The sequence below is a fragment of the Schistocerca americana genome, chromosome 8 (assembly GCF_021461395.2).
Source record: "Schistocerca americana isolate TAMUIC-IGC-003095 chromosome 8, iqSchAmer2.1, whole genome shotgun sequence".
Taxonomy (NCBI): domain Eukaryota; kingdom Metazoa; phylum Arthropoda; class Insecta; order Orthoptera; family Acrididae; genus Schistocerca; species Schistocerca americana.
The window spans coordinates 522,374,664-522,663,021 of record NC_060126.1 but is presented as its reverse complement, the minus strand read 5'-3'; the positions used below and the strand labels follow the sequence as shown (position 1 = coordinate 522,663,021).

At 44.8% G+C, this 288,358-nt stretch overlaps 1 protein-coding gene and 1 non-coding gene across 2 annotated transcripts; one reads left to right on the top strand and one right to left on the bottom strand.

Annotated features, from left to right (window-relative positions):
- The first annotated feature begins 166,403 nt into the window (after positions 1-166,403).
- On the top strand, positions 166,404-282,520 carry LOC124544788 (glucose dehydrogenase [FAD, quinone]-like). The gene is made up of 8 exons (XM_047123469.1): positions 166,404-166,467; positions 243,895-244,238; positions 250,333-250,541; positions 262,578-262,780; positions 268,874-269,175; positions 271,821-272,054; positions 275,679-276,025; positions 281,633-282,520. Exons 2-8 carry the CDS (start codon positions 243,897-243,899, stop codon positions 281,940-281,942), a joined length of 1,947 nt encoding a protein of 648 aa, XP_046979425.1. The 5' UTR covers positions 166,404-166,467; positions 243,895-243,896; the 3' UTR covers positions 281,943-282,520.
- Trnas-cga lies at positions 212,162-212,236 on the bottom strand. The gene has a single exon. It is a non-coding gene; the product is annotated as a tRNA-Ser (tRNA).
- Positions 282,521-288,358: the final 5,838 nt, after the last annotated feature.

The following is a 288,358-nucleotide window of genomic DNA, read 5'->3' as shown; positions in this document are numbered from 1 at the left end:
GGTAACTTATTGTAGTCCATACATATAATGAAAATGGTGTGTGTGTGTGTGTGTGTGTGTGTGTGTGTGTTTTCCACATCTCCTCATAAACCATTGGACTGATTTGAAACAAACTTGGTAAGTTTTGTGTTAGCAGAAGAGCCAACACCGTGTTATGAGTGGAGGCCGAAATGCAGGATTTTTAGCTCACGCAGGCTGGCGTGAAGAGGGAAGAACTATACTGACGTGAGGTCTGGAACATGACAAGGAATGAGAATTCAGAAAGCGGACAATTAGTTTGATAACTTTAATCCATTAATGATGGCCGGCCGGGGTGGCCGCGCGGTTCTAGGCGCTACAGTCTGGAACCGAGCGACCGCTGCGGTCGCAGGTTCGAATCCTGCCTCGGACATGGATGTGTGTGATCTTCTTAGGTTAGTTAGGTTTCATTAGTTCTAAGTTGTAGGGGACTCATGACCACAGATGTTAAATCCCATAGTGCTCAGAGCCATTTGAGCTATTTGAAGCCATTAATGATGAACGTCGCTCTGGACGGTACATGATTCACAGTATTATCTGTTCAGAATACATTCTTGAAGTAATTATAGTAACTGGGAATGGCGCCTTCCTAGGTCGTAGCAAATGACGAACCATCGCTAGCAAAGTCGGCTGTCCAACTGGGGCGAGTGCTAGGGAGTCTCTCTAGACTAGACCGGCCGTGTGGCGTCGCTCGGTCTGCAATCACTGATAGTGGCGACACGCGGGTCCGACGTATACTAACGGACCGCGGCCGATTTAAAGGCTAGCACCTAGCAAGTGTGGTGTCTGGCGGTGACACCACAGTAAGCATATCCCGTACCGTCGAGTAACAATCGCTGTCGGTGTAAGAACCACGTAACTATCATAATTGAGGACATATGATGACAAACAATGAAATGCGTGAAAACTGCCGCATCATGTGTGACGTTTAAAGTTATCATTTCTGTACGACTAGCTCTGTGCGCAATGTTCTCAGGCAGCATCCACGTATGCGGCTGAATGCAGCTACCTAGTTATACCACGGTAGCACACACAGTTCAAGAGGTGTGACGTCAAACACTGAGATGGTGTAAGCCGCAGCATGCATGAAGTTCTACTACATCACTTCTGTAACACTAAACACTGCTACATTCGAGTCAACTACAGGAAGTCCCTGACAGCTGGGAGCGCTTCTGACAGCTTTCAACCGCGAAGCGTAAACGCCTGTAGGCCAAAGCAATAGCCGTTTGTAGAGCTACGAACAGTCGTTGCTATAGATGATGCCATCAACCAGGCCCTGCACATAGTTAACACCACAAAACAGAGATACGCCATGGCAATAATGATTGACATTGCCGGAGCATTTGATAATCTTTGGTGGGCAGTACTGTTTCAGAGGCTAAGACATCTGGAGGTACCGCAATCACTGTACAACAGTTTTCTAGACTACTGTAAAGGCCGAGTAGTCTAATGCCAGATGGATAGCCGGAAAGTAATTAAAAGAATTACCAAAGGCTGTCCTCAAGAGTCGACCTGCGGCCCCATCTTTTAGAACATAACAATCTAACCCCTCCTACAGCTTCTGGATGGGGATGACAGGTCAGACGGAATTGTCTCCTACGCAGATGACCTATTAGTTGTAGTCACTGCAAACAACAGAGCAGTTAGAAGAGAAAGCCAGTGGATTACTGCAAACAATTACTCAGTGGTGTCACAACAACAAACTCAGGATAGCCGAAAACAAAACAAACTACACTTTACTGAAAGGATCACTCCAAAGGAATCCTTCGGTTAAAATTGGGGACACTAACATCAAACGAGCAAGCATTACGCGCTATCTTGGGGTACACACAGATGAAAAATTGAATTTCCACGAACACATAAGGCTAGCAACAGACAAAGCAGAAAAAATACTCCACAAACTGGTGAGGCTAAATTCAAAACAGTACAGACTGCCTCTACCCCGTACATACCGCTGTGCGCTCTTCGAATCAGTACTCAGGTTCGAAGCTAGCACGTGGGCACATAGACTGAACGTGGTCACCAACAAAGCATCCGTCAGACGAGGGCAGAGAAGTGTCCTACTTAGGCTTCTGGAGCCTTTGCTACCACCTCAGCGGATGCACTGTGTGTGGTGCTCGGAATATGCCCCATAGATATCACGATCAAATACAGAGCTGCGAGGTACTGGTTAAAGGTGGGGAGACTAGATAAGGTACACACAATAACCGGTGTGCCCATAGAGACGATACGTCACTTTAAAAGTTGGCGTTTGGATACATGGCAAGGTGAATGGGATGTAAGTGATAAGGGACGTAGACTGCACGACTTCCTACCTGACATAAGGGAGCGGTTGAGAATGAGACATATCGATCCCAGCCGCGGTATGGTACATTTCTTAACCGGGAACGGACCTTATCCCACGCACTTAAACCGCGTGAGTCTGAGGCAGACACCTACAAGCACATGCGGGGAAGAAGGTTCCCCAGAACACACTGTCTTTTTCTGCGGGCAATACGCGAACAATAGACATACATTACACTTAGATTACACAGATACAGACACAGATATACACACAACAATAAGAGACGAAGAACAATGGGCACAATTAAACGCACTGACAAACAGTATTTCAAAAACAACACATGAAGAGTATATGCGGACACGACATCACAGACATGCCTATGTGCAGCGTAACAGAAATCTCCAGAGGATGGACAGCGATACCCACAGTGACAGCGAAAATAGTGACAATGAGGAGGAACAGGAGGAGGAAGCCGAGATGTGACAGTAAATAAGCAAATTGCTGGCAATCTAGCCAAGAAAACACCAAATGCTGTACATGGATGGACACCTAAAGTAGTTAATACATAGGATTAGTAACAAATAGGATAAGCAACATTATTTCTCTACTGATAACCATTTGTGTGTGACTGGCGGTCAACGGCTCGATGAAATCATTCAGAGGTATTCACCGTCAGTCACACTCGGTGATGGTACTAACAAATCTCTCATCTATCCTATCTTTCTTTTATATTCTTCTTAAAAAACAACAAAATTTTATTTATATTTCAACCTCAAATTATTGTTATTTTGAAAAGTATCATTCTTTGTAAATGTTGTAGATAAAACAAAAGGAAAGAAAACTGTAAAAAGATGAGAAACGAAAATTGTAATATGTACGACCTGTTTTAAACATCAGGTAACAGGTCTATAATTTGGCAATAAATAAAATAAAATATAGATACGTTCACAAAATCGAACTGTAGACACGCAAAGGAGCTCTACTTATACATTTCTGTACTTTGCATATTTCTTTGTACGTCTACCTCATAATTTCAAATGTGTTGCCACGAATAGATGGAAAGGAATTTTTTTTGTATATTACACTACAAATGCGGCTCATTTTCTATTTCCCTTTCTAACGGAAAAATGGCAAAATGAATACCCCGAAATGTCGGGATTCTCAGATAGTCAATAAATAAAATACAGTCCCATCTTCACTCTGCATATCGGTCAATAATGTAAATATTTTTCTTCTACCATACTGCACTGGACATAACATTGCCTTTTTTCAAGAAAGAATGTTGCTCCGTTGAGGTATGCGCTTTAGTGTGGCAATAGTAATATGGAGTCGGTTAGGAGAAGTTGAACTGAGAAACGTGCTCACTTCTAAGAAGTCGAGCCACTGACAAGAAGCCATCAGGCGGAAAGAGGTGGTTGCACGAAATACGACAGTTCACAGTAAGAACTGAAATATTTCGTAAAATATTAGTAAGAATGGGAACCATAGGACTTCAAAAAGTTAATTATATGTCAATATGCCTGTCCAAGTAGCTCTTATTGAATGTTGCACTACAACTGAAACAAACAAAAATACGTGACATAGTTTCTGAACATAGTCACCAAGGCCTGTAAATGTTGACTTTCTCGGCGATAGAAATCCGCTCCTTGGTTACGGAGCCATTCGACAAGGGTTATGTGAACGTCTTCATCGTTGGAAAATTTCTTTCCGCACAGGTGTTCATCCATCTAAGTTGGAAATCACACGGTGCAAGGTCTGGACTTCGCGGCGAGTATCAGCAACGCCTCCGCGGCCTCGGTCAAACTACTGGCATTACATCACTGCGCATCGCATTTGGTCCGCACAGAGCCAGAATTTCACGGTAAATCGGTGTGAAACTCGCACGTCTTGCCCACAAGAATCGAGGCGCCCCCCGCAAACTGTGGAGCACGTTTCGAGTTGCTGCGTCACTTCACTCGCCACTCTGCGGTACACCTGTTAACAGTACCACAGCAGGGCTCAACCTGTACGAAACCCGAATCATATACGAATTTCTGTCACTGCACCACTCTCGTTGCGCAAAGGTCTTAGCGTGGGACGCCATGTGAGACTCGCGTCCTGAAGACCCCAAGTCTTAAAGAAACAAGCAGAATCCTGTAATGCGCTGCTGCAGCCATTTACTGGGGGCTGCTGTACTCCAGGGAGATTTCGACAGCATAATGAGAAGAGATTCCTATGTCTGTAGAGTTCTCCCTTACCCTGTACAGTCACACATTTTAAAATCTATTTTCTGTTTTAGACTGAAAATATACCGAAGCGCCACACAAACTACTATAGGCAAGCGCATTCAAATAGAGATACGTAAACAGGCAGAATACGGCGCTGCGGTCGGCAGCCCCATATAAGACAACATGTGGCTCTGAGCACTATGGGACTCAACTGCTGTGGTCATAAGTCCCCTAGAACTTAGAACTACTTAAACCTAACTAACCTAAGGACAGCACACAACACCCAGCCATCACGAGGCAGAGAAAATCCCTGACCCCGCCGGGAATCGAACCCGGGAACTCGGGCGTGGGAAGCGAGAACGCTACCGCACGACCACGAGATGCGGGCAAGACAACATGTGTCTGGCGCATTTGTTGTATCTGTTCCTGCTGCTACAACGGCAGGTTATCACGAGTTAAGTGAGCGTGAACGTGGTGTTATAGTCGGCGCACGAGCGGTGGGACACACCAGCGATGAAGTGGGAATTTTCCCGTAGGACATTTCACGAATGTACCGTGAACATCACGAATCCGGTAAAACATCAAATCTCCGACATCACTGCGGTTCGAAAAATATCCTGCAAGAACGGGACCAACGACGACTGAAGAGAATCGTTCAACTTGACGCAAGTGCAACCCTTCCACAAATCACTGCAGACTTCAAGGCTGGGCCATCAACAAGTGTCAGAGTGCGAACCATTGAACGAAGCATGACCGATATCGGCTTTCGGAGCTGATGGCCCACTCGTGTACCCTTGATAACTGCCTGACACGAAGCTTTATGCCTCACCAGGACCCGTCAACACCGACATTGGATTGTTGATGACTGGTAGCAGGCAGTCTGCTAGGAGGAGTCTCGTTTCAGATGCTACCGAGCGGATGGACGGGTACGGGTACGGAGACAACCTCATGAATCCATGGACCCTCCATGTCAGAAGGGGCTGTTCAAGCTGGCGGAGGCACTGTAATGGTGTGGGGCGTGTGTAGTTGGAGTGGCATCCTGTCCGATCACCTGCATTCCTTCATGTCCATTGTGCATTCCGACGAACTCGGCCAATTCCAGGAGGACAATGCGGCACTAAATACGTCCAGAATTGTTGCAGAGTGGCACTTCCGCTGGCCACCAACCTCCCTAGACATGAACATTATAGAGCATATCTGGGAGGCCTTGCGAGTGCTGTTCAGAAGAGACCTCCACCCTCTCGTACTTTTACGGATTTATGGACAGCCCTGCAGGATTCATGGTGTGAATTCCCTCCACCACTACTTCAGACATTAGTCGAGTCCATGCCACGTCTGCGTGCTGACGGAGGCCCTACACGATAGTAGGCAGATGTACCAGTTGCTTTACCTCTTCATTGTAAATAGAACGTACGAGCATTATAAGAAACGTTTTCTTACACGGAATATTCATATTACCCTCTTGATTACGTTTTCTAAGAATGCAAACTAGGATGTAATTCTTACGCTCACCGCCAGTGTTCGTTGTTGTAACTGAACGAAGGTAATGATGATGTGAGAATCACTTCATTGCTTGTGTTGACATTTGACTAACTACGAGGCGCACTGAATAAGTAATGGAACACATTTTTTTTTTCTGGAAACATGTTGGCTTTATTCATTATTCCAATACATCAGATTGTTCCCTACTCTTTTGGCTAGAAACCCCGTTTTTCAGCATAATCCCCGTTCAGTGTGACAGCCTTACGCCACCTTACTGGGAGGATTTGCACGGCCGCACGGTGGCAGTCTACTGGTCGCCGTGGAAGCCAACGTCTTGCTGCATCAGTGACAGCCCCGTCATGCACGTGCTGCTGCTCGCACAGTGCATCCTTCAGTCGTCCAATGAGGATGAGGTCGGAACGTGCGAGAAGGGCTGTAGGGGGAAAGGAGAAGAATATTCCAGCCAAGTTCTGTGAGCTTCTCTCGGGTGCGCACACTTGCGTGAGGGCCAGTGTTGTCATAGAGAAGGAAAAGTTGGTATCTCTCATTTCCTGACGGTAGGACAACACACTTCTGAGTTGATCGTTGCACGATGAGGGAGGGCATGGAACAGAACAACTCCTTCAGAGTCCCAGAAGACGGTCGCCATGACTTTACCAGCCGACAGTGCGGCTTTGAACTACTTCTTCGGAGGTGAGGTGGTGTGGCGCCACTCCATGGACTACCGTTTGTTTCCGGTTAGAAGTGATGAACCCTTGTTTCATCGCCTGTGACGACGTTAGGAAAAAATTGTCGCGATCATCCTCGGAACGTGCAAGCAATTTCGCACAGATGTTCCTCTGGTGCTCTTGATGGTCGTATGTTAGTTGGTGAGGAACTCAGTGGGGACAGACATTTGAGTACCCCAACTCGTGGAACTGTGTGTCAGAACTACCAACAGTCACGTGCGGTTGTGTAGCGAGTTCCTTGATTGTGATCCGTCGATCACCACGAATGAGAGTGTCCGCACGTTCCAACATTGCAGAGGTCACAGCTGCGTAGGACATCGACGTTGTTGGTGAAGGCAGATGCCTCACCCATCGATTCACCGTTGATTTGTTCACTCCCAGGCCTCTGTAGACATTCTACAATCGTCTACGAATATTTCCGATGGTCTGGTTTTCCGTCAAAAGACACTGAATGACAGCTCTCCGCTTGGAACGCAACTCCATTACAGACGTCATTTTGTAGGCTACGCATAGCTTCGTCACCTATCAGAAATCCATAAAACTATAGAGGGTAAAGCGAGAATATTTCACCATGTCCCACAACAAATTCCGCATTTTTTTCAACCGAAATTGGCCGAAAAAAAGTGTTTGCATTATTTATTGAACGTCCCTCGTACAGTGCTGTACTAACATCAATGACGTAGCATCCACTGTTCAGTGGTCACCATATATTCGGTTTCTGGCACGGTGCAATGAAGTGCACTCAAATGCGGAACTGGCAGGTATGACCATTTTCTGTACTGGTTAGCAAATGGTAGTGGTCATGGTTCTGAACGTTTGCATCGAGACAGATTTCCAGAACGACGGTGTTCCGACAGTAGTGATTGATCGTCGTTTCAGGGATCATGGGGCGTTGAAGCCTACAGCTACTGCCGAGTGAAGTCGGCCTAGAAGCAGCTCAACTGGAGGCGGAACTACTTCGTGTAGTTGACGACAACGTCAGCCTCAGCGTAAGGCAGTTAGCTGTAACAAGTAATTTTGACCACGGAACTGTCTGGAGAGGGCTACACAAGAACCTGTTGTATTCGTACCATGTACAGCGTGTGCAGACGCTATCGGCAATAATTCTCCACGGATACACCAGCGCATCAGGGAACCAATGCGACGGCGGCTTGATGCATGTATCTTTGCTGACGCAGGGCATTATGAATACTTCATTTAGGAAAGTGTTTCATACATTACTGATACTTTCTTTTCCTGTATGTTACCGACGAGTGTGTTGAACAGTGAGCTCCAACACGGAAATGAAGCGTTTCCAGACCCATGTCCGCCCAACATATTTTTTCCAGTCCTTGTGAAGAGTGCTTCTTGAAAGTTTGGTCATGTCTTCTTGTTACACCCTGTAGATGTAGGCACATATTTTAGCACGATAATGCAGAATACCACACTCCAGCTCACCTGGAATGGGAGTGCGCGTACGTTCCAACATTGCGGGAGTGACAGCTATATGAGGCCGGCGGCCAAGCGGGAAATAGGATCAGGTTTGCGTAACCTTATTGCGATGATGACAGAGACGCCTCTCCCGACGACTCACCGTGCTTTTGTTCACAGCCAGATCGCCGCAGTCATTCTACAGGCGCCTTGAGGAACATACGGATCCTTGACTGGCGTGAAGGGTATCCCGATTTGTTACCCTTAAAACGTGTCTGGGATGCGGGGCGAAAGGAAGACTTCTGCTGTCATGACGGCCTCCTGCCCGATATGTTACTGGAGCGACACACCATGTGTTTCATGCACGGAAAAGCATTCCTCGAAATTACATTCTGATGCTGTATGTCTCGACGCCATCCTCAAATACAAGAGCACATTCGTGCCTCTGGATACCGCACCTCGTACTGATGCTGAACTAAGTTTTGAATCTAATAAAAGTTTAACCATGTAACACCCGTCATGCGACGAACATCTCCCGACAGTTCGATAAATATCGGACTGTTCCTTCAAGGTGCGACGTCTTCCACGTCCGTCAGCGTGCAGTACACGCAGTCGCAGTCCTACTCCATTGTGTTCGCAGCTCTAAGTATCCCTCACCGGACCTTGCTCGTCCCTGAACGAGCCTTTTGAGTGTGCAACTCACGGTTACAAATTGTTCATGCAGTCTGCGAATAATAAAAGGACGAAAGTTTATCATCCTGACGGTGCACGTCTCGTTCTGAGCTGCGTCGGTCATGCTAATGGCCCTACGTTGCGCCTGACCGGAAAAATGACGCATCGATACTAACCGACCAATTTCCGTCATCTTGTTTCCAGTTCTGCAGTACCCTCTACTATCAATGTCCTCTACTATGCATATGTTACAACAACTGATTACGACGTAACTGGTTTAAAAATGGTAGTTTTGTGTAATACTAGACTGGTAGGAACTTTCTACACTTCGTCTTAACTGTTATATATTTCCTATCTGTTGCATTTTTGGTCCAGACTCACTTATTTGTGGACACCTGTGTCCAATACTCACCAAGCCGGCCGTTGTGGCCGAGCGGTTCTAGGCGCTTCAGTCCGGAACCGCGCTGCTGCTACGGTCGCAGGTTCGAATCCTGCCTCCAGCATGGATGTGTGTGGTGTCCTTAGGTTAGTTAGGTTTAAGTAGTTCTGAGTTCTAGGGGACTGATGACCTCAGATGTTAAGTCCCATAGTGCTCAGAGTCATGTGAACCATTTTTCCAATACTCAACACATCGCGCTTTGTGAGACAACTTTTGCTTACATAATTGTTGACCAATTCCTGGACTATATCAGGCGTGTATTAACAGGTGTTAAAACTACTGCAATACAAAACTGAATGGAAAGTTCAATAGTGCACAGTAGCTGTTTCTATTGAAGTCGATTAGAGACTAACACAACCGGTTTCGTAACTTTTGCGTTGAATCTTCTGGTGTATATCTCTACAGAAAATTTTATAAACCGATACTTTGATATGGGCGAAATGAATTTATCTGAGATGTCTTAATATTCTTAGTGAACAGACATAAACAAGGAAGAAAATATTATGCTTGTGTTAGATAATAAATAAGACTTGTAATTTCATGCTGAAAGATGGTCACTTACAATGCTATGTCATAAGGTGTAGGCAATTTTTACAGAAGGAACGTCGAACAGATGTGCAGAACTATAGACCTATATCTCTAACGTCTATCAGTTGTAGAATTTTGGATCACGTATTATGTTCGAGTATAATGACTTTTCTGGAGACTATAAATCTACTCTGTAGGAATCAGCATGGGTTTCGAGAAAGGCGGTCGTGTGAAACCCAGCTCGCTCATTTCGTCCACGAGACTCAGAGGGCCATAGACACGGGTTCACAGGTAGATGCCGTGTTTCTTGACTTCCGCAAGGCGTTCGATACAGTTCCCCACAGTCGTTTAATGAACAAAGTTAGAGCATATGGACTATCAGACCAATTGTGTGATTGGAGTGAAGAGTTCCTAGATAACAGAACACAGCATGTCATTCTCAATGGAGAGAAGTCTTCCGAAGTAAGAGTGATTTCAGGTGTGCCGCAGGGGATTGTCGTAGGACCGTTGCTATTCACGATGACCTTGTGGATGACATCGGAAGTTCACTGAGGCTTTTTGCGGATGATGCTGTGGTATATCGAGAGGTTGTGAAAATGGAAAATTGTACTGAAATGCAGGAGCATCTGCAACGAATTGACGCATGGTGCAGGGAATGGCAATTGAATCACAATGTAGACAAGTGTAATGTGGTGCGAATACATAGAAAGATAGATCCCTTATCATTTAGCTACAAATTAGCAGGTCAGAAACTGGAAGCAATTAATTCCATAAATTATCTGGGAGTACGCATTAGGAGTGATGTAAAATGGAATGATCATATAAAGTTGATCGTTTGTAAAGCAGATACCAGACTGAGATTCATTGGAAGAATCCTAAGGAAATGCAATCCGAAAACAAAGGAAGTAGGTTACAGTACGCTTCTTCGCCCACTGCTTGAATACTGCTCGGTAGTGTGGGATCCGTGCCAGATAGGGTTGATAGAAGAGATAGAGAAGATCCAACGGAGAGCAGCGCGCTTCGTTACAGGATCATTTAGTAATCGCGAAAGCGTTACGGAGATGATAGATAAACTCCAGTGGAAGACTCTGCAGGAGAGACGCTCAGTAGCTCGGTACGGGCTTTTGTTGAAGTTTCGAGAACATACCTTCACCGAAGAGTCAAGCAGTATATTGCTCCCTCCTACGTGTATCTCGCGAAGAGACCATGAGGATAAAATCAGAGAGATTAGAGCCCACACAGAAGCATATCGACAATCCTCCTTTCCGCGAACAATACGAGACTGGAATAGAAGGGAGAACCGATGGAGATACTCAAGGTACCCTCCGCCACACACCGTCAGGTGGCTTGCGGAGTATGGATGTAGATGTAGATGTAGAATGACGCGAAGTAGCAGCTGGCGTGGCCAGGCAAAGCTCTCTGTGTTTAGTTGGTATAACCAACATCAATAATGAATGTGAGGCCTATAAAGCGAAGTTACGGAATTAGGAATCAGAAACTGATCCTCGATTAAGGAACAGTGAAGCAGTAACTAAAATGAAAAAGAGATGGCGACCGTCCCCGTTTATCGTGGAACACCTGCCAAAAAACGGGATTGACCTGCGTCATAGTCAAGAACTGTCATCACCTTACCGATTAATATATGCTCCTGTGGGCTTATGTAAAGCAACGGATGGAAAACATTGGGTCCTAAAGGGATTGAAGAATAACAATGTTAGTGAAAGTCAATAAACTTAATGTATGCACTGATTTTTTAAAACATGTTTTGGGAGCCATCAGTGAACGAAAGGAGGAAGACTTTGCTGAAGGCCAAAGTTACCGGAAGGCAGTACGCTTGTGTGTGTTTGTCACCAACATAACAGCAATCGCAGCGGCTGAGAATACAAGCTGCGAGGGGCCCACAGCGTGTGCAGTGGCTGCAGTCCGGGCACCAGGACGGTTAAGTCAGCTGAACCAACCCGGCCAACACGGGAGATGCGAGAAGCGCGCTGCTGGTGCTCGCCACGCGAACTGTTAGACTCGGCTATCCGTAAGAAAAGAACGTGAACGATACAAAATAATAATGGTACTGAGGTGAAAGAAGATTTCTGTAACATTAAAACAGCCCGCCCCGCTAGCAGTGCGGCTTTCCGGACTGGGACGGAGCGGCTGCTCCCCGGCACGAATCCGCCCGACGGACTTGTGTGAAGGTCCGATGAGCCAGCTAGTCTGTGGATGGTTTTTAGGCGGTTTTCCATCTCCCTCGGCGAATGCGGGCTGGTTCCCCTTATTCCGCCTCAGCTACACTATCTCGGCGATTGCTGCGCAAACAAGTTCTCCACGTACGTGTACACCACCATTACTCTACCACGGGGTTACACTCATCTGGCGTGAGACGTTCCCGGGGGGGGGGGGGGGGGGCAACCGCACAATAACCCTGAGAGAGTGGTTCGGTGTGGGGCGGCGGAGGGTTGAAGTGGACTGTGGTAGTCGTGTTTGACGTGTCAGACGTGTTTGTGGTCGCCCGGTTCCATGGACTCTCATTGAAGAATGGGGACGTGTAGCGCAGGGTGACCTCCACTCTTATAAGGAGCATACCGCGTGCGTGCCAGCCAGTGATTAACGCTCACGGAGGGTTCGAACGTTACTGAAGCTCTCAAAGCACCCAGGACGAGAGCGTGAGTGACAGTATACATTTTGTTGCCGATATCTGTCAGCCACCTCGGGTCTTTTTATGTAAACCATCGAGGATGTAATGATGGTTTGTTGTGTACTTAGTTATCGAAAGATAAAAGTGTAATTTACAGTCAGTACTCAGTGCTCAATTATTGCACAATGGATTATGGAAGACGCTAAAAGTCATGTTACTTTTTTTTTTTTTTTGAGCAGTGTATTTGTTCTAACATTTACACGTATATTTGGAAGAAAGCGTTCATTAATTATTCTGCATTCAGAAGTCTTCTCTGATAATTATTAGGTGTGGTTGCAAGACGGGGAGGCAAAATTCTGGTATTACAACGACTCCTACACTTTGCTTCAAGCAGGCGTAATAAGGGCAACCATTACGACCCCACTGTCATGTCACTTTAAACGGAGATGTGCAGAAATGTTTTTGGCACCGTATCTTCAGCTGCGCTGCTCATATTAAGGCAATCTCTTTTATTTTTTTTTATAAAAAAATCATCAGTCTGCTGAGTTGGTTGATGCGGCCCGCTACCTCTTCACATCAGAGAAGCACTTGCACCCTATGTCCTCAGTTACTTGATCGATGTATCCAACATCTGTCTTACCCGCAGTTTTTACCCTGTACCGTCCCTTCTAGTACCATGCAGGTTATAGCGTGATGTCTTAACACAGGTCCTATTATCCTGTCCCTTCTTATTGTCAGCGTCTTTCACATATTCCTTCGCTGGCGCAGAACCTCCTCATCCCCTATCTTGTCAGTCCACATGCTTTTCAGCATTCTTCGATTCTCTTCTGGTTTTCTTACTATCCATAAATCACTACCATACAACGCTGTGCATCAAATGCACATTCTCAGAATTTCTTCCCCACAATTAAAGCCAATGTATGATACCAGAAGACTTCTCGTGGCCAGGAATGCCCTTTTTGCCTGCGCTAGTCTGCTTTTTACATCCCCCTTACTTCGTTCGTCATGGGCGATTTTGCTTCCACGGTAGCAGGATTCCTTAACTTCGTGATGCCCATTTTGATGTTAAGTTTCTCAATATTCTTATTTTTCTGCAGCTCACTGCCTTCGTCTTTTGCCAGTTTAATCTCAATCCGAATTCTGTTCTCATTAGACTGTTCATTCCATCAAACAGATCGACAAATCGTATGAGTGTATTTTGATTTTTCTCCAGTCTTGCTTCCATTATCAACTGCCTCTCTGGTTCCTTTACCTTTCCTAAGGCCAAACTAATCGTCATCTAACAGATCCTCAACTTCCTTTTGCATTCTTCTTTATATCATTCTTGTCCACAGCTTGGCTACATCAACTGTCAAGTTGATTATGCTGTAGCCTCGCATATACCTGCCCTTGCTGTCTTCCGAGTTGTGTGGATGATGTTTTTCCGAACGTCGGGTGGTACTTCATCCGCCTCCTAAATTCTACACAACAACTTGAATAATCGTTTGGTTGGCACATCCCCCGAATGATTTTGCAAATTCCAACTGAATGTTGTCTATCCCTTTTGCGTTATATGATCTCTTATCTTCCAGAGTTCTTTTAAATTTTGACTCTAATACTGGATCACCAGAGTTTTCCATACTATCTCCAATTTCTTCTTCTAAAACATCATGAGACAAGTCTTCCCCCACACAGAGGCCCTCAATGTACGTTTTCCACCTAGCTGTTCTCTTCTCTTCATTTAACAGTGGAATTCCCATACTACTCTTAATATTACCACCCTTGCTTTTAATTTCACGGAAGATTGTTTTGACCTTTCCAAGTGCCGAGTCAGTCCTTTCGACGATCACTTCTTTTGCTATTTCTTACATTTTTCCTGTCGGTCGAAGAGCGGACTCCAGATGGCCACGTGGCACCATCGAGAGCGAGAGGGGCGACCATCGTGTCCGGGGTGTGGCTGTGCCGCATCGTACCGCATCTGCAGCAGCAACTGCAGCAACAGTCGGCACGACACTGACGCGTGAACTGTTCAAATCGGCTACTTTTCAGGACAGCTCCGAGACACACGCCGTGTGGCGTGCTTTCCACTGGCCACAAATGCCCGCCGTTTGCAACTTTAGTGGTGTCAAGCGAGAGCTAATGTGAAGGTCGGGCGGAGGTCGGTTGCGTTTTATGATGAAAGCTGGTTGTGTCTCGGTGCCTGCGGTGGCCTTTTACTGTCCAGGAGGAGACGAACTGAGGACCTGGAACCAAGCTGCCTGCCTGCTAGAGACAGTGGATCTACACTCGGACTTAGACGGTCTGGGGCACTATTTCATATGGCAGCAGGAACACACTCGTGGTTATCCGACGCACCCTGAGTGCAAATCTGTACGTCAGTCTAATGATTCGCGGTCTCTAAGCGTCTCCAGCAAAAAGGACATGCGAGTGAACAGCCGTCAAAATTCCCAGCTTCCGGATTTTCCCCACATCCGGTCCTCTGCTAACGCACGTGGCTCACCTGGAGTAGCCGCTATCGGCCCCGGGACCGCACAGCTTCGTAAACAAATCCAACTCACCTTGAAGTAATTGCAAGCGGCTGGTCTGTTCGCCTGCATACGCGTAACGTTACAAGTTTACGGTTTTTTAACTTCCGCCGGCCGGTGTGGCCGTGCGGTTCTAGGCGCTTCAGTCTGCAACCGCGTGACCGCTACGGTCGCAGCTTCGAATCCTGCCTCGGGCATGGATGTGTGTGATGTCCTTAGGTTAGTTAGGTTTAACTAGTTCTAAGTTCTAGGGGACTGATGACCACAGATGTTAAGTCCCATAGTGCTCAGAGCCATTTTAACTTCCAGTTTTCAGTCGAATATCATCGGGGAGTTTCTCTCATGTGGTAGTTTTTTCAGCTATTTAGCACCTCTGAAATGATACACGTAGTCATTCTACCTTTCGTTAATTATCTCGCTGTAACTCAATCGTTGTTCATCCAGAAAAAAAGAAAAATAGCCCGCCCCTTCGTGTGGACACACACACACACACACACACACACACACACACACAGTATGCATCACCTCATTTCTGATTACGTCATTTCACACTAGGTGGCGGACACGTCACTATCAAGATAAATAACACACTGGTCTGACCACAGCTTGCGAAACCCGTAACCTTTTGTTACCACAGACAATGTGCTAGCGGGCGTCATCTCTCCATTTGCAGCAGCATAAATGACAGAACCGATGTTTCTTGTGCTCAGTCCACTGCACTGTTTGTTCGTGTAAATGTGGAGACAAATAATTTGATGCTGCATCCTTATTATTTAAGAACACTAGCAAAATAAGTAAAATAAACACGTATGAATGACAAAGCAATCAGTGCTCACCATGAGTAAGAGTTTTTACCACTCAGTTACACGTAATGATGTCGGAAGGGCAGTCACAATCGAACAATGGTTCACGGCCTCACATTAGGACTTTAATTAGCGTTATCATGATGTATCTGCAACGTCCGACCCCCAGTAAGAGACAGTTTTCCACATTTTCTAATCAAATTACAATCTACATATGCTGAGACATGGTCACGAGTTGAACAGTGACTCGAAAATGTAGAATAAATTTCTTTTATTTCACCTCTATGGTCGCAAACTTGTAGGTTATCAGACTACCGGTTTCGGTCAGCAATAACCAACTTCAGATTTGCAGCAAAACATGGGAAAGAACACAAATACAACTGGGACTTTGTCTACAGCTTAAAACAATAAAATAGACCACGGTACAAAGTATTGCCGACATACATGTGCATTCATACGCTCTAAATATGATGGGGCATACTGTTTTATAAAAAACATGTTCTAATATACTGGAGCCGCAGTGGCATCATCGAATGCTAAACACAAAATCAGCGCAACATCCTCACACATATATAAATAATAGTGTATACAAGAGTCATCTTGTCATCTGCCCTACTGTTAAAAACAAGCTGCTGTACAGTAGCTAACAAAATGTTTGTGTTGCATGCTCGTCAGATGTCGCTACTGTAGGCGTACACACATATTTCAATGATAATAGTGCAATGTAAAATAAAAAGGATACCATCAGTGAAGTTCTTTTTTTTTTCCTTTATTGAATTTCGATTCCCCCCTAAGGGGGCGGGCTGGCAGCAACTTATTACGCTGCTCTGCAGCCTAAAGGCTTTTTAAAACGTAAGAAGAAGATAAGAAACAATAAAAGCAGGCGATAAAATAGTGACTTAAATTGTAAAACCGCGGAAAATTGTGGAAAGTTAAAACGTAAAACAAAGGTTTGGCAACGCTAATAAAATACACAGGAAGCAGACAGGTAAAATAGTAGACAAACAATTAAAAAACATGGCGACAGTCTGGTTTCTGTTCGCAAGAGATATAAAAATCACACCCAGCGACAGTATGATTTCCGTTCGCAACACTTCGGAAAAGACACACAACACTGAACACTCACTGTAAACACTGCACTAAAATGTCGGCACAAAGAGGACACACCATTGCCAAGGGATGATTGGGAGGGGGGGGGGGGAGACCTGGACAGATGAGGGGGAAAACAAGGAAGGAGGAGAGGAAAAACTAAAGGGGGGGGGGGGAACCGAAGGAGGTAGAGGACTCATAGGGGGGGGGGGGGGCAGGGCAGAGTGAAGTCTGTAGTGGTCTAATAAGGTGTAAAAGTCATTACAGTGACAATAAGCAATGAAATAAAACACGAAAAAAAATTAAGATTGTTGAAAAGGAAAAAGCAAAGATACAGTAACTGAGATATGCTCAAGTTGCGATATTGAAGACAATGACATAAATAATAAATAGCTTTCCGAGTACACAGGCTAATATGAAAATTAAAAAAAAAAAACAAATAGCTAAAGAAGCTCAATCAATGAAAACAGACTGCAGCACGTAATCAGCGCCCTCTGTTGGTGCTAACGCCAGAGCGCCGTACAGGTACGCCGTCCCAAGAAAAAAAATGATAAAATTCCGTACTAGTGCATGAGCTACATTACCTAGTTACTGAAGCGTATTATATAAACAGAGAAGGGACAAGAAAACACTACAGTTTTACGCACAACGTAAGAAAACGAAGTACATAGGTAAAGCATCCTACAATAGGTGAGGCTAAATAAAACAGAGGCGTTCTAAACCGGAACACTGTCAAATCCTTCCTTCAGAAGACCATCACTGACGCTGTGTGTGGAGGCTCATGTCCCTACCAAACTCATCCACCCACACCGCCCTACGCTTCCTCCACAGGCCGCCCTTCTTCTGCGTGAATCCCGCAGGCTCTACCGATCCTTCCTCTGCACTCGTGACCGGGATACTCTCACCCGCCACCGGCAATTAAGGCGACATATCCGGAACAAACGCCCGGTCTGGCGCCAGACATGCACACGCCTCAACTGCACCCTCCCTGTCAACTCCTCCAAGTACTGGTCGGCCTTCCACCGCCTTACTGGTAGCCATCCCACCCTGCATTACCCCATCCTCCATGACGATCGACCCTTTCCTGACAACCTCAGTAAGGCTAACCATTTTGCTTCCCACCTATCTGAAGTCTTCTACATTCCTGACGATCCCCGTTTTGACTACTCCCTCTTCCCCACTGTCCTTGACTGCACTGACACCTCTGTCCCCCTGCTCGCCCCCAGCTTCCAGTACTTGGATCGGTTACCCCCTGAAGACATCAACACTCCCATCACCACACGAGACATAACACTCGTCCTCCGCTCCAAACGCAACACCGCCCCTGGTCATGATGGCGTCACCTACCGTCACCTCGAGGAATCCCCTCCATCCTTCCTGTCTGTCCTTGCTACCCTGTACAATGTCCTGCTCTCCACTGGATTTTACCCCGACCTGTGGAAGACTTCCCGTGTCCTGCTGTTCCTTAAACCTAACAAATCCCCCTCTGATACCTCTTCCTATCGTCCAATCTGCCTCACCTCCGAGTTCAGTAAGTCTTCGAGGCCATCCTCTCTCGCCGTATTCACCGCCACCTAAACCAGCACCGCCTCCTTCCTCTTACCCAATGTGGCTTCTGGCCTTCCTTCTCCGCTGACAACCAGCTCCTTAACCTTACCAATCTTCTTTCCCTCCAACTTAACTCCTCTCGCTCTGCTATCTTTGTTTCCGTTGATCTCCAGAACGCCTATGACCGTGTCTGGCATCCCGGGCTCCACTTCCAACTCCACACCTATGCTCTCCCCATCAACTTCGTCCATCTCGTTGCTTCCTTCCTCTCCCATTGTCCCTCCTATGTGACTATCCACAGTTCAAACTCCCGTACTTTCTATCCCTCTGCCGGCGTGCCCCAAGGTTCTGTCCTTCCCCCTCTCCTCCTGTTCACTGCCGATATACCCAAACCTCCCCCTCCTGTTCATCTTCTCCAGTTCGCTGATGACACCGCCTTCCTACCCCTTTATCCTACCCTTCAACGGTCCCAATGTACCCTCCAAACCCACCTTGACCAATTCACCACTTGGTGCAACCAGTGGTTCCTCCGTGTCAATCCCTCTGAGACCCAGATGATCATCATAGGCCGCACCACCCGCTTCTTCCGCCTCCATGATTTCTACCTCACCATTTATGGCCATCCTATCCACCTCACTCCTACCCTCAAATACCTTCGCCTCACACTTGACCGCCACCTCACCTGGACTTCCCATCTCCTTACCATCCAAAACAAAGCTCACAACCGCCTCCACCTCCTAAAACTCCTGTCCGGTCAGACGTAGGGTCTGCATCTTTCCACCAACCTTCACACCTAGAAATCCTTGATCCGTCGCATCCTCTGTTATGCCAGCATCGCTTGGATTTCCGCCCCTCCCCGGTTCTATAAAGCCCTCCAAATCCTTGAACGCCATGTGCTCCGCCTCGCCTTCCGCATCTGCCTTCCGTCCCCCATGCGCATCCTCTATGACCTCGTCCTCTTCCCCCACCTTCTCCTTTTCCTCGAACACATCCGCACACTGTGTGTTGTCCACCACCTTGATCCCCCTCAACCCCTGGTGTCTCCCTTCCTCTCCACCCCCAACCAGTTGCTGTGCCTTTACCGTTGTGTCCCACCCTCTCTCCATCTCGACACCCTCCATCTCCTTTCCCAACACAACTTCCACTGTCTATCCCTCCTGGATGATGAGCTTCGCCCTGACATCTACCCTTCCTACCAACTCTAACCCCCTCTTCCTGCCTCCTCCTCAGGGCTCCCTCTCCTGCCCCTCCCTCCTCCTGAGCGGCTTCCCCCTCCCTCTCCCCCTCCTTCTCTTGTGCCTCCTTTCAGTGTCTCTGCACTCCCTCCTGCCCTGTCTTCTCTCTTCGCCTGCAGCCCCACGTGTCTCCTGCCTCTTCATGAACCCACTGACGCCCCTCCTCTCTTCATCCCGCCGCCTCCCCCCTGCTGCCCCATGCTCTCCCCTTCTTTTCCATCCTCTCTGCCCTTTCCCTTGGCAGGTCCCCCCTGGCAGTTTTATTCTTCGTCGTGTGTGCTCCACGTGGGTTTTAAGTGTGTTGTTCCAGAGTGTTTTTATTACTGAGGCCGACTTTTAACGTGTGCATGTCCATTCAGTGTCTTCTCCGAGTTTTGAAAACTCGCCAACTGTGTTTTTTAACTTCCTGGTGACTTTTAACTGTCCTCCATGAACGTCTCCGTGTTAGTCTATTTTTTTACCTCCATTTTCTCCCATTATTCTGTTTTAAGTTGAACTTTCTCGCCTTATGTATGTAACATTTTATTCTTATTTTAAGTTATGTCACTCGGCTGAAGAGCGGCGGGTTGTGCCGCTGACAGCCGTCCCCTGCCCATATGGGGCACGGGAATGAAATCACAATAAAGAAAAACAAAAAAAACCGGAACACAGCCAAATAAAACAAAGGAAGCATTAGGACAAAATCGCTCTGCCAGTCAAGCACTTTCGTTGGTTCCTGCTTTTTCACATTTCCAAAAAATCAAGATCCTGCAACAAGTTAAAATCATAGCCCTTTTCCACCTTGTGGAGAATACGCAAACTGTTCTCATATTCTCTGTAGGATAACACGTTTGTGATAGATGATGTCGCATAGCAGTTTGGTTACGTGGCTGTGAATGTTCCTTAAACATTACGTTAAAAAAAAAGCGGCTAGTTTGACGGATGTAACATTTGTCACAGTTGCTACAGTTTTAAGCTGTAGACAATCTGCTAGTTGTATCTGTATTTTTCCCATATTTTGCTGCAGATCTGAAGATAGTCATTGCTGACCGAATCCGGTAGTCCGAGTGCCTACAAGTTGGTCACCATAGACGTGAAATAAAAGAACTTTATTTTAAATTACAATCTTTTGACAATTAATACACACTGCCACCTCTTTTCCAATCGTTTCAAGGCGATTAAGATTGCATATGTGGGATTTATAACCATAGGGAGGCGAATTTTACTGAACGAAATTACAAGCAACTTACGTACGAAATTCCTTCACAGGAAATTATCTTCAACTGATCTTTAAATGAATAATAAGGAAGATGACGGATCGAATTAAGTTTCGGGTATCCAACTGAATGTAGACGCGTGATCAGAACGTAAAGTTGCACTCAGGCTTTCCGTACTATCAACTTCTGGTACCTGTAACAGAAAACGCGACCGCATCGTTTCTTTCCTCTTACAAAGGTATCGATCCGCTGTGAGAACAACAAATATCGGCACGCTGACTCTGTCAGGTGTACTCTTTGGATGCCACGATTGCACACTTAGCACAACCACGTTCAGTACATTCCACCACAGTTCCTGCACTTAGATAACACTGCCTTGCCCCTGTTCATGCAGTGGGCTCGACATTTTACTCACAAGATACAAAAACGGAAATGAATTAAACGCGGAATTCTAAATATCGAAACATGCAGTAAGAAAGTTGGCCATTTTACGTTCCTTCCAGAGATTTGCGACACAGTCGTGTTTCAACTTCATTCTTTACCTCTAAGCTAGATAAGAATTGTAGACTTCAATGGTGGTGATAATGAAAAGGAAAATCAAGAAAAAACAAGAATGCTTTAAATATGATTAAGGCAGAAATTTATTTTGCATTGCTTTCTGTTTAGTTTGTATGTTCAAGATCTGAGAGACACGGAAAACGTTTAATAGAAATGTGTCTGAAAGTAAGGAAGACAAGGGGCACGACTGAAGGTAGTAACATTACCTCGCTTAAAATTCGTGTTGTTTAATGGGTTACTTTATTGTATTTTGCAATTACATGTCGCTTTTGGCACCCATAAAATCTAAGTTTAAGATAACCGGGAAAAAGGACAAAACAGAAATAGCTTAAATAACAACGAAGGTATGGGAATTAGCATCTGTAATGGTGTACGAGCAAGAACACAGGCCTATTATGAAAAGGAAACGTGGGGATCCTGTCACGTGACTTCCTGACCACGAGTACAGTTCTCTTGCACGACGCCGCTAACGTTATGAACTTCACGAATAATGGCGACGCGATCACTTCACGGTATTTTGTGTACTAAATTATCTCAGAGAACCTGTTTCAGGGAGTTCGATCACAGGATATTTTAATTTAGGACACAAGTAATATTAGTGTATACTTGGCAATTTTGATGTTTTTCGTCGTTCCTTAGTTTCTTCTGTATTCTTGGAGACGTGGTACATCTAATGCAGCTAAAGGAAAGGCTGTTTGCATTGTGCCGTTCGCGTCTCACTCCTTTTTATTTGTCAAGCATGTTCAGTGGCCTGTAATATATGTTTGTTTTCGTATGTAATAGTTGCGCCACATAATACTTACAAATTTGTTACTACATTACAGTTCTTGGTTATACTCTTGTTGTTAGACGAGAAAACACTTTTTGTAACGTAAATTTCGTAAAGTTAAATTACCATTTATTGCAACTTAGGCGATTAGTGATCTTATTAGTGTCTATGCGCCGTTCTGGAGAGGTAATTAGTTCGTCTCCATATTCAGGATGCCGGATATGCAGCAAAAACCAAAACGCAGTGAACAGTGGGAATGTGGTGGTAAGTGGAAACGTGTTCGTAAGACGGCGTAAAATCCGACATTCTGGGTTCGCAGACTAACTAAGTACAACTCCAGGACGGCACGTATGCATCAATAAGATCACAAATCGTAATAGGAAAAAAATAGTGACAAACTCACGAAACTTGTGCTACGAAAAGTTCTCTCTGACCTATCAACGAGAGTATAGCAGAAAACTGAAACGCAGTAACAAATATTTAAGTACAGTATAACGCATTTATTACTCACGAGCACAAACGTGTATTACAGGCCACTGAACATGCTTCACAAAAAGGAATGAAACGCGTCTGGCACGTTAAAAATAGCGTTTAGTTTAGGGCCAACTTGTAAATAAAACTATATCTTCATCAAACAAACACAATGAATGTGGTTATATTTAACTGACTCCATTCGTAATTGCTGCTGTCATTTGAACTGTACAACTGAAATGCTGAACATGACCCATCACTGCAGTATTACGAGAGAATGTTTCGTATATTAGCTGGTTGTATTTGTAGTTTTAAGCACTTTCCATGTCGTTTTACATATTGAAATTTTCATTCTGCAGCGGAGCGTGCGCTGATATGAAACTTCATGGCAGATTAAAACTGTGTGCCGGACCGAGACTCGAACTCGGGACCTTTGCCTTTCGCGGGCAAGTGCTCTACCAACTGGGCTACCCAAGCACGACTCAGGGCCCGTCCTCACAGCTTTTAATTCCGCCAGTACCTCGTCTTAAATTATTAAAAGCTGTGAGGACGGGTCCTGAGTCGTGCTTGGGTAGCTCAGTTGGTAGAGCACTTGCCCGCGAAAGGCAAAGGTCCCAAGTTCGAGTCTCGGTCCGGCACACAGTTTTGATCTGCCACGAAGTTTCGTTTTTACATGTACATGATCAGAAAAACGTAGAAAGGTACTTTCAGTCATACTGCTTGCATCTGTGCATGTGTAAACCAGAGAATCGCTTTATCAGTTGACACCTTGCTTCAGCATAGGATTTACTACATATTGACACCGAATATCAGGTTGAAAGTTCTAAGTTACATGGGTGAATTTTTACTGTTATTGATTGTCAATATACACATAATATTTCCTGTTTTTATACTACTTTTGTCTGTGAAAACCGCATCTGATGATGGCTGTAGCCGAAATATATTACATGATAGGATGTGATAGCTAATTATTAATAAAGTTGGGTTGTATTTCATCGGCTTGCATGACGCGTTTATTGCATCTCTTTGGTTTTACGAGGTGCATTCAAGTTCTAAGGCCTCCGTTTTTTTTTTTCTCCAGACTGGAAAGAGATAGAAACATGCACATTGTTTTAAAATGAGGCCTCATTCATTGTCAATATGTCCCAGAGATGGCAGCACCGTACGGCAGATGGAATTTTACCGCCAGCGCAGAGAATGAGAACTGTTTTAAATACTTAAAATGGCGACGTTTTCCTTACTTGAACAGCGTGCAACCATTCGTTTTCTGAATTTGCGTGGTGTGAAACCAATTGAAATTCATCGACAGTTGAAGGAGTTATGGATGTGTCGAAAGTGAGTTCGTGGGTGCGACAGTTTAATGAAGGCAGAACATTGTGTGACGACAAACCGAAACAACCTCGGGCTCGCACAAGCCGGTCTGACGACATGTGGAGAGAATTGTTTTGGGGGATCGCCGATTAACTGTTGAACAGACTGCCTCCAGAGTTGGCATTTCTGTGGGTTCTGTGCACACAATCCTGCATGACGACCTGAAAATGCGAAAAGTGTCACCCAGGTGGGTGCCACGAATGCTGACGGACGACCACATGGCTGCCCGTGTGGCATGTTGCCGAGCAATGTTGACGCGCAAAGACAGCATGAATGGGACTTTCTTTTCGTCGGTTGTGACAATGGATGAGACGTGGATGCCATTTTTCAATCCAGAAACAAAGCGCCAGTCAGCTCAATGGAAGCACACAGTTTCACCGCCACCAAAAAAATTTCGGGTAACTGCCAGTGCTGAAAAAATGATGGTGTCCATGTTCTGGGACAGCGAGGGCGTAATCCTTACCCATTGCGTTCCAAAGGGCACTACGGTAACAGGTGCATCCTACAAAAATGTTTTGAAGAACAAATTCCTTCCCGCACTGCAACAAAAACGTCCGGGAAGGGCTGCGCATGTGCTGTTTCACCAAGACAACGCACCCGCACATCGAGCTAACGTTATGCAACAGTTTCTTCGTGATAATAACTTTGAAGTGATTCCTCATGCTCCCTACTCACCTGACCTGGCTAATAGTGACTTTTGGCTTTTTCCAACAATGAAAGACACTCCCCATGGCCGCACATTCACCAGCCGTGCTGCTATTGCCTCAGCGATTTTCCAGTGGTCAAAACAGACTCCTAAAGAAGCCTTCGCCGCTGCCATGGAATCATGGCGTCAGCGTTGTGAAAAATGTGTACGTCTGCAGGGCGAATACGTCGAGAAGTAACGCCAGTTTCATCGATTTCGGGTGAGTAGTTAATTAGAAAAAAATCGGAGGCCTTAGAACTTGAATGCACCTCGTAGTAGACGAATGTCTTACCGCCACTCGTAAACAAATGCCTCCTGTTTTATGTGAACTCTGTGCTTCATTTCACACCGAGTAACTGGCGTTGCTCGGGTACGTATTTATTCGAAACTTCAAGATGACCACCACCTCCCCCCTCCCCGCCGCTCCGTCCTTCTGCCTCTCCCTGTCCACCTCCTCCAGTCCCTATTCTCTGTCCGTCTGCTCACTGTTCACCTCGTCCTCCCCCACCCATCCCCCCCTCTCACACTCTCCACCTGCTCCTGCGCCTCTAACGGTCCACCTCGTCCCCCCCTTTCCCCCCTCTCCATCTGCTACTGCCCCTCTCACAGTCCACCTCGTCCTCTGTCCTTTCTCTGTCACCACCTCTTCCTCCTCTACAGATCGTCTATTCCCCTTCCTCTGACCATTTCCTCACACTGTCTGTCCATCTGCTCCTCCCCAGTCTATCCATCTCCTCCCCTCTCCTTTCTGGACCTTTCCCCCTCCCTCTCACTCTGTCATCTCCTCCCTCCCCCTCTCTGTCTGTCCATCTCCTCCTTACCCCTCTCTCTCCACATTTTCACCGCCACCCCAGTAGGGGTTTGCTGTTTCTGACACCCACAATATTTCTTTCCAGATAGTAGGTAATACATGTATCAAATTTGGTTGAAATCGATCCAATGGTTTATGAGAAGATGTGGAACATATATACGTACATTAATATATACATACATACATACATGTTTTGTAATATGTACGGATTTGGCATATCTTGTGTCATCGTGGGCTTCAAGTTAGACACGCCATATTCTCCTATGAAGGAATAAGCTCATGATGTTGATATATTCCTGTGGCCACACAGAACCTCCTCTTCCACTATTTCTATTTCTTTCTTCTCCATATTCCTTCTTCTCACTGACACATCAAAATCTGTCTTTAATACTTAAACCGGAATAAAATCGTAGATTTCCTTTTTTATGTGTGGCCATTTATGCACCGTGCACGCTCCTGTCCATCGTACCTTTGAGGGCAGTGATGTATCGCCGATGAAGCGTTCACCGCGGAACTATGATTATTTCTGTACCAAAACATGATCGACGCCACACCTGCAATCCGTGGCAGTTTCACCGCGTGGGCTGTTTTTCATCTTGCAAGGCCTCTTGCGCTAAGCAAACGATCTGTTTGTCAGAATGCAAGGCTTACGGCTTCCCGCATAACGTGCTTCGCTATTAAACTGTTAAATAAATTTATGAGACGACGCTTTTTGCTAGTACCGTGAAGCAAAAAATAATTACATCTACATCGATACTCTATAAATCACACTTAATTGCCTGGAAGATGGTTCAATGAACCACCTTCACAATAATGATCTTTTATTCCACTCTCGAACAGTGTGCGGATAAAACCAACACCTATATCTTTCCGTGCGAGCTCTGATTTCCCTTATTTTGATGATCGTTTCTCCCTACGTAGGTAGGCGTCAAAATATTTTCGCATTCGGAGGAGGAAATTGGGGATTGAAATTTCGTGAGAAGATTCCGTCGCAACGAAAATCGCCTTCGTTTTAATGATGTACATTCCACATTCTGTGTCGTGTCCGTGTCATTCTCGCCCCTATTTCGCGATAATACAAAACCAGCTGCTCCTCGTTGAACTTTCTCCAAGTACTTCGCTAATCCTATCTGGTAAGGATCCCAGACCGGGCAGCGGTACTCCAAAAGAGGACGGTAGTGTAGGCCGTCTCGTTAGTAGATCTCTTACATTTTCTAAGTGTTCTGCCAATAAAATGCCTTCCCTACAACGCTATGTGTTGTTTCCTATTTAAACTGTTCGCAGTTGTAATTCTAGGTATTCAATTGAATTTACGGCCTTTAGTTTTGACTTATTTATCTTGTAACCCAAGTTCAACGGATTCCTTTTAGCACTCTTGTGGATGACCTCACACTTTTCATTATTTAGGGTCAATTGCCAATTTTCGCACCGTTCAGATAGCTTTTCTAAATCATTTTGAAATTTATTTTGATGTTCTGGTGAGTTTACTAGAAGATAAAAGACAGCATCATCTGCAAACAACCGAAGACGGCTGCTCAGATTGTCTCATAAATCTGTTATATAGATACGAAACGGCAGAGGGCCTTTAACATTACTTTGGGGAACGCCAGAAATCACTTCTGTTTCACTTGATGACTTTCCATCTGTTACTACGAACCTCTCTGACAGGATATCACAAATCAAGTCACGTAACTGAGAAGATATTCCACAAGCACGCAATTTCACTACAAGCCGCTTGTGTGGTACAGTGTCAAAAGCCTTTTAGAGAAGTCTGAAAAACGGAATCAGCTTGAAACCCCTTGTCAATAGGACTCAACACTTTGTGTGTGTGTGTAAAGAGCTAGTTGTGTTTCACAAGAACGATGTTTTCTAAATCCGTGTTGGCTGTGTGTCAATAGTCCGTTCTCTTCGAGGTAATTCATAATGTTCGAACACAATATGTGTTCTAAAATCCTGCTGCATATCGACGTTAATGATATGGGCCTGTAATTTACTGGATTACTCCTACTACCTTTGTTGAATATTGGTCTGATATCTGCAACTTCCCAGTCTTTGGGAAACGATATTTCGTCGAGCGAGCGGCTGTACATGACTCAGGGATGGAGCTATTGCATCGGTGTGTTATGAAAGGAACCTAATTGGTCTACAGTCTGGACAGAAGACTTGCTTTTACTAATCAACCGACTCGGGAGGTGTGGGGCAAGTTATAAAAGTGCTAACACAGAAACGCACTTAGCATGTGCTTGTACAGATGCAATTAGTCTGGTTAATGTGTTGCGTTCCGACATGAACAGACTACGCCCCTCCAGTGTAATTACCACGTGGATGAATACCAAAATATGAACTCGAATAAAGCCACGGGTTTACGTTTTATTTACGTTGTGTGCGAAAGGTTAACTGCTCACATACCAGCAATGCGAGGCAAAGACCTGTTAGTGACCACTCAACCGTATCACAGTGATACGTGAGGAATGACAAACTATCCTCCCTCTAGCATTAACAGTGATTTCGTGATGACCGTTCCACCATACACGGCGGAGGACTGATGTCATCGCGTGGGGTATGCTGTCATCACCTGAAATGATGTCCGTGAATGATGACACCTTCAAAATAAATGAGACTTTTTCTACTACAGCGATGTCTCCATATATCACGCCGGTATATTACCGTTATCAAATGGATATAGAACGCTAATAGCTGACAAATTTGTTTGCTTGACTTGACGTGGCTCAGCATCTAGAACAGGCTTTGTTGGAAACTGCGTTATATTCCTAGAAACGAAAGTGACACTTGCATAAGTAAAAGTTTGTCTGTTACCTGAAGAAAGACAACCAATTATGGTGAGTTCTTCAAATAAATACTTTATATTCAGGCACTGTTTCAGTCGCAATGTTAAATTAAGACCAGTTAGCGTCCTACTGATTAACTGTGCGAGAAATTACTACAGCGTACTACAATGGACAGTGATGTTAACACTGATAAACTTGAACGAATTGGACACGAATACACACAAGCGCACGTAAAATGTGCTTCAAGTCACCACCGAATTCAGAAATATATTAACTTATCATGGACTCCTACTAGAACAACAACAAGTAAAAAAATGAAATGTATCTGCTAATATGGTTCATAGAAGATTCGAACTGATTTTGTTTGTTGCAATACATAGACTAAACCCTCAGGTAGTGCTTCTTTGAAACGGTGAAATGACGCTCTGGAGTTCAGCTTTACTCGTGGATCAGCAAATTTCTTCCAACAGTTTACAGTCATTCTACATTGACCAGTCATACCGACCCCACCACCCGTCACACGCCTGAGTAACTTCCTTTCGCAGCGCGGAGCGTTGCTGGACGCGTGCAGGAACAGACTCAGTCAAGTTCTGGAAGGTACCGACAACAATGTGCAGCCATGAGCCCATTCCTGTGCTGCGGCCAGCTGCGATACGTTTCTCGGTTGAGGATCGACGTCTCGAACAGCCCGAGGGTAGTGGATTAAATCCGAAGAGTTTAGTGGCCAGGGGAGTACGGTAAGCTCATCTCGGTGCTCCTGGAATCACAAACGTACACAGCTAGCTGTTTTACACGTTGCGTTGTCCTGCTGGTAGATGCCATCGCGCGGAGGAAAACCAAAATGCATGTAGAAGTGAACACAGTGCCCGTAAGACTACGAGCTTGTGTCCGAAAGAACAGACGCGGCATGTATAACTAATGAAGGCTACGCCGGACAATTAAACCTTTACTGCAGACGCACACCAAGTTCCAACTCTTACGGGGTTCAGCGAGATGCCGCAAGTTATGAGACTAACGAGCAGCGGCACTACGTCAGTACTGCCTGCCTGCCTGTCTGTCTGTCTGGTGTAATTTGAGAATTTTTGGAGTGACGGAAGGCGTGCTGGTGCAGTCCGCGAGGTTGGGGTGACCACTGTGACCGTATGGCGTAGCCGTCAGCTTATCTGCCTAGCGAACAGGAGAAACCGGTCCGGCACAAATTTTCAACTTACTCCATTGATGTAAATCAGTGCCCACTTGCAGAAAATTCCTACAATTCCTTTGGTCTTTATTCATAGTAGCTGCTGGATAAAAACGATATGTATGCTTTCTGACATGTGCAATAGAACCCCGACACCACTTGTACTATCACACACTTCCCGCATATTCCATCAGCTCAATGGTCGACCGTGGAAACTATTTGTGCATAGTATATTCATTTATAGAAGGTGGAGCCATTATGGAACCTAAGCAACCGATTTTCAAAAAAACCTGCTTGTGTATTAGAAATTGCGCGCCTGTTAACTTCACTTTTACCGTGCTCTATCCGTGATACTAACAAGTCGGTGGATATCACTCACACCGGCCAAACTGGACCTGACACTTATATTTATATTCCGCAATTCAACGGTGTCTGGCGGAGGGCACTTCTGCTCCCGCTACCATTACCCCTGTCACCTGCTCCGTTCGTGCAACGGGCGGGGAAGCGCGACTGTCGGCAATTTTCCGTACGACCTCTCAGTTTCTCTTATTTTGTCGTGATCATTTCTCAAGATGTCATTGGCAAGGAGCAATAACTTGTTGACTCCCTTACAGTGTCAACGGCTGAAATATGGTAAGGAAATCCGTGACGCTCTCACACATTCTGAACAAAATAGTGGCGAAACACACTGGTCTTCTTTGGATCTTCTCCCTCTCCTGTATAATGCAATATCTGTGTAGTAGTAGACGGACGAGCAGCAAGCATGAATCGGTCGAATGCTGGCCTCGTTTCTTACCTTATGCTTTGATGCACGGAATGACCTTAGAATTCTTCCAGTGAAACTTACTCAGACATCTGGCTTTTCTACGACTATGTGGTTCTTCATTTTAAACAGCTCTGTACGTACATTCCTACGCATTAATGGGGTTGTTATGGATTCTACCTGCCATTCGTGAAATGAGTCTCTCTCTTCAAGCATTACACGTTACATTTATTTGAGTCTGAAGTTCACCTGCACCCAGTGGTGGCACTGTGCGTCTACTGTAACTCCATTTAGCTACAGTTTTCTGATCTCGTCACTTCCTTACATACAAAAGCATACCCTGTGAATAAACATACGAATAATGTAGGTTAATTCTTACAAAGAAGAAAACAGCAACCAGCCACTATTAACACTGCTATTCATTTAGGTAAATAGCGCCGTTACCGGTTTCGAACTGGAAAGTTCATCATCAGACGGCCGTTTACATCATTTTCAAGATACACTTTACATTATCGTCCGTTTACGATTTTTATTATTCCACTGTGGCGAAGTATTTTTGGTGTGTTGTTCCCCTACGGTAGAAAAACAGTGTTAGAAGCACCCTATGTGAAAATAACTAACATCCAAACGATGAAATACAGCGTGGTGAGGTTAAGTGGTTATGGTACTTACGTCGAAAATTCCGCTTCGCAACAAAATCGCGCGGAGATTTCGACGTAAGTATTCGGTAGATGTACTGTACATGTACAGACAAATACATGATTACAATTACAGAAAAATTAGATTATTTATTCCGGAAAGCAGCTTTTCAAATTGAGGAAGACAATAACATGGTGGTCCACCTCTGACGTCTACGCAAGCAGTTATTCGGGTTGCCGTTGATGGATGGAATTCTTCGATGTCCTTCTGAGGGATATTGTGCAAAATTCGTCGAATTGGCGCGTTAGTCGTCAACATCATAAGCTGCTTGGAGGGCTCTGCCCACAACGATCCAAAGGTTTTCACTTGGGGACAGATCCGGCAGTCTTGTTGGCCGATATAGAGTTTGGCAAGCACGAAGACACGCAATACGCGAGGACATTATCTTCTCTAATGTACGCCAAGAATGGCTTTGGTTGCCATCTTTGGCACCCTTATAGTAAAGCGATAAATCGAATGATATCTACGCCCTTCATGGCAAGCCATCATGGGCTTACATTTCAACAAGATAACGCCCGCTTGCACACTTTGAGAATTTATATTACTTGTCTTCCTGCTTGCCAAACTCCGTCTTAGCCTTCAAGGTCGCCAAGTGAGAACGTTAGGAGCATTATGGGTAGAGCCGTCCAACCAGCAACAACGTAGGCCGCCAATTGGACAGAATTTGGCACGATATCCATTAGGAGGACATGCTACAACTGTGCCAATCAATGCGAAGTTGAATAACTGCCCACGTAAGGGCCAGAGGTGGACCAATGCATTTCTCACTTGCTTCATTCGTGAAGCTCTTTCTCTTGAATAAATCATCCAATTTTTCTGAAATTGTAAGCATTTGTCTGTCTGTACATGTATATCACACCTACCGATTTCCATCCCTTTCGAAAATTTCTTCGTGGGGAGTCATTTTTCTTTTTGTCTTAGAGTTGGAATACTGTAAATTTGGTAATTCTTAAAATGGAAAAACAAGATGAAAAATATTGACTTTGTACGACCGATTTTCGAGTATCACTTTGAGAAGATTGGTCTTGCTTCTACTATGATTTATTCTCTGACATAGACCTTGCTATAGCGGTACTGGACGAGGGTTACGAATACAAACCAGCAAGACACGATCTCCTTTTGAGGCCAACGGATGCATTAATGCGCGTTTATTCCGAGAACCCGTATTTGCCACGGACCAGAGAAAAACCTGATGTGCGGTACTGAGCTTTCAACCCGATCGTACAACTCACTGCTTGAAACTAGTTCTCCCAAGATGTAACGTTCTCGTTGTGTAACAAACCGGACTGACGGCGGAAACTTCCGAAGCGTGGAGCAAACAGAGTTGACGTCAAAGAGCGACAACAGGGATGGCGTCCGGCCTGCAGCGGCATCGACCAGTTACACGAAGTTTGTGTGGGCAGCGAGGAAGTGAGCGACAGCAAGAAAGAGACAGGGAGGTAAAGAAGAGGTGAAAAGCAGCAGCAACCCCACAACCACCTCCACCACCACCACCACCACCACCATACGCCACCTGCCTTGCTCTGAGCGGCAGGAGCTGGTGTGTGATATAAAGGGCGGGCCTGGGATCACAGCTGGTAGGACTTGGTTCATACTGGGTAAGGAATTTGAACCAGCGGTGAGTGGGTCAGCATCTCTATGAAGTGTGAAAATAGCGAATAGGCGGATGTACTTTCACGCACGGCTGAGCTGGTGGGCACGTGTGGACTGTTTGGGACATGCAGTTCATAGTAATATAGACTGTGAGCGTGAATGAAGTAACAGGTCTTACAAGGCAAGAAGTCGAGAATTAGATTGAAACATCTACAAAAGAGAAAATGCATACGAGAAGAGAGCAGTTGAAGGTGTATACTACCTGACCATATATATTCTGACGCGAATTAATGGACGTCAGTTGTGTCCACTCTCCGTCTTTATGACAGCTTGAACTCTGCTGGGGCCACTTTTAATGAGGTGTCCGATTCTATGCGGAGGAATGGCATAAATGACGCTCTCCCTAAAACTTGTTAGCCATACAAATATTTTACCCGAGTATTTGAGGGTCAAAAACACTGTTGTTTAATTAAATGTTGGCTGCTGCTATCTGTCAGTATCATGGCAAATACGAACTTGGCTAAAAAATATTTTTGCGAACACAGCTACTCACTACACCATTTGCCACAGAACTACGTAGACCAGCGGCATTAGCGTCATCACCTGTCAGAAGCCTGAGTAGCCACAGTCTTCTGCAGCGCTGACCGCTGCGAAAGGTGCACGAGGAGAATCGATGAGGTTCTGGAGGGTAGCGGTGAGAGGTGGAGGTGTGGTAGTGTGTCGACTCCTGTGCCGTCGTCAGTTCCACTAGGTTTCTCGTCCGAGGGTTCACGGCGGGAAGAGCCCGAACGTCCCCGCAGACTGCCGGTTAAGTCCGGGGAGTCTGCTGCCCAGGGGAGTGGAGTAAACACATCGTGATGCTCTTCGCATCAGGAACGTACGGTGTAACCTGTGCGACAAATATCCCTGGTGTGTTTCGAATCACATCACAGGCAGCTACAATTCTGTCAACTAATTCCATCTCCGTATCCACTCAGGTGTCGTACACGAGTGGCTTTAGATACCCCTACAGGAAATAATCGAGGGGATTCAGGTGAGGTGTCCACGCTGGCCACGGAGCAGGACCTCCCCTTCCAATCCAGCGACCAGGAAACACACCATTGAGATGGTTGCGGACGTTCACACTGGAGTGAGGCGGTGCACCGCCATGTTGTCTCCGCGTCCTCTCACGAACAGCCGAGGGTACGTCATCCAACGACGCAGAAAGCACTCTTTGCACGAGCCTCAATAGCAGGTGGCCGTTCACACTTCCAGGAAGATACGGCCTAATGAGACTGCGCCTTACAATGCCGGCCCAGATATCCACCGCAAAACGTACTTGGTGCTGTGACTCTAGTTCAACGTGACGGTTTTCCCCATCCCACACGTGGGTATTCCTGTTGTTCGAAATATCATCCCTATCAAACAAGGCTTCATCAGTAAATAGCACTATTTGGAAGGAATCTGGTAAATCAATCCAATGTTGGAGTAACCACTAACACAGTGCGACCCTTGGTGCAAAGTAAGTCACAAGCATTGAATGGACTGGTAGTATTTTGTCCATCTTCAGGAACTGTAGTCGTTTATAGTGAAATAATAAGCAACTAGTTGCACGTAAATTCGGGGGCCACACGCTAGTATGTGCAGCTCCCATTTCGCGTGTAATACGACGAGTACTTGTAACGGTGTCCGCTGCAACACGTTCCAGAACCTCCTCTTTAAAATAGGGTGTGCGAGTGGTCCACATGTTGCGAGGTCGCCCGTTCCTTCTTTTCAGTGAACCAGCCTCCCGCATTCGTCGATCGACAGAAATAAACACTCGTCGTGCCGGGTGATGATCGTTCCCTGTACAGCCTTTCTGCAGCGCGAGCACTGCAGCGTACCTCCCCAGCCACAAGGTGCTTGTCAGAGAGTTCTGCCGAATAGCACTGACTAATGAAGAAGCTTGAACGTGGTAGGGAAACTAGAAAATCTGAAAAGGGAAATGCAAAGGCTCGATCTAGATATAGTAGGGGTCACTGAAGTGAAGTGGAAGGAAGACAAGGATTTCTGGTCAATCGGGTTATATCAACAGCAGCAGAAAATGGTATAACAGGTGTAGGATTCGCTATGAATAGGAAGGTAGGGCAGAGGGTGAGTTACTGTGAACAGTTCAGTGACCGGGTTGTTCTAATCAGAATCGACAGCAGACCAACGCCGACAACGATAGTTCAGGTATACATGCCGACGTCGCAAGCTGAAGATGAACAGATAGAGAAAGTGTATGGGGATATTGAAAGGGTAATGCAGTATGTAAAGGGGGACGAAAATCTAATAGTCATGGGCGACTGGAATGCAGTTGTGGGGGAAGGAGTAGAAGAAAAGGTTACAGGAGAATATAGGCTTGGGACAAGGAATGAAAGAGGAGAAAGACTAATTGAGTTCTGTAACAAGTTTCAGCTAGTAATAGCGAATACCCTGTTCAAGAATCACAAGAGGAGGAGGTATACTTGCAAAAGGCCGGGAGATACGGGAAGATTTAAATTAGATTACATCATGGTCAGACGGAGATTCCGAAATCAGATACTGGATTGTAAGGCGTACCCAGGAGCAGATATAGACTCAGATCACAATATAGTAGTGATGAAGAGTAGGATGAAGTTCAAGACATTAGTCAGGAAGAATCAATACGCAAAGAAGTGGGATATGGAAGTACTAAGGAATGACGAGATACGTTTGAAGTTCTCTAACGCTGAAGATGCAGCAATAAGGAATAGCGCAGTAGGCAGTATACACTCCTGGAAATGGAAAAAAGAACACATTGACACCGGTGTGTCAGACCCACCATACTTGCTCCGGACACTGCGAGAGGGCTGTACAAACAATGATCACACGCACGGCACAGCGGACACACCAGGAACCGCGGTGTTGGCCGTCGAATGGCGCTAGCTGCGCAGCATTTGTGCACCGCCGCCGTCAGTGTCAGCCAGTTTGCCGTGGCATACGGAGCTCCATCGCAGTCTTTAAAACTGGTAGCATGCCGTGACAGCGTGGACGTGAACCGTATGTGCAGTTGACGGACTTTGAGCGAGGGCGTATAGTGGCCATGCGGGAGGCCGGGTGGACGTACCGCCGAATTGCTCAACACGTGGGGCGTGAGGTCTCCACAGTACATCGATGTTGTCGCCAGTGGTCGGCGGAAGGTGCACGTGCCCGTCGACCTGGGACCGGACCGCAGCGACGCACGGATGCACGCCAAGACCGTAGGATCCTACGCAGTGCCGTAGGGGACCGCACCGCCACTTCCCAGCAAATTAGGGACACTGTTGCTCCTGGGGTATCGGCGAGGACCATTCGCAACCGTCTCCATGAACCTGGGCTACGGTCCCGCACACCGTTAGGCCGTCTTCCGCTCACGCCCCAACATCGTGCAGCCCGCCTCCAGTGGTGTCGCGACAGGCGTGAATGGAGGGACGAATGGAGACGTGTCGTCTTCAGCGATGAGAGTCGCTTCTGCCTTGGTGCCAATGATGGTCGTATGCGTGTTTGGCGCCGTGCAGGTGAGCGCCACAATCAGGACTGCATACGACCGAGGCACACAGGGCCAACACCCGGCATCATGGTGTGGGGAGCGATCTCCTACACTGGCCGTACACCACTGGTGATCGTCGAGGGGACACTGAATAGTGCACGGTACATCCAAACCGTCATCGAACCCATCGCTCTACCATTCCTAGACCGGCAAGAGAACTTGCTGTTCCAACAGGACAATGCACGTCCGCATGTATCCCGTGCCACCCAACGTGCTCTAGAAGGTGTAAGTCAACTACCCTGGCCAGCAAGATCTCCGGATCTGTCCCCCATTGAGCATGTTTGGGACTGGATGTAGCGTCGTCTCACGCGGTCTGCACGTCCAGCACGAACGCTGGTCCAACTGAGGCGCCAGGTGGAAATGGCATGGCAAGCTGTTCCACAGGACTACATCCAGCATCTCTACGATCGTCTCCATGGGAGAATAGCAGCCTGCATTGCTGCGAAAGGTGGATATACACTGTACTAGTGCCGACATTGTGCATACTCTGTTGCCTGTGTATATGTGCCTCTGATTCTGTCAGTGTGATCATGTGATGTATCTGACCCCAGGAATGTGTCATTAAAGTTTCCCCTTCCTGGGACAATGAATTCACGGTGTTCTTATTTCAATTTCCAGGAGTGTAGTTGAAGAGGAATGGACGTCTCTAAAAAGGGCCATCACAGAAGTTGGGAAGGAAAACATAGGTACAAAGAAGGTAGCTGCGAAGAAACCATGGGTAAGAGAAGAAATACTTCAGTTGATTGATGAAAGGAGGAAGTACAAACATGTTCCGGGAAAATCAGGAATACAGAAATACAAGTCGCTGAGGAATGAAATAAATAGGAAGTGCAGGGAAGCTAAGACGAAATGGCTGCAGGAAAAATGTGAAGACATCGAAAAAGATATGATTGTCGGAGGGACAGACTCAGCATACAGGAAAGTCAAAACAACCTTTGGTGACATTAAACCAACGGTGGTAACATTAAGAGTGCAACGGTAATTCCACTGTTAAATGCAGAGGAGAGAGCAGATAGGTGGAAAGAATACATTGAAAGCCTCTATGAGGGTGAAGATTTGTCTGATGTGATAGAAGAAGAAACAGGAGTCGATTTAGAAGAGATAGGGGATCCAGTACTAGAATCGGAATTTAAAAGAGCTTTGGAGGACTTACGGTCAAATAAGGCAGAAGGGATAGATAACATTCCATCAGAATTTCTAAAATCATTGGGGGAAGTGGCAACAAAACGACTATTCACCTTGGTGTGTAGAATATATGAGTCTGGCGATATACCGTCTGACTTTCGGAAAAGCATCATCCACACAATTCTGAAGACGGCAAGAGCTGACAAGTGCGAGAATTATCGCACAATCAGCTTAACAGCTCATGCATCGAAGCTGCTTACAAGAATAATATACAGAAGACTGGAAAAGAAAATTGAGAATGCGCTAGGTGACGATCAGTTTGGCTTTAGGAAAAGTAAAGGGACGAGAGAGGCAATTCTGACGTTACGGCTAATAATGGAAGCAAGGCTAAAGAGAAATCAAGGCACTTTCATAGGATTTGTTGACCTGGAAAAAGCGTTCGACAATATAAAATCGAGCAAGCTGTTCGAGATTATGAAAAAAGCAGGGGTAAGCTATAGGGAGAGACGGGTCATATACAATATGTACAACAACCAAGAGGGAATAATAAGAGTGGACGATCAAGAACGAAGTGCTCGTATTAAGAAGGGTGTAAGACAAGGCTGTAGCGTTTCGCCCCTACTCTTCAATCTGTACATCGAGGAAGCAATGATGGAAATAAGAGAAAGGTTCAGGAGTGTAATTAAAATACAAGGTGAAAGGATATCAATGAAACGATTCGCTGATGACATTGCTATCCTGAGTGAAAGTGAAGAAGAATTAAATGATCTGCTGAACGGAATGAACAGTCTAATGAGTACACAGTATGGTTTGAGAGTAAATCGGAGAAAGACGAAGGTAATGAGAAGTAGTAGAAATGAGAACAGCGAGAAACTTAACATCAGGATTGATGGTCACGAAGTCAATGAAGTTAAGGAATTCTGCTATCTAGGCAGTAAAATAACCAATGACGGACGGAGCAAGGAGGACATCAAAAGCAGACTCGCAATGGCAAAAAAGGCATTTCTGGCCAAGAGAAGTCTACTAGTATCAAATACCGGCCTTAATTTGAGGAAGAAATTTCTGAGGATGTACGTCTGGAGTACAGCATTGTATGGTAGTGAAACATGGACTGTGGGAAAACCGGAACCGAAGAGAATCGAAGCACTTGAGATGTGGTGCTATAGACGAATGTTGAAAATTAGGTGGACTGATAAGGTAAGGAATGAGGATGTTCTACGCAGAATCGGAGAGGAAAGGAATATGTGGAAAACGGTGATAAGGAGAAGGGACAGGATGATAGGACATCTGCTAAGACATGAGGGAATGCCTTCCATGGTACTAGAGGGAGCTATAGAGGGCAAAAACTGTAGAGGAAGACAGAGACTGGAATACGTGAAGCAAATAATTGAGGACGTAGGTTGCAAGTGCTACTCTGAGATGAAGAGGTTAGCACAGGAAAGGAATTCGTGGCGGGCCGCATCAAACCAGTCAGTAGACTGATGACGAAAAAAAAAAAAAAAAAGAATAAGTCTGTCGTTGATTCATAGCACTTTCTGTCACGGGCAAGTGAATATGACACAACAGAGCAAGAGCAACGTTAGGAACAAGGAAAGTAAACAAAACCTGCATTACACTTCCTAGCAATCAGAGTAGTCGTCCTTGTTTCCTTGCAGAAAATATAGACTGGACATGTAAATAAACAGCACAGTACGTGTAAACTTGTACGCATGTTAATCGTAAATAAGCTGCAACACAGTAACTCTAGACAAATAGGTACACAAATTTACTTCCATACCTCCTTAAGCCGGCTTCTCCGACCCCAGGTTCCCTAACTCAAACTGTTAAGTGGAGCATTCCCTATGTCCTGTTATATTTTTGCACGCTCTGACGGAAACACCAACCGTAATGAAACAGCAATTCTCCAGACGCCTGCCTACACTAAAAACCTAATGACACTAAGAAGATTGACCCCCACGAACGGCGGAAACTGTCGTTGAGATTTGAACGCGGAGCGTGCTCTTTACCTTTCTGCTATATGAAAAATGTATCTTAAAGCCATTCCAACCGCTACAGATGACGTGGAGACATTTAATCGGAACGCGAGACATATTTAATCGGAACGCGGAACAGCTATGTAATCTCATATGCACACCATTTTCTTTTCTAAAGTATGTAATGCAAAGCATATGCTGGCGAGCTATCAGCCGCCTGAAGGTAGTGGAATGATTGGTTTGTCTTGGCCAGTGAGTTAGGGGTACGGAAGCTGTGTTTTATCAGGATCCGATGGTGTGAGAAGAAGACGGTACGCTTCAGTACTAGCGCGTGGATGAGCGTTCTAGCTCCACAGGGGCTGACGTTCGCAATGAAACAGAATATGGCTGCTTTAAAACACACTCATCAAAAAAGTTTTTCACCACCCCGGTTCCCAGAACTCCTGAAGTGAGACGTTGACTGTGGATATTGTGCCACAGAAACAGTTCAGAGATGTCACTAAACCGGCCCAAAGATGTAAACAACCGTGCATGAGCAGCGCCTATTCAACGGAGGGGGTCCGACAGCCGATCAGTTCCAGTCATTCTACCAGGAAGGAGGTACACGGCTCGTGTTGTCTGTAGACGGTCAGTACCGCGGTTGCATCACGTCCGCACTGTCACTTTGTGCCAGGAAGAGCTCTCATGTAGGCAGGTGCCCAGGTGTCTCGGGGTGAACCAAAGTCATGTTGTTCGGACATGGAGGAGATACAGAGAGCCAGGAGCTGTCGATGACGTGCCTCGCTCAGGCCGCCCACGGCCTACTACTGCAGTGGATGACCGCTACATACGGATTATGGCTCCGAGGAACCCTGACAGCAACAGGACGTCGTGTTACGACTCAAACCGTGCCCAACAGGCTGCGTGATGCGCAACTTCACACCCGATGTCCATGGCGAGGTCCATCCTTGCAACCACGACACCATGCAGCGCGGTACACATGGGCCCAACAACATGCGGAATGGACCGCCCAAGATTGGCATCGCGTTCTCTTCACCAATGAGTGTTGCAAATGCCTTCAACCACACAATCGTCGGAGACGCGTTTGGAGGCAACCCGGTCAGGCTGAACGCCTTAGACACAGCATCGAGCGAGTGCAGGAAGGTGGAGGGAGATTCCCTGCTGTTTTGGGGTGGCATTATGTGGGGCCGACAAACGCCGCTGGTGCTCATGAAAGGCGCCCTAGCGGCTACGCGATACGTGAATGCCATCCTCCGATCGATAGTGCAACCACACCGCAGCATATTGGCGAGACATTCGTCTTCATGGGCGACAATTCGCACCCCCATCGTGCACATATTGTGAATGACTTCCTTCAGGATAACGAAATCGCTCGACTAGAGTGGCTAGCATGTTCTCCAGACATGAACCCTATCGACCATGCCTGGGATAATTGGAAAGGGCTGTTTCTGGAAGATGCGACCCACCAACCACTATGAGGGATCTATGCCGAATCGCCGTTGAGGAGTGGGACAATCTGAACCAACAGTGCCGTGATGAAGTTGTGGATGGTTGCCACGACGAATACAGGAATGTATCAATGCAAGAGGACGTGCTGCTGGGTATTACAGGTACCGGTGTGTACAGCAATCTGGACCACCACCTGTGAAGTTCTCGCTGTATGGTTGTACAACAGGCAATGTGTGGTTTTCATGAGCAATAAAAAGGGCGGAAATGATGTTTATGTTGATCTATATTCCAATTTTCTGTACAGGTTCCGGAACTCTCGGAACCGAGATGATACGAAACTTTTTTTGATGCGTGTAGATTGTTTTCAATAGTAATTCCTTGTTTCATTGCAGCGCAAATCCAATCAGATCAGCATACCTACGGCACTGATGTGTATTTATTAATTTACAATTATGTTACGAACTACGGAAGTTAGGCGATCACAGTACACAAATGCTCTTAGAAAAATAGTTTGAACATTATTAACTATTGAACGGTTTATACGACCGTGACACACAGCGTGTGGGGTGACAGCCTAGCCACCACGGACGAACTTTACATATTGCAGTGTTACGTGCCAGTTGTGCCCCGCCGTGCTACCCGCGTATGCCACACCAGAAAAGTTGTCTGTTGGAGGTATTGAGGCAGCCCAGCAATCAGGAAAGACCACCCAATCCTGAGATTACGGGAGCAGCCGACAGAATGCATGTCTTTCGCAACTCACTCGTTAACTTAAGGAAAAACTTTTTGCGTGACCGAGTAGCGAATTACAAAATGTGCCAGAAAAGGAAGTAAATAAATTCGTGACTGTTCGCCACATGCCTAGCATGGGAAAGATCATAATTGTCTTGGTGTGTGCGGAGAGCCATAAATGTGTTGTAATACGTCTCTGAACAACATTCCGAGAATTTTCGTTCTCTACCTGTACATGTGGAGATTTCCGCTCTCGGTACATGTGAGCAGCCCACATAGAGATGTCTGTGAGAAAAAGATGGTGTGCCCAGATGAATACCTGCCACTTTTAATGTTTATCCTTGACTAACCAAATAATATCACAATCCAGTATACTGCCACCATAAGCTGCGAAATATTTTCATGTGCATGCATTACATTATTACGGAGTTTAGTGATGATTTTATCCTACAGGAACCTTTCTGCTGTCCTAGATTTGTGTACATAGTTATTTCATTTGTGAAAACAGTTAAAAAGAATCTCTAGGCTAAACTTAATGAATTAATTTGACAGTTCACTTTGATGGATGACTTTCTAGTCACATTACCCATCCAACAGTAACAGTAGTAGCCATGTTGGCCATCCCACGAGAATAGTTCTTTTAATAAAAGGTGGCATAAGTGTTAATTCATGGTATAGGATATCCCCATTCAAAAGTTCATCCAGATCTGTCTAGCTGCTTCAGCGCGAAGAAGTAACGTACACTCTCACACAAACTACTGCATTTATAATCTATATGGGATTTTAAATATTTTAATTGTGCTAATCTGTTGGATCGTCGCCGCAGTCTCCACACAACACAACAAATGCTTGTCTTCGGCCAGCGTTCTTACTCTTTCCGCTGTATGTGCTTGTACTGACAACATGTAAGTAAAAACAATATGCATTTTCTGGCTTAATAATTACTTTATGTACTATTTTAGCCATATTAATTATTTAAATTTGACTACCGTCCTATCTCCTTTTCATGCAAATAACCTTAATATTGTTTTTAACGTTTTTCAGCAAGCAGCTAAGAGAAGTTGGAGGTGAATTGTTGGAAGGTGCACAGCCGATTACTGTTCGTATTCTTTCGTTAAAAGCTTCCCCCAGAGATACCTCTTACTGATCATTTTCTTTACCTTACGTAAAATATTTTCGTAATAACTGTAGAGATTCAACGGTCTCTCGCCACTGAACAATGGCGTTAACCATCCTATTCAATGGCTTGATACAGGCCAACTTATAAGAAATTAGATGATTTACCAATGCAGATGTAAAGTCAGTCTAACTACAGATAAACCAATGTGCTGCATCGCACGGTACCCTTTGAAAGGAAATTGTTCTCCAGCACCTACGTGACCTGTTTTCTTGTCGCGACAGTTGTTGTTATTGTTGTTGTTGCTGCTGTGGTCTTCAGTCCAGAGACTGGTTTCATGCAGCTCTCCATGCTACTCTATTCTGTGCAAGCTTATTCATCTCCCAGTACCTACTGCAACCTACATCATCCTGAATCTGCTTACTGTATTCATCTCTTGGTCTCCCTCTATGATTTTTACCCTTCACGCTTCCATCCAATACTAAATTGGTGAGCCCTTGATGCCTCAGAACATGTCCTACCAAACGACCCCTTCTCCCCAATCCTATTCAACACCTCCTCATTAGTTATGTGATCTACCCATCTGATCTTCAGCATTCTTCTGTAGCACCACATTTCAAAAACTTCTATTTTCGTCTTGTCTGAACTGTTTGTCATCCATGTTTCACTTCCATACATCGCTACACTCCATGGAAATACTTTGAGAAATGACTTCCTACACTTAAATTCCGTTCAACTGCTCTTCCAAGTATCTGATAGCATTACAATGTCAACAGCAAACTCATGGTTTTTATTTCTTCTCCCTGGATTTTAATTCCTACTTCAAATTTTTTTTTTGTTTCCTTTACTGCTTGCTCAATATACAGATTAAATAACATGGGGGATAGGCTACAACCCTGTCTCACCCCCTTCCCAACCACTGCTTCCCTTTCATGCCCCTGGGATCTGGTTATTGTACGAATTGTAAATAGTCTTTCGCTCCCTATATTTTACCTCGGCCACCTTCAGAATTTGAAACAGAATATTCCAGCCAACACTGTCAAGAGCTTTCTCTAAGTCTATAAATGCTAGAAACGTAGGTTTGCCTTTCTTTAGTCTATCTTCTGAGGTATGTCGTAGGGTCAACATTGTCTGGCGCACTCCTACATTTCTCCAGAATCCAAACTGATCTTCCCTGAGGTCGCCTTCTTCTAGTTTTTCCATTCGTCTATAAAGAATTCGTCTTAATATTTTGCTATCGTGACTTATTAAACTGATAGTTCGGTAATTTTCACACCTGTCAGCACTTTCTTTCTTTGGAATTGGAATTATCTTATTCTTAGTGACATCTGGGAGTATTTCGTCTGTCGCATACATCTTGCTGGCCAGATCGAAGAGTTTTGTCATGGCTGACTCTCCCAAGGCCATCAATAGTTCTAACGGAATGTTGCCGACTCCCAGGGCCGCGTTTCCACTTAGGTCTTTCAGCACTCCGTAAAATTCTTCACACAATATCGGATCTCCCCATCTCATCTTCATCTACATCCTCTTTCATTTTCATAATACTGCCCTCAAGTACGCCGTCCTTTTATAGACTAAATATACTCCTTCCACCTTCTCGCTTTCCCTTCTTTGATTAGGACTGGTTTTCCGTCTAAGCTCTTGATATTCATACAGGCGGTTCTCTTTTCTTCATAGGTCTCTTTAATTTTCCTCTAGGCAGTATCTATCTTACCCCTAGTGACATGTGCCTCTACATCCTTACATTTGTCCTTTAGCCATCCCTGCTTAGCCAGTTTGCACTTCCTGTCGGTCTCACAAAAATGGTTCAAATGGCTATGAGCACAATGGGACTTAACATATTAGGTCATCAGTCCGATAGAGCTAAGAACTACTTAAACCTAACTAACCTAAGGACATCACACACATCCATGCCCAAATCAGGATTCGAACCTGCGACGGTAGCGGTCGCGTGGTTCCAGACTGAAGCGCCTAGAACCGCTCGGCCACATCGGCCGGAAGTTGGTCTCATTTTTAAGACGTTTGTACTGTTTTTCTTCTGCTTCATTTACTGAATTTTTATATCTTCCCCTTTCATCACTTAAATTCAGTATCTCTTGTGTTACCCAAGTATTTCTACCAGCCCTTGTCTTTTTACCAACTTGATTCTCCGCTGCCTTCACTATTTCATTTCTCAGAGCTACCCATTCTTCTTCCACTGTATTCCCTTGCCATCTTCCTTTCAGTCGTTCCCTAATGCTCCCTCTGAATCAACAACCTCTGTGTTTTTTCTGTTTATCCTGGTCCCATCCCCTTAAATCGCCACATTTTTGCAGTTTGTTAAGTTTTAATTTACATTTCATAAATTGTGGCCAGAGTCCAGATCTGCCCCTGGATATATGTTAAAACTTCAAACCTGGTTCCTAAATCTCTGTCTGACCATATAATCAATCCGAAACTTCCGGTGTCTCCAGGTCTCTTCCATGTGTACAGTCTTCTTTCACGATTCTTAAACCAAGCGTTATTTATGATTAAGTAACGCTCTCTGTAAAATTCTACTAGGCAGCTTCCTCTTTCATTCATTATCCCCACACATTCATCCTACGACTTTTCCTTCTCTTCCTTTTCCTGCTACCGAATTCCAGTTCCCCATCATTATTACATTTTCGTCTCCTTTAACTGTGTGAACAATTTCTTTTATGTCATCTTACATGTCTTCAATATGTTCATCACGTGTGGGGCTAGTTGGCACATAAGCTTGTACCACTGTGGAGGGTGTGGGCTTAATGTCTATCTTGGCTACAATAATGCGTTCACAATGCTGTTCGTACTAGCTTATTTGCGTTCCTACTTTTTATTCATTATTAAACCTACTTATGCATTAAACCTTTTTCATTTTGTATTTGTAACCCTGGATTCACCTGACCAGAAGTCTTGTTCCTCCTGCCACCGAACTTCACTAATTTCCACTATATCTAACTTTAACCTATCCATTTCCCTTTTTAAATGTGCTAAACTACTTGCCCGATTAAGGGACCCGACATTCCACGCTCCGATCCGAAGAATTTCAGTTTTGTTTCTCCTGATAACGATGTCCTCCTTGAGTAGTCCCCGCCCGACAATTAAATTACGTAATACTTCATTTTGATGTCGGCCTTTGGGAAACTCTTACTTAAATGTCTCACTATGAGACAGAACACAACGCTGAAAGTCTCCACAAATTAACTCGCCCAAAGTCAGCTTGTTGAAAGAAACACAAAATCATCAAACCTCAGGTTTTCACGGTAACAAATGTAATTTATTGCCCTGAATTACACCTCACCCAGTCCGCCGCGTTCACTACGTACCACCTCCCGTTATCTAGTAGCACCACGCTTTGGCTGAATCCATCTTTCTCCCGAACAACTGCGCGGTCACTAAGCCGCAATACTCGCCTTGAAAACTGGAAAAGGACTAAACAGAACTGTATATCTGCACATGGCGACGCACATCCAATTCTTGTAGTCTTTCCATGATTAGGAAGTGATTTTATTTTGTAGCTCACTGAGAGTTACTAACTCCATCTTCAAGAAGTTAAATACTTTAGAACCTCAACTTCGCCCCAAAGGGCTCATTTGATTACGCGAACTCCAACGAACTAAACGAAACAATCCTCTCGGAGGAGCATCCGAAACTGAGCATTACAGCACAGGTTCAAAATACCGCTTCAGTTGCAAGTTCTTTTTATGTGCATCATCAGGTGTTGTACAGAAAATAAACAAGAGACCGGAACTGAACATAGTTTTTACACGCAGTAGTACATATTAAAAAGCAATACAGAAGTACTATGTAACATTTTAGAAGCCAGCGATCGCGCTAGCTGCGGTAAAACCTAAGTCAGTGGCAAAGTGACACCAGGCACTACTACGGACGACTGCCTGGATCAAGAAATGCGCAGCGAACACCAGGATCGCTACTCCGTGCCAGCGATCGCAGAGCACGGAGTAGCGTAGTCTGAGGGGGCAAACCAGTCGCAAAAGTACTGCCATCGGATATGTTGACCGGAAGAACAATTGGTATACTAGTTTTGAAAATTTGGACTTTAAGGTTTTGGTACCTTTCTTTTTGTACAGTAGCGAGAAGCTTTTTAATAGGAGTGGCACATGTGTATGTTCTTTTAACTCAGTACTGTGGCGCGTTGTTCCACGTCGCCATATATGTCCCCACTACATTAAAAAGTTGCCTGCCACCCGTGGAAAGGGTAAAATTTTCATTGTGTTTTACGGTTTATACATTAATTTTATGCGTCGACTTCCAGTGAGTCTTACTACAGTTCTGTACTGCCCTGTTTAATATGTTCCTTCACCACTCACAATGTACCTTTAACGCTTTTCATGTTTTTCTTTTTCATTTTGAACGTAATTCACTAATTAAAATTGTGAATGCTCGGGCTAGTTGGCCCAGAGTTGTTCTTTCCGTCAACAGACGGCAGTATTTTTGCGATTACGGTGTAACATTTTTATTCTCACTTCGGGTATGGTACTCCGTGCTCTGCGATCGCTGGTGGTACACCGCCTCCTTTACTCGTCCACCGCGGCACTCAGGGTCACAGCGTGGAGTGTAAGTTCCCGGTGTTCACTGCACATCTCTTTACCCAGGCAGTCATCCGTAGTAGCGTCTGCTGTCACTTTGCCAGTGACTTAGTTTTTACCGCAGCTAGCCCGACCGCTGCTTTCTAAAATGTTACATAGTACTTCTATTTTGCTTTTTAATATGTACTACTGCGTGTAAAAACTATCGTCAGCCTCCAGTCTCTTGTTTATTTTCACTACAGCACCTGATAATGGGCATATAATAGCCCGAAACCGGTCGTGTTTTAAATAGAAAGAACCTTACAAAAATGGTTCAAATGGCTCTGAGCACTATGGGACTCAACTGCTGAGGTCATTAGTCCCCTAGAACATAGAACTAGTTAAACCTAACTAACCTAAGGACATCACAAACATCCATGCCCGAGGCAGGATTCGAACCTGCGACCGTAGCGGTCTTGCGGTTCCAGACTGCAGCGCCTTTAACCGCACGGCCACTTCGGCCGGCAAAAGAACCTTACAACTGAAGGTGAATTTTCAACCTCTGCGAACTCAACGAAATTATTTTTCATATCTAGTCCTTTCAGCCAACCAGCTTTAGGAATAGAACTTAAGTATTTTCATTGAAAGTTTCCTCTTCAGCAAAGAGCTTCTCCTTGCCAGAGCTTTTCAAAGTTCGGTTCCAATAGGTGACAGAAAACACCTGACCATCTTGAGATAGTCATTCGCTGCTGAAATACGCATAGTAGGCCCCATTCACAATCCTTTTAGGAAGATCGCGGAAAGGCCGATCAAGCGTCTCGCAGCTGGACAAAAAGCCCCTACCCCTGGACACTGGAGACCAGCTCTGACGACCAGAATTAACCACAGGATAAACAAACGGGCGCGAACATGAACGATGTGTCACCCCAGTTCTCACAAATAAACTGTTCCTATATTGTAAAAAAAAAAAAAATGGCTCTAAGCACTGTGGGACTTAACATCTGAGGTCATCAGTCCCCTAGAATTAGAACTACTTAAACGTAACTAACCTAAGGACATCACATACATCCATGCCCAAGGCAGTATTCGAACCTGCGACTGTAGCAGCAGCGCAATTCCGGACTGAAGCGCCTAGAACCGCTCGGCCACAACAGCCAGCATTCCTGTATTGTAAAAAAAAAAAAAAAAAAAAAAAAAAAAAAAAGCCGACGTTCTTAACTGCTTTTCTATTATTTTTTCTGTCACAGTTTAGAATGGCTCATACTGAAATCAACAGATCGTAAACGGCACCCAGCGTGTGTACATTCTCGTTTTATGGCACCAAACTCAGGTTTTATTGGGACGATGCAATCCCCTTCTCGGAACAACACTTGCACAGTTTAACGATCACAGTTACTGAAAAACTATTTTATAGACTTGACTGATTAACGCCCCTTCTCATGTGGCCAGAGGACCCACGGGAAATTTAGAAAAATCTAGTACAAAGAACGCTATCATGCTTCATAATTGTAATAAAACGGAGGAACGTACTGGACTGACCTGATTACCAGAGCGTTACAATTGAAGCGCTGAGAACCATACGGGCCTGAAGCACACTGTCATCGGTTTTGAGATTTTAGCCCGAATGGATACTCCTGACATATGTTAATCTTATAGTGAACCAGTTTTAGATACATAGTGTTTGGAAATTTCCGTTACAGACTTCTAGGACTTGTAGAGGATAGTGTGCACACTGTATTTCGAATAGCAACCCATGTACGGAAAACTGCCGTTTCACTTCAGATGTCTAACGCATCCACGTCTGCTGAGGGAAAGTGAAAAGTCTCTACACAAGATGACGTCTACTACGTCATACTGTCAGCTGACGCCACTTAAAGTATGCATTGCTGTCAGACTTAACCAATGCCAGTGCATCTTCTATACAGTAAACACGGTTTGCCACACATTTTCATAATACACAGACACGTTCCCTGTGTATGGCAAAGCTCGAGGTGACGGAAGAGCTACGGGTTGGCTGTGTGACGAACGTTTTCTGCAACGTAGCACGCCATCGCAGAAACGTTTTGCCCAAGTTGCGCAGATACTTTCACCCCCAGAAGGCGAAACTGTGATGCTCCACGGCCATGCGCACGCCAAAATTTGAAGAAGATGGACTGCAAAACGTTGAAGTAAACCCGTCAACGAGTACTCGAACAATTGCGCGTGCAATGGTGTCAATCAGAGTATCGCCTGGGGCGTTCTGCGTGAGCAACAGTTACATCCGTACCACATTAAAAGGGCACACGCTACGGGTCCAGCCGATTTTCCACAAGGCTTTGCCTACAGCACGTGGTTGCTGCGCCGCTGCATCGACGCACCCCTGTTTCCACGCCGAGTCCTGTTCACAGGTGAATCTAGGTTCACTAGGGACGGCGTTCTGAATTCGCGAAAGAGTCGTGTCTGGGCAGACAAAAGCGCTGCATCTTGCGGGATTTTAGCACCGGTGTGGTACTAATGCGCGGTCAGGTTTTCTGGACGGTCATGTGACTGGGTGGTACCTCCTTGCTCTCACGCTAACTGGTCCTGCATATTTGATCTTCCTACAAAACGTACTGCACCTGTTCTTGGAAGCTGTGGAACTGAACGTCCGCCAGGAAATACTGTTCCGTCATAATGGTGCACCACTTCAAAATCTCACGTGTGTTTCGGAGACATCTCAACGGACGATATGGGGAAAGATGGGCAGGCCGAGGTGGTCCAAGCGCGTGGCCGCCGCCGTCGCCCGGTTTAACTAGTACCGACTGCTTCGTGTGGGGCCGCATGCAAAGTTTAATTTACGGAACCCCTGCAGATGTAGAGTAAGATGCGCTAGCACGGGTTCTAACCGCTTCACTAGAAACTGAAGAGACACAAGATGGGATGGAGAGTGTGTACCAGAACATACTTAGTAGGTACAATGTCTGTAACAACGTTAGTGGTCGCCACACCGAGCCACTGTTGTAATGCATTAGTACTGTTCTGTACGTACAGTATGCTGCCTTCTACTTTGTTCTGGAATAACGTAAACACGTAGCGTTTAATATTAATATTAACATCTGTGCTTAAGTAAGAAATGGATGTTTCATTATGTTGCCCTTCGAACTGTTACTCTTAATTGTACCACGTCACAGATAATTCAGTTCCTCAGTCAGAATAGGATGGATTAAACACGTGATATGAAACCACCGTTTCCGGACGTGGGTTCCTATTCAAAATATTATGTACTCACTTCCCTCTACAAGTCTTAGAAGTATGTAATGTGAATTTCCTAACATCCTGTATTCCGTAGGCCCACACTGCATACACGCTGAAGCATCACAGAAAAATTCTGTATTCAAATACAGAGGTATGTAAACAGGCAGAATACGGCGCTGCGCTCGCCAACGCCTATGTAAGACAACAAGTATCTGGCGCAGTTGTTCGATCGGTTACTGCTGCGACACTGGTGTTACAGTCGGCGCACGAGCGACGTGACACAGCGTCTCCGAGTTAGTGATGAAGTGTATTTCACGAGTGTACCGTGGATATCAGGAATCCGATAAAACATCAAATGTCCGACATAGCTGTGGCTGCAAAAAGGTCCTGGAAGAACGGGGCCAACGACGACTGAGTAGAATCGTTCAGCCTGACAGAAGTGCAAGCCTTCCTCAAATTGCTGCAGATTTCAACGCTGGGCCACCAACAACTGCGATCGTGCGAACCGTTCAACGAAACATCATCGATATGGGCTTTCGGAGCCGAAGGCCGACTTGTGTACCCCTGATGACTGCACGACACAAAGCTTTACGCCTCGCCTGGGCCCGTCAACACCGACATTGGACTGTTGATGGCTGTAAACATGTTGCCCGATCGGACGAGTCTCGCTTCAAAATGTATCGAGCAAATGGACGTGTACGGGTATGGAGACAACCTCATGAATCCATGGAACCTGCAGGACGCTGATGAAGCTGGTGGAGACTCTAATTGTGTGGGGCGTGTGCAGTTGGAGTGATATAGGATCGTTGATACGTCTATAAACGAGTCTGACAGGTGACAAGTACGTAAGCATCCTGCCTGATCACCTGCATCCATTCATGTCCATTGTGCATTCCGACGGACTTGGCAATTCCATCAGGACAATGCGACACCCGACACTTCCAGAATTGCTAAAGAGTGGCTCCAGGTACACTCTTATCTGGAATGCCTTGCAACGTGCTGTTCAGGAAGGTCTCAACCCTCTCGTACTCTTACGGATTTATGGTTTCAGTTCCCTCCAGCACTACTTCAGACATTAGTCGAGTCCATACCATTTCGTGTTGCGGCACTTCTGCGTGCTCGCTGGGGCCCTACACGAATATTAGGCAGATGTACCAGTTTCTTTGGCTCTTCAGTGTATGAACATTCACGAAAAGCTGTCTCACCGATTTCTCGGATATTCTTTTCCAGTAGTATCTGTTCATTATGTACTTATTTAGTTTCACATTAATCACAAATTTTACACTGTAAAAAGACACTATTGCCACTATGCTATACACGGAAATTTTGTGAATTAAAATGAGTAATCAATATAACTTTAAATATTAATTAATATTTCATGCAATAAAGTGGGTACATTAGTTTTTCATAGGAAGTACAGGATGTTGAGACCTAGTTAAAAAAAACAATTCAGTCCTATGACACTGGTAGTTTGTCTATAAATTTTATTTTCATAAACATATCTTTTTCTCAAAATTCTGTTTCTACGCTTTGGGCCCTTACGGTTCTCAGTGCCTCAAGTAAAGGAGGAAACTTAAGAAAATGGTAAGATGTGAAAAATAAGTCAGCCAGAAAAAAATCTCCGATATTTCACATTTTTGTACAGCACCTCTAAACGTAATACACGAACTGAAAATATTTTCCTCGTTATGGGACGTTATAACAATGATTCGTCTTAACACTGAAAACTGCGACGGTCTTCTTACATGCACAAAACTGAATATTGGCTTGTCTTCAATAGCACCTTCTACCAGACAGCGGCAGTCATTAGGTGGGTAGAATTCTATCACGGTAGTTGATGAAAAACTTTTATCTCGTTCACTAGCTGTGGAACATAACTAAGCAAATAAACAACTAGCTATCATGCAACGTTCTTCCGCAACGGTGGACAGACTGTGCATTCCGACCGAGAATGACCAAGCTCAAGAGACTATCACAGATTTTTTCAATATGCAACTCGGCGAGAAAGAGAGGTCTCACCAGCGAATGGAGAGTTTTTCTCTGTTGTTGCTTTGATCCCGCGTAATTAGTAGAGGGCAGTAGGTCAAAGTGTGGCAATTACGCGACACCATAGCAATGACTGAGGAAACCTGTTCCGTTTGTTGGTGTGATCTCTTTTACCCGCCGAGTTGCATACTGAAAAAAACGTGACAACCTCTTAAGCTTGGTCATTCGAAACTCCGACAATGGAAATACCGTTTCTACACTTATTTATAGCTTTCTAGAACCTTGGTCTCAGGCCTGATGAATCACAAATTATGTCAGAAAAGTTACAGAAGTTTTGATATTGCTCCATATTTTTCATTGGGCTTAATTGCTTGACCGTACGGTCGTATGTTCAGTTTCCAGGCGAGAACAGCAGTCCTGTTGCACCGTCCAGCTGTCACGGGGGGAACAGTTCGACAGTCTGCACCAACAGAAGGGAAGCAGTCGGAGGGCAAAACTACAACACACGGCCAGCGAGCGGCACACCCGGGGTGTGGCGGGAAGAGAACAGCGGGGCTTACACCGCACCACAGCCAACATCGACGGGTCATGTGACGCCGAGTCACCAGGACGTAGCAGCGCGTAACAGGGGCCTAAAAACAAAATGTTTTCCACGTGGCCATAAACACACACAGCCGGATTGGAGTTCAGACATCTAACACAAATTTGAATGATAGATACTCTGTTCTGAAATTATTTGTCGGGAGTGTAGATCTACATGGAAGTGAACTGTAGGAGATGAGCAGTACAGATCAGAAGAGGATAGCAACTTTAGAAATGTAGTTTCACGATCGCGCCGCTGAAGCTGGCTCATCGAACGCCGAGTAAACGTGTAGTGGGGCAGCAGACTGGGCGCACGCCAGATAAGGAGGACCGGATTCTACAGGATATGTAAGTAGGCTGTTTAGGTTCTTTTATTGGCAACGCCACCTCTGTATAAAAATCACTGGCTGTGCTGTGTGCAGTCTGTGTCTAGTTTGCATTGTTGTCTGCCATTGTAGTGTTGGGCAGCTGGCTGTGAACAGCGCATAGCGTTGGGCAGTTGGAGGTGAGCCGCCAGCAGTGGTGGATGTGGGGAGAGAGATGGCGGAGTTTTGTAATTTGTCATGAACTGCTACATATATTATGACTATTAAGGTAAATACATTGTTTGTTCTCTATTAATATCTTTCATTTGCTGACTATGCCTAACAGTAGTTAGTGCCTCCCGTAGTTTGAATCTTTTATTTAGCTGGCAGTAGTGGCGCTCGCTCTATTGCAGTAGTTCGAGTAACCAAGATTTTTGTGAGGTAAGTGATTTGGGAAACGTATAGGTTATATTAGACAGGGCCATTCTTTTGTAGGGATTATTGAAAGTCAGATTGCATTGCGCTAAAAAATATTGTGTGTCACTTTAAGTACAGTCTTGTATAATTGTTCAAAGGGGACGTTTCATATGGCGACCCTGCCAGGATACCTCACTGGAATCTTCTGATTTTTTTCTTGTAGTTTGTGTAATTAGTGTAGATTTTGTTTATTGCTAGCACGTAATTGTAGAGAGAATCTCCTTTGTAGTTGCAGTCTTTCATTGTTGTACAGTATAACAGTTGTGGCATGCATGTAGATTGGCACCAAATATTTCGCAGCTGTGCTTGCAATTAACTAGATATTATTTTCAGTGCTATGTTAATGTGTTCTCTTATTTTTGCTCTTCAAATTGTGCTTTTCTGTGTTATCGTGTGAAATATTGTGACAATAATGGCGTGTGAAAAACATAACACTAGGCTCCAAAGTAAACTGAGAAATAATAGTGACGACGAGTGTAGCTTACCAGCACCGCTGTGTAATGAATTAACAGACATCCAAAGTAGTAATTTGGTAACTGTGCATAGGGAAATGGAGCGGGCGTCAAATAATGGTGTAGACAGTGAAACAGGTAGTGAACAGGGAAGCATTATCGATCGATCGGTCGGCAACAGCTCGCCTCAGGAATCGGGAATGACAGAACACAATATTGCAAATACTGTAGACTCAGGTTTTGGGTTGTCACCGTTTTCTCAAATGAGTCAAGAAACATTTTCTGCTTGTCAAAATGTGAATGTTGCCGGTGCAACTTCACTGCCGAAAAGCACTGAGGAACATGTTTCAGACACCAGTGCATTGTTATTACGGTTAATGCAACAAATGGGACAAAAGCTTCAAAAGTTAGACACGATGGAACAAAATCTTAAAAAATTAGACGCAATGGAACAAAATCTTCACACCACGCTTGAACAAACACGTGAAGATTTGACTACTGAATTACATAAAATCGAATCGAAATGTCAAAAAGTCTGTAACGACGTAAAAACACAAATTTGTGAGCATTTTCAACCTATTTTTTCGCGGCATGAAAATGCATTACAGAATCACGAAGCAGCCATAAAAGAACTGCAAATTATTGTTCATGAAAATCATGAGACCTTGCAAGCTAAAATTGACTCAGTTGCATCTACCGATTCGGTTACGCAACTTGCAAAAACTCAGGAAAACTTAAAGGACACAGTAGAAAGACACATGGAGGAAATTAGTACATTATCAGAGAAAGTAGTTGAACTTTCGGATCAGGTCACTAACTTATCTACAAAGGTAGATGATGATCTGAATGACACAAGACCTGTACCCTTCACTGACACAGAATAGTATGAACAAATTAGAAAATTCAAACAAAATCAGAATCAAATTAATACGCAACACCAAAGAGAAATCCGGGAAGTACAAGATCAGCTGACACAGGTAATACAAGAATTACGTATTTCAGAGGACACTCACGCCCCTATACAGGAAGAGGTACATAGAAATACAGAACAGCCACAAAATAATAACACAGCGCATTTCGGAAATTATGAAAGAAATTGGCAAGGTGCACCGAATTTTGAAATGGAACCGCCAAAACGACGTAACAGTGACCGATATGCGACTCGCCGACATGATGACTTTGACTATAAGCTGTTCATTACTACACGTAAATTCAAAACATTTAAGAATTCTGGCAACGACATTCATCCACAAGCGTGGCTCCATTAATTCTCTCATTGTTTTCCTCCCAACTGGTCATTAGAGCACAGATTAGAATTTATGTGTGGCTACTTAGAGAATGAACCAGCTGTAAGAATGCGATCGGTCATTCACGATTGCCACAGTGAAGGAGAGTTTTACCATGCCTTCCTCTCAGCATATTGGTCTCAAGCCACACAAGACCGAGTAAGACATGGCATCATAATGATGAAACATTTCGAACAATCTGAATTTTCCAGTCTTATGAAATATTTTGAAGACATGTTGCACAAGAATCAGTACCTGTCAAACCCATACAGCCCCTCACAACTCATCCGCATTTGCTTAATCAAATTACCTGAACATTTACGGCATATTATTTTAGCAGGACGTTGCAAAGAAGACATTGAGGCTTTTCAGGGACTGTTACAAGATCTGGAAATTGACACTGACAATCGGGGAACGCGGAAACAGGAGCACAACAATTACAGGTCACATCTGTCACAATTCCGCGAAGAAAGAAATAATAACTGGACACGACAAGGCTATTCTCACAACACATATCGTGACCAAAACAGACACCACCCGTATGACAACCGTTGGCAGAGTAGTAATAATTACAGGGAAAGATCACCTCTCCGCGGTAGTGACTATCACAGAGACAATCAGAGAGACAGACAATTTGGGAACCAAAATAATTATTATCAAGGGAGACAGAATAACTTTAGACGCAACGGTCCATCGCGCAGTTACGATTCAGGGAGACATTCTCCACCACTTAACCGACAAGAAAGAAACTACAGGGACTACCGACATGACGACAGACGATGTGATTGTAACGACAGACCTGAATTGCATCAGAACCGGCGGGATTTAAACAGAGCAGGGCACTTTCGACAACGTGAATTTGTAGAAGCTAGGTCTCCTAATCCCAATAACGACGCGCGCCAACAAAGGGACAGACAAAGACTCGCACCGCAGGCAGCCGCTTGCGCCGGCTGGCTCAGAGAAAAATGACATAGACGCTAACCTTGAGAAAAATTCCAGTATTCTTTACCCACATATACCGCATGATAATTGCGTTGAAGTTGAAACTCTGCGTACTAGGAAGAGTAAAGGTTTACACCACATTTCACATGTAAAACCGCTTATTGAGAGATAATCTGCTTTTTAACTTTGTCTTTGCCATATAACTTTTCACTTTACATTACTAGTATGCTTTGTCAGACTTAGAATCTGTTAACATACAACAATGTTTGAAGTTAAATATCCAGTCAAGAACCAAGAGAACTTATTTAAACAGAAATTACGAATGCATTGTTATTGTGAACAGACGACACAGTGTTATTGTGTGTGTACATTCTTGCTTGTTAGTTGCACGTTTACGTAACGACTATAAGGCGCCGGCCGAAGTGGCCGTGCGGTTAAAGGCGCTGCAGTCTGGAACCGCAAGACCGCTACGGTCGCAGGTTCGAATCCTGCCTCGGGCATGGATGTTTGTGATGTCCTTAGGTTAGTTAGGTTTAACTAGTTCTAAGTTCTAGGGGACTAATGACCTCAGCAGTTGAGTCCCATAGTGCTCAGAGCCATTTGAACCATTTTTTTGACTATAAGGCTCACATACTTAGAACATGTACCAGTACTGCTAATAGATTTTAATTCAACATTTTGGTTTACTTGCAAATACATTATGGATTCAAGGTGCTTTCTGAGAGATACCAGGTGACACAGTGGTTAGTTTATTTGACAGCTACACGATTTTCTCACGACGCTACTAATGAGTGACAATTTACAATGTTGCTTTTGCGGTGTATCTGTTTTATATCTGCACAGTTTTTCTGTTTTATTCTGGAAAGTAAAACATGTTTTAGTAGTAACTTTTGTGGCATAGCTACAATGAAACTGCCTTTTCCGTAGCACAACAATACGTTACAGCACAGTAATTTCTTCATCACGGCAATAAGCGTAATAACTAAGATATCTATACGCAAAGCATTTCACTTTTGTTTATCATGAGGTAAGTACATTGACTTCTGCATAACTTAGCTTTCGGAGGTCGATAACTACGACACTTTCACAGAGATTATCTTACAGCAAGACGCACATTTAGCGCTACAGGACATGTATTTGAGTGATTAATCCTGCACTTAAATCATTTATTTTCAAAGATATTTGAAGTACAATGATACAAAGGATTTCTGTGACACATTTCATTCCATTGCTGTGATCTGTAACACCTGAGGGTATTATTAATTAATCCTCAGGGGGGTACACACTTACTTTGTGTACCATGTGTTTGGCAAGCACAAGGAGCCCTAGCTAATATGGTATTTGCTTATCGGTACCATATTTCTCTAACACAGAATTACACAGCTATCTGATCATTCAACTGAGAGATAAACAATTTTTTTTTACTACATCAGTGACAGATGTTTACGTAATTACACAGTTGGATAACTTCACAATTACGAAATTGTATTTTGTCTGTACTTTGAGAAATGCTCATATTTTTCGGAACCATTGTGATACTACGAGAGCTTTGAATGATGTATTTGGTATGAGATCATGATTTTTAAAGTACGTATGAGGTAGATGACATTATTGAAATGAGCAGAGAATATTTTTTAGGGTTTGAAATTATTGCAGAAAGGTACGACGTTTTTGAGATTTAACTGAGGTGTTATGATGTTATTATTACGACGACGATGTGTATTATGTTGTTGAGGAATGTTTATTATGCTACGTATTTCTCATGATGAAATATTGAAGAAGTGTCGATGAATATGTATATGTATAATGAAGTAAGGAATAATGAGTAGTGTTTAGGGACTCTGATTTGTGGAAAAGGTTGTTGGAAACCAAGAATCGTACTTTAAGAGTTATGAAATGTGTGTAAATGCGTGAATGTATCACAATGCCGGTGAAAATTTTTTGGACACTGTTATATTGATAAGATTTTGTTTCTACAAATTTGTAACCCAAATTCTTGACCTGTGAAATATTTTTTATATGAGACTGTCACTGTAGCAGAAACTGGTGTTCTAAATATTTCGGTAAGAAAGTGACCACCTGCACGTAATGTGTCATTAGTGGCCAGGTGTGCCAGCCGCCTTGAGAAAAAGCCATTAGGTGGTAGAAAAAAAAAAAAAAGGGGGAGGCCATTATCCTCGCTATCGACATTCCTTTGTAGAAAACATCGTAAATACGACACCCTCAAACTTGAAAACATGATTACACTGTAGAGTTCTTAATTTATGATATTTACTGAAATGAAATGATGAGAAACATTTTATGTCTATTGTCTTGCTAGTTGGAAGATTGTTTACTGCATTATGAAATGCCATATGGCTAGTGAATGACGTTTGACGCCTTGCTTTGCCTATTTTGTTTAATATTTAGTTCCTAGCAGCACTGCAGCATTGGTTATTATAAAATTTAATATATGTACTAATATCACTATTTTCTGTCTACAGACCCAGTAAAGAATACGTTTATGATATACTTTCTTAGAAAACAGAGCACAAATAGACATTTCCTTTCACAGGAATTGCATAAATAATTTTTTTATTGACTTGGTAACTTTCTTGCAGAGTAAATTTTTGTGATGCATCACTCTAGTGTTAAGATGTGACATAGGTATTAGGCATGGCCATTTTTAGTGTAATATTTTTCTGCTTGAGCTATGTCATGTTTAGGTATTTCATTATCTGCTGCTGTTTGCCAGGCATAGTGCTACTGAATTTTAATTTGTGTTACTCTGCTAAGCCAGTTTACTACTGATTTATTTTTCTTGTTTGCTGCTCATTGCCTTATATTAGTTGTAATTTATGCTGCTTGCTTTGCCTTTTGGATTTTTTATCATTGCTGTTTGTGTTAATTGTTTTGTGCTGCTGCATTGCCTCATTCCTTAGTTTAGTATCTGAGCTCAGTAGATTTAAGTTAGCTTAAGAGGGGGTAGACTACATAAGAAACTGACTATGGACAATAGGGAAAAAATGCATTGAGGAGTTATATGAAAAATATTTGGGCCAAAATGAGTATTGTACAATGAGCCATAATTATTTTGAAAGAAATATGGTTAGAATACAGAAAAGAGGTATAGATAGGACTTTTGGGAATAATGATGAACCAAGGGAGATCTCCATGCAAAATACTGCAGTAAAACAAACCCTGTCCTTTCCTTTTGTATTATTTTGCTATGTTTGTGTACTCTTGTATATTTGGGTTTTTCCTGTCTTTATGTGTTTAGCTAATACGATTTCTGTTGTAGAATTTTTCTAGTACTAAGGTACATTCACTATGATGAGGAATACTGTTATCCTCAGATATAATTTGCATTACTAATATGTTATTCACTTTGTAAAGATGTTTAGACATTATTTATTCTGTTTTGTTTTAATGCTCATGTGTGAAGTTGATGTTTCGAAAGTTACTCTGATCTTTTATGTATGTACTTATGTCATAATTCCTGTAACACTGATGTATATGTTATTTCGATTCTTTTGTAAAGCCCATATTACTACAAATGTTATTTGTATTGTTATGTTCTTTAATGATGTATTTTGTATCTTTGTAATTATATTCTTATGTTATAAAATTGTAATTGACACCAGTTCATCAAATTAAGTAACTTGTAAGTTACATTTTACTGCACACGTTTCTGTTGGTCGTAGTATATGGACAATATGTGAGAAGTAGGGACTGTTAGTGTTTGCATGTGTGTTAATAATTCTGCAAGGGACTGGATAACAGCATTGCTGGTTCTAAGGACATTTAAAAAAAAAAAAAATTTGTGAGTGCACAAGTGGTGGTTCATGGGCTTGCTATATTATCCGCAAGACTCTTCAATGGTGATTGTGCACCTGCACAGTCACAACAGATGGCTGCTGGCCGTCTCTACACTACAGTGGGTCTGCACCTCAGATGGCCCACCAATACCGTAATCTCTACCAGGACTGCAGTGGGTCTACTCTGTGATGAACTACCTACCAATATTCTTCAAAACTTAGACTGACTCTGGTGGGTTTGCTCTGTTGTGGCCCATTACCTGTCTGCATGTCAAGAGTCAGCACTGTCTTTCCGTTGGAAGGACAACACTACTTCTTCAAGACTGCATGGAAATCCACTACTTCTGTGTGCATTGTCTTTTACTGCTCAGACTTTGAGAAAAGAAACGGCAGTTTCACTGTGATGAATGATCAGGACTGTCTTTATGGACTGTGAGAAAATTTTAGCTTTTGACCAACATTGTATCAATAAGTGTGTGCATTTGATATCTTTGTTATTGTAATTATGAAAAATTTTATCAAATCATTATTGGGCACTTCCCAAAACAATTTGTAAAAATTTTTTGTGGGGAGCATGGGGGCTATGTAAGTAGGCTGTTTAGGTTTTTTTATTGGTAACGCCACCTCTGTATAAAAATCACTGGCTGTGCTGTGTGCAGTCTGTGTCTAGTTTGCATTGTTGTCTGCCATTGTAGTGTTAGGCAGCTGGATGTGAACAGCGCATAGCGTTGGGCAGTTGGAGGTGAGCCGCCAGCAGTGGTGGATGTGGGGAGAGAGATGGCGGAGTTTTGTAATTTGTCATGAACTGCTACATATATTATGACTATTAAGGTAAATACAATGTTTGTTCTCTATTAATATCTTTCATTTGCTAACTATCCCTATCAGTAGTTAGTGCCTTCCGTAGTTTGAATCTTTTATTTAGCTGGCAGTAGTGGCGCTCGCTCTATTGCAGTAGTTCGAGTAACCAAGATTTTTGTGAGGTAAGTGATTTGGGAAACGTATAGGTTATATTAGACAGGGCCATTCTTTTGTAGGGATTATTGAAAGTCGGATTGCGTTGCGCTAAAAAATATTGTGTGTCACTTTAAGCACAGTCTTGTATAATTGTTCAAAGGGGACGTTTCAGATATTCAGACGAACTTTAGTACAAGCTCCATCCAGATCTGGTGTACGTACAGTCCGCTGTTTCCCTGCATGGTCATCTGTCTGAAAGGACCCACAACCACACAAACGCCAAAGAAGCTCTCGAAATGTTGTGTAAAGCGGTTGGTGTCTGTGAGGGAACTTGGTTTGGTACAGCGGTGCTGCCTCTCGACCGTTTCCACCTGGCTGGCCGTACACGAAAACCATCTCGGGTTGTTCCCGACATGAAGAGCGGACCATTCTGTTGCATCAATCGTGCATCCTGCAACACACAGTGTCCGCAGCTCGTGGTCGTGCGGGTTCGATTCCCGGCGGGGTAAGGGATTTTCCCTGCCTCGTGATGACTGGGTGTTGTGTGGTGTCCTTAGGTTAGTTAGGTTTAAGTAGTTCTAAGTTCTAGGGGACTGATGACCTCAGATGTTAAGCCCCATAGTGCTCAGAGCCATTTGAACCATTTTTTTTGCGTGAGATGAGGTCGGCAAGGTCGTGGCGCTTGAGCGGCGGGAATGTAACAGCAGCGCAGGGGAATGTCGAGGAAAGGGGGGAGTTTGAACACACAAGAAACGCACGGCACGTGGTCAGAGGAACTGTCATTCGTCAGCGCCGTCTATCGCGGCAACGATGCATTTCGGAACCATGATCATAGGACCTTTTTTCCTCCATTGCCAGTCAGGACACCGTCCCTGCAATTTTTCGCTTATATTGACGTTCACCCAGTGTAAGGGGCGTACCAGAAATCCACTTGACAATGGCCATGGAGTGCTTCCAGAAAGCTCGTTTAATTTTAATCACTTGCCGCGGTTGGGAAACAGAGAACTTTTTATTCAATGTTACCCCCCCGTAGTCTCTGCATTCGTACATTAGACTGCTGAAGGTTCCAGTGCAGACGTACTGAATCAAGATGGGGAGAAAAAGAGCTCGATTGCAGAAGTTAACTAAAAATGGGGTAGCCGTCAGTGAATAGTTATTTTGGTAACGGGTGGAAAGTATGCGTGGGCGGAGCGGGGGAGGGGGGGGGGGGTAAATATTGTGGGTGGAAACCACGGTTTGAATACAGTATGCAGAGTGAAATGAGTTTAGGCTGCAGTGGCTGTACAGAAATGAAGAGACCTACACAAGATAGATTAGTGTAGAGCGCTGCATCAACCAAGTCTGCGGCCTGAAGACTACACCATCAACACACAGCGGAGTAACTGGATTCTTACAGCTTGCACATTTTGTACATCGAACGCTACCATAAGTTGCGTGAAAGCCACGTTTCGTCTTTCAGTTCACTTCAGACCTGAAGCAGTGTCGGTATTCAGAAGAGAGAGGGGATAGCCACAGAGCGCCCCTGATCTGCTGCCAGCCGGTAATTGGCCAGTCTGGTCGCGTCCTACACCTTGGAACCCTTGACACAGTACTGGCCAGGCCTCAGCGTTTGACATTGATCATCAATTAGCAGTTGGAGGCTAAGCCTCTTTGATAATGCTGCTCATCTGGAAACATGTAAATGTACGCCTCGCTGACAAACACGAGCCACTGTCCACACACAACATACCGTAATCCGGCCACTGCCAGCAATGAACAGTAGAGATGCAAAAATCAGCATGACATGTACACAGCTTTTAACGTTATTGTGCTGTTTGAACTAAAAGTCATCCAAAATGACCATAACTTCTTTATTAACTGAAGCAGCTAGTTTCAGCTGCAAGTGTAATCGGAGTGACCCTTCTTGCGCAAAAGCTGCTATGTGAAAGGATATATTAAATGACTCGTAAAGCTGTATAAATTTGTATTATAAATGCTATTAGGAATATGTAACTGAATGACCCTTTATACGCATGGTCAGAGAACGCAAACATATTATTTATCAGGAATTCCGTTAAAATCAAAAAATGTTATTTGGAAAGTTGTTTTTCAAAAATTCTTTTTGTTCTTCTATTTCAGCTAGCCTACTCTCTCCTGCCTTGGTCACTGCTTGTGAAGCATAAGTGATTCTGCTCCTGCATTAACTGGAAATTTTGTGTGTTTTTTTCTTTTTAAAGGGTGTTGATCACCATTTTCACAGATGAGGAACCAGAGCTTCCACCGACTTTTATTACTTGTAACGCTTTCCGGAACAACGGCTTGGCGACGAACCATTACCACCCATTTCCCACATCTCATGCAGAACGCTACTAACGGTAGCAGACTTTTTCGGAGCGTGAAACTATTATTTCACTGCGAAGTTCGATGTCCAAGCGCGAAAAAATTGGTGCACCTGTTATAACTGAAATTCACGCAGTGGTGAATAAGAAATTGTAAGCCTTTTATCCTGGCAGCGGAGAATGGGTCTGCTTATCTTCATTCTGAAAACATTTCCTTCACCAATAACCGGCGTCCTGCCATCCAGATTTAGGTTTTCCGTGATTTCCCTAAATCACCCCGGGCAAACGCCGGGATGGTTCCTTTAAAATCGCACGGCCGATTTCCTTCCCCATCCCTGACAATTCGAGCTTATCCTCCGTCTCTAATGACTTTAAACCCAACGTTTCTTCCTTCCTTCCTTTCTTCCTTCCTTCCTTCACCAACGTAACTCTTTCTCGGCCAGGGACGGAGAGATATATATTAGACTCAGAATCCATTCTGAATGATGGATTTGCGTCCTCATTCGGCCCAATTCTTAAACTTCCTTTGAAAATGTCACATAAACTTAGTCTCTTCCACTTGATTTGTACGAACCAAATTATTGTTACTCAAGACTGTCTTTCGCAGACCCATCAGATAGAAATAATTGAGCCGCAGGTACAGTACAAGGATGTGGTGTGGTCGACAAGTCCAGTTTTCCCAGCGGCCTTCAACTTAGTCAGGCTTGGAACCCTGCACTCAGCCTGCAGAGAAAGATGCGGTCCCAGAGATCGAGGACCGCCCCCGACGGCGGCAGCAGGGAGACTGCAGACCCCAGTTCAGACCCAGGCGCCGCTTCCCCCACCACCTCCAGTAGCCGCCGCGCCGGCCGCACCGAAGACACCAGGAGAGGAACGGTGGAGGGGGTAACGGCTAGTATGTATAGGGCGCCGTGAGGAACAGCACAGCATTCGTCAGGAACCACCTGAAGATGGCAGCATGTCCGTCTGCCGAAGTACTGTGGATAAAATTACGACGCTACCCGGTCGGATACCTGAGAACTGTTCAAATTGGAAATACGCCGGGAAAACTTCAGATCGCATACAAAGGAGTGCTGCTATGAAATAAAATGGCATCCCAGACCATGAGACCTGGTTGTAGGGCCGCACGGTAGGCGACAATCAGGCTGGTGTTCCACGGCTGTTTGAGGCGTCCCCAGGTGCGTCTTCGCTGTTCACGGGGGCTCAACACGCAGGGGGAACCGTCACTGAAGACATTCTGTTCCAGCCAATGAGATTCCAGGCCGAAGACGTGTCTGGAGACGAACTGGACTGTCGCCACGCGTACGGCCCCAGAAGCAAGAGCGATGGTCTGGGGTTGCATATCTTTTCATAGCAGGACCCCTTTGGTTGTCGTCCGCGGTACCCTTACAGCACAGCGGTACGTCGATGATATTCTGCCCCCGTCTTGTTGCTCTTCATGACAAGCCGTTCATTTCAGCGAGGCACGCTCAGACACAGCGAAAGTTTCTACGTCTCGTCTTCTCGCTTGGTAAACTCTACCTTGGCAGCAGAGTCGCCAGATCTCTCACCGTTGGAGAGCATTATGGGTAGAGCCCTCCAAACAGCTCGGGATTTTCACGCTCTAACGCACCAACTGGACAGAAGTTGGCACGATATACGTCAGTAAGACATCCAACAACTGCGTCAATCAATGTCAAACAGAATAATGCTCGCATGAGGACCAAAGGTGGATGAACGATTTATTGATCTGCTCAGTTTGTGAAACTCTTCCTCTCGAATAAGTCACGCAATTTTGCTGAAAATGTAACACTTTTTCGTCTGTACATGTACGGCACATCATCAGATCTACCGATTTAGGACCCATTCGGATAATGCCTTCGTAGTGGGTCTTTTTTAAAACACGAACAGTAAGGGTCCCAAGAACCTCTCATGGTGCGCGCCTCAAGTTACTCTTACATCCGTCGATAACTATCTATCTATGTTTTGCTTTGTTTGCGGCACAGTCCCTGTCGTGTCGGAGAAGAGAAAAATCCTTCCCCGGCAAGATGCCACGTTCTGCCGCTTCCAGCGTCGACAGCAGTGAAAGAGCCGCAGGTGCGGGCGTCTACCTGCGGTTATCTCGGCGTGCTCCCCACGTGGGCCACCGGAACGGCAGAGGCGCCCACACGTGCTGTCACGTGGCGGCCGGCACGTACCTGCAACACGCAGAGAGAGAGAGAGTCAACCTCCATTCGCCGTTCCGCTTGTAGCTGCGACAAATGTCTAGGCTATCACAAGAAGCAGGCGTCGTAAAGGCTGTTTCATTACATCACTGTTTCGCATGGCTGAGCAGGTTGTGTGGCAGACCCACGAGACCGCACCCTTCTTGGCAAACGCCATGTCCCTCTCAATGGAGGAACGTCGCCAGAAAGGCGAGATGCAGGAATAGATATCACAAGCACGACAACACCGCCGCGATTCAACAAACATACAGAGGCCCGGCTCGCGTCGAAGAGAAACTGTTCTTGTACGACACGGATGTCTACAGGGATGCTCTACCTTTAGAAAAGTGTCTGAAAACATGGAGATATTCGTAACTGATCAGTATTAGGTGGAGACAGTGGTAGCTAAACATCAACATGACCCAATGGCAGTGTCTCCAGGCCTAGAGCGACAGTCACACCCAACATTAGAATATAGGAATTACTGCCCTATCCCACGTCAGAATTGCGGCCTGTAGATGTCGTCACTGGGTAATGACTCTGAGTATCGTCCCATCCAGTCGTGTCGCTGATGACCGGTGTTTTTACACTACTGTCAGAAACATGTGATTTAATACGTGTAAATAGGCGAAAAGACTAGATAGTTTTTAACTGCACCTTCGTTGAATCGTAACTGGAATGGTTCATAACCATAAAATATATACAGATATGGTTACAATGGAAATGCGAAAGAAGATACTATAAAGACATCCTTTAGAAGAATCTTAAGAAAGTACAATTCATCTAGGGATGATGTTGCTTGCAAAACATTTCAACCGACTCCCCAGTGTTTTTGATCGTTCCAAGATCCTTGCGAACTAAGGAAAGGGGAAAACTCAGAAGAGTTGCGATGTTTGTCATGGGATTATGTAACCGATGTCAAATCGATATGGCACCGAAAAAAGAAATCTGTTGGGAGTGGCCTCCAGAAAATAAGTAGCTCAATGGCCAGGACAATGAAGTCAGCGCATTCTCTGTAAATGTAATATGTATTAGGGTGAGAGCAATTAAACTGCTACATTAATGCCCTCCATCATTCAATGTTCGATAACTTACAAGAAATTTACATTATAAATCGGAAAGTCCGTGGTTCCATCCCGAAATGTTGCAACAATTTGCTTTTGCAGTTAATACTACTTTTGACCGACAGTATCCTTTGAGTGCAAGAACATTCAACCCACAGTGCAGTTCAAATACTATGAGCACGTCACAGTGTACAACCACCGGGAAGCTTAAATGAATGCATGAAAGAACACGACTCTATTCATGTAATATTGTGTTCTTACGAACTCGTTTCCGAGTTACCAAGACGCTACTTGCATGAGTGTAACGCGAATGTGTTGTTACAGTTGATGTAAATTAACTCAAGTTTCTCAAAGGAATAGTAATAAAATAATGTCAGCTATATTTCAAATACATACGGCTAGTTATTCTGTTAAGATACTGTAATAGACTTCGGATCACTCATTTGGGGTAGTATGGATTAGGCGACTTCCGTCAATGAGCTCGACAGGTGTGAGCAGCCCATAGCGGCTTGCCTTCTGTATTTTCTATTTTAAAATTCTGTGACTAAGGCTTTATCGCTTGCTATTTATTTTATACGTGATATGTAAGTCCTATGCCTTTCTTTTTATACTGCTAGTCAGTACTTACACTTATAAAAAGAATGTTTTCCTAAAACTTTGTACTTACGTTATAGGCCAGTTTAAATGTTTTATTTCTGATGAAGGCACTCTTAGAAGTGGCCGAGAACTAGGTCAAAGAGACTTCATTTTGCAACCGAAGGCTGTTTATTGCTTTAATTTTAAGAGAAACAGTCTGAGGCGTCAAAGGGGTGACAATATGGCGTGTGACGAGGGCCTCCCGTCGGGTAGACCGCTCGCCTGGTGCAAGTCTTTCGATTTGACGCCACTTCGGCGACTTGCGTGTCGATGTGGATGAAATGATGATGATTAGGACAACACAACACCCAGTCCCTCAGCGGAGAAAATCTCCGACCCAGCCGGGAATCGAACCCGGGACCTTAGGATTGACATTCTGTCGCGCTGACCACTCAGCTACCGGGGTCGGACGTATTCGTGTTATCCTCCGTCAAGCCTCTTTATCCAGCGCATCTTCCTTGCCGATGCTGCGATGTTCCGTCACTCCATTTATGTGGACTGTCCAAGAACGTCGTGGTCTTCCGCGCTTACGTCTGCCGAGTGGTTTCCATTCATAAACCTTCTTTGGCCACCAATGACCTGGCATTCTCATCATGTGTCCGTACCATTTTAATGATTTTCTTTCAATTGTATGGATCACTGTATCATTTGCCTTCATTCTAGCTCTTACTTCATAATAAGTTTTTCTTTCGGTTCTTGATATTCTGGCACTCCTACGCAAATAATGCATTTCCACAGCTATTAGCCTTCTTTTGAGATCCGCATTTGAGATCCATAGTTCTGATGCATAGCATAGCACTGATTCAACCATTATCTTACCTACTCTTTTCTTATTGCTGTTGGAAACATTATCCCACCAAAAAGAATTCATACACCCTAACACTTTTCTGCTTCGCTGTCTTATTTTACTTCTGTATGTCCCAATCCATTTTTATCAATCTGTGCCCCGAGAATTAAAGAGACAAACAAGCTTGTGTCCACGAAGTTCTACTACTCCACTCGAGAAAACTTGGCAATATTGACCTGCCATCTCACCAAAGTTGTTTTCACGAACACACATTCTTCTCTTCACTAGTGGGCTGTTACCGACTGACAGTCTATTTCTTCATTAGCTCGGAATGCTCTTGATACAGTTTATACGCGGATACCAAAGACTGACTGTAGTTTGCGTAGCCAACGAAGCGCGAGATGAAATCTTTACGTGCTACTTCTCAAATATAACGGTTGAGGAAGCAGCCCTCAAAATAAATCGAGCCCACTGAACTAAGCATCTCGAATTTTATCTTTGTTAACAATCGATGGAAATAATATTTGTTATCAAACGACGGAAATAGCCGACACAGGTTCTACTAGACTAATTACGAGGGTGTTCAATAAATTCAATACATTTTTTTCTGAAAGCCAGATGCTTTTATTCACGATTCCAATACACCACATTAGTGCCCATTTTTTGGCTACAAAACTCCATTTTTCCACCTATCCTTCAATGCGACGGCCTTACGCCACCTTACTGGGATACACTGTATGCCCAAATGGTATCACTCGGCGACATTGGAGCCAACGTCTTGCTACACCGATGATGATGATGTTTGGTTTGTAGGGCACTCAACGGCGCGGTTAGCAGCGCCCGTACAATTTCCCAACCGTTGCTCAGCCCAATTTCGCCACTTTCCTGGATAATGATGAAATGATGAGGACAACACAAACACCCAGTCATCTCGTGCTACACCGACAAGCTCCCCATCACCCACGTATTGCTTCCCGCGGAGTGCAGTCTTCATTGAGCGAAGCAGATGAAGTCGGAAGCTGCAAGACCCGCGTTGTAGGGTGGATGAGGGAGAACAGTTCTGTGAAATTTTCTGAGATTCTCTCGGGTGCATAGATTTGGGCGAAGCCTCGCACTGTCATGGAGAAAGACAAGTTCGTTTGCGTTTTTGCGGCGACAAAAACGCAGAACTGATTTCTTCAATTTCCTGAGGGTAGCACAGTACGTTTCAGAGTTGATCGTTGCACCACGAAGGAGGACATCGGACAATATAACGCAAAGATGAGAGCTGGCGCCAGTGCCATAGAGACGCGCCAGTGCCATAGAGACGCGCCAGTTGCGCGAGTTCCAACAGCGCAGCGCGCGGCGCTGAGGATGAAGACATCGACTTCGCCTCTGCCAATTGCCGGCCGAGTACAATCCGCGAATGACCAGACGACAACGGACAGAAGCCTACTCGTAAGACAGAAGAGCAGCTCGGGGCCACTTGGTTATAGATCATCGTGCAGAGCTGGCTTAGGCAGGGAACTTTTAGAAGTGAACACACAATTGTTGTAAAATTGCATTTGCTATATCATGTGAAGTTTACCTGCGATTATTTCCTCTTAACCATTGGGGGCCTTTTTGTGTTTTATTACAAGTCGTGTTTCTCACTTCATTATTCAACAAGTCACAAAGATAAGTAAACCTTTCAACTAATTTTTGTAACTCTGTTCCTGATTTGTTGGAGTGTAGTAGTACTTTCGTACTCCTATCCTGTTACCTGACCCTGGGGAATAGCTGTGTAATAGTGGCAGGGAGAAATTGTCTTAGCGATGTGCTGCACTAGAAATCATTTCACCAACTCACAAACTCGACCTATCATAACAACAGTGTAACTCGGCGTCCACAGCAGTAGCGACGATGCCAGCGGTAGCTTTACAAAACTGGCGACGAGTGTTTACAAACCGAAGCGTTTGATTGCGACCCGTCGATCACCTGGAATGTAAAAAGTGTCCGTCCGTTGCAGTACTGCAGGAGTCACGGCTGGCTGCAGGCGCGCGGCAGGTAGAGGGGTTTCCGCGACCTTGTTGCGATGACCACGAGGAAAAAATGGGGAATTTGTTGTGACACATCGTGGAATATTTCCGCTTCGGCGCCTACAGTTTCATAAAGTTCAGATACGTGGCAGCGCTATACGTAGCTTACAAAATGGCGTCTGTAACGAAGGTGCGTTCCAGGCACAGAGCTGCGCTTGAGTTTGTATTGGCGGAGATTCATAGGAGCTTGCACAATATCTACGGACACCTCGCAGTGAACAAAGGCACGGTGAGCCGTTGGTCGACACGCCTGTTACCATCACAACAAGATCACGCAAATTTGTCTGATCCCTTGCTTGCCGGCCTGCCGCACACAACTGTGATTCCTGCAGTATTGCAACGAAGGGACACTTACATTCGAGGTGATCGACCAATCATAATCGGACAGCCTGTTACATATGGCACCTGTCATTCATCATTCACAGACGACTCCGACAAGAAAATCACTCGACTACTACAGTACAAACACATATGGAAATAATCAGATTCAGTAACAAAAAATGGCTCTGAGCACTAAGGGACTTAACATCTGAGGTCATCAGTCCCCTAGAACTTAGAATTAATTAAACCTAACTAACCTAAGGACATCAGACACATCCATGCCCGAGGCAGGATTCGAACCTGCGACCGTAGCGGTCGCGCTGTTACAGACTGAAGCGCCTAGAACCGCTCGGCCACACCGGCCGGCGATTCAGTAACAAGAACATTTCCTAATATTACATGAAGATTTCCAAATTCGAGGGGCAATCACAGAAGTGAAGCACATACTAAACGACCGTACCAACATTCAAAACCAAACGCTATTTAGGCTAGCAACACATTTGCTCGTGCTTGATCAAAGCAAAGTTCCCAGATTACAGAAGCTGCATGTGGATGTATAGCGACGTAGTAACTAGAAAACATGGCGTTTGAGTGTGCCGAAGTGAGCTAATAACTGAACGCCAATATGTAGAACGGAGTGTGGAAATAATGAAGGAACCAAAAACCATGAGGAATAACAGTAATTTCAAACAAGGCAACTGTAACGATCAGGTAAATAAGTCTGCGGTGCTTTGTGTTACGCAAGTTGCGTTTCAAACAGGATTGGTCATATTCTACGAAAAAACGGTTTGAAGTGTGTTTTCGACTTTCAATTAAGCTGGACCTACCCAGATATGACGAGACGTTGTAGCACGTAATTTACGCAGTAACATTGCCGAACAGGATCTTTTTGGTGGTGCAGGTGCTATGGTGTGGGCAGACAGAATGCTGCGTGGATGTACTGGCCTGCAAATCTTTAAACACAGGACTCTCACCAGTCAACGATGTTCTTTCATTGTACTGCTTCCCCTAGTTTGTCTTTTCGCGGGCACATTCGGCCCCGACTTCATTTTTATATAATACCTTTTTGCCCCATGTTTGTCTTTATTGATCTTCCACTTTCATTATTTCCGCTTGTTGTAACTTCTCTCTCTCATATTTTATCTTTTCCTTAATGTTCTCAGGATGGGAACCACCTAATTCCAACGCGCATTGTCGATTTCCTAACCCTCTACATTATCAGTAAGCGTACTTTACTCTTATTTCATTGTCCTCCTTTCTACTGCTAGGGGCAACGACCTAAATGCTTTTCGACTTCCTTTCGTAATGTTCTACTTCGTACGTCGAGAAACTCTCTAACTTCTTTTCACCTGCTTTTCAAGTTGCTCATGAATCAACACTGAGAGCGATTTAGAACACACAATTTGCATTTTTAGTTGCGCGAGATATTAGTCGTTTCCTAGATACGCGTTGATGTGAGTCCATAAACTAAATCGAAATAACGCCTCAGAGTTATCTGTAACATTGTGACAGCCGAAGTAACTCTGTCATCACATAAGATGTTTCAGCAGTGTTCGGTGCCAACGAGAGCTACCAAAGTGCACGAGATGCGCTTCTACTCTTAACGCTCTAATGATCGTCTGGGATCTCTCAGATATAAAGCTACGTATTCTCGTAATAGGAGGCCCACGCGTTAACGGACCAAGCTCCCCCTTCTTCTATTCTTCTACGTAGTTGCTAGACCAGCGACAGCTGTGCGGTGGCCTTGCCCGCTTCAGGTTGATCGGTGTGAGACCATTTTGTATCTCAGAGATGCCACGCGACCATATTATCACGTACGTCCACTGCGTCTGCTTTCCGATTTTGATGCTTGATGTACGTCGTTCGCATAGTGATGTCTCTCACTTGTAGCTATTTACTCGCCGACAAAATACCGTTGGCAAAAACGTACGCATATCCCACATATACTGTAGAACGAGACTATACACGATGAGTTACTAACCACTGCCATCTAGAATAACTCAAAGTATGATAGTAGCACAAAACTTTGTGGGATAAATGTTGCTTGGGACAACGGAGGCCATAATATGACGTTGGTTTCTTAGCTGCTAGGTGGCGTCGTATCAGAGATACGAAGGTCATCATTGTTTTTCTACATGGAATGATATAGTATGGCATTTTCTAATAGAGGCTATCGAGACGAATCCAATGATATGTAACAGTAAGGTCTTTGAAGGTCAACGAAGGTCACAAAGGTGGCATGAAAGTCAATTTACAGAAGGTGTTCGAGGTGATGACCATTGGTATCAGTGCAGTGCAGCGATCTTCTTATCATGGATTGAGTGTTATTCCTTATGACTGCGGCACTTATCCAAGCGCATGCTCTGACGATTCTCTCTCGTATATCGTGCAAGTAGTAAATGTTCGCCGAATACGGCATATCCATCTAACGAGCCATTGACATGTAAACACTATTCGACGGTTTCCCTATACAACAGTAATTGGAACGGTAAGACTTGCATCGTAGAATCAAGCGAATGTCAGTGATGTATTCCTTCGAAAAACAAGTCGAAATGCTTCTGATTTATGGAGAATTCCAACAAAATTCAGCGACAGCTAGAGACTTATACGCTGAAAGATATCCTCAACGTACTCACCCTACACATCGTAAATTTACATGTGTGTGCGATAAATTGAGAACAACTGGATCTTTAACGCATCGGAAACATATCCGGCAAACGAAAGTTACTAACGACCAAACGGAAGTCGGTACCCTTGCACTGTGGTTCGAGATCCTTGTGTTAGTTTCCGTCAAATCGAAAGGGAATCCGTCATGATCTAGAGTAGTGTTGTTCGTGTTCTGCATCGCCATAAATATCATCCTTGCCCTCTCAGTCTCCACCAGGAAGTATCTGCTACGGATTGTATGCGTCGCACTGAGTTCTGCCGATGGGCCCAACTTCAGATTCAGAGGAAAGGCACGTTTATTAATTCGACTTTATTTACTGACGAAACTACATTCACGATCCACGGAAATGTTAATTTGCATAACTTGCATTATTGGGCAACTGATAATCCATGCTGGCTGCGGCAAGTTGCACACCAAAAACAGTGGTCGGTGAATGTACGGTATGGGATTCTGGAGGACAGAATAATAGAGCCCTATTTCATCGAAGGAAATCTTAATGGTAGGATGTACACTACATTCCTGCAAGAAACATTAGGTCTGTTACTGGAAGAAATACCTTTCGGGACAAGGAGCAGAATGTGGTATCAACACGATGAGTGTCCGGCACATTTTTCGCTGATGGCTTGAAATGAATTGCAGAGACAATTCCCAAATCGTTGAACTAGACGCGGAGGAGATGTGTCGTGGCCTGCTCGTTCGCCAGACTTGACGCCTCTGGATTTTGTCTTATGGGGATTCGTAAAAGACATTGTTTATAAAGACTTTCGAACTACACCTGAAGATATGCGAGAGAGAATTGTCAGCGCATGTGCCGATGTGATAAGGAAAACCACTCAATCCATGATGATATGAAGATTGCAGCACTGCATTGATACCAATACTCATCGCTTCGAACACCTCCTGTAAATGGACGTTTATGCCGCCTTTGTGACCTTCGTTGACCTTCAAAATACTTACAGTTACACATCATTGGATTCATATCGATAGCCGCGATCAGAAAATAAGTACCACCCATCCCATTTTAAAATAAAAACAAAGTTGACCTTCATATCTCTGAAGCGACCCCACCTAACAACAAAAAAAAAAAAAAACCAACGTCATATTATGGCCCCCGTTGTCTCATAAAACTTTTGTCCTACAAACTTTTAAGCTCCTATCATACTTTCGGAGTTATTCTTGGTGGCAATAGTTAGTGACTCACCCAGTATATGTTACACCTGACATGGGTATTGTCTTCACCACTATTATGAATGTGTGTGGAAAATAAAATACTATCATGTTCTTGTTAGGTTCAATACGGACACAAGAAAGAAATATGATTCCAGTGATCCTGCTGACATCAAAAAAATGCACGAGCTCCTGTTTGCTATTTGGTGGCGGTGACGTAAGTCCTAATGACACATCTAGTGTGTCGGGTTCCGCACCAGGTCCTTCAGGCCTGGTGCCACGCCCACCGCATACAGTTTACGATTAACCGGAGTAGAACTGTGTCACGGATGCGGAGGAAACAATCGAAGAACGTCAGGACAGTTCAGAAACGGAGCAAAGCGACAGGGATGTTTTATAGGATGGCGAAGGGGCCGATGATTCTATGTTTGCCATAAAAAGAAGGGCAAGAAAGTAACCCATTTCCTGGAAAAAACCTCCCTATCCTTCGTCGAAAAGGGGCAAACACACCTAATTAGGAAAATCCCAGGCCCGATCGCTAGAGCTCGGGGCATACACACAATGTTAGACACGTGGGCTTGTTTATTTGATGGAAGTGTGTTGGACAACATTGTACATTCGACAAATCAATACATAAATTCCGTAAAAGATAATTATTCACGGGAAAGAGACGTCAGACCCATTGATCAATACGAGTTGAAAGCATTTATAGGGCTTCTATATATTAGTGGACTCTCTAAAAATGGAAAACTAAACCTCGAGGATTTATGGGCTAACGACGGATTCGGGATTGAGATTTCCCGATTCACCATGATTGTCGTGCGGTTCTTACTTCGGGTTCCGAGATCTGACAACAGGGAAACAAGATAAGAGGGAAAACCTCTAGATCGCCTCACCACTCCTCGGGAAATTTTTGAAAAGTTTTTACTGAACTGCCAACAGCATTATTGTGTAGGACACGATGTTACAATAGATGAAAAGCTAGAGACCTTCAGAGGCAAGTGGTAATTTCATCCAGTATATACCGACAAACTCCACAAAACACGAGATAAAGATATTAGCTGCAGTAGATTCAGGTGTGTACTATACACTGAACATGGAAATTTATGCAAGAAGGCAACCCGACGGTCTTTTGCAGGTTAGCAACAAACCCGTAGACGTGGTTGAATGTCCGGTTACTCCTCCAGTTAACTCAGGCCGAAATATCACTGCTGACAACTGGTTTAGCCACACCACTCTCCTTCACGACTTGGGAGCGAAATACAGATTGTCCTACATTGTAACACTAAAAAAGAACAACCTGCAAATCCCCAATAAACTGAAAGAGATAAAAAGAAGGGAACCGTTTTCTAGTATGTTTGCATTCCGCAAAGACGGCGGTATGATATCGTATGTGCCCCAAAGTAAAAATACCAAGAAAAAGTCATAGTTATTTCCAGCATGCATATGGCTGGAGCGATTGACGAAGAAACCGGGGATAAAAAGAAACCGGATATGATTACCTTTTAGAACCAAATAAAATAGGTGTGGACGTGGTAGATAAAATATGTTCTGAGTACACTGTTCAAAGAGGCAGAAGAGGGTGGCCAATGGTTATTTTTTTCGTCTCGTTGGATGTTGCTTGCATAAACAGCCACATCATATGTCTAGGAAACGGAATCGAAGTGCCAGACCGAATCTTCCTCCACCATCTGGGAAAATAACTACTAAGAATCCAGATGCTAAAGCATTCGCTGCCGCCCCGCTTGGCTCGAACCATTTCATTCCGCCTTGGGGAACTTCTTTCGCAATCAAACACCTGCCGCTCCCAGTAGCACAACAACCGAGGGCGCCAAAACGCCAAAGCGCTGCCCAATATGTTGGGCGAACAAGACTATACGGCTCACCCAGTATAAATGCAAAGTGTGTGGTCAATAATTATGTCTCCAACGCTGTGCAACGTTTTGTCCCAATGGCTCTGACGTTAACGAAGATATCGAAGACGATGGGTGATGATACATCTTCCGTTATTATTTTGCTTCCTCACAAAGGGACCTTATTTTGTACTGATTTCGTACCTGTTTCATTATTAGATTCTAGAAACAAATACTGTGTTCCGAGGAAAGTTTCTAAATGTTGATAAATAAACGTTATAGTGCTCACTCTCACACAATAAATGCTCAGTTGCTGTTATTTTAATACACACACGTGTTTTGTTCTGCGTTTTGTTCACTTATTCACTCCAACATCTGTGGTTAACTGAAGCTACTGGTGCGACGTTGATCCTGTGTCTCGCAGGTACAACGCGACTGCCAATGTTCTCCTAGTGACGCGACCAATGGAGTGTCAAGTGAACTGTAAGCTGAAATGAATAGGGACTGGTGCTGGGTAAATGGCGGGAACCCATTCAGCGAAAGTAAACTATATCTGGCGTTGCTCAAAGAATTATAGTTTGTAAGGTGTCAGGCAAATCCAACACCCTCCATGAAAACCCTGACATGATAAGCAAATCCAGTAGTACGTCACATAGCTCCGAATAAATCGTGACATTAAATTAACCAAAGTAATACGAGTACCGAGTGAGTAAATGGGATACCACAGACTAACACAAGAATGCCTAAATGCATGTCATACCTTCCCACCGTGAGACAGACGCAGTTCCGAGGGGAGAAACGAGAACAGAAGCCGAGAACAGAACCGTGTTAAGCTAGAAGGCCCTACGATAAGGGACGGACACCCACGTCGCCAGCTAACCACCAGGACCACCCCCCCATGTTAAAAGCTAGAGCCCTCCAGAAGAACAGTATAGATCTTACGATAACACTAAAAGGGCCACACCAGCTGCAAGTTTTAGCGTGAGACCTTTTCGTGTCTCTGTTACGTTTCAAACTTTAAAAACATTGCCCCACCACCAAAAGTATAACGTTTCTCATTGGATAGACAGAATTTTTGTAGGCAGAGCTTAAGGGTAACATTGAGACCCTGATTGGTCAGATGAAAACACAGCCAAATAATTTTTTTTTTTTTAAACCAACTTCGGTAAATTGTAGTAAGGAGAAGTTTGGAGAGAGTCGCTTCCGAGGCGCCGAGCTGTATGGAGGTGCGTCGTCCGCCGCCCTCTGACGCTGCATAACCAACGACAAGGTAATGAACGCACGCGATGCCGAATTTTTGAGCGCATAAGGCTTCACTCAGAACTGCAGAAGTCTCATCTGTTTCACCCCCTTTTTTGCGTAATACTAGTGTCGATCGTCAATTAAAGCTCATGGTATTAACATTTGCTACGTAAGTTAAAATCTGAAACGCGATGATTTTTCTGTCATATAATTATTGAGAAGCCACATCAGCCACTGTAATTTACGACAAGTTAGATAAGTAATTAAAGATGATTGAGGGTCACTGTAGACAATTTTGATAGTTTTCGCTTTTGTGAAACTTAATTTGAACCTAGATTATAGATGTGATATGGCATAGGTCATCCTTCGATCCATTGCAGAACTTGGAAACCCACTCAGGGAATATTCGTTGACATTTTTGTTGAACGCAGTTGGTTTTTATCATCCTGTATTAAAATATTTCCTTTTATCAATAGTACAATTTATAAACAATGTTTTGTGAGTAGAATAAAATTTCCAATGGTAAACTGCTTTTTCGACGTTATTTTACCAGCTAACTAAAAATAGGAAAGCCTTGAACCCCTTCCACTAAATTTAGTTAGTATTAAGATTCTTTTACAGGGAGTGCAGTGGAGCTGACTCTGTAATCATTAAGTATTTGGTTATATCATCGCTAGTCTCACTGAACACTGAACTCTTCTGAACTCTACATGTCATGTGTGGTCTGGCGTCTCCTTACCAGCAACAGGTCCCAGGTTCAAACTAGTCAATTCCCTAAAAAACACGCTCAGAGCGTCGTTGCGCGAAAGTGGTAGGGAGACACGAGTTAGAACAAACAGACACCACGCAGAATGTTAGAAGTTAATAATACTTTATATTGTAACTGTAGTTGAGAAAATGTAGAGAAGGTGAACCAAGATTGCGTTTTGTTGGGAGAACGCTCGTAAAGTGTAACAAATCTTCTGAAGAATCTGCTTATCCTACGTTAATTTATCCTCCCCTGGAGTTTTTCAACGTAATAGAGCAGCCTTATCAGATACGGTTGACACAAGACATCGAAAGAATTCGAACAACATCGGGTCATTTTGGAATATCACAAAATAGGGGAGAAAGTGTGACGGATACGGTAGCCGGATAGAAATTGCAATCCTTTAAACAAAGGCATTTCAATCGTGAGGAAATCTTTTCGCGAATGTCAATCAAAACGTTGTCCTCCGAGTGCCTAAATATTTTATTGCATTGGGGGGAACGACCTTCACGACAAAATCATCAGATCTCGCGGTAAAATATATAGGAGTTCGTTCCCCCTCGAGGTCTGTACAAATATAGACCGCAAATGCAGTCTTGCACCCTCCACGAAAGCCTTTAAGTATGAGCTGCAGAATGATAATGTACTTGCAGATGCTAGATCGTGTCTAACACCAGTCCCCTGCCGCTTGCGAGCGATTAGCTACAAGTTGCGACACTAAACGAACAAGTAGTAATTTGATGCTTTGGGCTGAACTGTGCCAGCTTCTCGGCTGGCAGTATCAGCAGCGCACAGCCCTTCAAAGGCAGGTATTCGAATTCGAAACCCGTCCGGCACGCACTTTTAGTTTGTCTCTGATGTTCGCATTTAAAAATAGCGCCTGAAAGAGGGTGAAACGGCCACAACGAAAAGAGGAACCGGAATTAAATTTTACGGATTAAGAGAGTATTCGATTATTTCATTAATTACAAACAAAATTCAATCAAACTTACAAAGAATTTGGCAGTATGAGCCCATTTAACTGAATTTACACTGCACCCCTTGTAGCCTGGATGCGTGCAGTGACTCGGTTGGGAAGGGTGTATCCAGACGTTGTACCCTCTCCCGAGGTAAGTTGGGCCACAACTGTTGGAACTGCTCCTGACAGCCTGGGACGAAGTTGACGTTCCAATTGGTCCCTTACAGGGTCTACTGGGGACAGGTCTGGAGTTCTTGCTTGCGCAGTACTTCAGCATCACGCAGGTAGTTCATAGAGATACGTGCCATTTGTGGAGGGGCATTATCCTGTTGAAAATTAGTACCACCGTACTCTCGTATGTGAGATAACACCAAGAGAGAGGATGTCTTGACGTATCGTTAGGCCGTCGGAGTTCATTAAACCACTGAAGTCATAACCGATGGCTCCTCACAGCATGAATGCAGGGGTATCACCGCTGTGCCTCTGCAGATTATTGGAACAACGAGACCTCTCTCGTGTTCGCCGCCATACTCGCCGAGGATAGTCATTCGGGACAGTGCAGAGTGATTTTGAACGCACTCTACGCATGGGACGGTAACTCCCTATGCGGCTGCTGCGAGATATCACAGAATGTTATAGGGAGTGCATTACTTGTTGGAAGATGGCAGGCGCAGCCGTTGCTGTGAGCTTTGGTGGAGAATACTGCGATACTCCAGTTCGGTGGCCAGATGAAGTCGACCAGAACCTCCACGACGAGCAGGTCTGCCCTCGCGTGTCCCCATGCAGTCCAACATCGGGCAACAGTCCCATTTGGATGCACCACAGATGTGGACACTGCACAGTTCAACCAGCCGGTCAAACGGAGGCCCTTAATGAGGCTGTCTTCCAAATGGTTCCAATGTGCTGATAACGCTGTCTCACAAGAGTATGCGATATTTCTGGTCATTCACAGTGATCCCTCAAAATCTGATGCTGTTCAAGCCCATTATGTGCCCTACCAGGCCAGGCTAGACAACTAAACACGACAACCAGTGATGCACTCTGGTGGCCACTGTGTCTGTCACAGACGACTGCAGCTCTAATCATTTACATACCGTGTGTACGCGCGGCATACGATAAATGCAGCCGTAAGTGCACGTCTGTGTGACGTCATGAATGTTTTTTTTCTGTTGGTCGACGCAAACGGGAAGCTGCGGATAGCGAGAAGGAAAGCTATAAGTGTTCATCAAAATTTCCTTCGTGAGCTACTGTGGGAGGACATAAGGAACACGGAAAATCTTTTGAGAAATGGTGAACAAACATTTCAGTTTGCCTTCATGAAACTGACTTGTCACATCTGCGTACACGATACTCATTTAAAGAACGCCATTTATTAATCTCAGTCGTCATAATCGATGTTTCTGGAAGGCCTGCAGCTGCGTCATCCACGATTTGAATAATGGAAGATTGGATTACTTACGTATTTTGTCTTCCTTAATATGACGCGTTTCGAGAATTAATCCTCATTATCGAAAGCAAATATTTACACAAGTATCTTATGTGGTGTTTGTATGTGTCTTGTTCTGCCTCTGTTGCCCTGCAGTTATGTTTTACTGCACGGACAGATTTATTCTGTCCGATTTTCCGAACCATCACATAAAACACCTGTGTAAATATCTGTACTTGATCGTGAGAATAAACTCTCGCAAAACATCGTGCGGCCGGCCGCTGTAACCGAGCGGTTCTGGGCGCTTCTGTCTGGAACCGTGCGACCGCTACGGTCGCAGGTTCGAATCCTGCCTCGAGCATGGATGTGCGTGATGTCCTTAGGTTAGTTAGGTTTAAGTAGTTCTAAGTTCTAGGGGACTGATGACGTCAGATGTTAAGTCCCATAGTGTTTAGAGCCATTTGAACCAATAGCGCAGCGAAATTTGACGTTAATGAGCTACGGCAACAGACACGGACGCTACTGCCTTTGCTGACAGCACGACATCTCGTGCAGCGGCTCTCCTAGGTTCGTGACCATGTCGGTTGGACCCTAGACGACTGGAAAACGGTGGCCTGGTCAGCTGAGTCCCGATTGAAGTTGGTAAGAGCTGATGGTAGGAGTAGTGTGTGGCGCAGGCTCTACGAAGCCATGGACCCAAGTTGTCAACAAGACATTGTGCAAGCTGTTGATAGTAACATTACGGTGTGGACTGTGTTTACATGGAATGGACTGGGTGCTCTAATCGCACTGAACCGATCATTGACTGGAAATTTTTCGGCTACTTTGAGAGCATTTACAGCCATTCATGCACGTCATGTTCGCAAAGAAAGATGGACTTTTATGGATGACATTACGCTATGTCACTGGACCATAATTGTTAGCGATCGGGTTGGAGAATGGTCTGGACAACTCGAGCGAATAATTTAGCCACCCAAACCGGCCGACACGAATCCCATCGAATGTTCACGGAACGTACTCGAGAGGTCAGTTCGTGCGCAACATCCTGCACCAACAACACTTTCGCAGTTATGGACGACCGTAAAGGCAGCATTACTCGGCATTGCTGCAGGGGACTTCCAGCGACTTGTTGAGTCCATGACACGTCGAGATGTTGCACTATGCCGGGCAAAAGGGGGTCCGACACGGCACCAGCAGGTGTCCCATGACTTCTGTTTGCCCAGTGTATGGCACATTCATCTCATCGTACAAGCAACACTTGCTTCTCAATCAGAGTCAAGTAATGTCTGCGCCGTGCGTGGCTCGCGCTCGTGCCATTTCTTATTTTACATCCTGTCTGTTTTTTCTTTTTTTTTTTTTTGCGTGCTGTCACCTCGTTATGTTAGTTTCAATTTCCGTTGTCACTGAGTTGCTGCTTTGTCTGCCCGTGACCGGCAGCAACAGCGCCTATCGATATAGCCCTCACGTCCTATCTTTACTGCAGTGCTATTACTTCCCGGTTGTAGTCTCTCATGGAGTCAGTTGTAACGTGCGAGGAGTGCAGTTGGGAGCTGCCAGTCGGGGACCTGCAACGCGGCACTAGTCCAGTCAGTCGGCTGGAGCAGCAGTGCGGCCCGGATGTCCGTGGCTCGCCCGACCACTGCCGCCACACATTGCTCGAGCCGGGGACGGTCTCCGTGGATGGTCGGTCGGTCGTCCTACCGGACGAAGTGAACTGGCTCGCCGATCGCTCATGGGTTGGCTGTGTGTGTGTGTGTGTGAATCGACTCCCGATTTGTCTTCGTGATTGCACAGCTACTGCTTAGTGTCGTTCAAGTCTTCGTGCAAGTGTTTGGCAAACTGTGTGTGTACTGAGTGTCATCTCCACTGGCAACTTGTTTTAAATGTTGGCGGCGTACTGGTAGTGAGTCGGTCGGTCGGTCGGTCGGTGTGGATCAGCCAGGAAATCTCTGCGCCGCGCAGTGGGCCGGGCCCGCTGGCGGTCTCTACGCAGTGTCGGAGTGTGTGTGTGCGCGGGGGGGGGGCTGTTCTTCCGATTGCTACCGGGTTCGTGGCTCACCGATCCAGGACATCAGTGTTGAGTGGTGATTTAAGGGTATACGGAATGAGTTTTTCGATGAAGAAATCGATTTTTGGGTAAATGCATTTTCGAAAAATTTAGACTCTCCCGTTTAATACCATGCATAAAATATTTGGATGACATGAATAGAATTATTTTAAATAATTCTTAAAATAATTTCGATACACGATGTGTATCGTATACAAAGTGTATACAAAGTGTCAGGAAGTCATTTCTGAAACCATTTGTATGGAGTGTAGCCATGTATGGAAGTGAAACATGGACGATAAACAGTTTGGACAAGAAGAGAATAGAAGCTTTCGAAATGTGGTGCTACAGAAGAATGCTGAAGATTAGATAGGTAGATCACATAACTAATGAGGAAGTATTGAATAGGATTGGGGAGAAGAGAAGTTTGTGGCACAACTTGACCAGAAGACGGGATCGGTTGGTAGGACATGTTCTGAGGCATCAAGGGATCACCAATTTAGTATTGGAGGGCAGCGTGGAGGGTAAAAATCGTAGAGGGAGACCAAGAGATCAATACACTAAGCAGATTCAGAAGGATGTAGATTGCAGTAGGTACTGGGAGATGAAGAAGCTTGCACAGGATAGAGTAGCATGGAGAGCTGCATCAAACCAGTCTCAGGACTGAAGACCACAACAACAACAACACGATGTTCCGCACCTTGTATATGAGACACCTTGCCAGAGATATAATTGAGCACAAGATAGTTAGCTTTTCTGTTGGCTACACTGCTAGACAGTTGACAATAGATTCTGCACCATTTGTATTGTTTTCTTTTCGAGTACATCCATGTCATTGTTGTGAAAGTCGGGGTCGACAGAAGCGTCCGATCCCACGCGTCGGCTTTGACCCGTGACGTAAGGGTGTTGTCGTGTGTGACGTCATGATGGCGCGGAGTTTGCTTTGAGTGTGGCTGTCTCCCGTTCTGTTTTATCTTATTTTATTTACTTTTCTGATCTGTTCGTTCTATCTCGTGAGATTTTTTTTATTTAAAAACACTTATTACTTATTTTAATTATCTGTTTCCTCCAATTTCTGTTTTAGTTTATTATATTTATCTTTCTGATCTGTTCGTTCTATCCCGTGAGATTTTTTTTTAAAAAAGGACAAAAAACACTAATCAGCTACTGAAGCATCTTTATCTTCTAAGGGTTGCAGGGGTTACGACCCCTGGGGAGGTGGGTGGGTATTCATGCATGGCTGTCTTCACGTTGTAGCTACGCAAGGCGTCTAAATTTGTTTATATTTATTTTGCCCCCCACCCAAAACACCCCATTTCCAGCGCTTGTCCCGTTAGTGTCATTAGGCTTCTTGTGGAAAGTGTGTGTGTGTTTTTTTTTTTTCGCCATATTTGTGACGTCATGGGTCAAAGCAGACGGGCGGGATCGGACGCTTCCGTATTTCCGAAAGTCGTATGTGGAGAAGTCATTGAGTTTTCTTTCCTTCAACATGCCAAGACCTAGTCTGAAGAGGTATTTAGAAAGCGTGTACATTGGCGCAAGACAGTAAAGTGTACTAAAAATTCGTCTGATTCATCTTCATCAGCATCTGATGTCCCAGTAGCGACTAACCTCAACACTGAGTGATGCTGCTGCCACTACACCGGAAAGTGCTTCAAGAGGAAAACTAGCTGGAATTGAAGAAGAATACAAGAAACTAAATGCTGGGACTATTATTTTATTGCAGACGTTTTGGAGAACAATGTGTGCTGCAAACAATGTGGAAAATGTGGTGTTTCATTGAAAACAAACTTACATGTAGGACTTGCTTGTGAATTAGAGTTGATGTGCAGTTATTGCAAACACAGTGTTACTTTCTTCAATTCCTCACATGTTACTGCAGATACAGGTAAACTATACGATACAAACATTAGACTGGTTTATGGATTACGGTGTACAGGAAAGGGCAGGGCTGCAGGTGCCATGTTGTGTGGTCTGATGAAGCTCCCTCCTCCACCTTCAAAATTTGACAAACACATAATTGCAATAGGCTCTGCTGTAGAAGATGTGGCACAGGAAAACATGAAAGATGCTGTCGAGGAGGCAGTTGTTGAAAATAATAGTGGCAGAGACTTGTCCATAGCTTTTGATGGAAGCTGGCAGAACAGAGGCCACACATCTCTGAATGGTGTAGTAACAGCTACAAGTGTGGACACTGGTAAGGTAGTTGATGTGGCAATACTTTCCAAGCATTGCAGATGCAAGGAGAAAATGAAAAATAAACATGAAGAGGAATGCATGGCAAATTACTATGGGTCAAGTGGTGGTATGGAAGTTGCTGGTGTAAGAAGTATTTATCAGCGCTCAGTAAAATGGTACAACGTTAGATACATAAATTATCTTGGAGATGGTGACTCAAAGGCTTTCAAAGAAATTGAGGAACTGAGACCCTATGGTAACGATGTGAAAATTTCCGAACTGGAGTGTGTTGGCCATGTTCAGAAAAGGATGGGATCAAGACTTCGACGGCTCAAGGCTAGCATGAAAGGCAAGAAATTGAGCGATGGAAAAACTTTAGATGGGAAAAACAGACTGACAGATGCTACAATAGATCATATTCAGAAGTGCTATGGTCTAGCAATAAGACAGAATACAGCAGATTCAGAATTAATGAGCAGTCTGGGCTGTGTTTTTTCATACAGCTTCAAACAATGAGAATCCCCAACATGGGCTATGTCCAAAAGGAGACGATAGTTGGTGCAAGTACAACAGAGGCAAGGTAACTAAGAAACAATACAATCACCCTCATCACCTGCCACCTGCCATAATGGATGAAATAAAACCAATATTCCGAGACCTCGCAGACATTAGGCTACTAAAGAAATGTCTTCATGGCCGGACTCAAAATCCAAATGAGTGTGTGAACCATGTGATATGGAATAGACTACCTAAAACTGTGTTTGTGGGTATAAACACTTTTCACTTTGGCGTTTATGATGCTGTTTCATCATTCAATCAGGACAATATAACAAAGTGCAAAGTTCTGCAGAAGTTGGGGCTCTGTGTAGGACTATGAACTGCCGCAGCTATGCTTTGTTTGGACAAGGAACGGCTCAGGTCTTCAGATAATGCCATAAAAGTATATTCAAAGATGGCAAGACAGCACAGCAGAGCCATCAAGAGGAAGCTGTTGGACGATTCTGATGATACAAGCTATGGAGCAGGCTTGTACTGAAGTAAAAACTTTGAAGCTAATTTCCCGTAACTTTAGTTTTTTTGTGTATAAGGTACATTTTCTCAGGGCCTATTTGTAGTAGAAAGATGAAATTTTCTGTAGTTGTTCCTTAAGACCTTCTAATATATCTGAATTAAAAGATATGTGGAATTATTTTGTATTAATGGATGTAAATTTTAAAATACTTGTTAAAATGTATAACTTTTTTTAACATTTACAAAAAATAAAATATCTGAAAAACTATACATTAATTTTTCAAAATTAATAATTCAGCATAAAAGCAGAACATATCTCTGCGTTCTGTGAAAAAATCAAGAGTATCGTCCAAATAACAGATGAGAAAATGTTCCTAACTTTTAGCTCAATTTAACATTGTAAGCATAGGGTGTTCCGTATACCCTTAATTACCGAAGCCAGCGTGTTCAAATTGTGCTGCTGGTTTTCATGGTTGGCTGTTGGGGGTATTCCCGTGAGCAGCAGCGAGTGTTCAGGCAGTGTCCTTTCCTCACCGTGTTGTCGCTCTCCAACACGTGTGTATAGTTTTGACAGCTTATGTATGCTTGGTTGTGGGCGGCTACGCCTTTTACGTTTTGCCTTTAGAGTTCCTTGTGCACTGGTCGGGTGGAAAGCAAGTCGTCTTGTCGGTGGGTCCGTTGACTGTCTCTTGGTTGGGTTGCCAGCGGATCGGATATAGTTGGGCCCATTACCTGTCTCCCCTAAGCGAACGTTAATATTTCAAATGCAGACCAACCCCCGTAAACTTCTGAGCACCGCTGGCTGTACTGCCTTTTCTTATTGGTGTTTGACTGTGTATTTTAATGGCTCATAGACCATGGTTTGAATTTGTATGCTTTTAGTTGGGTTTTAAATAACGGGCCTTCAGCCGCTTTAAAATTGAAAGTTCCTTACTTGTCAAGTCTTGCATTGTTTGGGCTTTCAGCCTCGTTTTAAATATTTTTTGACTAAAGTTTTGGGCCATCAGCCGCTTTAAAACTTAAATTCCTTACTTGTTAAATCTTAGATTGTTTTGGAAATCTTAGATTGTTTTGGCCTTCAGCGAGTGTAAAATATTGTTTAAAGATAAAGGTTTTGTCCGCAGCACGTGGTCGTGCGGTAGCGTTCTCGCTTCCCGCGCCCGGGTTCCCGGGTTCGCTTCCCGGCGGGGTCAGGGATTTTCTCTGCCTCGTGATGACTGGGTGTTGTGTGATGTCCTTAGGTTAGTTCGGTTTAAGTAGTTCTAAGTTCTAGGGGACTGATGACCGTAGATGTTAAGCCCCTTAGTGCTCAGAGCCATTTGAACCACTTGATAAAGGTTTGGGCCTTCTGCCTACTAAAAATTATTTTATTTGTTTTAAGTAATCGGCCTTCAGCTGTTTTTAAATTAAAGTTCTTGTCTTTCAAGTATCACACTGTGTGAGGCCTTCAGCCTAATTGAAGAGAAAGCCTTCTCCCTTGTGTTATTTTTTTAAATTGATTTTACCTGCAGTCTTAAATCATGGGCCTTCAGCCGTCTTTAAATTAAACTAACTTGCTTTTCAAGTCTTAGATTTGTTGGGCCTTCAGCCAAGTTATAGGACTTGCTTACGTGAAGCCTTCTGCCTTCTGAATATTCTGTTTTTAGTCTGAATTTTAAGTTAATGGCTTTCAGCCGTTTTTAAATTTAAGTGGTTGTGCCCTTAAAGCATAAGATAGTGTGGCCTATTCAGCCGATAACTAAGTTCAAAAATTTTTGCTGTATTGTTTGGACAACTAAATAAAGTTATACGTGTTTGAGTGTAACTGACAGCCCCTCTTGGCCACTTTCCATAATTCCCACAACCTGTTCTGTGCTGCGGACCTAAGCAGGGCGTCTGAATGTCAGTACGTATAATCAGTGTGCGCTAATCTACGTGTGATACAAAAATCGGCAATTTTCGTTGACTGTCGCCAGTGTCGAAAATTGCGTAAAAATCGTAGCCGTAAAAGACGCGTGGAAACTGGTGAAAACGATGTTACTCTATTCGTACTAATACGTAGTTTTGATGACACATGTTCTCTATCCGGTTTAGAACATTAATTTTCCACCATTGTCCGAACACTGTCAAGTTTTCACTTGTTGCTTATTCCCACGACCCAAAATTATTCATAGAATACGTAGTTTGTATGCAAATTTACATGACGGCGCTGCCGCTGGAGGAGCTGAGTTTAATGAGCAAACTGTCTGCACGTTACGAAACTCAGTTAATGCAACACTCTACTGCTTCCCCAAAGACGTAAAAAAAAAAAAAAATACCGTGGGCGCTAACACAAAAGCAATTGCAGACAAAATTCTGTAAATAAGTCCGCGATCATGCTATAGCATTTCATTTGTGAAAGTCAGTCTTGATCACATAAACTGTACAATTCATAATTACGGGTTTCGGCCACTGCTATCTTCAGATCATAAAAATATTCTGATATAAGTATTAGCGTCAATCTATGTATCTAGGTACATGTTAAGTGCTCCAATGAATAGTAGATATTTAGACTGACATTGATATTTACATGAAAATATTTTTATGACCTGAAGTGGGAGGTAGGCGAAACCCGTAATTGTGAACAGTACCATTTATGTCATCAAGGTGGACTTTTACAAATAAAGTAACACAAAAAGAAATAACTGAAGCTCTGTACGAATCATTTGGTATAACTGGGAAAACATTGGTCCCAAATTCATATTTGATTTCTCATGGTTTCTATGAGTAGCCTCAGGCAGTGCGACTGTGGTTTCCTCAAACGGTCAATTCGCCGTTAGTCTCCCTCCATCCCCTCCCCAGCTAAAAGCAATAATTCAACAGATTTCGTGGTCTGTCTACAATCGCCTCAACGTCTGCAGAACGTTAACTCCTTAAAAATGGACGTTCCTTGAAATCGTAACAGGATCTACCTTTGGAATATTTTTCGTCAATCTCTTTTCCCACCTCTTTTTTCATATTAACGAAGCACTTTCGAAGCTGCACTGGTAGTTTTTTGAGTCACCAATCTTCTGACTGGTTTGATGCGGCCCACCACGAATTCCTCTCGTGTGGTAACTTCTTCATCTCAGAGTAGCACACTTGCAACCCACGTCCTCAATTATTTGTTGGCTGTATTCCAATCTCAGTCTTCCTCCACAGTTTTTACTCTCTACGGCTCCCCTTAGTACCACGGAAGTTATTCCGTGACGCCTTACCAGACATCCTACAATCCCATCCCTTGTTCTTGTCAGTGTTTTCCATATATTCCTTTCCTCCCGATTCTCCTAAGAACCTCTTTATTCCTTACCTTATCAGTCGAACCAATTTCCAACATTCTTCTGTACCAACATAGCTGAAATGTATTTCTGTTTCGATTTCCTCACAGTCCATGTTTCACTATCATACAATGCGGTGCTCCAAACGTACATTCTCAGAAACTTCTTCCCCAATTTAAGGCTTATGTTTGACACTAGTAGACTTCCCTTGGCCAGGAATGCCCTTTCTGGCAGTGCTTGTCTACATTTTGTGTCCTCCTTGCTCCGCCCGTCATGGGCTAATTTGCTGCCTAGCTAACAAATTCCTTAACTTCATCTACTTCATGATCACCAAGTGTGACGTTAAGTTTCTCGCAACATTTCTGCAACTTCTCATTAATTTCGTCTTTATTCGATTTGCTCTCAATCCACATTCTGTACTCACTAGACTGTTCATTCTATGATACACATCCCACAGTTCTTCACTTTCACTGAGGATAGCAATGTCATCAACGAATCTTATCATTTATAGCCTTTCACCTTGAATTTTAATTACATTCTTGAACTTGAACCCTTCTTTTATTAACCTCATTGCTTCTTCAATGTATGGATTGAACGGTAGGGGCGAAACACTACATCCCTGTTTTACATCCTTTTTAATCCGAGCACTTCGTTCTCGGTCTTCCACTCCTATTATTTCCTCTTGGTTCTTGTACGTACTGTATATTACCTGTCTCTCCCTATAGCTTACCCCTATTCTTCTCAGAATTTCGAACGTATCGCACCATCTGACACTGTCTAACGCTTTTCCACGTCGACACATCCTATGAACGTGTCTTGATTTTTCTTTAGTCTTGCTTCCATTTCAATCAGAACGGCATCTCCGGTACCTTTACTTTTCATAAAACTAAACTCATCGTCATCTAATGCACCCTCAATTTTCTTTTGCATTCTTCGGTATATTACTCTTGTCAGCAACTTAAATGCGCTAGCTGTTAAGCTGATTGTGCTATAATTCTTGCAACTGTCGACCCTTGCAATCTTCGGAATTGTATGGATGTTGTTTTCCTGATAGTCAGATGATATATCGCGGAACTCGTATATTTTGCACACCAACTGGAATAGTCATTTTGTTGTCACTTCCCCCAATGATTGTAGAAATTCTGGTAGAATGTTATCCATTCCTACTGTCTTATTCGATCTTAGCTCTTCCAAACTCTTCAAAATTCTGATTCTAAACCATCAATCTCTTCTGTATCGACTCCTGTTTCTTTTTCTACCGCGTCATTAGACAGGTCTTCCATCTCATAGAGACCTTCAGTCTACTCTACCCACCTATCTGCTCTCTCTCCTCTGGATTGAACACTGTAATTCGCATTACACTCTTAATGTTACCACCATTGCCTTGAATTTCACCAATAGTTGTTCCGACTTTTCTATAAGATGAGTCAGTCCTTCCGAAAGTCATTTCTTTTTCGATCTCTTCACATTTTTTATGCAGCTATTTCGCCTTAGCTACCCTACACTTTCCATTTCTTTCATTCCTAAGTAACCTGTATTTCTGCATTCCTGAATTTCCATGAGTATTTTTGTACTTCCCTTCCTTCTTTCATCGGTCATCAGCTGAAGTATTTCTCCTGTTACCAATGATTTCTTCGCAGTTTCATTTTTTGTACGTATGTTTTTCGTTGCAACTTCTGTGATTGCCCATTTTAGATAAGTCCATTCCTCTTCAAGTGAACTGCCTGCTGAGGTACTTCTTATCGCACTATCTACTGCCTCAAACAACTTCAAACGTTATCCCTTGATTTCTTAGTGGTTCAGTATCCCACTTCTTTGGGTGTTGATTCTTTCTGACTAATCTCTTGAACTTCAGCGTAATCTTCATCACTACTAAATTGTGGTCTAAGTCTATATCCGGTTCTGCGTACGAATTACAATCCAGTATCGGTTTCAGAGACTTTTCCCGTACCTCCCAGCTGTTTCCAAGTATACCGCCTCCCCTTATGATTCTTGAACAGAGTATTCGCTATTACTAGCTGAAATTAACTGCAGAGCTCAATTAGACTTTCTTCTCTCTCTTGCCTACTACCAAGCCTATATTTTCCCGTAACCTCTTCTTCTGCTTCAGCCCCATTCCAGTCCCTCATGACGATTACATTTTCACCTGCCTTTACGTACTGAATTATCCGTTCAGTCTCCTGATATACTTTGTCCGTCTTCGGCTTTCGAGGTCGACATTTATTCTTGAACTATCGTTGTTAGTATTGATTTGTTGTCGATTCTGATAATAACAACCCTATCAGTGAACAGTTCACAAGAACTCTTTCCCTAGCCTACCTTTCTGTTCATAACGGATCCTACATCCGTTATACCATTTTCTGCTTACCTCTATAGTCATCTGAATAGAAATCCTCGTCTTATTTCCAATAAATTTCACTGACACCAACTGTATTTAGACTGAACCGTAGCATTTTCCTTTCCAGGTTTTCTAGCTTCCCTAGCCAGTTCGGAATTCTGACGTTCGCACAGTATTTTATCCTGTCGTTAGTTATTTAATCTTTCTCTCACGGTCACCTCCACCTTGGCGGACTCCTCTCGTAGATCTGAATGGTGGACAAGTCCGGAATTTTTTGCCAATAGAGAGAGAGATCATCATGACACTTTTTCAGTTACACGCCACACATCCTGTAGAAACGTATTGTGTGTCTTTAATGGAGTGGTTTCTATTGCCTTCTGCATCCTCATGCCGTTCATCATTGCCGATTCTTCCGCCTTTAGAGGCAGTTTTCCACCCGCAGGGCAAGAGACTGCCCTGAAGCTCCCTCCGCTGCCCCGCCCTCTGAAGAGGCCGCCGGCTGAGTGAGGGTGATCTCTTATGCCGGAAGTCTCCGGCCGCCATTGCTGATGATTTTTATTCAAAATTACCGATCACAGACGCTATCCCTAGACCACGCGTGCCACTCGTGGTAAGTACCGCGTTAAAGTGTAAGTCTTCCTGGGCAAGTCAGTCCGAAGGCAAGGGAATACTAGTTCACATGGGGCCACGCCTAATAAAGCACCACAGCGTTCAAACCAATCTTCGCGTTGTTGACTGTTTTACCTTAACGAACGAAGATAGCCGTCACTGTGGCCACAGCAGCACAAAAGTCATCACGAAATGTTCACCAGGCACGTGGACTTGCACGTGACAGACGAAAGCAACAGAATGACGCCATTGGCTGTCGGGTCACGTGGTACACTTCCGCTTACTACCGCGCATCCCCGCGCCACCAGCCTCCGCGTACGCACACCACTACAACGCTGGGTGACGTCATCGACAAGTCGTCTCACGAGTCTTTTCCCCCACGTGGACAGTCGGCCGTTAGTAAAAGTGGTACAGACCGCCAGCGAGCATTCCGCGCCCGTTTCCAGCCGAGGCAGTCGCGTTGTGAAATATGAAAGCGTTATTGCCTTCGCAGCTACGTGTGTCTTTTTTCCATCTTCGAAACCGGTTTATAATGGCGAGGTGGGGTCGTTCACCTAATTCTTGACTGCACAGCTCGGAAGGTAGTGTCTTGTCTCTCACATCAAACAAAATCGAAGATAATTACCCTTCTTGTCCAGTGAAAAGGTGAAGGTTTAGTAGGATCGTTTCACTCACTTCAACTGAATCTGAGCTAAAATGAGGCGAAAGATATTACTCTTGACAAGTACTCCAGTAACGCAAAAGTAACGCCGAGAAGCCATACGGAGCCATTAGTCATTCAGCTGATATCTGAAACTCTTCGGAGATGCCGCTACAACTTCTTCTTTCTGGATAGTTACAACATCCAGTCGTCTAGCGAGAGTTGTGCCTGGCATGCTCTCCCACTAAGAGCATTGTCCACTAGAGTCAAGGTTCCGGGTTCGACTCCTGGTCCAACACACAGTTTCGATCCTCGATGAAATTTATAAACAGCGCACACTCCGCTGCGGAGTCAAAAGTTGTGGATATCAATTGGTTAATAAACATTTATTTGAGGCGTCTAAAATCAAAACCTGCCACTCAAAAAATTTACAAAAATGAGTCAAATTGTGAGTTTAAAGTAGATCACTTTCAACTGAAATAACACCAGGCATCAAACTCAGCTTTGTCTTCGTGTTACGGAGTTACAGAGCACTGAATTCTTCGTCGTGCAACTGAATCGGCCAGAACTTGCAGGCAGGAAATTAATAACCGGCCATGCCAAGCAAAGAGCAACAATCTTAATGTCGCAGCATTTTTCTCTCGAATCTTATGTTGTTACATTATGCAACAATGTGACCATATCAGTAGGCAAAGTAATTCCTTATAATGCATATTCTTTGAAGTCATAATATTTGAGATCTAAGTTGACAGCACCAATTTTTTGCACTTGTTTACGTATTCGCGGGCTTCTTACCGTAATTGGTACAAAAGCAATACTATATCCTGCCTGCACTTTGTCATTATTGTCCGCAGCTCGTGGTCGTGCGGTAGCGTTCTCGTTTCCCACGCCCGGGTTCCCGGGTTCGATTCCCGGCAGGGTCAGGGATTTTCTCTGCCTCGTGATGACTGGGTGTTGTGTGCTGTCCTTAGGTTACTTAGGTTTAAGTAGTTCTAAGTTCTAGGGGACTGATGACCATAGATGTTAAGTCCCATAGTGCTCAGAGCCATTTGAACCATTTTTGATTTGTCATTATTGTGCTGCTGCAGAAATACTTTGGGCCAAAGTGAAAAGACCTTTCAGTCATTTTAGTTTTCTAAAACAACAATATTAGCTAGTGAAACAGCTTGCATTGGTGATACGAGTTCTAGGCGCTACAGTCTGGAACCACGCGACCGCTACGGTCGCAGGTTCGAATCCTGCCTCGGGCATGGATGTGTGTGTTGTCCTTAGGTTAGTTAGGTTTAAGTAGTTATAAGTTCTAGGGGACTTATGACCTCAGCAGTTGAGTCCCATAGTGCTCAGAGCCATTTTTTGATACGAGTTCCAAAATAAATACCAACGTCTGCGTCAATGATTCACACGAAGGGCTTGCTATTGCAGTTCAAATAAGAGCAAACTGATCACTTGAAATAACAGTATTACTCAGTATGTGTGAACAGTTTCTATAATAAGAACGATTCCGTTACCACACTTTACTATTTGCAGATCATTTTATTTCTACTGCGTTCAAGATCCAACTGAATGACAAACTTTTAGGGAGAGGAATCCTACTTCGTGTTCTCCTCAGCTTTCTGATGTTGTCCGAGCAGTCTGAGATGCTGCAGTATTGGACTGTGCGGCTGGTCCCGGCGGAGGTTCGAGTCCTCCCTCGGGCATGGGTGTGTGTGTTTGTCCTTAGGATAATTTAGGTTAAGTAGTGTGACAGCTTAGGGACTGATGACCTTAGCAGTTAAGTCCCATAAGATTGCACACATACATACACTTCTGACGTTCTTGCTACGTTGTTATACACTTGATGTTGAAATGCTTTTTTTATTGCTGTAAAAAAGTAAGGAGAATGTTACTTTGTCTTCCATTTCATTCATCTTTCACAAGATTTTGGAATTTAAATACACTCCAGGAAGACAACGCGACGGCAGTAGCCTCTACGTGAAGAAGAGAACGTAAGCGCCGCGCCCGCGGACGAGAATAGCTTCAAGACTGGTCATTTCGCTTGTACTATGTAGCATTGTCTATACCGAAGAAACTTACTTACTTTTACATGTCGCCCTTTGCTTGCGACACATCTACGTATTTCTCAAAGTTCAATATTATTATTATTTACATTTCGTAATAAAACCTGTTAATAAGATTTGCTTGAACTCTTGTCTAGCGAGTCGAGAAAGCAGGTTTCCTAGACACCCCACATTCGACGACTAGGCAGGACTCAACAAAAATCATTTAAAATTGCAACAAAAGCGTCCAATTCAAAACTAAAATTAACACATAAATGGGTTCATTATAAATCGGATTTCACAAAAGAAAAGAACCTACAAATTAAACCATTAAGAATGTAATTACCAAAGAGAAACGTTCGTGATTATCATTGTTTTGTCTCTAGAGCTTTTTGATTCACACTGAAAAAAACGTCTTCAGTGACTTGGCCAGTTTTAATACTACACGCCTTATTTATCGATTATTTAATGTGACACGATTAGGGCCATTAGGTTCTCTCTTATATCTAAACAGTCATTCTACATGTATCACACAGTGCATTCATTACGACAAGCATGTTATATCTAATTATATTAGTATATTAATTACTTACTAGTCATTATATTAATTATTGGGTTGGTGCGTAAGTTTGTCGCGGTTTTTGGTAAGTATAACAAAAACAACAGACACATATAACAGAGACTTAATTCATCAACAATATATTCTCCTTAACTATTTACAACATTTTGCCGACGCTGGGGTAACTTTTCGATTCCGCGAGAAATCACGCAGTTTTGAGGCGAAGAAATCGTCGAGCCATGTTCGGTGAGTATTTTCATCCGGAAAGGAAGTTCCTTGGAAGTTGTTCGATAGAGAGCTGAAACGCGAAAATATGAGGACACTCGATCAGGCGAATAAGGTGGGTGCGCAATGACATCCCAATCCAATTCCGGTACAGTGTTTTCTGTTCCCAGCAGAATGCGGGTGGGCGTTGTTGTGGAGTGGGATGACTTCACGCAGTCTTCCTGGTCGTTGCTCTTGTACTGCGTCTGCAAGACTTCACAGTAACTGCCCGTGCAAGCAATTCGTAGTACACCACACCGTAGCTGTTCCACTAAATGCAAAACCTTATCCCTTCTGGATGCTTGCAGATCTTTGTATCGGGACTTGTTGCTTTGTCTGGGCTCAACGATTCCTTTCTTTTCCTCATGTCAGCGTAAAGAGACCCTTTCACCATTAACGACGCAGAATAGAAGTGGTCGGTGTTGTTCACGGGCAGCTGATAACGAGCAATCAGAGACTCACTTATGGGCATCCGCTAATTTTCGTGATATTGGCTTAGAGCGTGTGGTACCCATACACCATATTTTTGAACCTTCCCCATTGATGCGAACGTCGCACGATGGTGGAATGATTACAGGTCATCACATTTGGAAGTTCTCGACTACGATATCATGGATTATCGTGGATTAATGCGTTTAACTATCTCCCTCACAACCTAAAGGTCTTCCTGAAAACGTGGAGAGTCAATACTGTTGAAACGATCCTCCATAGACGAGAAACCCATTTTTTGTCATGCTCTGTCCAGTAGCATTATTCGCATACACGGCCCACATGTTTCTGGCTACCTTGCTGTTGTCACCATCCACTGAACTCAAACAGAAGAATACGTAGAAAATCTTCCGATTTCTCCACTTGGCGCTGCATTTTCTAGCGTCCACAGCTCCACTCACTATCTCCAAATGACTCAAATCGCAACAATGAACTAAAAATAAAAATGACAGTCGATAAATTAACCCATAGCAACCGGAATAGCAACACGCAAAACAAAAAAAAGAAAGGTACGAACTTATGCATCATCATATAATTATGTCCTCCTGCGTAGCTCCATGGTCACTGTGCATGACTGCTGTGCGGAAGACCTGAGTTCGACTGCCGGTAATTCCAGGGACTTTTCCTCGGTGGGGGGACTGGACTGGAGCGGGCTGCTCTCACCGCATCCGATGACGTCATTGGCAGAGGATGACACGGCTGTCGGTCGGTCCCGATTCACCCATTAAGGCCAAAGCGCGGAGCTTTGCTTTTCTTGCTTTGCTTTAAATCAAATTACATTAGATGTAACGTTTTATAACTACTGCGACACAAATAGTGAAGTTAAAATTCGTTCATGACAAGTTCAACAGCAGAGACATATTCCAGGTAGGTAGAGTCAGACTATGAACGCTGGCAGCAAAGAACACGAGGTAAGGGATCGGGTGAGAAACAACGTGATGTGACGGATCGAGAAATGAGAAGAGAAAAGAAGCCTACGTAGGGTAAGATGGGAACATTTCCTTTATCGTTTGACAGAGGTATACAGGTCACATACCATACTTTTTGGGCAAAAGCTATGAGGCAGACAGAAGTAAAACAACAGGACATTCAACTGGACGCAGAGTGAAGGGTAACTTGTCCCAGAGGCGGACAATAGCAAGAGATAAGGATATTCCGTTACAATTCATTATGGCAGATGTAGCAACAGTAGCTGATTGACAAATCAGTGAAAGTATCTGTCGCAATTATGCAATTGTTTCCTTAATTCCAATTACTCGTTTCATGCGCTTAGCGCATTATCAGACGCTAACAATAAGGAAATAACTACTGGTCAGACCCGTGAACCTAGCGAATAGCGAATCAAATACTGCTAAAAGGTGAGTAAACAAATTCAGAGACTTAGCTGGTTGATGGCTGAAAGCGTGGAGTGTGGGGCCCCGTTGGAAAACACGTTTTCATGAACTACAAGTTAACGCAGGGGAACTGTAAAAGAAGCGAAGAAAATAAAAGCAAAAACATTTAGGTATAATGAGATGGGTGGTGACGGTGGATAAAGGGTGAAAGTAACAATAAGGTGGTTTGATGGTAATTAAAATTCACTACAGCAGAAGGATGAGCCGGTACAGCGGCAGCTGCACGTTTACAACCACTAAGATGAATGAGGTGGAACTGCGGTGCCCTCGTCGATCGTAAACACAGTAGTGCTGCACCGAGCCTACGGAGTTCAGGACCAGTACAGTGGCCGCACTGGAGCAGCGGGAATGTAAGTACCGCTCACGGGAATGGCGCGGAGGGTGGTGGGGGTGGGGGAGGGGGAGGACGAAGAGGAGGAAAAAAGCGAGGACCTTAAATATGCGAGGAACATTACGCTTAGGCGACAGAAGTCATGGGACGGCGATATGTACATACAAAGAGGGAGGTAGTGCTGTGTACACAAAGTACAAAAGGGCAGTGCATTGGCGGAGCTGCCATTTCTACTCTGGCGAGTCACGTGAAACTGTCTCCGACGTGATTGCGGCCGCACGATGGGAACTGACAGGCTATGAACGCGCTGTGGTAGTCGGAGCTGGACGCGTGGGACATTCCGTATCGGAAATCGTTAAGGAATTCAATATTCTGCATTTCACAGTGTGCCAAGAATAGCACATTTCAGGCATAACCTCTCACCACGGACAACGCAGCGGCCTACGGTCTTGACTAAACGACCGAGGGCATCGGCGTTTGCGTAATATTGTTAGTGCTTGACATAAGCGCAGAAATCAATGTGGGACGTGCGACGAGCGTATCTGTCAGAACAGTGCAGCGAATTTTGGCGTTGTCGCGCTCTGGCAGCATACGAGTAAAGCAAGTGGTAGTCCTAACAACACGACATCGCCTGCAGCGATTCTCTTCGGCTCGTGACCGTATGGATTTGACCCTATGCGAATGGAAAACCGTGACCTGGTGAAATGAGTCCAGAATTCAGTTGGTAAGACCTGATGGTAGGGTTTGAATGTGGCGCAGACCCACGAATCCTTGGACCCAAGTTGTCAACAAGGCTCCATGCAAGCTGGCGGTGTTTATGTGGAGCGGCCTGGGTCCTCTGGTCCACGTGAACCGGACATTGAATGGAAATGGTTATGTTCGGTTATTTGGAGACCATTTGAGGAACGTTCTGTTCGTGTAGAGCGAATGATTTGGCCACTCAAATCGCCCAGTACGAATAACATCGAACATTTATGGGGCATAATCGAGAGTTCTGGTCGTACACAAAATTCTGCACCGGCAACACTTTAGCAGTTAGGGACGGCTGTAGAGGCAGAATGGCTCAATATTTCTGCAGGGGACCTAAAAAGGTCCGACGCCGTACTGGGAGATATCCCATGTCTTTTATCATCTCAGTGAATGTATTAATAAGAAGGAACAGAAGAAGCGGGTGGGGGTAAAAGAGGACATGGTATGACGTGAAGTTCGTGAAAGATAGAGGGCAGTTTCATAACAAAGGAAAGTGCTACTGGAGGAAAATTTTAACCTGGTAAGAATGGAAAGAAACGTGCGAAAAGTCTTGAAAGAAAAGGGGAGGGGGGGGGCGAAGGATTTAGTTTCTATAAGGAAATGGGATAAGAGGGAGGGAAGGGGCTGGGCAGTAGTGGGGGAGGGGGAAGGAAGATACGAGACTTTTAGGAAGGGCGGCAAGTCTGTGAGACAGGTCTCTCAGAAAAGCGAAGGGAGCATATATGGACTCACAAGTATTGGTCTTGGAGATCGAGGGAGGTGCTGCTTTTAGGGTTTCTTTTTATTGTATAGTCAATATAGCAACTGAAGGTAGATTTAAGATAAGGACCAACATCGTTACTGTCATAACGAACAATTGTTGAAGGACCCGTAATCTCGCTCCAGGATCTAGAAGAGCGTTCGCTCACAGTGGTCCTCATCACATATTGGTCAAACTGGACGAGCCCTTAAGACTAAAGTACACCTCTTAAACAGGAGCAGCGCCGTCGAAAACAAATGAGCCCTTTCCCGATCATCTCAAAAGAACCAAGTATTGCAAATCCTCTACTATGACTCCAAGAGAAAAAGGTATCACTTTTGGAAGAATTAGAGATTTCCAAGTTCGTGAGACGGTCTGGAGAACAGCACACAACGAGAAGTTGACTAAAAAAAAAAAAAAATCAAGCTTTCTACGATACTACATTATCTACCTTGTTTCCCAAATGAAATCTCCCTGCTCCTGCTCTTCCAACTACCACCCACGCCTACCCCTCCGTCTTATTCTATTTCCTTGCTAAACCATGTTCCTTCATCCTTTTCTTTCAACGATTACGCCACCTTTCTTTCCATTCATACCAAGTCAAAAATTTCCTATAACAGCACAACAAGTATCCCTGTGCTTTGTTATAACATTACCGTCTGTCTTACACGAAGTTCAAGTCGCACCATGGCCTGTTTTACCTCCCCCCCCCTTTTCCTATTATTTCTTATTAATACACACACTGAGGTGACGAGACTCATGAGATACCTTCTAAGGTCGTGTGGGAACTCATTTCGCCCGGCGTACTGCAGTATCTAGACGTGGTATGGACTCAACAAGTGGTCTGCTGCCTCCTGCAGAAATATTGAGCCATGCTGCCTTTATAGCTCTCCATAATTGCGAAAGTGTTGCCGGTGCAGTATTTTGTGCACCAACTTTTCTCTCGATTATGTCCGATAAATGTTCTATGGGATTCATGTCGGGCGGTCTGATTGGCCAAATAATTCGCTCCAGTAGACCAAAACGTTCTTCAGACCAATCGTGAACAACTGTGGACAGTGACAAGGTGCACTATTATCCACAAAATTATGTCGTCGTTTTGTAACATGAATCCATGAACAGCTGCAAATGGTCTCAAAGGAGTCGAACGTAACAGTTTCCAGTCAGTGATCGGTTCAGTGCCATTAGAGGACCCAGTCCACGCAAACACAGTCCACATGATCACGTACTCACCACCACCTTCGACAATGTCTTGTTGACAACTTGAGTTCATCGCTTCGTAGGGTCTGCGCCACACACTATTCCTATCATGAGCTCTTACCAACCGAAATGTGGACTCATCTCGTCAGGCGACGGTTTTCCAGTCGTCCAGGGTCCAACCGACGTGGTCATGAGCCCAGGAGAGGGGCTGCAGGCGGCGTCGTGCCGTCACCAGAGGCACTCGCGTCGGTCGCCTGCCGCCACAGCCCAGTAACGCCAGATTTCGCGGTTATTTCACGCGGCGTTGCTTGCCTCTTAGCACTGACAACTGCACGCAAACGCCGCTGTTCTCGGCCGCTAAGTGAAAGCCGCCAGTCTGTGGTGAGATGTTATGCCTGAAATCTGGTGTTCCCTTCACGCTCTTGACTCCGCGGATATCGGAATATTTGATTCCCTTACGTCTTCCGAAATGGAATGTGCCATGCGTCTAGTTCCAATTACCACTCCGCGTACAAAGTCTGGTAATTCCCGTAGTGTAACCACAAACACGTCGGAAACGTTTTCCCACGAAGCAACTGAGCACAAATGACAGATCCGCCAATGTACTTCCCTTTTATTCCTTGTGTAAGGAATACTACCGCCGTCTCTGATGTGCATATCGCTATTCCGTGACTCTGTCCCGTCAGTGTAGCGTTTTAACCTCCTCCCTGTTTTCTACTCCCCCCCTTTCCACGACATTCCCCTGCGCTGCTGTTACATTCCCGCCGCTCAAGCGCCACGAGCTTGTCGACCTCAACTCACGCAAAACAATGGTTCAAATGGCTCTGAGCACTACGGGGCTTAACTTCGTAGGTCATCAGTCCCCTAGAACTTAGAACTACTTAAACCTAACTAACCTAAGGACATCACACAACACCCAGCCATCACGAGGTAGAGAAAATCCCTGACCCCGCCGGGAATCGAACCCGGGAACCCGGGCGCGGGAAGCGAGAACGCTACCGCACGACCACGAGCTGCGGACAGACCTTCCTTTGTAATGTTTCACTGTACATAACATTTCTGTTTTGACAACTGGTCAGTATAACGAAGGTTACTTGACTGCACTACGATTGTCTTGATACATTCAAAATTCGATTGGTGTCTTAAGTTGTTTATATACAAACATTACTGGCAGGCGCCTGCAGTTGTTTATGATGTATCCATATGTAACATTACTCAGAGATCATATCGTTACAACTAAATACATAGATGCTGTATTGGTAATGGACTCAGACAGTATCCCGCTATTTTCCAAATTACTGATGTGTCATACGCTAACTGCTTTATTGAATCATGAATCATTTTTAAAAAGAGCAAAACATTATTGTATTTAAATTCGAACTATTCGTTCATCAGGCTATCCGGCTCTTTCATCTTCCCTTTATATATTTTCCCTTCTTCAAGTAAGCCTAACTTCATTGCCTTGACTGCCATGTGCAACTCACTACCGGTAGTACTGAATGCTCTGCGCCTCGCAAGTGATGGCCGAAAGCAGCCTCGTTGTCTGACCTGATGTGTGTTCCTTACATCTAGTTATAAAATTCCGACCTGTTTGGCCTGTACAAAAATGATGACGTGTTCCGCAGTGTAATCTGTACTGATCAAATGCAAAATGCTTTTTTTTTCATTTTTAACCATTTTCTGTCTTAGTTTAAACCGTAATTTCCAAAATACGGCCGTAATAATTCAATGCAATAAACTTTTCTTCTTCTTTACGCGGGATTTTTACGCTTTGGTGTTTTTTGAGAGTTTGTGCAACTACACTTCTTTTAGAACCATTGATTAGTGCTACTTGTTTGAGGATGAATACATCCCGTTGTATTTGCGTCTCATGTAATAGAAGGTAACATAGGCAAGTTACCATAGCAAAGAAATATGTCTTTTTATGTTGTGTTGGATGGATGTAGTCATCCCTTATTACCACACGAGCGCTTTTTTACGATAATTGGAATGTTTCAGCTGATGTTCTGCACTTGCTACTGTTAAATCTAAGAAGTTAATTCTCCTTTCAGATACTTTGTCTAAGGTGTATCAAATACTGTGATACTGTTGGATGAAAGTCATGCCTATATAAACTATCTACTATTCCAACGAGCTTAACACTCTGGATGTAAGGTCAGCTTGTACATATATACGCGTCGACATCCCCACCGCGGTGTCAGCTCCAAGAAATGTGTGTGCCGCGCTGGTCGTCGACGACAAATTGTGTCATCTATTATGATTCGAGACACACTGACGATATATCCTGGACACGGTGGGGGGTCAAAAGCCCAGTGCCTGGGTGACTTCGTATCTGGAGTGCCTCTCGTCCAGAGTCTGGTGGCGACAGCCGGCGCTGCCTGCGGCCGACTCAGTTAGCCGGCACGGTAGCTCAGCGTGTTCGGTCGGAGGGATAGGTGCCCACTGTAATAAAAAATAAAAACTTAGTTAATCGATCAACAACGAACCTCAATGGACGTCTTACGACGTCCGCCCCGAGAAGATGCAACGAACAAAAGCAAACAAAATGAGAGTTAAAAAAAAGAAAAAGAAAACTCAGTCGCGGCTCGCCGATAGTAACGCTCTCAGTCCGGAACAACGGCTCTCCCAAAATGTGTTACTCTTCAAAAATGTCTTCTCACTCTCAAAAAATTAGAAATTCGAACTAGAATAACAATTTTTTAAAGTCTGAAGCAGGCTCAGTTTTCGGTAACAACTACGGTGAAAAACTGTAGTATACACAATTGTTGTTGTTGTTGGTGGTGGTGGTGGTGGTAGTAGTAGTAGTAAGAAAAATAATTGCAACAAATAAGTAACTACAAAAAAGTGAGAAACTCGCTGAAAAAATAGAGGTTTCATTGTACATTTTCATCTCATAACAGTATAGCAACGTAAAACAAAAATCTTAAAAAGTCCAGACTACTTGCAGATGATAAACTGTGAAACAATACCATCTGAACACGACACAGCTACACGAACAACCACGTTTTCTGTTAAGGTAGGTGCGTTGTGCGATTAGTCCTGTGAAGCTGATCACAATAATCCCAAACCTGCGTGCATATTTATCCTGCATTACTTGTGTCATACAGAAAACTAAGACAAAAGCGTTGATGGTGTGACAGCACCGAAACAAGCTCGAGATATATGATATTGTATTGTTTGTGTTGTTCAGAGTTACGATGCAATGTTTCTTCGGACATGTACAGGCACTGTGATATCGTGTTTATCCGGTAACCCCGGGTAAGCGACTTTCAGTTACAGTGTCTCCCCTGTGCGCGAATATACATAGTGGACGTACGAGTGCAGGATGCAGGCGCACGGTTGGCGGCACTGGATACTTTTGTCCACATGGTATAGGAAATGGTGAACAAAAGAAACTGTTTTGCTTACTGTTCTCAAGACGTAGTTATTACATAAGGGATCACAAGTGAATTGGCGGTTACAGCTGGTAAAAGAAAAATTTCTCTGTCTGACGTCGGTTCAGACTGGATGGTTCCTCATTTGGAAACAGGCTGCAGCAAACACGCAAGCTGCCATTGGACAAGGACAGATTGGCCGTGGCTAGTAAGTACGAATGCAAGGCCATGGCGAACCGCTCCACTGACATTTGTGGAGACTGGTTTGTTATATCACGCACTGAGCTCTTGCTGCGAACGCGACGTAATATCTCCTCCTTACTCCTGGTATTAATGGCAAAAGTTAGGGTAGCATTTAATTCTTGCAACTGGAAATTTCAACTATGACTGGTTCACATGTGAATTTTTCATCAATGCGATGTTGAAATTTAGTTCCGAGATACGACAATTGATTTTAAACGTCAACGCTACTTAATGAGAAAGTAGAACACATTCCCACGCAGAGACAGTGGGCACGCCTTGGTCAAACTGAAGAGAGCCGAGCTTCAAGACAAAACGCCCGTGCACGTCAATGGTCTTGGAGAGCTGAAACTGCAGCAACTGCAGTTTGCTCCGTTGTAGCCGTGCGTTAACGAACAGGTCACAGCTGCAGACGGACAAGAACGCAACAGTTATTTCCATAGCAGACAGTTGTCTGGTAGTATCAAAGTAAATCACAAAGTGTGAACAACCTTATATGAGCCAGGAACCAGAGGGGAGTAGATGCCGGCCGAGTGGTGGTGGGAATACGAGCCCCACAAGCCGTTTGCACAGCACGAGGCTGCGCTCGGCGGTCCAGCTAGCGACCGGGGTAGCAGGCAACCTTTCCCACTCCGCCATACAAGAACGCGCCACCTGTTGCAACATCACGCTGCCGCCGTATACCGAAGCTTAACCCGAATAAGAAAACCAGTTCCTTGCGTCGCTGCGAGTTAAGATCCCTCAGCATTTAGTAGCGAGCGCCTCTGTTTATACCCGATGCTTATGGAGTTCTACTCTGCACGTCTCTGTACCAAATACTTACTTTTAATAAGAACTGATATTCCTTAAAAGATGCGCTCCTTATCAAAACTGTCCAGACACCCCAACGTAATTCGGAATTGACTATTAGCTGTTGCGAAAGGCGGACCGCCAGGACAAAAGCAGGCGGAGATTAGTGTGGTGTCAGCAGAGCAGCGGTAGCAGTGGAATTCGTCTTGCTGGAGGGCTCAGTGACTTCGAATGTGGACTAGTCGTTACAGGTCAGCTGAGTAACAAATCCATGGAGGACATTTCAACCCTTCTAAGGCTGCCCACGTCGATTGCTAGTGATACGACTGGGAAGTGCAAACACGAAGAAACAACAACAGCCAAACCAAGACCACAAAGACCTCATGTCCTAACGGAGAGGCACCGTCGAGCGTTGCGGAGGCGCCTGACAATCCAGTGCTACGCAACGGAACCTACGTGACACTGGAAGTAAATCCCGCAACCGTTGATACAGTCGGGACACTGCTGCAAGGTGTTTCCCGGCTCTTGCCGCACATTTCTAGAGGCTGTAGAGGGGACACAGTAGACCAAATTTTACACGGGAACCTGTGTTAGGAAACGTCATCCAGCGACGCTACGGAGCGTCAAAGTTATGGTCAATAAATGCATGTATACACAGGGTGTTTCCGTGATGTTCCGAATTTTCTAGGATGATGGACAAAGATAAATGTATCAATCTGAAGTAAGAGTCCGTGGTTCGGAAACGTTCTGATACCTCTGACAAGGGAATACTCTACTGGCCATAAAAATTGCTACACCACGAAGATGACGTGCTACAGACGCGAAATTTAACAGACAGGAAGAAGATGCTGTGATATGCAAATGATTAGCTTTTCAGAGCATTCGCACAAGGTCGGCGTCGGTGCGACATGTACAACGTGCTGACATGAGGAGAGTTTCCAACCGATTTCTCATACACAAACAGCAGTCGACCGGCGTTGCTTGGTGAAACGTTGTTGTGATGCCTCGTGTAAGGAGGAGAAATGCGTACCATCACGTTTCCAACTTTCATAAAGGTCGGATTGTAGGCTATCGCGATTGAGGTTTATCGTAACGCGACATTACTGCTCGCGTTGGTCGAGATCCAATGACTGTTAGGAGAATATGGAATCGGTGTGTTCAGGAGGGTAATACGGAACGCCGTGCTGGATCCCAACGGCCTCGTATCAGTAGCAGTCGAGATGACAGGCATCTTACCCGCATGGCTGTAACGGATCGTGCAGCCACGTCTCGATCCCTGAATCACCAGATGGGGACGTTTGCAAGACAACAACCATCTGCACGAACAGTTCGACGACGTTTGCAGCAGCATGCCCTATCACCTAGGAGACCATGCTTGCGGTTACCCTTGACGCCTACGATGGTGTTCCCAACGACAAACCTAGGTGCAGAAATGGCAAAACGTCATTTTTTCGGATGAATCCAGGTTCTGTTTACAGCTTCATGAGGGTCGCATCCGTGTTTGGCGACATCGCGGTGAACGCACAATGGAAGCGTGTATTCGTCATCGCCATACTGGCGTATCACCCGGCGTGGTGGTATGGGGTGCCATTGGTTACACGTCTCGGTCACCTCGTGTTCGCACTGACGGCACTTTGAACAGTGGACGTTACATTTTAGACGTGTTACGACCCGTGGCTCTACCCTTCATTCGATCCCTGCGAAACCCTACATTTCAGAAGGATAATGCACGACCGCATGTTGCAGGTCCTGTACGGGCCTTTCTGGATACAGAAAATGCTCGACTGCTGCCCTGGTCATCACATTCTCCAGATCTCTCACCAACTGAAAACGTCTGGTCAATGGTGGCCGAGCAACTGGCTCGTCACAATACGCCAGTTACTACTCTTGATAAGCTGCATGGGCAGCTGTACTTGTACACTCCATCCAAGCTCTGTTTGACTCAATGCCCAGGCGTATCAAGGGCGTTATTACGGCCAGAGGAGGTTGTTCTGGGTACTGATTTCTCAGGATCTATGCATCAACATTGCGTGAAAATGTAATCAGATGTCAGTTCTAGTATAATACATTTGTCCAACGAATACCGGTTTATCATCTTTATTTCTTCTTGGTGTAGCAATTTTAATGGCCAGTAGTGTAGATGTACTGGTACTGTTCTTCCTCAGAATGTTGGGTATACAAGTTTCAGAGGCGGTTGTATGGACTAAGACGTGCTCTAGGGAACATACCTAAGAAGCTGTGGCCACTTGTTCATCTTCGCTAGTGTGAAACACATCTAATGTACTGAACAAGGTATCATAGCACGGAAGGCACGCGTCTTACAGCCGATGTTTACCATACTTTTATTTTTTTTTTTTTTTGGTCCATGGCACCACCTCTGAAAATTGCATTCCCTGCAGTCTTGCCGGCCGGTGTGGCCGTGCGGTTAAAGGCGCTTCAGTCTGGAACCGCGTGACCGCTACGGTCGCAGGTTCGAATCCTGCCTCGGGCAAGGTTGTGTGTGTGTCCTTATGTTAGTTATGTTTAAGTAGTTCTAAGTTCTAGGCGACTGATGATCTCAGAAGCTAAGTCCCATAGTGCTCAGAGCCATTTGAACCATTTGAACCCTGCAGTCTTATCAACAACAGTACCGGTACTTATATTCCACGGTCAGAGATGTCAGAATGGTTTTCGCTTATAACTTTCTATTCGTGAGTTCGCGATACAGAAACCCTTACTGAAATTGATACATTTATTCTTTTGCATCATCCTCGAAAGTTGGTAACATCATCACGGGCTCACCCTGTACGTACCCTGTTGTGTGTCATCGTGTTGTGTGTTATGTGTGAAACGAAGCGTCGAGAAGGCAAATGTGGCTCATACGAAGGAAGTAGGTGCAATCGCGCTGGTTTTTATAAATGAGCTTTTCCGTTTCCTCCTTAGAAAGTTTTGTTATCCAAGGGCAAGTCACACATCGAACTGATTCAATTACCCCCGCCCCCCCCTCCCCCCGCTCTCTCTCTCTCTCTCTCTCTCTCTCTCTCTCTCTCTCTCTCTCTCTAAGAGTTTCGGAACGGTGCCTGAACTGCTACAGCTTAGGCACATCTCAAAATGGTACGTGCAGTGTTAGGATATACCATACGTCACGTTGTTCATTGTTTAAGACGTACAAAACAGATTAAATGAAAGTCTCGCTGGTTTGTTTTGTTTAAGAGTTAACGCAACCCTGTCGGTAATGTCGTCCCAGACGTAAGAACGAAAGAGAAATCCTCTCGGCTGTTGGAGCCGTCCCACTTAACTTGTTTGCACGAGAATTTTGTCAGCCTACTCGAAGCGGGGGCTGCCCGTATTGCCGCGGTGTTTGCAACGCGCACGGACCGCGTAACGTTTGCAAACAGTGTAAAAGTGCACGGATGGGAACGGGACCACGACGTAGGACGCCTGCCTTCAAGACTCGCTCGAGAGGTCCGGCGGGCGCAGTCGCACCACTTGTGCCCTCAGCCTGCGCTCCTCCCTACGGTGTCGAGAGCCTCCGCTCACAGATTACGGCGTGGCGTAACGAGTCGCAGGCTGTTTCAGTAAGCAGCCGCTTTCAAAGAAAACGCTCCACGCGGGATTGGCGCTGTCGCTTTCAGAGCGTCGCGACAATGCACTGCCGTCGACAGACAATTGGCACCTCACGTCTTAGTCCGGTCAAATAGTAGATATACCTTGCAAAAGGTGGGGTAGAAGAGTTTATTTTTTCAACTCGTTCATATGGTTGGAAAGATTAGAAAACAGAGTTTTGCCAACAAAATTTCGCTTGGGAAAACTTTCTGCAGTCAAAAAACTTCGAAAATTTCGGACTTTTTTCAGTTTTTTCAAAATATCTCAGTTTCATTTGCTCCTATCGCTTTAACGTCTATTTTCTTTTTTAAAGAGCACAAAATTCTCTACAAATTTGATTCCTGCCATTTTTTTCTACTCCCAACATCTAAGGCGCTACAGCGCCTCAAAAAATACCAAGTTTTCAAATTTTGAGCATAGTGGCAAGATACCTTATTCTTGAACACTATTTTTTCAGTTTCTGTTTGTGTAGTATAAATACATCATGTTATAAGTTGGAATTTACCACCTCACTTTCAGGTATTCAATTTCTCTGTATGCAACATGAGGATTGCTGGGCACCCAACTATTGTGATTCTTACATCACTACCTGAAGTTCACTATGGGCCACCTCAGCCCTGGTATTTGTAAAACTATAAATATAAAAATACATCATTAAGAGACATAAACACACACACACGCACACGCACACGCACACAAAATAAATTGTCTCAGGAAACAACTATTATTAACTGCAATAGGCAACCTAATTAGGTAGGTAATTATTCTTGTGTATAAAAGCCACACAGTTGACATTAAAAATAAGTAGCTTTATTACAATTAGAATGCACTGTCAGTTACTAAAAAATGTTGACAGTTCTGGGTGTGAAATACTTGTAATATTGCACTTAAGCGCACTTGAGACAGATATGAGCATCACTTCCAACGTTTTGATGGGCCAGGTTCCTCAGTGTCACCAGAAACACCTTGAGTTACGGATTCAGGGTCTGTACAGAGTTGATCCCAGATTGACCTCTTCTTTAAACAGCGAGTCAGCCTCAGCAAGTTCGTTGATTTCGTCAGCGGTTTCCTCAAAATCCTCCATAACATCATCTTCACTGTCTTCATATAAAAATTTTGGCACGTTTTCACACTTGACCCCAGAACATTTCTTCCAAATTGAAGAACATTTCAAACCCACTTTTCTGCAGGAGCAAGCTGCGCCACAGTTCAGCCTGCATGAGCATGAAACAATGTGAAGAAGTGCTTCAGGTGCTGGATCTTGGCTCATTATAACGGGTATTAGACCGTTGTCACTGTGACTCCAGCCCCATTTCTCAGGAGGTTCCCAGTTTCCCATCCAACTTTGGACTTGTTGGTAAGTCCGAAACGAATGATATTGTGCAGAATCTTGTGTAGGTGGCAACCGTGCAAGATTCAGTTTGCTTTTTGTGGCAGACTTGGCGAATAGCTGGTACCGCAAATGGTCTAGTGTGTGGGAACTGCTGATACCTCCACTATACAATGCGATAGTAACCTGTTCTCCTGCAGTTATTATTTCTTCACGGGTAGCATGTGGTTTATTGAACGTGCAAAGCGCTGAGGTTAGGTGTTCATTTTTCGCAACAATATTGCAGCACTTAATTTTTCCTTGACCAAAAGAAGCAGATGTTGTATCACATCCGCTAAAGGCGTGAGTGAACAGAATATATTCACTGTCAAACTTGTAAGATGCAGCGGAAAACCACTTGTCTTCTGCATTTCCTCTTCCTGGCTTTAACAAAAATAAGTTTTCAATGCCTTGCCCCAAACCGGTCATGAGCACAAGCAGGTCAACATCTTCTCCTACAATGACAACACTTCCAAAATCTTTGGTTCTTGAAATGGCAGATGTTACAATTTTAACGTCAGCATCTTCTTGTGCCTGGTGCACTTCAATGCTACACTCCAGAAATTCCATTTTAAGAAGTGTGATCAAACGCATCTTGTTTCGTTCGTTGTACAAGAACTTGTCCTGAGGGACTTGGTTCACCATCTCTGATTCAACCACAACGTCAACCGAAGAATGTTGTTTGGACCTACGAATCCTCTCAGCACTCTTTGTGCTACATTTGTCTCCCTCGCATGGATTCCCATCAAATACAATAGGAAATTGAGATCCAAAATGACGTTGCAGGTAAGAAACATAGCTTTGGGCTATTGACTTGAAGCAAACATTTCGAGTCCAAGTCACTTTGTGGATAAGGAAACCTCCATCAATGACAAAAAATTTACTCGGTCCACCTGACTTCACATCTTCCACTGGAACGAAGGCATTGTAGAATGAAGATTTAGTTCCTTTTCGCATGCCTTTTTCTGAGAATAGGGAGATTGGGTAAGGAGCAAGTTCATACTTCAGAAAGGCTTTTGATTCTTCTTCACTTTGTTTCATTAAACAAGTCCTTTGGAGAGTTAAAGAGTCAACAGGAGTAATTTTAGTGCTCCCAGCTTTTACAGAATTGAACGCAGAAAGGAGAGTCACAACTTTATCTTTTCTACGGAACTTTACATCGTGGAAATTGTCACCAACTATTCTTTGCTCGAAATTTGAAAAATTGGTATTTTTTGACGCGCTGTAGCGCCTGAGATACTGGGAGTAGAAAAAAATGGTAAGAATCGAATTTGTAGATTTTTTGTGCTCTTTCAAAAAGAAAATAGACGTCAAAGCGATAGGAGCAAATGAAACTGAGATATTTTGAGAAAAACTGAAAAAAGTCCGAAATTTTCGAAGTTTTTTGACTGCTGAAAGTTTTCCCAAGAGAAATTTTGTTGACAAAACTCGGTTTTCTAACCTTTCCAGCCATATGAACGAGTTAAAAAAATAAACTCTACTACCCCACCTTTTGCAATGTACAGGCTTTTTTTCTGACAGTTTCACTGGACTATCTTCCCCTGGCGAACATCTGTCCGGCTAGCAGAACTGAGCACCAGACACGATCGTGGCCACTGAATTCCTTGTTACGTGAATACTTGGCTGCCGAGCTAGCCAGTCTTCCACCAAACATTTTGTTTTATTGCGTAGAAAGATTTCGTGTCTGAGTCATCACACCGGATGTCACGGAACGGTATAGAACGTAAAAACACTATACAACGCAAATATTCACACTAAGGCAAATATTAGATAAGAACTGGGAGCACAGTAATGATACCTTTTGCCTGTTTATAGATTTCAACAAAGCATATGGAAACATAGTAAGAGAGGAAATGTAGAGGGCAATGGCAGAGTATGGGATACCTGACAAGCTGATAAAGCTAACTAAAATGTGTGTGACGGAATCAAAGCGTAGAGTGAAAGTACAGGGGCAGTTCTCAGAAGCATTTGAAGTAAAAACAAGAGGGAGACAGGGAGATGATATATCGCCAACCCTGTACAATTTGGCCCTTAACAACACCCTGAGGTGAGCAACATGTGAAAGTGCAGGAGTCACCATAGGAAAAAAGGTAAATGTCCTGGCTTTTGCGGATGATATTGTGCTGACAGGAAAGAACATGGAAGACCTAGAGAACATGGGGACTGTGCTAATGGAAGAAGCTATGTAAGTACGTCTAAGAACAAATGAAAGTAAAACAAAGTTCATACTAGTAGGAAGAAGAGGTCATTTAGGACCAAACCATCTAAAAATCGGAAACCTAACAACACAAAAGACAGACACATTCACTTCGTTGTCAACATCAACCACCATAACCTTACAGAATAAGAGATAATAACAAGAATTCAAGCTGGGGGAAGATGTCTAGGTACTATGCAAAACATTATAAGATCGAAGTTACTATCTAGGCAGGCAAAAATAAAAATTTATCAGACCCAAGCAAATAGTGTGTTATGCAAGTGAGACATGGACCCTGACAAAGTAAACAGAGAAAAAACTCATAACTTTTGAAAATAAAGTACTGACAAAAATAGATGGACCAGTGAAATAAAATGAACAGTGGAGAATAAGGAAAAAACAGAGAACTCAGACAATTATACACATGGCTGACGTCGTAGCGAGTGTGAAAATTAAGAGACTAAGTTGGTACGGACATGTGACGAGGAGAGGGGAGAACACGGTAGTGAAGGCTGTAATGGATGGAGAAGCTGAAGGAAGGAGACCACTGAGACGGCCGAGCATGTGATGGAACGATAATACCATGGGAGACATGCAGATACTGAAGATGCAGGTGACATGAAATGTAGGAGGCTGGACTGAGTGAGGCTACGCACCGGCTGCGGTTTGTGTGACCAGTATAAGTAAGTACGTACAACGCATTTAAAATGGCGGCATTTGCACAAGCGAGCAACGGTACCGAGTGTTAACGTCAAGGATTCTCGGTAAAGAAGTTTTGACGTTGACCATGGTGGCGTCGTCTGCTTGTCACGTTTATTCCACATCGCTGCCCTCGTTTTTTACGTTTTGTTGCTGTTTTAATGCACAATGTAGGAAGATTTTGTTACAGGAGGTTAGCGAGTAGGCAGGATCACAAGGCAAACTCATCGAACGCCGCGCCAGATGGTCGTATAGCGTGAGAACGGCCGGGGGATCAGGACGCGTATCGTACTGGAACAGAGAGTGGGCGTGAAGATTCACCTATAACGCTGGGCGCCAAAAAGCAAATCTGTTATTATTCACTGTTTAAATACTAATATACAGCTGCAACCGTGATGATGTGTCTTGCACTGAGAATTTGTTAACAATAATTTCCATATCACTTATTTCATCAGGAAATGCTAATTACACATTTTTCTTACCGTCAGTGACTACTGACGAAAATGATGGACCAATCGCAGGTGCGCCCTGAGAGGGCAGGCGCCAAACTGCGAAGAAAACTCACTCTCAGTCTACGAACGGTTTCCGAAGAGGCAACGCATGAATCTGCATATAAAATCTGACCTCGTGTAAAGACGGAACAGTTTGTTGGAAAATTGCCCCGGATGACGTACTTGTGCGGTGTTGTGTTAATCCAAGGCCGTCCACAGTCGGTTCTAGAGGCGGCGACACGGCAACTAGTCTGTGAAGCGCAACACCGCAAAAAGACGGAATTAAATGTTGGAGTTGCCCCAGAAAATACATTTATGCGGTCTCGAGTTGATTCTAAGATCGTGACTTTCGCGGTGCTCGGGGACTAATGATTAATGACAGGGAAGATTGTTATGAATATATACGATAGATTGATTGGGTCTAGAAATCGCTGTACTGATTTTGTGATTGGCGAAATAAAACAAAATTAGTTGACATCCTAACATTTTACGACTCTCTTTATGCTTAGCACTTGAACCTATCCACTTGTCACATTATTATGCACTGTCACATACCGTGCAATGCACAGGCGTTAAGAGCTCGTAACCGATGGAGAAGAAACCAACTGAGGCAATGTCTACGAGACGCGAGGTAAGCAGTTCGCTACAATTCACTTACGACAATTAGACGTCGGACGCACTACACTTTCATCTGTAAATCACACGTTGCGTTCCCGGGCACATACTGTGGCAGACGATATTTCGAACACTAATTCCCCTCTCTGTTGTGACACTTTTACATGCTGACACGGGAAATCAACGAATTCTTGCCACATTCACTTACGTTACAGTTGTTTGTCTTTTCTTAAGCTCTATATTATTGTCTGCTTTGTTTTAGTCACGCGATGCAAAGGTTGTATGGGGCCTTTAGTACTTCATTTTATTAATTTTATTACACAAAAGAGTCTAAATGACAGCAAAAAATTAATTACATTTTATAATACCGTGACCAAAAAAGCCTTAAACTGTGCTTAAACGTGAATATAAATAGTCTAAGCAACTCTCACTGAAATACCTTTTTTACACAGTGAAAAATCAGTTCTATTAAAGTAGGAAAACAGTTTTTACGTTTTTTCCACATAGCAGAGGAACAGACACAGGAGTAAAAAGGCGGTATGAGTTGCCTTCAGAATTTGGTTTGACGTCTTACTAAGAATGTACTTAATCTATGAAACAAAATTTGATATTTTAAACTTTTTGGATGCATTCACGCGTAAATTTAGCTTTGGACATCAATAAACTCAACTATCAGAGATGGTTTCTTAATTTTGATAGTGTGTGAGCCGGCCGGTGTGGCCGAGCGGTTCTAGGCGCTTCAGGGAGAACCGCGAGTCCACTACGGTCGCAGGTTCGCATCCTGCCTCGGGCATGGATGTGTGTGATGTCCTTAGGTTAGTCAGGTTTAAGTAGTTCTAAGTTCTAGGGCACTGATGACCTCCGATGTTAAGTCTCATAGTTCTCAGAGCCATTTGAGCCATTTGATAGTGTGTGACGTCTTTGACCGTTTACTGGGCTTAAGCGAAGAGTTATTGTCGTTCCATCTAGTGTGAACACACGTCTATTTGACGGTGACGTTCCGTTAATTTCACTTCTAGAGTGAATCGATCTTAATACGAAATATACAGATGCACAGCTAATATTATCTACGAAAAAGATTTCCATAAGGTGCCTAGAAAAATTTTTTACTCGATTCCACCCCCTCTACTGAACGTCAGCTCTATACACCTATAGCTGTAAAACTTCCGTAACTTCATACCACTAGGCCCTTAAATGTCTTTAAAGTGTCAGTCTTCTCAATGGTCTCCAGAAAAACCGGTTATTCTTCAGTGCAAATACATTTCCCAAATAAAAGACGCTGATACAATTCTGAATCAGGATTTCGTAGTTAACTTTAGGGAGATGATTTCGTCCCGTCACTGTGTATTCACTTGGCTTGCCTTAATCGTAACTTCGAGAGCAACAAATACTTGTTCTGCTATCTTCTGGCCTGTGTTTTCGATATAGATGGCGTTAGCCGTGATGACGGTTGAAACCTTTGTGGGATGACTGAGGAGAACGAATAGAATAATTTGAGATAACGGTAACAACAGGGTCAGAAAGTATAAAATAAAAGACAAAAATTTCATACTCGTCGTTGGTCTGCTGATAATGACAAAAATCGAAGTGTTAATTTTGTCTACACTAGTTGAAGAAAATGCTGCATCCTGAACAGTGTTCGAAGTTTCGTCTACTAGCTTCTTTATAAGCAACACACCATAGGACAAAGCTCTGTCGTACTCGTTGCAACAGCCCATGCTGCGAATTTGAGCAAAAATGTTACAGTTGTTTATGTTGAGGGTCAGTCACCAATTCTAAATATTTGTAGTTTCTCGTATTCCACTAGTAATATTATCCAATGTTGCGTCTGGCTTCATCACTTTCGACTCACAATCAGCCTTATCCGAAATTGATACATTTGGACTTTCCATTGCTCCTGAAAATTTGTGACATCATTATGGAACACCTTGTCTATTCTAATTGGAGCAGACTACTTTGTTTCTATTTTCATCTGGCTTCACCCAGGATTCCACAACAAATATCAAGCAGGCATTAACTAAGATGAATACAGTAACTTTTACAAAAAACGCTAACAGTTACCCAAGGTGGAATCAAGAGCTTCTATGTTTCTATCGTATGTACACACATGGAATGCATTTTCTTTCGCTTTGCACAGTCTGGCATGTGACCCTATTCACAGTAATCTGTAAGATGGAAGGGGAAACTGCACTCAGACAAAACCAGGGTCCTATTGGAAAGGGACTAAGAACTGAGTCTGTACTAGGTGCCATCCTCTGTTTCTCTTATTTCATTCCATACCCATCCACACGAATAACATGGTAACTTGATTCTACTGGTGACATTCAACGCAGTTACACACAGATGCTCAGAACCTATCAGCGGAAGGAAACAGCAAAACCCCTACGTCAACAACTTGTGGTGGACGATAATGTAGAATTCCTGCATTTTTTTCCAACATTCATTTAGAGATAATGGGATTACGTCATCCTACTGTGTCTAATTTAGCTTGTCTATTTGTGTAAGGAAATCTGTACAATTTGGTAAATTCGACGTACAGGCCTGACAGTCTATTTTATGAAAGATCGTGAGTTTTTAACGTCGCTACTGTTCCACCTGACCAATGGGCGAGCACTAACCAGAAGGATCAGCGTGACTACGGGCAACATTAAAAACTAGGTATACTATTCATAGTGAGCAACGTTTCCGCCTTTGACGTGTTGTCTAACACACGCTTTGGTGGACAGTTACAGGCGCAGTACCTTCCTGCAGCTGTTTCCCATCAAGGGCTGCCCTCCTGCCCAGAGCTACGAGCGCACCAGCGAGAGGGCCTGAGGAGGGGGGAGGGAGGAGGCAGGGCGCAGCGAAGGCTGCGGCCCAGCTGGACAGTCGCTTTGTCAGACGCCAAACCGTCTGGTGACTAACTTGCGTTAAATTAGATTTATGTTCTGCAGTAGGAGTACTATGGCGTCTACGCACGTCATATATATATATATAAAAAGTGTAGCCACTCGTTCATTGCAAAATGGAAATTGACAAACTTTTAGTGTTATTTAAACACCAAACAAAGGGCTTAATATACCATCGCACTATTATCAGCTTGAAAGACATTTACTGTAACATTATTACCAACACTAGCCACGAAGAAGATACACACATCAAAAAAATTTTTGCGTCTCTTCAGTTCCGAGAGATCCAGAGTATGTACAGAAAATCGGAATAGAGATCAACATAAACATCATTTCCGCCCTGTTTACTGCTCATGAAAACCACACGTTGCATGTTGTACCACCATACTGCTAGGCCTTAAGAGGTGGTGCTCCAAACTGCTGTATACACCGGTACCTGTAATACCCAGTAGCATGTCCTCTTGCTCGATGCATGTCCGTAATCGTCGTGGCATACTATACACAAGTTGAGCGGTCTGAGCGAGGCATTTCATCAGCAGTTCCTGTCTCTCATTATCTCCTCCACGTCCGAACAACATCGCTTTGTTTCACTCCGAGACGCCTCGACACTTCCATTGTTGAGAGCCCTTCCTGGCACAAAGTAACAACGCGGACGCGATCGAACCGCGGTATTGACCGTTTACGCATGGCTGAGCTACGGACAACACGAGCCGTGTACCTCCTTCCTGGTGGAATGACTGGAACTGATCGGCTGTCGGACCCCCTCCGTCTAATAGGCGGTGCTCATGCATGGTCGTTTACATCTTTGGGCAGGGTTAGTGACAACTCTGAATAGAAAAAAATGGTTCAAATGGCTCTGAGCACTATGGGACTTAACTTATGAGGTCATCAGTCCCCTAGAACTTGGAACTAATTAAACCTAAGTAACATAAGGACATCACATACATCCATGCCCGAGGCAGGATTCGAACCTGCGACCGTAGCGGTCACGCGGTTCCAGACTGACGCGCCTAGAACCGCACGGCCACACCGGCCGGCTCTGGAAAAATCAAAACCAAATTCATGACATGAAACGTTTCCCGTAATCCAAGGCAGTCATCTGTGGACCAGACATAATAGAATACATGTCAGTCTGTGTATTATTTCATCACAAGTTCTCGAAGAAATTGGGTTTTGAACCATTTGTCAGGCCTTTTTCGCTTTTCGCTGCTAGTGTACATCGACATCTACATCTACTGTACGGTGCGTGGCGGAGGGTGCCCTGTACCACCACTTGTCTTCCCCCCTCCTGTTCCGTACGCAAACAGAGCGAGGGAAAAACGACTATCTATACGCCGCCATATGAGCCCTGATTTCTCCTATCTTATATTCGTGGTCGTTACGCGCAATGTATGTTGGCGTCAGTAGAATCGTCGGACAGTCAGTTTCAAATGCCGCTTCCCTAAATTTTCCCAATGTTGTTTCTCGAAAAGAACGTCCATTTGACTTCCCCAAGCACCTCCGTAGCACCTGCGTGTTGTTCGAGCCTACCGGCAACAAATCCAGCAGCCCGCCCCTTAACTGCTTCGACCTGGTTCGGATCCCAAACACTCGAACAGAACTCAAGAACCTGTCGCACCAGCGTCCTATATGCGGTCTCCTCCACATGTGAACCACACTTCCCTGTAATTCTCCCAGTAAACCGCAATCGACGATTCACGTTCCCCACCACAGTTGTCACGTGGTCGTTCCATTTGATATCGCTGTGCGACGTCACGCCCAGATATTCAAACGATTTGAGTGTGACAAGTGGGACACTAGTAATACTGTATTCCTTACTCATCCGCATTAACTCACATTTTTTCATATCTAGAGCTAGCCGCCATCCATCACACCAAATAAAAATTTTGTCTAAATCATCTTATTTCTTGCCACAGTCACTCAAATTCGACACCTTACCGTACTCCACGACATCGTGAGCAAACAACGGCAGACTGCTGCCCACCCTGACCGCCCACTGCGTTCGACTTGAGGTGATGGACGTACAGCCTGGCATCCATCTCAGCGACCTGTTTGTCAAATCCAGGAATGTACGAGACTTTTACAAAGTGTTACTCCAAGGTCAATATCCTCGAAAGCAGAGACAAACCGCTGATGTTGTATCGGCGTTTGTTTCAACAATGTATGTGAATATGTTCCGTTCCCTTATGAAATTGACGAAGTGTCGTCGACGTTTTGGTTTAATCAGTTATAATCTGCGTGCCTCAATGTGTTTGACTGTTTCACGAACCATAGTTTCAGAATTGTTGTGTATTATAAAAATTGAAATGTATAGAAGTTTACAACATAAACTTGAATGCCTGTATGTAATACTTTCTGTAGTTCTGTTCACAGTATTAGCACTATACGAGTATAATATATTTAATTAATCGAGTAATAAAAATAATTGCTTTGGCAGTAATACAAAAACTTGAAAACAGGCACACGTGATAAATGCCTGCTTATAGAAGTATGCTGCAATATTCGTCTCTTAGAAGTAACAGCAATGTGTTACATATACGTCTTCGTAAGTTTCCTTGCGTGTGTAGCATTCAGCACATAGCCCTCTCACTCACAGGGGAAGCCGAGGCGCACACCAGACTCTCACCGTCACCTCCTTCCTATACCTTGTAAAAAAGGACGCTCGGCCGAAGGTCAAAGATTAAGTCTCGGCGACAGCAAGCCAATTAGAGACGAGCGACAGTGCTGAAAAATTTCGTGGTCCTCCTGAAGAAACAGCTGCTGCAATAGTCTGAGAAGGAGTCGATGAAACCTGGGAATACCCAATTCTCGACGCCTCCATGGGGGTCTGATCTGTCTTCCCGCATGTTAATAGTGTTCTGAGTAATGATACACTTTGCTCGATACATTTCGAAAAGCTCAAAGGTTTCCTCTTTATTTATAGCTGAATCTATCTATTGTGGTTCCATAGGCTGCTCAGTATTGGAGCTCCCAGTCAGTAACAAACCCGGCCTCCCCGATCGCTGCTGACGGAGCTTCCGTAGCCGGATAAGGCAATTTAAATACCACGTGCTGCTCCAATTGCACAGGGCTATTACAAATGATTGAAGCGATTTCATAAATTCACTGTAGCTCCATTCATTGACATATGGTCACGACACACTACAGATACGTAGAAAAACTCATAAAGTTTTGTTCGGCTGAAGCCGCAATTCAGGTTTCTGCCGCCAGAGCGCTCGAGAGCGCAGTGAGACAAAATGGCGACAGGAGCCGAGAAAGCGTATGTCGTGCTTGAAATGCACTCACATCAGTCAGTCATAACAGTGCAACGACACTTCAGGACGAAGTTCAACAAAGATCCACCAACTGCTAACTCCATTCGGCGATGGTATGCGCAGTTTAAAGCTTCTGGATGCCTCTGTAAGGGGAAATCAACGGGTCGGCCTGCAGTGAGCGAAGAAACGGTTGAACGCGCGCGGGCAAGTTTCACGCGTAGCCCGCGGAAGTCGAGGAATAAAGCAAGCAGGGAGCTAAACGTACCACAGCCGACGGTTTGGAAAATCTTACGGAAAAGGCTAAAGCAGAAGCCTTACCGTTTACAATTGCTACAAGCCCTGACACCCGATGACAAAGTCAAACGCTTTGAATTTTCGGCGCGGTGGAGATCATGATCAGCAATTCATGTCATGGCCTCCACGCTCTGCCGACTTAACCCCATGCGATTTCTTTCTGTGGGGTTATGTGAAAGATTCAGTGTTTAAACCTCCTCTACCAAGAAACGTGCCAGAACTGCGAGCTCGCATCAACGATGCTTTCGAACTCATTGACGGGGACATGCTGCGCCGAGTGTGAGAGGAACTTGATTATCGGCTTGATGTCTGCCGAATCACTAAAGGGGCACAGATCGAACATTTGTGAATGCCTAAAAAAACAGTGTGAGAGGAACTTGATTATCGGCTTGATGTCTGCCGAATCACTAAAGGGGCACATATCGAACGTTTGTGAATGCCTAAAAAAACTTATTGAGTTTTTGTATGTGTGTGCGAAGCATTGTGAAAATATCTCAAATAATAAAGTTATTGTAGAGCTGTGAAATCGCTTCAATCATTTGTAATAACCCTGTACTTTCAGCCATCGACAGCAGCAAGCATATTTTCGTAACACTAAGGGGAAAGGCCACACGACCAGCTTCCACATTTGTTCCAAAAGCCTCACCGTGGCTACTTTCCGCGTGCTCCAGTAGCGTGAAACACCATCGTACTGCCGATGGCGACGTCACTCATTCCTGAGAAATCGGCGCTGCCAACTGCCAACTGCCACTGCTGTTGCTTAGCGCTTCCAACGTCAAGGACGCCGCTAACGACTACAAAGTTATGTTGAACCCGAGAAATTACTCCCATTACATTAATTTCAGTCAAAAAAGAAATTGTTTAGCTCATTAAAATGTAAAGTAGTGATTATAACTACGGCAATCGGCAGTTTTTCTGATCGCGTGTCTATGTTCGTCTTTGAAGTTAACTTCTTCTCCCTGATAGCGTGACGGGGTGCTACGGTGAAAGGAAATTTCTGCTCTGGACTGTTCTGTTTTGCTTGTGTGACCTCCGACGAATATTAGATACTGGAAAGTTAACTACCACACTATGAAAAACATAATTTGTTTGTACATATGGTATCTGTTGTTTCGGACATATCCCAAAGAACAGAAATCACATATATATAATTATGGCGAAGACGGTGAATGATCTCTTCAGTTAGGATGCACACCAGCCTCTAATTCTTACCAGAATCGGTGAAATGCCTGAGTGATGAAGATAGTGGGCATGGTGCACAACATGAGTAGTGTGTTGTTAAGTTGGGAATTTAGGTCTGACGGGAGGCGAGCTACGTTAGTCCATGCGGTTGTGACGACCACTGTGTACGGATGGCGCGACAGTCAGTGCATTTCCCCAGTAAGAAGGAGACCTGGGTTCGAATCCCTGTACGCCACAACTTTTCCACTCGCAGCCAGTGTCTATACTTCTTTTGTGTCTTAATAAACTGTTTAACGGAATATGAAAAACATAGAAGTTTCGCAAAAAGCTAAAACTACGATTGCTGACTGGAAATGTGGAAACACATGTTGATTGATGTCTTATCGTACAACATAGTAGTTCAAGTCAACAAATGCAGTTACAGTAGCATAAATTAATTGCCACTACAGTTAAATTACATTGCAAAAAAATGGCTCGAGCACTATGGGACTTAACATCTGAGGTCATCAGTCCCCTAGGACTTAGAACTACTTAAATCTAACTAACCTAAGGACATCACACACATCCATGCCCTAGGCGGGATTCGAACTTGCGACCGTAGAAGTCGTGCGGTTCCGGACTGAAGCGCCTAGAAGCGCTCGGCCACCACGCCCGGCAATACATTGCAGTCAGTCACATAAGAATGTAAAAACTGTATCTATCGCCCAAACCTGCGTTAAAATTACATACGTATCTTGGTAAATCGTAAAAAATTAATACTCTCTTAAGCAACAGCGAGATTAATCAAAGACAGCAGAATGGGATAATTCCAGGGCAGCTTCAGAAATGACCGTCCGTGTCATGCCCATTCTATGTTTGCTAACACTAGGCGACTGATGTGTCCTTGTGTTCCGACTACAAACGAGGTGCTCGAGAAGTTGACTCACGCCTGGCAATAGCGAGGTTCAGATTCCCACCTGGCTATCGAGATCTGCATTATGAGTGGTGCTTTTAATGGCTTCAAGAGAATGCAATACCAGGACCGTGTCTTTCCAAAGCAACGGGTCATTTTCTCTCCATCCTCCTCGGAACGAATTTGTGCTCAGTCTCTATGGGCGTCATCATTTACGTTCTTGTATTATGTTTCTGTGTCCGACATAAGTAAATTGGTGTCCTGCATAAGTAAATAAATATCCACATATCAAAAAAAGTTTTGCGTCACCTCGGTTCCGAGAGTTCCAGAACCTGTACATAAAATTGGAACAGAAATCAACATAAACACCAATTTCGCCCTTTTTATTGCTCATGAAAACCACGCATTGGATGTTGTACCACCACGCAGCGAGACCTTCAGAGGTGGTGGTCCAGATTGCTGTACACAGCGGTACCTCTAATACCCATTAGCACGTCGTCTTGCTTGATGCATGTCCGTATTCGTCGCGGCATACTATACAAAAGTTCATCAAGGCACTGTTGGTCCAGATTGTCCCACTCCTCAACGGCGATTCGGCGTAGATCCTTCAGAGTGGTTGGTGCGTCACGTCGTCCATGAACAGCCCTTTTCAATCTATCCCAGGCATGTTCGATAAGGTTCACGTCAGGAGAACATGCTGGCCATTCTAGTCGAGCGATGTCGTTATCCTGAAGGAAGTCATTCATAAGATGTGCTCGATGGAAGCGCGATTTGTCGTCCATGAAGACGAATGCCTCGCCAACATGCTGCCGATATGGTTACACCATCGGTCGGAGGATGGCATTCAAGTATCGTACATCCGTTACGGCGCCTTCCATGACCACCACCGGCGTACGTCGGCCCCACAAATGCCACCTGAAACAGCAGGGAACCTCCACCTTGCTGCACTCACTGGACAGTGTGTCTAAGGCGTTCAGCCTGACTGGGTTGCCTCCAAACACGTCTCCGACGACTGTCTGGTTGAAGGCATATGCGACACTCATCGGTGAAGAGAACATGATGCCATTCCTGAGAGGTCCATTCGGTATGTTGTTGCGCCCATTTGTATCGCACTGCATTGTGTCTTGGTTGCAAAGACGGGCCTCGCCATGGACGTCGGTTGCGCATCAAGCAGCCTATTGCGCACAGTTTGAGTCTTGCTGCACCAAAAGCATTATTCAACATGGTGGCGTTGCTGTCACGGTCCCTCCGAGCCTTAATCCGTATGTAGCAGTCTTCCACTGGAGTAGCAGCCCCTGGGCGGCCTGAGCGAGGCATGTCATCGACAGTTCCTCTGTATCTCCTCCACGTCCGAACAACATGGCTTTTGTTCACTCCGATACGCCTGGACACTTCCATTGTTGAGCGCCCTTCCTGACAGAGAGTAACAATGCGGACGCGATCGAACCGCGGTATTGACCGTCTAGGCATGGTTGAACTACAGAGAACAAGAGCCGTGTACCTCCTTCCTGGTGGAATGACTGGAACTGATCGGCTGTCGGGCCCCCTCCACCGGCCGGGGTGGCCGAGCGGTTCTAGGCGCTTCAGTCTGGAACCGCGCGACCGCTATGGTGGCAGGTTCGAATCCTGCCTCGGGCATGGACGTGTGTGATGGCCTTCGGTTAGTTAGGTTTAAGTAGTTCTAAGTTCTAGGGGACTGATGACCTCACATGTTAAGTCCCATAGTGCTCAGAGCCATTTTTTGGGCCCCCTCTCTCTAATAGACACTGCTCATGTAGGGTTGTTTATGTCTTTGGGTTGATTTAGTGACATCTCTGAACTGCCAAAGGGACTATGTCTGTGATACAGTATCCACAGTCAACGTCTGTCTTCAGGAGTTCTGGGAACTGGAGTGATGCGAAACTTCTTTTGATGTGTGTACATTCTATATAAAAAAAATACAACGCACCATGAAGGATTTATCCATATGAGACGAAAATCCGTAGATGTGATGTAGATGTACAAAAGAAAAAAAGGAAAGAGCACAGTTTCATGAAAACTTGATGGTTTATTAATGAGAAAGAGCTTCACAAATTGAGCAATTCAGTGACACCTTGGTCCACTTCCTCAGCAGTTAATAGCCTTGGCGTTGGTCGAGCGTTGTTGGATCTCCTGCAGAAGGATATCGTGCCATGTTCTGTCCAATTGGCACTTCAGATCGTCAAGATCTGAAGCTGGTTGGAGGGCCTTGCCCGTAGTACTCCGAAAGTTCTCAGCTGGGTACAGATACCGCAACATTGCTGGCCAACGTAAGGTTTGGCAAGCACGAAGACGAGCAATAGCAACTCTTGCTGTATGTGAGCGGGCATTGTCTTGCTGAAGTAAGCCCAGAATAGCTCGCCACGAAGGGAAATAAAACGTGGAGGTAGAATCACGTCGACATACTGCTGCATTGTACGGGGTCCTGCTATGAAAACAAACAGCAGCCGCGACCATCACCCCTGGCTGTTGGATCCTGTGGCGGACAACAGTCAGGCTGGAATCCTATCGCTGTCCCGGGCGACTCCAGTCACAACTTCGCCGGTCATCGGGGCTCAGTTGGAAGCGGGACTCATCACGGAAGACAAGTCGACGCCAGTCTATGAGATTCCAGGCCGATGACTGCCTGGAGACAGCCTAGTGGACAGCGGTTGGATAACAACCGGACGGTCCCCCGACCTTTTCTTAGCAGGGCTCCATTGGTTTTAATCCGTTGCACCCTAGAAGCACAGCGGTATGTCAACGGTATTCTACACCCCGTTTTGTTGCCCTTCATAGCAAGTCATCCTGGGCTTACAGTTCACGAAGATGATGATGCCTGCCCGCGGACGGCGCATAATTACTACAGCTTGTCTGCATGCTTGCCAAACCCTACCTTGGCCCCACCAACGTCGCCGGATCTCTCCCCAATGGAGGACGTTTGGAGCATTGTGGGCAGGGCCCTCCACCCAGCTCGTGATTTTGGTGACCTGACGCGCCAGTCGGACAGAATTTGACACGATGGCCCTCAGGAGTACATCCAACAACCCTATCAATCAGCGCCGAGCCGAGTAACATCATGCATAAGGGCCTGAGTTGGACGAATGCCTCATTGACTTGCTCAATGTGCGAAGCCATTTCTCTTGAATAAACAATCCAACTTTTCTGCAATTGTAATCATTTGTTTTTCTGTACATGTGCAGCACATCTACTGATTTCCTTCCGATTCGGTTAATTCCTTCGCGACGCGTCTATTTTCTGTTAGAGTGAATATTCGTGTGGAATATTAACGCATTTGAATTTACTTTCACTAAGCCTCTCGACACGACGTACTGGGCGTCCACCACCATCATAAGACGAAGTTCCTCGAGTCGCAGGTAACTTGTAACGCACAGTACTACGAATGGGCTCAGTACTGATTGTGGTTACTGGGATTATTGGTTTTTAGTAAAATGATTTTGGACGGTCGAGCTGAGTTACAGCTGGGAGGAAATTCTAGCTCCAAGACTTAGGCAAATCTGGGAGTAGGTGCAGACATCTACACAACTACGACCGCTACGAAAACTGTTTTTCACTACGGGCATCAATGGAAGCGGCGTTCTGACTGTCTATGCTATGTGCTATAAGGTCCTTCAAGCAGCATTGCTTCTTGATGTACACACGAAACAATGGACTTTGAAAAAAAAATACGAATTAATGAACAATTCAGTATCCAGAAAAATGTTGGGAAATGTTAGAGAATATTGTTAAATTCATTTTGTTTACAAGTGGCATGGGTCTTATGTGCAACAGACCACATTGCCTGACCAAATTTCAAAGTCACCACTTCCATTATGTACTAGTCACTGTGGAGATGGCGTGACTTCAGTGCAGTTAACGAAGCTTGTCTACGTCAGTGTTTGTCTTCTGGACCTCTCCGCTGCTCATGCACTGATTGCACTACAAGTGTCCGAAGCCAAACTTCACTGATTCCACGTCACTTCATTTGGACACTGACAGTTTCATCTACTGGATAAAAGGCTGCAATCTATATGAAGCTATCAGGCACGATTATGATGACTTAGTCGTGACTCAGTGTGAAGCTGATAAACCTTCCAGAATAACTCCTCAACGCCGGCCTCTGTGGCTCAGCGGTTCTAGGCGCTTCAGCCAGGAACCATGAGGCTGCTACGGTCGCAGGTTCGAATCCTGCATCGGGCATGGATGTGTGTGATGTCCTTAGGTTAGTTAGGTTTAAGCAGTTTTAAGTCTAGGGGACTGATGACTCAGAAGTTAAGTCCCATAGTGCTTAGAGCCATATGAACCATTTTTAACTCCTCAAAACAAGATGGTTATTGGCCTCATGAAAGATGAGACAAATGGTTCGAATATTGTTGGGTTTGTAGGACTCAGCTCAAAGATATATGCATACTGCATTGAAGCAGGTGCCACCAGAGGTGGGGTAAGGGTGTGCATCGTGCTGCCGCAGTGGTCTAGCGGTTCTGGCGCTGCAGTCCGGAACCGCGGGACTGCTACGGCCGCAGGTTCGAATCCTGCCTCAGGCATGGGTGTGTGAGATGTCCTTAGGTTAGTTAGGTTTAAGTAGTTCTAAGTTCTAGGGGACTTATGACCTGAGATGTTGAGTCCCATAGTGCTCAGAGCCATTTGAACCATTTTTTTTTTTTTTTGCATCGTGCTGCCCTAAAAGCTATCTCGATGGAGGATCACAAAACATGACTGGTCGACGGTGTTGGTACTACTTGACATATAGTGTATCAAGCAGTATTTCTTTCGAATGGCCATGAGGTACATATTGCACTCCAGCTGAAAATATGGTTGTCCTGTCATAATGACTATCAGTTCACTAATGGGAATGGGGTCAGCACGTTTCCATACACTATTCATGAGATTGTAAAGGAAAATACAGTATTTAAGTTCATCTAGTTTTAATGTACCTAACGGAAATAAGCCGTAACAAAAATTACTTTGTACATAATATCAATATATGTATGTAATGAAAAAAAATCTGTGTAAAAACACCAACAAAAAATTACAAATTAGTCCAGACAAGAAAAAATAAGCTTTGCGGAAAAAACGCCGTGTGTGTGTGTGTGTGTGTGTGTGTGTGTGTGTGTGTGTGTGTGTGTGTGTGGCTTGGTGGGTGGGTGAGGAACAAGTAAAACTGTAAATAAAAGGTTAGTAATGAAGTGGTTCCTGAAGAGGGGCAGCAGCCTATTCAGTAGTTGCAGGGGCAACAGTCTGGATGATTGACTGATCTGGCCTTGTAACACTAACCAAAATAGCCTTGCTGTTCTGGTACTGCGAACGGCTGAAAGCAAGGGCAAACTACAGCCATAATTTTTCCCGAGGGCATGCAGCTTTACTGTATGATTAAATGATGATGGCGTCCTCTTGGGTAAAATATTCCGGAGGTAAAACAGTCCCCCATTCGGATCTCCGGGCGGGGACTACTCAGGAGGACGTTGTTATCAGGAGAAAGAAAACTGGCGTTCTACGGATCGGAGCGTGGAATGTCAGATTCCTTAATCGTGTAGGTAGGTTAGAAAATTTAAAAAGGGAAATGGATAGGTTAAAGTTAGATATAGTGGGAATTAGTGAAGTTCGGTGGCAGGAGGAACAAGACTTTTGGTCAGGTGAATACAGGGTTATAAATACAAAATCAAATAGCGGTAACGCAGGAGTAGGTTTAATAATGAATAAGAAAAATAGGAGTACGGGTAAGCTACTACAAACAGCATAGTGAACGCACTATTGTGGCCAAGATAGACACGGAGCCCACGCCTACTACAGTAGTACAAGTTTATATGCCAACTAGCTCAGCAGATGACGAAGAAATTGATGAAATGTATGAGGAGGTAAAAGAAATTATTCAAATACTGAAGGGAGACGAAAATTTAATAGTCATGGGTGACTGGAATTCAAGCGTAGGAAAAGGGAGAGAAGGAAACATAGTAGGTGAATATGGATTGGGGCTAAGAAATGAAAGAGGAAGCCATCTGGTAGAATTTTGCGCAGAGCATAACATAATCACAGTTAACACTTGGTTTAAGTATCATGAAAGAAGGTTGTATACATGGAAGAACCCTCGAGATACTAAAACGTATCAGACAGATTATATAATGGTAAGACAGAGATTTAGGAACCAGGTTTTAAATTGTAAGACATTTCCAGGGGCAGATGTGGACTCTGACCACAATCTATTGGTTATGAACTGTAGATTAAAACTGAAGAAACTGCAAAAAGGTGGGAATTTAAGGAGATGGGACCTGGATAAACTGACTAAACCAGAGGTTGTACAGAGTTTCAGGGACAGCATAAGGGAACAGTTGACAGGAATGGGAGAAAGAAATACAGTAGAAGAAGAATGGGTAGCTTTGAGGGATGAAGTAATGAAGGCAGCAGAGGAACAAGTAGGTAAAAAGACGAGGACTGGTAGAAATCCCTGGGTAACAGAAGAAATATTGAATTTAATTGATGAAAGGAGAAAATATAAAAATGCAGTAAATGAAGCAGGCAAAAAGGGATACAAACGTCTCAAAAATGAGATCGACAAGAAGTGCAAAATGGCTAAGCAGGGATGGCTGGAGGACAAATGTAAGGATGTAGAGGCTTGTCTCACTAGGGGTAAGATAGATACTGCGTATAGGAAAATTAAAGAGACCTTTGGAGAAAAGAGAACGACTTGTATGAATATCAAGAGCTCAGATGGAAACCCAGTTCTAAGCAAAGAAGGGAAAGCAGAAAGGTGGAAGTGTATATAGAGGGTCTATACAAGGGCGATGTACTTGAGGAGAATATTATGGAAATGGAAGAGGATGTAGATGAAGATGAAATGGGAGATACGATACTGCGTGAAGAGTTTGACAGAGCACTGAAAGACCTGAGTCGAAACAAGGCCCCCGGGGTAGACAACATTCCATTAGAACTACTGACAGCCTTGGAAGAGCCAGTCCTGACAAAACCCTACCATCTGATGAGCAAGATGTATGAGACAGGCGAAATACCCTCAGACTTCAAGAAGAATATAATAATTCCAATCCCAAACACAGCAGGTGTTGACAGATGTGAAAATTACCGAACTAGCAGTTTAATAAGTCACAGCTACAAAATACTAACGCGAATTCTTTACAGACGAATGGAAATACTGATAGAAGCCGACCTCGGGGAAGATCAGTTTGGATTCCGTAGAAATGTTGGAACACGTGAGGCAATAGTGTCCCTACGACTTATCTTAGAAAGTAGATGAAGGAAAGGCAAACCTACGTTTCTAGCATTTGTAGACTTAGAGAAAGCTTTTGAATGTTGATTGGAATACTCTCTTTCAAATTCTGAAGGTGGCAGGGGTAAAATACAGGGAGCGAAAGGCTATTTACAATTTGTACAGAAACCAGATGGCAGTTATAAGAGTCGAGGGGTATGAAAGGGAAGCAGTGGTTGGGAAGGGAGTGAGACAGGGTTGTAGCCTATCCCCGATGTTATTCAATCTGTATATTGAGCAAGCAATAAAGGAAACAAAAGAAAAGTTTGGAGTAGGTATTAAAATCCATGGAGAAGAAATAAAAACTTTGAGGTAATTCTGTCAGAGACAGCAAAGGACTTGGAAGAGCAGTTGAACGGAATGGACAGTGTCTTGAAAGGAGGGTATAAGATGAACATCAACAAAAGCAAAACTAGGATAATGGAATTTAGTCTAATTAAGTCGGGCGATGCTGAGGGAATTAGATTGGGAGATGAGACACTTAAAGTAGTAAAGGAGTTTTGCTATTTGGGGAGCAAAATGATTGATGATGGTCGAAGTAGAGAGGATATAAAATGTAGACTGGAAATAGCAAGGAAAGCGTTTCTGAAGAAGAGAAATTTGTTAACATCGAGTATAGATTTAAGTGTCAGGAAGTCGTTTCTGAAAGTATTTGTATGGAGTGTAGCCATGTATGGAAGTGAAACGTGGACGATAAATAGTTTAGACAAGAAGAGAATAGAAGCTTTCGAAATGTGGTGCTACAGAAGAATGCTGAAGATTAGATGGGTAGATCACATAACTAATGAGGAGGTATTGAATAGAATTGGGGAGAAGAGGAGCTTGTGGCACAACTTGACTAGAAGAAGGGATCGGTTGGTAGGACATATTCTGAGACATCGAGGGATCACCAATTTAGTATTGGAGGGCAGCATTGAGGGTAAAAATCGCAGAGGAAGACCAAGAGATGAATACACTAAGCAGATTCAGAAGGATGTAGGCTGCAGTAGGTACTGGGAGATGATGAAGCTTGCACAGGATAGAGTAGCATGGAGAGCTGCATCAAACCATTCTCAGCACTGAAGACCACAACAACAACAACAATTTATTTAATGAACAAAAAATTGTAAATAAATGTGTGCCAAAAAGGATTTTGTTTCTGTCCATAACGAATCATTAGTAAACTTGTTATATCATTGTTATTATTCCCAAACCCTACCAGTACCAGTATAGAGTTATTGTTCATAAAAAAAACCTGAACCTCTCCCCATGATGCACAGAGCCTGAAGGAAGAGGACTATACAGTTGAACTAGTTTTAAAGAATGCTGAGGGAGAGCAGGAGCTTGAATTCTATTGATCCAAGGGTTTCCTGCAATTTTAATGTGCTCCCATTGATCCAGCGATGTCCAACAATTTCATATCATGTAACCGGTATCGAGTTTCGCCATGACCCGTTCCACTTCCCTTATGTGCATGGTTAGCAATGGATTTCCCTTGAGTTTAGGTTGACTGCAACTAGCACACTTACCTAAGATGAATGGAGGTTCCCCTGTATGACCTTGAGAACTGTCGGTGATTCCTCAGAGGAAGTAGAGGGGGGGTGACCTTGAATTTAATTCGCCCAAATGTGTAACCTGACTCTGGAAGTCCCTACTTATCTCTCAAGGTCAAGGTCAGATAGTGTGCCTACTTCTGAATCTGTTATGGTGTCATCACATCATCGGAATTGATGCTTCGCCTGATGTTAACCTGTCTTTGAACTGACCCTGCTATACTATTTGCAGCAACATGGTTGAAGTACAAGAGCCCATGATCAAAACCATGTCTCATCATTTTACGGCCAAAACTATATTAAATGGTTATATCAGATCATCCTGAAGCCAAGCAAGGGGGCAGGAATGGTTAAAAATATCACAACTCTACTCAAGTCCGTTTCTGCTATCTGTATAAAAAACAGGCAGATGCCATTTTGCGTGTAGCATCGGCACAAAGTTTACTGAAGTGTACCACAGTCAACCGGTTTTACAAGCTTCTAATGGCTATAAGGATACTAAATTTGCAGACATTTTCGATGTCACCTACGCCTTAAAAACAAAACGAACGTCCCAGCACTTGTTACGCTCTTGTTTCAGAACAGCTATTTACTTGTTATGCTGTTGTTCCTGCATTCACATGTAACGAATGCAAATTCCATCTTTGGATTTCGCAAAAGAATTGATATTCAAAGAAATCCTGTTCGAACTTTTAAGTAATAATTGCTCATAACAAGACATGGCGCAGTTTATCATGAATAAACCTTTCCACATTAATCACGACATGTTCTATGAAAATTGGGTGAATATGGTACCATTAATCGAACAATTAACGAATAACAGAATTTTTAAGGCTTTTGTGGCCACTTGTTGCAAAATGCCTGTTGGCTTCTCTCTCGGGTTCTTCGACCAACGTTTGATAATTTTTCTCACGTTTCGCCAGCAGTGTATTCCAGACAGTTATCAAGTGGGACTTTAGAAAACAAAGGAACAATATCAAAGCTGACTAGGATGTCGGTTGGTCCATCTTTTCGTTTCTTCAGTTTCTCATGAGGTCACAGATACTAAGATTGTTTAACATGTTTATCAAACTAGTAAACGAAGTTGAGTATCTGTTGAGTATTCAACACTGACATTTTAATTACAAAGCTTGGGAACATGGAATTTGTAAAAGGTTTCGTAAAGATTTGGATGGATGTTGGCACAAATAATACCCGTCGTTAAATTGATGTTTCGTGTTATACGATGCAGTCGGATTATCGTAGTATAATCTTAACTTCCTTTTCATGATACGAACGGCTGCGAATACAATCACGCATTTTATTGCAAGGAAAAGAAGGACCATTGACGATGCTAAAAAATTCTACACATTACCAAAACGCTTTCACAAATTTAGGCAGATATACTCCTGATAGTGGTACTCTACTGAACGTCTTAGAAGATTTCACGGGCAGATTATACAAAGGACATGAAAATCAATTATATCGATTTGTTTATATTAAACATTTTTAAAGAAACATATAAAAAGTGAACACTCTTCTACAATTCTAAATCTGTATTTATCTAGTTTTGATGCCTGCGATGTACTGATATATAAAATGGAATTGGGATCGCATTATTGAGAACAAAATGTATTTCGCAAACATGGAGCAACCCTCATATGAAAAATCTACCATATCTAAATTACACAGATTTCGGATGACGTGACGAGGGACGTTACTCGTTTTCGTGATTCTCCATTAGACAACTACCAAAATTAAGCGACGTTCGTCCACAGAAGGTAAAGCTAACATAATTTTTTCTCTAATAATTTATAAAGAAACGATTCATTTCGACAAATGCTCTTTGCTTTCCAGAAGAAGACACTGAGGAAATTGTTAATGGTCTGGAGAGTAATTTCATTGCGAAGACAATGATGATAATCCCGACAGTGATTAAAAACGTTAGCTTTTTTCTCTTTAAATAAACTGTATTTATCGAACTTCATCCAACTTTCTTTTTGTGCGATTTATTTCGAAAAACCTGTAGTACGATTGTGTCGAGTAAGCTCTTTATTAATCCCAGAGTTTGAGAATTGCAGCTTATTCACTGGCTCGCAACACAGATGTTCATACCACTCAATATGATCTTGTTATAATTTCTGAGTGTGGAAGAGTTGTTCGATTAATAAGATGCAGCACTAAATTTGTCTGGTAACTATTTCTTTCTGCATGTAGGTAACTTTTTTTTTATGTCTAACAGCTTTCAGACATAATGCTTTGTTGCTGATCGGTAATTTTTTTATATATATTTTCAAAACGGTCTCAAAATGGAAGGTGCTCCGATTGTCATCTGAAAAATTATTTTTTGTCATTAATTGACCCAAATCTACTGATAAAACAGATTTTTAGAGGTTTGCTACGATTTAATTTTTTCCCCCAAATAGTTCCCCATGTTTGTGCTACGCTACGGGCGTATTTTGGTATTCCAAAAATCAGACATATTGCTGTCACAAAGTTCGATAAAATTTGCTGAGATTTTTGAACGTTCAGTAGGATTAGAAGATTCCGAAAGCAGTCCTTTACTGTTTAGGATAATCGAATCTATCGATTTTATATGGTTTTGGCCGTATCGTTGTAGATCTAATATTTTGGTCGTGGTCGCTCTTACTATTGGAAACTGTGACGAAGCAGTGTTAGCAGTTCTGCTTGCAGCAAACTGATACCACTGCCGCTCGGTTTCGACATTTGATTTAATGCGTTAATACCGCATTTTATTCCCGTTTCACCAAAAAGTAAAAATGCGGCGAGTCTGAAGGCCACAATGCGGACCAACCCGACGGAGCTGCAACTGCGTTTTTAGCAGGACTGCTAGGAAGCCAGGTATCAATAACCAGGTCCGCCGACAGGTTGCACTCCCCCCGCACGTACCCACGCACCACATACGACCACTCTACTTGTGTGTGTCTGCTGCCTCGTCCTGCCTCCGCTGGCGTTATTCCACAGAGCCACCAAGGAGGCCGCCTCTGGGCTGCAAGAGAGGAGCGGCGCAGCTCGGAGGAGCAACGCGTCGCAAGGCACCTGCCGCGCAGCACCATCTCCCGTAACGTCCAACCTCCCCAACAGTGTGCCGTGGTTCCGGCAACTAGGCACAAACTAACTGGGTACTCTTAAGCCTAGTTTACACCACGACATTGGGTTGCGCCACTCGTTGGGTGGAATGAGTTGCACGCAGATGGTTTTGACTGTAGACACGGCGCAACCAGTATACACTTCAGTTCCGTCGCTTTGTGGGTCCCTGAGTCGTGTCTGAAATGAAAGTTTTGACAGCTGCACGTCGCTCGAGTTGTGATGGAGTTAAAAACTAGTTGAGTGGAATCGCTGAATAAGAAAAAATAAGAAACGTGTTTCGATTCGTGACTCGATGAAGAACAGACGTCAGCTGGGTTGCTCAGCATGCTTGCTGAAATAATTTATAGTGGAAGACCCAAGAAGTTCTTTCAGCTATCTTAGAATGTCACCAGAACTGTTCACGTTTCTTCTAAGCAGAGTTAATTATGCGATAAGGAGTAAAGATACTGTAATGCACGAAGCACTGTTGCCAGAACTGAAGTTACATATCGTATTGCGTGCATTACAATGGAGAACATTCGGCATGTTATAAGATGCGGTTTTAGTTGGTGATGACGCTTTTTCATTAACACCAATAATTATTAACATTAACAGTAATAATTATTAACATTCACAGCAACAATTATTCGAATTTTTTTAATGTGCTTTTTTTTTAATGTGGTGCTACAAAAGAATACTAAAACTCAGATGAGTGTTGTGCAACGTGACGTCCAGATATTTACATGACAGGGCAGAACACTGTTGCAAAGGCAACCAAAATTAAAAAAACGCTAAATTTAAAACAACACAAGAAACCCAGAGATTGAGAAAGTTCTATAGAAGCTCGAAATTTAGCGCAAAGTTCAATCCGACATTATTTTAATAGTTTCCTCAAATAAACCCAGTTCGACATCTACCAGAAAACCCAAACACCGTTCCTCACAAGCGACTTCTCATCAAATTCCGTGCCTATGGAGTATCGTCTCAGTGGTGCGAGAGGTCAGGGTTCGCAGTAATTGACGGAAAGTCATCGAGTAGAACAGAAACAATATCTCGCGTTCCCCAAGGAAATGTTAGAAGCACTATTCAGTTCCTGATCTTTGTAAATAGTTTAGGAAGAACAATCTGAACAGTCATTTACTGCCTTGTAAAGCGACCATATGATCAAAAGCAACTGCAAAATGGTTTAGACGAGATATCTTTATCGTGGGAAAAGTAGCTACGGACTATAAATATTGAAAAGAATGAAGTCATCCGCATGAGTACTAGAAGGAATCCGCTAAATTTTGGTTATACGATAAATCACACAAGTCTAAAGGCTGTAAATTCCACTAAATACTTAGGGATTACAATTACGAATAACTTAAATTGGAAGTATCACTCAGATAATTTTCTGGGGAAAGCAAAACGGGCACTTACAAAATGCAACACGTCTACTAAAGAGGCTGTTTATACTACGCTTGTTCGTCCTTTTCTGGGGTATTGCTGCACGGTGTGGGATGACCATCGGATAGGACTGGCGGAGGACATTGAAAAAGTTCAAAGAATGGCAGTTCGTTTTGTATTATTGCGAAGTAGGGGAGAAACTACCACGGATACGGTAACGAGGCGGTTTCCGCCGTTGCAGAATCTTCTAATAAAATTTCAACCACCAACTTTCTCGTCAGAGTTGCTGGCGCCCACCTACACACGGAGTAATAATCATCATAACAAAATAAGAGAAACCAGAGCTCGTACGGGAATATTTAAGTGTTCATTTTTCCCGTGGACTGTTCGAGAGTGGAACGGTAGAACAATAGGTTGAAGATGGTTCGATGAACCCTCTACCAGGCACTTGATTTTGGACTGCAGATGTACATTCCCGTATATGATGAAATAAGATTGACACTTGAGAAAATATTTACTTCGAACGCTTTGAAGATGATGAGGAATACCGCCAATTTTTCTCTTTCGTGTCTGTTTTGAAATTAGTTGGTCTTGAGGAAACCTTGAAAACTAGGATCAAAAACTGCTATCTCAAAAATAGTCTAAGGAGTGAAATAGACTGTGAAGTTATACATATTTGAACCGCGTTGCAGTATTTGAACTCTTTGCCCAATTTTGGCGACATAAATGTTTACCGCTCTATGTGTATGTCCACTGTTATCCAGCTAACGAGCATTCGCAGAGCGGATAGTACCGCTACACTCGGCTGAAGCCAGTGTTCGGACGATCGTTCATGTGGCTGACCCGGACCTGGACGAGACAGCGAATGATTCGCGCTCGACGGAGCAACATGGGGCTATTCAGTGTACCTTATTCCTGAGGATAGAATAGTGAATTAGAAATAAACGCTTGACAGGGAAGGTTACACGGGACGTCGGTGCAGAAATAAACGTGAGTGGATACTCAATGTCGGCTTATCTGCCATTAAGAGAACATCACAGCTCTTGGAAACACACATATCGGATACTGCTAATACAGAAAATCTCCAATCTTTATGGGTCAGTTTATAGACTGTAGTCGATTAAAAACTGAATACTTTGACAAAAGGTAAAGAATAGGCAGAACTGAATGCACAGCTTTGTTGTTGACTTTAACATATTACATCTTACAACAAAAACTTACACTGAAGTGACAAAAGTCATGCGATAGCGACATTCACATTTAAAGATGACTGCAGTATCTCGTACACTGGGTGCAAAAGGGCAGTGCGTTGGCGGACACGCCGTTTGGACTCACGTTATTCATATAAATAGGTTTCCAACGTGATTATGGCTGCACGACGAGATTGGTAGTTGGAGTTAGACGCATGGTATACAGGATTTTGGAAATCGTTAGCGAATTTAGAATTCCGTGATCCTCAGTCTCAAGAATGTGCTGAGAATACCAAATTCCAGGCTTTATGTCCGCCCCCGGTAGCTGAGTGGTCAGCGCGACAGACTGTCAATCCAACGGGCCCGGGTTCGATTCCCGGCTGGGTCGGAGGTTTTCTCCGCTCAGAGACTGGGTGTTGTGTTGTCCTAATCATCATTTCATCCCCATCGACGCGCAGGTCGCCGAAGTGTCGTCAAATCGAAAGACCTGCACCAGGCGAACGGTCTACGCGACGGGAGGCCCTAGCCACACGACATTTCATTTCATTTCCAGGCTTTATCTCTCACCACGGACAACGCAGCTGCCAACGACCCTCACTTAACGACCTAGAGCTGCAGCGTTTGGATAGACTTACCAGTGCTACCAGACATGCGACAATGCGTGAAATAACCGCAGAAATCCGTGTGGGACGTACGACGAACGAATCGGTTAGAACAGTGCGGCAAAATTTGGCGTTAACGGGCTATCGAAGCAGACAACCGACGTCGCCTGCAGTACGACTCCTGGGCCAGTGACCACATGGATTGGACCACAGACGACTGGAAAACCGTGGTCTGCTGAGATGAGTCCCGATTTCAGTAGGTAAGAACTGATGGTAGCTTTCGAGTGTGGTGCAGACCCGACGAAGCCATGGGCCCCAAGAGTCAACAAGGCACTGGCTCCATAATGGTGTGGCCTGTGTTTACATGTGTCCTCTGGTCCGACTGGATAGATCATTGACTCTAGACCATTTGCAGGAATCCATGGACTTCATGTCCCGAAACAACGATGGAATTTTTATGGATCACAATACGCCATGTCACCAGGCCACAATTGTTTGCAATTGGTTTCGTAAAGCAACGACTTCACGCAAACCTACAGAAAATTGCAGAAAATTGTGTGTTTTTGATGGCACCGACACCGACGCAGCAAAACGGTAAGTTTACAAACCCTGTATCAAGGCAATACTCAATACTCAACTACTGATTTGCGACCTCTATCAAAATAGCCAGTTTAGGATCTCCTATCGTTGGTGTAATTTTGGTCCCATTAGGTTGAGGTACCAGGCACAGTCAAGAGGCCTGTCACTGCCGGACAGACAATTGCGAAACACTAGAATCTCTCCCTACGTACTATAGTGGAAGACTACGCTCGACGTGGGACCGTCTCAATGAGCAAGGTATGACTGCTGTCTCCGAAGCAACAGTCTCCCCCTCCTGTGTATAGTCTCTTACTACTTCTGAGTAATTAATCCAGCCAAGTTATTTCTTTATTTTCTTCAATACTAACAGAATTAACAAGAGTCGTGTACACAGGTTAATGCTTTATCAGTCGTCGAACAATTAAGTTTGAAAGAGGAGAGCATATCTGTGGTCATTTATTTATTTTCCAAAACTTGCTGATTTAACTCTTGCTGACGTAAAACCGGTAGAGGCGAAGAGTTATAGAGCCATTCTGATCATTCTGGTGAGCTCCCCCCCCCCCCCCCCCTCCTCACCAAAAGACACACACACACACACACACACACACACACACTATGCCCTTGATAATGGAGTTTTACGCTGTCACCCACAGAATGTCGGACTGCAGGGATAAAGCGCGCTATGAAAAGCTGGGTCTTTTACAGTATTGTTTCTCAACGGAGAAGCTACGACTATAATATATACGATTTTCCTTCTTAAGCGACACTCACTTTGTATGGACAGTATTACGCAACTAGCTGTACTTGAAACACATGCAATTCGGACACGGAGGAGTTTCATGTCTAATTTTATGACATAAATTTGCAACTTTTATGAAACAAATGAGGCAATATTTAAGAAAAAAATCAGAGAACGAGACTATTACATTCATAAATCAATAACTGCGAGCATGTACCAAAGGTATTACTAAGCGGAAGATCATTGTTGTATGTCATCCATGTTATTGCTTTTTTGTCATGGGAAGCGCCCTATGTTGCTCAGTTTGTTCACTTCTTTTGTTTCAATAAAACCCTATGCCATTTCAAGCATGTGTGTCAATTTTTACCTCTCTACTTTCGTTGTTCCGTGAAGTACTGATATTTCAGATGTTATCTTTTGGATCACCCTGTATTAAAAACAGTGGTCCAGGACTAGCCCAGCAGAAGAACATATCCAAAAAAACTCGCTTCCGTGACAGAAAATTTAGGAAAAAATCGTATGCCACATATACGACATTTATGTCGCAGTTTTTGGTTCCCCGCCAAAATATTTATTTCAGATGTAACAAGAGGACGATGACGTTTTGAACTGTTGTTCAGCGATGTGAGATGGGCGGCATGTAGGATAAAACTATTTTATTAATAATTTTGGAAAAAAACTATTTCTCAAGTAATCAGCAAGGAATGTCGGAGCCATCACCTAGGAATGCAATGGGCAGGTGACGTGAACGTGCCGGAAGCCAAACAATGGTCCCCGCAGTCCCGCTTCACCTGCAAAGGAGCAAGAAAATCATGAAACTGGATGAGAGTCGCTGTACTGTATTCGTTCCTGACTGACTGATCTATAGTTGCTCCAGAACTATTAATAGTCTAGTTATTTTTCGTTGATTTTCGAAGACTAGAAACTTATGATTACGCGCCGAAGTACCTGTGTCACTATTTACAGAATGTACCAAGATTGACAGAGAAGTGCAGCGAACAGTATGTTTTGAGTGAAAGCTGTAAGAATTTTACACAGAAGCTTCGAAATACTTCGAAAAGCTGCTAACAGGTGGCGTTGTAATCGCAATACGTAGGCCTATAAATAGTGCCCCGCATCACAGAGCTCTCAGTTCCACCGCTGAAACTTGGAAGGGTGTTGTCGTACCGAGGGAAGAGGTTGAAATCGTACAGTCCACTAAACACAGTTCTACGGCAACAAGGCGCACTTTTCAAACACGATTTAGTGTTCCAAACGGATTCGAAACCGTTGCAAGTTTTTCGCCTAATTCCAACGGACAGGCAGGGTGCTATCGATCTAGCGAGGAGTGTTGGCCCCCAGGCAAACTGAAGTTAATCTTGAAAACGTCACCATGATTTCTGAAATTATTCAGAAAAATCGATGGAAATTCGCCCGTCGTACTGCAGCGAAGACTGGTTTGAAGCGTTCCAGCACGCAGAAAATACCGAGACAATCAAAATCCAAAGCCACCACCTGTAGGAGCTGTGCGACGGAGGTCTGATTCCGCGAACCAGATTCGAACAATGACTAGTAAAGAAGGGTTTGATGTTGCCTGCATCTGGTTCACAGATGAAGCACACTTCTACCTCAATGGATTCGTCAAAAAACAAAACTGCCTATTTTGGAAACCCAAAATTCCCCTTTTGTGTGAACCGGAGCCACTGTGATCACCCAAAGTTACAGTTTGGCCTGCGATATGCAGCAGAGGCATTATTGGCTCTTTTTTAACACCAGAACCGACCACTAGCCAACGTTACGTTCCAAGTTTGGAACAATCTGTCGACCAGGCACCGAGTGCTAATGCACCAAGACCGCGTCGCCCCTAATGAGTGTTTCGCTTCCTCGATGAATGCTTGGATAATAGAGTCACTGCGTTAAATTATTGCAACTTTACTGGCGCAGGGATGGACTGGCCTCCATATTCACCCGATCTGAGTCCCTGTGACTACTTTTTGGGGGGGCAAATCGAACGATACTGGTTACCGGAACAATCCCATCACACTGGACGAGCTTGAATCGGCGATCTGTGTGGCACCTGAATACATTTCGTAGGAAATTTTGTATTTTGGGTGCCCACAGCTGTAGAACTGTACATTAATGAATAAGATCGCTTCAGCTGTCTAATAAATCTTTTTTTTATGATCCAACTATCTTCGCAGTGTTAAAGCCACATATTCAGGGATAGATATTTATTTCATAATTTATTCCAGACGACAGCCAGTAGATCACCCAAAATTTTTTGTCCAACGGTGACACAAATGTTTACCCATCAGTCGTCGGTAGTTCAATATAAAATAAACCAAGATCGAGTGACCATCATCCCTGCATTCTATTCTATTTTAAATTGTATTACCAACTCTTGACGGGTAAACATTTTTGTCGTAAGTGGACAAAGAATGATGGGTAATTTATTGGTTATTGTTTAGAATAAATTATGAAATAAATATGTATTCTTGAAGATGTGGCTCTAACGCAGCGAAACTAGTTGGATCATAAATGCGGATTGATCACACAGATGAAGCGCTCTTTTTCATCGTGGTGAGTCCATTTTCGTTGAGACAGTACAGAATTTGACGGTAAATTCCACTGCTTCTTTGCCCCACCTCCGTACTACGGGTGGTGAACGTTTCTAGAAGATCGTGAAGTGGTTGCAAAGAGTGCCTGCAGAAAGCGAATTTAACTACACACGCTCACACTGCACGAGCTGCACAGTGTACAGCACCATTTATTGTGAAACTTACGGAACTATTTTGGACTTTTCTATAAGTCCTGTATAAAATTCGTATGGATTTCACAATTAACATATATTTTGTTGCAGTCGTCTATCGATATTAGTTTTCAAAATATTTAATTTTGAAATCAGGGTCTCCTTCGCCGGCCACGCTATATGAAAGATTGTAAATAACTTTCTGCTACCAGTAACGATTTTCTTTTACTTATGTTTGACACGACGCGTTTCAGCCGGCCGGAGTGGCCGTGCGGTTCTGGGCGCTGCAGTCTGGAGCCGAGCGACCGCTACGGTCGCAGGTTCGAATCCTGCCTCGGGCATGGATGTGTGTGATGTCCTTAGGTTAGTTAGGTTTAATTAGTTCTAAGGTCTAGGCGACTGATGTCCACAGAAGTTAAGTCGCATAGTGCTCAGAGCCATTTTGAACGCGTTTCAGGAAATGATTCCTATTTTCAAGTGATTGATTCTTTGTACTATGCCAATTTTTCGTAATGTTTTCGATGTATGAGGCTCTGCCTTGTTTTGTTGACTTTTACGGCAGTATATATAAACAGGCAATTTTTAGTTCGTTATCGACCTTTATATGCAGTTAGTGGCGAATTTTTGGAACAACTTTTACTTCCAGTTTTCTTATGGTCGATTTGTCGAGAGTCTCTCACATGGACTATAGAAACTGGAAGTACAAGTTCCCCCAAATTTCGCCACTAAACTACACATAAAAATCGATAACTAACTAGTGTCTTTTATATACTGCAATTAAATCAACAAAACAAAGCAGAACCTCACACATCGAAAACATTACGAAAAAAAGACATAGTACAAAGAAATACACACTTGAAAATTGGCATCATTTCGCGAAACGCTTTATGTAAAACATAAATAAAAGAAAGTCGTGACTGGTAGCAGTACACAGTCGCAGGTTTCCAACAATACCAAAGAAGGTACAAAAATTTGACCGTATGAAAGTATTGTCGCCATTTTAGTTTCAGTAATTTTGTGCAGTGTGCAATTTTTTTTTTTTTTGATTGCCGAGTGAAACTGAGATAAGTATTCAGTCCTTGCTTTAACGTGAGATATTCTTTAGTTTTGTGAGAGGCGCTCGTAGCGGCGGATCATTTTAATGGAGCAACATGCGGATTCTGCTACCCTAGTTACGACTTTCATACGGGTAACTTAAATTTTACAGGTGACTTTTATTTTAGACCAGTTATTGCGGTGGTTCACCCGAGACAAACTCTAAGAATTTAAATTTTACTGAACTCCTCTGTCGGATGGGAGGCAGAACTTATGAGGATGTGCTAAAAGGTAAGCAATGTCTCCGAATTTGTTTTCTTTTTTAAATAAAACATATGTTATTAACATTTGACACGTTTATTCTTAATGTCTACATATTTGCAGCTCTCTGCTGCCAGAAGGCACCGAAACGTATCGTGTAATATGGCGATGTGTAACGCAACCATGTCGGCGAGTGAGAACCAGAGTGGTGTAGTCGAGTTTCACGGTATCCAAGTATTCGCCCTCTCTCCTTCAGCACGACACTTCCAGACCACACACGAGCGGCGCGACGTCTGCGACAGTCCGGCGTCTTGGGTTCGATGTCATCGGTCGCCCTCCACAGAGTCCTTCCGGTTTCCGTCTGCTTCCAACATTTAAAGATCCCCCTGCAGGACTAGCCCTTGATTGTGAGAAGCGGTGCAACCAGAGGGGAGGCTGTGACTCCGTCAACAGAGTCATACATCCCGCAGTGACGCTATCAGCAACCTCATCTCTCGTTGGGAGAAATGTGTTTGTCGCCAAGATGACTAAGTTGATAAATGAATATATAGACATGAAAAATAAAGATGTAGAATATTAATAATGTCTGTTTTATTTAAAAAGCTTTAGGAGTTAACTGAATCTTCCGTCGGTTCTTGGTGGAACAACATTACAATAAATGAAAAGCAAACTAGAGCTTTAGGAGTTTTTACATAAAAGATTCTGAGGTATTACTTTTCGGTACGCCCTCGTAGATGCTTTTAAAGTAATTCAAACCTTATTTCTTTTTTAAGAAACGGAGCCACTGCAGAACCGTGTGCTACTGCCCCTCGATATGTCGTTCTGCAATTGCCTGTGTGTATCAACGAATTTCTTTTGTAATACTTTTCAAGAATGTGTGATTATTCTTTCGTACTGTACACTCCACTACTGGAAGGTTCCTGCTATTATTACGCAAACATCCATCAGGACACAATAGCTGAACAACTTGCCTAATGGTATCACTTATCGACCTTAATGACAGTGAAAAATTAAACCGCGTGTACCTAATGGAAATTTGGGAAAAGCAATCGTCACCGATGTTAATCTGTCGGTAAAGAGGGAGGAAGGGTTACATCTAAATGAAAGGAAAAATGCAAATGAAATATTTGGAAATTAATTTAGAAAAGCGGTAAAGTTAATAAAGAAAGTAAATGTGCGGTCGTTACGTTAACAATTAACTGGCGTTAATTAGATATTTGAGATTTGGGGAAAATTTCGGTCGCCAATCCTATGGACAACTACTATAATAACTGAAAAAGAAAAGTTAATGCACATATAATTAGCACTAAAAGCCTGGCAACTGAAGGTTGACACGGGTTGTGTGAAAACTGAATGTTTGCCAGAAGTAATAAATTTCGCTACACTCTGACTTAATTCAGCAAAAGAATTAATAAAACCGGAAAATTGAAAGTTAATTTAGTGACTGAAATTAATAGTGAACTTTGTTTCGGAAGCACTACGAAATTCAATAAAATAAGGTTAGTCTTGGGCTACCTCAACAATCATTTCAGAAGGTACTTGAATGTACGCAATTTGGGAATAAGAGATTTAACTTTGAATTTGTATTAAATGATTCTGAACAATTAACAATAGTAAAATTTAGTACGTACCAAGCTGAGCCGCAGTCACAGGTAAGCTAAAATATGGTAACAAAGCTCACTCTTAATTTGTGCTTGTGTAATCTAAATATTGTAACCAGCTATTAATACCTTAACTGAGCTTTGAAATTAAAGCATTGAAATCGAAATATATTACTTTAATGCTGGCGTTTGAATTTCAACGACACTCGGGTTCATTCCAGAAAAGGAAGGGACCCAGCTTGGTAATGCAATTGGGACAATGAGCAACAAAGGTTCATGCTAAGTTGCTATAATTTTGTGATTTGAACAGTTTGAACAGCTGAGGTCTGCCATACAGTTCCAAAACTTTACGTGCTTCCAGTCTTCCTTGTTGGTTGATTGAAGGTTTGAAGCCGTCGATCGAGGAGGTGGCGACAGTCACTCATTGTCGGCCGTCGCTGTTGCAGAAGCTGGATGTTGGCGCGCCTTCTTCTCGACACTGTCACCAGGCGAAACGGGCTCTTGATGTGCGCCAGCTAATGCTTCCCGTCCGCGACACCGTTTCAGAAACTAACATAGCAAGTCGAGCGCAATTACATGCTGCCAAACTCCGAACGCGCGGCAACTCGCGGGAGCGCCACACAACACACCTGCTCCACTCGCTACTCCAGCCGGACTCTGCTCTGCCCGCGCTCCACGCGGCAGAGTTAACACTCCCAAAGACCCTAAACACTTTGGCTCTCCACACGACTTATCGATGTAATGGTTCGATAGCATAGTTTTCCCTAGGCAAGACCCAGCGTAAAAATACAGATAGTATTTACAAAACAAACGAATTATACATCGGCATAAATGCATAAATATACAGAGTGTTACAAAAAGGTACGGCCAAACTTTCAGGAAACATTCCTCACACACAAATAAAGAAAAGATGTTTTGTGGACATGTGTCCGGAAACGCTTAATTTTCATGTTAGAGCTCATTTTAGTTTCGTCACCTACGCTTCCACCTACGCTCAATGGAGCACGTTATCATGATTTCGTACGGGATACTCTACCTGTGCTGCTAGAACATGTGCCTTTACAAGTATGACACAACATGTGGTTCATGCACGATGGAGCTCCTGCACATTTCAGTCGAAGTGTTCGTACGCTTCTCAACAACAGATTCGGTGACCGATGGATTGGTAGAGGCGGACCAATTCCGTGGCCTCCACGCTCTCCTGACCTCAACCCTCTTGACTTTCATTTATGGGGGCATTTGAAAGCTCTTGTCTACGCAACCCCGGTACCAAACGTAGAGACTCTTCGTGCTCGTATTGTGGACGGCTGTGATGCAATACGCCATTCTCCAGGGCTGCATCAGCGCATCAGGGATTCCATGTGACGGAGGGTGGATGCATGTATCCTCACTAACGGAGGACATTTTGAACATTTCCTGTAACAAAGTGTTTGAAGTCACGCTGGTACGTTCTGTTGCTGTGTGTTTCCATTCCATGATTAATGTGATTTGAAGAGAAGTAATAAAATGAGTTCTAACATGGAAAGTAAGCATTTCAGACACATGTCCACATAACATATTTTCTTTCTTTGTGTGTGAGGAATGTTTCCTGAAAGTTTGGCCGTACCTTTTTGTAACACCCTGTATATACACAAATAGTAAAACAATTACAATATATAAAGACACAGAAATGTCATACCTTCAGGTAACAAAATAAGGAAAAAATTTGCAGTACAGTAGATGTAAATAGGGAGATATGCATTTCCGGCGTTACAGTATCATCTTGGTAAATAAGGTACGTCTCCCTCTCGCTGTGGCGTAGCGGTTCTGGGCGCTTCAGTCCGGAACTGCGCGACCGCTACGGTCGCAGGTTCGAATCCTGCCTCGGGCATGGATTTGTGTGCTGTCCTTAGGTTAGTTAGGTGTAATTAGTTCTAAGTTCTAGGGGACTGATGACCTCAGAAGTTAAGTCCCATAGTGCTCAGAGCCATTTAAACCATTTTGAACCCTCTCGCTGTTTTCGGCATTCTAGTCTGCCATCGGGGAGTATCAACCTGTGCTGCGTCCATCGATCCAGGTAACATTTTTCCTAGCATCTGCCACATTATAAACCAGTGTAACCTGTGAAGTGCTGAGAGATTGAGTACACTCCGTGGGTGTATCATTTGACACCCCCATAGCGGCAAGATTGTTCTTAATGAGAACGATTCTTTCTTTCTTTCAGACAGATTGAAGCTTTGTACCGGGCCGATTATAGGGTAGTGTAAACGCTTCAAGCGTAACAGTGACGGCGGGCGTGAGCCGTACCAGTACAGCTCGGTCGGAAGGAGAACTGGTAGCAGAAAGCAGCGTTCCCGGTTCATGCCGTGGTCCCGCATACGATTCTAGTCTACCCGGAAGTTTCAGGAAGTCTACCCTTGCATTGCTGTTGACTATCTTTGAACTGGGAAGCGGCTTCAGGCAGTGCGACACGTTTATTCGCTGTTTCAATCGGCAACAGTCTGTGGCGGCCCCTCTCGTTGTCAACAGGTTGTGTGGTCAACGGCGGCTGACTGTTGGGGAACTCAGTGTGTGCACCCCTGACCCGGTGGCCCGCAAGAAGCGCTGCGCCCGCGCCACTTCGGAGACGGACTGTGCCACGCCACGTGGGCCCGACCGGCCGGGATCAGACCGATGCGCTGGCATCACGCTGAGCCATCACGACGTTTGATGGTAACCCACTGACATGACACGTTGGTCCGTTCAGGTCACGGGGTGGACGGCGGTGCTCTGTCGCTGTCTCCAGTCCAACTGGTCGTCAGAGCACGGCTCCAATCCAACTGGCCGTGAGAGCAAACTCTCTAATTTTGTTGATGAGGGATGAGGGTGAAAAACATGCAGTGCTGTATTTCAGGGATTATCCCGGCGACTAGTGCAAGACACTGAAAGTTCGCCCTCTTTCGTTTTTCTTCCTTGGCATCAGTCTTTCCTATAAACGGCGATGGTCTCCATCAAAAAGACGATCGATTTGTCGTTAGTTTTCTTAGGTAAAATATTCGCAAGTGATATTCCTCTGCCAAGCTCTTGTTTCGGTTTTTTTTCCTTTCATTTTCCGAAACCAGGAATTCTGCTCGCACCGGCAACTGGTCTGTCTAACTGTCTGAGTAGTTCAATAAAGTATTTGTGCCAGTCCAATTTTTCGTTATAATATTAATTCCGTTTGACTCTAAGGCCTAGGTCACCTCTCAATTGGACAACACTTCAGCGAGTTGTTTACCATGACCTACAGCAGTAATCGCACCGCGATTAAGGGAACCAAGGCTTTAACGCCGAATGTGAAACACGTGTCGTTCATAGCGAATCACCACATCATGGACATACCTGAAATGCGTGCGCAGTTGCCAGTATGGACAACCGTCAGCTGCACGTAAGACGACAGTGAAGATTTGTGCCGGACCAGGACTCGAAACCGGCTTCCCCGCTGGTCGCAAGCGGTCGCCTTACAATCAGGCTATCTGAACGCGCCTCATGGCCAGCCCCAAACTTGCACATCTCGTCAACCACGTATCTACGGCCTGCGCACGTACACCCACTGGCTATATTCCCGTACAGAGCAGACATTTTTATCCGCCGACACCGTGCAAGAACTCAAAATGACTCCCCCTGTACGGGAATACACATAGCGGATCTACGAGCGCAGGTTGTACACACACGGTTGACGACACATCAAAGTTTGGCTCTGGCCGCGAGGCGTCCTCGGACAGCCTAAAGGTAAGGGGAAATCCGGATCAGAGTCCTGGTCCGCATCCCACTACACGTATAGCTGATGGTTGTCCATACTGGCAACTGCGGATACGTACCACGCATTTCATAATGGCCGTAGCCGCTGCAGTGCCTGTTACTTCGGATGTGCATTGTTGTTGAAGGCACACTGCATACTGCGTTTGAACAACACACCCACTGCTGTATCGTATCGACATCATTGATAGGTGAATGCTGGGTTAGAAGCGAACTGAAATATTCCATGATCCGACCTTTCGATTTGCAGGCGCACACATTTACCGTTAGACCACCAAACCCGATAGGTTTTCGTTGATAAGTACACCAGAAACTTTGGAGCTTTGTACACTATCCACCGACTCCTGTTTTTGCGCTCCATTAATCGTTGTACACAACTGAACGTGCTGTTGCATGAACTGTTCTCGGTGCCATGTAGCGTTAATTCACTATGAAAATTGGGCATTTCGAGAATGAAAACCACTGACTTAGTTGCTTTTCTGACGCGGGAACGGCGCTTAATGTTCAGTTCTTCGTGGTGAATTAACGCGGCAAATTCCCAGAGAAAAAGTTTTAGAGCAAATCCGTCGCGAAGGACTTTGTTGTTATACTGTACATGCTGTGTTTCCATTGACACAACGGGTGAACCCATTTGCAAAGAACTACCCAACTCTGCCAAAAACACTGCCGGCTTCAACTGCCACTCTGTATCTAACGACATAACTGTAACATTTGCTTTATCTGCAAAAGTATCAACTTCTTGTGTCTTACGTCGGAGATCGTTTGTAATAAATAGGAACGAACGCAACACACAGTTGGGCATATCACTTTCCACTGTCCAACAATATCGCCACACTCGTGGATTCGCTCTCTAATTCTGCAATGTCCGCACACACCCGCGTGACGTGTTTTATCAGGCCGTTTATATGTGTCGCGAGGCACGGCTGTCACTACTTTCCCTCTTGGCGACATCTCCCTGCTGAGGCCGACATCCTGGCCAATGTTTGCCACCTGTCTTCAGTCCAAACGTCTATCTGGTCTGGCATTACGTGACAACGAATTTTATTCAGTCAGCGTGAATGTGGGATTATATGTAAATTTTACCGGAAGTCAAGAACGCGACACCAGTCTGGGAAGCGCAACCTGGTGGTGTCGTCAGAGAGAAGCTTCTGGCGCGATCGTTTATTTGCAGAATCAATGCTGAGTACCAATGAGGACGGTGCTGAGTCTCAAAATTAGTCACCTTAAGAGAGAGCAGAATGTGCTCCATAAGCCCCAGAAAACATCGCCGTTAGTGATACAGGTCCGCAGTTCTACGTGCCAGTCTTCTTTCTTAAAAACTAGAATGATTTGTAGGTTTTTCCAATCGCTGCGATGACATTTACTTTTCTTGATAACATTTGATCTGAGATGAGGACTGGCATTTAAACATCGTAAGTTGTATTTTCACTAATTTCGAGATTTTCTGTGAGTGTAAATGCCCAGCATAACTGTGTAAGACAGGAGATAATCTTTGTCATTTTGTGATCCACAGGAGAATAATGAAACTGTCAATAAAACAGGCCGCATTTGTATTTCAGGTACGTTTATTACGCCACATTACGTTCTAAACGAGCAAGTTCAGGTGAATCCGAAAGTTCACCACCAGTCTTCGATACTGATTCTCCAAAGTGGTACAGGTGAGCATACTGCACCCAGGCCAGTGCAGAGCAGTAGCTTGCTTCGCTGCATGTGCTTGCGCCAGGTGGTACGTTTAAGTCTTCCTCCTGTTACACAATGTGCCTTTTACAGTTATATACGGCGGCTAGACATTTTTGAATCCTGATAATGATAAGTTTCTAATTGTAGTTTGGAACAAGTAGCTAGTTGAGTTAAGCTGTGACGGGGTTGCGGACTACAGAATGCAGACTACGCCAGCCAGCTGTGAAAATACGAGCAAAGGCGATGGAAGCATCGTTTCATTAGAAAGCTATTGCGCTACGTTTTCTGATCATGGAACTCACCTTCCGGAGATTCGTCGAAATATTATGAACTACACAAACATAATTTTAAAACTGATTATCCTGTACTAATTACCAGGTTCGACAGTGAGATTGAAATTCAGGTTGACAGGATATTAATGATAACATTCGCTGATGACATTGCTATCCTCAGTGAAGGTAAAGAATTATAGGACCTGTTGAAGGAATGAACGTTCTAATAAATACAGGATAGGGATTAAGAGGAAACCAAAGAAAGGCGAAAGTAATGAGAAGTAGCTCAAAAGAGAATTGCGCAAAGCCGAAAGTAGCTGAAATGAGAATTGCGCGAAGCTTAACATCAAAATTGGTGATCACGAAGTAGATGAAGTTAATGAAGCGTGCTATCTTTGAAGCAAGGATGACCTAGTACATGCAAAACGGCGACATGGCCAGCAAAAGTCTACTGATATCAAACATAGCTCTTAGCCAGCGAGGAAGAAAGTACTGTGAACGCAAGTTCGGAGTATCACATTGTACGGTAGAGAATCATGGACTGTGGAGAAAACCGAAACAGAACAGAATCGAAGCATTTGAGATTTGACGAAATTGAATTCCGACATAAGCCGCAATCGGAATAAATTCAACGGCGACAAGTGAAAATTTCTGCCGAACCGGAGCTCGAACTTCAATTCCCCGCTGTACGCGAGCGGTCGCCTAAACTGTGAGGCTATCTGAGCGCGCTTCCCGTCCAATCCAAATTCCCAATTTGGGGCACACTACATACTGTACTGTACGTAGCGCACCCTGCCGATGACCAAAATTTCTCGCAGCCTCACAACGATTCCCGCTGGATGTGGGACGAACAATGCATTTGTTGTGAATGTTCATGAAATGCCATCAAGGGGCATATATTTATATCTATGGTGTCTGAGCACACAGACAAACACTCGAAATTTGTTGAAAATAAGGTGGACTGATAAGGAGTGAGGCGGTTATCCACAGAATCGGCGAGGAACGGAATATATGGAAAACACTGACACGAGGAAGGGACAGGGTGGTATGATATCTGTTAACACATCAGGGAATAACTTCCATGGTGCTAAAGGGAACTGGAGAGGGGAAAAAACTGTCCGACGAATGTCGATTAACTGAGTTTCGTGCAGCACTGCCCTTTCCAGTCACAAAAGGGTGGGTGGTTCTAAGAGAACAACATCTATGCCTGTAATACCATATTGACGGAGAGCGCTGGTACACGCACGCTATGGTTACCAGGGGCTGCGTGCAGCTTGTCGAGTATGCACTGGCGAGGAGGCGACAGTAACGGTGGCTCGATCACCGCAGGTTGTCAGCTAGCAATGGGTCTGACAGACAGGTCGTCTGAATGAGACGTGGCTGTAGGCTGGCGCTGAAGGCCGTGAAGCGTGTTGCGAACGCTACGCACATTTTATAATTGTGAGGAGGAGAGAACACACAGTGCGGGCAATACATCCGGCCAATATCTTACGTGGAGACCTGAAGATTACTGGACTGCGTGAAAAACGGAAACACACGTTTGGAGGATATTATTGGTGCGTAAATGGAAAGTAGTTCTCTATATACCTACAATACTGAAGATCCGCTTCCCATCACGGAATGTTTATTCTGCATTTTGAGGCTGAAAGAGGGCAATTCCAGGTCCGTAGAACACCAAATATCTTCACTTTGCATAAATATTGCAAGTTACACAAGTTTGAAACTGCTTCCTTTATCCTAGATTTGCTCCCCCTTTTTCACTTTCCTATGATACCAAATGAACTACTCTTAGATTCCTTCATGATGTGTCCTACCAATCGCACAACTGTTTTACTCATATTGTACCATAATGCCCTTCACTCTCCTGTCCGATGCCGTATCTCTTCATTAGGTATCCGATCTAATCACCAGTAGACTTACAACACTGATAACAAAAATGCGCTCTATTCAGTCATACTCTTCTTTTTTTACTTTACCCGAACAGTGTTTTAGGTGGACCATCAAATGAAATAATAGGCAAGTTTTAAGAACCAGGTTGTTGAAATTCCAAAGTGGACGCGACCCATGCGGTGATGTACCGTGAGTGGCCCGCCCATTCCACACTTGGCCGGCTGCTGTTGAGACGGCGCCGCCTACACGGCCGGCTGTTGCATGCGGCACGGTATGGCAAGGAAGCTCCCTCCATTTTATTCCTTCCTAGTCTACATAAGAGCAGCAGGAAACAATTGCTCACAAAGACATACTGAAAGCAAATTTTCCGCACTGCATTGCAGCTACTGATGGTTAACCTACTCGAATAGTGAACCCCCATCAAATTCGGTGAATATCAACTACGTGGTCCACAATAATTTGACCACCGGCTACGTACGACGTCAACGGGCAGTAACCACTCACAGACGCCAGGTGGCAGCACTAACTACGGAGGGTATATTAAGCGTGTCGGGGATACGCGGAAAACAGTGCAGTCGTTGTCGTAATGCGGAAATGGAGTGATTTATCTGACGTACAAAACAGCACGATCATTAGCTTTCGGACCGAGGATGGATGAATTTCCGAAACGGCTAAGTTTGTAAAGTGTTTGGGCGCCGTCGTGGCTGAACCGTACCGTGCGTGGCAAAATGGCGCTATCGAAAATCGGCGCCGAGGCACCTGTGGTGGACCACCGACCATAGATGCCATGGGTGAACGACGGCCACGGGGTGAATAAGTATGCAACTGTTCAGCAACTGACCACCCAGACGATCCAAGGGGCCACCAACAGCGTCTCCTCAACAACTGTTCAGCAATTGCTCTTGTAGATCTAATACAATGCTTGCTTTGTTTACCGTTGCCATTGCTCTGCTTTCTGTCAACACGAACAGGACTGTAGCACTGTCGTGGGTAACTGTCAACTGAGGAGTTCCGCAGCCCCAGGCTGAGCTCACCTCTGGATATCGCCAGTGTCGCCTATAGTTGCCACTGGTAGCCAGTGTTGTGCTTGCACGGTCGGCAATGTGTGGAGCTTCGAATACCGTAATCATTATTGGCCTTTGGCGACCTTGCTCTCAAGAGATTCTTTGGAAGTGCCCACTACCCGATGCGTCGCCACGAGAACGGCACAGCCGTCGTCCACTGCAGTGACAGCGCCCGCCTGGTACAGTTGGCAAGACACCGGACAGTGCCGCGTAGACTTGAACGGCTCTCCATACCGCGGCCGTGTACACGGTGCAGTGTAGACGTCTGCTGGGCAGCTGTGAAGTTGGTGTCAAGCTGAACTGTTACGGACCAGTTCGGCGCCGAGAAGGGCCATCTTACACGCCCTGTCTCTGCAGTCTTAATCTCTCCGGTACACATGCCCTCAGTTTGCACTCATTCTTTTGAGTGCTGAAATAGTCACAAATAGTAGCTTGTAAAATCTCTTGCATCTACTCATTCATTCATGTTGAATTCACTACTGTGTGGACGCTATTTGCTTTGGACGAATTGATTTGCTGCATAGATAATTTTGAACCAAAGGCAAGGCAAGGAGATGTAACGGGTTCTTACCACAGCATCGTAAACCAGGATTCCTGCTGGTACGACACACAGTAGAGGTGCTGACGTAAATTTCATTTTTTGCACTTGCTGAAAATATTGCTGGTCGGCGTTGACCATTACACCTCGTCAATTGTAAACCATTTTCGCTACGTGTAACAGCAATGTAAGTCCGCAACAAGCCAGCGTGTGCTCAAAATCATTATGCAACACTAGCCCCTTGTCAGAGGCTGGTAATGGGACCACTTCTCGTTTAACACTAAGCATATCGGTACTCTGGTTAATCCAGTTCCGATTTCATACGTTTTTTTAAATCATTCAACCCACAAATTAGTTATTCCGACTACATAATTACTTGTCGCCTTAATAGTAATATTGGCAATTTTTATACGCAGATGTACATGAAGTGCAAGTAAAAATGTTGCGGAACCGGCAGGGTGAGTGTACAATGACTTCAATAAATACACCGACGTGAGGTATCTCCTAACATCGTGTCGGATCTTCTTTTGCTTGGCGTATTGCAGCAACTGGACGTGGGAGGGACCAAACAAGTCGCCCGAAATCCCCCGCAAATATATTGGCCATGCTGCCTTTATAGCTCTCCATAATTGCGAAAGTGTTGCCGGTGCAGGATTTTGTACACGAAATGAACTCTCGATTGTGTCCCATAAACATTCGATGGGATTCATGTCCGGCGATCGCTGTTACCAAACCATTTGCTCGAATTGTCCAGAACGTCCTTCAAACCATTCGCGAACAATTGTGGCCCGCTGGCACGGCGCACTGTCATCCGTAAAAACTGCGTCTTTGTCTGGCCACAACGGCTGCAAATGGTCACCAAATAGACGAACCTAACTATTCCCAGTGAATGAACTGTTATTTGCACTAGATAACCCTGTCCATCCCATGTAAACACAGCCCACACCGTTATGGAGCCCCCGCCAGCTTGCACAGTGCCTTGTTGACAACTTGGGTACATCGCTTCGTCGGGTCTGCGCCTCACTTAGGCCCCACAATCAGCTCTTACCAGCTCAGATCGGGACTCATCTGAGCAGGCCATGGTTTTCCAGTGGTCTAGGGTGCAACCGACATGTCACGAGCCCAGTAGAAGATCTGGAGGCGATGTCGCGCTGCCAGAAAAGGCACTCGTGTCGGCCGTCTGCTGGCACAGCCCATTAACGCCAAACTTCACCGCACTGCCCTAACGGATGCGTCCGCGTCCCATGACCCACAGTGATTTCTGCGATTATTTGACGCAGTGTTGCTAGTATCTTAGCACTGACCACTCTGAGCAAACGCCGCTGCTCTCCGTCGTCAAATGAAGGCCGTCAGCTACTACGTTGTCCACGGTGAGAGGCAACGCGCCTGAAATTTGGTATTCTCGGTACGCTCTTGACACTGTGGATCTCGGAGAATTGAATTCCCCAAAGATTTTCGAAATAGAATGGCCCAAGCGTATAGCTCCAACTACCATTGCGCGTTCAAAGTCTGTTAATTCCTATTGTGCGGCCATACTCATGTCAGAAACATTTTCACATTAGTCACTCGAGTACAACTGACCGCTCTGCCAAGCACCCCCCCCCCCCCCCTTCTACACCTTGTGTACGCGATACTACCGCCATCTGTATACGTGCATTTCGCTATCCCATGACTTTTGTCCACTCAGTGTACAAATATAGTGATTAAAGAGGTTTCATTCAGCTTTATGTTCTTCACCTTTATTTAACATCTACAGTTTATTGCTTGCACGTTCCGTAAACCATTTTATTTGCTACAAGCTGAGAGTTTTAATTTCTAATCTGTTTTTTTTCTGGTTAAGTTAGCATAAACGAAAGCTGGAGTGTTTCCCAGAATGGGAGGACAGAGCCTTTCTTTCCGGAAACTTGTCGAATTAATTAAGTGAAGTATCTGCACTAGGCTAACCCTCGCTGGAACTCAGCACTAGGTTGACTGACTTAAGGGACTACAGGAAAGGGTGGCAGGTATAGCGAGTGGGAAGATGCGCGTTTCTTCTCTGCGTTCATCGTTCCACGTGACCTCCAGGTTAACAAGGTGGCTGCAATCACGTAAGCTATTGAACAGATGACGCAGTTACGGTTAGGTTTCTGTGAATTTCTTCCTAAATTACAGCAGTAAAAATGAATAATAACCTGTGACTGCACAAGATAATGAACAACCGACACGAGTTTTTAACACACTTAGAAATTCATCATCGCCTTTCGCAGAATTTATTTTTTTCTTTAACCGCACTACTTCAGCATTTTATATGTTAAGGCTGTTAAATTTTCTCCATTTTCCACGACAGTCACCCACTAAAACTAGTGTGATAGCTTATGAAACATGTACGTGTTAAGTAAAAGGAAATAGTTGAGTTCAGCGTAAAGAGCGCTCTTGTTTATCTCTGGATGAAACTGAAAACATTAGTCCACTCTTAGAAAAGACTTTTCAGAAATGTTTTATTAATAAAAAAGAAATACACTGGTGTTTAATCACGTACTGCCGGCCAGGAAAGCAGCTACGATTCTGGATCGCCTCATTATCCACACGCACCCAATTAGTAATCAAAACATTACGTAAGACACAGCATTCACCTACGGCAAACGTTTTCTAATCGAGAACTAGTGTCGCGAAACACTTGCTTTTGCAGCGACAAGAATATTTCAACATTTAGAGAGAAAGGGGCAGCGGTGATTATACAACGAAGTTGCTGGACTTCCAGGCTAGTAGCGAAGGCAAGTCGCAGTCACACAACGAAAGTTGCGACTATTGATTAGACTAACGCACACGTTCGTGCCTGGCAAGCAATCGGTGAGGAGAGATTTGGAGAAAATTTGCCAGTTATTCTGCAATCCGCCACGCTTCTAAGTAGGACAGTCGCTAGAAAATGATGTAATTACTCTTTCGCTAACAGAACGTGGTTTGTTTGGTGACAGCGGAGGACGGCGACTACAGAACATCGCATTAGGACATCACAAGAGACGAGAAGGAGTTAACTAACATTTCCTGTTTGCCTTGATCTGCGGAGCTACTCTAACTTTTCAATACGTTGAACTAGCGCCAAGAGAAATCCTTGCAAACGAGCTGGACAGAAATCAATAAATCAATGCTGCCACGTTCTCACCTCCGCGACCTGAAAAAAAAAAGGCTACTGGAATTGACGCGTGCATTCGCAATTTTTTTTTTCAGCCGAATGCATCATGTTCTCTCTTCACCTGACTGTTTCCTCAGTTCAGTTCTATTAGTGCTCACAGCTCGAAGAAAAAAAGGGGTCATCGGAATACACCATTTCTCCTCACTGAAATATTATAAGGACCTTTCAGAGGGCTACCTCACTGAAGAAAAGTAAATTGCGCACATTTGAAGCTGGTTTCCGAAAGGGTAGTTCTTGCGCAGAACAGATCTTTAACCTGAAGAACGTCATCAGGAACAAAAAAACTGGAGGAAATAACTACACGGTCGTATTTGTTGATTTTCAGAAGGCAGATGACTCCATCGACCGACAGGCATTAATGAATATTTTGGAAGAGTTTGGGGTGGATTATAGATCAAGAAAGCTGATCAAACAAACTCTCACTAACACAGTGTCAAAAATAAAATTTATGGGTGAGATATCAGAACCCTTTACAATCAGAACGGGCGCAAGACAAGGAGATGAACTATCCCCACTCATTTTCAACTGCGTCTTGGAAAAGGTCATTCGAGAGTGAAGAAAGTTGTTACCCCAAGAAGAAACAAATGAAGAGCGGTTCAGACTTGGTCCTAAGAACAAATGGGTGTACACTGACTGCTTGGCCTTCGCGGATGACCTGCCTGGACATTTTTGCTGACAACATAGAGTCAGCAGTCAACAAGTTCATTAGGCTGTCAGAAATTGCTGAAAAAGTTGGACTCCAGATCTCTATTCAAAAGACAAAATATACGACGAACATCTGTGATGCGCCTGAATGGATGATCACCAATCTGGGAAAAGTCGGATGAGTTAAGAATTTCAGGTATCTCGATCGAGTCATCCAGGAGAATGGATTAGAAGAAGAAGAAGAAATAATTAACGGCAGGATGAGAAAGTTATATCAAGCATACCAACTGACAAAGAATACCTATAATAAAAAGTCTATGAGTATAGGGGCCAAGTTCCGACATTATAATACAGTTGTAGAACCTGAGGGCTTATATGCGTCCGAAACTTTGAACATGAATACACAAGGGCAAGCTAAGCGGCTGGAAAAGCGAGGGCGTAGGTAATAGATGGGTTGATAGACAATGCCGAATGAGAGCAAATGAGGACTTGTACAGCAAGACAGAACCTATCTCAGCATCCATTAAGCGGATACGATCGTTATTTTACGGGCATCTCACGGACGATGACCGACTAACAAAAGGACTATGGAGTTTCATCCAATCTAAGAAAACAAGGCCAAGATGGTTCGAAGAATGTGAAATGATCTTAAGCAGATTGGTATCTCAGAGAGAGAAATTCCTGACAGGAACAAATTTAGAAGATTGGTGAACAACTACCAAGGTTTTAAAATGGCATCAACGTCCAAAAGACGGAGATGGCCATTGTCCAAAGATCAGAAACAGGCACATCTTGGTGGGCTCAGAAGATACTGGCAGGAAGTCAAAACTGGAACAAGAACAAGTACTAGACACTAAAATAAAATTGGTCGTTACCACGGAGTCCATAGAGGCTCAACTCGATAATTAAAAAAAATGTAAGAGATGATTACTGACCACCTAAAGAGAGAAAGTCCCGATACCGCCACTTTCTTCGTTTAAAAACACTGACACGTAACTTTAATAACGAAAAACCTTACATGAAAGCATGATGCCTGTTTGTGTATGTTCAGAGCCATTCATTTGCGGAGACACACTATAGTAACCTTGCGAAGTATTACATCAACTTAGATACTGAACTTCGGGCCACAAACATTGCATTGCAATTCCTTTTATGTTTGGACAAATGAGTTTCAGGAGTGACAGTGCGTGACTGAAGACCAGCATTTCGACCTACATCTTCATACCAATATCAAAAACCTTATCCGCCGCCAAAATTACCCGCTGTAAAATTCATTAAAAGAGATAAAAAAAAGTAATCTTCCAAAAGTACCATCCCATCCAGAATGAGATTTTCACTCTGCAGCGGAGTGTGCGCTGATATGAAACTTCCTGGCAGATTAAAACTGTGTGTCGGACCGAGACTCGAACTCAGGGCCTTTGCCTTTCGCGGGCAAGTGCTCTACCTGCCAGGAAGTTTCATATCAGCGCACACTCCGCTGCACAGTGAAAATCTCATTCTGGATACATCCCCCCAGGCTGTGGCTAAGCCATATCTCTGCAATATCCTTTCTTTCAGGAGTGCTAGTTCTGCAAGTTTCGCAGGAGAGCTGGTGTAAAGTTTGGAAGGTAAGAGACGAGCTACTGTCAGAATTGAAGCTGTGAGGACGGGGCGTGAGTCGTGCTTGGGTAGCTCAGGTGGTAGAGCACTTGGCTGCGAAAGGCAAAGGTCCCGAGTTCGAGTCTCGGTCCGGCACACAGTTTTAATCTGCCAGGAAGTTTCAGTACCATCCCATGTTGGAATTCATGATAACTTATCAGAAGAACAGAACACCGGATTTCCCAGAATCTTCGCTCAGTGATAGAGGGGTAGAAATAAGCGAACATGTGTCTCGGCTTGTCGGCACACACTCATCCGTCTCTTAAAAATAGGCGGTCAAAATTTTCAAGGTAGTTTATATGTATTACTTTTGAATGCATTACGGGAACAGCAGTGATCAATGTCTTGTAAATAATAGTTGTGATTCTCCAACAGAAAGGGGTTCCTACTCAATGGTCTGAAGATGACCACAGTAGTGGTCGAAACCGGTCACCTTGTTAAATAAATCGCGATCAAGACTGTTTTTAATAGTAAATAGTTTATATGTCTTTTAGCTCGTAATAAATTTAACCGAAGCAGTGGCTCAGTGGGTAGCGTCGCAGGTTTGCACTTCTGCGCCCCGTGTTCGAAACCAGATTATTGTTTCTATTTTTGTTTTTGTTTTTCAATTACTCATACACGTTTGTAGAATATTACTACAAAAATGTTTTCCAATGTATGTTGAAACAACGTTGTCCTTATTCACCAATTAACTGTCTGTGTGGGGAAGGAATAAAAAACAATACATAAATGAGAAAATTATTCGAAATTGTTTTAGGTGAAATTCGTGTAGTCTATTTTGATTCATAATCGACCGCAGGTGCCAGCTTTCGGAAAAATGGTCTGCTATGCGTGGCTTGCCACGAAATTATTGCCAACGCGTGAAATCTTCAGTCATGCTAACGACGTTTCTTTCCAGAGTAAGATTTATACGAAGGGAAGCCGCTGTGGCAAACTGCCTGCGCGCGGTGTCCGTCGTGTTCTATGATTGGTATTATGCAAGGGACTGTACTAAATCTTCCTGCTGAATACACAGAACTGATGTAAGCATGAAGTATAAGAACACGAGAATTTAAAAATATTGTAACCCCAGAAAATACCACACAAACTTGTATTATATAATAAATATACGACACTTATTGCGAAGGCCCAGTTGTAATTCTACTATTAATAGAACGCCGTTGTACCCCGCAAATTGATAAGAAAGATTCGCGTAGCAGTCTTGCACGGAAATGGGAAGCTGAATATAAATAAATAAAGTCAATAATCGGGTTTCGAAAGTTCTTCGGTTGAATTAAGGTGTGCTAAAAGGCATATACAGGGTGTATCATAATTAATGGCGTAAACACATACAGGTGAAAGTACACGATATCAGAAGAAAAAAAAAAAGGTTCAAATGGCTCTGAGCACTATGCAACTTAACTTCGGAGGTCATCAGTCGCCTAGAACTTAGAACTAACTAAACCTAACTAACCTAAGGACATCACACACATCCATGCCCGAGGCAGGATTCGAACCTGCGACCGTAGCCGTGGCGCGGTTCCGGACTGCGCGCCTAGAACCGCTAGACCACCGCGGCCGGTCAGAAGCAAAAAAGACTCAGTCAACATAGGGTCGAAAATGCATACCTTAAGAGCTACAAGCAATTTTTCATCTTCGACACTGTGGAACAAATCTCTTCTACTGCATATTTTGGGAAGTGGCAGTATGGACCAAAACAATAAAAATGATTCAAATGGCTCTAAGCACTATGGGACTTAACATCTGAGGTCATCAGTCCCTAGAACTTAGAACTAATTAAACCTAACTAACCTAAGGGCATCACACACATCCATGCCCGAGCCAGGATTCGAACCTGTGACCGCAGCAGCAGTGCGGTTCCGGACTGAAGCGCCTAGAACCGCTCGGCCACAACGGGCGGCTAACAAGAAAAAAGTCCAGTAAACATGTGCTCTAAAATGCATACCTTAAAAGTTACGAGCATTGGTTCATTAGAAGAGTTGTGTTTCAAAGTAGCGAAGATGAAAAGCGCTCGTAGTTCGGCCGGCCGCGGTGGTCTAGCGGTTCTTGGCGCTTCAGTCTGGAACCGCGCGACCGCTACGGTCGCAGGTTCGAATCCTGCCTCGGCCATGGATGTGTGTGATGTCCTTAGGTTAGTTAGGTTTAATTAGTTCTAAGTTCTAGGCGACTGATGACCTCAGAAGTTAAGTCGCATAGTGCTCAGAGCCATTTGAGCCATTTTGCTCGTAGTTCTTATAGTATAAATTTTAGAGCACATGGTTACTGGACATTTTTTTCTTGTTTCGGTCCATACTGCCACTTCCCAAAATATGGAAATCAAGGAGATTGCAGTAGAAGAGATTTGTTCCACAGTATCGAAGATGAAAAATTGCTCGTAGCTCGTTAAGGTATGCATTTTCGACCCTATGCTTACTCAGACTTTTTTTGCTTCTAGTGTCGCGTACTTTCAACTGTATGCGTTTACGCCATTAATTATGATACACACTGTATATTATGCCGCAAACTTTGTCCGCCGTTTTCTCAGAAGCAGTCGATTATCTACGGATATGTCAAAACACATATTGCCCTAGTTAGACCCCTCTTCCACTGAGCAAACCTTCCAGGAAAGCGGGTGATGGCACTTACCGAGTTCTCCGTTAGTGGCAGACAGACGACGCAGGAAAGTAGCCTCAATACGACAAAATTAAACGTTCAACATCTTCACGCTACTATGTGAATAAAACAAGACTAAATAAACATTTTCGGAAGTAAGGTATAGAAAACCTTACAATGCAAAGTAAAAATAAGAAGCGCAAATACCTACCTATTACATAACAAAAAAGTTATCTGTGAATGTCATCGGAAGGGAACAATGGCAACCACGATCGCCTTTCTCTCTTGCATCCATTTCTCTCTCTCTCTCTCTCTCTCTCTCTCTCTCTCTCTCTCTCTCTGTGTGTGTGTGTGTGTGTGTGTGTGTGTGTGTGTGTCCACGCGTTATTTCAACTCTGCAATTTGTAGTGAGTGGGATAGTATTATCAACTGGCAAGTAAAATAAATAAATGAATGCATATACGGACAGACAAACTTCAGCGTACCTGAAGTAATCGATGAGTTCATCTAAATGTGAAGTTATCTGACGCCTACGGACCCGTCATCGTGATTTTACATTGCGCTGACAGTTAAGGGACAATACGCGGATACACCGGTAGTTTCTCGTAAGAGTCGACAGGCGCATTTTCTGTGGTACGGCGGCTGATAACTGTAATTTAGTCGTTTCTCCATGTTTTGATGCAGTTCCCCGGTAAGCAGAGTTTTTCCCCCGTCTCATAGTGCGTTCAGTATCGACAGAAGCCGCCGGTTCCTTTCTCCTTGAAAGCAACGTGTTCCGTAAAACACTTTTTTAGCGATCATTCGATGAAGCCAACACAGATTAATCTAGTGCGGTACTGGGTTTAAACCCATGTGCTTGATGTCTCGTTCGGGGGGCTTACCTTGCCCCGCTTGGCCAATCCCGAGTGCCAGGCAGCGTCCTGCTGTCAGCCTGCTACACCTCCAAAACGCAGTCACCGGTGGAGTGCTGCAACTGTTCGTGTTTTACTAACCGTCTTAAAACACATCACTAAATCCCTGCGAGACTAATCTAAGACTTATCCAGCCAATAGGCACGGGGGCTTCAAGTTAACAAAAAGTATCTAGTTTGCAACGAGAAATAGGCCTGTGTGATTCGTAGACACTTGAAAAGCAATTTTCCCAAACGCCAATGCATTCGTGTTTTAAAAAGAGGCTATAAGATGAACATCAGTTAAAGTCCAACACTGGTAGTCAAATGAATTTTAATTAAATCAGGCGGTATTGTGGGAATCAAAAAATGATACGTTAATAGTAGTTGATAGTTTTGCTGTTTGGTCACCAAATTAACTGACGATAACCGAAGCAAGAAAGGATATGCAGACCGGTAATAGCGAGGAAAGTATTATTCAAACAGAAAAGTTTGTTAATACATAATATACAAATGTAAGTGACGGGAAGTCTTCCGTGGAGGTATTTGTCTGGAACGTAGCTCTGTACAGACGTGAAAAGTGGATATTGGGCAGTATATTATTAGGGAATAGGAGCTTGAAATGTGGTGCTACAGAACAATAGTGGCGACTACATGGGTAAATCGAGAAACTGATGGGAGGTAGTAAATCTAATTGGAGAAAAAAGGAAATTTGGAAATTTGTGGTATGGTCTTATGGGACGAAACTGCTGAGGTCATCGGTCCCTAAGCTTACACACTACTTAATCTAACTTACGCTAAGATCGCTAAGAACACACTCATGCCCGAGGAAGGACTCGAACCTAAGACGGGAGGAGCCGCGCGGACCGTGACAAGGCGCCTCAGGTCGCGCGGCCGAGGCCGAGGAAGGAAAACAAAAAAAGGGAAATGTGTAGTAAAAATTGACTAAAAGGAGGAGACCAAAGCCCGCTGGTTCAAGTGGAAGCAAGCCTCAAGATTTATGCCGAGATGAAGAGGCGTACACAAGATGAACTACCGTGGAGAGCTGCATCAAACCAATCTTCGGACTGAAGGACGTAACAACAACAAAAACAGAGGTATGATGCCTCTTTTATTCATGAAGCACCTTTAGTGGCTTGTAATACATGTTTGTTTTTATTTGTACAATAAATGCATTACGGACCACATTATTTCAACACTTCACTTGCACTTTGTACTGTGTACAGTGAACAGTGTGTCTACAGTGTGTAATGTTGTCGACTGCTAGTGAGTGTTTGTCTTTCCTCTTCTGTTCTTGTTTTGCGTAGGTGTGGTTCGAGGTCGCTCTCGTTCATTCATCAGTCTTCTGACTGGTCTGACGCGCTCCGCCGCGAATTCCTCTCCTGTGTCAACCTCTTCATCTTAGAATAACAGTTGCAACTTACATCTTCAGTTATTTGCTGGATGTATTCCAGTCTGTCTGCTTCTACAGTGCCTTCCTCTACAGCTTGCTATCGTACCATGCAAATTATTCCATTGTGTCTTAACAGATATTCTACCATCCTGTCCCCTGTTCTTGTCAGTGTTGTCCATTCATTTCTTTCCTCGCCATTTCTGCGCAGAACCTCGTCATCCCGTACCTTACCAGTCCAACTAATTTTCAACATCCTTCTGTAGCACCACATATCAAATGCTTCGATCCTCTTCTGTTCCGGTTTTCCCACAGTCCATGTTTTGTTTGATACTAGTCGACTTCCCCCGGCCAGGAATGCCCTTTTTGCCACCGCTAGTCCACTTGCTACACCCGTCATGGGTTATTTTGCTGCTCACGTAGCAGAATCCCTTACCCTCGGCTACTTCGCTATTCACAACTGTGATGCAAAGTTTCTCGCTATTCTTGTTTCTGCTACCTCTCATTACTTTCGTCTTTCATCGATTTACTCTCAACCCATTTTCTACACTCATTAGACTGTTGATTCCATTCATCAGATCGTGCAATTCTTCTTCGCTGTCACTAAGGATGTCAGTATCACTGGCGACTTATCACGGTAGGTGGATCAAAACAAAATGTCCAGACGCTCTGTGACCAAAATGGTACTGAAACAGGATGACAGAGTAAAGGCCGACGTACTAAATGTCATTTTCCAAAGCTGTTTCACAGAGGAAGACTGCACTGTAGTTCCTTCTTTAGGTTGTCGCACAGATGACAAAATGGCAGATATCGAAATAGATGACGGATAGAAAAACAATTAAAATCGCTCAAAAAGGGAAAGGCCACTGGTCCTGATGAGATACCAGTTCGATTTTACACAGAGTACGCGAAACAACTTGCCCCCCCCCCCCCCCCTTCTTACAGCGGTATACCGTAGTTCTCTAGAAGAGTGTAGCGTTCCAAAGGATTTGAAAAGGGCACAGGTCATCCCCGTTTTCAAGAAGGGACGTCGAACAGATGTGCAGAACTATGTGTGTAACGTCCATCACTTATAGAATTCTGGAATACGTATTACGTTCGAGTATAATGACTTTTCTTGAGACTAGAAATCTACTCTGTAGGAATCAGCATGGGTTTCGAAAAAGACGGTCGAGTGAAACCCAGCTCGCGCTATTCGTCCGCGTGACTCGGAGGGCCATAGACACGGGTTGACAGGTAGATGCTGTGTTTTTTGACTTCCGCAACGCGTTCGATACAGTGCCCACAGGCGTTTAATGAACAAAGTAAGAGCATATGGACTATCAGACCAATTGTGTGATTGGATTGAAGAGTTCCTAGATAACAGAACGCAGCATGTCATTCTCAATGGAGAGAAGTTTTACGAAGTAAGAGTGGTTTCAGGTGTGCCGCAGGGGAGTGTCGTAGGACCGTTGCCGTTCACAATATATATAAATGACCATGTGGATAACATTGGGCGTTCACTGAGGCTTTTTGCGGATGATGCTGTGGTATATCGGGAGGTTGTAACAATGGAAAATTGTACTGAAATGCAGGTGGATCTGCAACGAATTGACGCATGGTGCCGGGAATGGCAATTGAATCTCAATGTAGACGAGTGTAATGTGCTGCGAATACATAGAAAGAAAGATCCCATATCATTTAGCTACAAAATAGCAGGTCAGCAACTGGAATCCGTTAATTCCATAAATTATCTGGGAGTAGGCATTAAGAGTGATGTAAAATGGAATGACCATATGAAATTAATCGTCGGTAAAGCAGATGCGAGACTGATCCATTGGAAGAATCCTAAGGAAATGCAGTACGGAAACAAAGGAAGTAGGTTACAGTACGCTTGTTCGCCCACTGCTTGAATACTGCTCAGCAGTGTGGGATCCGTACCAGATAGGGTTGATAGAAGAGAGAGAGAAGATCGAACGGGGAGCAGCGCGCTTCGTTACAGGATCATTTAGTAATCGCGAAAGCGTTACGGAGATGATAGATAAACCTCGGTGGAAGACTCTGCAGGAGAGACGCTCAGTAGCTCGGTACGGTCTTTTATTGAAGTTCGAGAACATACCTTCACCGAGGAGTCAAGCAATATATTGCTCCCTCCTACGTATATCTAGCGAAGAGACCGTGAGGATAAAATCAGAGAGATTAGAGCCCACGCAGAGGCATACCGACAATCTTTCTTTCCACGAACAATGCGAGACTGGAATAGAAGGGAGAACCGATAGAGGTACTCAGGGTAACCCCGCCACACACCGTCAGGTGGCTTGCGGAGTATAGATGTAGATGTAGATCCATTCACCTTGAATTTTAATTCCACTCTTGGCTCATTTTATTTCCGTAATTGCTTCTACCGTGCACAGAATGAACTGTATGGGCGAAAGACTACATCCTTGTAACACCGTCTTTAACCCGGGCACTTCCTTGATTCAGGAGCAACTAAGGGACGACGGAAAACGGAAAAAGCGCTTGTGTCATTCAGATTTTTTATCTTTTAAAGTGTCCTCTGTTGTGACGCTGTAATATCTGGGTTCTCCGAAATACCAACAGGGGTACCATTACGAGCTGTTAAAACAATTCCTGAAACAGCGGAAAGAAGAGGTGGGACAGTGGTAGAGTGTGGCCCACCCCCCTCTCTCGTGCGCGGAGCGGCGTCCGGTAGGAGGGTCCTTGTGACGTCAGGCGGTACGGCGCGGTAGAGGCGACCGCCAGCCGGGCACAGTGTGCGGCCTTCGTCTGCGCAGCGCGCCTCGCCAGCACCACCGAGGAGCCCGCGGGACAGGACAGGACACGACAGGGTGGCGAAGCGGGCGGCCCGGACACCTGCAGCCCACCAACTCTGCCGTGAGTCTCGTCTCGTGTCCTCCGTGCCTGGGGCACTCGCTCACTCTCTCTCTCTCTCGTCACAGACACGTACCAGATGTCAACTGTGTGTTTCACTTTATCACGTCTCCCATTCTGATACATCTTCATTTTCTTTTAAGAAACAAATTGATTTTCGTCGGAAACAGTAACATCATATTTTATTACCACGAAATTATTTACATCTGTATCTACATGGCTACTTAACTGCATGGCAGAAGGTACATCGAACCGCCTTCACAGTACTTCTCTGTCATTTTGTCATCAAACAGAACGTTCGCCTTTTGTACGTCGGCATCAACAAAATATTTTCGCATTCGGAAGAGAAAGTTTGTGATTGATATTCCATGAGAAGATCCACCGCAACGAGAAAAGCCTTTGTTTTAATGGCGTCCAGCCCAAATCCTGTCTCACGTCCCTTACACTCTCTACTATATTTCTCGATAATACAAATTGTGCTGTCCTTCTCTGAACTTTCTCGATTTACTGCGTTAATCCTGTCCGGTAAGGTTCCCACACCTCGCAGCGGGACTTCAACCGAGGACGGACAAGCGTAGTGTAGGCACTCTCTCTAGTATATCTGTTGCATCATCTAAGTGTTTTGACGATAAAACACCGTCTTTGGTTCACCTTCCCCAAACACTGTCTTGTTTTCTTTCCAACTTAGTTATTCGTAGTTATAAATCCTAGGTATTTAGTTGAATTTACGGCCTTTAGGTTTGATAGATTATCGTGTAACCGAAGTTAAACGGATTTCGTTTAGCACTCATGTGGACGACGTCACACTTCTCTTTATTTAGGGCTAATCGTTTTGCAGTTTGTTTTGATCTTCTGATAACTTTAATAAACGATAGCTTCATGTGGAAAAATAGCCTAAAACAGCTGCTCTGATTGCCTCCTAAATCGTGTATATGACGTCAGAATTTTCTTCGGCTTTTCTCGACGACTTCCCATCAGTTACTACGAAGTGTGATCTCTCTGACAGGGAGTCGTGAATCTCGTCGCATAACTGAGGCGACATTCCATGCGCACGCAGTTTGATTACAAGCCGCTTGTGAAGTGCGTTGTCAAAAGTTTCAGAAAATCTAGAAATAAGGAATCAATTTAGTGTCAAACACTGGTGTTTCTTCAGCTTTTAGCTTAAGTGTCGAACTACGACTACGTGGGGAATAACAAACCGTGGAAGGATCGGATTTGCGTAAACCTGGGCGTTCGTGCAAGTTGTGCCTAAAGACTAATGAGCCAAATGTCATCCACTTTTTGCCATGAATGTAACACATAAATTTAAGACAACGCTTCCAGTCCTTCTTAACAAGCTGCAGCGCTGCTCCAGATGTTGGTTTTAGACTTGGGTCCCCACACTATTTTGTAATGTTAACATCAGTTGCATTCTTACATGTATGGTGCTGACCAGGTAACTTCGTAGGCGTCAGCACTGAACTGTATGATGATTTCTTTTTCTTCATTATAGGCTAGTTGTAGCTCATTAGGAAAGTGTGTTAAGAAAAATATTCGATACGTGGGATAGTTTCGGAGTTAATTAGCATTGAATTTCGCCAATCAGGTCGTTGCACGCGCACAGTCAAGCACTCGCACGCGCTGAAAATGCGGTAATGCCCAGACACCTGTGGGTCCGTGAGGTGTGACTCGTCCAGGTGCTCTGCTCACTACCAGTTACGATGTGCCGTTCTCGGAGCTGATCAATTCAAGCTACCTGGCCAAAAGATACGTTTCGTTCGGTATGAAGAAACCACACGCTTTAAATCACGCACGCAACGACCTCATGGCCTAACTTCAATGCTAATTAAATCTGAAACGGCGCAACATATCGATTTTTTTTTGTTAATAGTTATATCGCAGCATCACATATCCTGCAACACACTTACAAGCTTTTCCGACTGTTTCTGACCATCCTGCGTGTCCATCGATAAATGCAACATACGGAAGGAAATTAGCAAATAATGTCAACAGTTGCAATTTTCAGGAGGAGCACACTCAAGAACACTTTAACGCAAAATAATGCTTCTATTAAAGCGTTTAAGTTGAAGTACACTTCATGCAAACAGAGGAGGACACTCTTACGCTTCGGAGGGGAAATGCAGGAGAGGAAAGGGTAGTCTAGTGTAGCCGACAAGCAAAGGGCCAGCATCCATACGAAGATGTAAGCGGGTTCATTTTACAAGTATAGCCACGTGAAACGTACAATTTGGTCGTAAACTGTAGCTTCACTCGTAAGGTAATGTTCACAGATCTTTAGACAAATTCCAGACGCAACTGCACATTAGAAATAAGCAGTTCATCGCTTGATACAATACTACGGCTCTTCCACTGTCACTATTTCCACACACAAAATACGATAAGAAAATGCTCCACATTACGTTCCTTCATTTTCAGCACCCATATCTGTGTCAGTTGAGTCACTTTCGTCTACACTCGCCGAATCAGTATTATTTCTAACACTATGACTATCACTATTCGAGTCTGTGCTACTTCGCACATTTATGATCGTCTCCAGCGTTTGGCCTAGTAAACCATCACTTGAAATATACTGCTCTTCAATTTTACTTATGTGGTCACAGCATTTTTCCTACTCTTCCATTGTTATAGAAGCAATTTGTTCATTTATCGGTGTTAATAACGTATCCATTCTGAAGGACACACTACGTTCAAAAACGCCATTCTTGACTCTTGCCACATCAGCACTAAATTATTCGACTCTGGACGATATGGATAAGGCCGGACGCTGTGGCCGAGCGGTTCTAGGCGCTTCACTCCGGAACCGCGCTACTGCTACGGTCGCAGGTTCGAATTCTGCCTCGGGCATGGATGTGTGTGCTGTCCTTAGGTTAGTTAGGTTTAAGTAGTTCTAAGTTCTAGGGGACTGATGACCTCAGCAGTCAAGTCCCATAGTGCTCAGAGCCATTTTAACCATTTTTTGACACCACATACATCAATGCCCGGGGCAGATTCGAACCTGTGACCGTAGCAGCAGCGCGGTTCCGGAGTGAAGCGCCTAGAACCGCTCGGCCACAACGGCCGGCGGACTCTTTCCAGTTCTCTCTTAATTCACCGAACGAAAGCAAACAATTCACCAGTTGCTTCGGCCACTCGTTTCAATGGAGCACCTAGAACAGCAATTTTCTTGATATATCGGCAAACATGCAACCATTTCACGCGTTTGACTAGAAGAACTTTGTCCTGTAACTTGCTTTGTACTGATGGCATGTTCAACTTCGAATGTATTTTCCCAGAGCGTATCCTGATGGAGCACTCCGCTTGACTCGATGACAACACGTCTTATACTGGCGATCGCCTGAAAGGGTTCTACTGTGCATCTCGTTTACCGTGTTCACTTCTATTTGCATGAACTGTACTTTTATTTTACGATATAAATTTTTAGCAGTTTATCGTAAATGCCAAGAGCTTTTAATATAGTGTGTACTTTCATTCATTATTGTCGTGAAGTATATTACATTATGGTAACTCACGAATTAGGCAACAAAGAAGGTACTCAAAATTATCTGTGGAGTACATACACACATTTTCTATATATATGTTTGAGAAGTTCAGGCTAGTATATCCTAGCGTAAAGTATATTTATTCTCTTATGACGTTTGCTAACAGTTCGATTTGGCATTCGTAGCAATACTCCGAAACAACTGCAGTGGAAAGAAATAATCCACTTCACCCTTTGCACATCCTAGCAATGGCTCAACATGGAGTTAAGTACACGTCCATGAAACTCTGGTATATACCCCAGGAAATAAAATGTCTGATAGCAAAAATACTTTTTAAGAATCAAGCAAATAGTCACGTACTGTATGTGTAAATGGGCATCATACCACCGTATACAATCCTACTTAATAAATCTGTCCAACTACTGTAAAGGAAGCACTTTTGAGTTCATAACCTTGACCGTATAAGCAACGGAACTTTAAACTTATTACGATTATTACGACCCACAGATGTGGCTTTTCTCAACATTTTGTCTCTTTCTTCCGTTTTTTTCCGCTCGAACGAAGAGCCAATTCCATTAACCACTGTTAAATTGGCAGTACATGTACTGACCTCTTTATATGGGTGTGAGTGAGAGTGGGGTATCATTTCCTTGCAATTGCGTAGCAGCAGTGGACAAAATATGCTATGCATAACTAAATTCCAATACTAAGCACTGTAAAGAAACTGTTGAATATCCCGCAGTGCACTCTTGGAAAATCCTACTGCGCGCGGCTAACCAAAGCCTTTCACCAGCCAGTACATAGAGCGTAATACATGTAACTACATCGCGTGTATTACGTGTAACTGTATCCAGCTGATTGCTTCTGTGTTATTTTCTTGGTAATGATTATCGAGACAACAGGAAGAGCGGGGAAGGAATCAGCCGCAGCTAGCACTTTCGAACAGCGCCAAAGACGCCGCCAACATTGGCTTCTCTCTCATCCAGGAATCGCAACCAAAAGGGCTACACGCTCTCACACCACACACTGCGGAGAAGCCCGAGATTTCCCTTTGGACACTGAGACATATTCTGGTGGTCCAGAACTGTGTGCCGCCATCTCAACTTCGCTTGCTGACAGCATTCTGGCAAAGAAAATTTCTTTTACCAACAGGATTCGAACTGGGTATCTACGTTATGGCATTGACGCGCTACCGCATGTTAGTGATCTCCGCTGCCGAGACGATCAAATCATATCAAGGATTACGACGACGACGACGACAACGATACACCGTACGTAGCGTACATGCCTATGTGATTGAAGGCGGCACGAAGCTTTTATAGTGCGTGATTTAAGTGACACGTATTAATGCACGCTCCAACAGCGTCCACTATATCCTCAAGGCAAGGTGGTTTCCATCAATGTCAATGCAGTATTCAGTGACTCGACACATCAAGCTCTTCCCTCATTTTCACGCTTCAATACATTCAAACCTGCAGCAGTGAGAAAGCAGTATGCGTGAGCTCCGTTGCCAATTGTTTCATGACACACCCTCCGTGACACTATTAGCCTTTCCACCAGCGTAAGTGAGGGCAATTTCCAGGAAATGCCGGAAGTCACTTAATTTACCTACAGTCATTATATATAGTTACACATTTTTATACTTCGATAAAACGAATCTTTCATTATTTGCACACATCCCGGGTAAATACTGTGCGTTACGTACATTCCGAAAGGTTGGAGAAGTACTGGCATGGATGATACTTCTCACTAGGGTGTCGGTGCTTTCAATGCTTTAGAGAACGAAGACTAATGAGCAGACAAGTTATGATTTATGACACAGATTTATGATATAGATTTCATGAATTTTCAACGGATACTTACCAGCCAGTTATTGGTAAGATATATGAGCTTGAAAAAGTCTTCAAAATTCCAGAATGTAAAAACTCAGGTAACTGACAGATATCTTAGGTATTACATTACGTTACAATTTATTACAATATTTCTTCATACCACGGATATCTCTTATTCTGTTTCTTCTCTCTTCTGAAACCTCCCTATGTGCAACACGTATCTGCTAGGCCTGTTTGCAGAAAGCCTGCACAAGCGAGAAAATAAATCCTGGTCCCTTGAACTCTCGTTTAGCCCCGTTCGAATACATCCCGTATACGGTTATATGGATATTAAGAGAGAATTAGCGAGCATCAGCTGCAGAACAAACACTTAAGTTAACATTAAATTTAGGAAAGGCGCGCTGCACGGCATCTCAAGTTTTAGTTCTGAAAATTTTTTGTGTGCGCATGGAGACCTAAATGAGTTCCACCGTAGTACGGATATGTTCAGTTGCAGCAGCCGAAGCTTTAACGAGGTAGAAAGTTTCGTGTAGTCTTCAGATTTACCTATCGTGCTTTCCTTCATGAGTTCGAATGGTTCAAATGGCTCTGAGCACTATGCGACTTAACATCTGAGGTCATCAGTCCCCTAGAACTTAGAACTACTTAAACCTAACTAACCTAAGGACATCACACACATCCATGCCCGAGGCAGGATTCGAACCTGCGACCGTAGCGGTCGCGCTGTTCCAGACTGAAGCACCTAGAACCGGTCGGCCACACCGGCCGGCTCCTTCATGAGTGCAATCGATACACAGTGCTGCCTGTTCAAATACAAAGACAAATTTAAATTGTTAAAATGAAAACTTATTTACCATCACACGTATTTATTGGAAACAACACAGTATACTCGTCACTGTTACTGTTACACTGTTGCAATAGTTCAGAAAGTGGTGCTACATCTTTATACGTACTAATACTACGTCTTTCTAATTGCCTCTGATGTCAAAGTGTCGCAGTATCTTCCTCTGCAGGTCATTAAGAAGCACTGCAGACTGTGCGATGAAAGTAGTTGAAGTCTTGTAACTGTTTAAGCAAATGAAAGGTCCCATATTTTAATAAGTGAGAAACGTAGTTAAGTTCCTGGTAACTGTTGACGCTTGTAAAAGATGACATATTTTAAAAATTTGCGTATCTGGCGTATGTTATTTGATATATACATTTGCTACAATAACCTATTCACATCTCTTAATATGGAACAGCACTTTAGGAGCTAAACAAATCATTTCAGTAAAAGCTTTTCAGAGAAACTCACACAAATCACTGAAGTGACTACGTTACGAGTGAAAACACTGAAATGTCACATACGAGCTGCATACCTACCTGCTGACCCTCGCACTAATCTAATAGTTCCCGGAAATTGTTCTGGGAAGCGTTCAAAGCTATAGAGCCCTTTTAGGAGTCCGTAATGATAGTTACCACCATTTTCCGTTCATCACTCGCTTCACTGGCGATGAGTGCTGGGGAAAAAGGCAAGTGTTAATAAACGAAAACACCCTGCATAGTTCTTTGCACATACCTAGGAGCTCTTTGCGCTATATCCGAAGATCATCAGAGCGAAACAATGTGTACTGTTATTCGTGCGACTAAGCGACACGTTAACAGTTCTCTGTCAAGGAATGAACCTCGTAACATATTATTAGTATAAGCGGTGGTATAGACATCTAACAATCACGGTACACAGTAAGATTACGAAAATAAGTTTGGCAGGGATATACTACATATCTCACTGCATTCATGAGACTTGCATTCATGAGAATTCAATTTCGCGGCCCGATCATCCAAATACAGGCTTTCCTTAGTTTCCCAGAACCGCTTAAAAACATCTGTCGGGACGGTTCCTCTAAAAGCACGCGACCAGTTTCCTTCTAAAGCCTGATCCTACCCAAGGTTGCACTCTGCCTCTGATGACATCGTAGCCGATGGGCCCCGTCCTTAAAATATTTCTCCTCTCTCGACGGCGAGGCGTTGTGGATTCGACCATTTGATCTGATCAACGGTGCGTTTACTTGGTGCAGAGTAAGGCAATTCAGTGTCATCCTTTTAACACTTTGAGAGAGTACACGTTATGTGGAACACCTTGTAGCCGGCCGAAGTGGCCGTGCGGTTAAAGGCGCTGCAGTCTGGAACCGCAAGATCGCTACGGTCGCAGGTTCGAATCCTGCCTCGGGCATGGATGTTTGTGATGTCCTTAGGTTAGTTAGGTTTAACTAGTTCTAAGTTCTAGGGGACTAATGATCTCAGCAGTTGAGTCCCATAGTGCTCAGAACCATTTGAACACCTTGTACATCAGCTTCACCTCAAGTCAACGCTGTGCAGCCGTTCTGCATCCACGCGGTGTCACGTATCATGATAAATTTGGGTCATGTTATCAGTATCTCTTGCCACGGCACTGACACGTCTGCAGTTAGCGGATGCCTTTGTTATTTAGTAACGGGCGGCCCCACTTTTCGCTCTTCACCGAACACGTTGCTGCAAACCAACTCTCCTCGATCGTTAGCGACAAGCAAATAATGCTCTGTTGCAAATTCGTGCTACGTTTGAGCAGCGCCAGGCGTGAGATAGGGGGAAGAAACCCACAGTCAAAGTTGTAAAAGCTCATTTCTAATGCCAAACCCAGTCGTCGTCGTCGTCGTCGTTTTCTTGTATTACAAACACTTTAGGACCACCCGTTTTGAAATAGAGAGCGACTACAAATTATTCCACAGTTTCATCACAGCTGAACTTCCATTCATCGTAAAGTCTGAGGGAACAACCTTAGAAGATTTTGCACTGACCTTATGCACACCATGTTACTAATTCAACAGGTATCCAGAGAGCAGTGTGCACTTGCTGAGAGACAGGTCTCAGTAAAATCAGGGTTTCTGATCCCCGTACGGCCATCAAAATTCAGTTTTCTATGCTTTCTGCCAATCAGCAACGCAACTGCTGGGTTCTTTCCTGTGACTAGCGCGCAGTCTATTTCCTTACGTATCCTCCCCCAAGCCTAGCTCGCACCTCGTCTCCCTAAACATCTGATCGTCGACAACACGTTGAATCCTAACCTTCCTTCTTTTCTAGGAGTAAAGCCGCATTCTCGTCAACCCCCTGCCTCCCTGACATGGGTTTGGTATGTCTTCTTCATTGCTGTGGTAAGCCACCTACTCAATTCCGGCAACGGCGCTGCATTGAGTCGGGTTAAAGTATGTCCTTTATGAGGCTACACAGACATAAATCACATGCAGATATTCTGCAAGGGGTGCAGCCACTTTTAAAAGATGGTGTGTCGGTCGACCTGGCACCCGTCGATTTGCGAACCCCTAATGTGACTAAGTGCTATCTTGTTGGGAGGTTAACCCTTGCTGCTCCTCCCTCCGGCGTAAGGTGTGACATTAATTAACGATTGTCCCTTCAGGCTCCGCTTTACCGTTGGTATGATAGTTTTCTCGGTTAACGAGACAGCGACAGCGCGACCTATCTCGGATGACTGTGTACGAGCTTTCTGGCAGTTCTGGCGAATCCCCCTCCATTTCCGCAGTGACCACAAAGTTGCTCGACTGTGAAACACCGTTAAGCTGGTTTCCTTTTTTTTCCACCAACGACTGTCAGTGGTTCTCCAACAGTCTTCACATACTGAAGCTGGTACTTGGGAAGAGATGGATGCAGACTCCGAGGAAATCTTAAGTGTACCTTCACTTAACGTTGACTTACCGCCACGCCGCCACGACCGAGCGGTTCTAGGCGCTTCAGTCTGGAACTGCGCGAACGCTACGGTCGCAGGTTCGAATCCTGCCTCGGGCATGGATGTGTGTGATGTCCTTAGGTTAGTTCGGTTTAAGTGGTTCTAAGTTATAGGGGACTGATGACCTCAGATGTAAAGTCCCATAGTGCTCAGAGCCATTTGAGCCTACCGCCGCGTCCTTTCCTTTGACATCGAATTAACGTCGCTCGAGGAACAAGACCACCACATTCTGGTCCACACGTCCGCCTAACCGCAGAAACACTGTCTCTTTGCAGCTGTTCAATCAGGTGCGACATGTGGTGTGTGGATAACGCAGTCATGTTGTCTTGGTTAACGATGGACCGGATTGTAGCGTGACACTGACAGCGCGAAATCGTCGTCGTCGTGGTCGTCGTTTCTGTTTCTGCGATAAGCAGTAGTTGAAGTGTCAACGTTTCATAAACATTCCCCTTCGAGTTGTATGTGTGTATTTATTTACAGTGTTATCGAACAGTGGCTCCAAATGGCACACGATTTATTCTAACGACTAGTTTGAAGGAGGCGCTGCTTACGGCCAGGCTGAACTCGCGTGTGTAATTCTGATCGAAGTAGCTACTTAACTCGCCTCACCAGGCTGAGTGCAGTTCCAGTCCTCTCACTAAGGAAAAAAAAAACTCTAACAGTAACGGGACACGAGCCCGGGTCCTCCGCATGAGACACCGACGTGCTGATCACTCGGTTACGGACGTAGACTCGAAGATTCACTCCGGACACAAATTTTTTATACTACCCGACAATGACCAGTGATGAGTCGAAAACAGTCGACAGAATATATGAAAGTTTCTGGAAATAGTGTTTGATTACATTATACTGCAACAGTCTTACAATAACCAACGATACAACAAATCATATGCTTAATTTTTTTAAAAAATCATTCAGTAATTTAAATCACCCTATCGCATCGAGATCCCTGACAGTATGGCATTCTAAGGAATAGGTTTTGAGCGAAAATTTATGAGAAGTTACAACTGTGTGTCAGACCAGAATTGGAACCAGGACTGTTGCCATTCGCACAGAGCTGCCAATTGTGCTAGTCGAATAAGCATGGCGGACCGGCTAGAAGTTTTAGCATCTATCACTTATCAACTTCCGTACCTTCCAAGCTCCAGCAACATACTCTCAATACGCTGCAAAACTAGTAACGGCGATAAAGAACTATTGTCTTTGCTGTTTTACTGAGACGACATTTTCTGTTTTTTAGTATAGACTCCGGTATACACTTAGCGCAAGTCACAAGCGTGTGCCGGACTAAGGACTCGAACTCGTGACTTTAACAATCATCGCGCTGAACAAGTGACAATCCTAGATTAACTCTTCTCGTCGACACTTGCACAAATTGTCCATTTAGCAGCACACACTTTGCGAATGGCAGCTATTCGGATTCGCGTTAGGCCCGTCACACATCTCAAATGTTCGTGGCAACCTATACTCTGACAGACAGTAGAAAAACCTAAGGTCAGCCTTACAGCGTCTTCTTAGGAATCTGTCAAGCAGCAAAGGGACTTTCCGGAAAAAAAGGGCCAGCAAAGAATGCAGTCTATACTGTGTTTGTCCGACACCGAGTGATGTGCGACATATGAGGTCGTTCACTGTTGCAAGATCAGGTTTCTTGTTCTCAAGTGCGTCACGAGAGCGGCAGGGCATTATCTGATTTCGCACTGGCTAGCAGTGTAGACAACAGGGAGAAGAGAACAAAAGAACCAGAGCTGCGATGCTTGCCTTCCGTTCTTTTTCTGGGCTCACAAGTTATCCACTCCTCCTTCCAAGGCCACAGGGTAAAGTAACCACGATGGACGGTGCTCGGGCTGCAGTGCGTCACGGAGAGCGCGCAGCGCATTTCCTTTCCGTTCTACGCTTGACGACATATTCAAAGATTTTATAATCACTCCGCGACTATGTGTTACAAAAGCGCTACGTAAAGAACGAGCACTTCATCTCAGATTCAAGAGAAGTAAAAACCTAGCTGAAAAACAAAAGCTGAACGAAGCGAAAATGGGGGTAAGGAGAGCTATGATAGAAGCATTGAATCATTCTGAAAGTACTACGATGTAAGCTGACCTGATTAAAAACGCTAAGAGATTTTGGTCATATGTAAAATCAGTAAGTGCGTAAAAAATCGTCTATTCATTCTCTCAGTGACCACACAGGCACCGAAACGGAAGATAACAGAAGGCCGAAATACTGAATTCGGTCTTCAGAAGTTGTTTCATCGCGAAAGACTGTAACACGGTCCCTCCTCTCAATCGTCGTAGGAACGTCGAAATGGAAGATATTGAGATAATAGATCGCAAAATTGCGAAGCAACTAAAATCGCTTAGTAGTGCAAAGGCGTCAGGACCAGAAAAAGTACCTACAAGATTCTACAAAGATTACGCGAAAGAACTTGCTCCCCTTCTAGCTGTGATTTATCGTAGATCGCTTGAGGAACGAGAGGTACCTAACGACTGGAAAAAGCGTAGGATATTCCCGATTTTAAGAAGCGCCGTAAGACAGACCCACACAATTATAGACCTATACCGTTGACGTCAATCTGTTGCAGAATTATGGAACATGTTTCATGCTCAAGAATTATGACGTTCTTGGAAAATGGGCGTCTCCTCTATAAAAATCAACATGGACTCCGCAAACAGAGATCCGGCGAAACTCAGCTCGCTCTTTTCCTCCATGAGATCCACAGCACAGTGGACAACGGCGCTCAGGTTGACGCCGTGTTCCTCGACTTCAGTAAAAGGCATTTGACACCGTCCAGCATTGCCGTTCAATGAAAAAAAAACTGAGATTACGGGGTATCGGAGCAAAATTGCGATTGGATTCAAGACTTTCTTGCAGACAGAATTCAACACGTCGCTCTTAACGGAACTAAATCGGCAGATGTAAAGGTAATATCCGGAGCAGCACAGGGAAGTGTGATAGGACCGTTGCTGTTTACAATATATATAAATTATCTAGCAGAAGGCGTCAGATGCTCTTTAAGGCTACTCGCACATGATACTGTTGTCTATACCAAAGTAGTACCCCAAGAAGATAGTAAGAATTTGCAGAACGACCTGCAGAGAATTGATGATTGGTGCAGACTCTGGCAGTTGACCCTGAACGTAAATAAATGTAACATATTGCGCATACACAGGAAAAGAAATCCACTACTGTATGGGTACATTATTGATGACAAACAGCTTGAGACAGCGTCTGCCGTAAAATATCTAGGCGTAACTATCCAGAGCGACCGTAAGTGGAATAACCACATGAAACAGAAAGAGGGAAAAGCAGACACCAGACTCAGAATCTTAAGGAAGTGTAACGTATCCACGAAGGAAGTGGCTTATAAGACGCTTGGACGCCCGGTTCTTGGGTATTGGTCATCTATCCGGGATCTGTATCAGGTAGGACTGATAGAGGAGATATAGAAGATACAACGAAGAACGGCGCGTTTCCTCGCGGGATCGTTTAGTAATTTAGTTGGTGAGACAGCGATACGGAAATGCTAGGCAAACTCCACTGCCAGACGTTACAAGAGAGAGATTTACTACTGGAATTTCGCAAGAGCACCCACTCTTCGGGAGGCGTTGGATAACATATTGCTCCCCCCCCCTCCCCCCCCCCCCCCCCGCACACACACACACACACACACACACACACACACACACACACACACACACACACACACACACACAGATCTCGCGTATTGACCACGAGGAGAAAATTCGAGGAATTAGAGCCAATACAGAGGCTTACCGACAATCATTCTTCCCACACATCATTCGGGAGTGGAATAGGGTTGGAGGGATCAGATAGTGGTATCGGAAGTATCCTCTGCCACACACCATTAGGTGGCTTGCGGAGTATGATGTAGATGAAATGCTATTTCTCTCTGTTGCTACTCTGAAGGTATTGGCCCCTGCACCTCAGCGGGATTGTCCTCAAACGACATACTGGCGTTTCCTTCGTGCAAGGCCGAAAGTCTGCTGCACGCTTTTGGCGACAGCATCTGTGGATCACCGCTTAGTTTTGAAGTAAAAATGCTATCTTCACAATGAGTTCAGATAAGAGAAGACAAAATGTGGCGTACGTGGAATATTTGTTAGATGATTCGCTGTCTCCGTTGAAGAAACAAGGCACCTGTCTTGACTCCAGCAACCAGACACACGCTTCAAAGTTCGCTTAACGACTGCGCACATTTGCAACTCCCTAATGACACTCTATTAGAAATGGCGGGAGGGGGAGGGGGAGGGGGGGGGGAAAGAAGAGACACTTCCTGAATGTACTGCGTGTGTTCCCGTTATCACTACAGTAATCAGCTATGCCGCTCAAGGCTGTCCCTCACAATTACTGTTATTTCGCAGCGAGTACTTGTCCGCAAAGCACCGGTGTCACTGAAAGATACACAATAGCAGACTACGGGAATGTGCAAGGCCACGGGGCAGAATTAGATTTAACAGGTATGCAGCGGCAGCTGAAAGTCTGTGCAAGACCGGGATCAGACTTCGTGCTTATCACGAGCACGATTTACACACAGGTGTGCATGTGTATAATGCGGCATGCTACGGCACAGTCCCCCACATATTCCGTTCTCCTAGTGGTACCATTTCCATACACCTTCCAAGACAAATCTCTACCGGTAGTGTTGATTAGTAGAAACGTAACTGACAATGAAAGTTTGTGTTAGGCCCCGGGACACGCTCCGATACTCTAACGGTGCGAGTCCAGCACATGTGAGTGGTTTGAACTGGTATCATTTCATTCCATTTCAGAGAAGCTGAGTTGTTCTTTTTGTTGCGGGGGTCCTAGAGCTGGCGCCACATCCCGCATCTCCGTCGCCAAACGTCTCGACCTCGACACTCTACCCCATCGCTTCTTGGACACCACTTAGCAACACTTCCCCAGGTCTTCCTGTTCCTCTCCTTCCGGGAGGTTTCCATGGAAGTACTATGTTGAGCCATCTATCTCCGTCCAATCTTTTGAAATGCCCAAACCGTCCTGGCTGTCAATCTTTTATTCTGTCCGGAACACTATAATGAGTGTGTTCCTACTGTTATTTCCTCATTTCTTATGTGATCAAATCGGGAAATTCTCTACATGCTTTTCTCAAGTAGTCCATTCCTTAAGATCCAACTCTCTTCTTTTTCTTTCTGTGAGTTCCCAACGCTCACTCCCAATGCTTTTTATTGGTTCAACCATGGACTTGTATAAGTGCACTTTGACCTTAAAACTCATTTTTGAGGACCAAACTACAGGATTTGATTTTTGGATAGCCGCCTTCCCTGCCTGGTCCACTGTTGGATATCTCTGTCAGATCTCGCATCACGTGACAGGATGCTACCTAGGTACTTCAACTCTTTGATAACATGTCCGCCAATATTCAAGTTACTTCCCTCTTCTCCGCCGCAACATACGTATTCCACCTTCTCAAAATTCATTTTCGAACCTCACTTTTTACACTCTTCCAACAGTTTCCTAATCATGTAAGATATATCCTCTTCACAGTTTGCTGCAACGATATGACCATCAGCATAGAAAAGTGTGTACGTACACTGGTTACCTAATTCAACCCCGATGCCCATGCACTTTCTGAACCAATGATCCAGTGCCTTCTGCACATACCTTTCAAACAGTGTGGGAGACAGACAGCACCCTTGCTTCAGTACTTGTATCCTGTGAGCTGCAGTAAGAACTTACTGCGCGGCCCCTCCCGCCGGAGGTTCGAGTCCTCCCTCGGGCATGGGTGTGTGTGTTTGTCCTCAGGATAATTTAGTTTACGTAGTGTGTAAGACTAGGGATCGATGACCTCAGCAGTTTGGTCCCACAGGACTTTACACACATTTGAACGCCGGCCGAAGTGGCCGTGCGGTTAAAGGCGCTGCAGTCTGGAACCGCAAGACAGCTACGGTCGCAGGTTCGAATCCTGCCTCGGGCATGGATGTTTGTGATGTCCTTAGGTTAGTTAGGTTTAACTAGTTCTAAGTTCTAGGGGACTAATGACCTCAGCAGTTGAGTCCCACAGTGCTCAGAGCCATTTGAACCATTTTTGAACACATTTGAACATTTGAATCTGATCTATGTTCACAGGTGAAATGTTACATCGTGACTGAGTCACCATTTTCTTACACTTTTGTTCTATGGCTTGAGACCTGTTCTGAGAAAATGTAGGAGTAGGAGAAGTGGGTAATGGTGATGCTCTTCATTTCTTTTCGAAGAGCCGGTCTTCAGAAACGTAAAGCCTTATAGTGGGAAAGACGTCAGCCATGAATTTATTTACAAAACAATGGCAGCATTCAGCTTGATATGACTTGAGAGGGTATTTGAAACTGAGTAATCCTTCTTTTATCATATTTCATCACCATAGCAGCTGATCAGCTCTGGCAAGTTGGTGAGTTCCTCAGGGTAGGTGTGTATCTGTTTTCACGCAGTTTAGTAAGATTAAGACGTATAATTTATTTCAATTTGACTGCGTCCACATTTGTATCTTTATATTGACAGCACATTTTTCAGCACAGTAGTTGTGGAAAGACGTTCCGCGACGGGGAATGGATTGGGATGGCTCAATCACTGAGGACATCGCACAACCTCTGGTAGCGGTCGACCACGAATGAACTTCTGCGCCAGGGAGGATCCAATGAAACGGCACACGCTCCTGGGGCGAAAGCTCCGCTCGGGAAGTACTGACAAGTTCCTGCTTTGGGTGGAACTTGGAGGGTATTAGGATGATCGAGTAGATAAAACGATGCTCTCGAAAAGTGAAGGTCTGCGGTTCGAGTCGCGACTCGTCAAATAGTTTCAATGTGTCAAAGTTTAATTGCGTCTTTCACAGTTTCTGCGTTTAGAATTAGGAACAGAAATTTCTTTCGTGTCAGAGTGAGCATAATCATCTTACAACTAAATATGATGGTGTCGTCCCATACATACTTATCATTTCTTTCATCTCTGGCAGCTATCTGTACATGAGAAATTACACATGTCAAGCGAAGGAAGAACTACCATATCATACGGGGCGAGGCACAGTAAACAATTGTGGTGTCCAAACAAACCTTCAAGTTGATAACAAGTTCATTAACTTATTAAGTCATCAGTTCATTCATTCACTTATTTATTCATCCACTGATTCATCCACGCATTTATTTATTGATTTGTTCGTTAAGATACACGACCTCCGTGACTGTACCAGTACCAGTAATCCCTGGACACTTCATAAATCTGTCCTTAGAGGTATGGATCGTAACTCTACTCGGTCCAAGTGAAAATATAAATTATTGCGAATGCCAACGGTTAATAAATTCCAGCTCGCAATCTTTAACAGTAGAATGATGTGACTTGTGACGAGAAAACAGCCTGTTCGACATACACGAACCTTGAAACATATGCGAGGCCAATCTTATGATTTATAAAGAACGTCTTATTATTTTTTCGGTAACTGGAGACTTAATTTCTATTAAATAACGAGTAGAGCTTCCGAAAGAATCGGATTGATGCTAAGGGATACTTTTGTTTACATCTGCAACCGTTACTAATGTTTTATTCATTTCGAAGTAGAAAATGAGTTGGTCTGAGTCTAGCTGTGCTTGCAGCAAAGTGGCTAGGTGTCGGTGACCGGGGGGGGGGGGGGGGGGGGGGGGGGAGGGGGGGGGGGGAGCTGTTCCTGCAGCAGCGTAGCGCGTTCCTGCAGCAGCGTAGCGCGATCCTAGTGATACCTGGAAGTGCACGTCTGGCCTGCAGACCAGCGCAGCAGGAAGCTAGAGCAGTCTAGACAACTGGAAGTACAGGTTCTGGCAGCTCATTTAAATGTTGTCCTCCTTACCATAATGTGCGCTCTAGACAAACAAAACTAAAGAGAGCAGCAGAAACCTAGAGCGGCCTAGAAAGGCGAAAGTCCAGGTTCTAGCAGCACATTTAAACGTCCTTCTTGCACGACTCCTGAGTATGTCACACATTGAGAGAGGTGGTACTACGCGCAGGTAGTATATTTACCGCAACTCTGTTAGAATTTTTCATTTACGATTTTTACAGAAAAATACATATGTAGTTACTCAGTAAGTATCACATTCGACTGCAGTCTGAAGGTTTCTGAAATCTCCGCGTGACTGCCGGAACAGTAACACGCGTTCTATTCAAAATCCTAAAGTAGTCACCAGCTGGACCGTTGACGCTAATGAGTAATAACACAGTGCCCCGCTCGCACAATGCTACTGGAAAAGGAGGACCGTTGTAGATTAACGGTACATCGACGGTGAAGTAATTGGACAAAAATTACAAGCACCGTTCCAGAGTTCGTTAGATGGCGTTTGGAAATCACGGAAAGCTTTAAATACGACGCCTATCCAGGGATTTGCAGCCTGCTTGTCCCGGATATGGCTCACTGCTTTGGCCACTGCGTCGCCTTATTTTGTGGTTCTGCTGAGGGGAACCTCGCCCAGCTAGCTACAAGATGACCAACACCGAGACACGAAACAGGAAATACTCAGCTTGACAATTTTCCAAGTGTGATGAATGAGAGAAATGAAAGTCACAGTAACTGCCAGAATAACATCATTATGTAACCAACCTTGGATCGATCATCATCAGATGTTTGGATATGGAGCTTGATACTCGAACGCACGTCCACGAAGACAAACAACATTAGTACAGAAAAACTGAAAAGTGATTTGTCTTTGTGTCCAACAATGAAATATTACTTTCTCCCTAATCACCAAAATCGAAAAGTTCAATGAATTAAGGATAGATAGGTGACCAGTGGCTCAATGGCTGTTCACACAGTTGATATCAGGAAAATTTCCTCGGTCGTAAAAGACCAGCACTGCCCTGTTTTGTTACGACACTCAAGAGTAGAGGACAGCACGTGGATAAGTTTACAGCAACACCCTACAAAGTTACGTCATCAGACTGAGTATTATCGTAAAAATTAACGACACTAGACAACTGGATAAATCAACAGCTGAGCGTTCTACGTTACGGCTATGTCTAACAGTCAGAAGTTGAGTACTACGACCCATTTTCATCTGTCTACTTTAGACATACTCGGGTCGTGTCCCTTCGCTTTTGCCGTAGCGTGTCAGCCGTGTACGTGTGTGGAATGGATGGCTAGGGAGCGCGCGCATGCAGTATACCACGGTGTTTCTGCCCTCATCGTTAAACACGCAATGAGAAAAATGGATAAGGAGAAACAAAGAGCTAGTTCATAGGTCTACAAATCTCGAGTAGCACCAAGCGAGACCCAGAACCTAACGTCGTTCGTGTCCGATGAACGAAACACTTCCAACACTCATCATCCCATGATAAAAAAAGAGGCTGTGTGTTTTAAACTCCAACAGCGGAGGCCTGGCGAAAACGAGCTTTTGGGGACCGCCACTCTCCATCCGGGAGGCAAATGCCAACGAAGAAAACTTCCACTGCCACTACGTCCTCTGCATATCTTCGCAGGAAAATTTCGATCTTCAACGGAAACCACTCACTTGTATTCAGGGGACGTGGAAGGGGAGAAGAGCACCTTCAATGAAAGTCCTCCCATTTTCGTGTTCAGTATTTTCGTAACTCGCTTCGAAAGCATGGCTAGAGACGGACCACAAGCTCGATAAACCTAGGCTGGTTCCTTTAATAGAGAATCATTTGTTCACGTTCGATATTGCCCATCGAGTTCGTAGCCGGACGATTAGTGAAAGAAGAAAGTCGACCTTTGGGTTCCTAGATGAGGGAGACACTTTTGGTTTCGTTCGAAGGAAGGAAGGAAGGAAGGAAGGAAGATGCTAGGTGCTTAATGAGCCGACGGCGGCAGGTCAAAGAATACGAATAAACCTCATGTAGACACTACACTATGTATTCTTCCTCGTTTGCTGCAACCTCATTGGATTTCGTTTAGCGTAGCGCAGAAGCCTAGCTGTCTCGAGTACAGTCAAGTACGATACTAAAAATACTTTTTATGCTGTGCGTTACGCGCACATCGACTCAGCGATGATACGGGGAAACTGCACTACCGCCGCATTTAACTTGGACCGTACTCGCCAGCCAAGTGGTCGAACTAACCTACGGAGATGTGAACAGTTTCAGTTACGACGTAAAAAGAGAGGAGTAAAGAAACAACATTGAAAGTCATTTAATTCGTAAACAGAATGAAATAATGCATGGCAAAACTCCGGCAGTACGCTTCTTAGGTGATGTCAGCTAACGTAGTTTGTAATTAAAAACAAGAGTGATGATAATTCCCAACTTAAACAAAGGGTAATTTTTCTGCGTGAGCTACGTGTGATGTAAAAGCGTATTGCAGGCACTTCACCATATAGTTAAATACTGAAGCGACTGTAAGTGTAACAGTCAGTCGTCTCGTAACGTCTTAACTACTTCCATATCAGACTCTGAGGAATGCATTTCAGTGCTACGTTCATAACGAAGCGATCAACAATACAGTCCCCGAAGCCATCCAAAAAAACCAAATTTTCTCCTCTTCTTTCATGACGTGGTGTTCTGCATTCCACCAGTATTCGGTGGAGACGTATGACAAAGCTACGTGCATTAGTTCCAATGCGACTGGTAGCTCAATTTTTTTTGTTATTTCTCTCGACCAATCCCTTAACTTGGCTCCAGATCAATTCTATTTGGTTCGGACTGCAGTGGTACCGTAGCATCCGCAAAAATGCATCATTTATACAGAGTGCTCAATGCCGTGAGAATTATTGTCTTCCATGACTTTGGCTCGTGTGAGGCCACGTCCGTAGTTTGAAAGTATGGACATATCCAAATAAAGTGCATACGACTTTTCATTTCTCTTCAAAAAATTTAACTCTGTAAGGTTTTCTTAACGTAATCAATCTTTAATAACTTACAATAGAAAATCGATAACTAAGTCGAAACAAGGCCCCGGGAGTAGACAACATTCCATTAGAACTACTGACAGCCTTGGGAGAGCCAGGCCTAAAAAACTCTACCATCTGGTGAGTATGATGTATGAGACAGGCGAAATTCCCTCAGACTTCAAGAAGAATGTAGCAATTCCAATCCCAAAGAAAGCAGGTGTTGACAGATGTGAAAATTACCGAACTACCAGTTTAATAAGTCATAGCTGCAAAATACTAACATGATTTCTTTACAGACGAATAGAAAAACTGGTAGAAGCTGGCCTCGGTGAAGATCAGTTTGGATTCCGTAGAAATGTTGGAACACGTGAGGCAATACTGACCCTACGACTTATCTTAGAAGCTAGAGTAAGGAAAGGCAAACCTACGTTTCTAGCATTTGTAGACTTAGAGAAAGCTTTTGACAATGTTGACTGGAATACTCTCTTCCAAATTCTGAAGGTAGCAGGGGTAAAATACAGGGAGCGAAAGGCTATTTACAATTTGTACAGAAACCAGGTGGCAGTTATAAGAGTCGAGGGGCATGAAAGGGAAGCAGTGGTTGGGAAGGGAGTGAGACAGGGTTGTAGCCTCTCCCCGATGCTATTCAATCTGTATATTGAGCAAGCAGTAAAGGAAACAAAAGAAAAATTCGGAGTAGGTATTAAAATCCATGGAGAAGAAATAAAAACTTTGAGGTTTGCCGATGACATTGTAATTCTGTCAGAGACAGCAGAGGACTTGGAAGAGCAGTTGAACGGAATGGACAGTATCTTGAAAGGAGGGTATAAGATGAACATCAACAAAAGCAAAACGAGGATAATGGAATGTAGTCGAATTAAAGCGGGTGATGCTGAGGCAATTAGATTAGGAAATGAGACACTTAAAGTAGTAAAGGAGTTTTGCTATTTGGGGAGCAAAATAACTGATGATGGTCGAAGTAGAGAGGATATAAAATGTAGACTGGCAATGGCAAGGAAAGCGTTTCTAAAGAAGAGAAATTTGTTAGCATCGAGTATTGATTTAAGTGTCAGGAAGTCGTTTCTGAAAGTATGTGTGTGGAGTGTAGCCATGTATGGAAGTGAAACATGGACGACAAATAGTTTAGACAAGAAGAGAATAGAAGCTTTCGAAATGTGGTGCTACAGAAGAATGCTGAAGATTAGATGGGTAGATCACGTAACTAATGAGGAGGTATTGAATAGAATTGGGGAGAAGAGGAGCTTGTGGCACAACTTGACTAGAAGAAGGGATCGGTTGGTAGGACATGTTCTGAGACATCGAGGGATCACCAATTTGGTACTGGAGGGCAGCGTGGAGGGTAAAAATCGTAGAGGGAGACAAAGAGATGAATACACTAAGCAGATTCAGAAGGATGTAGGCTGCAGTAGGTACTGGGAGATGAAGAAGGTTGCACAGGATAGAGTAGCATGGAGAGCTGCATCAAACCAGTCTCAGGACTGAGGACCACAACAACAACAACAACAAAAACAAGAATTTACAGTACATATGAACGGAAAACTTGAAGTTTGCGGGCGATATATTATCTGAAACAAGACGACACGCATTTTTCATAAATAAATGACGATTAAGCTTGTGATAATTAGCAAATATTTGATGAAATTAAATGATGTAGGTATTCAAAGTGCACAAAAAAGGCACTGCGAGATTCGAACCAGCTACCCACATTATATTCGAGTATTAAACTTCGACGCAACCAATCGCGCCACGCATTACATTGCTTGTATTTAGTAAATACTATTCCTCTACAAACTTCAAAGCCTGTTTTGTCTGTAATCTTGTGAAAAACATTAAGAACTTGTTTCTCGCCATTTTCAACGATGTTCCGCGCGGGAGCTTCACTGCTGCACAGCGGGAAGCAGCGTCTGCCGTTTCCACAGTACGTATTAAATGCGCGACAACCTCACAAGAAGTGTTTACAGAGATTGCAACTGCATTTGACTTTTTAAATAAAAACTACGCAACTGGAGTATAAATAAGAAGAACGTTGATGGCTGTTAATATATTGGAATATCTTTAAGTTTCATTTACAGTGGCTTAGTAATAAGGTACCTAAGTCATGAATTGGATCTGCTTTCAAGAGCGTAACAACACCAGTGTACGTGAGCTACGGCCGCTGACCAATCGCCGCGTCTGCGTTTGTTTCCATCAGGTTTTATCGTATGATGAACGAAGGACACGATGTTGTCCCCGGACCGTGTTATAATGACGAACCCAACGATAGTGCACCGTAACTGCTGGCTGATTGACAAAGACGTTGTCTTTATCCAGTTCCTTCAGCTGCTCCATGCTGCAGGTCCAGCCCTATTCGCCGCTGTAATCACGCTGACCTTACGTCACGTGATGTCCAACGTTCTTTGCAAGACTGGGAGGCTTCTGTCTCCTGCACTTTCGCTCATTTCCAACGGCTAAATAGCACATTACGTTAATTTATCTAGGTCGCTCTTAAGTTTTGCAGAGCAGTGTGTCAAAATACTCATAGAACCATCTTCCAAATTTTGTCACTGCAGTTCATGTTCAAACTGTGTTTTCAAGTACTAGATGCGCCCCGCGTTGCTACCCGCTGATAAAATGATATTAACAAAGAAATGTTAATGCTGAAACCCACTGTCCATGTATATTCACCATCACAAAACTCAAGTCTTGGAGGTACCGAGGTGCGAGCCACTTGCTGCCCAGAGAACTGCGCGACATCGAGAAAAAACACAGAATTTCGAGACGATGGGAGACGGTGGGAGAATACTCTTACACACCGTTCACAACTTACTCGCTTACTTAAGACAAAAATTTTACGCCGCCGAGTAAGGTAATACAAAATGTGCCTGAAAAGCGAGTCAATACTTTTGCGATTGTTTGCGACATGCCCAGCACGGGAAAGGAGATCATTGTCTTGGTGTGGGCGGAGAGCCAGAAATCTACGGTAATACGTCTCAGTGAACAACGTTCAGAGACTTCTTGTCCACTGCGCAGACGCCGAGATTTCTGGCTCTCGATACACGCGAGCCTGCCACTGTCAACACGTCCTTAACTTTTTATAGCGATATAGAAGGCCATTTTCAAAGAGAACTGCAAGCGTTTTAACTGGAAAGGCAAGTTTATTGGAATGACAAAGAATTCGCGGTATCAATAATTTCATTTCTCAAAACAGTTAACAAGTAATCTCTACGCTAAACTCCATGCATTCATTTGACAGCTAGCTTAACGGATGACTTTTTAGTCACGTTACCCATCCCAAGGGATCACTAGTCACACTGACCATCCCACGGGAACAGTAATATTTTTGTTTTTTTCGAATTAAAAGATAGCATATACCCTGAAATAACACACAGGCTATCTCCATTGGAACGTTCATTGAAATCCGTCCAACCGCTTCAGCGTGAACGAGTAGCAAACATACCAGCTCATGGAAGAAAGAAAATAAGCAGTTTTTAGTTCGATGTAGCGCAAATTTTATAATAGCTGTACGTACAACAGCGTCGTCTTCCCTGGCGTGTGTGCCTGCTACCAGCGGATACGCTCGCATATCAGAATCAAATCCAGCCTCACTAAAAGTCCACCACTTTCTACAAGTAAACGCACAACGTGTCTCTCTTGTACAGCATTTGAAAGACACCGCCGTTGCGAGTCTTCAAAAGTCTCAGAAGCTGCAGTGAGGTGACTGAACTTATGGGGTGTCGTGTCGGACCTCCTTTTGCCAGGAGCAGTGCAGCAGCTCGACGTGGCATGGACTCATCTAAACGTCGGAAGTCTACTGCAGAAGTATCGAGCCACGCTGCCTCGGTAGCTGTCCGTAACTGCAGCAGTGCTGCCTGTGCAATATTTGTGCACGAACTGATCTTTCGATTGTGTTCCATAAATGTTCGATGGGATTAATGTCGGGCGATGTCGATGGTCAAATCATTCGCTCGAACAGTCCAGTACGTCCTTCAAACCAATCGAGATCAACTGTGGTCCATGTTATCCATAAAAATTCCATCGTTGTTTGGGAACATGAAGTCCGTGAATGGATGCAAATGGTCTCTAAGTAACCGAACACAATCGAGGACCCGGTCCATTCCATGTAAAAACAGCCCACACCATTACGGAGTCATCACCAGCTTGCACAGTGCCTTGTTGACAACTTGGGTCCATGGCTTGGTGGGGGCTGCGCCACACTCGAACCCTACCATCAGCTCCTGTTTTTTCTTTTTTTTTTTGTCATCAGTCTTCTGACTGGTTTGATGCGGCCAACCTCTTCCTGTCAGAGTAGCATTTGCAGCCTACGTCCTCAATAATTTGCCGAATGTATTCCCATCTCTCTTACAGCTCCCTCTAGTACCATGGAAGTCATTGCGTCATGTCTAAACAGATGTCATATATTCCTGTCCCTTCTCCTTATCAGAGTTTTCCACATGTTCCTTGGAAACTGGGACTCATCTACTCAGGCCACGGTTTCCCAGTGGCGTACGGTCCAACCGATATGGTCAGGAGCCCAGCAGAGGCGCTGCAGGCGATTTCGTGCTGTTAGCAAAGGCGCTCGCTCGACCACCTGCTGCCACAGCCCATTGACGCCAAATTTCACCGCTCTGTCCTAACGTATACGGTCGTCGTGTGTCCCACATTGATTTCTGCGACAATTTCACCCTGTGTTGCTTGTCTGTTAGCACTGACAACTCTATACAAACACCGCTGCTCTCGGTCGCCAAGGGAAGGTCGTCGGCCACTCTATTGTCCGTGGTGAGAGGTAATGCCTGGAATATGCTACTCTCGACACACTCTTGACACTGTGGATCTGGGAATACTGAACTTCGTAAAGATTTCAGAGATGGAATCTTCCATGTGTCCAGCCCCAACTACCATTCCGCGTTCGAAGTCTGTTGATTCCCGTAGTGCAGCCATAACCAGGTCGGAAAACTTTTCACATTAATCACCTGAGTACAAACGCCAGCTCTGCCAATGCGCTGCCCTTTTCTATCTTATGTACGCTGTATTACCGCTATCTGTGTATGTGCATATCGCTATTCCACGACTTCCGTTACCTCAGAGTATAAGTCATGGTAAAATGCAACGGGGTTGTAAGGAAGTACGGATTAAACACCTTGAGAAGTTGGTGTAAGCATTGTAGTCATTACACTGAATTGTATTATGTAGGACATATTAAGGAATTCAAGGATATTCACAAATCACGATACAGTTCGAAAGTGAACCATTAAATGACTTTTTCTAAGCGTAATTATTGTTCCACATTTCGCATTATTGAATCAATAATTATCTTGTGTTGTTGTTGTTGTTGTGGTCTTCAGTCATGAAACTGGTTTGATGCAGCTCTCCATGCTACTCTATCGTGTGCAAGCTTCTTCATCTCCCAGTACCTACTGCAACCTACATCCTTCTGAATCTGCTTAGTGTATTCATCTCTCGGTCTCCCTCTACGATTTTTACCCTCCACGCTGCCCTCCAATGCTAAATTGGTGATCCGTTGATGCCTCAGAGCAAGTCCTACCAACCGGTCCCTAGTTCTTGTCAAGATGTGCCACAAACTCCTCTTCTCCCCAATCCTGTTCAATACCTCCTCATTAGTTATGTGATCTACCCATCCCATCTTCTTCTGTAGCACCACATTTCGAAAGCTTCTATTCTCTTCTTGTCCCTTGTAGTACACACTTTTAAAAAGTACCCTAAGTGCTAATTCAGGGTGTAAATTAAAACCACTCGCAATTTCTTCCAAATCCGTCCATCCGTTTCAGGGTGAAGAAGTAACAAACACGCACACAGTTTTTCCCATTTGTAATATATTTGGTATTGTACAATACAGAGACAGGTGGCACTCATGTTCGCTCCTGCGACACGCGGGTAAGGCAGCCAGGTGCTGCGACGCGCTCCAGCCAGGGAAGCGGACGTGGCAGAGTGACGGAGAAGGACGGCCTGGCCTCTGCCAGCTGCTACGCCGGCGTGAGCCACGGCCCGCCGCGATGCTGTACGCTACGTCACCCGGCGGAGCGCCCGGGCAGCGCCACGCAACGGCGCGGAGGTGCGTGTTGCAAACCGCCGGCTGGCAGCCGCCCAGAGCCGCCCGCGTCTGATGCAACGGGCCAGGACGGCTGGGCCGGCCTGCCTGAATATCAATGGAGGCGGCGATCCGGCGCGCCGGCGAAAGCTGCGTGCCGGCCGATGCCGCGGGAACTCTCCTCGCAGCAGGAAACCGTATTCGTCATCACGACCATGATGTATATGATCCCCTCGAAGATACTCTCATGTCCAGATGTACAGGTCCCCATAATCAGGGCAGGGTGTTTCAGCAAAAAAGCTTCAAATGGCTCTGAGCACTATGGGACTTAACATCTGAGGTCATCAGTCCCCTAGAACTTAGAACTACTTACACCTAACTAACCTAAGGACATCACACACATCCATGCCCGAGGCAGGTTTCGAACCTGCGACCGTATCGGTCGCGCGGTTCCAGACTGAAGCGCCTAGAACCGCTCGGCCACTCCGGTCGGCGTGTTTCAGCAGAAGGTGAATATTTTGCGAGGTGGCAGTATGACAGAGTCGAATAAAACATTACCTACAACATGTGTACAATTTTTATTGGCTACAGAGATGCATAATGCCTGTTGGCTGCCATCTCGCGTTATTCTGCCGACGTTTGTTTGACGACTTTTCTGCCGTTTCGCCAGCACGAGTGGTTGGCACCATCAAACCTTCACTATCCGCTGCTGGTGGGGGAAGGCGAAGGGTGGAACTTTGGTAATGCCAGCCACTCGTTCTGGCGACACGTCGGCAGAAGAACCAGACACACAAGCAACCATGCAATACGTAAACAAGTGATCATGAAAGCCTCAACAATTTTGCACAGAAATGGTCTCAGGGATGAGTTTTGATTTCCGTGTGTTTCTACTCCACTTGTTATGAGTTTATCCACCGTTTACCATTTTTCTTTTGAAGTACAAGTTGTGGAGTTGCGTTGGAGTCTGCATAATCGAATTTTTCAGCTGTTATCATCATCTGTTGCGCCGTTCGTCTGGATCCTGCACGTACTTGTAAATGCCCAGGAAGTCGATATGATATTTGTGTAGGTCTGCTGTGCAGAGTAATCCCATAAATACTGTTTAAGTCAGTTCCATTCGTGATTGTATCAATATCACTCGTCATTCAGACAAAGCTCCGACGAAAACCCAAATCCCTTTCAGTATACGTATGTTCAGGTACGCTTCCCTGTAAATGTGTGGTGTGGTATGACAGGCAATCAGTTAACTGGTCCTGTTTTGTTCCTCTGCCATCTTGGAGGATCCCGTTGTCTACCTTCTAGTATTACTAGAACCTGTTCCTTTGGCTACAAGAATGCGTATTTCCTTCCAGCATGATTTCTTATTGCGCTTTCTAGTCGTCTGGTGACACATCCTCCAGACCCAAAATTTGCCGGAAGATAGCTCGGAATTAATGATCACATTTCCTGGCCACCGAGGTCTCGTATCTCCCCCGTTGATTTTTGCCTATGATGATGGTTGAAAGGCCAAATCCCCAAGAAAAAAGTGAACACGAGAAATAAAATGCTCGTTCGTATTACGAAAACTGCTACCGCCCTTAAAAGAAGGCCGCGACGACTTCAGAAGAGTTACACGTGGTTTTGTGAAGAGAATTCTAGCAGGTGGAATCTTTTAAAACCAGCTTTGAACTTAATCATTTCCCTTTGCTTAACACATTATGTGACTATCTGTCTGGGTTACATTTTAACGGCTGTACCAGCACTACACGCTGTCTTACCACAGTTAGTTGCTGAGAAGCATACGGATGTGCTTAGATAAAAATTATCACTCGAAAATGGACGGAAAGTCTGTTTAAAATGAGACAGGAACTAATGGATCTTGGAACGCACCTAAATTGTGTTACTTCTTGTCGTCTCTGGAAGGTGTGGTGTCATCTGCTGTTATGTCCTCAACCAGAAGTTCGGCCTGAACTCTGCAGTGCTTTAGTAGGCACATTTTGTCGAATACGGTGTGCATTTTGAACTGACGTCCTCGGCCAGTTCCAGGGGGCAGCTGCGGTTCAACGTGGGCTCCGGACCACTGCCCGCCCTCACGTTTTTCACATTCGCTGAAAGTGAATGACGAACTCACAGAAACAAATCACAAGATCGACTCTGGACTGGAACGGGGACCCTTGGCCTGGTAGTCTGGCGCTTACTTACATCCCCCCCCCCCTTACCCTCCCCCAACTCTCACTCTAATCTTCAGCCTTGCTTACTGTTGTTGCCAACGGAACCTTGACTGGGGACTGAAGTTCCTTTAAGTGAACTTGGGTAAATCTGTTGGGATCACTGGTATATGGGCCATCAGAAACCTGTCTCCTGCTGCCGGATTTGAGGACAGTAGCTTCACTGACACTATTTTGCACAGGTTTAATCTGCGATCAGGTACGATTACGAAGTTTCGGACGATCTAGATTCCATAGTATTATTCTAATCGTTAACCCATAATCCATAAATACAGCTTTACTGTATTCCGCTAAAAGTGGTTGGGAGGAAGAAAAGAAAATAGCACATACCTCTGCACACAATTAATTATTTAAATTAAACATAAGGACAATGTACTTCTCTAATAATTTAAAGGCTCAGACTTCGTAGAGGACTGCGAGAAGGAAAACGAAACGGCATATTTTCACAGCAAAGATTTTTTTCCTTTCTAGAAGTTGGTTTTAACAGAAAACATGTACATTGACGTTTAAAAAAATATGTCCGTCTGAATGTGTACTAGGGTATCGTGTAAAAATTTTAAGTAAGTCGCTGGCAACTGTGGCCGAGCGGTTCTAGGCGCTTCAGTCGGGAACCGCTCTGCTGCTACGGTCGCACGTTCGAATCCTGCCACGGGCATCGATGTGTGTGATGTCCTTAGGTTAGTTAGGTCTAGGGGACTGATGACCTCAGATGTTCAGCTCCATAGTGCTTAGAGCCATTTGAACCATTTTTTTAAGTAAGTCGGTCAAGCACTTTTCGTGATTTTGTATTGTATAGTATTGTATGTTAACCGGGGACCTAGGGACGACGCAGAGGCTCCGTCCCCGCCGCAGCCGCAGTGGTCCACAACCCCACGACGACTACCGCAGTCCACTGCGCCTATCCGCCGCCCCACACCGAACCCAGGGTTACTGTGCGGTTCGGCCCCCGGTGGACCCCCCAGGGAACATCTCACACCAACGAGTGTAACCCTTATGTTTGTGTGGTAGTGTAATGGTGGTGTACGCGTACGTGGAGAACTTGTTTGCGCAGCAATCGCCGACACAGCGTGACTGAGAAGGAATAAGGGGAACCAGGCCGCATTCGCCGAGGCAGATGGGAGGGGAGGGACCAGGCGCTCCGTCCCGCCCGCAAAGCCGTGCGCTGGACCGCACGGCCAACAGGGCGGGCTTTCGTGATTTTTGTTAACAACGCCTCCTCTTCATACATTAATAGTTGAGTACCCGGCGTTGCCCGGATATGATTTTTTACAATCTTCTAATAGTCTCGCCTCTTTCTGTCTCTGACCGTCTCCCCCTCCTCCTCTCTGTCCGTATCCTCCTCGGCCCTCTCTTTGTCCAGCTCCTCACCCTCTCCCTACCCCTCTCCCCCTCACCCCTACCTGTTTTCATCTCCTCCTACCCCCTTCTCCCTCCACGTTATCACCCTTAGCCCAACTCTAGGTTACTGATGCTTACCTACACATCATTTCTCTCCTTATATTAGTGTTCTTCAATAAGTAATGCCCCGCACTTTTTTTCTCAGAACATATTTATCGTTAACGGTCAGAATCTGGTAACAATATACATCAATATGTGTTGTCCATGTGCTATTCTTCTACGTAGTCTCCATAACGTCCTATGGCCGTACGCCAACGTTGTGGAAGAGCACGTAGCTCTTGCTGGTAAAAGCTCTTGTTCTGTAGGCGTAGCCATGTTTTCACTGCATGACTGACACTCTCGTCGTCATCAAAGCGTGTTCGCCGTAGAGAATCTTTAAGCGGCCCAAAGAGCTGGAAGTCAGTGTGTGCCAGGTCTGGACTGTAGGGTGGACGAGGCAATGTCTGGAGCAGTGGCTGTAACAGGACGTCCCGAGAGTCGCTGATCATGGAGGAGCTGTTTCTGCATTTCCCGAGGCTGTGACTTTCTTTACCCATCGTGATGAAAACCACGGTTTCTTTTCCTGCACACAAATAACAACACGCTGATTGTAACATGAGTCGCATGTGGACGCCATTTTGACGCTGTACTACGGCTCTGCCATCTGCCAGAGGAGTTCTAAACTTCACTGCAAAGAGTAAACATCAAATGTGAAGCACCAACAAAGACGTCTATGTACTGGCTTTTAAAATACTTATTCACGACCATCGCAGTAAGTAATACATGTAACACGTTTGGTAGAAATCGATCCAGGGGTGATGTAGGAGATTTCTACTTTTGGCATTGCTCGTGTACGTACATGTCATACACGTTTAGCACATACTATTTAAGATATTTCACACACATTTCTACAGATTGTCCACAGTTATCTTTAGCAAATTTCGCCATGTAGTTTCTTTTTCACGTAGTTACATATTTATGACGTCATATCTGCAAACTTTGTGTCGTACAATAACACAACTTTGTAGAAACATTAAGCGGCATATTAGGATACTGTCTGCGAAATGTGTTGTGTATAGAGTTAATAGCAAAGAAGTAATAAATTTATGCGTCACGCCTTATATGCCAGTTTTATTGCCTGAAGAGCGAAAATTTTGAAAGCGATAAAGTTTTTTTCCTTTCATCAGTTTTTCAGGACTGTGAGCGAGAAAGAGTTTCGTAAAGGTTTGAAATTATGTCTAAAGTTTTCTGAAAGTTACCAGGTGCTCTCATTCGCAAACACTGGATGACCGAAGTCTGTGTATTCGCACGTCGTAGGCTGCACTTCTCTTTCACCCTCACCAATTTGAGAGGTAGGGGGTTCTGATCTAGACAGCGATTCTTGCCAGACACTGCGTGATGTGGGTACCCAGCTTGGTTGACATCGGTCCAGCAGTAGGAGGAGATGTGGAACACACGCACATACGTATATTTTTAAACTATGTATGGTTATACAGGGTGATTCTTACTAACGTTCAACAAACTCAAAAGAGACGTAGATGACGCTGAGACAATTTAATGTAAGACACATGGGGCCGCAAACGTCGGGAAATACCCCAAAGGTGGATGACATATGTTGAACATGTGGCGCCACCAGCTGAGTACCTCGCCACACGAACAGTTGTTGCGCTTGTCGAACCTACCCTCGCCGGTAGGGAGACAGCCCTACAACGTCACTCCGCCACGTTACTCTGTTTTCGTTCTTGCGTTATCCGATGTGATATGGTAGTGTTCGCGGTAGCAGTAGTACGAGACTACGGCGAATCGGTTTACATTTACGAAAACATGGCCTAAGCAGGATAGAGATGATGGAGTATCTGTATCTACATCTACAGCTGTACACCGCAAGCCACGTTACAGTGTGTGGCGGAAGGTACTTTATGTCCCTGTGTCAGTCCCCCTTTTCCCGTACCAGTAGCGAATGGTTTGCGGGTAGAACGATCGCTGGTAAGCCTTTGTGTGGACTCGAATCTCTAATTTTATCCTCACGCTCTTTTCGCGAGTTATAGTAGAAGGAAGCAATATATTTTCTGAATCTTCTAGGAACGCACGTTCTTTGAAATTTAACAGTGGACCACAGTACGGTACGGAAGGCCCCTCATGCGGAGGTGTCCGAGCAGCAGCTCTGTGGCACTTTCGCACTTACTAAATGAACCTGCAACGGAACGCGAAGCTCTTCTTTGGCTTTGCTCTGTTTCCTGTATTAGTTCTATTTGGTACGGATCTCAGAATGGAGAGCAGTATTCAAGTATTGGTCGATGGAGAGTCTCGGAGGCTACTTCCTCTGACGAAGGATTAAATTCCTTGCCCAAGCCAACGTCTAACATATCCCACAATTGGCAAGACGTGGCGATATAGTGTCGGGCACAGCGGGAGTGTATTGTGTGTTCGGTGTTCCTGGCGCCAGTCTGTCGAGGCTGTACGAGAATCCCTCCGCCTAATGGCCAAACCTTGGCATTTGAGGCAGCTCTCAACATTTTGGTTTATTTATTTGCGTGCGTTGTCGACATCGATTTCGTGCTCTGACAATTCACAATTCTTGTGTTTAACTGGTTGATTAAACACTGGTACTATTACCATAACCCGTTTCTAATTAAGTATTGCAAAATGGCTCTGAGCACTATGGGACTTAACATCTGAGGTCACCAGTCCCCTAGAACTTAAACCTACCTAACCTAAGGACATCACACACACACATCCATGCCCGAGGCAGGTTTCGAACCTGCGATCGTAGCGGTCGCGCGGTTCCAGACTGTAGCGCCTAGAACCGCTCGGCCACTCCCCGGCCGGCTAAGTATTGCGTTTGTATTTACAATCGACCACCGATTCACTAATTCAGCTGGCAATATCCTCTTACTTTTTATGTTCAGGCTCTGCCTCTTTCTTCAGAGAACGGTTGCCGCAGTCTCTCGCACCAGTTTTGGAAGCGAAGTGCTCCACTGCGTTCCCTGAGTCCTTTCTGGAGTTTCTTGTGCTCCCTGTACTTGACTTTAGTATTTCATCAGCGACAACCAAAAAATGGTCCGTAAAAAGAAAATGAGACAGATGGAAAAAAACTAAGTCAACTACACTGGTGTCCAAAATCAAAGCAACAAAGGGAAATTTTGCAAGGTTGCGTTTATTTTTCCACAAAATAGTATAAGCGGGTGACAGCAATGTAGAAACAATGTAAAGAATACATCAGGTAAACAACTGCAACATGCATAACGTTGAACAAAAATGTTCTTCGTTTTTTCCAACTTAACGGATTTACAGACACATTCCGACAACTTGATGATGTGCTCAGTATAGGGTGTGACCACCACGCAGCAACAAATGCGTGACAACGACGGGACATGCTTTGCCCGATGTCACCAAACTCATGATGAATCAATAAAGCCCATTCTTTCTGCAGAGCTGCAAGCCTTGGAGAGTGGTTGGTGTATGCTGACGTGATACAACCCGTGTCCCTGCTGCATCCCAGACGTCTCCATGGGAATCAAACAGAGAGAGCGAGCAGGCCACGCCATGCGTGCAACATCTTCAGTTTCAAAGAGAACATCAGCCACCCTTGCTCTAGGAGGTCTAGCACTATCGTCCATCTGTACAAAGTCTGGGTCCACAGCACCTCGCTACAGCCGCACATGAGGTCCCACAATCTCGTCACGATACGTAACACCAATTAAACCTTGCCGATCCACCCGTAGAATTTTATGAAAAGGTGTTCGAATGGCAAACATAATCCCTGCTCACGCCATTAAGAATCCTCCTCGGTGTCAGTCTCTTTCCACAATGTTCATGTCTCGAAATCGTGTTCCGCATTCCCTTTAGATGCGAATCCGTCGTATATCACTCTCCAGTCCAAATCGGGACTCATCTGTGACAAGAACTTTGACTCACTGTTCGACCGTCCCTGGGGCATGTCGACCACTCCACGCTAGACGTTCCCTTCTGTAAAGACGTTCTCCGACAGTAAAAGCAACTCTTCGGAAGTCTTCTATACACCGTTAGCCTCGTTACAACACGCCCAGTGGATGCTGCGACGTTAGACGCCAGTTGCCGCGCAGTACTAAGCCGGTACCTTCGCACCCTTACACCCAAATGACGGTTCTCTCTCTTTCTGATGTCACACGTGGTCGGCACTGCCCTGGTCTTCGGAATACAGTTTCGATCTCTACATACTGTTGCCACATACGAGAAACAACGTAACAGGTCACATTAAGCTATCCGGCCACGTCGTTACTGGTTTATTGTGTACAGCCTAACTTCGTATAAGGACTGCCAAATTAAAACGAGACAGATGGAAAACGTAATTGAACTGTATATTATGCCAACAGTAACCATAAAAGTTAATACATTTATCCCACTGTTAGACAAGACGGTCGGTGCCTTTATTGCAAAATTTTTGCGGTTCCCTGTGGAACCATTATTGTATCCAGGCGTGGACCTCTTCGTCCCCAGTGTCTTTCTTCACGGTTCAAAAAATACGGAAATGGCGTGGGGAGAGATCGGACTGTGTGGAGGATGTGTAAGGGCTTCCCAGCGAAACTTCTGCAGAGTACGCGAATTAACCGTGGCGACTCTCCTGCTTCCATTCTGCCTCCGGCCCTCCCCAGCAGAGGGTTCCGGGGGTGTCTTCTCTGTACCATAATGCACCGTCTGTGGCCGTGTGCACAGCGACTGAGGGTGTGAGACTACCCAGCAAACGCTAACCCATTCGATAGGTGTCCTGACCTCACTGTTGGTATGTTGCCTGTGGACCGGACTGCCATCTTCCGTGCAGAACACGACAGTACAGATATCCGATGGCAGTTTGTATGATTATATCGTAAATTAGACACAGGACGAGGAAATACTGGATTGTTGCTTTAATTTTGGACACCAGTCTACAATCGCCGTAACTGTTAACACATTTATTACCCTATGAGAGTAGGCGGGCAATGCCTTTATGGAAAAGTGTTTGCAGTTTCCTAGGAGACCGTGATGGTACCCAAACGTGCATATCTCCGCCCGCAACAAATCTACGACCACGTGTGTCTTTCTTCAGAGGTTCCCAAACAAGGAAATCACATGGGAGAGATCTGGACTGGTGGGAGCAGCGAAACTTCTGCAACATAGTCGGAACAACAGGCACGGCAGCTCGCAGAGGATCCATGATGGCCTTTCTGTGACTGCCAGGCCAAATTCTCATAGACGTTGTGAAACACGGCACCGCAACTGATGCACAGCGATATGTGAACACTGTGCCGAAATCGAACAACACCGTAAAATCCGAACGCACAGGTATGTTGATGGACGGCATCATTCTGTTGCAGGATGATGCCCCCCCCCCCCCCCCCCCCCCTTCACGTGTTGCCACGGTTAATTCGCGTACACTGCAGAAGTTTCGCTGGGAAGCCCTCACACATCCTCCACACAGTCCGATCTCTCCCCACGCCATTTCCGTATTTTTTGAACCGTGAAGAAAGACACTGGGGACGGAGAGGTGCACGCCTGCATACAATCATGGTTTCACAGGGAACCGCAAAAATTTTGCAATAAAGGCACCGACCGTCTTGTCTAACAGTGGGATAAATGTATTAACATTTATGGTTACTGTTGGCATAATATACAGTTCAATTACGTTTTCCATCTGTCTCGTTTTAATTTGGCAGTCCTTATACGAAGTTAGGCTGTACACAATAAATCAGTAACGACAGGAGTTTTGAAGCTGTATACTGCCAGTCAGAAAAGGACAAAGTAAGTGTATAGTTTTTGATTTCCTCAGGGCCTGCTGTGTACTAGATATCTTGTAAAGAGATTTTGTATGTATTATTATACCAGAACGCTGCTATTTTAGCTTTATTCAAGTGTTGTACAGTTAGGCGACAAGCTTATTTCGGCTGCACCGCCATTTCGAAGTGATAGTAATATCTCATAGTCGACGTTGTAGCTGTCACGTAATTCTGCGTAATGAATTTGTAGCGCATATTGAGATCTATAATGCTGTTGAGTAATTTTTGTTGAAATTTTCATATTCTGTAAATTTAATAGCATTACTTGCCGTATCGTTCTGTCAAGTAAAGCTGTCACATTTATACAAAACGAAAATTTCAACAAAAATTACTCGATAAAAACATCTACTCTTGCTAAACAAAAATATTCGACAGTTGCAACGTCAACGATGAGATATGGGAATCGCTTGAAAATGGCAGTGCATGAGAAATAAGCTTATCGCCTAACTGTACAATACTTGAACAAAACTTCATAAAGTCGCAGTGTCTTGGCATAATAATAAACTGAAGCGCCAAAGGAACTGGTATAGGTGCCCGTATTCAAATACGGAGATATAAAAACAGGCAGAATACGGCGCTACGGTCGGCAACGCCTATATAAGACAGCAAGTGTCTGGTGCTGTTATTAGACCGGTTACTGCTGTTGCAATGACAGGTTATAAAGATTTAAGTGAGTTTGAACGTGGTATTATAGCCGCTGCACGAGCGATAGGGCAGCATCTCCGAGGTAGTGATGAAGTGGGGATTTTCCTGTACGACCATCTCACGAGTGTACCGCGAATAACAGGACTCAGATAAAACACCAAATCTCTGATATCCCTGCGGCCAGAAAAAGATCCCGCAAGAATGGGACTAACGACGACAGAAGAGAATCGTTCAACGTGACAGAAGTGCAATCCTTCCGCAGATTGCTGCAGATTTCATCTGGGCCATCAAAAAGTGTCAGCGTGCGAACCGCTGAACTAAATATCATGGATAAGGGCTCCCGGAGCAAAAGGCCCACTCGTGTACCCTTGATGACTGCACGACACAAAGCTTTACGCCTCGCCTGGACCCGTCAGCACCGACATCGGACTGTTGACGACTGGAAACGTGTTGCCTGGTCGGACGAGTCTCGTTTCAAAATGTATCGAGCGCATGGACGTGTAAGGACATGGAGCCAACCTCATGAATCCATGGACCCTGAATGTCAGCAGGGGTCTGTTGAAGCTGGTGGATGTGGGGTGTGTGCAGTTGGATTGATATGGGACCCCTGATACGTCTAGATACGACTGATAGGTGACACGTACGTGAGCATCCTGTCTGATCACCTGCATCCATTCATGATCGTATCTGGGATGCCTCGCAACGTGCTATTCAGGAGAGATCTCGGCCCCCTCGTACTCTTACGGATTTATGGATATCCCTGAAGGATTCATGGTGTCAGTTCCCTCCAGCACTCCTTCAGACATTAGTCGAGTCCCTGCCACATCGCATTGCGGGGGCCCTACACGATGTTAGGCAGGTGCACCAGCTTCTTTGGCTCTTCAGAATATATATATATATATATGTGTACAGAAATTACGTAAGAGGGGAGATATAAAGGTTGGAATAAGGGGATCATCAACTGATTGGCTCTGTTAGAAGCTGGAGACTTATTTATTGCTAGTGTGGATGTATTTCCTGCCGTTGTGCAGACAGGAGTGACAGCGTCAGCAGTCGACCAATGGTGTAAACGCCCAGAAGATGACCCCTACGTCGGGTTGAAACCGGTTGGCGGTATAATGATAATTATTGCGATTAAGACTGTTTTTGAATAATTGACTAGTGGAATATCATCACAGTTACTCTTTGTTGTTTAGGAGTATTTTTGACTGTTCGGCTGCTAAGACCAGGATGTGGCTGGTGAGCGCTGCCGGCAGGAGTGGCCTGGGACATTGGCTCACGAGGAGCTGGCGCCGCGTATCCGAAAGGAAGCGGCTGAAGGGCGCTGCCGTCCGAAGGCTACAGCAGCTCGGGCGTCGGCGTGGCGTCGGCCCCGGGACCTGGCTCATACGGGGAAGTAGGCGCGGCTGCGGCTGCGGCCTGCGAAGGCAGTCAGACGGACCTTGGGGGCAGTCGCAAATCACGCCAACAGCACTGGGGTCGTAGTTCAGTCTAGACGACGGAAGGCTGCCAGACGTCTCTCGTTTTGCTGAAGGAATCCAACGCTGCTAATAAAGGGTGAAAAGTAAATTTACGGTGGCTGAAAGGCTCACGGAAGCCACATGGATCGGGAGTACCTTCAGCGATGGAATGTTTTCACTCAGAGGGGTCACCTTTATAATTTCAATTCAAATCCAGTTATCGTCTGTTTCCGTGGGACCATGTGGTTCAGACCTACGTGGTCAAAGAAGTACATACTCGGCATAACGTAGAACCTAAAAGGTCTAATAATTTAAGAAACGGAGATTAATATATACAATTAATCATAAGTTACAGTAAAAGGCTAAAAATTATTGTGATCTAGAGATGTGAGAATGTGGTGAAACTCACATATTGGCGTGAGGTGGTTCAAACAGATGTTAGGCTTTTGTGGTTTCCCTAAATCAAAGGCAGGATGTTTTCTTTCAAAAGGACCCGGCCAGCTCCTCTGCCCCCACCTCCACCCCCACCTCCTCCTTCCCTAAGGAGGGGTCTCGTCGATGAGATGTTTAACGTTAACCTTCTTTCCTTCCTTCTACACTACTCCGAGGAATTCTGTACAAAATAAAAAGAATAAACCACAAGGAATCATTTCAACTTAGACTTGAAATTATGGCGGTTAACGTTGATCTTTTTTTTCCATTTCTGCTGGAAACCTAGTGAAAAACGTGCCTGCAGCGAAGGGTGAGACCTTTCTTTACAATGAGTAAGGAGTGAGAATTGTTTTTTGAGCTTTTTGTTTTTATGAGTCATAAGTCTTGTGATTGGTTTGATGCGACCCACCAAGAATACCTCACCTGCACCAGCTCCTTCTACGAGTAGTACCCCATGTCCTCAGTTATTTGTTGGGTGTATTTCAACTGGCGTCTTCCTCTGCAGTTTTTACCCACTGGTGCTCCTTGTGGTACGTACATGGTTTCCCTGTCAGTGTTTTCCTACGCCCACTCTGAGGAGAACCTCCTCATTCCTTATCAGTCCACCTGACTTTCCTTGTAGCACAACGTCTCAAACTCTTCGATTCTCTCCTGTCCTACCACATTTTGCAGTGCCCAAGACGTCCCAGGGGTTTTTCGACCCAAGAACTCTGAGGACACCCCTCCACAACGTGTCTGACAGTCTTGTCTTGGGAAGCCACACCAGCACGTTGCAGAGGTAGTCTCTGCAGTTGGTCGCCGCACCTGCCGCGGTTCGTCCGGATCCTGCCAAGTGTACTCCACGTGCTCCGGGGCACATCAAGTTCCCGTGGTGTGTTGGTGGCGTGAAGAAAGCTCTGGAGCTCTGCAGCTCTGGTGGAGCATTATTATACCACTCTTGCCTCCGTGCCTCGTGGAGACTGAAGTGATGGTCCGCCAGGTTGTTAACTGTTCTGAATGCGGAATGTCTGCAGCGGAGGCTGTTGATATGGGCAGCAGGTGTGTTCTTATTAACTGGTAGCTGCTGGGTTTAGCGCATTTTCTTATATTCCATGAGAAGATTATTCTTTTTTCTAAGGTTATGTGCCTGGCAGGTAGCCAGAGTACTCCAGTAGTCTTAACTGTGCAAGTAACAACCCACACTGTTCGACGCGATTGTGTAACTGCCGTGGTCGTGTGGTGGCTGTTTATCCAGACAGAGCTGCAACATAGACACTGTTCAAGGTAGAAGAACAGTTGCAACCGCCACATCACGTAGTTCCCTAGCAGTGTGATCACTCTCGCGTCTTTTGTGTCAAGGCAATACACCACGGGAAGGGCACACTTAAGGACAGATTTCACGAATGAAATATATGGAAGCTCGATTTAAGCTTCTCTGTCAGGGGCTGTAAAGGGTCTGCAGATGTTAAGGGGACTGATGTATTGTCAAAAGCTCAGGTATAGAGTCCACAACTCGAGAAGACAAATGAAACGAAGTCATTGGATGTTAAGTTCACTAGTAAGTGCGAGTAATACGCAGGTGCACTAGCGAATTGTACCCACATTCGCCTTCTCGCTGCGTCATAACTTTGATTTTGCGATTCAGCGTCTCGGGCCGTTGGACGTAAAGGAAAACTTCCTACAGTGTTACGGCGCTACCGCTGTTCTCGGTGAGGTCTGCTGCACTCCGCCCTGGGCGCTCGGTCCTGGTAGCGTTCACCGGTTCGCCTGCTTTCGGCGTGTTTGCCGTTCAGCAGTTTCATCAGCACAGCCCGCAGTCCGCAGTCCGCCTGCACGCGTAAACCACCAGCGACGAGCGGAGCGCGTGGGGGCGGCTGCTGCGAGCGTCTGCTGACGCAACTCGCAAACGAGAGGCAAGCGGCGGCCAACTTCACAGAGGAAAACGTTGCCTTACTCGACGACAATGGCGAATTACTGCCTCAGTGAAATCGACAAGAAACACCCCGAAATCTCATCTGCAGTCTGCGCTACGAAACAGCCAGTATACCGTCGAAAGTGTTTTGATGTGAAACGACCAATACATCCAGCTGTGACTGAAGCAAACGCCACACTCAGGTTTACTCGAAAAATCCGAAGGAAGTGTATCTCTGGCAGTAAAAAGAAGTCGCTTACAAATACCTGATTTGGCCAGTTCTGCGCATTGTTCGTCGTTCTGGAACCCTTTATGGTTTGGATTAAAGGAGATACTCCACGATTCATTGGAGGTTTCATTTCGTCAGCAAGAGAAACGCTCAACGAACGGAATTGTTAGAAGTTACAAGAAAAATGTGGTGAACTGCGAAGAACCATTCACTCACGAAATTCCTGGAGACTACGTTCCAAAGAGAGTTATCAGAAATACTACTGCTTTCAACGTGTATCTCTCGTAGGGGAACTACAGCCATAGGGTGCAGATTTCTGTGGGAGACGGACATTCTTTACGCACTGCTGTCTTGTCAGAGCGAATTTTTCGAGCTGAGAGGGCGTGCGGTTTGATGTCATAGGGTAGGAATCGAGACTCGATTACGGAAGTGTACTGCGAAGTGAGGATACAGAAAATATAGAGTGGAATAAAATAATTATTAAAAGCGAGACAAATGTCGACGCAAGGCTGTCTCGATTTCAAGAAGCTCAAGCGCCTTAAGACTGACAATCATGCGCAAGTGTTAAGAAATAGAGACGGCCCTATCGATGTTTAAGATCTATTAATTTCCATGGAAAATATTCCAGATTTGCATTAATCAGAGTAAAAATGGTTTCGTGAGGAGTGCTGACTGCGACGATGTCGCAGCTTGTGAAGTACCTTAAGGTTGCAAATTTTATGTAATAAACAGTGGCTTCAGTTACAAGTTCTCTTGGTTATCTATTAAACCCAAGACATTACTTTATATACTTAATTTCGATAAAAGATCATGTGAACTGCATCAAAAGGTCGAAATAGTAGCATGGAACTGGTAATATCTTCTCTTCTTACATGCCTGTAACTACTTCACCGATGACTAATTTTTCGATGGCTTTTATTATACAGGGTGTTCCGAAACTATACGTTCAGATTAACACAGGAGGAACAGAACATAAAAATAAATATGTTTACTTGTGATACATTTGGTCCCTGACGGTAATTCCTACCGCCACGATTTACATAGAAGGTAGCCTAGCAGTGGCATTCACAGAAACTGGCCGAATGCGCACCCATTGGCCTGCATGTACGCAGTACATCGTCCAACCATCAACAGTCGTGTCCGTTCCAAGATTGCTGCCATGTCCACAATGGTACCCGCAGCGATGAAACTTCCAGGACGATCCAAGGTGCTGGAAGTATATTCTTTGTCTAACATTCAAAGATATGTTCTCCAGCAGTTGTGATTGGTTGGTCGATTTGGGGGAGGGAATCAAACAGTGAGGTCATCGGTCCTATCGGATGAGCGAACGATGGGGAAGGAAACTGGCCGTGCCCTTTCAAAGGAACCATCCCGGTATTTGCCTGAAGCGATTTAGGGAAATCGCGCAAAATCTAATCAGGTAGGCCGGACGGGGGTTTCAACCGTCGTCCTCCCGAATGCGACGCCAGCGTGCAAACCAGTGTGCACCTCGATCGACCAGCAGTTGTGCCAACACGGGTTCCACAGAGATACGACTTCTCCGCCCGTTAAGGAGAAACGGAAGAATGTATGCTGCAATCACCGAGAATGCCGGTCCACTCATGGATCGCTGTTGATGAGCAAGAGGTCGAGTACCTAGTGGATCATCGTGTGTCGAAACACGCAAACTGTGGATATTTGAATGTCAGTACACTTTCCCAGTCAGCGACATCGACCCAATACCTTACGTCAGCAACACTAACAAAATGTTCCCGAACATTAAAAGCTGAGTTCAGAAACGAAACTTTCTACATCTACATTTATACTCCGCAAGCCACCCAACGGTGTGTGGCTCCCTATTTTGTTCCAGTTGCGTATGGTTCGCGGGAAAAACGACTGTCTGAAAGCCTCCGTGCGCGCTCGAATCTCTCTAATTCTACATTCGTGATCTCCTCGGGAGGTATAAGTAGGGGGAAGCAATATATTCCATACCTCATCCAGAAACGCACCCTCTCGAAACCTGGACAGCAAGCTACACCGCGATGCAGAGCGCCTCTCTTGCAGAGTCTGCCATTTGAGTTTGCTAAACATCTCCGTAACGCTATCACGGTTACCAAATAACCCTGTGACGAAACGCGCCGCTCTTCTTTGGATCTTCTCTATCTCCTCCGTCAACCCGATCTGGTACGGATCCCACACTGATGAGCAATACTCAAGTATAGGTCGAACGAGTGTTTTGTAAGCCACCTCCTTTGTTGATGGACTAAATTTTCTAAGGACTCTCCCAATGAATCTCAACCTGGTACCCGCCTTACCAACAATTAATTTTATGTGATCATTCCACTTCAAATCGTTCCGCACGCATACTCCCAGATATTTTACAGAAGTAACTGCTACCAGTGTTTGTTCAGCTATCACATAATCACACAATAAAGGATCCTTCTTTCGATGTATTCGCAATACATTACATTTGTCTATGTTAAGGGTCAAGTGCCTATCCGCTGCAGATCTTCCTGCATTTCGCTACAATTTTCTAATGCTGCAACTTCGCTGTGTACTACAGCATCATCCGCGAAAAGCCGCATGGAACTTCCGACACTATCTACTAGGTCATTTATATATATTGTGAAAAGCAATGGTCCCATAACACTCCCATGTGGCACGCCAGAGGTTACTTTAACGTCTGTAGACGTCTCTCCATTGAGAACAACATGCTGTGTTCTGTTTGCTAAAAACTCTTCAATCCAGCCACACAGCTGGTCTGATATTCTGTAGGCTCTTACTTTGTTTATCAGGCGACAGTGCGGAACTGTATCGAACGCCTTCCGGAAGTCAAGGAAATTAGCATCTACGTGGGAGCCTGTATCTAATGTTTTCTGGGTCTCGTGAACAAATAAAGCTAGTTGGGTCTCACACGATCGCTGTTTCCGGAATCCATGTTGATTCCTACAGAGTAGATTCTGGGTTTCCAAAAATGACATGATACTCGAGCAAAAAACGTGTTCTAAAATTCTATAACAGATCGACGTCAGAGATATAGGTCTATAGTTTTGCGCATCTGCTCGACGACCCTTCTTGAAGACTGGGACTACCTGTGCTCTTTTCCAATCATTTGGAACCTTCCGTTCCTCTAGAGACTTGCGGTACACGGCTGTTAGAAGGGGGGCAAGTTCTTTCGCGAACTCTGTGTAGAAACGAATTGGTATCCCGTCAGGTCCAGTGGACTTTCCTCTGTTGAGTGATTCCAGTTGCTTTTCTATTCCTTGGACACTTATTTCGATGTCAGCCATTTTTTCGTTTGTGCAAGGATTTAGAGAAGGAACTGCAGTCCGGTCTTCCTCTGTGAAACAGCTTTGGAAAAAGCTGTTTAGTATTTCAGCTTTACGCGAGTCATCCTCTGTTTCAATGCCATCATCATCCCGGAGTGTCTGGATATGCTGTTTCGAGCCACTTACTGATTTGACGTAAGACCAGAACTTCCTAGGATTTTCTGTCAAGTCGGTACATAGAATTTTACTTTCGAATTCAGTGAACGCTTCACGCATAGCCCTCCTTACGCTAACTCTGACACTGTTTAGCCCCTGTTTGTCTGAGAGGCTTTGGCTGCGTTTAAACTTGGAGTGAAGCTCTCTTTGCTTTCGGAGTAGTTTCCTAACTTTGTTGTTGAACCACGGTGGGTTTTTCCCGTCCCTCACAGTTTTACTCGGCACGTACCTGTCTAAAACGCATTTTACGATTGCCTTAAACTTTTTCCATTAACACTCAACATTGTCAGTGTCGGAAGAGAAATTTTCGTTTTGATCTGTTAGGTAGTCTGAAATCTGCCTTCTATTACTCTTGCTAAACAGATAAACCTTCCTCCCTTTTTTTATATTCCTATTAACTTCTATATTCAGGGATGCTGCAACGGCCTTATGATCACTGATTCCCTGTTCTGCACTTAGAGTGTCGAAAAGTTCGGGTCCGTTTGTTATCAGTAGGTTCCTTATCGAAATATAACTGTTTTGAGTCTCTAACTCCTGTATTAATTTGAGAGAATTGTTTCTGAACGCCCTGTATAAACGGTTAATAAACATTGTAAATATAGCGAGACTGGAGTAAGTATTACACCACTTGGCCACGCAAGGTAGCCGCGCGGTCAGGGGCGTTTTCTCACGGCTCCCCTTGTCGGAGGTTCGAGTCCTCCCTCGGGCATGGGTGTGAGAATGTGTGTGTGTGTGTGTGTGTGTGTGTGTGTGTGTGTGTGTACATATGACTTCTGAAATGTCGTATACGTCCCACAGTTCACCTCGTGTTCCGCAGAAGGTGTAAAGAGTGGCTGGGCAGGGCAGTTTCGCTCTGCCCAATACGACAAACCGTCGTAACACAGTCAAGGACGCCCGGTGCATTAAGCAGACTCCTTTGTCGCGAGACACACTTTCTTCTGGTCGCCCGGAGAACGCAATGCGTGCGCCTGCAGAACGGGACACGCAGACACTGCCGCAGCGCCATTGACCCCGATCCGTGTTCTCGGAAACGTGAAAGCGCCGGCTAGCACCATCGTAGGCTAGCGCAACCTCAGCGTACTGTGTCTTTAATGGGGGAATTACCCCGTGTGGCCCATTTCCGTTAGTTCATTGCGTGAGGTTCAACTTGTGAAAATACTGAAGAAAGAATACATTACACGTTTTATTGTACAGAAATCTGTATACTCCGTTTCATATCTACGAAAATAAAATAAATTGTTTGAAGTGCAGAACTTTAGTTTTAATTGGCTTTGAGTGTGTAGTTACAGAGTAAGGTGTAAGTTATTTTTTTCAGGTCACGCTCCATTCAGAAGCTGTCGCACGCAGCGACCGTTATTTTTTTATCTAACACTTACCACGTGTGCTGAAGTATATCTACACAAACTTTTGTTGCTGTAGTTGTCGTTAATTGGGTAAATGACTTAACAGTTTTAAGTACGCCTATAGTTAACACCGTAACTCATCACGCAAACCACTAGGTACAATAATACCTGCTACTTGTAATACTTCAGCAAGTAGTGAAAAATCTTACGTCTTACACAAGAGGATGCTAACAAGAACCTTATAAACGCATGTGTGTTTCGACAATAAGTTTATAGAGTTGCTCACAAATTTGATAAGCGCTTATTGCAATAAGTACTTTAACAGTAGTAGAGAGTTGGGTCAAATGGCTCTGAGCACTATGGGACTTAACTACTGTGGTCATCAGTCCCGTAGAACTTAGAACTACTTAAACCTAACTAACCTAAGGACATTACACACATCCATGCCCGAGGCAGGATTCGAACCTGCGACCGTAGCAGTCGCGCGGTTCCGGACTGCGCGCCTAGAACCGCTAGACCACCGCGGCCGGCAGTAGAGAGTTGTTCTCCATTGTTTTCACTCCTCACAAAATCTGCCAGCAGCTGATCCATTTTATACCGCTCGGTGTTGCACTGGAAGGCCAGATGGTTTGGTTTTTCAGGCCACATTCGCTAATGACTGCCTGCAATATGTATTTTCATTAAAACAATTCTCTTTCGCGCGACAATGAAGTCATCTTTAAACGTTTGAACTTACAATACAATTAGTGGAAAGTAGCGTGCTTTGAAGATTGAGCGTAGCGTAGCCCTAACAGCAAAATAAAACTTGTTGCGCTGACAAATACTCTGAACTTCCATTGTTAAACTTCTGTCTTGTTCCCAGAATGAGATTTTCACTCTGCAGCGGAGTGTGCGCTGATATGAAACTTCCTGGCAGATTAAAACTGTGTGCCCGACCGAGACTCGAACTCGGGACCTTTGCCTTTCGCGGGCAAGTGCTCTACCAACTGAGCTACCGAGGCACGACTCACGCCCGGTACTCACAGCTTTACTTCTGCCAGTACCTCGTCTCCTACCTTCCAAACTTTACAGAAGCTCTCCTGCGAACCTTGCAGAACTAGCACTCCTGAAAGAAAGGATATTGCGGAGACGTGGCTTAGCCACAGCCTGGGGGATGTTTCCAGAATGAGATTTTCACTCTGCAGCGGAGTGTGCGCTGATATGAAACTTCCTGGCAGATTAAAACTGTGTGCCCGACCGAGACTCGAACTCGGGACCTTTGCCTTTCGCGGGCAAGTGCTCTACCAACGGACCTTGGTAGAGCACTTGCCCGCGAAAGGCAAAGGTCCCGAGTTCGAGTCTCGGTCGGGCACACAGTTTTAATCTGCCAGGAAGTTTCTGTCTTGTTATTGAGCTAAATGACCCTTTGCAGCATTTTCCCCCTTTACACCAGTGCTTTATTGGGATACGTGAGTATATCAGAGCCTAATGCCGCATATTATACGTGACGTTGTTATCCACTTTTTTCTCAGACGTGTATGAAGCTACTCTTATACACTGAAGAGTCAAAGAAAATGGTACACCTGCCTAATATCGTGTAGGGACCCCGCGAGCAAGCAGAAGTGCCACAACACGACGTGGCGTGGACTCGACTAATGTCTGAAGTAGTGCTGGAGGGAACTGACACCAAGAAACCTCCAGGACTGTCCATAAATCCGTAGGAGTACGATGGGGTGGAGATCTCTTCTAAAAAACGCGTTGCAAGGCATCCCAAATATGCTCAATCATGTTCATTTCTAGGAAGCTTGGTGGCCGGCGGAAGTGTTTAGTCTCAGAACGGTGTTCCTGGAGCCACTCTGTAGCAATCCTGGACGTGTGGGGTGTCGCATTTTCCTGCTGGAATTGCCCAAGTCCGTCGGAGTGCACAGTGGACATCAATGGATGCAAGTGATCAGATAGGATGTCACCTGTCAGAGTCGTATCTAGACTTAACAGGGACCCATATCACTCCAACTGCACACGCTCTACACATTTACAGAGCCTCCACCAGCTTTGTGAGTCCCCTGCTGACATGTAGGGTCCATGGATTCATGAGGGCCGGCCGGAGTGGCCGTGCGGTTCTAGGCGCTACAGTCTGGAACCGAGCGACGGCTACGGTCGCAGGTTCGAATCCTGCCTCAGGCAAGGATGTGTGTGATGTCCTTAGGTTAGTTAGGTTTAATTAGTTCTAAGTTCTAGGCGACTGATGACCTCAGAAGTTAAGTCGCATAGTGCTCAGAGCCATTTTTGATTCATGAGGTTGTCTCCATACCCGTACACGTCCATCCGCTCGATGCAATCTGAAACGAGACTCGTTCCAAAAGGCGACAAGTTTCCAGTCATGAACAGTCCAATGTCAGTGTTGACGGTCCAGGCGAGGCGTAAAGCTTTGTGTCGTGCAGTCATTAAGAGTACATGAGTGGGTCTTCGGCTCCGAAAGCCCATATCGATGATGTTTCGTTGAATGGTTCGCACGCTGTCGCTTGTTGATGGCCCAGCAGTGAAATCTGCAGCAATTTGTGGAAGGGTTGCACTTCTGTCGCTTTGAACGTCGTTGGTCCCGTTCTTGCAGGATCTTTTCCCAGCCGCAGCGGTGTCGGAGGTTTGATGTTTTACTAGATTCCTGATATTCACTGTACACTCGTGAAATGGTCGTACGGGAAAATCTCCATTTCATCGCTACCACGGAGATGCTGTGTCCCATCGCTCGCGCGCTGAATATAACACCACGTACAAACTCACTTAAATCTTAATTCCTGCCATTGTAGCCCGCATCTCGTGGTCGTGCGGTAGCGTTCTCGCTTCCCACGCCCGGGTTCCCGGGTTCGATTCCCGGCGGGGTCAGGGATTTTCTCTGCCTCGTGATGGCTGGGTGTTGTGTGCTGTCCTTAGGTTTAAGTAGTTCTAAGTTCTAGGGGACTTATGACCACAGCAGTTGAGTCCCATAGTGCTCCGAGCCATTTGAACCTGCCATTGTAGCAGCAGTGACCGATCGAACAAATGCGCCAGACACTTGTCTTATATAGGCGTTGCCGACTTCAGTGCTGTATTCTGTCTGTTGGCATATCTATGTATTTGAATACCGATACCTATACCAGTTTCTTTGGCGCTTTAGAGTATTTGTGGATGCGGGTTGATCCTGGTCGCTTATAGTAACCAATTTCCAGTAACCAGTTTCGCTCGTAAACGTTACCTCTAATGCGGGTTTGAGGACTGGCCCGTATCATTATGTCCGTTCTTTTTATCTTACGTCTTGTATTTTCACCGTGACTTGTTAAATAGTTGGGTGGTTCTATAATTTCTGATGATGATGTCTGATGGCTGCTAGTGTTGACAGGTGGTCGGATAAGGAGGTCACTATGCGCTCTGGTTTTGGTTCGGCGTCCCGTATGACTAAATACCATCTGACTTTCGGAAAAAGATCATCCACACAATTCCGAAGACTGCAAGAGGCGAAAAGTGTGAGAATTATCACGCAATCAGCTTAACAGCTCATGCATCCAAGCCAGTGTCAAAAATAATATACAGAAGAATGGAAAAGAAAAGTGAGTATGTGCTAGATGACGATCACTTTGGCCTTAGGGAAGATAAAGGCACCAGAAAGGCAGTTCTGACGTTGCGGCTGATAGTGGAAGCAAGAGGGAAGAAAAATCAAGACACGTCCATAGGATCTGTTGACATGGACAAGGCGCTCGACGATGTAAAATGGTGCAAAATGTTGGAAATTATGAGAAAAGCAGGGATAAGCTACAGCGAGAGACGGGTAATATACAATATGTACAAGAACCAAGAGGGGATAATAAGAGTGGAAGACCAAGAACGAAGTGCTCGGATTAAAAAGATTTCAAGATGGGGATGTAGTCTTTCGCCCGTACTGTTCAGTCTACGTGTCGGTGTTCGGTTCGTGGGGAGGCTCAGCTGCGCGCTCATCAGCGCCCGTACAAGGTCCCAATTTCGACACAGTCCACTTTTTACGCAATGCAATCTAGCCACTGTCACGAATGATGATGATGATGATGATGATGAAGACAACACAAACACCCAGTCCCCACGCAGAGATATCTTCAAACCGGCCGGGAACCGCACCAGGGACCCAGTGATCCAGAGGCAACAACGCTAGCCCCTAGACCACGAGCTGCGGACAGTCTATATATCGAAGAAGCTATGACGGAAATAAAAGAAAGAGTCAAGTGCGAGATTACAATTCAGGGTGAAAGGACATAAATGGTGAGATTCGCTATCCTCGGTGAAAGTGAAGAATGTTGAATGAAATAAACAAACTAACGAGGACAGAATATAGATTGAGAGCAAATCGAAGAAAGACGAAAGTAACGAGAAGTAGCAGCAATGAGAACAGTTAGAAGCTTGACACCAGAATTGGAGATGACGAAGTAGACGAAGTCAAGGAATTCTGCTATCTAGGCAGTAAAATATACACTCCTGGAAATGGAAAAAAGAACACATTGACACCGGTGTGTCAGACCCACCATACTTGCTCCGGACACTGCGAGAGGGCTGTACAAGCAATGATCACACGCACGGCACAGCGGACACACCAGGAACCGCGGTGTTGGCCGTCGAATGGCGCTAGCTGCGCAGCATTTGTGCACCGCCGCCGTCAGTGTCAGCCAGTTTGCCGTGGCATACGGAGTTCCATCGCAGTCTTTAACACTGGTAGCATGCCGCGACAGCGTGGACGTGAACCGTATGTGCAGTTGACGGACTTTGAGCGAGGGCGTATAGTGGGCATGCGGGAGGCCGGGTGGACGTACCGCCGAATTGCTCAACACGTGGGGCGTGAGGTCTCCACAGTACATCGATGTTGTCGCCAGTGGTCGGCGGAAGGTGCACGTGCCCGTCGACCTGGGACCGGACCGCAGCGACGCACGGATGCACGCCAAGACCGTAGGATCCTACGCAGTGCCGTAGGGGACCGCACCGCCACTTCCCAGCAAATTAGGGACACTGTTGCTCCTGGGGTAACGGCGAGGACCATTCGCAACCGTCTCCATGAAGCTGGGCTACGGTCCCGCACACCGTTAGGCCGTCTTCCGCTCACGCCCCAACATCGTGCAGCCCGCCTCCAGTGGTGTCGCGACAGGCGTGAATGGAGGGACGAATGGAGACGTGTCGTCTTCAGCGATGAGAGTCGCTTTTGCCTTGGTGCCAATGATGGTCGTATGCGTGTTTGGCGCCGTGCAGGTGAGCGCCACAATCAGGACTGCATACGACCGAGGCACACAGGGCCAACACCCGGCATCATGGTGTGGGGAGCGATCTCCTACACTGGCCGTACACCACTGGTGATCGTCGAGGGGACATTGAATAGTGCACGGTACATCCAAAACGTCATCGAACCCATCGTTCTACCATTCCTAGACCGGCAAGGGAACTTGCTGTTCCAACAGGACAATGCACGTCCGCATGTATCCCGTGCCACCCAACGTGCTCTAGAAGGTGTAAGTCAACTACCCTGGCCAGCAAGATCTCCGGATCTGTCCCCCATTGAGCATGTTTGGGACTGGATGAAGCGTCGTCTCACGCGGTCTGCACGTCGAGCACGAACGCTGGTCCAACTGAGGCGCCAGGTGGAAATGGCATGGCAAGCCGTTCCACAGGACTACATCCAGCATCTCTACGATCGTCTCCATGGGAGAATAGCAGCTTGCATTGCTGCGAAAGGTGGATATACACTGTACTAGTGCCGACATTGTGCATGCTCTGTTGCCTGTGTCTATGTGCCTGTGGTTCTGTCAGTGTGATCATGTGATGTATCTGACCCCAGGAATGTGTCAATAATGTTTCCCCTTCCTGGGACAATGACTTCACGGTGTTCTTATTTCAATTTCCAGGAGTGTATAACCCATGACGGACGAACCGAGGAAGACGTCAAAAGCAGACTAGCGCTGGCAATAAGGACATTCCTGGCCAAGAGAAGTCTGCTAACGTAAAACATAGGCCTTAGTTGGAGGAAGAAATTTCTGAGAATGTACGTTAGGAGCAGAGCACTGTATGGTAGTATAACATGGACTGTGGGAAAACTGGAACACACGTGAATCGAAGCGTTTGAAATGTGGTCGTACAGATTAATGTTGAAAACTAGCTGTACTGGTAAGGTAAGGAATGAGGATATTATCCCTAGAATCGGCGAGGAAAGGAATATGTGGAAAACACTGACAAGAAGAAGAGACAGCATGACAGGACACCTGTTGAGACATCAGGGAATAACTTGCATGGTACTGGAGGGACTTGTAGGAGGTAACAACTGTAGAGGGAGACAGAGACTGGAATGCGTCCATCAGATAACTGAGGACGTAGGTTGCAAGTGCTACACTGAGATGAAGAGGTCGGCACAGGAGAGGAAATCGTGGCGGGTCGCTAGAAATCAGTGAGAAGTCTCATGACGCTGGGGAAAAATGACTGTGCATTCATCTGTCTTAACATTCATGCCGCTGGGTCTCACTCAGGAGATGATGTTCACAGCCGCTGGTATATAGATGGACCTTAAAGACCTGGTGGTAGCGGCTTCTACCAGGCAGGATACACAATCCGAAAGTGTCCGTAGTAGTGTGGGTGGTGCTAGAAGTAGTATAGTGAGCATCTATGGAAATTGTAAGACTCGACACACATTCCGGGTACACTCATTAGATTCATGGAGCTCAAGCTAGAAGTGGAATAGTTGTAGGTTTTCTATTATGTTATATTTTCTATCATGTTATATTTTCCCTTGTTTCTCTTTTTTCTAAATTCATTCTAGTACATGCTACGTTTTACTCTAAGTACATATTTAATTGATTTCTTTTGTAAAGCGTCAAAAAGTTAATGATATCTTGTGTTGTCGGGTTTTCTGCAGCTTATCAGCATCGTACTTGCACGATATTTCGTTAAATAGTTCAAATGGCTCTGAGCACTATGGGACTTAACATCTGAGGTCATCAGTCCCCTAGAACTTAGAACTAGTTAAACCTTACTAACCTAAGGACATCACACACATCCATGCCCGAGGCAGGATTCGAGCCTGCGACCGTAGCGGTCGCGCGGTTCCAGACTGAAGCGCCTAGAACCGCTCGGCCACACCGGCCGGCTTATTTCGTTAACTTAGCTCGTAACCTTCATCGGGTGAAGGCATGGATATGGAAAAGGATCATCAGACGGAGTGCCAGGCGCAGGGGACCGAAAACGAAACGGCGACGCTCCAGCAGATCGCAGTGAGGGAGGGCGGACCGCAGGGGGAACGCCTGGTGGCTCAGAGGGGGTTCCGAACGCAGCACACCGAGGACGGAACACCCACGAGCGAGTGTGGTGGGTGCGGACCACAGAGGGAACACCCAGAATCGCAGCGGACGGCAAAGTTCCACAAGGTCGCAGCGAGCGGTCGCGGAATGCAGAGGGAACGCCTGCAACCGCCGGTGGAGGGGGGGAAGGCCACAGACCTAAATCCTGGACCAGGTCCAGGGATGGAAAAGAAAAAGCACTCGAGGAGCAATGTCAGGTCGCACCTGATGAAGGTTACGTGCTACGTTATCGAAATATCGTACAAATACGTTACTGGTGGCACTATTTTATTCATCCAGTACCCTCGTGTTAAGGTGTAGGTTGTTAGTTGGAAAGCTCTGTTACTGATTAATTCGCTTCCATCGTACCCCCGTTTCATTAGTAATGTGGCCATCATAAGCTTCCAACTGAAATACAACGGTATTTCTTGTTCTTCTAGGAGGATTTTGTTAATGGATGTTGTGATTAAAGTTGTCGAGGGATTTTGTTGAGATGCTTTAAGATACAGAACACATATATCCATTGTGTGTCATCAATACGATGTACGCTAGAATCATTATCAATGTCAATGAAATGAAATAAAGAAATCAGATGAAAACAAAGAAAGATTTTAAAGTACTTACTACCAAACAGGACTACAGCAGAAACTTTGTAAGGAGCACTTTGACAAAACACAGTATATACAGTTCCACACAGTAAATGGAATGACACCATTAATAAATAGAGACTTCGATCAGAAATCGGTAGCTAAAGTAGAATATTCAAAATTTCTAGGTGTATGCATTGATGAGGGGTTGAACTGGAAAAAACACACTGAGGATCTGCTGAAACGTTTGAGTTAAGCTACTTATGCTATTAGGGTCATTGCAAATTTTGGCGATATACGTCTGAGTAAATTAGCTTACCACGCCTATTTTCATTCTCTGCTTTCGTATGACATCATATTCTGGGGTAACTCATCATTGAGTAAAAGAGTGTTCATTGCACAAAAGCGTGTAATCAGAATAATTGCTGGAGCTCATTCAAGATCATCCTGCAGACACTTATTTAAAGAGCTAGAAATCTCACAATATATATATTCACTTATGAAATTTGTTGTTAACAATCCGAACGAATTCAAAAGTAATAGCAGTGTACATGGCTACAACACTGGGAGAAGGGATGATCTTCACTTCTCAAGGTTATATCTAACTTTGGCTCAGAAGGGGGTAAATTATGCTGCCACAAAAGTCTTTGGTCACTTACCTAATACCATCAAAAGTCTGACAGATAGCCATATAGCATTTAAAAGGAAATCAAAAGAATTTCTTAATGGCAACTCCTTCTACTAATTAGATGAATTTTTGGATATAGTAAGTGGGTAATTTCCCAACCCCCCACAAAAAATTATTGAATGTCATGTAATATTCTGTGTAATGTAATATCTTATGTAGACACCTTTTATTAACTTGACACGCTCCACATCATTACAAAGTGTCGTATTCAAGATCTATGGAACAAGTACTAATCTAATCTACGCATATGTACAGCAGAAAATTAAGCAGGAAATTATCCAAAAAAGACTGTCGTTCCATGGGCACATTCAAACAATGACATTTGTCAAACACAATCAAAAGTGTACGTTTTGAAAAATGAAAAGGTAAGAAAGTGCATGAAGATATAGAAGGAACTTGAGAGAGGACAAAATAAAGAAACTGAAGTCTGAGGCGCTCATCCTGCGAACGGGGTTTTGTCGCGACTGCAGCTGGAATGCAGCCTTTGTTTCGCCGCAGCATCAGGAGGGGGAGAGGGATGTCCCCCGATACTCAGTTTGACAGGACGCTCAAGGGACAAGGGGCCGCCACAGAGGGAATGGACCGAGGAGAAATCTCCCCCCCCCCCCCTGCAGGGCCGGAATCAGGTGCCTTACCCGCCACATCACCACAACCACGCCCACCTGGAGAAAATACGGAAGCAATATTAAAGTGGTTTCCGAGAAGCAAGGGACTAAAACTGAAAGCAAAAGGAAGGAAAGAGAGAGAAAAAGATGAAAGAACATTGGAGAGTGCGAAAAGCTAACTTGTTGGCTTAGATTGGTGCATCGCTGGCCTGTAAAGAAAAATAATAATGAAAACCAAAAACAGAAATTCTTTTTGTTGATACGATGTACCTCCATGCCTTAATTCACTTACTTTCAACTCTCACTGGCTACCAGTTACTAGAAATCTCTCTCTATCGCCGAGACACTAATCTTTTCTTCTTAAGGCGAATATGGGAAAATCAAGTATATTTGGAGAAGGTACACCATTAAAACTGTATATTTTGTGAAAATGTCCAGGGACCATACTTGGTGGTTATGAATTTATTAGAATCATTGTACTGCATTTTGGGTTCTCAGAGAAGTCAACGTATCCGCCCTATCTTAGATTGCGTGTCTTAAACTCGTGATGTAGAAGTGCTGCTGTCTCTGAGGTCATCTAGTCTTTGTTTCCTCTACGAAACTCGTAATATCCCAAGGCCATCACTTGATGAGACTTGACTTCGTGCCAGATAACTACTTTTATCTTCAACAAACTTTGTTACTTTCCCAGAGAGAAGCTGTCCCAATTGCCTAACAGAGTAGTAATTAACAACTTCCCTGCGAGATCCCTGCACAGCATTGTTCGAATCGCAGTTAATATTTCCTCCTGTAAATACCATTTCTACCTAAGCGTCAGACCTGAAGATGTAAACACTGCAATCGCTCAGATGAATGATGATCTGTCTTCAGCAGTGACATGGGCGAAAAACCTGGGGCTTAAACTAAATGCAAAAAAGACGCAAGTAATCTTAATAGCCCATCAGAAATTAATAAGTTCAGATTTCCGCGAACGGCTACCTCCTATTATGCTCGACGGTACTCCAATACCATATCAGAAAACAGTGAAGAACTTGGGTGTAACTTTGGATGAGCATCTCAACTGGGCGGAGAATACAGTCGCAGTGTGCCGAAAGACGTCTGCTTGTCTCTATGCTCTCAAAAAGTTTCGGAACATATTTCCACAGGACTTGAAACGCCAGCTCGTGCAAGCACTCGTTCTACCGAACCTCTACTATTGTGATGTGATTCAACAAGGCATGAGTAGTGAAAACAAAAGACGGCTAGAGCTAACCATGAATGCCTGTGTGCGTTACACCTGCAACATTCGCCGACATGATCATGTTAGTGCTTCATACTCCGAGCTAGGGTGGCTGCGGCCGGACAAATTGCGTGACTACCACACTCTATGTCTACTTCACCGACTCCTCGTCGCGCAAGCACCCCAGTACCTTGCTTCAGAGATTAAAAACCTGTCATACCATCATAATCGAAACACGAGGTCACTCTTATTTGGTGTCCTAACTGTGCCCACTCACAAAACAAAAACTTTTGCAAACTCCTTCTCAGTTGCCTCTGTCCGCCTCTGGAACAAACTGCCCCTTACCTTGCGCAAAATTCAATCTCCTGCTGCTTTTAAGAAGAAGTTGAAGCATTTCCTACTATCATCCTCATAAAGTTCTCCACAAAATTAATGTACAAGGCCAATCCTCTCATCTGTCAAATAGCAAAGGTAGCGTCTCCTATATTGCTCCTGAGATGGCTTCCTCTTCATCTATCTCTCTTGGCCACGCAATCTTCTTTTCCTTTATATTTCCTTAATTATGTTTCATCATGTCTCTCTATTCTTCTCCTCCCTTCACCATGAGTCTCCCTCCTACTCCCTGCTGCTAGCACTCCTATCTAAAATCTGTCTCTTCAATAATGTCTAATTATAACAGTACTTATGATCTACGAATATAAACTCTATATGTATGTATTTTTCGAGGTGTATCTTTCTAATTGTTTATTTCACTTTTTGTACTAGATGTAGTTTAACATGCCTACTAAAACAAATGAATGTAAAATAAGTAGAATGCCTGGTTAGATGTAAGAGGGGGCCTGATGGCCCTAATCTTGCCAGGTTAAATAAATAAATAAATAAATTTCCTACAGGAAAATTTGTCAAAAAAATGCATTATAGTTGCATCAACCAGAAGAGAACTATTTCGATATCAACTATATTATAAAGAATTAAGTATGTTCAAAAGGAACACATTAGTGAAGAACAACAGAATTACATGTGTATTGTTTTCCACAAAGCCTGGTTTCTGTGGCTATGAGTAACACATCGTGCCATCGCTGTTTGGTGACGTACTTCTTTATTTGACTATGGATTACTTTTAAATCATGTTCCTAGGTACACGAGGGATGTTCAATGAGTAATGCAACACTTTTTTTCTGAAACCACTTCAGTTTTATTCAGGATTAGAATGACCCAGTTTATTCCCCATTCTTTTGGCTAGAGAAACCTTACCTTTAAACGTAATCTCCGTCCAATGCGACGGTCTGAGCCCACCTTATTGCTGGCGTGGCGCCTCTCTGCTGGTCCACGTCGGAGCCAACATCCGGCTGAGCCACGTTCCGCTTCCCGCGGGGTCCATCATCCACTGGGCCACACAGACGGAAGTCGGAAGGTGCGAGATCCTGGCTGCAAGGTTGACGAGGAACAACAGTCCAGTGAAGGTTTGTCAGCTCCTTTGGGTTGCGTACACTTGTGTAAGGCCCTGCGTCGTCACGGACTGGTGAGGTTCGTTTCCATTTTTGGGCTGACGAACACGTTGAAGTTGGCCTTCAGTTTCCTCAGGGTACCTCAATACACTTGAGCGGTGATCGCCGAATCGTGAGGGAGGACATCAAACAGAATAGCCTCTTCAGAGCCCCAGAAGGCCGTCGCCCTGACTTTATCGGCTGAGGGCGCGGCTTCCAACTTTTTCTTCGGAGGAGAGGTGGTGTGGCGCCACTCCACGGAGTACCGTCTGTTTCCGGTTCGAAGTGGTGAACAAATGTTTCGTTGCCGGTGAAGATGTTCGACAAAAAACTGTCACGGTCAGCTTCGTAACGTGCAAACAATTCCGCACAGATGATCCTCCGTCGTTCTTTATGGACATCTGTTAGGCGCTGAGGAAGCCAGCGGGCAAAGACCTTCGAGTATGCCAATTAAGGGACGAGTGTGTCAGCACTGCCACCAGAGACGCCGAGAGACGCAGCCAAGTGTTTGACTGTGATCCGCCTGCCGATCACTTCCAGCGTAGCCGTCCGCTAGTTCCGACACCGCTGGAGCCGCAGCCGCAGCCGCGTCCAGCCACTGCGCGGCACATCGGACAGGTCTGCGCGACTTTGTTGCGTGATGACAGACGCTTCGGCCAACGACTCACCGTGCTTTTGTTCACCGCCAGGTCTCCGTAAACATTCTGCTGGCGCCTATGAACATCTGCGATGCTTTGGTTTTCCGCCGAAAGAAACGCAGTGACAGCTTTCTGTTTGGAACGCACCTCCGTCACAGACGCCATTTTGAAGGCCACGTTCGGCGCCGCCACCCTCGTGAAACTATAGAGGCTAGAGGGGGAATATTCCACGATTACCCATAAATAGTTCCGCATTTTTTCAATCGAAATTTGCCGAGAGCAAATGTATTACTGGAGACCCTAGTATTCTGTTATCTGCTATCGAAAAGCACTCAATGATGATGATTACGACGTTAGCTTTCTGGGGAGCCAAACTGCGCGATCATCAGCTCCCGTACAAAGCCCCCTTTTTACACAATCCAGTCTAGCCATTGTCACGAATGATGATGATGATGATGCAAGGATGAGGGCTACATAAACACCCAGTCCCCGGGCAGAAAATCCCCAACCCGGCCGGCAATCGTACCCGGGACTCCGTGATCTAGAGGCAGCAACGCTGAAAACTAGACCACGAGCTGCGGACGAAAATCACTCAACTACACTGGGATTTTTGTACAATGTATACCACGGACGACCGCATAAATTTTCCCGTGGAGGAACTGGGGGGCTATACTTTCAAACTGCCATTTTTATATAAATAAGTACCCCATATTCGATATGTGTCATGCCCTAAGAACTAAATGTTATAGGTGACCTTCAATCTTACAGAAGTGAAGTTTATGCACTCAGTGTATGAACAAAAACCCTGTACTCAAGATTCCACGAATGCTGCCCTCTCCACTCCCCCTCCCAGCCCTTGCTGACGCGAGTGATGTAGACACTGACAGTTGTAATATCCACAGATGGCATACGCCGGGGAGGATAGTGGTGTAGGAAGAGACCAACTTCCATTTCGCCACGCATAGTTAGGCTGTCTTACCAAGTGCAAGTGAGACGTAAATGTTCTTAAAATAGCCGGCCGGGGTGGCCGAGCGGTTCTAGGTGCTACAGCCTGGAACTGCGCTACCGCTACGGTCGCAGGTTCGAATCCCGCCTCGGGCATGTATGTGTGTGATGTCCTTAGGTTAGTTAGGTTTAAGTGGTACTAAGTTCTAGGGGACTGATGACCTCAGAAGTTAAGTCCCATAGTGCTCAGAGCGATTTTGTTCTTAAAATAAGCTCTTCGTGGATCATAAAGAAGTTCGTTGGTATTAGTTTCGGTAAAATCTTCTGCAGCTGGACTGGGTACATATTCTGGCTATAAGTCCGTGAATTATAGTAATGAAAGTTCTGACTTTCGTCTTGTTGGTAAGGCGCATTTCGTAATATCGAACATTCTTCGGTTATCTGTGTATTCTGTGTCTCTTACGGAAGGAGCCCAGTGCTGTCCAGTCAGGATGTGGAGGGACCCAGTAAGTGCAGCCCTCGCTCTGCGCACGCACATCTGGCTGGCTGCGCTGCGACATGGGCCTCTGTCCAGTGTGAGTCGCCTGCCTGTCCCTCTTATTGTCGCTCGTAGCTTTACTGTGAGGAAGTAGACCCTATTATCTACATGAGCAGTACACGCTGGTCTCTTACTTCAGCTAATCGGTACACGACTACCATTTAAATTACACGTGCAGGGAACTGTAACAAAGATTTGCACCCCTTCCTCCAACTACAATGACCCTAATAAAATGACGCACGCAAAAGCAACAAAATGACCCTCCACGAGTTCCGATGGTATGTGATGTTATTTCAGTGCTTGCAATATCGAGTAAATTTACAAAGAGCTGTGCAGTATGAGCCTGCTGATCGCATGACATTGCTCTCACCTCTGGCCTGGACACAGGCACTAATTCGGCTGCGAAGGGTGCCAAAGCCATCGTATCCCCTCTCGAGGGAACTTGGCCCACAACAGTTGAAACTGGTTTTCACATCTCGGATACTGCACTGAGACATCTCGTCAGAGAGGGTCCCATACACAGGAGTACAGTACGAGCACCACAACGGGGGAATCTTTCTGGCTACGGGAGTACCTCACCAGCACGCAAACCGCTCATTCAGACATACGACGTGTGGAAGAGCATTATCCTGTTGAAAAATGGCACGATGATACTGTCGCATAAGAGCTAACAGGCGGGGACACAGGAGTCCGTGACGTACCGCTGTGCCGTCAGACTTCCCCCAATCACTACCAGCCCTCACCTCATGTAACGATGGCTCCGGTCACCGTCACGCCATGAGTAACACCGCTGTGCCTCTCCTAAACATTGCAAGAGTGGTATCTCTCCCCAGACCCCGCCATGCGCACCGACGATGGTCAACCGCAATCGTGAAGAATCTTAGTTCAGCGCTACACCGTTCAACAGCAGTCCGTGCTTCACTGCCACGGCACCGCTCCAAAAGCAGCGTATACCCCCGCCGGCGAAACATTGCACTTGACAGTTCGCTTTTTGTCTATTTAGGTTGGCTACACTGTAATAGCGATGTTGCAACAGCAGCCTCTATACACACAGCAGACGATACAGTTTTCCGTCCCGTCTCGTAAATGCAAGCGATTGAGCAATTACAGTGTATATAAAAACTCGTTTTTAGTTGTACTACAATGACAGGAAGTAAACAACCGTATAACAATACATGTAAAAGTATAACAATGCGCACCCTTTCGATAACAGAGCAAAGAAATACAAAAAACAAGCATCTGACGACTGGTACTTTCAAATCAATAATGTACGTAGTTTACAAAATAAATAATAACCGAGATTGCAATAAATAACCAACATTAGTAATTTTTCACTCACCAATTTACAGCGATAATGGCGCAATTCCATCCAGCTCGCCACCGTCACTGTTGTCCGACTCATCGCCAAAACCGTCTTCATCGTCGTCATCAGCAAGACAAATCATTAATTGTTCATGGCCACTGATAATGCCTCCTATTGTCTGTGCTGCTCGTATAAGCTTCTCGACGTGCTCTACTTTTTTTCTCCATGAGGCTGCATCCACAGTCACAAGAGCTTCACGCAACAGCTTTTCCACCTCTGTTATTGTAAAGGACTTGTTGTTGTTCCTTATATACATTTTTACATCACTCCATATTAACTCAATAGGGTTGAAATGGCAGTGATATGGTAGCAGCCTTATTACAGTATGACCCTGCTCCTTGGCAATTTCGTCTACTACATATGTAGGTGTCGTAGGCTTATTTTCTTTAACAAGAGAATACAACAGAACCTTTGTCATACTCACATCCGCTGCAATATTTCGAGCCTGTAACCACTGCACCATAACTTCTTTCCGATCATTTGTGGTTGGGGCTTTGTTCTGTATCACCGAATGATATGGAGCATTGTCCATTACAATTGTTGTAGGGACAGGAAATTGTTTTAAAAGGTTCCTGAACCACTCAACAAATCGTGTGTGATCCATATCTTCATGGTAATCACCAGTCTTTTTCGATCTAAAAACTAAAAGTGCGTCAGGGACAAAACCACTGGAGGAGCCTGCATGAACCACAATTAATCTAGCTCCTCTTCCCGTCGGCTGATGGCCGCTACTGCTGGGTGTGTTATCCGTCCAACATTTACTGACAGCTTCCCCGGCATTAACCCACGTTTCGTCTAGCCAAATTATGGAATGAATGTCTCTGCCCACAAGTTTGTGCAAGAAAATACTACGAGCGGTAACAATATGTGCCCTCTCTAACAGTACTTTGCGTCCGTCTAGCGTTTTGTAACGGAAACCCATATTTTTTAGCACAATTTTTAGTGATGTTTTACCACCCCTGAAGAGTTCACTTTCTTTTAAAGAGATTAATAACTTAGCTACAGTCGGATACTCTTTTCTGCTGTAGTAAGCATAAACATGCCTACGAATTGCATCAGTCTGGAAAGAATCTGAATCTGTGATAGGACTAGGCCGCTTTTTCTTCTTTCCCGGGGTTGATAAAAATGTATTATTTGATCCAGACAGCTCGGAATCATTACGGCTCACTTCAGTATCTTCCAAGTTTTGTAGTAATACTCCCTTACTTACTACGGTTCTTGCACTAATACCAAGAGTTTTCGACGTAGGTTCCACCACTTTGTCGGCAGGAATTGATGGCTGTCCATGAATGCTTACGTAGTTTTTCTCCTGCTCGTAAAACTCACGAGTTCTGCGTAATAACTCCAGTGCCTGGCTGTTTAGCGGCACCCCTCGACGCAAAGGATTGTCACTAAGTGAACGAAGTCTTTTCGGTGGCATTTTCCAAGTATGTACACTCACAACGTAACAAAAGTCACAACGATATAGCACACAGTACAACGAAAACACGCGGTAAACAACATACAATTCACGTTGTATACACATTCACTAAACAAAGCCGGCAACGCGGGAACTTTGACGTCACAGCACGTGAGTAACAGCTGTGCTCACTGCGCTGTGATTGGCTGGCGCCCCACGCTGAACGCCTAGCGCCTATCGTTCTTCACTTGTTACTCTGTTACGCTGCCAACTTCATGCGCAAACGTCAAGTGCAATGTTTCAGCGGCCCGGGTTTAGGCATGGCTTAACTCCCTGGTCCAGCTGCTGCTGGTCTCCAACCATTGACGCGGGAGCACACAGGATGTTGTAAGGAATCCACCACTTGTTCTGGGGTGGCAGGCACAGTGTGTTTGGTCCACAACACGGCGACCCTCCCCTGATGCGGTCAGGCGTAGTCAGCAACGGATCACCGTCACATCCGGAACCCCACATATCTGGATACTGCACCACTCGACCAGCCGGCCAAATGGGTAACCACAACAAGGCCCCTTTCAGACTCAGTCAAGTGCTGACAATGCTGTCTCTCATGCGTACGCGGCATCTCCTTCACAATCATCACTCAAAATCTCTCTTTGTTCACGCCCCTTATCCTAAGCATGAACAACACTAATGCAGTCTGGTGGCCGTTCTCCCTGTCACAAAGAACTGCAACTCTTAATCAATCACATAACCTCGCCCCCCTCCCCCTCCAGTAGAGTGCGCGTGTTCGAAGTCACATTGACTTCCTACCACGTCTCCTCGTTTTCTGGGTGCTTCATTTTTTTCGTCACTCAGCGTATAATTGCTGCTACGGTGACCTGGTTTGATATCCAGTGCTAAAGTCTTAACCTACAATGTTTCCAGGAGTCCTATACCGCTCAGAAGTGACCAACACACACTATGTGATCAAAAGTATCCGGAAGCCTGGCTGAAAATGACTTATTCGTGGCGCCCTCCATCGGTAATGCTGGAATTCAATATGGTGTTGACCCACTCTTAGCCTTGATGACAGCTTCCACTCTCGCAGGCATACATTCAATCAGGTGCTGGAAGGTTTCTTGGGGAATGGCAGTCCATTCTTCACGGAGTGCTGCAGTCAGGAAAGGTATCGATGTCGGTCGGTGAGGTCTGGCACGAAGTCGGCGTTCCAAAACATCCCAAAGGTGTTCTATAGTATTCAGGTCAGGACTCAGTGCAGGCAAGTCAATTACAGGGATGTTACTGTCGTGTAACCATTATGATCGGGTGCTCGATCGTGTTGAAAGATGCATTATCCATATCCGAATTGCTCTTCAACACTGGGAAGCAAGAAGGAGCTTAAAACATCAATGTAGGCCTGTGCTGTGATAGTGTCACGGAAAACAACAAGAGGTGCTGGCCGCCTCCATGAAAGAAACGACCACACCATAACATCACCGACTCCGAATTTTACTGTTGGCACTACACACGCTGGCAGATGACGTTCACCGGGCATTCGCCATACCCACACCCTGGCATCGTATGGCCTCATTGTGTACCGTGATTCGTCACTCCACACAACATTTTTACACTGTTCAATCGTCCAAAGTTACGATCCTTACACTAAGCGAGGCGTCTTTTGTCATTTACCGGCGTGATGTGTAACTTATGAGCAGCCGCTCGACCATGAAATCCAAGTTTTCTCAGCTCCCGCCAAACTGTCTTAGTACTTGCAGTGGATGCTGATACAGTTTGGAATTCCTGTGTGATGGTCTGGATAGATGTCTGCCTATTACACATTACGAACCTCTTCAACTGACGGTGGTCTCTCTCAGTCAACAGACGAGGTCGGCCTATACGTTTCTGTGCTGTACCTGTCCGTCCACGTATCCACTTCACCGTCACATCAGAAGCAGTAGGCCTATGGATGGTTAGGAGTGTGGAAATCTCGCGTACAGGCGTGTCACACAAGTGACACCCAATCATCTGACCAAGTTCGAAGACCATGAGTTCCGCGGAGCGCCCCACACTGCTCACTCTCGATGTCTAATGACGTCGCTCACCTAATATGAAAAACGTATGTTATTTGGGTGTCCGGATACTTTTGATTACATAATGTAGCTTCAGACAAGACACTTATACAGGATGGTACATTGATCGTGACCGGGTCAGATATCTCACGAAATAAGCGTCAAACGAAAAAACTACAAAGAACTAAACTCGTCTAGCTTGAAGGGGGAAACGAGATGGCGCTATGGTTGGCCCGCTAGAAGGCGCTGCCATAAGTAAAACGGATATCAATTGCGTATTTTTAAAATAGGAACCCCCAATTTTTATCACATATTCGTGTAATACGTAAAGAAATATGAATGTTTTAGTTGGACCACTTTTTTCGCTTTTGTGATAGATGGCGCTGTAATAGTCACAAATATATGGCTCTCAATTTTAGACGAACACTTGGTAACAGGTAGGTTTTTTAAATTAAAATACAGACCGTCGGTACGTTTGAACATTTTATTTCGGTTGTTCCAATGTGATACATGTACCTTTGTGAACTTATCATTTCTGAGAACGCATGCTGTTACAGCGTGATTACCTGTGAATACCACATTAATGCAATAAATGCTCAAAATGATGACCGTCAACCTCAATGCATTTGGCAATACGTGTAACGACATTCCTCTCAACAGCCAGTAGTTCGCCTTCCGCAATGTTCGCACATGCAATGACAATGCGCTGACGCATGTTGTCAGGCGTTGTTGGTGGATCAGGATAGCAAATATCCTTCAACTTTCCCCACAGAAAGAAATCCGGGGACGTCAGATCCGGTGAACGTGTGGGCCATGGTATGGTGCTTCGACGACCAATCCACCTGTCATGAAATATGCTATTCAATACCGCTTCAACCGCACGCGAGCTAAGTGCCGGACATCCGTCACGTTGGAAGAACATCGCCATTCTGTCATGCAGTGAAACATCTTGTAGTAACATCGGTAGAACATCACGCAGGAAATCAGCATACATTGCATCATTTAGATTGCCATCGATAAAATGGGGGCCAATTATCCTTCCTCCCATAATGCCAAACCATACATTAACCAACCAAGGTCGCTGATGTTCCACTAGTCGCAGCCATCGTGGATTTTCTGTTGCCCAATAGTGCATATTGTGCCGGTTTACGCTACCGCTGTTGGTGAATGACGCTTCGTCGCTAAATAGAACGCGTGCAAAAAATCTGTCATCGTCGCGTAATTTCTCTCGTGCCCAGTGGCAGAACTGTACACGACGTTCAAAGTCGTCGCCATGCAATTCTTGGTGCATAGAAATATGCTACGGGTGCAATAGATGTTGATGTAGCATTCTCAACACCGACGTTTTTGAGATTCCCGATTCTCGCGCAGTTTGTCTGCTACTGATGTGCGGATTAGCCGCGACAGCAGCTAAAACATTGGGCATCATCATTTGTTGCAGGTCGTGGTTGACGTTTCACATGTGGCTAAACACTTCCTGTTTCCTTAAATAACGAAACTATCCGGCAAACGGTCCGGACACTTGGATGATGTCGTCCAGGATACCGAGCAGCATACATAGCACACGCACGTTGGGCATTTTGATCACAATATCCACACATCAACACGATATCGACCTTTTCCGCAATTGGTAAACGGTTCATTTAAACACGGGTAATGTATCACGAAGCAAATACCGTCCGCACTGGCGGAATGTTACGTGATACCACGTACTTATACGTTTGTGACTATTACAGCGCCATCTATCAGATGGCGAAAAAAGTGATCCAACTAAAGCATTCATATTTCTATACGTACTACACGAATATGAAATAAAAAATGGGGGGTTCCTATTTAAAAAAACGCAGTTGATATCCGTTTGACCAATGGCCGCGCCATCTAGCGGGCCAACCATAGCGCCATCTGGTTTCCCCCTTCAAGCTAGAAGAGTTTCGTTCTTTGTAGTTTTTTCGTTTGATGCTTATTACGTGAGATATTTGGCCCGGTCACTATCAATGGACCACCCTGTATGTACGGAGATATTTCCAAACAAAACCTTAGACCACCCACATGATTCGTCACCATCAATCAGTAACATTGTCTTACATGCGTGAATAAGCCACCTCCATATATAAAATCAAACGATTTCTGCGCTACTGCAATAACTAACTCGCTGAAGTCCTCCGTTAAGACTACCACCCACTTTCGTCCAGGACCTTAAGAACACAAAGCACAAAATCTCTTTCACCCACCAATCTAGAAAGTCGTAATTTATCATTATGATTACAAACTATAAATCACAATGTGGAATGCAGGTGCCACATTCCTCCCCACTCTCGTTCAAGAGCAAATGCCAATAGCACTGCCACACGACTCGGTATTGGTGGAAACCTAGAGAAGGCGTAATCCTGTTTTACACTAGTAGCTCCTACTGACCACACTAAATACTTTTAAAAGTGATGACACCAAGTCTAACTCTCTTCCGGTAGATGCATGTGGACTATGTTTTCTTTGGGCAAAGCTCCCTCCCTGTAAAAATGTTATCTGCCATGCGAACAACTCTGTTCACGTAATTCACAAGGAAGTTTTAATTACGAAATCTGCAAACTAAATGGAAGTGCAAGTCTCTCGAAAACAAACTAATTATACTTTATAAAAATAAATCGTCTAAGATAAATTCAGTTCTCATCAAGTAATGCCCTAGTGATAGTAACTGTTACGTAAAAACCAAGGCTCAAATTACCTTAAGGACAGCCGCGCTTTGAAGATACTAGTTTATGACACGCAACCCAGCAGATGCTCAGTTCTCTAAGGACACTTGTTCTGCGAAGTTTATCACCACGCAAGTTTGGCCTGATAACAAGGCTAACTAAACTACAGATTTTCTCACATTTGCAATGAGAGAAAACAATAATATCCCAACGAGACACAGGGTTTCTGGTAAATGAATCAATTAAATTAGGATCCAAGGAAAGTAAGTCACCAAATGTAATTGCACTCTGCTGCGGAATGTGCCCTTATTTGAAATTCCCGGAGCTTGAAAGGAGGCGGGAGTGAGCCCGGGGAGAAAGTGAGGCTTTGAGGCCGGTCGTGAAGCGTGCTCGGTCAGCAGAGCATTTGTGCAAAGATTTAAGTCTCACTCCGCCATACAGTTTTAATCTACCAGGAAGTTGGAAAGTGAATTACACTGGTGAAGAGACTGAACGCGGGTCGTATCAACAAAAGGGATTGCTATTTTTATTTTTTGTTATTCTTTCGTTACATGCGAGCGGTTGACAGTGTTTGAGCCACTAGGTTGGCTTTACGCTTTGCCCAGTACACTTCCAACTATTCACTCTCTTTTGCCTTCCTTCTGCTGTCGAATTTCTGCCCTGGCTTCTTGGAAACCTTCTCAGTTTTTCATTTTGTTTCTACATTTTCTCCTGTCTTCAATTTCTTGATTAATTATGGCAACTTCTCCTCCTGCCTTTTAATGTTTCGAAATGAACAGTTCTTCTTGTCAGTCTATTAGGACTCTTTCTTTGAATGTGCCACTGGAACGTTACACTTATTCTTCTAACCTCATGTCTATTTTGTTTTCCTTCATTCACCTTTGTATTCTCTGTTACTCCTCAATTCAAATGTATCTACTGCGGTCGTATTTCCTAATAAATGCCTCAAACCTCTCTCTTTCTTTTTCCTGATCTATCCGTTACCTTTATTGAAAATAAATTGGTACTTATGATGCATGTATGAATTCAGATAGTATTTTTAGTCAATATTTTCATTTCTAGAGAGTAGTTTCGATAGTGTGGTCAGTTGCTTTTACTTTTATTTACTTTTTTATAGCTGACGCGCTGTCGTGGGCTTTTCCGTGGGTCAGAGGAGGGAGGTCACAGCAGTTCTAGGAATTGTCCGCAGCAGCGGCGAAGGCTTTCCCCATTCAGGAAAGGGTGGCGCAAGAACAGCGTCGCATCCGCCACAAGGCAGCGTGCGGCAATTACCGCCCGGCAGAGGGAAGTCCACACGGACGGCTCTGTTACGTGAGCACCAAAACACACACTACTCGGGAGAGGGGAGTTTAGAGGCGCCGCTGTCTGGCCACAGCGAAAATGCAGACTCTGTAGGAGGTGGAGTGCGGTTTCAGGACCCACTGCCGTCAGAGAGCGAGCCAGACCTCGGAGTGGGCAAAGACTGCACGGGAAGTCGCTCGTAGATAATCTGAAGCCATGAAGAGATTTAGCTAAACCAAGTAAAACCTCTGTCTCGATTCCAAACGATGATTTTTAGTCACATTGATCGTTTTTCTTACATTTAACTACTAATGTCTGCTGAAGTCCTACATTTTCTTTCTTTCTCTTTTCTGAGTCGTCACTGTTCTAACTGATTTGATGCGTCTCGCGAAGAATTCCTCCGCTGCGCCATCCTCTTCATTTCACAGTAGCACATTTAACTTACGCCCTCAGTTATTCGCTGCATACATTCCAGTCTAGATCTTCCTCTACACTTCGTACCCTCTGTAAGTAGGCTGTTTAGGTTTTCATATTGGTAACGCCACGTAGCGCTCTGTATGAAAATCACTGGCTGTGCTGTGTGCAGTCTGTGGCTGGTTAGCATTGTTGTTTGCTATTGTAGTGTTGGGCAGCTGGATGTTAACAGCGCGTAACGTTGCGCAGTTGGAGGTGAGCCGCCAGCAGTGGTGGAGGTGGGGAGAGAAATGGCGGAGTTTTGAGAGCGGATGATCTGGACGTGTGTCCATCAGAGACAGTAAATTTGTAAGACTGGATGCCATGAACTGCTATATGTTATGACTTTTGAACACTATTAAGGTAAATACATTGTTTGCTCTCTATCAAAATCTTTCATTTGCTAACTATGCCTATCAGTAGTTAGTGCCTTCAGTAGTTTGAATCTTTTATTTAGCTGACAGTAGTGGCGCTCGCTGTATTGCAGTAGTTTGAGTAAGAAAGATTTTTGTGGGGTAAGTGATTGATGAAAGGTAGAGATTATTGTTAGTCAGGGCCATTCTTTTGCAGGGATTTTTGAAAGTCAGACTGCGTTGCGCTAAAAATATTGGGTGTCAGTTTAGTGTTGATCAGAATAAGTAAAGAGCGAAATGTCTGAGTACGTTCAGTTCTGATCAGCTGTTTAAAGATCAATTAATGTAAGAGGTATATCAGCACAGTAATTCATTAATTTTTCAAAGTGGACGTTTCACCTCTACAGTTCCCTCTAGTACCATTGACGTTACACGTATTACCTGATGACTGTTTTCGTTATGTTCCTTTCTTCGACGATTCGCAGAGAATCTCCTCATTCCTTGTTAGTCAACTCGATTTGCAACATTCTTGTACGCTTCGATTCTCTAGTGTTCCATTTTTCCCACTGGCCATGATTCACTACCATAGGATTCTGTTTTCCAACAGTACATTCTCACAAATTTCTTAGTCTTTGCCGGTACTATGTCCTCCTTGCTTCGCCCGTCATAGGTTACTTTGCGTCCCAGGCAGCAGAATACTTTAACTTCGTCACCACCAACTTTGATGTTAAGTTTCTCATTTCTGCTACTCCCCAAGGTGAATGTGACCACGAGAAAAAGAAGCTCTACAGCACTATCATAAAATAATTAAAGCTCCTCGCATTAAACTGTTCGTCGCGGGGTATTATAGCGCGACTGTTTCCAATATCGAACTGTGCCCTTATGCATTCTGAAGGCTCATGAAACTGTATCTTCTAATTCGAATAATTTACAGTCAGGTGTAAACAGCAAGTGGATTTCAACGGAAATGCCACTGTTACAATACACAAAGAAGCTAATTTAACGAACGAACGCCTTGTATTTAAAATTATTCAAGATAGCAAAAGAAAGGGTGCAAAAGTATACTTTTGAATGAAGCAAATACTTTCGCATTTAAACACTATTTTTTTATAATATAATTATATGTTATCCCCATCGTTATTTTATATCTCCTTAAAAGATGATTACAACGATATATTCCTTGTGAATTTCCGCAGTGAAACTTCCGGCGAAATACGTGGAAACGCTCCAAGTGTTGAAGTGAATGCATCGATACTTTCTAAAATGAGACGGTAGGTGTTTCACATATTTTCTCACTTCACTATGATCGTTCAACTTGCTACTACTGTTAACTTATTACTATTGCTCCCAAAGTGCTACTATAATAATTACGTTTCTCGTTTGTTCAGAGATTTTTGTGATAAATGTGTTACTTGTTAGTCCAGAAAAGTGTTAGTTGAGCTGAAATTTGTAAATTTGCGAATGCGACAGAGTATTTTAAGCTGTTTGCTTCAACTTTCGTTTTCGGCGGTAATGCGTTTGACGTCATGAAAACTCCATAAAGCATATTTACAACATTCCCTGATTCACAGTTTACACTAGACACATTGTACATGTATCTAGTTTCTGGATGGGGGCAGATATCTCGTACTCAGTAGCCTATGAGGTAGGTGTGTGTGTGTGTGTGTGTGTGTGTGTGTGTGTGTGTGTGTGTGTGTGTGTACTGTCGAAACATATATTGTTTAACAGAAAAAGGAAATTGTTTTGTCCAATGCAGAATCCTTACTTTTTTTCGAACCAAGGCGAACTCCAGTAGTGAGCTTTCTGAACGAATCTCCTCAAGATGAATGAATGTCTGTTCTTTACAATTTGCGTGACGATTTAACAGCTATTTCAAAGCCCACTGAGCAGCCAGCGTGGCCCATGGCAGTACGCTTGTCGCTGGCGGAGTACTGGTTATCCATCATGTTTCAGTGTTTCTGGCAATACATATCGACAGAACGAATGTTGCAGTGGACTAATTAAAGAGCGCTCTACTGAATGAGCACGTCAAATTCCTTTTTAAAAATAGCTTCCTTGTAATGAGAAACGAACCGACTCACAATCGACAGCGGGCGCCGCGACAGAGATGTGTCTGGGATGACTCGCGCTACACGCTGCAAACACAAAATTTCACACATCTGCCGAAACACTAGAGAAAATTCTCCTCAAGGCTATTAAGAGAGGTGCAGAAAATAATAACCATTAATGCGGGAAAAGGTGTAGCTGATAGATGTTGATAAATGTCGAGAACGTCTCCGCACTGTCTCATGAAGTAATTGCATGTTAGATGCTTACTACGGATTCTTCTTTCATACTGGGAGGTTGACCTCGGCGGCTCCCTGATGCATGCTAGCGGAACAGGCTGTAAAAGCCGCCTCAGTTGGCTACAAACATACCGCCATGAGTTAATTGTCGGGTTCTCGAGTGACATAATATAACATTTGCTACAGTCAGATTTCCCGTAGCTTCGAGGAGAATGCGATACTGTTCGACAGCCTGATTTTGGACGCACTTTTACAAATGCCTCCATCCATCCATCCATCCATCCATCCATCCCTTTCTTACAAAACTTTTGTCTCCGCCATTTTTGAAGAATTCCTTGAGACGACGTTGGCAGCATCCTTCCAGCACAACTAAATAATGGCTGCATTATATTATGCGTAGATTGTGTGACGGCCGCATTATTCACAGCGATCAAAGCTTCTTGGATATAAAGAAGCGATATCACGAACTTGTAGGTGCTGCTTTCCCCGTTTTTCATTTGGTAGTGTTAGGGCATCAATTCAGCACTTCACTACTAGAGCACAGATCAAAGCAGTACAAAATCTTTTTCATAAAGTTTTTTTTAGTGAAAATTAGAAGCAAGAACACGAATGGCGGGTGTTAACTTCACTCCCTCCAAATGAATTTCGCCGACCTTTGTTGGACTTCTTGCAACACGAGATCGCAAAAGCAGGAAGGTAATGTGTTCAGTACAGAACTTCATCTCTTGGAAATGCTTTATCATATTTTCGTACCAAATTGAAGTGATGAGTAGACAAGCACTCGTACCAAAAGTTTGTGAGGCTAAATAAAGACAATAGGGTATTCAGCGAAACGATTTCGTGAACATGTCATCTTCAGGAAGTCCTTCCCACCCGAACGTCTGTGTTACATTGACTACTCTAATCCTTTCTGCCGTATCCGGGTATGGTGCTTGAAAAGGTTCACGTTAATTTATTTTTGCCGCTTTATCTTGTAATACCGAGCAATGTCTCTCTCAATGTAGGGATAAGTCAAATATATTTTATGGACGTACCCATTCACATTTTGTTACACGTGTAATAGGGAATAGAATACATTCTCACACAGAGTGTCTCCCACGACTCTATTCACGTCTGTATATTTGCAGTGCAAACACATAAAATTCATTGTATGAATTACAACTCTGCTACGCTCGCAAATTACGTTCAGCCCTTCGTAACATTGTCATGTTGATTTACGGCGCCTTAAGTCACGACACAGAGCTCTCAGTTTTTAATGAGCCGAGTATTCATCCTCCACGTTACGAGCAAAGAGAGCGTAGAGCACACGACAAGTGGGAGTTTATTGTTCGTTGATAGTAAACAGCAACTCGGCAACGACCGGCAGTAGGTACTCACTGAATACGGTGCCATAAATCAGAGGAGCTCTTGCTCAACCAGACGTCGAAATGAACAATGGCCTGGCAACGTTCTCTAAGCAAGTTCAACTGCAAACTCAGCAATTTGTCGTTTACGTCGTGCGAGGTCTGTCCAAAACATCCTGGAACTTTGTCTACGAACTTTTTCTGCGCTTACCTTTTAATTATTGTGCCTGGTCGCCTTCGAAATTCTCTCCTCCAATTGATACACCGCCCCCAACGCCGTTTCCACTCCCGGAAGCAGTCTTGGTACGCCTTTTGCTGGATCGCACGAAGCGCCGTCTGCGAATTTTCTTTAAACTCGTCTATCGTTGCAAATCTGCGTCGTTTCAACGGGGTCTTCAACTTTGAAAATAAAAGAAGACTCAGGCATCAGGTGAGGAGAGTACGGAAGATGAGGCAGCTCAGTGATTTCGTTTTTTTGTGGAGTAGTCACGCACCGACAGGGATGGATGTACGGGCGCGTTATCCCTGTGCGAGAACCGTGAGTTGTCTCGCCCCATTTCAGACCGTTTCCTTCTCACGTTTTCTCGCAGGCGTCGCAACCCGGTTCGACAGTACCGTCGATTAACAGACAGTCCCTGTGGCACGAACTGCTGATGAACTTATGTTTCAAAGTCAAATAAAACTATCAGCATGGCTTTGACACTTGACCTGACCCGACGAGCTTCCTTTGGTCTTGGAGAACCTTTCCTGATCCATTATGAAGATTGAACCTCGGCCTCAACATCGTAACCGTAGACCCACGTCTCATCACCAGATGTGATTCTCTTAAGGAACATCTCGTTCTCACTTGCGCGATCCAAATGCTCTTCACAGACTGCGAGGCGAAGGACTTTCTGGTCTTGACTCGCGAGCCGCGCGACGAACTTGGCGGCAACACGATTCACTCCGAGACGCTGTGCCAGGATTTCATGACACGTTCCAGTTGAAATCCGACAATGTCTCCGACAGTCGGTCTTCGATTGGGTTAGGCACACATTACCATAGGTTTCATGCATTACTTGGTGTCCCTGTAAAGTTTTTGAGTGTCCCGCAAAATTTAATGTACACGCGTTGCTCCTCTAACTCCGCCATCTCGAAATTCGCAAACTATGCGACACAACGTTCTATCTACTCAATACAGTACCGCAGAATAACTAACAACAGACATACAACAATGAAACTTCCGGCAGTTACTCATTAAACGCAGGCGTGTGCAGGGATGCCAACGGCACTTCGCTGCAACACACCATTCGCGCGAAATTACGAATGTTCAGAAATCTTTTGAACAGACCTCATAAATGGTTCTACCGCATTTCATTGCCACTCGTGTTAGTTCGCTTAAAAGTAACAACAACTTGCTTCCGCTTGTCTGATTCACGCTAAGACATTTCGTCGTCAGTATAATATGTTTTGCCCCCGCTGAGGTAAAATATTCATCCTACACTCTCGTTAAGAGAGTCACAAGACGAACTCAGCGCTCTTTTTCTTTTCTTTTTCCTTCCCCTTCCTACCGCGCATAAAAAAAAGGTTGGTATTACGACGAGAAACTTACATCACGGGAGGGAATACTCAAGCGACTTGCGCTGAAAGAAGAAGCTCATTGGGGAGTTCGTGTTTCTTCCTCTGCCTGTGGGTTACAACCTAACATTCGTTCCAGCCAGTCTGTCAGTTACAATCATGCTACATCTCTGTTTTTAGATAACGAGGAAGAACTTTTATAGCTATTAGAAATATATAAAGTATACTCTATACTCCGTAAGATCAGGACTCGTAAGGGCCAACGGTACAGACCGACCGCCATGTCACCCTCTGACGATGGGCGCCACTGGACACGGATGTGGAGGGGCGTGTGGCCAGCACACCGCTCTCCCGGCAGTGGTCAGTTTCCGTGACCGCAGCCGCTACCTGTCACACAAGCAGCTCCTCGGCTGGCCTCACAAAGGCTCTGTGCTCCCTGCTTGCCAACAGCACTCTGAAGGGAACCGGTGTTTCCATTGCGGCAAGGGCGTTGGAAAATACATAACCTATGATAGTACAGCAATACAATGTATGATTATGCATTTTCATAACAATGAACACAAAATAGGTGATGTTATTAGAGAGATGACGAGATTGGAAATACCATCTAGCTGGAAACTTCTATGATGTTGTTGCTGAATTACATAGAAGCGATGCCTGTGGACTGAAGCTGGATCGTGAATGAGGTTGCAAATTACAGCCTTCGTCAGCAACGAACACCAGTCAGCACGGGAGCATGAACCGGGGACCTGTTGTGCAGGTCCAAACGCAGGAACGCTCGCTGAAAGGTCACTGAGGAGACGCCGTTCGCAGCGCCTTGGTTCACATGGACGGTTAGTTTTTCAAAACTTGCACGTCTGTTTGCCTGGACACGTCTCCGCAGCCATCGTTCACTGCTGTCGTCTATGATGCTATGGTTGTGGATAGCGCCGTTTTTCGATGTACGGTATACTTCAACCACACCGGCGCAGAACAGATAAGTTAGCTCTTTCGGAAATGCTTCTACCCTTTGTCCGAAAGCCAATGATTATGCCCTTTTGGACGTCAGGCATATCGCTCCGTTTCCCCATTAGGACAACGACTGCACTGTTTTCCACGTCCCCTGGATGCGCTTTTTATACCCTCCACCGCTAGTGCTGCCACCTGTCGCGTACCAGTGATTATTGCTCGTTGACGTCGAACATAGGCTGCGGTCACGTCAACGTGACTGGGGTTGGTTGGTTGGTTGGTTTGGGGAAGGAGACCAGACAGCGTGGTCATCGGTCTCATCGGATTAGGGAAGGATGGGGAAGGAAGGCGACCGTGCCCTTTCAGAGGAACCATCCCGGCATTTGCCTGGAGTGATTTAGGGAAATCACGGAAAACCTAAATCAGGATGGCCGGACGCGGGATTGAACCGTCGTCCTCCCGAATGCGAGTCCAGTGTGTAACCACTGCGCCACCCCGCTCGGTCAACAACGTGACTGGGGCTTGTATCCACCATCCACTCGCCTGTCTACATGACCCACCAACCCAAGTCAACTTTACTTCCATTTTGTGCACAACTACGCCTTCCAGTCCAGTGTACTCTATTCCCTGGTCCCTGTATTTGTTTTCTTGCCTTTTCTTGTAGTTCTCATGATTCTTGTCTCCGCAGCCCTCTAAGGAACCACAGTTTCGGAATGGTTACCACTTTAAAAGCCCATGTGCCACTCCTGTAAGCTGACCTTATTTTTCCTTTTCGGATACATCAGAGATTAGTTTTGAAAACCGTGTTTACTTTGCCAAAGCCAATTTTACACTTCCGTTCATTTCTTTTGATGCCCACCTAGGTGTTCACTTCAACGACCCCGAATACAAACAGCAAACTGTTTCCTGACTTCAGTGTTGTAAATGTGTGTGAAATCTTATAGGACTTGACTGCTAAGGTCATCAGTCCCTGAGCTCACTACTTCACCTAAATTATCCTAAGGACAAACACACACACCCATGCCCGAGGGAGGACTCGAACCTCCGCCGGGACCAGCCGCACAGTCCACGAATGCAGCGCCTTAGACCGCTTGGCTAATCCCGCGCGGCTTCAGTGTTCATTTTGTTCTTTTTATACTTTATTTGGATGTCTGCCACGCTCTGCGGCAGAACGCTGGCCGTACCACCTAAAAATGTCGTGAGCTTGTGGCGCTACGCCCCTTTTTAAACACCAGGATGTGCTATGGCACTGAACACTTTCAGTCATAAGTGGAAAGTACTAAATCTTGACGTTAACAGACTTCTTTTTCAGCAGCGCGCCACAACGGAAATTGAATTAACGCGAAGGATTGTTTTGTTTAACTTTCTGCAGGTTCGCAAGCTGAGACAGACGAAGATTCAGTTTTGTGCGTATCAAACAATACCTGCTGGCAATTCTTAATATGCCGGTGGGTGCCCCACTTCAATATTCAGTGACCTTCCAAACACAGATCGTTGGCTCGCTTTAATATTCAGTGACCTTCCAAATTCATCAATGAAATTTGGTTCTCAAATCAAGCACCACATGACGATGACAGACTAAAATAATCACATATTTTCCTTTATCATATTCCATCATATCAACACGCTTGACTGAGAAACACGTCAACTTTCGTAGTTATCGATGTATATTTTCAAATTAGACGCACATGCTCTTAGCATCTAGTTTAAACAAGATCTCATCGTAAACATGGCATTCTCCCATTTCCAAGGTAGCTCTCCATTATTACAAAACATTTCAACAGTTATTTTCATTCATTAATTTGATTTAAGTCAAAGCCGATAACACGCGCCACACAGACATACATTACTAGACTGACAATATCAAATACAAAATCACTGGCACAAATGAATCGCAGCATGGCGGCGAGCGCAAAGGAGATGTAAGCAGCTGTTTATTTACTGATAGTCGTAAGAAATGGGTATAAACGGACATAACTACGTTGCCTTTAGAGTTTCGACATAATGCTCAGTACATTCGTCGTGCTCGGCTATAAAATTTTGTAAAGAAGAAGTTACAACGAAAGGAACATGTCTGAATGCAACCACAACTAGAAACATCTTACGTATTTTTGCATTTGTACTGTATCGAAGCCTAAATAATGACATTAGAATTTATCTTATCTAAAATACCGGCAATGGTTAAATAATTTACTTTTATTTAAGGGGTTTAATAAATCTAGTATTAACAGACGTGCTTTCAACCAGTTTTGATCAACTTTGGATTTTCTTCGAATCGTAGTATGCTCGTTATCAAACTGCTACGCTTTATTTGTCGTTATTAACAATCGTCTGTATTCATTTGAGAGTTTTTACAAAAACTAGAGTCTATTTTAAACGTGTGTATACATAACTTGATGTTCTTTCGTAACTGTAGTCTAGAATGTATATGTTAAACTCAACTAGCACGCAAATACTTGCTCAGCTGCAGCATTTATTTAGACCACCTCGTAAAGCTTGCAACGTCATTTCGTTTCAGGAATCATAGTAGTACCATACACAAACTTGCCTCACCAAATGACAGGCTTCAGTAAAAGACGCGCCTTTGCCAGCCTAGTAATGTATGTATGTGACTCGCCGGCAATATCTTGCCCGCCCGACGGTCTTCCCGCGGAGGGCAACAGCGGCCGGCTCACGGAGAGTGGTGGCGTCTGGGAAGAGGTCGCCGACTGCAAGTTGTGGGGCCTATGCCCGATATGCAACAGAATACAAACAGAACATTGAGTACACAACTGAAACGTATTTACTTACAGCCACAATGAGTAACACTAATGCTATTCAACGTAGGTCATCATACCGGTGTGATATTGACTCACCTGTCAACTGAGCGGTAGGAAGTGTTGTAAATGTCTGGACCTTCCTGTCACGGACGCGGTGAGAGCACGTGGACTGTGTTCGCAGCGATGCCGCAGCCGGCGAGGTTCCGAGCGCGGCCGCTGCTGCTGCTGGCGCTGGTGGTGTGGAGTGGCGGTCGGTCGGCTGCCGCGGCGGACAGGCCGTCCATCCTGGAGTCGGCGTTTCACATCCTGGGGGACCTGGTGCAGCAGGCGCAGACCGAGCCGCGGGACATGGCGGACGCGGGCATGCTGGCCGAGTACGACTTCGTGGTGGTGGGGGCGGGCACCGGCGGCTGCACGCTGGCCAGCCGCCTCAGCGAGGTGCCCGACTGGAACGTGCTGCTGCTGGAGGCCGGCCGCGAGGAGAACTTCGTCATGGACGTCCCCATCCTGGCCAGCTTCCTGCAGGTCCGTAGCTCGCCCGCAGTGGCCGCACTGTGTGTCAAACTCTGTCACCTGTGGTGACTAGCTGATCAGTCGCGACATCACCTACTAGACGCTGCGTATCAGCAACCCGAGTCGTGACTCACTTCACTTCACGGACTGTGCCGGAGCAAAGCGACTGGTAACCCGTCATACAGCCCACTGCTGCCATGGCCAAAGGAAACGATTTGTCCCAGTCTCGAAAAGGTGCTTAGGATGGACAGCATTCAAATACATTTTGTTTATAACAACGGTTATCGAGCTAAGCGACTGTGGATTAAATTACTAGAAGAAATACAGCAACCAGCCACTTTCGGAGTCTGTCCCATCAACGTGTAATATTCGTAGCAACAGAGTGTTTCACAATTCATGTTACAGAGGCTGTAGTGGGAACTTAGTAAATGAAGTTTTACATGGGAACTCGCGTTCAGGAAACGTCATTGAATCACCAGTCTTATGACTGGTTCGATGCAGCCCGCCACGAGTTCCTCTCCTGTGCTAACCTCTTCATTTCAGAGTAGCACTTGCAACATACGTCCTCAGTTATCTGCCAGATGTATTCCCATCTCTGTCTTCCTCTAAAGTTTTGCCCTCTGCAGCTTCCTCTAGTACCTTGGAAGTCCTATCATCCTGTCCCTTCCCCTTCTCTGTGTTTTTCAAAGATTCCTTTGCCCTCCATTTCTGTGCAGAACCTCCTCATTCCTTACCGTATCAGCCCAACATTTTCAACATTCGTCTGTAGCACCACACCTCAGGTGTTTCTTTTCGCTTGTGTCCTAGTTTCCCTATAATCCATGTTCCACTACCAAACAATGTTGTGCTCCAAACGCACATTCTCAGTAAGTTCTCCCTCAAATTAAGACCTATGTTTGATACCAGCAGACATCTCTTGGCCAGGAATGCGCTTTTCGCAAGTGCTGGTCTGCTTTTGATGTCCTCCTTGTCCGGTCCGTCACTGGTTATTTTGCTGTGTAGGTAGAAGAATCCCTTAACTTCTTCGTGACTATCAATCCTGATGTTAAGTTTCTCGTTTTTCTCATTTCTGCTACTCCTCATTACTATCGTCTTTCTTCTATCTGCTCTTAAACAATATTCTGTACCCATTATACTGTTCATTCCAGTCAGGACATCATGTAATTCGTCTTCACTTTCGCTCAGGATAGCAATGTCAGCAGCGAATCGTATCATTGGTATCCTTTCACCTTGAATTTTAATACCACTCCTGAACGTTTGTTTTATTTCCATCATTGTTTCCTCGATGTAGAGATCGAACAGTGGGGCGAAAGACTGCATCCCTGTCTTACACACTTTTTAATCCGAACACTTCATTTTTGGTCGTCAACTCTTATTCGTTTTTGGTCGTCAACTCTTATTATTCCCTCTTGAGTCTTGTACATGTTGTACATTACCCGCCTCCCCACACAGCCTACCCATCCTTTTCCCAGAATATCGAACATTTTGCACCATTTTACATTGTCGAACCCTTTTCCCAGGTCGACAAATCCCATGAACGTGTCTTGACTGTTCTTTAATCTTGCTTCCATTATCAACCGCTACGTCAGAGTTGCCTCTCTGATGCTTCTACCTTTCCTAAAGATAAACTAATCGTCATGTAACACATCCTCAGTTTTCTTTTCCTTTATTTTATGTTTTTTTCCTTGTCAGCAACTTGGATGCATGAGCTGTTAAGCTGATTGTACGATAATTCTCGCATTTGTCAGATCCTGCAGTCTTCGGAATTGTGTGGATGCTATTTTTCCAAAAGTCAGACGCTATGTCGCCACACTCATTCATTCTACACGCCAACGTCAGCAGTCGTTTTGTTGCGACTTTCCCCAACGATTTTAGAAATTATGATGGAATATTACCTATCTATTCTGCCTTATTTGACCTTAAGGCCTCTAAATCTCTCCTAAATTTTGATTCTACTACTGAATCACAAGTCTCTTCTAAATCGACTCCCGTTTCTTCTTCTATCGCATGAGACGAATCTTCCCCCTCACACAGGCCTTGAATATATTCTCTCCATCTATCCGACCTCTCCTTTGTATAATTCCCTTTTAATTTCACCGAAGGTTATTTTGATTTTCCTGTATGCTAAGTCAGTCCTTCCGGCAATCATTTCGTTTTCGATTTTCTCACATTTTTCATGCAGTCATTTCGTCTTAGGTTCCTTGAACTTCCTATTTATTTCATTCCTCAGTGAGACTTTTATTTCTGTATTCCTGAATTTCCCTGAACGTTATTGCATTTCCTTCTGTCATCGATCAACTAAACTATTTCTTCTGTTACCCACGGTTTCTTCGCACTTACCTTCTTTGTACCTATGTTTTTCTTATAGCTGCTGTGATTTCCCTGTTTAGAGATGTCCATTCTTCTTCAACTGTAACGCCTACTGTATTATTCGTTATTACTTTATCTATAGCCTTACAGAACTTCAAGCGTATCTCGTCATTTCCTAATACTTCCGTATCCCACTTCTTTGCGTGTAGATTCTTCCTGTCTAATCTCTTAAACTTCAACCTGTTCCTCAATCCTTCTAAATTGTGATTTGGGTCTATATCTACTCCTGGGTGCGCCTCACAATTCAGAATCTAATGTCAGAATTTCTGTCTCGACGTGATGTTATCTAACTGGAATTTCCGCATAATTCCCGGCCTTTTCCAAGTATACCTCGTCATTTTGTGATTCTTGAGCAGAGTATTCGCTATTACTAGCTGAAACTTGCTACAGAACTCAATTAGTCTTTCTCCCCTCTCATTCCTCGTCGCAAGCCCATTTTCTCCAGTAACCGTTTCTTCCACTCCTTCCCCTACAACTGCTTTACAGCTCCTCATGACTATTAGATTTTCATCTCCCTTTACGTACGTTATTACCCTTTCAATATCCTCATACACTTCCTCTGCCTCTTCATATTCAGTTTGCGACGTCGGCATGTATACCTGAACTATCGATATCGATGATGGTTTCCTATGTATTCTGATAAGAACGACCCTATCACTGAACATAGCAACCCACTCCCAACCATACCTACCTACTCATAACACATCCTCCTCCCGTTATACCACTTTCTGCTGCCCGATACTCGTCTGACCAGAAATCCTCGTGTTCTTTTCATTTCACTTCACTGACCCCTACTATATCTAGATTGAGCCTTTGCATTTCCCTTTTCAGATTTTCTAGTTTCCCTATCATGTTCAAGCTTCTGAAATTCTCCGCCCCGAATCATAGAACGTTATCCTTTCGTTGGTTCTTCAATCTTTTTATCGCGGTCACCTCCCCTTTGTCAGTCCCCCCCCCCCCTCCCCCTCGGAAATCCGAATGGGATCTACTCCGGAATCTTTTGGCAATGGCGAGATTTTTTTTTTTTTTTATACAGGCCTCATGTCCGGTGGATGCACGCTAGAGAGCGTCAAAGTTATAGGCCCCTGCCTCTGTAGATGTAGGTATACACAGGGTGATTCCGTGATGATGTTACAAAATTTCAAAAATGATGGACAAGGATAAATGTATCAATGTGAGGTAAGTGTCCCTGTACCGCAAACGAACGAGTCTAAAGTCAGAAGCGAAAACCGTTGTGATACCTCTGACATATACCAGTAGCCTTTTTGCTACGATTAAATGGCGTGTAAGTTTCAGAGTTGGTACTATGGAGAAAAACAAGAAAATATGTCCCGTAAACGTACGCTCTAAGACGCATACCTGAGGAGCTAGGAGCACTTGTTCATCTTCGCTAGTGTGGAACCCATCTCCTCCACTGACCAAGTAGTCTTCGCTCTTAAGGTATGCATTTTAGAACCCATGTTCACAGGACATTTTTATCTGTTTTGCTCCACACTACATTACCACCTCTGAAAGTTGCCTACCCTACAATCACAGAAACGACCGGACAGGTACATGTATTCAACTGTCAGAAGTATCAGAACGGTTTTCGCTTACAACTTTCGAAATGGTTCAAATGGCTCTGAGCACGATGGGACTTAACAGCTGAGGTCATTAGTCCCCTAGAACTTAGAACTACTTAAACCTAAATAACCTTAGGACATCACACACATCCATGCCCGAGGAAGGATTCGAACCTGCGACCGTAGCGGTCGCGTGGTTCCAGACTGAAGCGCCTAGAACCGCTCGGCCACATCGGCCGGCTACAACTTTCTACTCGTCCGTTTCCGGTACAGGGCTCCTTACCTCAGGCGATACATTTATCTGTCTCCATCATCGTAGAAAGTTTGGGGCAGCACGCTGTATATACATACATTTACAGGCCCCGGCGTCCATAACTTTGACGCTCTCTTGCGTCGTTGCATGACGTTACCCGACATGGGTTTCTATGTAAAACTTGATCTACTAAGTCCTCTCTACGACCTATAGAAATGTGTAACATGAATTGTGAAACTTCCTGTATGTATGATTCAGCATAACTCTGGAACGCCTGAAGCAAAAACAAGCAAACTTTGTACACATGTGATTTACTAACTGGAAAAAAAGTGTAATGTTATGGCTTGCGCAGGCCCTGTTGGAATGAAGACAACAAACCATGCGATACAAAAATGGTCGAAAAGACCGATTAATAACGTCAACCCTTTAATTTATAAAGCGATTAAATGCTCACACTTGAGATGTGTGTGTCCAAGTTGAGTGCTGAATTTCACAGAACCTTCCAGAAGGAAGTAATCATTCACGGAATCGTTAACCCACGACCTTTTGTTCTGAGAAACAGGAATAAACCTGTAACCAGATAATCTCTTACGGCTGCAGCAAATAAAAAGAAATCCTTTAATTGTGACTTGTAGTCGCCATGATCTTTCCGCGAGAGATACAAAGGAGCCAGCAATATACTGCTTGACTCTTCTGGGAACATACGCTCTCGGAATTTTAACAGTAAACCACACCGTAATGAACGGCACCTGTCTCGCAATATCTGCAACTGGAGATGGATGAACCTCTCAATGCTTTCGCAATTACTAAACGAATGTATGACGAAACATGCTTCCGGTTTCCTCTATCAACGAGGAGGATATTAGTGTTTGACGTCCCGTCGACAACGAGGTCAGCCGCGTGGGATTAGCCGAGCGGTCTAAGGCACTGCAGTCATGGACTGTGCGGCTGGTCCCGGCGGAGGTTCGAGCCCTCCCTCGGGCATGGGTGTGTGTGTTTGTCCTTAGGATAATTTAGGTTAAGTAGTGTGTGAACTTAGGGACTGATTACCTTAGCAGTTAAGTCCCATAAGATTTCACACACATTTGAACATTTTTTGACAACGAGGTCATTACAGACGGAGCACAAGCTCGGATTAGGACAGGATGGGGAAGGAAATCGGCCGTGCCCTTTCAAAGGAACCATCCCGGCATTTGCCTGTAGCGATTTACGGACATCACGGAAAACCTAAATCTGGATGGCCGGACACAGGTTTGAACCATCGTACGTCAGTCCAATTTGCTAGCAACTGCATCATCTCGCTCGGTTTACTTCTTCCCTCCTCTATCAGTCCTGTCTGGGACGGGTCCCAGACTGACGAGGAATGCTCAGGTATCGGTCGAACTATCAATGTGTGGGCGACGTGACAAATCCTACAGGTACCTGCGTTTGGGACATTACGTTGGTGCCGGCTGCTGTGGCCGAGCGGTTCTAGGCGCTTCAATCCGGAACCGCGCTGCTGCTACGGTCGCAGGTTTGAATCCTGCCTCGGGCATGGATGTGTGTGATGTCCTTAGGTTAGTTGGGTTTAAGTAGTTCTAAGTCTAGGGGACTGATGACCTCAGATGTTAAGTCCCATAGTGCTCAGAGCCATAACGTTGGTAGTTGCTATTAATAACGGCGGTGAATATTTGTCCGGTTCTAGCCATTTGTCCTGTTACACAGTTTTCAATCCTACGGGCGTGTTCGGAATGACGATCGCGCGTCGTTGAGAGATTTATCTTTTGTCGGATGGGTGAGACACAACGCGTCTTTGGTCTTTACGTGATATTCGAGATGATGTGTGTTCTAGCTGTGTCTTACTGGAATTGTTGCGTGTCTGTCTTGCTGTCTTTGATTTACTGCCGCGCAGTTCTCAGGCACTGTGCCGGTGTGGTTGCAGTTCACGGAAGCGAACTGGAAGTACAAGACGGAGCCGTCGGACCAGGCGTGCCTGGGGCTGCGCAATCGCCAGTGCAACTTCCCGCGCGGCAAGGTGATGGGCGGCTCCAGCGTGCTGAACTACATGATCTACACCAGGGGCAACCGGCGGGACTACGACCACTGGGAGCGGCTCGGCAACACCGGCTGGGGCTGGGACGACGTCTTCAGGTCAGACTGGCTGCCCCTCTGCCACTCTGGCCTCACCGCCGGCCGGCATCGCCCGGCTCACCTCAGGGCTAATCATAGATATCTTTATCCGCTGTGACGCTGTGATGTGGACGAGTGTTGCACCGCTCTTCGAGCTTTCACTTACTTCCCCCTACGTATATACACTCCTGGAAATTGAAATAAGAACACCGTGAATTCATTGTCCCAGGAAGGGGAAACTTTATTGACACATTCCTGGGGTCAGATACATCACATGATCACACTGACAGAACCACAGGCACATAGGCACAGGCAACAGAGCATGCACAATGTCGGCACTAGTACAGTGTATATCCACCTTTCGCAGCAATGCAGGCTGCTATTCTCCCATGGAGACGATCGTAGAGATGCTGGATGTAGTCCTGTGGAACGGCTTGCCATGCCATTTCCACCTGGCGCCTCAGTTGGACCAGCGTTCGTGCTGGACGTGCAGACCGCGTGAGACGACGCTTCATCCAGTCCCAAACATGCTCAATGGGGGACAGATCCGGAGATCTTGCTGGCCAGGGTAGTTGACTTACACCTTCTAGAGCACGTTGGGTGGCACGGGATACATGCGGACGTGCATTGTCCTGTTGGAACAGCAAGTTCCCTTGCCGGTCTAGGAATGGTAGAACGATGGGTTCGATGACGGTTTGGATGTACCGTGCACTATTCAGTGTCCCCTCGACGATCACCAATAGTACGGCCAGTGTAGGAGATCGCTCCCCACACCATGATGCCGGTTGTTGGCCCTGTGTGCCTCGGTTGTATGCAGTCCTGATTGTGGCGCTGACCTGCACGGCGCCAAACACGCATACGACCATCATTGGCACCAAGGCAGAAGCGACTCTCATCGCTGAAGACGACACGTCTCCATTCGTCCCTCCATTCACGCCTGTCGCGACACCACTGGAGGCGGGCTGCACGATGTTGGGGCGTGAGCGGAAGACGGCCTAACGGTGTGCGGGACCGTAGCCCAGCTTCATGGAGACGGTTGCGAATGGTCCTCGCCGATACCCCAGGAGCAACAGTGTCCCTAATTTGCTGGGAAGTGGCGGTGCGGTCCCCTACGGCACTGCGTAGGATCCTACGGTCTTGGCGTGCATCCGTGCGTCGCTGCGGTCCGGTCCCAGGTCGACGGGCACGTGCACCTTCCGCCGACCACTAGCGACAACATCGATGTACTGTGGAGACCTCACGCCCCACGTGTTGAGCAATTCGGCGGTACGTCCACCCGGCCTCCCGCATGCCCACTATACGCCCTCGCTCAAAGTCCGTCAACTGCACATACGATTCACGTCCACGCTGTCGCGGCATGCTACCAGTGTTAAAGACTGCGATGGAGCTCCGTATGCCAAGGCAAACTGGCTGACACTGACGGCGGCGGTGCACAAATGCTGCGCAGCTAGCGCCATTCGACGGCCAACACCGCGGTTCCTGGTGTGTCCGCTGTGCCGTGCGTGTGATCATTGCTTGTACAGCCCTCTCGCAGTGTCCGGAGCAAGTATGGTGGGTCTCTCACACCGGTGTCAATGTGTTCTTTTTTCAATTTCCAGGAGTGTATGTTGCAAGCCACCACATGGTTTGTGGTGGAGACTACGTTTTGCACCCTTCTCTGTTCCAGCTGAGAAACATGCGCGGAAAAAACGACTGTTGGCGATCTGCGTAGGTTTGAATATCCCTAACGTTGTCTTCATGGTCAGTCCGCGAGATCCACGTATGAAGATGCAATATATACTTGTTCTAGGAACAGACGCTCTAGGAGTTACAGCAGTAAACCACTCCGTTATGGCGCCCAACGCTTGTTTTTGAGCGTCTGCGACTCATTTTCGCGATGCTTTCGTGTTTACGAGCCTACGAGGAAACGCGCTGTCATTCTTCGGATCATCTCCATGTCCCCTGCCAATCCCTTCTAGCGCACGTGCCACGCTGATGAACAATACTATGGTATCGGTCGACCCAGTGTTTCGCAGGTTACTTCCTTCGCTTATTCACTATACTACCTAAGCATTCTACCAATGAATTTCAGTCTGTTTAGTTTTATGTGGTCTATCGACTTCTGGTCCACGTACAAGAGCAACGGTGACCCAGCCGTTACCGTGTTCATTCGTATCCTTGTTAGCGAGAGTGAAGTTGAAAACTCCACCGCAAAACACCGATGTCCCACGCAAGATGACTTGGGCGCCTACGAAATCCTTGGTAGTAATAGAAATGTTTTCTATTGCTTTAAAAACTGTAAGACGCGAACACCTACTCCTCCTAAAATAACGCGGCATAACTAATCTGCAGAACAGCTGGAGAACCAGTCATTCCATACGCATACTCACAGATCATTAATCTATGTGATTGCTTCCAGTTATTGTTCGGCAATAGTGGAATCACGCAGCGACGGGCCTCGCCGCCTAATTTTACACGCAGTAAACTTACATTTCTTTATGTTGACTATCAACTCGAAAATCCGTGCACCAAGCATCAATCCTCTGCCCGTCTTCCTGCATTTCGCTAGAATTTTCTAGCCTTGTGACTACTCTATGTATGTAACTGCATCAGCACCATTCCTTCACAAATTAATGCATTTAACGCGACACGCAAATGTTTACAATATATCCCACTCTGGTAAATATTTTTGCTAATTAGTTTCTTACATTCAAAGACGACTGACACATGAATATTCGGAGGATGATTCAGCAATACATTTTCATCATTATTGAATGAATTACGCTCTACAGTTCAGAAGTGTGCCACATTAATGACCACCAATAGAAGATATTACTGTCTGGAAATCTATATAGTGAGTAGGTTGTGCCAGGTACTGCGGTTGAAGCCTGTGCAAAATGCAAACACAGAAAAGTAGCCTGCAAAATACGGGATTGGGTCCCTTCTGGAGGACGAAGAAGACAGAGGAGAGCGTGGGGAACAGGAGTAAAGGCAGTCCTTAAAAGTACCGTCTTCACTCACCGAAAGTCCAGTCCTGAGTGCCGAACTTCCTGCAGCGAACTTCCCCCAAGTAGACGGCAGAGACCAGAGGGATCCTTACCGTCACCAACGTAACTACTGTCCAATGACCACCTAATAGCTACAAATCTCTTTGCCTTGACTGAGAAAGCTACGTCGGCTTCCCTGTTGCTACCACAACAGACAGCCAGATGTTGCACTGCTACCATATAAAAGACAAATTCAACGTACACATTCACTCACTCATTCATACAGATGATAAAAGGAAATTTGGGAGCACAGACTGCAGGTGATGTACATACGATTAGATGTTTACTGGAAAAATTTATACTTTAAAGTTATTGTGTACAGCTGAATGGGGACAAACACGAAGTACAAAACTAAATTACAAATAATTATGCGTGGCAGTACGAAATACAATGTAAATAGTATGAAACGAATCTAACAGAGACGTTTCACTTGAAACACAGTTTCGCTTCGGAGGCATGCCTTCAGCAGGGTATAGCGGTGCGTAAACACCGCCTTACGTAAAGCCTCGTGGGGAACCCCCATACGACTACGGCGGTAAGGCGAATGAACGGGAGAGGAAGTGCAAGCCGCCAATGATTTCCGCCACGGGGTCTCCGGCGTCTCCCAGCGTGAACGCCACTGCCGCTCCTCTGTCTGCTCAACACGCTGCAGGGCCACTGGACAGTGCGTCGCAGCCCGCTATCCCATTACCCGGCAAGGCGAACTGGTTACCTGAGATGTGCAAATTCTCCTTCCAGCCTGCCGGCCCCTGTCTCCGCCGCAACTGTTAAAGTAGCTCAACCTCCCACAACGGAGAGACGGGAGTGGAAGTGTACTGAAGCACGGTGTCTAAAGCAGGCCAACTTGGGTTACAGCAAGCCAGTCAAGCGTCGTAGGACCCATTTATCCTGCTACATCAGACCGTAGGTTGCACCATCAATCCAGGGTGACTACAGAATAGTCAGGTATATCCTTGCGTAGATAGTCCCACTGCAACTCATTTATCATAACGGTGCCAGCAGTAAAATTAACAAACCAAACTTATAAGAGATCGAGGAGAAACTAACAGTTGGGGAATATGTACCAAGTCCAGCAGGGGAAAAGCTTCCGTGGTTTATAAGGGAGCAACAAATAAATCTGAAGGTGTCTTGCAGTACAAATTGTATAAAAAGTTACTAAACACTCATTCGGGAACCTCTAGCACGTTACTTGTTTGTAAATTTGACCATCAGTTTCCTGACTCTACAAATATTTTGAAAGAGGACAAAGACTTAGTGGCTGACAAACGTGTGGAACTGTGTGCTAAGGACTTGAGGCCATTTAGCAGTGCATAGGCTTTCTCAATTTAGGTCAAACACTGACTGAAATAGGGAAAAAAACATGGCTCAGAGGGTATTAAAAAACACAGTCTGGTGATACGTAACGTAGTGCGAAGGAAACTTAGCATAAAAGAAAAGCTTTTTTTCTAGATTAAAATCATATGAAAAATTAATTTCGCGTTTGCTAAAATCCATTTGAGAAATTTAGGTAGAAGTATTTTGTTCAAGCCGGCCGCGGTGGTCTCGCGGTTCTAGGCGCGCAGTCCGAGGCTGCTACGGTCGCAGGTTCGAATCCTGCCTCGGGCATGGATGTGTGTGATGTCCTTAGCGTAGTTAGGTTTAAGTAGTTCTAAGTTCTAAGGGACTAATGACCTGAGAAGTTGAGTCCCATAGTGCTCAGAGCCATTTGAACCATTTTTTTATTTTGTTCACTTAGAATGAATTCAGTGAAACCACAGAGCACATCCCGGAAAAAAGTAATCAAAGTTTATATAATTGGGGGTCATATTTGGCTGACAAACCGCACTTTACTTGGTGCTGCAGTATAACAGGTATCTTCAAGTTCTTAAATGCAAGAGATGTCTGCTTTCAGAGATGGTTCTGCTTACTACAGAAAACGTGTATTAGAGGTGAACTGATGATGGTTCCAATTGACCGTAGTCACTACTAATCTAGACAGAGCGAACTTGCACAGAAAACCGTCCTTATCGAAATAAAGAAATAAATAATCCCAAAAATATGCCGAAAAGGAAAAAAGGAACAAATAAAAATCAACCATTTTCTCGCCTGCTGTGACCCAGAATGAATATATGTTTCATTGAGCCTCGTCTTGTGGTACTCAGGTTAAAAAAAATCAATTCGAATCCTCCTCATAACACTACAGTGGAAGCGTACAGAAATAACAGCTACGTAGCGTATCATAGCGGGAAGACGGGCAGGCAAGCACAATTCATTCAGTTTGCTTGTGTTGGGCTCAGCTTGACTTGGATGGGAGTAAAGGGGCCTCTCCGTTCTGCTGATAAAGTGCGGTGACTTGCCTGTCTGGCTAACAGGCGAGCATTGGCAGGCTAAAAGCGGAATTTGTACTTCTCTGCTGGTTACCCAATCAGAGGGACTACACAGTCGCGCTCACGCCTGAATAACACGCAGGGCAAGTAGTACTAGTGTACACTCGAGTACTCCGACAAGCGGAGCGCTGCCACGCGCTACACCACGTCTGTACGCGTCTATTACTGTAGTCTGGTCCAAATCACTTGGTAGTTGACGCCCGTCACTCGCCGCGACAGCGCTGACACACCGGCTGCCAGCTGCCAGCTGCCGCTCCGTTATAGGTGACTCACAAACGGGGCGGATTACTTCACAAATGATAAGGCGTAACGCGGAGCAGTGTTGGAGCGGCCAGCACGAGGTATGATGAAAATGCGAGAGTCTCTGTCGGCAGCTGACTTTAAGTGACAAATGATTGAACTGTAGCGGACGGCGCGTCTTTCAGCCCTGAATTCAGACTGATGCCCTAACACAACCACAACCACAACCTTGCGATGTGCAACTTATCCGAGAAAACGGCGGTCAACAATCAGCGGCATAATAAAAAGCACGATGGCTTTGTTCACAGCAGCCAAAGCAAACTTAAGATAGAAAAATTTCTTTTTCAGAGTTTTTTTTTTTTTAATATATTAAAGGGAACTGTCATCGATTGGTTGCCTGAAACTATCTTCACAGTGGTCTCACGAACTGCCGCTTTGCCAGCCGATGATCAGATCTTGTTGATATTTGGTCGTATATTATAGACGATACTGGCAAATTCCACACGAAAAAAAAAAAGAATAGTAGGAAGAAAAATAAAGCCAAATAAGAAAGGTTAACGCGATAATGAAAATGACGCGGGAAAGCGTTACAAATTAAAGAAATAACATTTACATCAATTAATTGAATAAAAATAATAACGAAAGTCTACTGACTAGATTTAGAAATAAAAACAAAAAATTGTGGTTCACGAGTTTCGAACTAAAAACGTCGTACACGACAGGCAAATGCGCTGACCACTACGCTAGAACACTATGACACGATACCTACAGCTGTTACATTTCGGACTGTCATAGTCCAGTAGCAACGATGAACTGCAGCCTTCAAAAATTTGGCTTCGCGTAATGCCGTGCGAATCTTTTCTAGTGTACGTCCATCTCTGTGATTACAACAACTGCATTTGTGACGTTGGACTGCGTGTAGTGCAGAAGGACCAGTAGTGTTTCATTAGCGCTGTGTACGAAACGCAATGTATATCGTCTGCATCGTTTGTCTGTATGTTGGTATGTCTAAGTGGGAGGGGGGGGGGGGGGGGGGGACTGCTTGGTCATCGGTCGCTGCCTGTGCGTGTGTTTTGTTCTGTGGTTATCATATGTGATGAAATACGAAATTAAGCGGTCAGATTCAGGAGTCGGGATCCAAAGAAAACAAGAAAGAAAGCCGGACAAGGTGAACTGACCAACTGTTCTGGCAGTTTGACAATGGTCCATGGTTCGGGCGTGACCATGACCGCTCTGATTGGAAGAAACCTGTGAAGTATCATCTATCAAGTAATTTTAATCGGACTACAAAAATGGAAAAAGTAAGTGCAGCGTATCTCATGTTGGCTGCTCACCACGCCTTGCTGGCAGTGTTTGTAAAACTACCATCCCTGCTGATGCCGCAAATCTGTGGTTGCTGATTCACCTGCTGTTTCAGTCGCGGATGATAAAACCGACGCTTCGTTCGAATCTTCGCTCACTGATTATGCAACATTTTCAGTTTCATCGTCCACCGCAGTATCTCACCTCTAGTAATCACAAACACACTTTTTTGCGTAACACAAATTCTACAGTCGCAGTAAAAACAAACTGGTCGTGTGGTCTAGTTCCCGCCGGCACGGTAGCTCAGCGTGTTCGGTCAGAGAGCCGGCTGGCCTCTGTAATAAAAAAACTGAGTGGAAGGATCAACAAACGAACTTGAACGGATGTCATCGTGACGTCCGCAACGACCAAACACAACGATCAACAACGAACAAAACGCACAAAAAAAAGTGGTCATCGTTTCTGACTGGTAGTGCCGAGGTCCCGGGTCTGATTCCCGGTAACCGTCTCAAATTTTTACTCTGATGGAAAGATCTGGGAGGAGGACACCTGAAAAGCTGTTGAATATGAAAGCTTCTGGCAAGGGAAACCCCTTGATGTTACCGGGGATCGACCCCATGTTGTTCCTGTAGATTTATGCAATTTGATTCCTCAGACACTGCGTACCTGCTGTGCACTTTTGGGCTTAAATCAATCGCCTTTCGACTTGAAGTCCTAAACTTCTTCGTAAGGTTTGCCAAAATATTCTTCTCTGCATAGCTATAACATTCAGTGATTTTATAAGTTCTCTTCTTTGTCTGCCCCGTCTACAGCGGATTCCAGTAACAACCTCACTTCTAGACGGAGTAGTGGATGTCCTTGGAAGCAGCGGATGCCCTTGGTCCCTCGCTCTTTTTGTAGTATTTTCCAAGGACTTCTGTCCTCTCTGTTTCTGGTGATTCACCATTATTTTGTTTGCTCTATCCATTTACTTTTTAACATCTCTGTGACAACTTTCAAACTCTTCCATTTTTCTCACAGTCCACGTTTTTAGTTCTTTCTTTGTAGAGCATGAACTGACGAGTGTTATAATCTGTTGTGGATACGAAAAACAGATTGAGATCCATAAGTAGCCATCTATAGCCATCTCCCAGAGTTCAGTAATACTTTATTACCTGATTTGGGGTAATGCTATCATCAGATACGTCACTTAAGAATTAAAGTAAGTGTATTGGTGTCCGTCTGACATATTACTCGATTCTTATGACAGGATGCATGTTTTTCCACCGTTAGACGCGACCGTGCACACAATAAACTCACTTCCGGCTTCCGTTCCCACAATACTTTCGAACGAAGATTACATTACTGGTCATAAGCTTTTTGAGAATCATTCGGAAGTGAAATTATTGTAATGTAACTCAAGATGTGGACGATAAGCAATTCAGCAACGTAAACGATACGCAGCCCAGCCAACTAGAGAACAGAAACTTCGGAAGTGTTGTGTTACAGAAGAATGCTGAAGATTGAATGGGTAGATCGCGCAACTAATCAAGACGTCCTGAATGGAATCGGGAAGGAAAAGATGTGTGGCACAACCTGACTGAATGAAAGGGTCAGTTGACGGGACACATCAAAGAATTGTTGGTTTAGTAATGGAGGGAAGTGTACGAGCAAAACTATTAAGGGAGGACCTAGGCACGAGTACAAATGGAAGCAGTTTGTAGTAGTGACACAGAGATGGAGGGGCTTGCACAGAATAGACCTGCGTGCAGAGCCGCATAGAGCCAGTCTTCAGACTGAAGACCACCACCACCATAACAACAACTCACATGCACACCAATACAGATGGTGTGAATCGTATGTACATGATAGTGATAGTTTCATTCCCAAAACTCGAAGTACAGTGTCAATGAAATAGTTCGGTGCTTGTTACCCGAGTTCATATGTTTCCCGTACCTTACAGTCGCCATAGACCTAAAGCAATGTTTATTTTTGTGGACGGTATCAGATGACTTAACCGCGAACATGAAATGTATTCGAAGATACGAATACGAACAACAACGATCAGCTGTCTAGGGTAATGACGACAATGAAAGTTTTTTGCCGGGCCTGGACTCGAACACTAACCTCCTGCTTCGCGTTCGCCTCAGCCGCTTGAGCTGTCCGTGCGCGACTCACGGCCAGACACAGACATCCGTACGTCGTCTTTCGTGCGTCACAACTTGTACTCACACACACACACACACGTTACGTACTTTCCGTGCAGGGGAGGGCATTATGACTGAAAGTCGTTGCTTGGTAACGGCGGATAAATACGATGTTGCAATGGCTGCGTTGTTAAGACGAACGATGCAATGCAATATCGAAAACTATGAACAGTACTTTCACCTTCCGTTTTTTTCCCCCTTAGGTAGTAGACTTTGCTTGTCACGACATATCCTTACAAACTTCTGTTCCATAAGGTTAAACGATTTTCTGATTATCCATTCGGTTATAAAATCTTCTCGGCCTGACAACTGAGTCAAACATCTTCCCCTGAAGATGGCAAATAAGAAACTTGCTGAAACGTTGCCAGAGAACAACGCATTGACTCGACTGTCAACCCGAAAAGATTTTATCATCAAGATTCGCCGAGAAAGCCTGCACTTTCAAATATCCATGTGGTTCTTTAAGTAGTTAATGATTTTTTTAGACTGGTAGTTAAATCCAATTTTGAGTATTCGTTCTCGTTCAGTTTTGACACTTGGTTTCTCCATTTATTTCTATATATAGTGTCTCCACTTTCATATGCTGTCGTAGACTGAGGTGACAAAAATCAAGGGATACCTCCAAATTGTATGCCGGACCTCCTTTTACGGGCTAGTGCAGCATGTCGACATTGCACGGATTCAGAAAGTCGTTCGAAGTCCCGTGCCGAAATACTGAGCCATGGTACCTCTAGAGCTGTCCGTAATTCCGAAAGTGTTGCCGGTGCAGGATTTTGTGCACGAATTTACCTCTCGATTATGTCCCATAAATACTCGATGGAATTGATGTTGGGCGATAGGGGTGGTCAGATCATTTCCTCCAATTGTCCAGGATGTTCTGACATGGCGCATTGCCATCCACAAAAATTCCATCCTTTCTTGAGAACATGAAGTCCACGAATGGCTGCAGAAGTTCTCCAGGCAGGTGAACATAACTATTTCCTGACTATGATCGGTTTCGTTGGACCAGAAGATCCAGTCCATTCCACGTAAACACAGCTGAAACCATTAAGGGACCACCTCCACATTGCAGAGTACCTTGTTGACAACTTGAGTCCATGGGATCTGCGCCATACTCTAACACTACCATCAACTCTTACCAACTGAAATCGGGACTCATATGAGCAGGCCATGGTTTTCCGGTAGTGTAGGGAAACCAGAAGCCGGCCGGGGTGGCCGAGCGGTTCTAGGCGCTACAGTCTGGAACGGTCGCAGGTTCGAATCCTGCCTGGGGGCACGGATGTGTGTGGTGTCTTTAGGTTAGTTAGGTTTAAGTAGTTCTAAGTTCTAGGCGACTGATGACCTCAGAAGTTAAGTCCCATAGTACTCAGAGCCATTTGAACCATTTTGAACTGTGGGTCTATGAATACTGAATTCACTAACGATTTCCGAAATGGAATGTGTCACGTGCCTAGCTGTAACTACCGTTTAGTGCTCAAATTGTGTTAATTTGCGTCGTGCGGCCATAATCACGTCGGAAACCTTTCCACACGAATCACCTGACAAGGGGACCTCCCCTTCGCACCCCCCTCAGATTTATTTATAAGTTAGCACAGTGGATAGGCCTTGAAAAACTGAACACAGATCAATCGAGGAAACAGGAAGAAGTTGTGAGGAACTATGAAAAAAAAATAAGCAAAATATACAAACTGAGTAGTCCATGCACAAGATATGCAACATCAAGGGGTATTTGAGCTTAGGAGCGCCGTCGTCCCGTAGTTAGCGTAAGCAGAGGCGGAACGAGAGGTCCTTGGATCAAGTCTACACTCGAGCGAAAAGTTTTAATTTCTTTATTTTCCCAAAGTTATCATCCGTCCGTTCGTCCATTGACGTCTCTGTTCACTGTAATAAGTTTAGTGTCTGTGTTTTGCGACCGCACCGCAAAACCGTGCGATTAGTAGACGCAAGGACGTGCCTCTCCAATGGGAACCGAAAACATTTCTTAGCAAGGTCATAGCTGAACCGATTCCTCCACACGAAAACACGTCTGATATATTCTATACGACACTGGTAACGGCATGTGCGTCACATGACAGGAATATGTTGTCGACCAACCTAACTTGTACACTTGGCGGATGGGTAAAAAGATTCTTCTACCTTGCCCGATTTAGGTTTTCTTGTGGATGTGATAACAACTCCCAAAAAAGTGATGAAAACATAAGAGTTTGTCACATAAAATGAAACAAATGAATGCAACAGTTTCACAGTCGCAGTTTTCCCTGTGCTCTGTCAAAACATATGTTTGTAACGTTTTCAAATTTTTCCGTGTGTAGACCGTCAAATCGTGCATATGTCCAAGCAAATCTGAACATGTCCTGGAAATTTGGAGAGCGAAGTTGATTATGTGTGAGCGCCTGAACTTTGATAATTGTCTGAAAATAAAAAATTAAACTTTTCGCTCGAGGGAAGACTTGAACCAAGGACCTCTCTATCCGCAGGTGCTCACGCTAACCACGGGACCACGGCGCTCCTGAGCTTACACTGTCCTTGATGTTGCTTATCTTGCGCATGGACTACTCAGTCTGTATATTTTGCTTATTTTTTCACAGTTCCACACAACTTGTTCCTGTTTTCTCGATTGATCTGTGTTCAGTTTTTCAAGGCCTATCCACTGTGCGAACTTGTAACTAAATCTGAGGGGGGTGCGATGGGGAGGCTGCCTTGTGAGTAAAATGACAGCTCCGCCTATGCACTGCCTTTTTATACGTTGTGTACGCCACCTGTGTATGTGCATCCCGGTGCCCCACGACTTTTGTCACCCCAGTGCACGTATTACGCTGCTTCATAGTGAGGACGATTTACGGTATTTTCTCTGAGAGAGAAATTAGAATCGGTGTGAAATGGACTTGGCTGAGGGTCCACCTTCGAAGCACAAAGTGAAAGCAACTCGCGTTGCAGGTACTTCCTGAAGTCGGAGGACATGTCGATCCCGGAGCTGGCGCGCGACACCAAGCACCACCGCACGGGCGGCCCGCTCACCGTCAGCTACGCCCCCTACCGCTCCCCGCTGGCGCAGGCCTTCGTCGAGGCGGCCGGCGAGATGGGCATGCCCGTCGTGGACTACAACGGCGCCACGCAGACCGGCTTCTCCTACCTGCAGAGTGAGTGCCGCCGCCCGCACGCCGCCTTCCTCAGCGCTACGAGGCCGCTCGCTCCAGCAGTTCGTGCTGAAATCTCATTTTCACTAACAAACAACTCCCAGTTGTACATCCGTGTGTATCGACATATGTATTCCGCAAGTCACGTGATCGCTCGTAGCGGTTGCTACGAGGGCTATCCACAAAGTACATTACGTTTTGGAATTAAAAATAAATAAAGTATTGGAATTTTTTTTATTATATACAGATGAAAGCCACACTTCAATACTACTTTTCTACATAGTTGCCATTTAAACTAAGGCACTTATCGTAGCGATGGACGAGCTTGGAAATTCCTTCGTCGTAAAATTCGCCCGCCTGCGCCTTCAACCACGTGGTTACCTCTTCTTGAAGCTGTGCGTCGTCATCAAAACGCTGCATAGCCAACCACTTCTTCATTGCTGGGAATAAGTGGAAGTCGCTCGGTGCCAGGTCGGGACTGTACGGCGGATGAGGAAACAACTCCCACTTAAAAGATTCGGGAACTTCACGAGTGGCATTTGCCGTGTGGGCCCGGGCGTTGTCGTGAATCGGCAAGATCTTTGGAGCCAAACTTTCCCCTGCGCTTGTTTTGTATTGCTCTTCTGAGGTTGTGCAGAGTTTGGCAATACCTTTGAGAGTTTATTGTAGTGCCTCTTTCCAGGAAATCCACAAAAATCACACCTTTTCTGTCCCAAAAGAAGAGGTAACCACGTGGTTGAAGGCGCAGGGGGCCGAATTTTACGACGAAGGAATTTCCAAGGTCGTCCATCGCTACGATAAGTGCGTTAATTTAAATGGCAACTATGTAGAAAAGTAGTATTTAAGTGTGGCTTTCATCTGTATATAATAAAAAAAATTTCAAATACTTTATTTATTTTTAATTCCAAAACGTAATGTACTTTGTGGATAGCCCTCGTACTTTGAGAACCCTATAGTTCTATTTTTATAGAACAAATTACCTTCAAATCTCTCACTACGAGATGGTCACCACCAACATTCCGCTCCGCAAGATCAAACATTAAACATTAAACATAATTTAATCCCGAATGGATGTTTCGCTGTCCCCTGGAGTGTGTGCAGTTTTGAGTCTTCCTGATATTAATATTATACGGTGAACCGGAAGTGGAACACAGACGCCTGTCTCTCACAGACAGTCGTCTTAAAGACTGAGCTAACGCCCTTACTGCCCCCGCTACTCAGTTACAGCTCACTACTCTCCCTAAAGCTTCAACGCTGCCATCTTGCCTCTTTCCCAAGAAACGGCTTCACTGTACAGAAGCCGTTGTTTCCAGAAATAATCTTTCACAGTGCGTTGCAGTTCTGTCCGTGAGGGCGAGTGGCGAGTCGTGACTGGATAGCTCAGCCGATTAGCGCATTGTCCGTGAAAGAGGGGCCAGTCGCGGTCCGACACCAAATTTTGATGCACTCCAAAGTTCAATAGTAAGCTGTTAGACAGAGTAGGAGCACCTACTGCCTGCGGTACCAGGTGGACATAGAAAAGACACGAAACGACAGAGAGAAAACAGATCACAAACACTTTCTGCAACATCAAATATGATGTCCACAACCAAAATGGATTTACTATTCGTAACTTAAAGAGCAACACGTACAACCACCGTCTTAATAACAACAACACAAAGTCACACATATCTAGTATTTTAGCAGTGTTCATCCATAAAACAAAAGCATTCGAAAACTATTGCTCTGATACTTCTGTCAGCGGCAATGAAAACTCCACTCTGAACACCGTTCTGTGCGCTGTTTGCATTTAAGAAAACTTTTGAAGCACTTTCTTTTGCCAACCTCAAAGCGTTTCCCTACAAAAAATAGCACATAAAGCCAGTTTCCTGCCTGTCAAAAAGTAAACAAAATTCGTTGCTCAATCAGCCACGCCATTTTCTTACTCTCACCGTTACTTGTGTCTCCATCACCCATCACGTTGGTCTCTCTCTCTCTCTCTCCCCCCCCCCCCCCTTCCGTCTCCCAACCCTTTCATCCATTCTCTCACATCCATTGCCGCCTATGGCCTGCTTCCATTTTTTCTACTTTACATCAGATAATATAAACTTATATTGATAATTATATATCCATCTAGTAAAAACTGAATAAAACCAATATTTCGTGACATACGCGTTTCACCTTCATTACTTGCAAGCCATCATTGACCTGAAATACGTACATACTTATTTTTATAATATTTGTTTGTATATTGGACATTAAACATTCAGTTTCTTACAGTTCATTTTTGTTTTTTACGACGTAGTAATACTTTCTGCTTACAATTTTCGTAGATCCTGCTCTGCTTGTGGTTTTTTTTTTTCGATTTAACTGCTGTTCTTCTGTCTACTGCCATTCGAAATTTCGTATTGCCAACTCTCTATCGTAAGTTTGTGACAACTCAAATCACTGTGTGTGTGTGTGTGTGTGTGTGTGTGTGTGTGTGTAGTCGTTTTACTATGACTACGTGTATAAATTGGTTCTTTTATGTTATATTTATTTTTTTGCCTTATTATAGAGACATATCTTCAACACACAATTGAGAGTTGCAAATAAAATTCAACAGTGGGCAACAGCATCCGAAACGTAACGCCAAGCAAATGTGCCTCAAATTTCTAGTGCTGTGGAAACGAAATTTCGCATGGCAGTAAGCAGAGGAACAACAGCTGTGAAACTGGAAGAAGAACACATTTCTAGCGGGAGCTACACAATTTGTAAGCAGAAATTTCAGGTGTATTATTACGTCATAGAAAACAGGAAGTGCCAAAACTGTTTATATCCGCAATGTATAATGTTCAGTACGAGGAGTGAATTGTATAGACATAGATATGTGTATACAAGGTGTTTCAATGAAACATCACATATTCCCACAGGTGTCAGTATTGGTCAAACATACAACAAAAGTTTCTGTAATATGTCCAGAAACCAATAACTGTTGAGATATGGATCAATGTATTCTCTTATTCCCGTCTGTCCGTTACGTAGAAGTAGACACTATGGGCAGGGCAAGATGTGGTTGCAAGCGCATCCCCCCTCATTCCTCAGCCCTTATTCGCAGTGAATCGCGCACATTTTCAAATATAAGTGGCTTCAATCGAACTGATTCACATGCGTTGGTCACATGTTCCTGCTTCGTCTGCGCATTCTCGATGGGTGGGGCATGCACTGATACCTTTAAATGTCCCATATGCAGAAAACAAACGGATTCATGCCCGATGAACGGAGAAGTCGAGCTACTGAACCTCCTCGACCAGTCCACTGCCCAAGACAGATGGTGGTGAGGTACTGTCGCACGATCCGTAGAACACGGGGTGATGAACGGTCAGGCGTAAACCAAGTAGTCGTCTTTCTGCGTGTGTAACATTTTCGTAACTCATCGCGCAGAAGTCTGTGATATACAGCGACTAGTGATCTGCTTGGTAACGCGAATTACCCACCCTAAGAATGCGTCACCGACGATTCCTGCCCTAACATTAATACCGTTGTGACCTTACCAAACTACAATCATACGGTCATAACTGTGGCTCCTTTGATTGCTGTGGCAGATGGCTGATCGAAACTACAACATATCAGAGATTAGTTGACTTCATTGCGAGTATCATAAAAAGATTTACATAATTTTATAGAATCCATTGCCACAGGAGAGTGTTGAATTTACAGCTGTCTTTCAACAGTGAAGCATCACTTGATACACACAATTACAAACTCTTCTCTTGAAGTGCGAAGTTCAACAGTTACAAAAGTACAGTGGCATCTGAGGCTTGATTAGTTTTGGCGTCCGAACTGGATTATGATGACTGCTTCATTGGAAGTCACGAATCGGATGGCGCGACTCCATGGTCGGCTCTATATAGACCTCCTTGCGATGCCGCTGTGATGGTGAAAGAATGTTGTGTCTTCAGAAGTGTCTCCCATTCGTCGTTGCAGACTGCACCGATACATTGCTAATGTCTGTGATATCGATGTACGTCGCCGTCTTTGGTGTGGCCGTGCGGTTTTTGGGCCGTAACACAGATACTGACGCGATCATGGTGATGGTCTCCACGATTTCTCGAGCACTCTCATCTACCGACACATGTGGTTGTCGGAATTACTTACGATATCTCTCTTGAATTCTGCATCAACCAAACATAAAATGCATGCTGTGAACTGTGGATCTTCAACGGCAAATGTATCCACAGCTATTGGTTTCCAGGCATAAAATTTCAGGAACCTTTCGTCTAGTTTTCACCAATACTACCTTCTGTAGGAGTACGTGACACCTGTTTTTAAAATACCCAGTATTTCAGGATACTGTAGATGCCTTATAAAAAATAAAGTCGGAACGCATATGGCACGAAAACTTCGTTTTATTCCGTTATAATAAGACGGACACGCAGTAATAATTATCAACATAATATTACACGCAGCTGAGGACGGCAGGGGAACGTAAGTTAAAGATGTTAACATAATTTTCTTCCACTCTTCACGTTGTAGCTACTTTATTGTGCCGCATATTAAATTTAAGTCTTTTTATATCTGTGTCATCACGTGACTACGACGTTAAATACTGGGTTGGTGCGTAAGTTCGTAGCGTTTTTCCATACGTTTAATAGAGACAACAGATACATACAGCAGGGACTTTAGTCTTCAATAATATATTCTCCTTCACGATAAACGAAAGTCTGCCAACTCTGGGGTAACTTTTCCATTCCGCGACTGTATTTTCTTCGGGGAAGGAACTTCTTTGAAGGCAGTTCGATAGGGTGTGGAAAAGGTGAACATCTGAGGGCGTAAGATCAGGTGAAAAAAGTGGGTGCGGAATGACTTCCCACTTCCCAAACGAACTCGTGCACAGTGTTTTTGTCAGTTTTCCGGTCGTTGTGTTGGGCTGTCTCTGCAAGGCGTCTCAGCTGTTGACAGTATATGTCAGCTGTGGTCGTTACACCCCCGGGAGGCAATTAGTCAATTAGTACCGCACCATCGACTCTTACCAACTGAAATCGGGACTCACCTGAGCAGGCCACGGTTTTCCAGTAGTCTAGGGAAACCAGGAATGGTGACGAACCCAGCAGAGGCGCTGTCAGAGATGTCTACCTGTTAGCAGAGGCACTCGCGTCGGTCGTCTGCTGCCATAGCACATTAACACCAAATTTTGCCGCACTGTCCAAACGGATACGTTAGTCGTATGTCCCGCATTGATTTCTGCGGTTATTTCACGCCGTCGCTGTTTCATCAGATGGTAATCATTATCTTTGGTGTATCCGCGCAGTTCTTTGTACGGGAAGTTGCTGCTTTGTCTGGGCTCAATCATTCCCTTCGTTTCCTTACGTTACGATAAAGAGAGAATTTCTCGCGACCCGTATCAATGCACGGTAGGAATGGGCGGTGTTGCTCACCAGCTAACTGATGCGAGTAAGCAGCGGTGCAGAATGGCCACCCGCCGATTTTTGTGATTCTGGGTTAGAGCGTGAGGTATCCACACCCCTCCGATTTTTGAACCTTCCCCTTGCACGCAAATGTCACACGGTGGTAGAACGATCACAGTTCAACACATTCGCCAGTTTCTGAATACTGACGTGGATCATTGTGGATTAATGCGTCTCAACCGTCTGCATCACACGCTGAAGGTCTTCCTGAATGTGCAGATTCAGTAACGTCGAAACGATCCTCCTTAAAACGTGAAAACCATTTTCTTACCGTGCTCTGTCAAACTGCATTATCACCGCAATGGCGCAAATGTTTCGGGCTGCCGCTGATGCTGTTACCCTTCTACTGAACCCAAAGAGAAGCATATATCGAAAATGTTCAGATTTCTCCACTTGGGACTCCATTTTCTGTTCTCCACACCTCAACTCACTATCTCCAAATGACAAATTGACAATAAGTAAACTCGGGGTGCAACAGTACAATACAAATAAAAACGACAACCGGTAAGCAAACCCCTAGCGACTGGAGTACCAACATGGAAAACAAAAATCGCTACGAACTTGCGGACCGACCGAATATGCGGAATCCTCGTCGGAGGCGGGAGAGGGCCCGACGGTCCTTACCTAGCCGACACGAGACTAACGCGGCGCGCTTCGCTTCGGCCGGCAGACACGATGCGCAACGGCACGCGGTGGTCGGCGTCGCGCGCCTTCCTGCACCCGGCGCGCCAGCGGCGCAACCTGCACGTGCGCAAGCGCTCGCTGGTCACCAGGGTGGACGTCGACCCGCGGACGATGCGCGCGCGCGGGGTCGAGTACCTGCGCGACGGCCGGCGGCACTACGCGCGCGCCACGCGCGAGGTGGTGCTGTCCGCCGGCGCCATCAACAGCCCGCAGCTACTCATGCTGTCCGGCGTGGGGCCGCGCGACCACCTCCAGGAGATGGGCATCCCCGTGCTGCAGGACCTCAAGGTGAGCGGCGCGGGCGGCGGGGGGGTCGAGAACCCGAAAGGCGCCACGGCCCGGGTCCCCAGGGGGACCAGTCTGTCTTCTCTCTTTTAATCGTCACTTTCACCTACATAATGGCTGCCGATCTCGCATCAGATAACTCCTTACCGCGCACGAGGGCAGTCACTACACTGCACCACTCTTCTAGTCAACTAGAACACGAGTGAACAGAATTACATTAAACTTTCCGTAATGAAAAAATAACTGTGTCGATCATAAATGTCTGTAACAATCGATTTAAGAAATGCTATATAAAACGTCACCGCTGCCCCGGACGACACACCAGAACTGCGATCTGCTAAGTTCCACGAAAGAATTTCGACATTCAGGCCTTTCACGAATCAGCTTCTCAAGCACAATGCAGGCAGTTTCATTGCTTACTTCCTGCTGGCACTGAAAGCACTCCTATGGAAAGTGTTGCTTTCTACCGGAATATGTCGGAAGTGTATTTGCAACATCCGCTGGAAAACAACTGCCCCTCTGGGAAAGTTATTAGCCCTGTGCCAGACTAGAAGGTTCTGACTACGACCAGCCTCAGATTGGGCCAATCTACACCCATTCAAACCATTACATGTCACGAGCTGGTCCTTGTGAACATATCGGCCAAGATGATGATGCTATGGCTTGGCCAGATGTGAAACGGTACATGGTATATTTAATTTATTGGTTCTTCTCTACTGTCAAATCACCACATAACCTTAAGGGAGTTACGCACAAATACGTTTGGGGAAGATGAGGTTCATATCAGCAGAGCCGCAACTGGTGTCAGGAGGCTACATGTAACTCAACACCAATTTTGGAGAGGCCAAGGTGCTTATGGCATCAGCTAATAGCGTCGGTGGTGTGTGTGCGTAGTCGTGGAAGGAGTGCGGTAAAGGAAGGGCCAATTTATTATCATACTTACAAAATAATCCAAATGGAAAGAGTTGCAGAAACAACTTCTTGTCTTTATTCACACGAAGTATGTAACTCTTTTCGGAGAAGTATGAAATATCACTTTCATAATCATTATAACAATCACAGTACACGAGAATGAATTTCCAGCCTGCAGCGGAGTGTGCACGGTTTCGAAACTTCCTGGCAGATTTAAACTGTGTCGAGGACTCGAACCTGGGATCTTTGCCTTTCGTGGACAAATGCTCATCCAACTGAGCTGTCCCAGCACGACTCACGACCCGTCCTCACAGTTTCACTTCCGCCATTTCCAAACTGTTCTAATCTGCCAGGAAGCTTCAATCTGCCGCCCTAAATGTAAAAGGAAATGTCCTGACTGACTAACCTATCATTGCCCACCCAAAAGCTAAGGTGAGAAGCATGAAATTTGGAGAGGATGTTGATATTACACTGTAGGCATCGTTCAAAGAGGGATTCTTCCAAATTACACCCCTAAACGCGTGAAATAGGGGATGAGATGTGTTTTCAACATAAGTCGCTATTAAGGCAAATCTGAAGCTAGAACTAAAAAAATTGGTATCTCGTTTGTTCATTAGAAATGAAGAAACAGATGTTTCGTCATTTTTAGAATTTTAGCACCTATGCGTTGTTGAAATCGCTCTGAGCACTATGCTACTTAACTTCTGAGGTCATCAGTCGCCTAGAACTTAGAACTACTTAAAACTAACTAACCTAAGGATATCAGACACATCCGTGCCCGAGGCAGGATTCGAACCTGCGACCGCAGTTCCACACTGTAACGCCTAGAAGCGCTCGGCCACCCTGGCCGGCCACCTACGCATGATTTTTTTAAATAAATTATTATTAATATAGTACTAAACCATTTTAATAGCTTCATCCACGAAAACTGGCAATTAACTTCTCAGTTAGAAATTAAGAAAAAGACTTTTCATTGTTTTTGGAAATTAAACCCCGAAGAGGTTAAAATAGGAGATGAAAGTTTTTCATGCAAATATGTTATTATGAAAGCATTTTTGAAACTGAATTTCAGCAAACTGGTACTTGGCTTCTCGGTTGGATGTAAAAAAAATAGTGTGTCTGTTTGACCTCTAAGGGGGTGAAAAAGAGGACGAAAATTTTTAGATTTACTCTTATTAAAATAAAGTAAATTCAAATCTGTGAAGTTTTGTTCTTTACTCCTAAAGATATGTGTCCTAGAGGATGAAAGTTTCTATGGAAAAATCATCACAAAAACTCAAAAGGCAGGATTAACAAGCACCTCCGACTACAGCTACCGGAATCACTTTTTAGTCAGAAATCGGGAAAGACCATTGCTCTACGGTCTTAATTAGCGTGAAACGTTTACGAGATGTTGCAATTTGTGAACAAAATAAAAATTCTGTTAAAGAAAAAAAGACAAACAGACTGTGCAAACCACACATTCTACTCGAGTGAAGCAGCAGGCGCTAACGCAGTCACACTACAAACTGTGGCCGCTGCTTCACATCGCGAGCAGCCCAGAAGTTTGTACAAGTCATGACAGATTAATTATTGAACAAAAAACAGGTTATAATTAGGCATTAGACTTACCGACTGAAGGCGTTTCTATAGTCGTAGTTTACTACGTTCAATGACATTCTAGCAGCTGAGGCGTAAATCCAGTATTCGAGAGCGAGCTTCCAGAGTAGTCCTCACCCGCGTGCCGGCCGTTTCAGGTGGGCTACAACCTGATGGACCACATAGCGCTGGGCGGGCTGACGTTCGTGGTGAACGAGAGCGTCTCGCTGCGCACGGACACGATCCTGGAGAACCGCGACTACTACGTCGACTACCTGGCCTACCACCGGGGGCCGATGGCCGTGCCCGGCGGCTGCGAGGCGCTCGCCTTCTACGACCTCGCCAACGAGAAGGACCCTGACGGCTACACCGACATGGAGCTGCTCTTCCAGGTGGCGGCGCACTGCCAACTGCTCTTCTACAGCGCTGTCTCTCTCTCTCTCTCTCTCTCTCTCTCTCTTTCTTTCTTTCTTTCTTTCCTTCCTTCCTTCCTTCCTTCCTCCTAAACACCTCAACAAGAACTTCTGTCCTTTCTTTTAATTTACACGAGGGGCGTTCCGTATTGATTTACGCTTTGCTTTTCCCATCGTTCATGATTCGGCGTCTGAAGCATCATTACATCTGTAAGTATGTAGTACTTTGTTCTACCCCTAGGTGGCAGAATGATCACTAAAAGCGTATTCCCTGCACAGTATAGCCCATTTTCCCGATCGCTGTCATTTCGTGATGGGGCAACATACTCTGTGATCATCAAGGACAATGCTGGAGGTCGTGGTTTCTGCGGAAAGATGTTGTAAACACTGTGGCAGCATGCCACCAGAAACCGTGTACACCTGTGCGGCTGACTGGTAAAATAGCCGCACCCAACGGTCAGTGGAGTAATAACAGTCAAGATTTCAAGAGTGGAAAGACATATTCAGGAGAACCGTTACATCATCTTCAATGAACTGGAGCCGGATTGAGAACTTGTCAGAAGCACTCTGCAAAGCCAGGATCCAGAAGGTTTTATGTCCAAACACGTGACTGGCGACGCGACTTGGCTCTACTACCGTGAGAAGGAGACCAGGGCCAAATAAGTGGGGTGGAAACATACAGGCAGGCTGCTGCCGAAAAAATTCCGTGCAGCGTCTTCAGTGGAAACAAGCATGGCCACAGTCTCTTGGGACGAGGACGGAAACCTCCCCATGGACTGGCTAGAACCAGTAACCACCACTAACAGCGCCTCCTAAGTGAAGGCACTTTGGAGGTTGCGCCATGCAGTTCTGGTACGAAAATGGACGAAAGGAGTGTTTAAGATAATTCTCTGATATGTGGTTCTGAGTAGTCGAGACGGGTTTCTGACGCAACTACTTGGGTCCGAAGGTGATCGAGAGTGACAGAAACATGTCATCTAATTAAAAATGTGCAACTGAGACGGAACAATAAAATAGAATTATCTCAAATATTTATACAGTTGCTGAATGTATCAAGACGATTATGTCGACTATAGTGAAAGGAGTGTTCTTGGAATACAACAGTCGCCACCATACGAGTCGGACAAGGACAGCTGCAGTTGCCGTCTAAGGGTTCCAGGTACTGCCACACCCACCATATTGTCTTGACTTGTCCCTTGTGATTACCGCCTATTCGGGGCTACGAAGAAATCTCTGTGTGGCCATCATTTCGCAGACCTCCAGCAGCTCCGAACTTCTGTCCTGAGATGGGTGCGTCAGACTCAAAAAAAAGTGGTTCGAAGACGGCGCACAGAAGTTACCATATCGGGGGCACAAATGCGTGTAGCTTAACGAAGACTACGCTCAGAAAGTTGCATGTATTTGCCGAGGCATAGAGGTTCTTAACGACTGCTACAATAAGTGAAGTGTAAATGATTATGGAACGCCACTTGTAGAAGGCATTATGCATGAAATAATCTACTGGTTTGCCAGGAATATGAAGGAAAATATCTAGTTCCGTAACATGAAAACTGAGGGACAGAATTCATTAGCACACCAAGTCCAACGGAGAGCTGGGTTAGAGTGCAGCCGGACAGGACTGCTGCAAAGTGCGGAGACCGTAAGGTAGCAGCTGCACAAACACTGGTCGTCAACAGTTAAGCGCCGCAACAGATGAAAGCAGTTTTAGCCCTAGCGAGAACGATGTAGCATCACCTTTCTTACCTCCTCAACTATTGGTCAATCACAGAGTTCAGTTTCCCACATCCTCATTTCTAAATAACTTGTCAACATAGCCGTTGTAAACTCGAGGATTTCACCATTCCGGTTGTTTCGTTCCTCTGCTCCTCTCTGTTCATCCTTCATGTCAAGGTTGGCATTCTTCACTTTTCCCGCGCCTCTTGATACATTGGTTGTCTTTAAAGTTTCTGACTTTGTCATAACTGTGCCTTACGAAATTCGCAATTATAATAGCTGGTCTTCAAACAATGAGTAGTTAGCCGTTTCCCTAGTTTGTTTTGCATCACATAGCCTGAGGCGTAAGCATAGATTAGTAACTTCCTTATGAAGCACCTACTGCATAAATTATTTCCCATATTTGATCTTTTTTGGCTCTTCGTTCACTCGCCTTATTGCGCGACGGACTTAGATGAATACTTTGAAATCGTAAAGTTGACGTCTGTGTATATTTTACTTAACAATTTTGTGAATTTTAACAGCATAAAATGGAAATGTCGTGTGGCTAGGGCCTCCCGTCGGGTAGACCGTTCGCCTGGTGCAGGTCTTTCGATTTGACGCTACTTCGGCGACCTGCGCGTCAATGGGGATGAAATGATGATGATTAGGACAACACAACACCCAGTCCCTGAGCGGAGAAAATTTCCGACCCAGCCGGGAATCGAACCCGGGCCCTTAGAATTGACAGTCTGTCACGCTGACCACTCAGCTACCGGGGCGGACTTTTAACAGCATGAAATAAACAATTACATCGTTGTATTCGTCAAACCTTCTGACGACGAAACTTTTGTGATAGCAAGGCTTAAGTTTGTATCGAATTGTCAACGCAATTAGTTTTAGCTTAACGTTTACAAAAGTCGTTTGTCTCATTACCACGGCGCGTTTAAATTAATATTAACAAAGTAGTCGGCTATGCTGGTGGCGTAGTGGCTTAATCAGTATAGACCAAAAAAATGAAAGTAGGGAATAATGGTAGGAGGGAGTGCCACAAATAACGTACCAGAAATCCTAGTTGGTGGGGGGTGGGGGATGAGTGACGAGTGGATGCGCTGCTGGAGGTGACTTTTGTACGTTTTTCATGAATGTATAACCGCGGTCTCCAGTGAAGACGTATCCAATCTGCATTACATTTCCTACAAAAAGCTTATGCTGATTTTCTTCTGCAGGACTAGTAGTTTGCGCTTAGCGAGCGACGGTGTATGAAAATTTCACGCGTGGTTTATGAAGGCCAGATACCACGCTGCGGGTTGCATAAAGGGACCGCGGTAGGGGCAACTGATTTACGCTGTGTGTGTCAGCGGGTTGTGTGGAATCAGTGCACTAATACAGGTCGATGTGGAGACGTGACACAATGGCACAAAGCAGGTATCGCATTTGGATATGACGATGACCACAAGTGGATCAATTTGCCCGACTTGCTGCCATATTAGGAAAAGCGGTGAAACATTACACACAACAGCGTGGTAGCTCTATTTTTGGGATGTAGCCATCAATGGTCCCACCGGCTGGATACGCACACATGTAGAAATTGGTGGACACTGTTTCTCTGCCCGAAATGAAGCCTCTGTGAAGGCGGGTGGACGTGCTAAACAGTATTAGCGTGATATCTCCTTGGGGTGTTTTTTTTTTTTTTTTTTTCTTGTGTGGTTATACCACAGCTACACATAGGGCAGGAGCAGGATGATGGTGCTGGTGATGGTGGTTGTCATGGCTTACTACCGCACCTACACAGTACAGTTTTGGCCTCAGATGCTGTTTCGGCTTGGTTTCTGTTGCTACCCGACGCAAGGCCGGGTAGCCAGCCAGCTGGCTTTGGCGCACCTGAAGACGCTGCGGCTCTCCTTGCAGGGAGGCTCGATCGTGTCGGAGCCGACGCTGCGGCGCGGCTTCGGCGTGCAGGACGAGCTGTACGGGGCGGTGTACGGGCCCATCGAGCAGGCGCACACGTGGATGGTGCTGCCGATGCTGATGCGTCCGCTGAGCCGGGGGCGCGTCATGCTGCGCAGCAGGGACCCGCAGGCCAAGCCGCGCATCTTCCACAACTACTTCGCGCACCGCCAGGACGTCGACACCATGGTGGCCGGCATCCGCAAGACCATCGAGATCGCCCAGACGCGGCCGATGCAGCGCTTCGCCTCCAAGCTGCACGACATCCCCATACCGGCCTGCGCCTCTCTGGGATTCAACACCGACAAGTAAGTGACGGAGGGCAGGCGAGCGCAGTACCGGGCCATCTGTTCATCCAGATTATGACAGCCAGCAAGGACAAGCACTTCAGCCTACGTCGCGAGCACATTGCCACAGAACTGTAGCAGGATTTGGTTAATTCTGTCAATGTCATTATTGAGCACTAGTATCCTCCAGGGAGTAAGTGTTTCCACAAGGACTACACCGTCTTCAGATCCTGCTAGACAGCGAGCGGTTAGGCTGCGTGGTCATAGCCCACAACTGGCCGAGGTCTCACACGTTACACCGTGGCACCGTCCCTGTCAAACAGGAGGCGTGTGCGCGCGCGCTAGATCACTCTCGATTGAGGAAGGCAGCAAGTAGAGTGAGAGAAATGAACAGAAAACCGAATAATTAATCGATTCGTTGCTTACAAAACTACGTTTGTACAATAACACACGCCACACCGAAATAACAAAAATTAGCCACGTTCCAGTAGCACACGCGCACTGACGGTTCCGTGCAGACTTTATACAGCTCACCCGTCCTGGGACTCGAGAATCTCAACAATTCTGCCTGTCTTATAGGTACTGGCAAGACATCGGTCCAGTAAATTGCAAGACCGTATCAGAATCTCTACACTAGCTCCTCCGACTAGCGCAGACACACAAAAAGGAAGCGAACAGGGGACTTCAGTTTATGTATTTAGATATAGGCGAGTCAATAAAATAGTTTTTATTTACTTCCTAAAACATGACTACAACTTACATTTTACGCTTTCGTGCAGTATTGTTCGTTTATTATGCTTTCGACAAGTGATGAATGCAACATATGTTCTAACGGAAAGAGATTTTTTTATGTGATACAATTTAACAATTTTCAAGCTTTTTACTTTACTTGTACTACGAAACCTTCTTGCTTCTTGCCAAATTTCACGGTTCTAAGACAACGAGAAATACCATATGAGTTTTGATGGGCGAGTTTTCAAGTATCAAAATATGTTATCTAAACGGCCGGATCTTTTGATTGCATCGACTTAGAATCTTAAATTTTTTCACTGCCAAGGGACCGCAGACCTTGATAACTGACATATATTTGAATTTGATAGGCCAACCTGTCCACGAGAAAAATGAGCCTTAAAAGACGGAGACACACAGACACACAGAGATAAAAAATGACAAAAAAATAGTTTTTCGTATGATGTAATTACAAACTGACAATTTTCAGTTCTTTCCTCTCTCGTACTCTGAAACCTTGCGTCTTGCCAAATTTCAACGGGAAGTTCGCTGTAAGATTTAATCAGTAAGTTTTCGAGTATCATAATACGTGACATTAATGGCCGTATCCATTTACTAAATTGAATTAGAAGCCCATTTTTTTAAAAATATCCAAGCGACCATACTATTTGATATGTGACACAAATTTCAACTTGACACGTCCATCTGTCCCTGAGAAGAAGTGTTTGGTCTTTACTGTCAGGCAGACAACAAAGCGATCCTACAAGGGTTCCGTTTGTACATGTCGAGTTACAGAAATCTAAAAAAGTGGTAAGAAAGACAGAAATGTGGATGAAAATTACAAATAATTGAAAATTTTTGGTAAGCACTATGGGACCCAACTGATGTCATCGGTCCCTAGGCTTACACGCTACTTAAACTAACACGCTAAGTACAACACACACACCAATGCCCGAGCGAGGACTCGAACCTCCGACGGGAGGAGCCGCGCGGACCGTGACAAGACGGCGCGGCTACCCCGCGTGGCAAATAAATGCACCTTCGACTTCCAGTCGCGAGTGGATCGCGGGAAGAACGATTGTTCGTAAGTGTCTGTCTGAGCTCGAATCTCTCCGATTTGACCTTCAAGGTCTCTTCGCCAGATGCACCTGCGAAGGTGACTCTGCTAGGAACGTACGGTCTCGGAACTTCAACAAGAAACCACACGGCGATGCAGAACGCCTGTCTTGCAGCGCCTTCCTCTTGGGTTGGTTGATGATTTACGTGACACTTTCGAGCTTACTGAATAAACCTTCAAAGAAACTTCCTGTTCTGCTGTAGATCTTCTCTATTTCCTTTATCAATTCTAGTTGGTGCGCACCCCAGGCTGACGTCCAGTACTCAAGTATTGGTCGAGCGAAGGTTCTGTACGCCACCTCCTTTGTTCATGGCACTACGTTTTCTGAGGATTCCCACAATGAATTTCAGTCTGGCATCTGCCCTGTCTCCGACTAGTTTTATGTTGTCGTTCCCCCTTAAACCGCCCCGGACGCATATTCCTAGATACTTAATGGAGGTGGCTGTTTTCATTGATCGTTCTGCAATCGTGTAATTCTACAGTAATGGGTCTTTCTGTCTATTTATGCGCAGTACGTTACATTGAATTATATCGAAATGCAACAACCAATTCCTCCACTAAGCGTCGATCCTACGCATGTATTCCTGCATTTCGCTCCAGTTTTCTAATACGACTTCTACACATGCGACAGCATCATCCACGAAGAGTCCCGTGGAGCTTCCGCTAGGTCATGTAAGTAGGCCTGCACTCAGGAAATTACGAGTAATGGTACTGTAATAGTCAGTTGGTGTACGCCTGAAGTTATTTTCACGTCTGAAAATTTCTCTCCATTGAGAATGACATGCTGTGTTTTGTTTGCCAGAAACTCTTCAGTCCAATCACACAGACCTTTTGATATTCCGCACGCTTGTACTTCGTTCGTTAGGAGGCAGTGAGGAAGTGTATCGAACGCCTTATGGAAGTCTAGGAACAGGGTATCTACCTGAACGTCTGTATCTATCGCCTGGGTCTCGTGGACAAGCAGAGCCAAATGGGTTTCACAAGATCGTTACTTTACCCACACTGCTTCCCGCATATAATATTTTAAATCTCCAGTAATGCAGTTACATGCTAGCGTAGAAGATTCTGCAACAGACAGACGTCAGAGATATAGGGCTGTAGTTTCGATAACACTTTTTGAAAACTGACACAACGAGAGGTGTGGCTTTTTTTTTTTTGTAATTACTAGGACGTAGCGATCTGCCGTACACTGCTGCTGCAAGAGGAACAAGTCCCTTAGCATACTTTATGTAGGGTGGTCGTACTGGTATCCGGACAGATCCAGTGGCCTGCCCTCGGTTGAGCGATTTCAGTTGCTTTTCGTCTTTCGATATCTGTCGTTTTGATTTTCGTGTGACTATTTAATGGAAGAATCACAATACTATCTTCCCCAGTGAAATAGTTGGATCATATGTGCTACCACATTAATATTGTTGTGTGAAACATACCTCAATTGCTACAATTATATCCTACAACAACTTTCAGCCAAGAATTCTATCATTATTATCCCTGTACAGAGACTAGAGCACAGAGTAATGTTACTGTATCAGTCTAGAGAATCATTTAATAAAATTCTTGGATCTTTTAATATTTTCCATTTATATCTTTTGAACGGAGGATTAGCGATCCTCAACTGGAATTAGTCACGACTTTTGTTTCATTGAGCTTGTCTAACGTTTCGAACTGTTTGCGAGACACGAAAATAACTGAAGATGGTGTCTTCACTACACAGCAGTCCCATACAAAGATAGTGGAATTCGTCGTAGTCTTCCCGTTTACTGTTAATATCATATAACAACATTCGTCGCTTCCTTCAAGAGAGTTGAAATAATAATCACAGATGGCAGTCATCGCAACTATTAGTCGTGTTTACTGCACAGCGGCGACTCCGTCGCAACGAGTGACAGTCGACGAACGGATCGCCGGGTCCTGGTCGCGCGACAGCGCCTTCCCTTGCGGGCAGCTCGCTCTCTGGTTGGCCGAGCCTTTAGGGTAGGGGAACACGACAGTAGACTGATACAGGCCCACCTACCTGGGGTGTCACTGACCCACAGCTGAGAGGTGACGGGTCATTTCCTCGTAATCTTCGCCAACTGAGTGATTTCTGCATTAGCAACTACTGCCTAACCCCACTCTTGGTACTTGCAGGACCTATGATATGAGTGGTTGTAACTGATAACGGTACAGAAGATACAGACCAACACGTAGACGTATCGACTCGAGGTCAGTTCTCAGCCAGCCATTAAGAATCACTCCTGAGGCTTATGAAAAGCGAGGCAGGACTCAGAACCCCAAACATATACAGGACACCATGTGAACGGAATCATTATTACGTTGAGCAGATACAGTCTACCATGCTAGAGCACCGAAAGGACCAGTATTTTTATAATTTATAAGGAAAACTGTTATAGATACTAAGAAAGCAAGCAAGTCTTCAATAAAAGCGGCGGCGTGCAGCCCCTTACGGAATAGAACCCACCAACTGCGACGCTGGACACGTCGGTCGGGAAGCGAAAACTATACGCTGTATGGCAATGGAATAAGCACTTGTGACGTCATGACTAGCGGTCACAACAGAAGGGTCGGTTGTTACTCGGCCTCAATGTCGTGGCGGTTGAAATATCTGACTGGACCGGAATGTAAATCCGATAATATTTTGCCCACTATTTGCTTGAAAATGGTCATGTCTGTATGAACTTAAATATCCTCGTAGTCATTTCGTTGTTAAATACTTAATTCCCCAAACTCCATGTGTTGCATTAACACTGGAAAACATAGACGATAATTTTGAAGCTTTTTGTCAATGAAGGAATGTTATTTCACTTACTAGTGCGGTCAGGTTTGTACTCTTTTTTCAAATTTCTGTTCTAGGTCCTACATTTAGTTTCTTTAACTCAACTTACATATTTCGGAATTAAGTCTTCCTCAGACGACTCACATCGCTCGTCATTCACATGGACAACAGCTTTTTATCTTGAGATTATATACTGAGCAACGCAATCTAATTGTATGTGAGGCTGATGGTATTAAAAATATATATAGAGAGATATAAGTATGTTATTAGGTGCGATGTAGAAGGAAATTAGAATAAAGAATTTTCAGGCTGTTATGGTTCAAATGGCTCTGAGCACTATGGGACTTAACATTTGAGGTCATCAATCCCAAAAAACTACTTAAAGCTAACTAACCGAAGGACATCACACACATCCATGCCCGAGGCAGGATTCGAACCTGCGACCGTAGGGGTCGCGCGGTTTCAGACTGAAGCGCCTAGAACCGTTCGGCCACAGCAGCTGGCTCAGGCTGTTATGGAACAAAGATAGTTATTACAGATAAATATTCAGTCTGGAACCGTGTGACCGCTAAGGTCACAGGCTCGAATTCCGCCTCGGGCATCGATGTGTGTGATGTCCTTAGGTTAGTTAGGTTTAAGTGGTTCTAAGTTGTAGGGGACTGATGACCTCAAGTTAAGTCCCATAGTGCTCAGAGCCATTTGGACAGATAAATAGAATGATTTAGTCGATATAAATGTCTTGCTAAGTCAACGTCGTCTGGAGCAGTAACAGACAAAAAAAGGGAGTAACGTAAGAGCAACAACGTGCACACAGTTTTGCGTTTGGCTCCGAGTTAGTTTCAGCACAAACGAAATTCTACCGCAACATGCTGGTGCCCCAGTGTCTCGAGAATGTCCTTATTCTTTAGCAGTTCATTCCCTACAACGGGCAAGTGAGGAATAACTCGAGTCGCAGCCCTACGTAAGACAGCAGGTAGCTGTGGTACAGATCCGCCCTCTGGCCCTGCAGGTACTGGGAGTGTGCGGCGCGGCACCTGACCTTCACCATCTACCACCAGTCGGGCACCTGCAAGATGGGGCCCAGCTCGGACCCGGACGCCGTCGTGGACCCGCGGCTGCGCGTGCGCGGCGTCGCGGCGCTGCGCGTCGTCGACGCCTCCGTCATGCCGGTCATCCCCGCGGCGCACACCAACGCGCCCACCTACATGATCGCCGAGAAGGCGGCCGACATGATCAAGGAGGACTGGGGCCGCCTCGGCGCCGGCGACGACTCCGCCAACCAGGTGCGCCGGCGCATGGCGGGGCGCCGCGGCCGGTGACGTCACCGCCGGCGCTCTGGCGACCCACCTGTCGCTCAACCCCGACCCCTGTAGCACGTCAGTCGCGCGGGCAGTCTCTTCGGGACCTCGCGCGAGCACACTTGACTGCGTTCCTACCTCACAGGCGCTCCACGGCGAACGGAGCCAACCCAATCCGTCCTTCCTTCAATTTCCTGCTCTATACAGTACTACAAAGTGGGACTAGAAGCTGTATCTCGTCCCAGTTCCAGGACGTATGTAAGACAGATACTGTCAGTAGTAGGTAATGCACCAAAGTCACATACGAGTAGAGCTTCCGATTCCTCAATGTTGTCGCTACTTCGCGATGCTTATCGTAGACTTCCTTAGTATTGCAGATATCACAACAGTGTCATTATTTATAATATACTTTCCCCTGCTCATCCGCAATGACGACGCTTACTACAAAGCAAATGACTTACACATTTTACTGGCAACTATCTGTTGCTCACTAACCTTATTATTTATAATGTTTGCTTTAAATACGACTGTATTATAATATTTATAAATAAATTGTATTTACTGGCTCAAATAAAAATCAACTGCAGAATTGTACACAACATGACGATGTTCCCATCCCGCCCAAGAAACTAATTTGAATAATGTACTTTCGCATTCAGCAGCTGTCGAAATGTATCATTAACTGCAATAAACAAAATGTAGCAGCAAGAGCAGGTAGGGATAGAACTTTTGGTACCAACACAGACTTTTCAATGCAAACACGGAAGGCATATGGGAAATTTACCGCCTAACACAGGGATGGGCAAGAAGACGGCACAGTAGCCGTGGTCTGGCGGGAGTGGATAACTCTATGGCGTGGCTGCACACAACGACCACGACGACGACGCGCTGTCCGAGTGTGAGCAGGGGCAAGACGAGGAAAACTCCGGACGCGCCGGATTTAAATGGCGACGCACTCACAATGCGTACGTCTTTGTTTTACATTTCATATTTCTCAATAACACAGATTACAAAATCGAGCGAGCTGGCGCAGTGGTTCGCACACTGGACTCGCATTTGGAAGGACGACGGTTCAAACCCGCGTCCGGCCATCCTGATTTAGGTTTCCCGTGATTTCCCTAAATCGCTTCAGGCAAATGCCGGGATGGTTCCCTTGACAGCAAACGGCCGATTTCCTTCCCCATCCTTCCGTAATTCGAGCTTGCGCTCAGTCTCTAATGACCTCGTTGTCGACGGGACGTTAAACACTAATTTTTAAGTATTTTTTGGCGGGCTGAAGACAAAATTTTTATCTGGTACAGATTGCCGGCATACCGACAGATACAGACAATGTCACTGATTTTCATATTCTGGTTGCCACGGAATGGTGTTGTATTTAGTTGCGCGCTGATGCCTTCTTACAAATACAATTATACACATAGATAGTTCATCCAATCCCGGAATCTAGAATATCAGTGATTTTTGCCTTTTATGGACATTGATGCTGGCAAGATATTAGTCCCAGTGTTTCCAAGACTTTCGAGAATGTTTTAATTTCAAAACTGAAGGCGACTAATACGTAGCAAATGAAATATTGTTGTGTGATATTATTACGGATTAACAATATTCTGACTCTTTTGGTTGGCTCTGACCACTATGAGACTCAACTGCTGAGGTCATTAGTCCCCTAGAACTTAGAACTAGTTAAACCTAACTAACCTAAGGACATCACAAACATTCATGCCCGAGGCAGGATTCGAACCAGCGACCGTAGCGGTCTTGCGGTTCCAGACTGCAGCGCCTTTAACCGCACGACCACTTCGGCCGGCACTTTTTTCGTATACATATGCTGTGAAACCTTGCTCCCTGCCACATTTCATTACTCTATGTCAACAGTAATTATCTTACAGGTTTTAATGAGACAGTTTGATAGTACGAAAATATGTGACATAAATGGCAGTCCTTTATGGCTGCATTGACTCAGAAGCCTCCATTTTTTACGCAGCCAAGGCACTGTAGACCTTAGTACGGACAAATTACAACTTGATACATTTTCCCGTTCCATAGAAAAGAGGTTTTTTTAACAATCGGACACACAAACGGACAACAAATTGATCCCGTAAGTCTTCCGCTTTCACCGAGTGCCAAAACGCCAAACAGCCATTCACGCACATAAGCTGATCGATATATTTTATCACGTTTGCAGCCTGATTATAGAGACTCTGAAATTCTTCCCAAGGAAAACTACGCAGGGTTTGTCTTTTAAACAAAAGTTACGTTGCAGATCAGTCTCTTCAATCAGCACAAGCATAGGACCTCTTTCAACTGAAATAGCGAATCTACTGGAAAACAGTTCGGATAGAGATGTAAGATTGGCAGTATCCACACAACGTTTAGAAAACTATCCTTGTAATTCTTTCAAGGCCACAATGAATTCTTGAAACTTCACGTTTTCCTTGACGCCAATGAGATTAAGAAAGTGGACTGAGTTTTTTGTCAGAATTTCTCCCTTTCACAACACGATTTCCTTTTTAAATGCATCCCCATCACTGTGGGCAGTGTGCAGTCAAGTCCATTTAAAATGCAAGGTCTGCAGTCCGTTGTGCATATTCTAATTTTCGTTCCAGCCCTCCGTTTTACCTTCATGAATTCATCAATAGCGGGTCTTAAATGCGAAAGTCGTTGCAAGCATGTACTTTGATTTAACCAAATTACTTTTCAGTAATGTATAACGTCTCCATACTCTTCGTTCAGTTCCATCGAAAACTGTTCCAACTAACCGTTTAATAATGCTTGCGATTTAGGAAAATTTACTATTCGTAGTACCAATTTCATCTCGTCCATGTCCGCGAATCTAGCGCGAAGTGCTTCTTGATGTAGAGCACAACGAATCCAGTCTGTCGATAATTGTAACTTCTGCTCTTTCATCGCCATCTAAATCTTTAAACTCTTTCTGCAGGGTGTTGTAATGCTGTTCCACAGCAAATTTGCAGTACCCGTGGATTATGCGACTCCATAATAGGTACTGAGAGTTCTCATTCCTCTCTTTTGTCACTCCTACTCGTTTCTCGACGCTTGTGACGACAGCTTGCTAGATGGTGTCTTTTGTAGCACCAACAGCCACTGCACCTGTGAACTTCCTTTGTACCATCAACGAATAGCGATGGGTAAACTGCACTTACACCACAATATTCTGCCGAACTGAAGAGTGTCGTGCCGACCAGAACACGCCGCAGCGTAATTCTAAACGAGAAAGCGTCGCGCTGCACGGACTACTTCCGAGGAGGGCCGACAGGTCGAGCCTCGACCCGTACGTGGTCGCGCGCAGCTTGGCTTACCTGTGGCCGAGCCTCACCCAACAAATGAGAAATTTAACGGAAACAAAATGTCTCCGAATTATACTCTGTTCGTGTTGTAATTACAAAGAATTGTCAGGGTATCATCGACCCGCTTCCGATCAAGTCTGCTTCGTCTGTGCGAGATAAGAATGAATGATCGTGCGGCATTGTTGGCCGAGCGCCCCCATTCGGGGAAGTTCGGCCGCCGAGTGCAAATCTCGAACCCCGACCAGCTGCATGGGAGGCAGGTACATTACCACTCGGCCTAGCAGGTTCCCTGCCGACTGCAGTTTCTTTCGCTGGCAACATTTGAGGCTGGAACACGAAACATTCTTCTCGCTAAACCAGATAACTTGCGAGAGCTAGCGCTGTTGCTCTTCCCCATCTCAAGCGGATACTCGTCATAACCACTGTCTATTCAGCTTAAATACAAGTTAATCTCATCGACAGATTGAGTATGACATGCCCCACAGTCTAATCACACCAAAAACATACATGTTGGTGAGCAGCACTGGTCGTAAGTAAACACTTAAAGATATCACAAACACAGAAGCGTTATAATTTCGTTCCAGCTCACCTGCAACTGGTATTTCATCGCAAATCTGAGGCACAGTATTTCATGTACCATCTCTATCAGTAACGGACATCGTTTTTCACAATTGGCAGAGCGGCCATGGAAATGCTGCTGTTCTGTGGAACTTCCGAATTTCGACTTAAACGAGAGAACTGGGTCTACAGCAATTTAAACGTACCTCTGTATCTTTGGGCCCTGTGTTGCAATGAGTTTTCAGTTTTTACACCCAAAGCAAAAACGAACAGAGTTTCAGGATGCTTCTCGCCTTCCAACACTTCTATTACGTCTCTGAAGGGCTGCAAAAATGTCACGAGTTTTTGCAATGTCGTTGTCGTAACCATTAAGTTTTTCTGAGACATCCTCCTCCGGTAGCACTTCCATGTTGTTATCGTACTGCGTAACTGCAGACTCTAGCCTTCTAAACAAGCTGTTTCACCCGGTCTGCGTTTCTTGCGTGAAGGTTTTATATATCGAATTTAGGTCACCAGTTTTCTTCGTCAAATGGACTGTATCTGTCGCAGCATAAATGATCAAATAAACCACTGCAGTCTCATTTTCCGTATAATCATCATCATAAATGTGTTTCAGAAATGTGCTCAAAATATATGTACTGTATGCATAATGCTAATACGGTTTCAATGCTTTGCATGTATTAGTAACTTGGTCAGTGACAAACTAAATCTTATTAAGAGGCTTGTTATTCACTCCTAAGTTAAGTAATGTTTCTCACTGTAGTTTTTAATAAACTCTCCAAATTTTTTCTTCTCAAAAACTAAGTTGTCGTCAATACCGTATTTCGTACTGGCTAATCCTGATAATACCGAATTAGATTAGGAAATCAGACACTTAAAGTGGTAACGGAGTTTTGCTATTTGGGGAGCAAAATAACTGATGATGATCGAAGTAGAAAGGATATAAAATGTAGACTGGCAATGGCAAGGAAAGCATTTCTGAAGAAGAGAAATTTGTTAACATCGAGTATAGATTTAAGTGTCAGCAAGTCGTTTCTGAAAGTATTTGTATAGAGTGTAGCCATGTATGGAAGTGAAACATGAGCGATAAATAGTTTGGACAAGAAGAGAATAGAAGCTTTCGAAATGTGGTGTTGCACAAGAATGCTGAAGATTAGATGGAGATCACATAACTAATGAGGAGGTATTGAATGGAATTGGGGAGAAGGGGAGTTCGTGGCACAACTTGACAAGAAGAAGGGACCGGTTGGTGGGACATGTTCTGAGACGTCAAGGGATCACGAATTTAGTATTGGGGGGCAGCGTGGAGGGTAAAAATCGTAGAGGGAGACCAAGAGATGAATACACTATGCAGATGCAGAAGGATGTAGGTTGCAGTAAGTACTGGGAGATGAAAAAGCCTGCACAGGATAGAGTAGCATGGAGAGCTGCATCAAACCAGTCTCAGGACTGAAGACCACAACAACAATCCCGATAAACAAAATGCGCAGTAATAGACAGGTAATACGTTTTCTGATATGTATCGGTCTACATATCCGCGCATGCATTCACTCCGACTGCTTGGACAATGCTGGCTGGCCAGCATACTCGCCGTTATTTCATCAGCTTGTCTTTCAGTGTTTCTTGCTGCTTTCGTGGAACGAGAAAAAATGTTCGAGATATCCACATGTCCGACTTCTGAATCGATGTTTACAATATTCTGACATAAAGCGCGACATCCTTAAGTTGATATTAATGTAAAGAGAAGATCTCCGGCACACATTTGTATGCACGTTTTACCTAATGTATCATTCACTGAAACAAGTAATGCTTCACAAATTATTTTTTCGAACGAAATTTCGCTTTCACACTATCCTTGGCCTCGCGTTCACGTGCCATTACTCCGTATTGGACGACTGAGCGGCGATTGGATAAACAGACTAGACGGTCCGGCCATTCATTCATGGAACGCCCGAACAGGGATGAAGGAAGTCGAGTGCAGTTGCTCCCCATGTTGAAAGCAGCTGTACTGAGATCTGCCGGACTTCCACGGAGCTATATGTACTGGGGAATTCGAACGACCACAAACACCAGATGAAAACCTTTAGCATGGAGTCTATTAAGATACCATGAGCGTTGGGAAGCCATCCTAATCAACAAGCGCCCAACCACAGCCCACAGCTCATGGAGACTGATCGGAACTGACTTCAGTACTACTTGCTCGGAAGCGCCCCACACATAACAAATGGGGCCGACACTTTCGTGGCGGTGATTCTGAAGCGTATGGGTACTCAGTGGTCGATTTTGTCCAACACTGAATCAGCGAAGGGGTTGCTGCTCTGAGACTCCTGTGTCGGATGACGCAATCTGTCTCTGTCGTCATTGGCACCTGTCGTTTTCTACCACCTCAGTGGATTATGACGGCGTAATTTTCTCCTGGACACAGTATAACAGTACCCTTGGTATAATTAGCATTAGTGCAAAATTACTCCTCTTGATCACGAATTATCCAAGTATATTAATCAGTTACTAGCTTTGTAGGAAGTGGACCTTGAAGGATTCAACTAATAAGGTTTAACAGCGAATCACAGACTC

Excerpts from the sequence above, each read along its gene's own strand:
- LOC124544788 (XM_047123469.1), top strand. The coding sequence starts at position 243,897 with ATGCCGCAGCCGGCGAGGTTCCGAGCGCGGCCGCTGCTGCTGCTGGCG. Across the intron at positions 250,542-262,577 it reads GGCTGGGACGACGTCTTCAG|GTACTTCCTGAAGTCGGAGG; the intron begins GTCAGACTGGCT and ends CTCGCGTTGCAG. Across the intron at positions 269,176-271,820 it reads CCGTGCTGCAGGACCTCAAG|GTGGGCTACAACCTGATGGA; the intron begins GTGAGCGGCGCG and ends CGGCCGTTTCAG.